Source organism: Zosterops lateralis (genome assembly GCF_965231275.1).
Source record: "Zosterops lateralis genome assembly, chromosome: 2".
NCBI classification, from domain to species: Eukaryota; Metazoa; Chordata; class Aves; order Passeriformes; family Zosteropidae; genus Zosterops; species Zosterops lateralis.
Genome location: NC_139763.1, coordinates 3,074,607 through 3,362,964, shown reverse-complemented (window position 1 = coordinate 3,362,964; position 288,358 = coordinate 3,074,607). Strand labels below are relative to the sequence as shown.

The 288,358-nt window shown below is 43.7% G+C and overlaps 2 protein-coding genes across 4 annotated transcripts; one reads left to right on the top strand and one right to left on the bottom strand.

Moving 5' to 3' along the window:
- Window positions 1-68,198: 68,198 nt before the first annotated feature.
- Window positions 68,199-182,248, top strand: KCNJ6 (potassium inwardly rectifying channel subfamily J member 6; the record flags this gene model as incomplete). The annotated part of the gene is given in 4 exon segments (XM_083884263.1): window positions 68,199-68,233; window positions 145,220-146,140; window positions 181,922-182,175; window positions 182,177-182,248. Coding segments are annotated over 4 exon segments (1,272 nt in total). The 5' UTR covers window positions 68,199-68,208.
- Window positions 182,249-204,373: 22,125 nt separating this feature from the next.
- DYRK1A (dual specificity tyrosine phosphorylation regulated kinase 1A) lies at window positions 204,374-277,597 on the bottom strand. Of its 3 annotated transcripts, none has more exons than XM_083884224.1 (12): window positions 276,964-277,597; window positions 253,309-253,386; window positions 224,225-224,430; window positions 215,297-215,389; window positions 214,073-214,261; window positions 213,235-213,382; window positions 211,623-211,909; window positions 210,487-210,633; window positions 210,033-210,173; window positions 209,494-209,800; window positions 208,924-209,048; window positions 204,374-207,923 (listed from the first exon to the last, which is right to left on the bottom strand). In XM_083884224.1, the coding sequence occupies exons 2-12, from the start codon at window positions 253,316-253,318 to the stop codon at window positions 207,300-207,302; spliced, it is 2,277 nt and encodes a 758-aa protein (XP_083740350.1). In that variant the 5' UTR covers window positions 253,319-253,386; window positions 276,964-277,597; the 3' UTR covers window positions 204,374-207,299. The 3 variants fall into 3 exon arrangements, with proteins under 3 accessions (XP_083740350.1, XP_083740349.1, XP_083740351.1); XM_083884223.1 differs by lacking the exon at window positions 276,964-277,597 and adding an exon at window positions 276,432-276,867; XM_083884225.1 differs by lacking the exons at window positions 253,309-253,386; window positions 276,964-277,597 and adding an exon at window positions 234,656-234,742.
- Window positions 277,598-288,358: the final 10,761 nt, after the last annotated feature.

Below are 288,358 nucleotides of genomic sequence, written 5' to 3'. Positions count from 1 at the left end.
CAGGATGGACATTGAGTGCTGTGTCCAGTTCTGTCCCCTCAGTTTAGGATGGACATTGAGTGCTGTGTCCAGCTCTGGCCCCTCAGTTTAGGAAGGACATTGAGACACTTAAACGTGTCCAGAGGAGGCAACAAAGCTGGTGAAGGGATTGGAAAACAAGTCATAAGAAGAACGACTGAGGGAGCTGGGGGTGTTTATCCTGGAGAAGAGGAGACTCAGAGGTGACCTTGTCACTCTCTACAACTTCCTAAAGGGTGGTTGTGGACAACTGGGGGTTGGTCTCTTTCTCCAGGCAGCAACTGACAGAACGAGAGGACACAGCCTCAGGCTGCACCAAGGGAAATACAGGTTGGATATCAGGAAGAAGTTTTTCACATAAAGAGTGATTAAATATTGGAATAGTCTGCTTGGGGAGGTGGTGGAGTCATCATCCCTGGATGTGTTTAAAAGGAAACTGGATGTGGCACTTGATGCCATGACCCAGTTGAGGTGTTGGGGTTGGGTTGGACTCGATGATCTTGAAGGTCTCTTCCAACCTACACATTCTGTGATTCTGTGGATTATGATAAAATTTAATCTGGCAATAAAACCCCAAATGAACATCCTGATAATGAGGCAAAGATTTGGCAGATGAGCTGCTAAATTCCCCTGGAGGCCTCTGGTTGGCACTCAACCACTATGGGAGCCCAGTCCACTTCCCTTTGGAAGGTTCTTCTGACAAATTCCTTCTTGGAATGTGGAAATCTCTCCCTTGGGACTCTGGGGATGCCCACCAGGGATAGTCTTGGAGGTTAAGAGAAAGAAATGCCATGATTGTTGTTCTGAGTCAGTCACATCAATCCTTACTTAATAATAATTTCTACTTTCCTACTTTTCTACCTTTATATACTGTTTTAATGTAGTTTTAGCTTTGATACTGTGTAGTAAATGATTAATGGAGTCCTTCTCATCTAATCCTTTGTCATAATAAAGAACTCATTTTTATATGATTGGATCTTCTTTACCATCATTAAAACCTGCAGGACAGAGTCATAAAACTTAAACTGTTGGCAAACTCCGGGTCCAGCCCCTCCAGGCTCCTCTCTGAGAAGTTTAGAAAGCACTTTGAGCACTCGTGACTCAGTGGCTGGGATCCTTTAATAAACTTTTTCTGAAGCTCCCACTCCACCCACGTCACTAAGCCAACCATTTCCACCAGGAGACGTGCACAAATCTCTCAGGTTTGGAGAGCTTTTTGGATCTGTGGTTATTCAGGTTTCTATTTAGGAGCCTGTGGTGCAATAAAAAAAAAAAAAAAAAAAAGGATGCTCAGGGAAAGAGAGTTGCTTTTCCCTGTTATTGCTGTGCCAGAAATTAAATTATAAACCCTTATCACCACCTAGGAGTGGGAAGTGCTGGAGGACAGAAACCTCCTGGATGAAGCCTTAACCCTCTGGAATCAAAGGCAAAATTACTGTTGACATTTTCTAAAACCACGATCTCACTCTGTATATCTTTGTGCATTTGAGTGGCTTGCATTTTCACAGGGTTATTTATTAGCTGACTGCCCACAGCATCATCAAAACTCATGGAAATGTTCCTCTGAAAATGCCTCTGGAAGCCAAACAGGAATTTCCCAACCCCAGCGATGTGGTTTTGGTTAGACAGAATTTATTTGTGATATGGAGAGCTTGAGTGATTACATGCTTTTTGTTGTTGTTGTTGTTGTTCTCTGAGGTTCATGTTCATTTGTGCAAATGAAAGTAGGAGTGTGTTACACTGTGTTTTATTAAATCCCATTAGTTCCTGAATTATAAGAAACCTTCTCTGTTGGAAGTAAATCTCACAGCATTGGCCACTGAGTTTTTGGCTGTAGAAACTGTAGGAAAGCAAGCTGGCTGTGAATGCTTTCCTTTTATGCAGCATTTATTATTTTGGATTTATAATTTCTGCCTTTCCCCAGAAGCAGGATGTACACAGCTTTCTGTTGTTTCTCAAGCAAAAATAAAAATGTAAATTTTGTGCTGTGATCGTTTTTAACTCATCCATTTGCTTGTTCTGACATCTCCATGGAACTGGATCTGTGAATTTGATGAAATTCAGCTGTCTGGCTTTTCTTTTTCTTTTTTTTTTCCTTGCCTGAGCACTTTCTGGCAAAGGCATATTTTCCAGTGACTACAGATCCTTTGGCATGGAACAGAACAAGCAACTCCACTGGAAATCTCTTCCAGGTAACCAAAATTCTGGTTTTCTTCACATCCATCAAGTTTCACATTAAGTTGTAGCTGGATAGAAAACAATTAAAGAGAATTGATTTTTTATTTTTTTTAAGCTCTAAATTTAGATCTTCCCATTTTTCTCTGTCATTTATATCTGAATAAATGAATATATCTTGTTCTCACCAGAAGCCTCTTCCAATTTGGTTTTAACTTTCTCCTGAGTGCCATTCCCTCAGTGACTTTTATCATTTTTCTCTTTGGTGAGGGTCGGGCTCTGCTCCCAGGGAACAGGGACAGGAGGAGAAGGAACAGCCTCATCTTGGCCAGCAGCAGGAATTTCCCCATGGAAAGGGTGCTCAGCCTTGGCAGGGAGGTTGTGGAGTCACCACCATGTCCCACCTACCTTGAACCCAGGGCAGGAGCCAAAAAAAAAGTCAGGGAGCCAAAAAAAGTCAGGGTAGCTGTTTCTTACCTGCCCCAATTCAACAGAATAAAACTTCCTTTCATCCTTTTCTTTCCTTTTTTTTTTTTTTTTTTTTTTTTTTCCTTTCCTTTCCTTTCCTTTCCTTTCCTTTCCTTTCCTTTCCTTTCCTTTCCTTTTTTTCTCCTTTTATTTCCTTTTCTTTCCTTTCCTTTTTTTCCTTTTTGCCCCTTTTTGCTTTTTTTTCCTTTTTTCCCCCTTTTTTTCCATTTTTCCTTTTTCCCCCTTTTTTTTTCCTTTTTTTTTCCTTTTTACCTCAGAGAACACCAATACATCCATTACAATCTACAAGACCCTTTCACTAAATTGCCACCAGCCTCTTTAGTTTATTTTCCTCGCTCAGATTTGCTTTTCTTCATGGAGATCTTTTAACTCTTTAATAAATCCAGTATCAGATTCCCTGTGCTCCTTGGAGAAGTCACCTGCAGTGACCCACCTGGCAGCTGTCAGGATAAGATTTAACACATTTATAAGTACCTAAAGCCCCTTGAACACCAAAAAAAAAGGCACAGAACAGGTAGAGGCAACACCAGATCTCTCCATTTAGGGCAAGGGGCTCCTTCCTTGCTCTGCTGAATCAGCCTGAAGTGCACCATGGCTCAAAATATTATTATTTTGTAGGAGCATAAGGCTTTTAAACCGGTTATTATAACTCTTTGGAGCCTTCCCAAAGACATCAACCCCCAGATAAAATTGGAATAAACAGTGGTAGGGAGAAAAGTAGCTACTGCAAAGCCTAATTAAGTATTTTGATTAGTCTGTACTTGCTGCATTTCGGCTGCTGTTTATAATTAATTTTATTATCTAATATCTGTCAGTGCTGGGTTTGGTTTTTTTTATTTTTTAACTACTTCTTTGTTTACTTAATTGAGCCGTTTATAATCATGGCTTTGGAGGAGCAAGTTCTCCTGTTTGCTTTTATAACTGATGGTTTTCACTAAGCCTTTTTGCCCTTTCAGCTCCCACACCCTTCACTGCACTGCCAGCAGCAGCCCCAAGCAGGAATCCAGATTTCCAGACACAAATAAAAGGGTGCTGAGCATCATTTCTTACCCACAGCCAAACACAAACCTTCCTTTGAGGCAGTGAGGTACAACCTATTCCACTCTAACAGCAATCTGAGTTGGTAAGAGTGAATTATTGAAGCTGTGGAGGAATTGATGCGATGTCTTGTGGACACAGCCAGTCCTGCCATGGAACAGCTGCAGAGCTGGAGCACAAAATTCTCACTGATTTTACAGCAGGAAGGAGTCACCATCTCCTGGGAGGAAAGGCTGGCACAGCTGGGATTGTTCAGCCTGGACAGGAGAAGCTTTGGGCTGAGCTCAGGGTGGCCTTGCAGGGCCTGGAGGAGCCCCAGGAAACCTGGAGAGAGACAATTCCCAAGGGCCAAAGGGACAGGACACAGGGAATGGCTTCACACTGAGAAATGACAAGTTTAGGTGGGATGTTGGGCAGGAATTGTTCCTTGGGAGAGGCTGGGCTGGAATTCCCAGATTTGCTGTGGCTGCCCCTGGATCCCTGGCAGTGCCCAAGGCCAGGTTGGACATTGGGGCTTGGAGCAGCCTGGGACAGTGGAAAGTGTCCCTGCCCATGGCAGGGGTGGCACTGGATGAGCTTTAGGGTCCTTCCAACCCAAACCATTCCATGATTCCATTATTCCATTATTCCATGATTCCATGATTCCATGATTCCATGATTCCATGATTCCATGATTCCATCATTCCATCATTCCATCATTCCATCATTCCATCATTCCACGTTCTCAGCACCCACTATCAGAGACATTTTCCAAGGTCTTGGAGTAACAGGATGAGAAATAATGGCTTCAAACTGAAAGAGGGAAGGTTTAGACTTGATTTTAGGAAGGAATTCTTCCCTGGCACAGGGTGCCCACATTTGCTGTGGCTGCCCCTGGATCCCTGGCAGTGCTCAAGGCCAGGTTGGATTTTTTTCTTGGAGCAGCCTGGGACAGTGGAATGTGTCTCTGTCCCGTCCTGGAACTTGATGATCTTTAACCTAATCTGTGATTCTCTGATTTCCAATACCTTCCTTTCCATTTTCAATACCTTGCTTTGGATTTGGGTCAATCAGACTCCTCATGTTTTTTAGCTTTTCCCTCTGCAGTCAGTTTTCTCCTTTCTCCAGCTTAAACAATAACTCAGCTAAAAGAGAAGGGGGCATGTGGCCAAAAACATTTTATCTTTCAGAGTGGCTCAAAATGTGTCCATTACCCAAATTGAGCCAACAGGAAGATGGGGAATATCCCAATGCTCGACCTTGAAAACTGGAGTCAAGCAATAGGTAGGGATGGGATGGAGCTTAATGGGACAAAATGCAGAGTCAGGAATTCAACAGAAATTCCTGCCCTCAGTCATGAGCATGATTAGACTGACAAGGGAAGAGAAGGAATTGACTTCCTCTCCCTCAGTCAGAGGAGAAGAGAGCCACGAGTGCAGTGCAACTGCAGAGAAATAAATGTGATCCTACATCTCATCAGCTTGGGAATGTTCCTGCAGGGAAAGGGGAATATTGTTTCTGTTGGACATGACACTGATGAGCCCTTTGCAGGGAAACTGTCACAACCCTGGTGCCTTCTGCACCAGGCAGATGAATTTGAGCTGATATTGAGCAGAGGAAGAACCAGCAGGATAATGTGGAGAGCTCGTGGCACAAGGGAAAAATAGCAAGGATTGGTCCAGTTGAACTCTAGGAAAATAGAGGTGAAGAGGGGGTGAAGTTGCTCATTATAAATATATCAGGCCACATGAAGGAGAGGGAGAAAAGGAGATGATCATTGTTTTAAATTAGTGGGAAAAATCACCACAGGGGAAAAAAAACCATATAAATAAGCAAAGGGAATTTCTGAACATTGGAGAAGTGACTAATTATTTAGGAATTGTAGCAGGAATTTAAAAAAACAAATAAACAAACAAATCCACAACACCCAAACAGCAAGAAGAAAACCTCATAAATAACTAGATTGGGTTTATGGTAAACAGAAATCACAGATATTTCTGGAAGGAAGGAATGGTACAGCCCAGTGCAGACATGATCCCATCACCATGCACGTTGTTCCTGTAATCCTAACCCAGAACAGCACAACAGAGCTGAGAGGTTTTATGAATGAATTTTCAGGAAATGAGAGGCTGGAATAGAAACAGGAGGAAGAGGAAACAGAGAGGAAAGAGCAGGTGCAGTGACAGAGAAGCTTTAATGGAATGGACTGGGGTGTTTGGGGGTTCCACTGGGTCTCCAGAGGTCCTTTCCAACCCCAAGAATTCTGTGATCCTGTCACCACTTTATCATATATTAAATCAAGACCACAAATTCAGTGTTTAACCTGGCCCATGTAACAAATTTTACCTGTTAAAAATGAAATTTCGGAATTGATTAAGAAATCGCAGCCAAAGAAAAGAGCTGAAAAGGAGCCACTTGGGATTTAAAGAGTTGAAATGATTACTCACAAGAGGAGTAGTAGGGGGTTAAAATAATTTATTTAATTGATTAAATTGTGACTGTGAGGAAACAGAAAATCTTCCCGTGATTGGTACCTGCCCTGCAGGTGGCAAAGGAAGAGGAACACTGAGAAAACACAAAGCTCCATTATCAACAGAAGATTTTTTGCCCAGAAAAATGGGATACTGGGAAAAAGATGGGGAGATTTTGCTCCTGCATGCAGCAAAATTCCAGGCTTTCCATTGAGTCTCTGCTTGCAAAACAGCTTTACATAAGCAGCTTTTATAATGCTCCATGAAGATCAATAGCTTTAGGTTGACTTATTTGTTTTGTTTTGTTCCCCTGTTACCCAAGTACTCGATTGCAGGCTGGGAAGTTGTTTTGTTGTGTCAGATTCTCTCCAAAAATATCAGGGAAGATAGACTTTACCTTGCAAAATACAGGAGAGAGAGAAAGGGCAAAGGGGAGAAGGTTATTGCCAACCTCTCCATAATAAATTTTGGCAGCTGTGACACCTAACTCTGTATTTAGAGCCATTCCCTAACCTGACATCCAGAAATGGGAAGGTTAGCAAGTGAAAGAGGAGCTTTTTGCAGAGGAAAGCAACCTTAAATATCAAGCAACTTTTTCCAAACAGCTGGGCCAGGTTTGCCAGATTGCACCACGGAAATGTTAGACACCAAAAAATAAAAAATAAAAAAAAATCCAGGCCTTGATGTGCAAATAAGGGGTGGGGGATAAAAAAAAATGGGGGTGGTAGGCTGGGAAAGAGAATTCCCTCTGGTATTCTTCCTGCCAGAAAACAAAACCAGACAGCTTCCACCCACTGGTCTCTCCTTATCTTCCCCTTCAGTTCCTAATGGCTTTGCTCTGCAAAATTCCCCCAGCTCCAGCACTCCTGAGGATTTTAAAATTTCCCCTCAGATTAGCAAATGTTGACCCTTTGACAATATTATCGGCTTGTGTGAACCAAAACTGTTTTCAGCTGATCTTTAAAGAAGACATTTCCGACCACATCTTCCCTTGCTGCTGTGCAGAAAAAAAAAAAAGAAAAAAATTTTAAAAAAGGGAAAAAAAAAAAAAAAGCTTTCAGTGTTGCCATATGGGCTGAGGCAATATCTAGACTTACACTTTTTAGGCCAGGCAGGGAAAGTGTAATAACAAGAGGAGGAGCAAAGGAGGCTCTAGGCAAGGCTTCTCCCAAGCTGCCAGATGATTTGTTCCCTTTGCATATCAAAACACCCCCGGGCCTGATCACAGAATCACAGGATCCTTTAGGTTGGAAAAGATCTTCAACATCAGGTCCAGTTTTTTTATTTTTGTGAGGTTTTGGTTCCTGGTGGTGCCTAAAGAGCCACAGGTCAGGATCAGCCAACCCCAGGATTGTCAAAGTGCACATTTTTAATCCTAAAAACAGGTGATTTTTTTATTAGCTGTTTTGATGTCTCCAGGTAAATGCTGTAATTTTGAGGACGTTGGAAAATTCTTGGCTTGCAGATTAACAGGGATCCTTTGAGGCAGGATAACAACTCAACCTCTTTAAAATAATTGAAGCTTGGGGTTTGTGTATCAAGCATTGTTCTGTGGCCAAAATTCTTCTGCAGACACATTTTGGATTTCACTGCTTTTCAACTACTATTTATTAGTTGTAGTAGTAACTCCTACTTTTTAAACTAATTATCCCTTTCAGAGGTAAGGAGGAATGTGCACCAAGGAAAGTCAACATTTCAGAACTTGAAGTGAAGAACGAAAGCCTCTGGCTCAGTTTCATCACAAATTCTGGTTTTTATGTGTTGAATTCATTTTCCCAGGGAGGTTTGGAGTGCCCATCCCTGGAGGTGTCACCTGGAGGTGGCACTCAGAGCTCTGGGCTGGGGACAAGATGGGGATGGGTCACAGCTTGGATTTGATGACTTTGGAGCTCACCAATCCTGAATTAAATCTCACAAACATGAATCTGCACAAACTGCAGGATAAGGTTGTGGGAATGCTGCCTGTATTCCCATTTTGTCCTGGGAGCTGTGGGTTCACTGAAATACCAGTGGCAAATATCCCCCAAAAATCCCCTGCTAGAGATGTGGTGGTGAGAGATTTCTCTGTGTGTAAATGCTCTGTTGTTTTGGAAAATAAAAAATGAAATTAAATGAAACTGGAGGGGGATAAGGATGTGTCAGAGCCTGGTTTAGGCAGTTTGTCTCCATAAAATCTCTCTGCACAAGCCCCAGAGGATTAACAGGAGGTGAGGGGCAGCAAAACCCTCCAGAGGGCACATCAGGAATGGAGTTTATTTAAGATGCACTGACCTCTATGAGATCCTCTCCTCAGTGGCCCCAGCAGAGCAGACTCCTAATGTAAAACCCAAAATCAAGTATTTAAAGTAGGATATGCCCATACCCTCCCACCAACCCATCCCTCTGCTTTTCCCACTGTTTAACCATCCAAAACCAACTCCAAAATCCTCAGACTGATACAAACTTTGCTTCCTGACAGAAACTGTTCCCTCAAGCAGGGCACAAGTCTGGGGAATTCGAGTTGTTTCTGGGACTGTGGTGCCCAAAGGGAGCTGGAGGGAGAACAGAGTCAAAGCCCATTAACTGGAATTAACTGAACGAGCAGAGTTGGGCACTGCCAGTTCAAGTTCTGCCTTGGCCTTGGACTGAAATGGGAAGGGAAAGGAAATCTCAGCAGTTCACCAGTCAGGCTTTTGCCTGGGACCTTCAGAAAGCAGCAGGGATCTCTTCAGTGTGTCTTGGCACCAGCATTAATTCACCCTGAGAGGCTCTGCAGGGAGATCCGCGGAGCTGACACTGAGTGAGCTGCAGCTGAGACAAATAGATCACAGGGAGGGGGACAGCAGGGCTAAGTGTAAAATAATTATTTGTGCACCTGTTCCAGAGCTGTTTCAGGGTTTTGTGTCCCAAGAGAAAAAGTGGCATTTGGAAAGCACGAGGGTTTGTGCAATTTAATGATGCTGTTTTGGTTCCAAGCTCAACATAACCACTCATATGCTGCTTCTCCTGAAATATTTAACAATTAATAGAGTTAAAAGGGCCTGTAACCCATCACGTTGTGTCAGGATCGTGAAGGCAGAAAGGATAAGATCCTACATATCCTCATTTCACATAAACCCTTTTCTCCATTGTGAATGTGCCCAGCTTTCCTGCTCTGTTGGCAAATGAAAGCAGGAGAAATGACTAACAAGTAGAGCAGGCTCTAGAAAAGCAACTTGAGTTTGGAGAACAGCTCCTGCTCCAGGAGGTTTGGTCCTAGCACAAGGGAAGAGATTTAAAGAACAGTAGTTTGCAGGGAGAAATTGAGAGTTGTGCAAAGAAGAGGCCTCATGCTGCTCTTTTCAGCCAGGTTCCCTTTTATGAGAAAATCCTAAGGAATAAGAACACAGCCATTTTCTAACCTAACCTGATGTAATAATACATCCACCACACAATTGCATGGGCTCAAATGAGATTTCAGAGAGAGAGAGAGAGAGAGAGGGGAAAAAAAATATTCCCAGAAAGTACATTAGGAAATGTAGGAAGGTGTGAAGAAAGGGTGAGGTGAGAAAGGAAATGCAAATAAGGAGATTTTACAAGCTAAAGCGGTGCTGGTTTAAAGTACTAGTTTTTTTGTCAGAAGGAGAAAAATAAATCAGATCACTGATGGTCCATGGCACAGATGGGGTGTGGAGCTGGGCTTGCTGCTAATCCAAGACAAAAAAAAAAAAAGAATTACAGAGAAACTGACAGGACTTTTGAAAGTGCAAATTGTTATAATTTGCATTACCTGAAAATCCACAACCCTGTCCTGCTTCCCACTGGCATGGGACAAATGTTTGGAATATGGGTAATTTATCACAGTGCAGACACCAAAGGTGAAGCATTTCACCTTTTCAGCAGGTGGAGTGCTCTGGAAAGGATGATTATGATGATGTCTGGAAAGGACTTTGGGCTCTACTTTCCAGCCAGGTTTTCTCAGTAAAGAAGGTCAAAGTGAAGTATCTGTTGATGTCTCAAGGTGTGCACCTGCCTGTTTGCCTGGCAGCTGTTCCTGCCAGGAATGAGAGATCTACTGGCCAATTTCAGCTGAGCCTGAGAGTGGGAAAGCAATGCCAAAGACTCCAGCGGTGAGGAGGGGGGTAAAGGTGCTGGCAAGGGCCCCAAAGGGAACGGAGATTTGTTTGTGGGGTGAGATCAGCCCTTGTTATGCTCCAGAGAACTGCAGGACACAAACCCTGGTGTTCCCTGAATACACCTGTGGTTATTTTCTTTACCATGAGAGTGGGCAGGCCCTGGCACAGGGTGCCCAGAGCAGCTGTGGCTGCCCCTGGATCCCTGGCAGTGCCCAAGGCCAGGTTGGATGGAGCTCGGAGCAAACATGGCTCTGTCCCTGCCCACGGCTTGGGGGTTGGCACTAATTGATATTTAAGCTCCCTTCCAACCCAGACTGTTCTGTAACTCCATGATTCCTGTGTGGGGAGGGCTCCGCTGGGGGTAGGTGGGAACGGTCCTGAGAGGCAGCTGCATTCCCGGTGGGAGGGACAGTGGGACAGTGCTGGGTCCCCACTCAGCTGTGTGCTCTGCTGCCCCCCCAATCCATCCATCTATCCGTCCATCCATCCATCCACCCATCCACCCATCCACTGATCCATCCATCATCCATCCCTCCATCCATCCCTTCATCCATCCATCATCCATCACCCCCAATCCACCCATCCATCCATCCCTCCATCCATCATCCATCCCTCAATCCCTCTACCTATCCATCCCTCCCTCCCCAATCCATCCATCTCTCCCCAATCCATCCATCCTTCCCTCCCCCCCAATCCATCTATCCATCCATCCATTGCTCCATCTATCCATTCTTCCCCAATCCATCCCTCCTTCCCTCCCCAATCCATCCATCCATCCATCCCTTGATCCATCATCCATCCCTCCCTCCCCAATCCATCCATCCCTCCATTCCTCTACCTATCCATCCATCCCTCCCTCCATCCATCCCTCCCCAGTCCATCCATCCGTCCATCCATCCATCCATCCATCCATCCATCTATCCATTCCTCCCCAATCCATCCATCCATCCCTCCCTCCCTCCATCCATCATCCATCCCTCCACCTATCCATCCATCCCTCCATCCCTGTACCTATCCATCCATCCATCCATCCATCCCTCCCCAGTCTATCCATCCATCCATCCATCCCTCCATCCCTCCATCCCTCTACCTATCCATCCATCCCTCCCTCCATCCCTCCCTCTCTCCCCAGTCCATCCATCCCTCCATCCATCCCTCCATCCATCCATCCATCCATCCATCCATCCATCCATCCATCCATCCATCCCTCCCTCCCTCCCTCCCTCCATCCCCCCTTTCCCTCCATCCCTCGTGGGCGGCGCAGGCGGTTCTGGGGCCGCCCCCGCGGAAGGAGCGCGCCGCCCCCGCCGCCCCGCGCCGCCCGCAGAGGGCGCTCCCGCCGCCGCCGCCGCCGCCCGCGCTCCGCTCCGTTCCGCGCTCCGCTCCGCGCTCCGCTCCGCGCCCGCCGGGCCGAGCGCATCCCCCGCGCCCGCCCCACTGGGAGCCGCGCACGGAGCCGCGCACGGAGCCGCGCACGGACAGCCCCAGCTCCGCGCACAGCCCGCCCGCCCCGGCGGAGCCCCGCTGCCCCCCTCCCCGGGGGTGCGCGGCCGGCGGGAGGTGGGCGAGCCAGCGGGCGTGCTGGAGGAGGAATGGAGACGGCCGGCAGCAGCCTCGGGGCCGTGTGACAGCCAGCGCCGCTCCCAGGAGCCCGCACGGAGCCGGAGCCCCCCGCCAGCCGCCCCGCCTGCCCCGTCCCGTCCCGTCCCGTCCCGTCCCGCCGGGAGCCGCCATGGAGTGACAGCAGCGCCAGGTAAGCGGGGCTGCCCTGCCCTGCCCTGCCCTGCCCTGCCCTGCCCTGCCCTGCCCTGCCCGAGGGACCCGCGCAGGGGATGGGGATGATGGTGATGATGATGATGATGCGTCGCGGGGTTCGGTGCCTGTGCCTTCCTCACGCGTTTCTCCATCTCCCTGCTCCCCTTCAAACAAAAATCGCCTTTCCTCCATCCTCCAGCCCTCAGCGGTGCCGAGGGATTGGGGGCGCGTTCCTTATGTAACCCGGGGGCGAGCGGCGCTTCCCCGGCGGGCTGAGGGGACAAACGGCGGATCCGCGGCCCGGGGGACACGGCGGGGCGGCCCCGAGGTTCCCCGTTCCAGCTGCCGTCGCGGGAGCTTCTCTCATCCCCACGCCCTCGGGCAAAAGCGGGGACGGGAGCGGGGATGCTCCGAGCTCTCCCGGCTCCGGCACCGCCGGGGGGGACTTTGGTCCTGCCCTCCGCCCCCTCCCCAGCGCGGCTCCGGCTGGGCAGAACTTCAGAGCGGGGCGGATTGAGGGGACGGCGATGTTTTGGCTGCTCCCGTCTCACCCGCGCTCTGCGGGGACCTGGGGGTGACCGGGGAGAGGCTGGGGGAGCCGGGGCAGCGCTGGGAACAGCCGGGGCTCGGCGGAGAGGAGAGAGGAGCCCGAGCCGGGGGTGAGGGGGCGCTCAGGGAGGGGACAGTCCCCTCCAGGGGGGACACGGGTGGCGGAGGGGACACTGGGGGTGTTCACCGAGGGGTGCCCGTCTCCTCCTGTCGGGAGGGAGAGCGAGGCTCGCTATCACCATGGCGACCTGAGGGAGGATGGAGCGAAATAAATAAATAAATAAATAAATAGGAGAAAACTCCCCCCTTCTTCCATTCCCCCCCATCCCAGCCCACCACCCCGGCCCTCGCTGTCCCTTCCAGGCCGGGTGCGGTGCCAAAAGGTGGGGACAAAGATAACACGGACAAAAGTTTCCTCCCGTGCTGAAAGCGGGCGGTGAAAGGCCGGGGGGGACAAGGGATGGGGAGGGACTCCCCGCTGGCCGCGGCCGGAGCATCTTCCCAGGAAGGGAAAAGCTGCCTCCTCACGGCTGCTGAGGATGTTTAGGATGTTTAGGATGTTTAGGATTCCTCCCTTCCCCCCCGAGCTCTGGGGCAGCCCCGGGGCTCTGCCTTGGGCTCCCGGAGCGCTCCAGCACCGCGGACAGCGCCGGGGCTTGGGAACGGGAATTCTGCTCTGGAAACACCGGGAAAAAACCCCCAAAGGTGTCCCCGCTGTTAAAATCCTCCCCCCCCACAGCCTCTCCCAGACTCACCCAGGGCCACTAAACTTTCCTGAGCCGAACGAATGCGGGAACTGAGAGCAAAGACATTTTTTAAAAAAAAAAAATCCGTCTTTCCTACAAGCTCGTTGGAGGTTGTTTGGGGTGTTTTTTAGGGCTGTTTTTTGCGGTGATTCTCTGTAAGTTGTCACAGGTGACCCCATCCCCCAGCAGGACCGTTCACAGACATAAAAAACACCCGTGAAAGGAGAAATTGTGAGAAAAATGCCGAGCCTGGGCTGGTTTTTTTTGCCTGCATGAAGGAAAGTCGTGGAGAAACAGCGCTTTGGAAGGAATTGCACTCTTAGCTCAGGGGCAGAGTCGCACAGGTGGAGTTTGTGTCGGTCAGCTCTTTGGAAAAAAACATCTCCTGGCAGAGGTGACAACTGGGGATGAGTTTAAATAAATATAAAAAGAGAGGGAAAAAAAAAAAAAAAAAAAAAAAAAAAAAAAAAAAAAAAAAAAAAGTGTATTTTGGTTAGTGATAATGCACCACCAGCCAGGATACATTCCTTGCTCTGATGGGTTGTAAATCATCGGCTCAGCTCTACCTATCTCATCCCAGCAGTTATTACCTCAGACTAGGGGAAAAAATTAGTCCAGGAAAGCAAACAACATAATTAATACTATTCACTGGGGGAGATAGAGATGGATTAGTCACTTTTGGGCCGTTCGCTGTGTCGGGATGTTCGTTTTTCATTAAGCAAGAGGAATTTATTTGATCTTGCCTCGGTGCTGATAGGCAGTAAACTAGAGGTACATGGAGAGTTATCGGTTTGGAATTTGAATTCTCTGGCATCTCTGGGTTGTGCTTTGACTATCAGCAATCCATCAAACCACACCAGGACTGGTTTCCTGCTCTGCCTTCCTTCCTTCTTGGCTTATAAATTCTCTGTCTCAAAGAATTCTGGAAGAGACAAGCACATGGGTGAGTCCTAGTCAAGGATGAGAGTTAATTGGGGTTTTTATTTGTTCCTGCCATGCCCAGGGTGGACATCTCTGTACCCATAGGCAGTAAAGTATAGAAACATGGAGAGTTATTGGTTTGGAATTTGAATTCTCTGGAATCTCTGGGCTGTGCTTTGACTATCAGCAATCAAACCACACCAGGACTGGTTTCCTGCCCTGCCTTCCTTCCTTCTTTGCTTATAAATTCTTTGTCTCAAAGAATTCTGAAAGAGACGAACACATGGGTGAGTCCTAGTCGAGTATGAGAGTTATTTGGGTTTTTTATTTATTCCTGTGATGCCCAGGGTGGGCATCTCTGTACCTATAGGCAGTAAACTAGAGATACATGGGGAGTTATTGGTTTGGAATCCGAATTCTCTGGAATCTCTGGGCTGTGCTTTGACTATCAGCAATCTATCAAACCACACCAGGACTGGTTTCCTGCTCTGCCTTCCTTCCTTCCTTTTTTGCTTATAAATTCTCTGTCTCAAAGAATTCTGGATGAGATGAACACATGGGTGAGTCCTAGTCGAGGATGAGGGTTAATTGGGTTTTTTATTTGTTCCTGCCATGCCCAGGGTGGGCATCTCTGTACCTATAGGCAGTAAAGTATAGAAACATGGAGAGTTATTGGTTTGGAATCCGAATTCTCTGGCATCTCTGGGTTGTGCTTTGACTATCAGCAATCAAACCACACCAGGACTGGTTTCCTGCTCTGCCTGCCTTCCTTCTTTGCTTATAAATTCTTTGTCTCAAAGAATTCTGAAAGAGACGAACACATGGGTGAGTCCTAGTGGAGTATGAGAGTTATTTGGGTTTTTTATTTATTCCCGTGATGCCCAGGGTGGGCATCTCTGTACCCATAGGCAGTAAAGTATAGAAACATGGAGAGTTATTGGTTTGGAATTTGAATTCTCTGGCATCTCTGGGCTGTGCTTTGACTATCAGCAATCTATTAAACCACACCAGGACTGGTTTCCTGCTCTGCCTGCCTTCCTTCTTTGCTTATAAATTCTTTGTCTCAAAGAATTGTGGATGAGACCAGCACATGGGTGAGTCCTAGTCGAGGATGAGAGTTAATTGGGGTTTTTATTTATTCCTGCGATGCCCAGGAGGGGTTTAGTGGAAAGTGTCCCTGATGATCCTTAAGGTCCCTTTTAACCCAAACCATCCTGTGATTCCCAGCAGGGACTCCAGGCAAATTCCTTGCTGAGAATAACAAATCCCTTTTTCATGTAAATCCACATTTCTGCTCTGACTCCACTTTCTGGAGTGAACTAATGAGTTAAGCCTTTATGGAAATAGAGACCTGGATATTTTAATGCTGGGCCTCCCATTTCCAAGCCTTGCTCCCAGGGAATAATGGGAATAAAGGCCTGAACTGTAAGTACAAGCTCAGGAACTCATTACTTTCCTGTGGGAAAATGCGAAGTAATAGAAGCCAACTCTTCAGGGCAGTTACCAAACCATTTGCAATACTTGAAGTTATTGATTTCCTTACATAAGGCAGGGCTCCTGCAGTGTCACAACAATGCTGTCAGATCATTACCAAATGATTTTGCCTCATAAGCAAACAAGGAGAGAATTAATTATAGCAGCACCAACCGAGAAAGCCCCACAACCACGGCCTCAATTAGGTAAAAAAAAAAACAAACCCACATTTCTTTGTGGAATCTCTGCCAGTGCATTTGCACCACATTCAGCTTGAGCTTCCCAAGATACATCATTTCACTGCTGAAAAGACTTTTTTTTTTTTTTTTTTCACGAGCATGTGTTTGGAGCCTTGTTTTGTAGTCATTTTGTTGAAACTTTGGAACAGAATAAGATCTCTCCTTCCAACCGTGTAAGAGAAGCAGAATTTCATTTATATTTTCATGAAATCCCCGTCACAAGGGGTATATTTCACAACAGGTTTAGGTATAAGTTTTGTGGTTTTTCTTTCACCTCTCGGGAACTCTGGACACTGCTGGTGCAGGGTTACTGTGGTTGTGATGATCTTCTCATGGTATTTTTACATATACAAAGAGTTTCATTCAGGACTTCTCTGTATCCTTCTATAAAGTAAAAAATAATTCACATTAATGCTTTCCCAAATAAATTAATTTACATCTGTGCTTGACATATTGTAAAGATCCCATTTCTGTAGTAAATTTTTTTTTGATTTTCATTTTTGTAAAAGCTTTGCACCTCTGCCCAGTGCTTCCATCACCTCCTTGCTCCAGGATGTCACTTTTTATAGGGGACAATTTTAAGTCCTGGCAGTTTTTAAAAAGATATAATGTTTAGGTTAATGTGTTATATTTATATGGATGTACAATTTTAGCAGTTTGATACTAGAAAACAATATTCCAAATGTATTAAGTATTAATATTTATATATTGATTGTGCAGAATGTGATGCTTCTGAACAAACCCCACATTTACCAAACAGGGAAAAGTTTTAATCTCATTCCCACTTGACTTTCTGGAAGATTTTTTGGTGGTTTGTTTTTTTTGTTTGTTTGTTTGTTTGTGTTTGTTTTTGTTTTTTGTGGGTTTTTGGGGGGGGGTTTTTTTGTTTTGTTTTGTTTTTGTTTTTGTTTTTTGGTGGGTTTTTTTGGTGGGTTTTTTTGTGGTTTTTTTTTTTTTTTTTTTTTTTAGCTTTTAGTGGCTTGGCTTTTGGAGGTTTTCTCCAGATGCTTTTCTGGAATGCTGCTGATGTTGAAATTACAATTTTTATGTTTTATTAATAGCTGGAATAGGAGTATTGAACAATTGGAGGTTATTGAATCCAGTTTTTCCACACAGCACTGCAATTTTTAATGATGCCCAAGGACACTGGCTGGTGGAATCCTCCTGGCAGAGCCTCATGACTCTGTTGTGGGGTCTCTGCCAAAAGGACATCCCAAACCAGCCCATCCCAACCCCACACTCTGCAGGACATCAATGGGATCAGTCCTGCCCATGAAAGTTTGGGAGGAGAAAAATCTCTGTGACCAAAATTCTTGTGGAGAGACTGGAATTTTTCTGTCCTTAGTATGGCAGGTGTGGATCTTGTCCATAAGGAGGCTCAGAGCACCTTTAACTCCTCATTTCACTCCTCACCCATAATCTGCCTCAAAGAACATCCCCCAGGGCCAGGGGGATTTGGCAGCTGAGGAAACACACCTTTCTTCCATTTGAAAAGCTCATTAAAGTGGATTTTTACAGTCTATTCACGAGCTCCTGCATATGGCCAGCAGAACATCCTGTCCTCAGACACAGGACAAAAAAAACACCAAAACCAACAAAGTGAGGAGATTTTCAAGTTCTTGAAAAACAGACAAATTTCTACCCTCAGAGTCACACAATGCCCAGTAAAATTGAAGAATTATAGAATCACAGAATAGTTTGGATTGGAAAGGACCTTAAAAATCATCTTGTTCCAGCCCCCTGCCATGGGCAGGGAACCTTCCCTTAGAGTCCCATCCTTGAACACCCACTGAAAATCTCCACAAGTGCAAGGGCTCTGCAGAATACCCAAATTTATGCCAGAGGTTGCACAAGAAGCTTTAACAGAAGTGCCAAGGGCTGGTCAGAGAAGTTTGTATTTTTTTTTTCTGGAGTAATACTCAAGAGGACTTTGAATTAAAAAATAGCCACAAGGCAAAAGCCCATTTTGCTGCTATTTTCCACTTACAACCTCAGGTTAGACATTAATGGCACTGGAAGTCTATATCCACAATATCCACCAGTCTCCAGCTGGAAATTATTTACTTCCAAGAAGTATTTACTTTCTTGTCTCACTCTGGTAGGAGAATAACAGAGTCTTATCCAAGGGCAGAGCCTGCCTTGCAGCCAGAAAACCCTTAAACATTTGCACACACAGCTTGCAATCCTCAGGAGTAAATTATGATTCCACAGAGATTTAAGGGTTGGTTTGTGGGGTTTTTTTAAAGCATCTGCATTAATAACTCTGTGTGTAAATGCAGACAGTGAAAGCTCAAACACTTAAACCAGTGAGTTTATTTAATTAACTCTCATTAATTAATCCTGACTGCCAGAACCTCCCCAGCCTTTCTGGCCATGTCCATACTGAGGGAGCTCTGTGGAAATCCACACCCTCAGAAAAACATCTCAGCCACAGGAAGCCTCTGATTCATCCAAAAAATTGAGAAACAGGGTGCCCAGATTTGCTGTGGCTGCCCCTGGATCCCAAGGCCAGGTTGGACATTGGGGCTTGGAGCAGCCTGGGACAGAGGGAGGTGTCCCTGCCCATGGGATTGGATGATCTTAAGGTCCCATCCAACCCAAATAATTCTGGGATTTTATGAGTTTGAGGTGCTGGGACAAATATAAATGTGAACTTTGGCTTTGAGGCCTGATCCTCGTGTACCCCATGGCCAAAGGAGGTTAGAGACAGTTTGAGTGGGGAGAGATTTTGGTTCCACAGCCCTTCACAGGCCTGGAGAAACAGCCTCACTCTTGACTTCATTTCATTTCATACCCTTTGACCTGTGTTGGGTCTCTAAATTCAGCTGTGCCTTCAGGAAGAGCAATCCCAGGTCTGATTGCTACTGCCACAGCAGTGATGGCATTTCTGTGGCAAATAAACACTGAAGATCAGAGGTTTGTACAGCTGGTCTGGATTATCCCACATTCCTCTCCTCTCTAGAGACTGGTGGGGGCTGACCTGAGGAATGCACAGGATTTTTGGGGGACTCTCTGGAGCAGAACATTGGGGCTTCTTTCCTATTGAAAGGCAAGTGCTGGCATTTGTGCTGATTTCTCAAAAAAAAAAAAAAAAAAAAAAAAAAAAAAAAAACCATCAAACAAACCCAAACCACTTCTGGACAAGCAAACAATAATGTGCAGATTGAAAGGGTGAAAGAGGAGGCTGAGGGAAGGAATGGCATGATGAGAGGCTGCACGAGAGCATCGTTAATTCAATGCTCTAATCAACTCTGTTCTGCAGTGCTTTATCACAACCATCCCTGCCTCAGCCTCTCCAGCTCAGAGCACTTTGCAGCATTGCAGGAAATCCTCTGCTTTTTTGCTTCTCATTTAAAAAAAAAATAGTAATCTCATTGTGCCTTGTCAATACAGACAACTTTGTCAATGAAAGCAAAGGAGGAATTATCTTGTAATTTAGTATTTATCATAATCAAGAGCAGGGGTTCATTAGAACAATGAGCAATTGTCAAATTATTCCTCAGAGTAGTTATTTGAAGAATGAGAAGAGAGTATTTCCTACCTTCCTGCTTTTTCTCCCACCATCTCCTGCTGACACTCAGAGCCTGCAGTTTCTATCAGCCTGCCAGATCAATTTCCCATTCCTGAAAAGAAGCATTTATGTTAAATGATTCTAATTAAGAACCTCCTTAGAGCTCAATAGCTGTCTGGACACGCAGAGGTAATTCCCCATCGATTTCCATGGGGCCAGCTTTTCACAGGAAGATCTTCAAAAGGCACTGCCAGCTTTGGGAGTGCAGCTTCCCTGGGCTTCTTTGAGTGTCTTAGAAAGGAATCATGGAGTCATTAAGGTTGGAAAAGAGCTCCAAAGTCATCAAATCCAAGCTGTGACTGGTCTGCACCTTGTCCCCAGCTCAGAGCTCTGAGTGCCACCTCCAGCCCTTCTTTAGACACCACCAGGGACAGGAACTCCAAACCTCCCTGGGCTTCTTTGAGTGTCTTAGAAAGGAATCATGGAGTCATTAAGGTTGGAAAAGAGCTCCAAAGTCATCAAATCCAAGCTGTGACTGGTCTGCACCTTGTCCCCAGCTCAGAGCTCTGAGTGCCACCTCCAGCCCTTCTTTAGACACCACCAGGGACAGGAACTCCAAACCTCCCTGGGCAGCTCTTCCCAAGGCCTGACCACCCTTTCCAGGAAGAAATTGCTCCTGAGCCTCCCCTGGCACAACTTGGAGCCATTTCCCCTTTTTCTGTCCCTTGTTCCCTGGGAGAAGAGACCAAACCCCTCCCCTGGCTGTCCCCTCCTGTCAGGGAGCTGTGCAGAGCAATGAGGTCAAATCTGAAGGGAAACTCCAAAAAGTAATTTTATTCCACCAAAGACCTCAGGAGGCTTCTAGAGACTAGGCAGTTTGATGCCTCAAGTTTCGTGGGATGAAATTGTGATTTCACCCTCTAATAATTAAACCACCGTGGCCATCTACAGGTGCAGGAGGTGTGGGAGATGAATCCCTGTCTGCAGAGCTCCCTCACAGAGCTCTGCCCACTAAACTTCTCTGCACTGTCCTGCATTTCTCCCTTCCTGCCTGGCTTATAAAACCACCAAGTTTCTGTAGAAATCAGGTTTATTTTTTTTATCTCACATTGTTCCTAACACTCTCCAGCTGCAGCCTGAAGTGGCTCAGGGCTGGCCTTGGGCTCTCAGAGCTGGAACCAACAGCAGGGGCAGGGAGAGCACAGGAAGGCAAATGGAAAGAGGCCTTTTTAATTAATTAATTAAAACCAGGGGCTGTTTAATGATCTTGGGATTGCCATCGACTGCAGCAGGCTGGGGATCAGTGTCAGTGCAGAGAGGGAAGGGAAGGGAAGGGAAGGGAAGGGAAGGGAAGGGAAGGGAAGGGAAGGGAAGGGAAGGGAAGGGAAGGGAAGGGAAGGGAAGGGAAGGAAAGGAAAGGAAAGGAAAGGAAAGGAAGCTGTGCCAGCTTTGCTGTGTTCTCCTCAGTGTGTTGCTCGCTTTGTCTGGTACAAGTGCAGGAGAGCAGAGCTGTTAGATGAGAAATGAATAAAATGTCTCACTTAGTTCTTCACTGGATGGGAACTGGGGATTATCAAACCTTCACCTGCAGAGGGGAGGAGGGGGAAGGAGGCAGCTGAATCCCAGCCCAGCAGTGCATCCCAGCGTGGTGTATCCAAAGCTGGGCATGTCCCACCAAACCCAGTCCCTCTCCAGTCATCTCAAAATCCAGGGCTGGTGTGATTCACTGCACACAAGAATTCCAATACTTCAGGTAGTTAATCATGTTCAGTAAACTAGATACATGTTTATCTCAGCCGAGTATCCCACAGGGATGTGAGCAATCCTTGGGATTCTATCTATGAGGCATAATTACATTAAAGCATAAAGTGCATCCCAAGCCTTCCCTGGTTACAAACAAAGCAGTGTTAATCCACTTCTTCCACTTTTTCCCCCCAAACACACCAAAGTTACCACTGAAACTTGCAGGAGAAACAAACAGAACATTGTAGTGACCAAGGAAATATTTCAGCAGTGTCTGCAAAGTTTTAGTGATGGTGACTGTAATTACATGTTGGACATTTACAATGGGATATTAAAGATTGATTTACTGAAGATGGTGTCCTCACATTCACCACCACTAAACTTTTTCCCTAAAACAGGACTTAAAGATTTAAGGGTGACCCTAAACTTCTGCTGTAGTTCCAAATTCTGGCTGAGTTCTTTGTTTCTAGCCAGAGGAAGGAAACCTATATCAAAATACAAGATGGTTAAAATTTGGAAGGGGTGGGAAGGAGAAGGGCTTGAGAGAGAAGGGAAAATGACATAAAAAAAAAAAAAAAAAAAAAAAAAAAAAAAAAAAAAAAAAAAAAAAAAAAAAAGAGAATGGGAAAAAAGCCCTAGAATTGGATCATAAAGACTCCCATATTTGGAACAGTCCATTCCACAGTTCTGGGATGGCTCCCTGGAATTTAGGTGACCTGCAACATCTGGATGTTGCTGATCACTATTTTCTACCCTTTACAATTGGCGTATTTGTGGTCTAAGCTGCAGCAGTGAATTCACTGACACAAAGCCTTTGCCTTCTGGATATATGGAAAATATTTTTCCTTGAGCAATGATTTTTTATAAACTGCTCTCCAGAAAAGAAAGAGGATCCTCTGTGTATAAACAGCAACTGCCTGGTATTGACACGCTGCATCCAGCAGTGTTTGCTGCAGGAAAGAACTTTCCTCTTCCATGGGGTAGGACACAAGGACAGCAGATATGAAGCCAATTTACCTCCAGAATTTCAACAGAAACACCTTAAATTCAAAGAAAATAATAATAATAATAATAATAATAATAATAATAATAATAATAATGTTTTCAAAGAGCAGAACTCATGGTTGGTTTGTTGTTTTGCTTTTAATTCCAGCTGCTTTCAGAAGCCAGACTGGTGGGTTTGGGCACAACTCAAATATTAGAAGAGAATTAAGCAGGAAAATCAGGTAGGGCTTTAGAATTACAGCAGAGGAAAGATTTATGATATTAGCATGAGAAGAAATAATAATAACAAAAGAAAGTGGAGGAAGCCTTGCAGGAAATGTTCAGGAATAGTAAAACCCACCAAGCTGCTACAGAAATAGAATCACAGAAAATATAAAAATCTTCTAAATGCATTTTAGTCAAAGAGCATTAAAGTCTCTCCGTTCACTTCAAGGGGTTTCATATCAGACCTTAAATGTAAATTTATTTTAAACAGGCTGGCGTGTAGGAGAGAGAGAGGTCTGACATGCATCTTCCTTAGCCCATCCCAGGATTGCTTCATTCCTTCAGAAATGGCATCAGAAATACTTGTAAAACATCCAACCTCAACTCTGCTCCCATTTGTGCTTCGTTGGTATAAAAGCAGAGCCAAGGGAGTTGATCCCACAACACCTTCTAGAAACCTCTGCAAATACTCCAAATCCTTTTCCATTGTGATGAATTTAGGTGGAGTTTCTCACATTTGGCCACGACACCAGCACTTGGTGCTCCCATGGGAATTTTGCAGCTCCCCAGGATTAAAAAGCACATTTTGAACAGAGGTGGTGGATGTGCATCAACCCAAACATTTACCAGCAGCCCGAGTGTTTCTGCAGGATCTTTAATTAAAGTTCAGCCTGCCTTGGGTCCAAAGCATGGATTTGGGAGTAAATATGAAAACAGATTTCAAAGCAGCTCAGTTTAAAATTAATGACTGTTGGCACCTGCACGGAACGTCAGTCAAGAGCGGTCGAGGTGAGCACAGCTGAAATGGTGAAATAAAAATATTAAGCCATCTGTTATGTTTTACATATTATTTTTAGTAATGCAGGGAAAGAAAAAAAAAAGTCAGATTTATTCCTACTTCCCCCTAATGAAGTTTTTCAGAAATAAATAGTGCACTAACAGGCTCTTGACAATTTATGGCATTAACCAGTCCATAAAAAGCCCATTAAAAGGACAAGTGAGATTCAAACCATCAAATGTGTGTAGGCAGGGCCACCCCTTTTGTTTTTTTCAAGACAAAAACCAGACCAGGAGTTGAGCTGTGCAGTTGGGAAAGGTGGGAGCAAACAGTGGCAACTGAAATGGCAAGAAAAATCTTCATTTTGTTCTTGAGAACAACGCCTGAGGCACACTCCTGGTGAGCAGGAGAGGGAGAAAAACCCAACTTCACTGTTTGCAAACTACACAGAGGAAGAACTTTAAATTTCCACAGCAGTTCCTGGCTTCAGGTGAATTTCTCACTTCAGTGAAATGTGAAGTTGAGTGATGTTGGATCCAAAGCACATATTTTACATTTCACCATAGTCACAGTCTAAAATTTGCATTTTTGTGAGTTGACCTCGGATGAATTGACCATTAGGAAAAACCACAAGCAAAAAAACAAACCAAAACAAAACCGCACATACACGCACACAAAAAAAATTTAAAAAACCTAAATATCAAACCTAACTCTCCAGTTCTAATTGGAATTATCAAAGTCATATTTAATAAATTGGAATTAGCCCTTCTGCTCAATCTCACACCAATGTGGGAGGCAATAAGGAGGGGGATCAGTGTAGTTTGACGGAGCTGGATAAACATGAATTAATGAGTAGTAGAGAGGTCAAAATTAGAACTGTTAGAACTCAATGTTTAAAAAAAAAAATTAAAAGTTTCTCTCCCCAAATAGAAATGTTCATAAAGTTAAGAAAACAAAATGTTTTATCTTTAGACTGCCTGTGATTCTTCCCTCTGAGCCAATATAAAAGATTTAATCATGTACAAGGACTTGACCTCGTGTGTCCTCCCAACTTCCAGGATTTTGGAAAGACTTGTCCAGTGTGTGTGTGTAGTTATTATTCTGATTTAACACCTATCATGGATCTTAAATGAACTCAGGAAGAAACCAAATTAAAAAAAAAAAATTAAAAAAAAAATAAATAAAAATACCCCAAATATAAGAATTGTTCTCTAATTTCACAGAATTACAGAAAAATAGATTAGAAGGGAGCTCTGGAGTCCTTCACAGGTGCCAAGAAGAGGGAAATAAATCTCATTCCTCAGCCAATTTTTTTCCAAAAGCATCCCAGTGCACGATCAGCCTGCACTGCTGGAGGTTGTGCAGCTGATCCAGGTGAAAATGGAGCTTTGTGGAACTCCCAGATTTTATCCCACCCTGGGTTGGTTCCCAGCCTGGGTTGATGCATGAGCTGCTCTTTTCCAGCTGCAGGATTTGGTGTTTTCCCTTGTTCAGCTTCATGAGGTTCTAGACAGCCCATTTTTCTTTTTTCTTTGTTTTGTCTGAGTGACACCCCTGTGACATCCACTGCTCCTTCCAGTTTGGGGTCAGCTGGAGGCTGAGGTTTCCTTTTGGTGCCCCAAAAGGAATCAACCCTCACCCTGTGAGATTTGAATCTGCAGATCCTTCAAAGGCCAAGCCCATTTCCCACTCCTCTTTACAGTCCATCCATCCACTCCATTTGTCCTTTTTTTGGACAAAAAACTGTAGGATAATGTTGAAAATCTTGCTAAAAACTTGCTGCTCTCCCCTCACCCACAGATGCAGAAATTTTGTGGTAATTTCTGTCAGATTTGACCAGCCATGGACAAATTTGTTGCCTCCTCATCCCTGGAAGTGTCCAAGGCCAGGTTGGATTTTTTTCTTGGAGGAACCTGGGACAGTGGAAGGTGTCCCTGCCCATGGCAGAGGTGGAACTGGATGAGCTTTAAGGTCCCTTCCATCCCAAAATATTCCATTATTCTGCATTCTACAGCTTTAAATCCAAGCTGGCTGTTCCTCACCATGTTCTTGTGTTTCCTCATCCTGGAAATAGCTTTTTTTTTTTGAGAATATATTCACTAGTTTTCCCAAGTGAGTTTAGGAAAGTTAATCAGTCTGTTGTTCCCTAAATCCACCTTCTTTTATTTCCCTTAAAAGGACAATAAATCATTTCCCTGTTAGAGCCACAGGGGAATTTTTGATGTAGTTTCATTTTAAATGTTTTCATGTTCGTTATTCTGATTTTTAGATTCCCTAATTCCTTCCACTCAGAACATCCTTTGTCCCTTGGTGCTCACTTGGCTGATTCTCAAGGTATAACTTGATTTTTTTGTGTGAACAGTCCACCACTGGCTGATATCTTGGCAATCTTTTTCAGATTTGTGTCACATTTCTAGAAGGTTTATATTTCATTTCTAAAGTCTTCTCATGCAGAAAGTATCCTAGTCCAGGAATGGGTTTGGAATTTTCCTTTATGAAGTTTTTGCTTTGATTTAATTCCTGCTCTCACTAAATATTTTAATTCCATCCTCTCCACGTGCACCAGCACTGGAATTGGAGTAATCTGAGAAACTTTCAAGTCATTTGCAACAAAATAAAGGTCAATAAAAGAGTTTGATCATTCAATTGGCAAATATTTGTTGTGTGAGCAGCTCTGCACTGCCAGGGCCCACGGAGAATAAACAATTCTTCAGGAATTTTGCTCCAGTTGCTTCTGAGCCCTCCTTGTTTTGCTTCTGATATTTCCAAGTGGATATTTTTGATCCCAGCCAAACATGAAAGGTGGCGGCGGCTTTTGAAGTGACTGAGAGTTTCCCAACTCATTTCAGTGGGAATAAATTGAAACCCTTAATTACATTTTGTCATCTCTATCAATCTTTGTGGAAGAACTTCAGCACAGTGATATTTTCCTCATAGGCATATCCTTGTGGGATAATAATTGAAAATGTGAATTAACTGCATTAACTATCACATAATCAGGTTGGTTTTTTTTCCTAAGACAGTCAAATTTCTGATTGACTTAACTGCCACAGCAGTGACTTGAATTAAACAGCTGCCATTTTGCCATTAAAAGCAGAGCAGGAGGATTACAAGGAACTCTGAAACAAATAAATCCTTGTTCCACTTTCCTTTTCTACAAACTGTTTTCTCCAGTTTCTCCCTCAGCTTCATGACCACAGACACCTCTAGACTATAGCCAAAGCCATCAGAGCTGTTTGAGGTGCTGAAATAAACTAAATATTCTTTATTTACTCCCCCTCAAGTGGCTGATTTTTGCCTCACCTTCTCTTCCCTTTGCTCCTTCTCCTGCTTCTTACATCTGTAGCAAAATAAAAATGAAAAAAAAGGGAAAAAAAATATATTTTTCCATTCAGTTTTTCAAGGCTGTTGAACAAAGCCTTTTATCCACATTGTGCCTTTGTGGATGTGCCACAGTTACCCTCCACGCTTGGATGGATTTCCCACATCCCTCCTGAAGCTGTTCTTCCCTTTCCTTCAATAAATATTAACCACAAAGCTCAGGCTCGTAAGAGGATGTTGGCAAGTGGGTGAATGATCCTGTTTGGAGGAGCAGGTAAATTTTAATTTGCTCAGAATTAAAAAGGAGTAAATTCCATTCTTTAGCACAGACCTTCACCTGTTCTGCAATGGTTGTTTTTTTTTCCCCACTAGATATATATTCTGTTTCCTACTGGAATGATAAATTTTGTCCTGAAAATAGGAGGACCGAACATTTTGTCTTCAAAATATGAGGACAAAATATTTTGTCCTCAAAATATGAGGCTGAGAAGTGCTAAGAAACCTTTCAGAGCACAAACAGCAGGCAGGCAGAAAAATGCCATTTTCTAAACAAAAAAAAAAGCAATTAACCCTTATTAACCTGTGCCCCTTCTACAGGCAAGGGGCCAAGATGAAAGAACAGAGTCCTTACTGAAAAAAAAATAAATAAAAACACAAGGAGAGTTTATTTTAGGGAACAAACCTGTGGCATCAGGACAGGGATCTGGAGGGCTCTGATCCCTCAGATCCATCAGAGTCCCAGAGTGTTCAGTGGACACACACTCTGTGCAAAAACAAATAATGGTTCTCTCCTAATTTCCAGCATTTTGAACTCTTGAGTGGCATCTGAAAGAGAAGCTTTTCTCCTGCCTCTAGCAACTCCCACAGAAAAGAGGAACATTTGGAGCTTAGCACGGCTCCAGTAGATGCAGCACACGGCATCTCTCAGCTCCACAGCAGTGACAGGGCCAGGAAAGGAGGGTCTGGTGGAAAGAGATGCAACAAGAATTCCAGGGCCAGCTCCTGTAAATAGTCACCTATTTGCATCAAACAAGAATCTCCTGCTTGTCACCCAGTTATCCATGTTTTTGTCAGGCCACTGGATGAAATCCTTGGGCTGCAGCAGCTCATTGCACACACACACACAGAGATGGACACTTTGCCTGGCACAATTATCCTCTAATCTGAAAAATCCCCATTAAAGAACTTTGTTTTACAGCTGTCACAGACTGAGGCTGTTCACCTTTCTCCTGGAATTCAGTGCTCCATCCCCCTGCCACTTCCCTCCCCGAGCAGTTCCTGTCTCTCCACGCTGCTGCAGCATTACATAACCACCCCTGTGCAAAAGCTGGAGGAAAACCCAGCTCCAAGAGCCCAGCCCAGCACAGCCACGTCCAGGTGCCTCCTTGGAGAAAGGCACAAACTCAGAGCAGACCAATTCCCACTGGAATTGCAGTGCTGGGATGGAGAGAGGAGGGAATGATGTGCAAAGAGCAGAGTCCAAGGGAATACAGCACCTTCCTAAAGCTGCTCATAGTCCAGAGAAGAATTCCAGTCTTTCCTTCAGTAAGGGTGTGAATTTCTCTCAAGGTGCCTGAGCAGGCATTAATAGAAAACATTAAATGAGTAGTAATAGTTGTTATTTATTAAAATCCCACTATTCAACATGCACAAAAGGCCTTCAGCTCCGTTCTGGGCATACAGAGCATGGAACAAATGCAGTGCAGAGACTTCATTTATACCCAAAACTTCAGTGGGATGCTGTTGCCTGGAGAATTATTCCTACCAAGAGCCAGAACTTCTCCAGACACAGGGATTCACTCACAGTAACATTGCTGTGCAACTTTCAGAGCCCAAGTTAGTAATTCTCTACAAGAAAATGTCCCACCTTTAATTCACTCAAGAACTCAGTGTCTGCCTTAAAACAAAGCAGCAGAATTCATTTGGGATAATTGTTCGGTAAGGGACTGGCCCAGCAGCTCTCAAAAGGTACAAAAGGCAAGTTACAGGATGGAGTTTTAAACTGCAATTCCAGTTTAAATCCCACTGGAATTTCAGTGCTGGGATGGAGAGAGGAGAGAAATGATGTGCAAAGAGCAGAGTCCAAGGGAATACAGCACCTTCCTAAAGCTGTTCGTATTCCAGAGAAGAATTCCAGTCTTTCCTTCAGTAAGGGTGTGAATTTATCTCAAGGTGCCTGAGCAGGCATTAATAGAAAACATTAAATGAGTAGTAATACTTGTTATTTATTAAAATCCCACTATTCAACATGCACAAAAGGCCTTCAGCTCCGTTCTGGGCATACAGAGCATGGAACAAATGCAGAGCAGAGACTCCATTTATACCCAAAACTTCAATGTGGTGCTGTTGCCTGGAGAATTATTCCTACCAAGAGCCAGAACTTCTCCAGACACAGGAACACACAGTAACACTGCTGTGCAACTTTCAGAGCCCAAGTTAGTAATTCTCTACAAGAAAACGTCCCATCTTTAATTCACCCAAGAACTCAGTGTCTGCCTTAAAACAAAGCAGCAGAAATCATTTGGGATAATTGTTCGGTAAGGGACTGGCCCAGCAGCTCTCAAAAGGTACAAAAGGCAAGTTACAGGATGGAGTTTTAAATATAACATGTTGTATTTAGGTTAAACTTAATGTACATAACCAAGAGCATGAACATTTTAACACAGGACACCTCGAAGGCCAAGCAGTAGGTCATGGAATCATGGAATGATGGAATGGTTTGGGTTGGAAGGGACCTTAAAGCTCAACCAGTGCCACTCCTGCCATGGGTAAGGACACCTTCCATGTCCCAGGCTGCTCCAAGCCCCAATGTCCAACCTGGCCTTGGGCACTGCCAGGGATCCAGGGGCAGCCACAGCAAATCTGGGAATTCTATTTCAGCCCCTCCTCACCCTCCCAAGGAACAATTCCTTCCCAATATCCCATCTAAACTTACCATTTTTCAGATTGAAGCCATTTCCTGTGTCCTGTCACTCCAGGCCATCATGAAAAGTAACTTTCCATCTTTCCTGCAGGGTCCCTTTGTCAGAATTATCTTTAAATTATTGCAAAGCTTTTGCCACAGAACCAGCATCAGCCTAGAGAAAGAGGAGGGATGGACTTGAGCATCTTCATCTTTGTGACCCTTTGATGTGGCACTTGGGGACGTGGGTTTGTGGTGGCCTTGGCACTGGTGAGGAATGGCTGGGCTGGATGATCTTGAGCATCTTTTTTAATGCAAATGATTCTGAGTTTCCAGGTGTGTGCAAACACCAAGTGACTTTGGCAAGGGCCTGGTATCAAAGTCGTGCTTAGAATCATTCATGAAAAGGTTCATGAAAAGGTTTCTAAGGGGGATGAAGTCAATCCATTGAACAAATCTGGTTATTCCATTTTATTTCCTGTATTTTTGCATCAGAAAATAGATGAGATGATCAGGATAACGAGTTGCTGGTGCAACTCCTGTGCACAGAAGGTTTTTCCAGTGCTTTTCCAGACATATTTTGGGAAGGAGTCCACACAAATACCAGGGAGAGGAGAGGAACAAGGTTCTAATACACTGGGGATTGAAAATAGATCACTGATCTACAAAGATCAGAAAATCAAATCTCTTGTGGGCAGTTAGAAGAATCCCACAAATTCCAAAAGCTGTAAATTGTAGGGATTTGGGGCAATTCTGTAGGAAACTGCAGCAGCTGGGGAAAGCTGTCCCCCAGAGGAAGGGCACACCCAGAAGAATCCATATCAAGTGTTAAAAGATAAGAGATTTAACTGAGCTAAGTGGAGGATTTCACGCTGACCTCACAAGAACAAAGCACAGAGAGATTGTGCCAAGACATTAAAGATAATTTCTGAAAGAAATAGGGGTTAACACTGAAACCAAGAAAAAAAGAGAAGTTCAGCCTGGAAGAGGAAACAGTAATGGCAAGAAAATTATCTGTGAGGAGATCAGTAGCAAGAAGGAGAGTTTTGTCCCATTTCTCAAGAGAAAAGAAAGATGCAGATGATATTTAGTAGGGTAAAGGCCTGTTGTGAGCAAGGGACTATTCAAACCAAAAAAGAAGATCCTTCCCTAAAACTGGATAGGACAGAACATAGATTTTGATGTTCTCAAATCAATTAAACCTGGAGAGTGCACTAAAATCCAGTCTGAGGCAACATCAAACCTACCTGAGAATTGATGGAGAATGAGGGAAATTCCAGTGGGCTGGAAAGAACACATGTGGTGCCTGTCTGAAACATGAAGGATGTTTGGCAGAAAAAGGAAGAGAAAACTGGTGATTTATGGACCACTCACCTTAAATTAAGCTCTTTAAAAAATAAAAACTGCTTTAGGCACCAGGAAATAGAAGCCAAAATGGCTTTATCAACAGCACATTGCATCAAACCTGCCTCATTTCATTCCACAGCAGATCAACACGGGCTAAGGAAGAAGCTGAGGAGGGTCATATATTCTGATTTTATTAAGACGTTGCACCATCTGCCACAGTTTTCTAATCAGGAAGCAGGGAAAGCTGCTCTAGGAGAAACTACCTTCTCATGGCTATGAAATGAATTGTAGCACATGCCAAGGAGGAGTTACCAGGGGGGCATTGACAGCATGGGAGGATGTGTCCAGTGGGGTCTGCAGAGTGCCCAGTTCTGTCAGATCAAATAATGGGTTTAGTATTTTAGAGGGTAAGTTTAGCATCCAAAATTATCTCAAAAAAGATCTGAAAAACCAGGTTCAACTCCAATAGCAATACAGACTATTGCCCCAAAACAGGGCTAATTGGCTACAGAAACAAAGATTAACAAAAAACTCAAGAATAATTGGCTACAACATCAAAGGACTGGAAGCAGCTAGAGAACAAAATTCCCAAACATGCTCTGGAATGTGCCAATCAGGCCCAGGAGGAGCAGAGCATCCCACTGCTGAGAACAAGGACCCAACAAAACACCTGCCCTTCTTCATGCCTGACAACTCTTTGCCACCACAGAGCCTCTGCTTTAAATCCTCCCAAAGCTGTTTGACATTGCTCTGAGCCAAACGTTCCCTCAAGGTGTTCAGCACTTCAGGAATGAAGTGGGACAGATGTTTTATCAAGCTGCTGGTGGGTTCCAGCAGCCTGGTTGTGTCTGCCAGGAGCAGATCCTGAGGGAGAAGGAAACTTCTGGCTGCCTTGCTGAGACATTTGGAGGAGGAGGAGGAGAAGGAGAAAAGGAGAAGGAGAAAAGGAGAAGGAGAAAAGGAGAAGGAGAAAAGGAGAAGGAGAAAAGGAGAAGGAGAAAAGGAGAAAAGGAGAAGGAGAAAAGGAGAAGGAGAAAAGGAGAAGGAGAAGGAGAAGGAGAAGGAGAAGGAGAAGGAGAAGGAGAAGGAGAAGGAGAAGGAGAAGGAGAAGGAGAAGGAGAAGGAGAAGGAGAAGGAGAAGGAGAAGGAGAAGGAGAAGGAGAAGGAGGGAGGCATTTCCCAAGGAAGGCTCCAGAGCTCTGACTGAGTCACCCCAGGCTCAGGACCCCATGAGCAGTTAGGACTGAGGAAGTGTTAGGAATAGATTTGAGGGTTTAAATAAGTCCCTGCCTTTTGCCCAGGCCTCTGGCAGCAGGCTATAGCTTTATTGATCCACCCCAAAACCCACTCTCATTCACAACTTCTTTAATAATTGCTGATTCCATCTATTCCAGAATGAATTATTTATTGAATAGACACAAAACTAACAGACATAAGACTTAAAATAAACCAAATACTACACAGGAGTAAAGACAAAAAGAAAACTACTAGTAGGGTTTAAAGAAAACTACAGCATGAGGTTAAAAGTACCTATTAATGTTACAGCTAGAAAAAAAATAATATAAGTTGGGATTCAGTGTATCTTACCATCCAATTGTTGGTGGGGCAGATATTGAGGTCCTTTCCCTCAGTTCCTAAGAAGTAACCACAAAATCTGCATCCAAACATTGGGAGAAGTTTTGAACACTTTCAGGATGTGAATATGTGTAGAAGGCTTCTGACTCTGTGATGATTCATGTGTCTTTTATAGTTTGTAAAACAGTGTCTCTCAGTCAAGAATATTTCTTTTATCTCAAGAATATTTCTTTTATCTCTTTTATCTCTTCTCACATCTGCTCTCCAGGCTAAGGTGTTGATTCTCAGCTGGGACCTGAGCCCTTTTGGCACCAGAGATGATCCCTTTGGGCCTTTCAGCCCCTGGGTTTGACAGTCTTACACTTGGACAGAGTGTAATGAGCCCTCTGAGGATGTATCAGGTCTGAGGGTTGACCTGCAACCTCCCAGAGTGGCTCAATAATATTACCAGGGCTCCTTGGGTGTGTTTTGTAAAGCAAAGGTTTTAATAAAACAGAAAATAACAAACAACACAGAAATAAAAGAACAAAACCGTGAGCAGGTGCCAGAGCAGCATCTGAGACCTGACTAAAAACACCCCCAAAAAGCCCTGAGCACCTCTGTGCCCCTTCTTAAACACTCAATGTTTTTAGGAGGGACAAATTGCCTTGCTGCCAATGGAATCTACTGAGGAACAGCTAAAGAGACTTATCGTGGAGGTGTTAGCTCTATCCAGGTCTAGACAGAACACACTAGACACGATGGTATCTCATTCAGACTCAGTTATTTATTATTTCTTATCTGAGTTACAGCCTCACAGGGTGTGAGCTCTGTCTGACAAGGCAAGGAAATGCCTACTTCTAACTCGTTTCAAGGACTTTTAAACAATAGGCAAAACCAATCAAAACCTGACACCTACATTATTTTTATTTGTAATCCAATTAAATATCACTCAATGTCCTCAATGTGGGCCTTCACTCGCCAATTAGAAAAGATCACCCAAATCTGAGAAGAAGGAGGAAGAAGAAAGTAAAGAAGAAGGAGCCAGGCAACACCTAAATCCCTCCATATTGTTCTTTTTATATATATATATATATATATGTATATATATATACACACACATACATATATATATATATATATATTTTTTTTTTACTATATTCTGTATCCTAAAATCCCAAACCTTAAATATTTCACCCTGTGATATCACACACTTCTATACAGCTACACACACACACTCCCAGTGGTATCACTCAATTTTGGAAGCTGTTCCCATGGCCTCCAGTCAAAGGCAGTGCCCTCCTGAGGGTCACCACCTGTCAGAGCAGAAAGCCTGATATTTTCAGCATCCAGAGTTCCAACAACCTCTCAGTGTTTTTATCAATTATTGTCTGGACAGCAAAGATGTTTCTGGGTCCTTCATCTATATAAGAACATCAAGGGGAGAGTCTTAAACCTTTCCCTGTATGGAAACACCTGCTGGAGTGTGTGGGGTGCATTCCTACAGAGGTTTTCTCTTTTCCTGCACCAACCCTCTGTCACTGTTAAGGACATGAAAGAACTACACTCACCTATCAGATTGAAAGAAGGGCAGTTTATTATGATTTGGGGTTTAAATAGGATTTGGAATTTGATTAAGGATTGGAGAACAGGAGGAACACACTTTTCTGACCCTCAGTGGTCAAACTAGTAGTTTATCACAGGGGAGGAATGAAAACAATTTACTTTGTTCTTTCTTCTAGAAAGAATGTTGTTTACAAAACCATCAGTATTCGTTTGTGTTTAAATTGTGAGAAAGCTCCAGTAGAACTAGAAACTATCAGAAAGCTGAAGATTTGAGCAACATCCCTCCGTGATGGACAGGAAGAACCTAAATGACAATCCTAAAAATCCATTGCCTCAATGTGCCTGGTGCTGGTATGTGCTGGGGAAAAAGCAGCAGAGCACAAAAGGCACGTAGAACACTCCAAAAAACCCTTTCAGGGCTTTCCAGCCCAGCACACTGAAGCAGCAGAATGTTCCTCTCTTGGTTTTTTTTTTTTTTTTTTTTTTTTTTTGGGCAGCAATCACAAAAAGCAGATGTTACACTCTGCTGGTTTTTGTCACTGGCACTCGGCCCTTTTGGCAGGATCCAAACAACTCTTGGCATCCTTGGATGGGCAGCAAAGCTGCTTCCTTCCCTCACACAATGCCAGGCTGGACAACCTTTGAGCCTGAAACCTCATTCCTTTGTAGTCTGGATTTTTGGCAGGCTTCTCCTCCACTCCGCCTGCTCAGATGTGGTATTCCCCAATCCTTCCAACGTCTGGGATGTGTCTTTTCTGCACCACAAATGCTGATGAAAAATAGATGTAAAATCCATGACATTTGTCTTGGTTTGAATCGACAGGTATCTGCCAAGGAAGATGGGAGCCTCTCTTGGAATGTAAGCCCCCACCCTCCCCCTCTATTTTCCAAATTATTATAAATTTGCAATTAAAAGGCTGTCAAGCAAAGATTTTGGGAATAGGTATAGCAGTTCTTTACTAGAGATATTAAAAATACAAATGTTATAGTACAAAATAATAAGCAAACGTTATAGTACAAAATAATAAGCAAACAAGCAAACAAGGAATCCCAGAACAAAAAAAAAAAAAACAAAAAAAAAAAAAAAAAAAAAAAAAAACAAAAAAACAAAAAAACACCCACACAAGCAAAACCTCTAAACCTCTGACAGAGTCAGAAAAATACAACCTGACACCCTGTTAATCAGGGTGTTGAGAACAGTCCAAAGTCAGCCCTCCTGGAGTGGCAGATGTGTCCTGTTGGAAGCAGAGATGATCCTGTGGAGCCAAAGGGTCCAGAGATGGGTCTGGTCTTTTGGGAGTCCATGGGAACACCGGAGAGACTGGTGATACCTGTGGCTCCTTTTTATCTGGGTGGAAATGGTTGCTCTTCTGCTTTCTAGTAGAGCATCTCCCAATAGGGTGATGAAATGTGTTATGCCATTGGTGAGCTTTAATGGCCCATTAACAGAAGATATTCCCATGGGGGTAGTGAAAGACTGAGCAGAGATAAGAGATAATACCCCACCCGGTTTTTAACAGCTGGCTTGTTATCAAGGAAGGCAGTTACCCCCTCCCTTCTGGAGTTACAACAGATAAGAAAAACAAAACCTCTGGCTATCTCTTTGTTTTGGTCAAGTACCCTTAAGTATCCAACATTTAGTCTCCTTGGTAACTCATGAGGAAAAAATTCTTTAAAGTAAAAAAAGGAGCAAACCTACCCCCCAACAACACTCCTTTAACTTTCCAATTTAACGTTAACTTTCCTGCAGAAGGAAGGACACTTTCAGAGTTGTCTTTGCAGTTTAACTTCTCAGGATCTTTTTTTGAATTCAGGCTTCATCAATAAAACAGGGAAAAGACTTGAGTGTGAGATGCATTTTACCTGGATGTCTAACATAATACACAACTTGACATAAATAATTCTGACATTAGACATGCGATTTAAAAGTGAAACCTGCAGTCATTGGAGATAAATCATTTGAAGGATGAGTGTTATTAAATTCAGCATTGTTAGGTGGAAGGAAGGAGAAAAATGATGCCTTATAGATCACAATTCTTTTTGCTGGAAGCTAAATGTGATGTCTTCTATGGGGAAAAAAAATTAAAATAAAACCCCCCAAACAAAGTTAAAAATTATCTACTTATTGATCAAGTGTGAGGTATTAGGAATGTCAGTGATAGAATATTTTAAAAGTAAAAATAATATATACCTGGTGAGGCATCAAATGTCACTTTTTCTGTGTTTTACTTAATTATTATAAAGAAAAAAAAAAATCAGTCCAAAACCAAACAAAGTTGTGTTGTGAGATCACACAATAAAATACTAGATAATACAGAATGTAAATCCTCTGGGTGGGAGTTCCAGCAGGAAAATTAGGAGCTGCACTCAGCAACTTGAGAAGAGAATCATGATTTAAAGGAGAAGGAGAAAACCTCCACAGAACAGTGTTTCAACACTGTGCAATGATCCAAAATTGCCATAATTTCCAGATATCTTCATAAAAATCAACCAATTAAGTCCTGCCAGCAGTCAGAAACTCAGGCGTGCAGGGTGAGTTGGGCTGGACTGCTCCCAGCCAGTGAAGAGGAAATAAATATTTCCTGCCTCAAATCCTGTTTGCAACGGGATAAAATGATCTCTGGAAGCAACAGGAATCATCTAAGAAAGAAAAAAAAAGTAGTTGAGATGAATTCCACAGTTGCCACCTAAGATTCCTTTAGCTTCCTGCAGCCTGGGTGAATGAATTATCCATGGGAAATGTGGTTGCAGAGAAAAATCCACTGAAAAGTTTAATTTGGTGCATCCTCTTGGAAAGAAAGGGATGTGTTAGTAAAGGGACAGGGCAAGTTCCTGGGGGAATTAAGGATTTTATGCATTTTTTAGCCTTTGTACCATACTCTGGATCTTGCCAGCAGAAAAAAGCTTCAGTGTTTGGGAGGAGTAGGAAATTTTAAACTCCTTAAAAAGCAGTTTGGGGGAATACTTTGGATGTAGCCTCATGAATCATGTGTGAAATATCTGCTTATGTTACTCCAAAGGTTTCCAGGCAGAATTTATGGAATGAACTTGAAGAAGCAGAATTGTCCTGATGTGAGGATAAGCTCAAACTCCTTTTCATATTTCACTGGACACGTGTAGGATAGAGAATAACTGCTCCAAACATAGATATCTACACTGAATATTCTCCTCATAAATATAGAAAACCTACATTAAAAACTCCACTGGAATTATCACATATCTGTTTATGCTGTTTATATCTCTCTGGGAATCATATACAGGACTCTGCACGAGATATTTTTAGATTACTGCATGATTTCACGTGACTTGCATCTAAATTTAATCCAAAATTAAAATGAGTAACTACATTTATTTCAAACCTCCAGAAGCTGGAGACTCTTCCAATAAGATGATTCAATCCCAAACCAAAGAATCAGAGAATTGTTTGGGTTGGAAGAGACCTTAAAGATCATTTAGTTCCCAATCCCTTTTCCATGGGCAGGGAACTTTTCACTAGACCAAGTTGCTCAGAGCTTCATGGAGCCTGAAACTTGAATTTCAATGAGTTTAAATGTAAATTTTTATATATATGTATGTATTTACTTAACAAAATAGGAGATTAATTAGTTGAAAAAAACAAGACTGTGTCACGCAGGGACACAGAAGGAAATGCTCTCTAATGAAGTGAGAGCTGCCTTTGCATGAAGCATTTCCACAGTTACACATTTTAGAACACCCTCATTAAAAGCAGGTGAGTCAAAGAAAATTTCAACAATATTTGAGCTCCTGCTCCCTCCCCTGAGTTGAGTGTGGATTTATAGAAAGGTGTTGAGCTGCTGGCAGGGAGGACCATAGTCCCAAGGAGGTCTGATGGCACAAATTCCACATTTCCCACAGACCTGTGCAGACAAACCCCCTGCATTAGCAGCAGCCACTGCTTTGTTCTCAGATCTGTGCAGCCTTTAGCTAAATTCCAATTTTGAGGGGCAGAGCAGGGAAGAACATGACTCACAGGTAAATTTTTCAGATGTTTCCAGCAGCAGGGGTCTGGTGTTATCCTCTCACAGCTCACATAACCACAGGTGAGGAGTTTGTGTTTGAAAAAGCAGATTTTTCTGGATGATGTCCCAGTCTCATCATGAGATCTCCAAGAATGGTGAATCCATATCACATCTGCCTGCTGGACCTACAGGTCATGGTGTAAACATCACTAAATATTTGTGCTGTTATTCATAGGATCAAAAAATCACAGAGTTATTTGGGTTGGAAGGGACCTTAAAGCCCATCCAGTGCCACCCCTGCCATGGCAGGGACACCTTCCACTGTCCCAGGCTGCTCCAAGATGCATCTAACCTGGTCTTGGGCACTTCCAGGGATCCAGAGGCAGCCACAGCAAATCTGGACACCTTGTGCCAGGGCCTGCCCACCCTCATAGGGAGGAATTTTTTCCCTATATCCCATTTAATCCTGTCCTTCTCCAGTTTAAGGCCATCCCATGTCCTTGTAAAAATCCCTCCACATCCTTCTTGTAAATTCATCTCTCCTCACACACACCTTTCCCCACTGCATCAGCTGTATCTACAGCCCTACTGAAACTGGGATTAATTACAGAACTGAAATTAAATTTTCAAATAATTCCATATAGACCAAAATTTGCAGGACACGCTGCCTCAATCTTGGTCTAAACCAGAGGCTTAAAAGAAGATCATGTTGTCACTTCTCCAAAATTATTTGACCTATTAATCCACATCCAGGTGCCTTTTGTACCAATCTCCCTTCCCCTTCTGTCATGACTTAACCCCAGCTGACAAATAATTGAGTTTCTCACTCCCTCCCACCCCCATCAGTGGGCAGGAGGATTGGCAAGAACAAGTGATCCTTGTGAGTTGAGATAAGGACAGTTTAAAATAATAATAATAATAATAATAATAATAATAATAATAATAATAATAATACACTGATACTACTGATAATGATAATAATAATCATACTGATAATAATAATAATAATCATAGTAATGAAAAGGAGAGAGAGTGACAGAACCCAGGAGACACAAGTGATGCACGACACAATTTTCACCACCCACTGGCTGATTCCCAGCCTGTTCCTGAGCAGCCACTCCCAGTCTGCTTGCCCAGTTTTATACTGGGAATGGTGAGCTCTGGTGAGGAAAATCCCTTCAGCCAGTCCAGGTCAGTGTCCTGACTGTGCTTCCTCCCAGTTTTTTGTGCATCTCTCCACTTCCAGAGCATGAGACACTGGAAAGTCCTGGTTTAGGGTGAGCACTTCTCACAACACTAAATGACGTGGGAAATGGATTTGTAGAGGATTCTCAAAGCCTGACAGAAGGCTGACATAGCCTTGTGCATCTGTGGGCAAAATTTGAGATAAAATACATTGACTTAGAAATTCCATGGAATAGGACAGACATTGTTGAGAGAGAAATTGGGCCAGAAACAAGTTTCAAGTGATGACCTTGCAAATAGACCAGATATTTTGGAGAAATAGAACTATAAAAAGATATATTGTAGCAAGACCCAGGTGGGGAAATTTAATAGATGATTGGCTTAGAAGCATTAGCAGCATTGTGTGGCAAAAAAAAAAAAAAAAAAAAAAAAAAAACAAAAAAAAAACACCACCTTATAATGTATTGTAATTAAGAAATAGTTTGGCTTCTGATTGTGATGGTGTGGATTGTAACATCTATATTGCCTCACCCTTCTCATGAGACTGAAAAAGTCTTTAAAATGCCCCTCAGGAGCCCCATCTCTGGGTCAGAAAAAGGGTTTTTCCAGCAAAACTTAACTGTGGTTTTCATACTAAACCCAAACCAGCTACTAGGAACAAAAATTAACCCTCTCCCAGCCAAAGCCAGGATACCTCCAGAGTTTCCTCTCCAGCTGGATCACCTCCAGGTTGTCTGCATCCAAACTTTTCCAAGCCACAGCACATTTAGTTATTAGTAAATACAGAAAAATGCCAGCTCATAACAAATATCCATATAAAAATAATTAAATATCCACAACTGAATTTTTTAATAGTTAAATATCCACAATTGTAACTAAATATTTAAATATCTACAATTTTTGTCACTTCTGAAAATGATGCCATCTTCCCAATCCCATTAGATATACATTTCCATACCTCTGCTTCAACTTTGCAAATCTACAAGCAACTGTTATTAACTGGTTTTCTCTATTAGAGTTATGTAGTCAGAAGTTTGTGGAGGACTTTTTTTGACTGCAAATAGCAAATTTCCCTCCCCAGTTTTCACTGTGAGTCACTCTGTCTTGGTTTGGAAAGACAGGTGTCTGCTGAGGAAGGCAGGAGCCTCCCTTGGAAGGGAGGATATAAATCCCCTCCTTCTGAATTATTAGAATTTTGAAATTAAGGGGCTCTCAGGCAAAGATATGGGAATAGGAAGAACAAAGATATGGGAATAGGAGTATTAAAAATAAAAATGTAATAGTACGAAAAAGCAAACAAACAAAAAGAAAACCCTGACAGAGTCAGAACACAACGTGACCCCCTGTTGTTGCTCAGGGTGTTGGTGTCAGCCCAGCCCAGCCCTCCTGCAGTGCCAGATGTGGTTCTGCTGGAGCAGAGATGATCCTGTAGAAGGTCCAGTGGTGCTGAGCTGGGTCTGCTCTCCCTCTGGGAATCCAAACAGGCTGTGCTGCTGTTCCCAATGCCAGGTTTGATCCAGGTGGGAATGCTGGGCTCCTCCCCCTGGGTGGAGCATCTCCCCATGGGCTGATGGAATTGTCTCAGCCCTGCAGTGAGCCTGGATGGGCCATGGACAGCAGAGATCCCCTGGGGGGAGGATGGGCCTGGAAGGGAAAAAGAAACACTTTTAAAACTGTTTTTAACAGCTGGTAACAGAACACAACCTTTTGGTTACACCTTGCATTGCAACCTAAGACACACTTTTATCTTCCCCACTGGTTCTGTCAGCACAACATCACTTGCAAAGCACATTGGAGGCCCCCAGTTGAGTAAAACACAGAGAATGCATCAAAAAAGGTACTTTGTTGTCTGTAGAGAAGGGGTTTGCTCCAATCCTTTCTCCATTTTTGTCATTCCTATTGGCATGAAGGAGAGAAGAAAAGAGTTCTTATTTAAGAATTAAAGTTCTTGTTTAAGACGTTAAAATCACTGCTGAGGAATGGCAAGGAAAATAAAGGTAGTAAAATTAAAATGCCAATTAAAGGGCATGCATTTGTGTGTGTGAATCCAAAGGGACAGAAAATGTGAATTGGTTGTGGATGGATTTGCAGGAGTCACTTCACTGCTGGCAGGGATTTGACCAGGGGTGTGAATCACCTGTGAGAAGAGGTGAGAGCACAGCACAGCCCCGAGGTGATCAAAGGTGTTCAAATTCTCTCTGGGGAGAGAATTTCAGCTGTTCCACAGCTCCTGGTCACAGCACTGTGATAGGATTCCAGCATTCCTGGTTCCTGATGTGACTGAGTCCATCACAGTGTGCATGGGGGAGACAGGGCGCTCATAAAACACACTGAGAAAAAGAAAAAAAAAAAAAAAGGAAAAGGGGGAAAAATATCCTTAGTGGCTCCAAGTCTGCCAGGATTCCTCCAGCACCACACACTGCAACACTCACAGCTGCACTGCCCTGACTCCTTGGAGCAATTCCTGTAAATCTGAGGGGAAGGGAGTGCTGCCACTCTGTTCTAAACAAATCATCCTCTTACCCCCTCAATTAAAATGCAAACAATGCACCTCTGAGAGACAAATATTGCAAAATCTTTGAAATTTTCTGAAATTTACCGAATTAAGGCAAATCTAACGAGTCCAGCGGATGACTGAGATTTTTTTTTTCTGCTTTTAAACAGAAAGTGTTCTGTTGTTGGAGGATGTTGAACCCTCATTGTGCACTGCTGCCATGGAAGGTGCATCATAATGAAAATGTAGATGATGCCAGGCCCCAGCGTGTGTTTCCAATTAAAATTCTTCATTTTCTGCTAAGATGTTAGAGTATGACCTGATTAGCTCTGCCAGTTATCACAGCTCAGCTTCTCTGACCCTTTATCTTATTCAACAACTGCTGTCTGACTCTGTGCATTTGGAGAGGAAAGCACCACGTCCCTAAAAGACCAGGGAAGTTTTATGGAGTCCATAAAACCTTGCACAAATAATTTATTGTGAGTCAGGGGCAGCACTTCCAGCTGCTTTCTGTCCCTGAGTCTCCCCAGCCTGCCCACACATCTTAATAAGAAATAATTAGAAATTATTTCTATTTCTTGTTAATATATTTCTTATTAATTATTCTCAAACTGCAATTCCACCCTCACAGTGCAGGTTGATGTCTGGTTTTTTTACGTGTAACAATTGTAGAGAGTGGATTTTACTGCAGGAGAATTGCCTGCAAATTCTTGAGGCTTGAAACAATGGAAAAGTTATCTCTTCTCATCCAGGATTCCTCAGTGGTGTTGTCAGATAAGGAGCAGCATGAAAGCCCTTCCCTAAGAAGCAGTGTCCTTAGTCAGCAGGAAAAGAGCAGTGTATTATTTATGGAAAGCAGGCAATATGCAATCACAGAGAAAGGGTGCTAGATGAAGTGCCAGATTTAAGCCTGAGCTGTGAAAATGTATTTTATGTCACACATAAATAAATACAAATGATAATAAAGATAAATAAAATAAAAACATAATTTAAAAATAACATAATAAAAATAAATATATATAAATATATAACTTATCTGTTAAGTCAATTATATATTTACATAGTTATATATATTATTATGTATTTATATATATAATATAATGTAATATATATAATATATTGTATATTGTATATTATATATAGTATAATATATATTATATATTATACTATATATATAGTATAATATTATATATAGTATAATATAGTATAATATAATGTATATATATAGTATAATATATTGTATATTATATATAGTATAATATATAATATAATTATATAGTATAATATATATAGTATAGTATATAATATAGTATAGTATAATATAATAGTATAATGCATATTATATATTATATCATATTATATCATATTATATAATGCTGATTATTATTATTATCAAAATTTGATATATTTTATATTTTATAAATACATTATATATTTATATGTATAAATATTTATTATTTTATAAAATATAGCTTATAAGTTGTGGCTGCCACATCCCTGGAAGTGTCCAAGACCAGGTCGGAGCAGCCTGGGATAATGGAAAGCCAGGGGTGAGAATGAGATAATCTTTAAGGTCTCTTCCAACCCAAACCATTCTGTGATTCTACATTCAGTCAGTATCATAAAAATCCTTTTTCAAGCGCTTCAACCTCAGCAGTCGCCTCTCCTCACCTTCCCCAAAGACACACAGACATTATGCAGACATTTTTCAGCCTCTTGCTCTGCACCAGCAACATGAAAGCATAACTGGAGAGGTTGGGAAGAGAGGAGCAGGTTCTCCAGCTGGGAAAGGGAATGTTTTTAGCACAGAGCTGCAGCAGACTCCAGGACTTCGCCTGGGGGTGGGTGTTAACGTAACTTTTTTTAAAAAGTGACAGTAAAAATGCAGTGCCCATAAAAGCCCAGGCCAGATGGATCCCTCCCTGCTCTGTGCCTCAAATACCACGGTGCAGATGGATTTTGGGGGCTGAGGTGGTTTTTCTGCCGGGTGAGACTCACTGCCAGGCCTTGCACTCAGGGCTGGGAACGCCAGGGAGAGCCTGGGAGCTTTCCAAGGGTGGGGATGGTGAGTTTACACTTTATTGACAAAGGTGTCTGTTCTCTCCAGCTCTGTCCTCATCTTTCCCCCAGGCCTGGGCTGCTGCTGCCTGTCTTAGCCTGTGTCAAAGAGAGCTGAGAAGGTTCAATGCTTTTGGCTCAGGGAATCACAGAATTCCAGGATCATTGAGGTTGGAAAAACCCTCCCAGCCCATGGAGTCCGACCCATCCCCACCTTGTCCCCAGCCCAGAGCTCTGAGTGCCATCTCCAGGTGACACCTCCAGGGATGGGCACTCCAAACCTCCCTGGGCAGCTCTTCCCAAGGCCAGAATTTCAGCAGTGAAGGGATTAGGAACAGGTGACTCTTAGGAATGGCACCTTCATTTGGGGAAACCCATCCAGGGGTCTCTGGTCAGATCAGGGAATCAGAGAATCATGGAAACATTTAGGATGGAAAAGAACCGTCAGATCATCGAGCCCAACCATCAACCAGCACCAGCCCCATTGTCCTCAGGTGCCACATCCACAGGTTTGGGGCATTTCCAGGTGTGGTGATTGCAGCCCCTCCCTGGGCAGCCCCTGCCAAGGCCCGAGCCCCCTTTCCATGGGGAAATTCCTGCTGCTGGCCAAGCTGAGCCTCCCCTGGCCCAGCCTGAGGCCGTTCCCTCTCCTCCTGTCCCTGTTCCCTGGGAGCAGAGCCCGACCCCCCCGGCTGTCCCCTCCTGGCAGGGACTTGTGCAGAGCCACAAGGTCCCCCCTGAGCCTCCTTTTCTCCAGGCTCAGCCCCTTGCCCAGCTCCCTCAGCCCCTCCTGGGGCTCCAGACCCTTCCCCAGCTCCCTCAGCCCCTCCTGGGGCTCCAGACCCTTCCCCAGCCCCTTCCCTGCCCTGGACACGCTCCAGCCTCTCCAGGGCTCTCTGGAGGTGAGAAGCCCAGAGCTGGATATACAGAGAACATTCACTCCACCCAGTAAAAGTGAAGACTAACGAAAAAGTTTGGTTTGTTCTAACCAAACAGTTAAATTTCCACGTTGGGCCCCTTATCTGGGTACCTTTCTCAACAATTAAAGGAGGCAGACACCTCCAGAGGATGGTTCCCTGTGCCATCTTTAAAACAGGTACTTTTCATCCCAATTTCCTGTAGTGACAGACAAGGGTGAACCAAGAGAGGTTTAACTCAGGAGTGGCTGAAATCCAACAGGTGAGAAGTAAAAAAAAGCCATCAGCCTGTACATTACAATGTAGACTTTGAGCTCTATCTGAAATTATTCATTTCAAGCAGTTTAGGACACGCTCACCTCTGCTTTTCCAAACCTTTTCCCTCAATAATCCTCACTCCTGGAGCGACCTTTGCAGAGCTGTGTGGGATTGCAGATTGTACCCTGCTAGAACTTTTCTAGCCTGAGTTGCACTCTAAACACCCACAGGCTTTCATTAGGAATTTTAGGCTCATAAGGCTCAAACTGGGATAACAGAACTGGTATCACCCTCAGGATTTTGGAGATTAAGCTGCTTTTAGCTGAAATCTGGATCCAAGTTCTCTCTCCCTCTCTCCTCAGCAGCCCTTTTCAGTAAGGTTGTTGTAACTGGAAGTGGGAAAGGCTGAAAAAGGGAGTAATTATTGTGCTGACTGTGGGAGGGAACAACCAAAAGGAAAACAAAAGGAGCTGTGGATTTCTGTGAAACCATGGAAAGCAAAAAAAATTAAAAATCCACACTTTTTTTACTGTACCTTAGGCTGGTTCGTCACTCTGTGTTTCAATAACAGGGAAGAAAAAAAAAAAAGGGACAGGAATGTTCAAGGTTCTGCCTTCAGACTCCTGCTGAGCAATAAATGGAAATATAACTAATTAAAGGCCTGATCAAGGTCCTGTTGAAGCCAAGAGAAAGCTTCCCACTGGCTTCAAATGGCTTTGGATCAGCTCTGAGTGTAAATATGAGCAGCATTAAAAACATGTCAGGGCTGGCTGAAGGTTCCTGCCATGCCAGAGCTGGCCCAGAGATCTCTGGAGCAAAGTCAGAGGTTGTTATTTCAAATTAAAGAGAGATATGAAAGCTTGTTCTTGATCTGAGACGGATAAATGGATAAAAAATGGTAGAGAGAGGGTTTGGGGGAAGCTGTGCTGAGCCATTCTTGTGCTGCTCCTGGCACTGGTGTGGGAGAAAGAGAAGAAATGAGAATTTCCCTCTTTGCAGCACACCTGGAGTTCAGCATCCAGTTCTGGGCTCCTAAAAACACATAAATACACTGGAAAGAGTCCAGGGAGGGGATACAAAAGGGACTGGAACTTCTCTTCCCTGGGTGTGTTCAGCCTGGAGAAGAGAAACTCTTCAGGGAGGGTTTATCAATGTCCATAAACACCTGAACAGAGGATGCAAAGCCCCAAGTGCTTTTCACAACCTGAAACACGGGAGGCTTTGTCTGGATAGCAGGAAACATTTGTTTTTTACTCTGAGGGATTCTGGGGACTGCCACAGGTTACTCTGGTTGGAGGTTGGGGAAGTGCATTTTAAATTTATTATTTATTTAAAACTTTTTTATCTCAGAATCCTGGCTGGTTTGGTGATAAAGAGTTTGCAGAGAACAGAAAAAAAAAAATCCGTAATTGTACTCAATATTGTTCTTTAGCTTCCACAAGTGCTTTCTTTTCCATCCTTTAGCCATTTGTAGGACATGAGCTTAGCTCTGAGGGAATAAATATTCTCCTCAGCCTTCCAAGTGTGGGCTGACCTCCACCACAGTCTGTGCCTGTTCCTGAGGTCACTCCAAAAAGGCTGTGACAGAGCTACTGCAAAAAGTTGAGACATTGGTATCACAGGAAAAAAAAAAAAAAAAAAAAAAAAAAAAAAAAAAAAAAAAAAAAAGGCCTAATTTGAAAGGTTATTTGAAATGGGAGGATGAAACCTTTGATTTCCAGGACTCTCCACTCCTGTTTTTTTCACATCTTTTTTTTCAAGGCTGCTTTTGGAGCTGCCACACCTTTTCCCTGCCACGAAACATAAATAAATCAAAGCCTACCCTTGCAACATCTGTCTTCTCCCTTGTAATTCTGAGTCAGCAGGTTAGAGAAGGAACGAGGTAATATGTTAACACACAGTCAAAAGGAAGGAAAAAAAAAAAAAAAGGACTCACTCATCCATAAGCAAAAAAAAAAATCCCAGAGCACAGTTCACTCTGCTCTTAATTCTGCAAACAGCAAGAGAACTTGGCACGTGAGAAACCACCCAGGCTGAAAAATGTGTCTCCTTCCCATCGCTGCAGCAATTCTAAGCTGCAAAAAATGCATGTTCTTTTCCCACAAAAAGGGGATTAGTAGGCAGGAGACAAGGATTTGTCAGAATTATTTATCAAGTTGCTGCACGAGTTAGTTTGAAGCCTTGGACTCTGCCAACTTTTAATACCCTTTTCAGCCTGACTGGGAGGAGGAAGTTAAATTAGGGGGAGAGTGGTGCAATGGCAAATAATTTAAACAATTTAAACCCCTGGAATGCTGGAGTTTCACATGGCAGGCAGATGTAATCCTCCTGTTTTAATCAAAATAAAAGAATCCCTTCAGCTCCAGCCTGAAAACAACAACACAAGAGCACAAGCTGGGAAAAAATCAGTCCCAATGAGGAGCAATATAAGAAATAGCAATAAAAGTAAATAAATAGCAATAAAAAGAATGGGCAATTAAAAAAAAAAAAAACAGAACCAGGACTCCATATTATTATTATTATTATTATTATTATTATAATATTTTATTATTTTATTCTTTAATCCACAAATTGGTCCATGGATGGTACATTTGAATCCCAAACCTGCCTTATAAACCAGATCTGTGTGCAGAAGACTGAGCTGACCATGACAGGAAAATAAAAGTGACCAAAAATAGCTGTTGTGTTCTAAGCAGAAGAAATCACTGATTTTTAGATTATCTTGGATTTTGTGGGTATTTCCTCCCTCCATAAATTCATTCAGATTCACTTCTTAGATATTAGTTTAATATCTTTTCTTTTCAGTCAATGATTTATTGATAGGTGATTCTGATAATTAATCCTTTTTTTTTTTCTTGAAAAAGAAACGAGAAAGCCAAAAATGCAAAACCTAGAAAAGTTAGAGTAAAAAACTTTAAAAAGAGAAAACCAGCAAAAGTCTCTAGAACAAAAAGAAAGAGATTTTTCCCCTTTGCAGACAAGAAGTGATTTGTATGATGAGGGGATGCATCGTAATTTTGACCAAAGTAAAATTTCTTTTTCACTTTGCAAAGCAATTTGCCCTCATAGGCTTAAAAAAATCTGCACATAAAACACTCCAAAAAATGATCTCACCATCCATGCCTAACTCCTTCCTTCAAAGACAAGAGGACTTTAAAAAAAAAAATTATAAAGTACCAAGAGTTCCTAAACTAAATAAAAAATATGGGTTAATATATAAAATTGATCTCCCCAAAGAAAAGATAGGAAAACCACAAGAAGTCTCTCTTCAGACACACTTATAATTCTATTTTTTTAAAACAAAATTAACTAAACTTTGCAGATGAGTTCCAGCACTGTCTGTGGTCTTCTCTGCATCCAAAAAGATAAAATAATTAGGATTTTTCATACCACTGTTTGCTTTTTTTTCCTGATTAGAAAATGGAAGGAAAAGGAGGTTTTTGGGATAGAAGACAAGTTTCAGTGCAATTGTCTTTGGACTAGAGGTCAAAAATAACCCAACCCTCCCAAAACTTTGGAGAAGTCCTGTTTTATCAGGTCCCTGATCGGTCCCTGTTCTATCCAAATTGAATGATTTGCCCATTATCCCAATCAGTTCAGTTATTTTTAGACACAATTGGAAACCTTGGGGCTCTCATGGACAAGCTCAGCTTGGATTGGTTTCAGTTCCAGCCAGTTCAGACATTTGGCTCAGAGCCTAAAGAGATAACTTTGGGGCAAAAATAAAATGGATATTTCAAAGGCCCGTTTTACTTCTGACATCTTTTTGCTTAGTAGGAACCATTGCTGGCATTTGCTACAATTAAATTTTAGTTTATCCAGCTTGGGGGGAGAAAAAAAAAATCAATGTTTTAACCTAATGATTATTTTTTTTTCCCCAACAAGCAAGAGAAACGCAGGACACAGCGTTGGGTAATTGATGAGGAATGTTGAGCACAGGAATTCAGGATGCAATTTTCCTAATCCACCCTGAAGTGTGATAACAAAGAGCATTTGTCGAGGCTGTATCATCATTTTATTGGCTATTTTTTTTTTATTTTTGCACCTGTTGGGGATGTTGACAATGTGTTGGCAGAGCTCTCCTGGCAGGACACCCTGGGACAGACAAAGCCACTCTAATAAATTCCATAATGTGACACCTCGTTTCACTTGGGACACACAAAGTCGCCACGGAGGTGAAGAGCTTCCACTACAACTCCAGAAATAATTTCCACTGAAATGTGAAGCATTATCAGCCAAGTACAGAGATCCTCAAGTAAATACAACCCTCAGAATAAAATATGTAACACAGAGAGGGCAACAAAAACATAAAAACCTCTCAAAACATATTTCAAATTAATTTTTTCAGTGCTGCCAGTGCACACTTGGTGTTGCTCACAGCACAGATTAAAGGTCTTGCTTTGAAAAATTAGTGGTTTAATACTAACAGGAGCAGCAATACAACCTTTTCATGGTTCTTATACATCATCATTTAGAGAAATTTAATCTGATGTCTGGAGTGTTTAAAATAAAAGAGCCACAGTTGTTTTTTTGAGGTGCTCAGGTGCCAAAATAAGTAGGTGTGTCCCACAAGGTGTTTTCAGAGCTGGCTGGACACCGACTCCCATTTTATTTCAGGGTGCCAGCACCTGCCTGGGTGATTTTTCCACCAGTTTTCCATCTGTGCTGCAAGCAGATCAATGATTTTTATAATTCGCACGGTGCTCACCAGGCTGGCAGGTTGTGAAAGAACAGCCAAAAGAAACCACAAATAGAAGGTAAAAGAAGGTGCCTTTTCCAATCAAAGTTAAACCAAAGTTAACATTCTCCTGAGCAGCCCTGAAGGAGTTAAATAATTCACAAGGATTGGGATGAATGAATTCCCTGCGGGAAGCTCAGCAATTCCCCCAAAAAGAGACTGGAGATCTTGGTGGGTTATTTAAAAAAAAAAAAAAAAAGTGGTAAAAGGTAATAGAGGCCACGAAATCTCCCCTGTCTCACCTCTCAATTTCCCCTCCTGATAGACTGTACACAAATTAACAGCTTTTCATGTCTTTCAAGGGTATTTATTTCTGGCAAGGACACAGACTTTTCTGTCAAGGTTTGCAGAACATTCTGTTCTGCACCACGTATGCACATGCTGCTGGATCCCGTTCCTATTATATATTCAAACAGCACACAGAAGATTGTCATCACACAATCTGTCTGGAGCTGTCCTGATGAGCAGAAAAAAGTCCAAATTGATGGGAGAAAAAAAAAAAATAAAATAAAAAAAGATAATTCACCCTTTATAATTCTGATCCAGAATCAACTGGATTGGTCTTTGCACACAACATGGGATAAAACACCAAGGTGTGTTCCCTGCCCCTCCTCATCCATTCCTTCATCCATCTGCACCTGCTTTTCATCATTTCATGGAGTTTTTCTCATTTTAGGACCATCTCTCCATAATGGAAATATTCCATCAGTTCAAACCCTCCAAACAATTCCAGTGGCATTCGAGCAGCTGCTGACACAGGTGTGCAATTCCTGCCCTGACTTTGCACTATTACTGACTAAATCTATAAATTATCACTGTCCAGATCTATCATTAAGGCTGGGGAGCAGCTGAACGGGCTTTGTCAAGGGTTTTAGACCACCAGTAATTTGATTTAGCCAAAAAAAAATGCTCCAATCATTGTACAGGCAGCAGCAGATCAACACCAAGAAGTAGCAAAGGAGTTTAAAATGAGGAATTTACACTAATTAAGAAGGAGAGAAAAGAGCATTAAGTTCTGAAAGGGATTAATTAATTAATGTCCTTTTTTACATCAAACTGGTCCTCTCATTCTACTAGTAAATGACTTTATACGGGGATGGATAAAATGAAAAAATCAAACTCATTTTTCCATGGGTGATGTGAATTCTGAGAGACATCTATTAATATATATATATATATATATATATATATATATATATATATTTTTTTTAAATAAAATAAAAGCAACAATCCAAACCATTCTGATCAGGAGAATTACACAGGGAGTTATTCCTATTACACCCAGAGTAAGGAGGATGTAACTTTGCAGTAGCAAATGAGAAAAGCAGAAAGCTGCTCAGCCACAGGAAGACAGGAAGGTTATGCAAGAAAACTCGGTGCAAAACATTTCCACAGAAATCGTTCCCTGCTTAAAAAGTTCAGCCCAGACTTAAAAATTTACAACTTGACCAAAGTCTTACTCCAGAGCTGAAACTGAGCCCTAAAGTAAATTTATTGATTATTACTGAGACCTTCAGGGGAAGCTGCTGAAATTTAATGACTCACAGAACTTTTCACCATTTGAGCCCCTGAAGCTGAATATTCTCCACCCTTTGTGGACAATTTCTTTGGAGCAGCAGAAGTTCCACAAATTCCTGTGGAATTGCCCCATGTGAATTCTCCACTGTTTAATAGCAATGGCTCCTTCTCAGCTGCCAATTTGCAGTGAAATTCCAATAAAATAATGTGGTTGAAACCTTTAACCAGGCTGATAAATGGGGTTGAAACTGATCTCCAAAGTGTAGAAATGCTGCTGGAATGGGGTCAGAAATGACACCAGAGTCACAACAGACTTGTTGCAGCAGGAAAACAGAATTCAAAAAGATAGCCCTGAGGTTATTTATAAATATATTGCATTTTTAAATTATTTTTTTAAAGCCACAAAACAATACGGAAGCTGGCAAACAAAATTATTGCCATCAATATGTCCAAACAGGAGAGAGATTAGACCTTTTCATTTTTTTTCAGTCACATCAAATACAAATCTTTGTTGTAATGACACCATTAAACTGCAAAGAAGAAGTCGCCAGTTTAAATGTTCCTTCAGCACTGCCAGATAAGACCAATGATTCATCCATCCAAGTGCCAGTGTTTTGGCAGGGGAAAATAAAACCTCTAAAAAAGAAGAAAAAAAAAATGTTCCTTGGATTCACATGTCCACGTAATCTACTTGAAACTGCAGATTACCTCATTCTGGAGTGATTTTATTCAGGTCTTCTCCCTATTAAACTGTTTTCATACTCTCCCATCAAAGAAGTGGAAGCATTAGGGACTTTCAAGGTCTAAAGTGAAACATCAAAAGGTGATTTTTTTTTTTTTTTCCCCTTTCTCTCCCACATCACACACTGACCTATCCAGAAGTGTCCAGTTTGCTGAGATGGGTCTGAGCAGGAGGGATCTCCTCACACAGAGCATCCCCCAAAAATTCCTGGCCAGGTCCCAAACTCAGCACAGAGTTATGGCCAAGCCAAGAAATGGCTCCTCTGCAGGACATCCCAAAATCATCAAGGTGGGAAGAGCCCTCCAGGATCAGCCAGTGCCACCCCAGTGCCACCAGCACCAGCCCAAAGCCTGTCCCCAAGGGCCACCTCCAGCCTGTCACTCCAAAGCTCAGCTGAACTTCATCTCAGCCCTTTGGCTTTGGAGGAAGCTGAGCTTTGGATGGGAGGGACCATCCTGGAGACTCCTGACAGCCCTCAAGGGGCTGAGGCTGGGAGCAGATGAATTGGGAGTTGTGGCCCCCTGAAGATTTGGTGGATGTGCAGGTGCCTTTGGCTTTGATTCCATGGAATGGCCAAGGTGGGAAGAGCCCCTGAGGATCAGGCAGTGCCACCCCAGCAGCACCAGCATCAGCCCAAAGCCTGTCCCCAAGGGCCACCTCCAGCCTCCTCCTGAACACTCCCCCAGACAGTGACTCCAAACCTCCCTGGGCAGCTCATCCCAAGGCCTGACCACTCTGCCAGGGAAATTTCCTTGCCCAATCTCCAGCCTGAGCCTCCCCTGGTGCAATTTGAGGCCATTTCCTCTCCTCCTTTCCCTGCCCCTCCTGGCAGGGACTTGTGCAGAGCCACAAGGTCCCCCCTGAGCCTCCTTTTCTCCAGGCTGAGCTGCTGAGCACAGAGAGCCAAATTCTGATGTTTCTTCTCCACTCATCTCTCGTGGCACAAAGTCCCCCTCCATGAGGCTCTGTCATGAGGAGTCCAAGATTTTGGCTCACTAAATTCAGCAGTGACAACGGGAAGGAGAAGTGAGGGAAAAGCTGTAAATTTCAAATCCAACACATCCTGTAGATCAGAGACCTTCAGATCCAGGGAACACCAAAGAAATCAGATTTAGATCACAACGTACAATCCAAACACAGAGAAATTTGTATTTGCCTGTGCATTTATCAAGAAAGGGGCCAGAGGGGTGGTGACACAGGGTGACAAAAACCTCCAGGTGATGGTTTGTGACTCTTCTGAATCTCTCTGATCTATCTCAGATGGCCACCAGGACTTGCAGAATTGGAGATTTTACACCTATAACATCTGTAATAAATAATATGCTGTATTATGCCCAGCAGAATGAAAAAAAAAATTACTTAAATCATAATAATAAAGGATGTGCTGAAGAATTCATTGAAGGACCTTAAAGCAAGTCAGATTTGATTCAGTAAAAATGTGCTGTGGGGTGTTTCTCTTCACCATCAAGGAAAAGTTAATTACAGAGTTCTGGGGTTAAATATTCTCTGTGCATTTTCTGGAGTGTGATGTGAAAAATCCAGTAGTTGTTGACTACTGTTAATTATTTATTTGAGCTTGCCAAAGTCATTTTCAGGGCCAGTTTAGTAATAGGTTAATAATTTCTCTCTCCTTGAATCTAAAATTCCCCTAAAATCAGAAAAGAAGTGATTTTGGAAAGGAGGTGACTGTGTGGAAAAGGTGAAAGAGAGACCAAATTAAAAAATGAACAACAAAAAAAAACCCTCAAAAACCAGCCAAAGGAACCATTCCTTTTTCCAAAAAAAAATATAATTTATTACTGTTTTTTTCCTTTCTTTTCGTTGTATGAAATGAAAGAAAACAAAATTTTCCCCTCTCACATTTCCCTGTCTTCTAGTTCTTATCCAAATTGTTCATTTAAAATTTGATGTTGCTCTTCATCCTGCCCACAGTCACCACAATTTTGTGTCTCTCACATAATTCCTTCTTGGCAGTTTTTCCACTAAAAATTGAGTCCAAATTTTCCAAGCTACCAAAAGTTCCCTGATCCCAATAACAGTGGTGATTTCTTTAGACATCAAGCCCTGAGTGCTCTAATAGGATCATTATTATTATTATAAAAGTGGAAAATTTAAAATTATCCAGAGGTGCTGGAGCTCTCATACTTGTCTGCTAATGAAAAAATTTGTCTTTCAGAAAGACCTGAGCAGAAGGAAACAAAAGGAAATGACCCTCTGACAACTTTTCTTTGTAGACAAATAATTGGTAGCTCCTAAATGGGCAGGTGTCCCCATTAGGACAAAATATTAATTAATGGCCTGGCTGTGGCAGGCTCAGCTGGGGAAAACATGGCTCAATGAGCAGGGAAACTGGAGAGGTCCCCTGGGATGGAAATTGCGTGTCCCCACATTTATTGTCATTTGGGATGTGATTTTCCAATTGGATCCAAAGCACTACGAGGCTCTGGCTGTTGGGACAACACACGGGGATAATGATCCTATTAAAGCACTCAGGGCCTGGTTTATAAAGAAATCAGCGCCGTTATTGGGATCAGGGAATTTTCGGTAGCTTGGAAAATTTGGACTCAATTTTAGTGTGAAAACTGCCAAGAAGGAATTATGTGAGAGACATAAAGTAGTGGTGACTGTGAAAGAGCAACACCAAATTTTAAATGAACAATTTAGATAAAAACTAGAAGACTGGGAAATGGGAGAGGGGAAAAGTTTTGTTTTCTTCCATTTCATATGACAAAAAAAAAAAAAAAAAAAAAAAAAAAAAAAAAACCCACAGTAATAAATTATTTTTCTGGGCGTTACATCAGCAACTTGGTCCAGAAGTAGAAACAAAACATCCAAATTAAAAACTGAATGATAAGGTTTCTAGAGAATTTGCAGGCGAGTTGTATTTTTCACCAGGACAGATTGTCAGCAAGAACGGAAGGATATGGAAAGGGCAGGTGGGATTAAATCAGATCCTCAGAAGGGTTGGATGCAGAATTTCAAGGCTGAAACACTGAAATGCCAAGGGCAGGGACACCTCCCACTGTCCCAAATGTCCAACCTGGCCTTGGGCACTGCCAGGGATCCAGGGGCAGCCACAGCAAATCTGGGAATTCCAGCACAGGGAAGGATTTTTTCCCAACATCCCACCTAAACTTGTCATTTCTCAGTGTGAAGCCATTCCCTGTGTCCTGTCCCTTTGGCCCTTGGGAATTGTCTCTCTCCAGGTTTCCTGGGGCTCCTTCAGGCCCTGCAAGGCCACCCTGAGCTCAGCCCAAAGCTTCTCCTGTCCAGGCTGAACAATCCCAGCTGTGCCAGCCTTTCCTCCCAGCAGAGCTGCTCCATCCCTCTGCTCATCCTGGTGTTGCTCATCTCATTCTTTCAGGTTTTTTTTGCTATTAAACCTTTCATAGCCATGTTTCATACCAGCACCGAATTAATAATCCCACAGCAATCAACTGAGCAAAGTGAAAAATCATCCTGATCTGAGGAATTGCATCATCAGCCTTGATTTCTGAGGGTGGGCAGGAAAACAGAGACATCTTACAACTCATAAAGGCAGAAAAGGAGATTTCTCTTCAGTAGGATGCAAACCAAGGTTTTCACTTTAATTTGGGGCTTGGAAGGAATTTGGAGCTTTAAGCCCTGGCCCTGCACTGAGACATCTCTGTCTAGAACGAACCTTCCCATGGTCTGGACACATCCAACAGAGCTCCATAAAGATGAATAACAGGTCTGAATACACATAATTTCAGAGTCAGAGTGCACCTGCCTGTGTTGGATCACATTCTCCAGGTTGTGCAGCTGAAATTGTGCTGGAAAGATGCAGTAGAAAAAGGGAAAAATGTGAAAAATTACCCACGAAAGCTGCACATCCCAGGCTTTGCAAAGCAAAACGAGCTGTTCCATGGATTGGTTAGGAAAGCCTGGAACTGATCTCTTCTAGCACAAATGCCTAGAAGCAGAGCTTTGAATTTTTCAAAACAAACAAGAAGGAATTTTTAATTAAAAAGGCATCGAGGAATGGCAAAAAATATCTTTACCTCAATCTTGCTCCCATTTCCAGTGAGTAAAGATTAATTTACCCTTAAATCACACAGAGTTTTTCTGAAGTGTTAAACATTGGAGAATTATACTGCAGACATTAAAATCAAGTCAAGCTGCAAAACTCAGGAGATTTTTTGTGCATCACATCCAGCCTGCAGAGTGGTAGGATGCTTATGTTAATAGGACAGCATGAGAACTGTCAGGTGCTTATCTTTTTATTAACCAGGTTTGCACACAACTGAATGAATTCTGGGCATAATCTAGAATTTGGGGAGGAGAAAAGACAGCATTACAATAGGAAATAAGAAGGATTTTTTAAAATGGAGAAACAAATTAAGTTCTTCTTCTGATTGCATTTGCTCTTGATTAAAACTTCACAAACCAGGAAATATACTTGTAATTCTGAGTAATATTGAGCTTCCTCATAATTTTAAGATGCAGGAGACAATGGAGCTTGTACTGGTTTGGGTTTGCATGGCAAGGTTTTGGTGGGAGGGGAACTGCAGGGGTGGCTCCTCTGAGGAGCTGCCAGAAGCCTCCCTCATCTCTGTTTGTTGCCTGCAATGGAATTAAATGCTTTATTCTCCATTTGAGCACACGATTTTTTTTCCCCTTTATAAATTTTACAGCCATGAATATTTTATCATTATTAACACTTAATAAGATTAAAAGCAGCAGCAGTGGCCAGCTCCCCGAGCTGACCTTTAATCACTGGCATTATCCATTATTTTGGAGGTGTTTAAACTCAGGGAGGAACTCGAGTTCAGCACAGTTTGAAATATCTCCATTACAGGGCACATTCTGCACAGGGGAAGTGCCATCAGCTGCACTGCCTGAAGAACACACAGATTTGCTGGGCCCGACGTGTAAATCTTTAGTCTGACTCACCCGGAGCTTGTCTGGAAATTCCAGTTAAAATATATCCTTAAAATATATCCCAATCCCCCAGACACGCCACACGTCTGCACGGCGCTGCACAGAACATGCTGAGGTGAGGAGCTGCAGCAGGAACAGCACCAGGACAGAGGCTCCTGCAGAATAATTGACTTGTTGACAGGGATTGTGCTTCCTGAGGCTCCTTGGGGATCTCCAGGCAGCCTCTCATAGTGCTGAGCTGGCAATTCCCTGGCAGGGAACAGCCCTTGGGGCTGCTTTGGACAATAAATGTGGATTCTGTCTCTATCTGCAGCTGATGGCAAACAGGAGCCTCCTGGAGCAGTCACAGTTTGGGCAGCTTGGGCTGAGCACCAGGAGAGCCACAGGGCAATGAATTCCACCCTGTTCTGCTTTTTTGTTAGTGGACATCTCACATTTCTCTGTCACTTAAAATACAATTCATCCATATCTATGATATAATATATTATATAAATTGTATATCAACACCTGGAGCTGCAGAGCTGCCCCAGCACAGGGAGGACGTGGAGCTCAAGGAGAGAGCCCAGAGGAGGCTCCAGGATGAGCAGAGGGATGGAGCAGCTCTGCTGGGAGGAAAGGCTGGCACAGCTGGGATTGTTCAGCCTGGACAGGAGAAGCTTTGGGCTGAGCTCAGGGTGGCCTTGCAGGGCCTGAAGGAGCCCCAGGAAAGCTGGAGAGAGACAATTCCCAAGGGCTGCAGGGACAGGACACAGGGAATGGCTTCACACTGAGAAATGACAAGTTTAGGTGGGATGTTGGGGTAAAACATCTTTCTTTGGGAGGGTGGGCACACCCTGGAATAGAATTCCCAGATTTGCTGTGGCTGCCCCTGGATCCCTGTGAGTGCCCAAGGCCAGGTTGAACATTGGGGCTTGGAGCAGCCTGGGACATTGGGAGGTGTCCCTGCCCATGGCAGGGGTGGAATTGGATGATCTTTAATGTCCCTTCCATCCCAAACCATCCCATGATTCTATCATTCCATCATTCCATGATTCCACATTCTCAGCACCCACTATCAGAGACATTTTCCAAGGTCTTGGAGTAACAGGATGAGAAATAATGGCTTCAAACAGAAAGAGGGAAGTTTTAGACTTGATATTAGGAAGGAATTCTTCCCTGGCACAGGTTTTCCAGATTTGCTGTGGCTGCCCCTGGATCCCTGGCAGTGCCCAAGGCCAGGCTGGACATTGGGGCTTGGAGCAGCCTGGGACAGTGGGAGGTGTCCCTGCCCATGGCAGGAGGTGGGATGAGATGCTCTTCAAGGTCCCTTCCAACCCAAACCCATCCTGTGATTCTAAGATAATTCCTTGCACACATTAATTACTAAAATATCTCCACAGCCTGAAATGAGGAGCTGAGGCTGTGCCAGAGCCGTGGGGGGTTCAGGCAGTGCAGCCCCTGCCCCGAGGCTGTTCAGGGAGGATAATTCCGTGTGGGATTGGGGGCAGAGCAGGAGGATGCTCCCTGTGACAGCTCCCTCCACACCTGCTCCTTCGGGAAGTGTGGGAGTGTGAAGAGAGGCAGGGGAGAGGTGAGGGATAAAGTTAGCTGGAGAGAAAAGGAAAGGGAGACTGTTTTAGGAAAGGTGATGGGCTGGGTAAGACAAGAGAGAAGGAAATGAAGAGGCTGAAGGTGGGGGAGAGGAGAATGGGAGGTGAGGGGTGGGAGCAAACCTTTGGCACAGCACAAGGAGCACAGTAACTCTGGGATTTTGGAGAGAGGTGACCTCACACCCCCTGCCCGACCCATTTAACACATATTTATTCACATTTAATCAGCTCAACTCCATCCTTGATGAGCTGAGCACTTCCCCCAGTGATTCCTTTGCCTGAGCCCCCTGGATAACTCCCCTGTGGAAGTGCTGGTTTCCCTCTGTTGGTGCCACCCAAAAAACCTGCTTAGACCCTGCACCCAAATTTTCAATGGCTGAACTTAGGGACACAAACCCCAAGGCTTTGTCCAAATCTCCACATTTGCACTGTTTCTGCTGCAGATCCTCTTATTGCCTTCCTCACCTCTGAAAAGTTAATGGTGAAGGCAAAGCAAAAGCTGCTTTACATCAGCATTTCTCTTTTTTTATTACTTTTTCAGTTTGGCCCAAAAAAAAGATCTGCACAAGCAACCAAAAAATTCTATTTTCTCTCAGGGAGTAGTAAATGGGAGGTATTTTCAGGTATTTTTCAGTAGGACAGGGAGATATTATCATTATTAGCATTTTTGCATTCATCTGACACATTACTTGTTCTTTTCCAATGTCTCATAGCTTTTGAAGATTTCCCTTTTTTTTTCTTATTTTTCTTTTTCTTTTTTTTTTTTTTTTAATTTTAATTTTTGAGATAGATTTAACAACAAAAGGCTGCTAAAATTGGAAACTGTGTGAGACACTTTGGTATTATTCAAGTGGAGCCAAGCCTGACACTGCAGACAGTTCTTGTTTAAGAACTTTCATTGAGGGAACATGATCACAGCACAAAACAAAGGGAAATGTCAGTTCCTCTTGTTCTGTGTTCATCATTTAAGGCTCACAAGGTACCCGAGGAAATAGGTTCAGGTTTGAGATGTTTGATCTGCTCTGTGCAGTCCTGAGTTATTTTTATAATGCATCAAGGCAAGTAATAAACAAAACATCTTTTATTAGATCATTATTCTCTTAAATAGTTTAAATAATGGTTTCTAGATTAGTTCAGGCAACGCTTCTACTTATGTTTTTCATCGGAAATCCTCAGTCTGTAAATATTCTTAAAGTGATTCTTATTGAAATCTGGAATTTTATGCTGCAAGAATACAAACAACCAGTTGAGATTTTCCCTTTGGGGGACACAGAAGCAATGAGCCCATAAAAAAAAACCCCTACATATGCATTATTAACAGCTGAAAAGATTGGATAAGCATTTTTAAGTCTCTTTTCTATAGAGAATCTCCTCTTTTGGGTTTCTACCAACTCTTTTTTTATTATTTTAAACAGGGTAGCTGCTGTTATTCTCAAGGTAACTTACACTTCTCCTATTACAATTCAGAATATATTCATGATTTATGCCCTAAAAAGAAAAACAGCACTTTCTTAAGAGTTTGATCCAAAGAGCTCTGCATTGGTAAGAACATTTCCAGTGAAAATAGAGCTTTTCACCATGCATTAACTGCACACAGCCACCCCACCTGCAGCCTGCAAGATTTCCATGGCAGAGCATACACAAGATTATCCACTCTGCCTTGGAGACCTTTTGCTGAGCTGTAATTTATGCTGGTTTGTCCAAGCCTAAGTAAAAAGCTTTCAAACCTTCTCAGTGTAGCATCTCTGCCTCACTTTGTTGCCAGGATATTCTCCCTGATTCTCCAGGGTGAACTTACACTCCGTTGATTTCACAGTGCAGGCAGGAAATGCTGGGTTGTAAGACTGAAATCCTCCACTGCAATTACCTGCATCCATAATTTGTCAGAACATCCAAGCTGAGCTCCTCAAAAGCAGGCAGAACACGCAGTTTGTTGGCTGGAAAACACAGGATTGGAAGCTCTTGTGGTGTTCAGTCAGCCCAGCTCATTGTCAGGGAATAGATGGATTTTTACTGGAATCTGAGAGAAACAAATAAATCTTTTGACTCTCTCTGGGATCTTCCTAGTGGAAAAGGAAAATTCAGTTGCTGGAATTCACTCTCTAGAGCAAAGGAAGGAAGAAAATACAGCTGCCTCTAATCACACCACAACCTTGCTTTGCTCCCACTTTTGCCCTGTGGGAGCAGGGCAAACAAATAAATACCCAAATTTATTTATTGTATTAACCTAAGCAAGAATTGTTGCTAAAATAATCTGCATCTCCTTGTCACTGTCACCAGTGTAAGTTAAGGATACTCAGATCCCTGCAGCTCTGAGGTTTCGCTGCCAAAGGCAGGATTTTTTAATAAGTTTGCAGTTTCATGTTCTCTGCTCTCATGGAGTGGAAGCTCTCGTGGTGTTCAGTCAGCCCAGCTCATTGTCAGGGAATAGATGGATTTTTACTGGAATCTGAGGGAATCAAATAAATCTTTTGGCTCTCTCTGGGATCTTTGTAGTGGGAGATGAAAATTCAGCTGTTGTAGTTCACCCTCTAGAGCAAAGGAAGGAAGAAAATACAGCTGCCTTTAATCATGTAATCACACCAGAACCTTGCTTTGCTCCCACTTTTGCCCTGTAGACACCCAAATTTATTTATTTTGTTAACCCAAGACAGAATTGTTGCTAAAATAATCTGCATCTCCTTGCCACTGTCACCAGTGTAAGTCAAGGATACTCAGATCCCTGCAGCTCTGAGGTTTTACTGCCAAAGGCAGGATTTTTTTAATAAGTTTTCAGTTTCATCTTCTCTGCAATAGAATTTTATAGTCTAAAATTGTGAAGTTCTTCAGGTTAAGTAAAACTGAAAACCTGAGACTTGCTACAGCTTAGATCTTACTTCAAATGTCAAAACCATAAAGTCTGTCTCTCTCCCTCTCACTTTTTTTTCATAGATATGAATATTCTCTCTCCTGCAAATGCTCTTTTTTTTTTTTTTTTTTCCTTATCTTGTTCAAATTATATTTTATTTATTTATGGTCTGCTAGATACAAGAGCATTAAAAACTGTTCCTGTGTGCTGCACAGCAGACAGCAACATTTATCTGCTGATTCTGCTCCTAAAAGAATTTCTAATTTCTCACACTCAGAACCAGCACACACTGTTTAATATGGGAATATTTGTTCCTCCCACTTAGAGAAAGACACTGAATTTGCAGTGGGTTTAACCCACAAATTCTGTGAGCTTTGTCCCTTGAGTTTGAGGGGACCTGACAAGCTCCTCTAGAACTGCTGCTTGATTTTCTGCCTGGGAAAAAAAAAAAATTCAGAGATTTTTCCCATCCATATTTCACAGACCGAGTGTGAACGATGAGTAAGTTCACAAAAAAAATTATGATAAATGTTAAAAAAAAAATCCTCAATTCTAGAACCCAGGGAAATAAATTCAGTTCCTCCTGCTGTTAATGCAAATTTCCCCCATGTAAGACATCTTAGAGCTCCTGAGAGTGTTTTATGAGGTCTGAACACATTAATGAGCCCAAGTCACCCCTGCTGCTCCACAACCCCAGTGAACCCAGCTCAGGAACTCCCTCCTTGAACTCTGCTCACTCCATCTATTCAAATATTGTATTTTAAGCTCATTCCAGCTGATGCAAATTGAAATCACCTCTTGTGCCAAGCACAGGATATTCCTATAAAATACATTCTGAGCCATTCAAGTGCTGGGATCACTGCAAGGGAGGGCAGATTAGTGCTCAGCTTTGAGGTGGAGGATGAAGCCAATTTGCTGGAGATCACACAGTGCTGGGTCCTGCACAAAATTGTCTTTGTAGGCCCTGCCCCAACATTTAATTCTGGAAAACCAGAAAAAAAAATAAAATGCAGTTGGGATCAACCTCCTTTCTTGGGACAGGCAAGACAGAAAAGGAAAAATAAACAAGATATGATTTCTTTCTTATTTTGGGACAGGGAGGCAGGAAGAGCAACTCCCACAGGCTTAGGCAGGCCTTGCATAAAGCTTGAATTGTAGTAATAGTAAAATAATGCAATAACACAGAGTGTCTCATTGTTCAAAGCCCTAAAGATGGGCTATTAAGCTATTTTTTTTTCCTTTGTTGGATAGGTTTGCAGATAGAAATGGAAGTTCCTACAGAGCTTTTTCCAAAGGAAGAGCCCCAGCTCCTTCCAACAATCCCTCTCCACTTAAAATAAGCCCTGCTTTTAGAGAGCCGAGTATAGGCTATTGCTGGAATGAATAGCACATAATGAGAGCTGCATTTGCCTACACATCATAGCCCCAGAACCTGTGTCTAATTCATTACTGCAAAGCTTTTCGGAGATGTCACGAGGAGGAAAAGACACTCCATAAAATTAAATTCTATTATTCCCACTTAATAATGTTTCGAACATGAAACCCTTCTCGTGTAGTTTGCAAAGTAATTGGAGATGTCCCAAGATAGATTACTCTGAGCTAAAATTTCCCAAAAAAAGGTTCTTCTTTGCTTCTTGCTCATTGAATTTGTACTTAGTGATTGAGGAGCTATTGCCTTCAAGGATGTGTCAATTGAATTACCAGGGATTTGCTGCTTCAAAAGTAAGAAAGCCTCATAAAATGATGTATAATGGATATAATGGGTGTGAGCTCTGATCCACAGCTGATGAAATGATGTTAAGAAATTTTAGCCAAAGTTCTGGATTACTTCATCGGATTTCTGGTGTGTTGGTGAAACTCTGCACTTGGGAGCTGACAGAAGTACAAGAGATGTTTTAGCCATGCAGGGAAGAAAACAAAAAACCTCCCCTGAGGGTTGTGCAGGATTTCAGAGGGACTTTGACAGGCTGGAGAGATGGGCAGAGAACTGTCTGAAATTCAACCAGGGCAAAGTCAGAGTCCTGCAACTGGGAATAAATAACTCCAGGCACCAGCTCAGCCTGGGGGTGACCTGCTGGGGAAGGATGGGGAGTCCTAAGGGACACCGAGCTGTCCCTGAGCCAGCGGAGTGTCCTGGGGGCAGGAATGTCAATGGGATCCTGGGATGAGCATTCCCAGCAGGTCAGGGCTGATCCTGCCCCTGTGCCCAGCCCTGGAGGCACCTCTGAGTGCTGTGTCCAGCCCTGGATCCTCAGCACAGCAGGGACAGGAGCTCCTGGAGCTGAGGAAGGGCCTGGAGCATCTCCGTGCCCAGGAAAGGCTGAGGGAGCTGGGGCTGCTCAGCCTGGAGAGGAGCCCCAGAGAGAGGGGACATCAGTGTCCCTGGGTGTCCCTGAGTGTCCCTGGGTGTCCCCATGTCTGTCCCTGTGTCAGGGAGGGCAGAGCAGCCCCAGGCTCTGCTCCAGGCCCAGCAATGGCCCCAGAGCCACGGGCAGGGACTGAGCCCAGCAATTCCCCTGCACAGGAGGCACAACTTGTGCCCTGGGCAGTGCCCAGCCCTGAGCAGAGCCCAGAGAGGCTGGGGAGTCTCTCCCTGGGGATACTCCAGATCTGGACACAGCCCTGTGCCCTGTGCTCTGGGATGGAGCAGGGAGGTGACACCAGTGACCCACTGTGGTCCCTTCCAGCCTGACCCATCCTGTGACCCTGTGAAAATAAATATAACGATCACATTAATTAGTGCCAGCTGGAGCCAACAGCCACTGGAGAGGGAATTTCAGGATGTGCCCTTGTCCTTCCATTAGAAAAATCACGAGGAGTTCACCCACTGTCCTGTCCAAGAATATTCCATTATGAGACAAGTGACCGAGGAACTCGATGCTTCGATTCCCATCTGGAATTTGATCCAACCTTCTCCTGCTCGACATTGAAAACGTTATTTTTGTGCTGCCTGCTTGGCACTCCTGATGTCTTCCTGTACCCCTGTGACAGAAGCGTGGCAGAGTCTGCAGCACAGGATGTCAGACAAGGAGAGTTTTATCCACAAGTGTCTGATTTTCTTTGGCTGAGGAGGGAAAGAGTGACTTGAGGGCCACGCTTTCTGTGTCACCCCTTTAAAGCCATAAATGTTGCAACAGCATGACAATAATTGGAGATTAAATTCAGTGCAAGGCAGGACATCACAGCCTCAGGTATTGCAGGACTGGGCAACCACTCTTTTGTCTGAAGGAAGTTGATAGAAAGGAAAAAGCTTAAAAAAAAGAAGAATACTGTTAGAAAACAACAATTTGCATCTTTCTTACATCCTCAGTTGAATGAAAGGCCTCACAAACAATGCAAAAAGTACAAAGCAGCATTTTAAATGGCCCTTTTTGCTAGTTGAAGTTGTCATGTTTCACTTAATTTAACTTTCACGCATCCCTCCTTGCACCACAACATCATTGCTGGCACTTTGGAGAGTTCACATCATCCCAAGTATGAAAAGCAGAATTTGCTGCTTTTTAAACACCCAGGAGGTCAGTGACCATGTAGAGACATCCACACACAACAAGAGCAGGGTCTGGCTCTGCTGCTCCCCTGAGTTTGTGGAAGATTTGGGTTCTTCACCTCAGAGCAGCAGCAGCCCAATGGATTCAAAATTCCCTGCAGAAATCACTCCATGATGACTCCATACAGAGCTACAAAAAAAATCCTGAAATAGGAGCATCACTGTGTTAGGGGAGATAAAAAACGAGTCCTGCGTTTGTTGATGTGTTTTTTGAGGTGGCAATCCTTGTTTACCCAGTAATCTCCAGAGGAAATACAACCACAGTCAGCCCTTAAAGGCAGCTCCTGTCCTGAAATGAAACTGAAATGAAACACGGTGTTGTTTGCTTTTTTTTTAATCTTGTTTCGTTTTGTTGTTTGCTTTTTTTTGTTGTTTTGTTTTGTGGTTTGGATTTGGGGTTTTTTTTTGAAGGCAGCAAATCTCACTTTGCTGTCAGTCTGTGTCTCACATCTGCTAAAATCAGGGAACAAAAGTATGTTTTACTGTTTGATTCTCCCCCAAGTTAATCTGCTAGAACTCATTCTGTCAGGGAGGATGGAATTCCTTCTTTATCTGCCATCAAAACACAAATTTCTTAGAGGTGTTTTAGCTCCCTTAAAATATTCCATTTTGAAGAAACAGATGAGTGGAAAAATTTTCCTAATTTTCAGACCTTCATGGGTGTCTGTGAGCACATTCTAATGATCATTAGAGAAAGGGAAAAGAACAAAATTTGACGTAATAATTTCCTGGAGTCTTAAGTTCATTGATAACAGTAGAAAAGGTTAATTTTTTTCAATAAAAGTATCTGGAAATCAGATGTAATTTTAAAAAAATTAATATTCAGAAATTACATGCACACAAACATACTTTTATCAACTAAAGAAAGAAGATCAGAACTTCAGTAATCCTGGACATTTCTTTTAAGAAAAGTAAAATAAACTCAAAAACTTCTAAATTTGTCCTTAGATATTATATTTAATACTTTTATTTTCTCAAATGAGATGCCATTCAAGTCTCCTTTGTCATGAGAGACTTCATCATTAGTAAAAAGAATTTAATAATAAGCAAGAGCAAAGTAATAATATTTAATGTCAATTTGTTATTAGTCTAATAAATCCAGCCCTCCATCTGCAGGGCTCAAATTGATCTTTCCCAACTGCTCACTCCTGATAAAGTCTGAGTTCTGTAGCAAAAGGAGGTGTTTTAAGGTCACATTATAAATCACCACGGACACAAATTCCTGATGGTTTTTAGAGTGCTGTGCTTTTCCTTTGATGATTAATGCCATGCAAAGAAAACTTTCATAGAGGACCTTTCTATCTGTAAAAAAAATTACACTCTTGTGCTACTTCTTTCTTCACTCCTTCCTTTTTTTTTTCCTTTCATAGCAAAGCATGAATCTGATGCTGGATGTTACATTATGAGCATGGCTTAGGGCATTGTCCCCACTCAGATCCAGGACATAACCTTAAACCTTTCTTTTCATATAAAATGCTCTCCGGGGTGTATGAATGGAGTTCTAAAGCATTATCTGCTTGTTTCATGAATGCCAAGAGTTCCTATTACTGTGACATTTAAGCTTTTCTTTTTTCTTTTTTTTTTTTCTTTTTTTTTTTCTTTTTTTTTTTAACACTAGAAGTCCAACTTTTTTGAAGTGCAAGTAGTGGCTTGCTTGGTATAGAAAATATTTCTTTAGGTTTTTGTAAGAGATAAAAGACAAAGCTATGATAAGATACTTAGAAGAGAGGAGAGGCTGTGAGGGGGAGATGAGGGAGATGGGGAAGGGTCTGGAGCCCCAGGAGGGGCTGAGGGAGCTGGGAAGGGGCTGAGCCTGGAGAAAAGGAGGCTCAGGGGGGACCTTGTGGCTCTGCACAAGTCCCTGCCAGGAGGGGACAGCCGGGGGGGTCGGGCTCTGCTCCCAGGGAACAGGGACAGGAGGAGAGGGAACGGCCTCAGGCTGGGCCAGGGGAGGCTCAGCTTGGCCAGCAGCAGGAATTTCCCCATGGAAAGGGGGCTCAGGCCTTGGCAGGGGCTGCCCAGGGAGGGGCTGCAATCACCACACCTGGAAATGCCCCAAACCTGTGGATGTGGCACCTGAGGACAATGGGGCTGGTGCTGGTTGATGGTTGGGCTCGATGATCTGAAAGTTCTCTTCCATCCTAAATGATTCCATGATTCTCTGATTCCCTGATCTGACCAGAGACCCCTGGATGGGTTTCCCCAAATGAAGGTGCCATTCCTAAGAGTCACCTGTTCCTAATCCCTTCACTGCTGAAATTCAGGCTTTGGGAAGAGCTGCCCAGGGAGGTTTGGAGTGCCCATCCCTGGAGGTGTCACCTGGAGGTGGCACTCAGAGCTCTGGGCCGGGGACAAGGTGGGGATGGGGCACAGGTTGGACTTGATGACCTTGGAGGGCTTTTCCAACCTCAGGGATCCTGGGGTTCTAAGGTAGAGGTGGAGAGACTTCAGCTCCTCTGGAGGTAGGAATTGATCCTGTCTAAGATAAAGCAGAGTCTTGAGCACCCCTGCAGCAGGGTCTGCTCATGTCACACACAGAAGGCCTTGGAAAACCACATTTCCATACCAAACAACACCTGGCAGGGACAATTCTCAGCCAATGCCTTTCCCCAGTGCTGTTTTTAGCACAGCCCCAGTCACAGACAGATGTCACCTTGCTGACTCCCATCCCCGGCCATTCCAGCAGCTACTGAAGGTCACTTTGCCCAAAAAACCTGCACCTTGTCCCAGAGCTGAGATAAGGAGGTTCTGTTTTGGGATACTGCCCATTAAAGTCTTTTTTTTTTTTTTTGTGGAAATTCTCTCCCTTGCTGAGGTTTTTTTGAGGAAAAAAGAACTGAGATCTGCCCACCAATGGCTCTGTTTGAGCTGTGCTATGGGATGTTGGATTTTCACCAAATTCAAGGGGCTCTTGATTGACCAAGCCTCTGTCTTGGTTACAGCAGCTACAAGTGTCTGAAACGGAAAAAAAAAAAAATACATTAAAAAAGATAATGCAAAGAACAAGAGACAAAGACCATCAGGTTGGATTGGAAGTCCCTCAAGTATCTCAGTTCATCTCATTGCCAGCCCAGTGCCACACCAAACACTCCAGCTCCCATATAAAATCTCTTTATTTCCAAATAAATGCTTTTTTTCCTGCAGTGTAAGTGGTTTGTGGGTTGCTCTTTTGTCAGGAAGGCCTAACACACTTGAGTGTTTTAGCAGAGAGTGAAAACCAGAGGAGGGTTTCCTCCTCCGTTATCACTTTGGCTGAATAATTTCAATTTCTCCAGCTAGATACACACAGATAAATAAATACAAGCTAGCTTCACACTTCACAGTAGGAAAAATTGAGAAATTACAAGAAAAAGAAAAAAAAAAAAGGCCCACAGAGGTTCAGGCTATTTAGGAGTGAATTAAATCCCTAAATAAAATAGAAATCTATAATGGATGAATGTCCTCCCCTCCCATTGCCCCTTGCACTCAGGCATATTTATATTTCTATATTACATATATATATTTGTTTTTCATTTTGTCTGTTCCCCCAGGAGAAGCCCCAAAGAGAAACAGAGATGGCCAAACTGACAGAGTCGATGAGTGAGTACAAATAGGAAGTTCAACCACTTCCTTTTTCCATCTGTCCCCCTCTCTCTCATAAAGCCACAAACCCAGAAGGCAGTGCTGGCATCCAGGGATCTCATTCAGCCCTGTCTTCACTCTTAAATTCACCATAAATCATTCCACTCCTAAAGAAAAAAAAAAAATAATAAAATAAAAGAAAATAGGAATCCCCAGAACTGGGGGATTTTCTTCATGCACTGCTTATATCACATCTGTTTGGGCTGAAATCCGGCAAAGAACCTGCTCCATGTTTGACTTTGTGAGCCTGAGGGTTGTTTTTTTTTAAATAGAATGTAACTAATTGTGGGTTTAATAAGTGCCTAATTGACTTGATTCATGTGTTCCTTTACAAGCTTACAGAAGGTCACTCTAAATCCAGTGCAATTATTCAGGATTGTTCCCTGTGCCACACTCATCCAACAGGAATTATGCCCAGAGATGTATCTGGAAAGCTTTCAGCTGGTTTCTCTGGTTTGTGAGGGGTTTGTGTTGTCTTAAATGTGTGCCCAACAAGAAGCAGTTTGTATTTTTGCCATATTTTGGGATCTAGGTGATGGAGTAGAGGCGGTAAGGTTGTAGCTAGGAGACTCAGGCTGGATAATTTATTTGTGGACAAAATCTGGAGATCATTTAGGGTGAGATCCTGGCAGACCACTGCCTCTTACCCAAAATTTATAAGCTCCAAAGACCATAGAAGCTTAAATAATTTGACTCAAAAGGGAGAAATATTTCACTCTGCTTAACCAGACACTACAGAAAGACAGAAACACAGATATGGACAACTTGTTTATATCAGAAATTTCTTTCCAGTTACCTTTTTCTGCTTGTGTACAGAACCTGTATACCCTGTTCCTAGGGCAGCACTTTCCTGACTTTTTACTCTCCCAAATCCTTTTGTTACTTTTGAAATTATTCCCTCTGTCTCCTTTCCTGTGTCATTGCAGGGCAAAAACACCACTACAAGCTATTAAAAAAAATAATTTCAGTACCAGGAACAGCTAATCCCACGAAAAGGTGCAGCAGGCCTGGGAGACCTTAAAGATCATCTTGTTCCAACCCTTCTGCCAAGGGTGGTGGGCAGGCCCTGGAATAGAATTCCCAGATTTGCTGTGGCTGCCCCTGGATCCCTGGCAGTGCCCAAGGCCAGGTTGGACATTGGGGCTTGGAGCAGCCTGGGACAGTGGGAGGTATCCCTGCCCATGACAGGGGGTGGAACTGGATGAGTTTTTAGGTCCCATCCAATCCAAACTTGTAGAAGGGAATACAGGTGACCTCATCCCTGATTAATAACAGCCGTGTTAATTACCCAATACAACCTCACCCCTGATGAGTCACAACTATATCCAATAAAGATAACTGTGATACAAGGGAATGGGTTCACTGGTGAGGAGAAGAATCTTAAGGAGAGAGAATCACTGCTGTGAGGTCAGTCTGGATCTGCAGTTAGAGCGTGTGGTTGGAACGTGCAGACACAGTCTAGCCAGGTAAAAGCCTGCAGTCACAGTCTGCAAACTGATACCTGCAGTCAGAGTTTAACAGTCACAGTCTAGCTGGGTAAAAGCCTGCAGTCACAGTCTGCAAACTAATACTTGCAGCCACAGTCTAGCTGGGTAAAAGCCTGCAGTCACAGTCTGCAAACTAATACTTGCAGTCACAGTCTAGCTGGGTAAAAGCCTGCAGTCACAGTCTAGCTGGGTAAAAGCCTGCAGTCAGAGTCCGCAAACTGATACATCCAGTTTAACAGTCATAGTCTAGCTAGGGAAAAGCCTGTAGTCACAGTCTGCAAACTAATACTTGCCGCCACAGTCTAGCTGGGTAAAAGCCTGCAGTCACAATCTGCACACCAATCCCTGCAGTCAGAGTTTATCAGGCAATAACCAGCAGTCAGAGGCTGCAAGGGAAACTCACAGTAGGAGCTTACTGCAGCAAGAGTGAGTGAATAGTTGGAGTCAGGATGGCTGAGCTGTAAAGAGGAATAAACCAGGACCCTTTTCATGCTGTGATAAACAAGAAGTCTGTGTCTCGGCTCATTTCTACCCTCTAACAAGAGGGCTGCTGCAACACAAATTATTCTGGGATTTTTCTGATTTTATATTGCTGCAGTATATATATATATATATATATATATATATATAAGGATTTAAAATAAATAAATAACATTATATATATATATATATATATGTAAGTATTTTGCCATGGTGCAGCCAAGCCAGGGTGGTAACAGGGGAAATCACAATATTACAGCCTAGCAAAGCCCAAAAGGATAATGACACCAGGCCCCAGAAGAACCCTCTGCTGTAAAAACGGTATTTTTGCTCCTTTAATCCCTGTGGATATTCAGTATCATCCTTAGAAGCATCCTGGGACCCCATCTGGTGCTGCTGGATGTTGGATAGATGTGTAATTATGTCTTGATGGATGGAACAAAGTAGGAACCTCTTATCAAAGGCGGAAGTAGATAAATAATATCTCCCCTGTTCATTAGGCACTTTCTGGACTTAGCACAACCCTTCAGGGTGAAGGAATATTGCCAAAAATGTTAGAGGAAAGCAATCAGACCCTCTGACTGCTCTGAAAAGTCAGAGGAGAGGCCTCCAGAACATTTTTTGACTGATTGAGAACACAAACCCAGAAATGCCCTGTGCACTTCCTTTACGATGCGTGGTTTGTCCTGCCAATTATTTTATTCGACTTCTTTGAGACAGAATGAACAGAAATGACGCTTAAAGGGTTTACTGCTGCTTTGTGTGAGGATATTTTTGTACTTCGTGCAAGGCTTTTATGAAATCTTCAGATCATTTCATGGCATTTGAAAATATTTTTAATAAATCCTAGACAGCGTTGCAAAGTGTAAATAAAATCCTTAGTAAATGTACCGCAGTGCTTATTTTAAAGCTGGTGCAGAGTAAAATGAGATAAGTGGAGTTAGGGCGGGCCTTTGGCTTGGACTGCAGGGCCTTTTTCTTGGAAATAAGAAAATAAAGGAGGGCATTCAAGGCCTGAGAGGGTTTCAAAGACCTGGAGAAATGGCTTGATCACAGTACCAATAAAACAGAATTATTACCTGCCTTCCTGTTTCACTCAAGAGCTGCTCTCCTCTCTTTCCTCTGTTCGCATCTTTGCACAGCCCCAGGAAAAATCAATCCCCTTCCCTCCACTGCTCTGTATTTTCTCTCTATCAGAACACCCTGCTGAAGTTGCCAAGCACTGCTCTCTGCTCCTTCTCCCCCATAAAAATTTTCTGGATGTTTCTGCACTAATCAAAGCCCCTGGACCTGAGATTCACATCACACCCTGTACCAAGAGGGAGACTGAGGGAACACTGATGCAGAGGTTGTTCCAAGGCTGTTTTTGGGGTTTTTTTGCCAGCAGGAATAACAGTCTGTATTTTTGTCACATTTTTGCATTTCCATTCTCAGAGGCTCTGTCACGTTGTAGGGAACATTGGTAAGGAAAAAAAGAAATTACATTATTGTTATTTTCTGTCCTCTTTCCATAGAACTTTTATGGTGATGGAAAGAGATGAGATATCATGGCACAGCCTTTTTCTTGAGATCTGTTTTCTTTGGAAGTTAAAAAAAAAACCAAAAACATGAGGGGGGGAAATAATTTTAATACAACAGTTAAAGTACAAACCAGCAAGAAATGTTCTGCTAAATTTTTCAGGATAGTCCCTAAGAGCTGATACAGAAGCAGAAATGAATACCAAATAATACCACTCCTTGCCTCGAGTTATTATTTTACAACTCTTGCACAGAATTAATAGAAAGGCACCACAATTACACTGAGCCCCAGGGAAATGTCCAAGAATTCCTTTATAATGCCTTAAAATCCATACGCATTTAAAAACTTCTTTATGGCCTGAATTAGTCAATTTTCCTCATAATAACCTCAGAATACTTAAGAGCTGAGCTTATCCATGAAGCCAACAGTGAAATTATTTTCCTTGCAACTTTTGTTTTCTCTTCTCCCTGTTTTTCTCAATCTCCCCATGCCCTGGTGATCATTTTTAACCCAAATGCCATCACCAGGTCTTGCAAAGAGCTAAAGCCCAGCAGGGAAGGTAAGAGAGCAAATATTTAACAGTAGAGGAAGGAATCAAATGTCCATCCTGACCTATTTGACCAATATGAAAAATTTGTTTAGAGAAACATCCTCTACAGAACTATCCAGTCCTGAGGAATGGGAGCATTGGGAATGTTTTGTGGAATGAGCACTACAGGGTATTTAGTGAGTAGCCAGATATGTTGGTGTATTTAAGAAAATTCAGTTTGCAGATGTCAAAGTTCTCAGCTTTGCAGAAACGTGGCTCTCCTGTGCCGTGGGATGTGTGACATGAGCAGAGGGAAGCTGCTCCAGGCTGGGATGGATAATGGGCAGGGCTGGATGTCTGACCCTGACATCCAATTAAGATCTGCTCCAGCAGCAGGGACACAGCAGTGACCAGCTCTGTTTGCTCTGCTGTCCACTCACTCCACAGACTCACCTGCCTGAGGACAGCCAGAGGCAGGAGAGCTGCTCTAAAATAAGGATGTTCCTTCATTTGTTACAAAAAATGTGAGCTCCAAATGTCCGTGGATGTATTTCCACAGACAGTGAAATAATGAATACCGAGACCTCAGATGACTCCAGATAAAACCTTCTGAATTATGGATGCCACGAATTTTACTCAGGGGGGGTAAAAAGAATATAAGCCAACCTGAAGGAATTTCAGGAGCAGACAAACCTCAGGAGAGAGTTGGTTTATCATGAAGTGCTTTCCCCTAAAGGTTTCTTTTTCTCGTCTGCGGTGTCTGAGCCTGAAGTGTCCCTACTGCTCTCTCAGACTTGTAGGGAGAGTTTATAAAGAGAGAAAATGTTTCTGCTTTGAGTTACTTGAAAGCCACAACATTTCCAGATTTACAGGTGCCAGGGTAGTCTGGAATTTTTTGAGCAGATACGATAATTTTGAATTAGTGTTTTATGACATGTAAGAAAAACATATGGTACGTTACAGTAAATATAAATCCAGCCTTCTCTCTTGCTATAGGACATTGTAACGTTCCTGCTTCCACCTTTTTTTTTTTTTTTTTTTCTTCCAGTACTACATCTTTTATCTTTGCCTTTTGTTCAGGTTCCTTGGCTGCATCTACAGAATTGTTGGCAGGAATTTAGGGGGAGATTGTTCCCATGTCTTTCTCAGGTGAGACCTCACCTGCAGAGCTGCCCCAGCCCTGGGGCCCAGCCCAGGGAGGACGTGGAGCTGCAGGAGAGAGCCCAGAAGAGGCTCCAGGATGAGCAGAGGGATGGAGCAGCTCTGCTGGGAGGAAAGGCTGGCACAGCTGGGATTGTTCAGCCTGGACAGGAGAAGCTTTGGGCTGAGCTCAGGGTGGCCTTGCAGGGCCTGAAGGAGCCCCAGGAAACCTGGAGAGAGACAATTCCCAAGGGCCAAAGGGACAGGACACAGGGAATGGCTTCACACTGAGAAATGACAAGTTTAGGTGGGATGTTGGGGGAAAATCCTTCCCTGGGAGGGTGGGGAGGGGCTGGTCTGGAATTCCCAGCTTTGCTGTGGCTGCCCCTGGATCCCTGGCAGTGCCCAAGGCCAGGTTGGACATTGGGGCTTGGAGCAGCCTAGGACAGTGGGAGGTGTCCCTGCCCATGGCAGGAGTGGAATTGGATGATCTTTTATGTCCCTTCCATCCCAAACCATCCCATGATTCCATCATTCCACGATTCCACGTTCTCAGCACCCACTATCAGAGACATTTTCCAAGGTCTTGGAGTAACAGGATGAGAAATAATGGCTTCAAACTGAAAGAAGGAAGTTTTAGACTTGATATTAGGAAGGAATTCTTCCCTGGCACAGGTTTCCCAGATTTGCTGTGGCTGCCCCTGGATCCCTGGCAGTGCCCAAGGCCAGGTTGGCCATTGGGGCTTGGAGCAGCCTGGGACAGTGGGAGGTGTCCCTGCCCATGGCATGGAGTTGGAATGTGATGATCTTTAAGGCCATTCCATCATTCTGTCAGTGTCCAGGGCTCAGTGGTGCAGCAATGCTGCCCTGTGTGAACACACCTTGTGCAGGTGCAGAGTCAGGCCTTGAAGAGCTGATCCTAAAGCCTGACTTCCATCTCCTCAGTCCAGAGCATGGATTATTCACTCTCAGGAGTATTTCCAAGGATGAATTTCCAGTTCAACACTGTACACTGGTATCAAGTGCCATCCGTTTGTTACAAAATGCAGATTCTCAAAATGCAAAATTCAAAAGCAAAAACTCCAAAGCACTTGGAAAACTCATTCAAGGAAGACATTTGTTCTGTGCTTGGGGGAGTCATTTATTTTGAAAATATCCAGCTATCCCCTGGTTATCCTTTTTTATGAAGTTTGCCAAGAGCAGAATAGAAAGGCTGTTTCTTCCCACAAAATATCCATTTTCCTTATCTCATATTCTGTTACAGTTATTACTGAAGAAGCAGTTTTGTACCAAATATTAAGCTACAGATGTAAGTGATACATCTAATTATTGTTGATTCAATACTGTTTGTGTAGGTTGATAACATTTATTTCCAACTGAACTCCCTAAATCTTTGGTCGAATTTGAATTACAAGTAAACCAGAATAGGTATGATTTGATTATTGTTGTTGTTTTGGTTGTTTCAGCAGAAATTAACTGATGCATGCAATCAAAAGAACAGAAAGAACATTTGCTATCATTAAATGAAAAAGACAGTTTATTCTTTGTGGCAAAGGTGAGGTTTTGAGGGGAGAACATAATTCTAAAGCAGGAATTCATTATGCAGGAAAGCAAGAATTTTATTGTCTCAGTGATGCACTGACAGGGGCCTAGAAAAGCTGTGAACTTATTTATGCAATAATTAACAAAGGGAACTTGTCTTAGGCAGGAAGATGATTGACAGCTTTTCCAGTCCTGGGTATAGAACATTGTGAAGAGCATTTTCTTGGCATTCTCTGAGCTTTTAAGGGTCTTATCTTTACCTTTTCTCTGCAAGTGTGAAGGACAAAAATTGTTTTTTTTTTTATTTCCCAAATGAAAACCAAGACTCTCCCAAAGTCATTTGATTCTAGAAGCTTGGGTTTTTTCAAAAACATATTAAATTTTGATAGCGCTGCTAATATTCCTTGGCTAAGCTAAAAAATCTTTGTGAAAATTAAATTCCAAATCTCAGGGATGAGATAACCAAGAGCTGAATTATGAATGAAGTAAAAAAATTCTGGTTTTCTAGTTAGGAACAGTGATTACATATAGGCTCCACTGGTCTTCTTCTCCTTGAAACAGAGAATTTCCTGTTCCTTCCACCTTTATATATTATATATATTTATTTATTTTTCCTTTATTTTTATTATCTCCAGGTTACCCATTGCTAAATCACCCACTCCTAAAATAGAGGCTGCAGTCAGGCTGCCACTATTTCCAAATTTTCAGTGTTCCTTTGCATTCCTATGACCCACAGCAGAGTCAAGCTGGATTTTCCTGTCCCATCCTTCCCAGGGCAAAGTGGGATTGGATTCCAGACGGCATTTAAGTTGTTTAGAGGTACAAAACTTTTAGATAAAACACTTTTCCAGCTTCCCAGGACACTGCTCTCTAGAGATCCCAGTTCATGGGCTTATTGCAACAACATTTTCTGAAGGGAAAATCTGTGATTCTGGCTGAGTTTTGGTATGAGATAAATTTAGGACTGAGATGGTTTTCAGAGGCAAATATATGTCTGGGGGGTTGGAAATTATAATTAATTTAGGTGTTTGCAGAAATTGAATATTGATAGCCAAAGTCACTTCAGATTTTGAGGACCTTGGTCAAAAATGTCAGTTAAGTGGTTTAAGCCTTTACTGAGACATCATTTTGTCATCATACCCAAATAATAAGTTCAATTATTATTATTATCTCCATGTTCAATTGTGGGCCAGGGAGAATTTCCCCCTTAACTATCCCTGGAAGTGCTCAAATCCAGCTTGGAGCAACTTGGAATAGTAAAAGGTGTCCCTGCCCATGGCAGGGGTGGCACTGGATCATATTTAAGATCTTTCCCAGCTCAAACCATTCCATTATTCTATTTGGGGCTTGGTTTCATAATTTGAATGCTCTTCTAATGCAGAGGTTTTTTCTACATTTATTTAACATCCACCTAAATCTTTCAGAGGTGCCAACCAATTTCTTCAGCTGGAAAAATGAACATTATGCAGTGCTGGAAGAGCAGCTTCCACCTGCAAAGATCAGGAAGTTCACGTTCACTCAGGATTTTAAAAGTCATTAAAAATGTCTAATCAATTGTCTCCACAGAGAGAGCAGACGAGTCAAATTCAAGGGTGAAAAAAAAAAAAATGATTATTGTTTCTGAAAGCTGTAGAAACCTTTCTGTCCTGGATCGGCCTTATCAAGCAGAGAAGAGACCAGAATGGATTTTAGTTCTAGGAAACAGAATGTGAGGGACAGCAAAAAAATGCTGGTCAACAGCTAAATGAAAAGCAATCCAGAAAAAAAATAAAAGAAGCATTTGAGATGTACATGCCCAGCTGTTAAACAGGTAGCACCAGGAAGTATTGGATTTTTCAAACCTTAGACTTTGAAAATTGTTTGCAAAGGCGTCCAGAATCAATGACTGGAAAATATCACAGAGCACAGCAAGATGAACTATTTGATGTGAAAGACAAATATCCAACTTCATCGGAAAAAGGGCCCAGTTGTACTTTCCAATATAAACAATGAGAGAAAGGTTTTATCAGGGTGTTTTGGAGAGATGTCTTTTAATTGCCTTTTAATCAGGCACTAAATTAATCCCTAAAGCTGGACAATGTTCTCCCTGTATTTTTCACCTGCCTTCATTGCTCTCCAAGCATTTGACAGGGGATAACAGGGACAATATTACCCATCTTAAAGGCAAATAATGCCTGGGAGTAAATGCACAGAACACATTAATTCAAAGTGTGTTATTGCTGAGTGACTGCCCCTACTCACAGCTCAGCCTCTTCTAACTTTATTTACCACGATTCCTTTCACCATAAAATATCTTGAACTGCATGGAGGAGAAAACCAGAAAGACTCCAGTGAGAGTCATTGCCAACAGTGAGAGGGCTGTTAAAATATAAACCAGCAAGAAAGCAGAGACCTGCAAGGTCTGTCCTGTCTGAGGGTGTCCAGCAGTGTTTTCAGAGCCAGGGATGGCAGGGATTGCACAATGGGGCTGTTCTGCTCCTCAAAATCAGTCAATCCTCAACTTCAGCATTACTCTCTTTGCTGTTCCTGCCCAGGAATGTCTCACAGGCTCCTCTCTCTGCAGGAAAAGGAGGACACAGCTGTGTTCACCTGCTGATCCTCACTGTTAGCACTTCACTGAAATTCTGCCATGTAATGAGAGATTGCTCTTTCTTCCTAAATAATTCCCCTACCTCCCTTCTTCAAGCATTTGCCAGCTTGCAGAACCTCTCTCTAATCACCCTGTTAGATTTTATAATCCACATCAGCATCCAGGGCCTCCAGTCCTGCTTGTTCTTTGCTGAACTCCCCCTACTTTGTCATCCTCACACTCCATAAGTACATTTAATAATCCACACACCTGTGAGAAAAATAGTGCAAAACAGAAAGGTTCATCCAAAATAAAACCCTGTGTGCTTTAAGGCAGACACAGGTGATTCCAGCACAGCTGGTGGTGAATTATCTCAGATAGGTGAACTTCTCCTGGCCCCCTGACACCACTGAGGTGCTGAGACACCTCAAATCCCCAGTGCGGGAGAGCCCTGGAGGGGCTGGAGCGTGTCCAGGGCAGGGAAGGGGCTGGGGAAGGGTCTGGAGCCCCAGGAGGGGCTGAGGGAGCTGGGGAAGGGTCTGGAGCCCCAGGAGGGGCTGAGGGAGCTGGGGAAGGGGCTGAGCCTGGAGAAAAGGAGGCTCAGGGGGGACCTTGTGGCTCTGCACAAGTCCCTGCCAGGAGGGGACAGCCGGAGGGGTCGGGCTCTGCTCCCAGGGAACAGGGACAGGAGGAGAGGGAACGGCCTCAGGCTGGGCCAGGGGAGGCTCAGCTTGGCCAGCAGCAGGAATTTCCCCATGGAAAGGGGGCTCAGGCCTTGGCAGGGGCTGCCCAGGGAGGGGCTGCAATCACCACACCTGGAAATGCCCCAAACCTGTGGATGTGGTACCTGAGGACAATGGGGCTGGTGCTGGTTGATGGTTGGGCTCCATGATCTGAAGGTTCTTTTCCATCCTAAATGTTTCCATGATTCTCTGATTCCCTGATCTGACCAGAGACCCCTGGATGGGTTTCCCCAAAGGAAGGTGCCATTCCTAAGAGTCATCTGTTCCTAATCCCTTCACTGCTGAAATTCTGGCCTTGGGAAGAGCTGCCCAGGGAGGTTTGGAGTGCCCATCCCTGGAGGTGTCACCTGGAGGTGGCACTCAGAGCTCTGGGCTGGGGACAAGGTGGGGATGGGTCGGACTCCATGGACTGGGAGGGCTTTTCCAACCTCAGTGATCCTGGAATTCTGTGATTCCCTGAGCCCAAAGCATAGAACCTTCTCAGCCCTCTTTGACACAGGCTAAGACAGGCAGCAGCAGCCCAGGCCTGGGGGAAAGATGAGGACAGAGCTGGAGAGAACAGACACCTTTGTCAATAAAGTGTAAACTCACCATCTCCACCCTTGGAAAGCTCCCAGGCTCTCCCTGGCGTTCCCAGCCCTGAGTGCAAGGCCTGGCAGTGAGTCTCACCCTGCAGAAAAACCACCTCAGCCCCCAAAATCCATCTGCACCGTGGTATTTGAGGCACAGAGCAGGGAGGGATCCATCTGGCCTGGGCTTTTATGGGCGCTGCATTTTTTTCCGTCACTTTTTGTTTGGAGTGCCCATCCCTGGAGGTGTCACCTGGAGGTGGCACTCAGAGCTCTGGGCTGGGGACAAGGTGGGCATCAGGCACAGCTGGGACTCCGATATTTGGAGTCTTTCCCAGCTTTAAGGATTATGTGGTTCCATGATCTGGGAGGTCAGATCTGACCCTCCTGCCTGACTCTATCCATGTCTTGAGGCAGCTCACACCTCACACTTGGAACAAAGGAAAGCTCCGTTCTCCTCCGACTGCCTGAGAATGAGTGATGGGGAGATGATTATGCTTCCAAATCATGACACTTTCAATTACCATTTTCCTTCATTCACAAGAGCAAAATCACACAGTGATTGTCACCGTCTGACATATTTATCATTGTCAGCCTGAGCCTGCTCTCTCTACATCACAGGATTCCTCTGTTTCTCCCGGGATCCTACACAATGAAGTCGTGTCATGTGTCGTGAAACATTTGCTCACCTACCTGCAAACCAAGGGACAACAAACAACATCATTCCCCGTCCTCAGAAACGGCACATTTTTTTTGTTGAGGTTTAAAAACCTATACTTTTCACTTGACAGTTTAAATTTCTTCTCCTGCTCTATGTTTTAGCATTGTTTGAGTAGTTATTTTAATGACAGGTAAAGAATAATTTCCTCTGAGATCTCCTGGATGGCGTACTGGCAAATTTTCTTTTTTTTTTTCTTTTTTTTTTTTTATTTAAATAAAGCAGAACAGAACTATCTCCAGACCTCCTGCTAAGTTAGCTTCCTATGGCATATTGCTCTCACATGCAGTTGAGTGTCTTTTTGGTGATAACATTATTATTTAGGGGAGTATTGCTATTTAAGGCACAAGTAACTCATGCTGCTGCACTAATTTGTGGGTGAAGGCTGTGTATTTTTAGAACCCATTCAATCATGTGTGCTGGGCTGTAATGTTTCAAAGTGAAATCTTGAAAAGCACCATACAAACCCCCCTGAAAGTGAACAGAAAAAACTCCTACTGTTTCTCTGCCTCCTAATTTTATCAGGTGCCCGTGATCATGGCATGAAAAGGAAAGGGAGAAATGCATGAAAAGGAAAGGGAGAGATTCATGAACGCTGTTGAATTATTCCTTTATCCCAATAATTTTGAGTGGGTAGATCCCAGTGAGGTGTGAGCTCACTGATTTCTAGTCACTTATATCAGGAAACAAGAGTTTATCCGGAAAAGTTGTGGATTTCCTGGAAAACTTTAGGGCCAGGTTGGCTCTCCATGAAACATTTCACTCCTGCAGGTTCCTATTTTGGACACCCCAGCTCCAATCAAATCCTTCTCTTCTCCTTCCCTCCCACTTCCATTTCCAAAGCCTTGACAAAAGATTTTACGGATCTGCATCTTCCCACTCATCAGCAGGAGGCCTGGAAATGCTTCTTAAATGTTATTGGAACTGGTCAGGGATTAATTTCCCTTAAAATTATTAAATTGAATGAGTGATAAACAGACCCCATAACAGAATTTTTCTAAAAACAAACAAATTAAAAATCCAAGGCCTATCATTAAACTTGATAAAGAGCTTTCTAACAATCCTTGCAATGCACTTCTCTTTTTCCCATGGGATGAAACACTCATAGCAAACAAATTTAATAATTGAAGAATAAGAGGAGGTGAAAAAGTTACCAAATGACACAGAATTTATAACGTACAAATGAAAATGAGGGCTGGCAACGTGTAATTTCAAGTTCAGCAGTGCTTTTTTAATTTTAAGGAACTCTTTTCAAACTTCCTTAGGAACAGAGAAGAGGTAAACCAGAGTGGCAAAACCAAATTTTTTAAGAAAAAGGAAATATATAGAGAAGAGGGCTGGGGGAAAACTCATTTTTATCAAAAGATTATAATTTCAAATGGAGCCTGCATTGTGTGTTACTATAGAAACTCCCATTTTGTGGCATGTTTGTGGGGAAAAAGTCAAAAGTTGCATTTTAATGAAGGCAGATCACACATTGGCTTTCCTCGGGAAACGCCGAATAAAAAGAGAAGTTTCTCTCCAAAATTGGATAATTACCCCAAATAAGGTGAGCTAATTAAGGTCACGGGGAAGGGATATAAAATCCTGAAGTGCCAATATGTTATGTTCATTTTTCCACGCCAGTCCCAGCCTTCCAGATTATGTATTAGATACTGCAGGAGCCTGATGGATTGAGAGGCTCGTTGCCATGGCAATATTTGCTGCTTTGCTGGTATTCCCTACAGAAAGTAAAGGAGGGATTTTTTATTTTTTATTTTTTTTCCCCTACTCAGTTAGACAAATTGGCTAAATATAGCCAGGGATGTTGGGGAACTGAAACAGCAGAATCTGCTGGGGGAGGATCAGGGGAAGGGACGGGAATTTATGAGTGTTGAGGAATCGCAAAGGGATGGGGATCGGTGAGGAATGAGGGGAATGGGGAAACAGGGAAAGGGAGAAAAGGAGAGGGAAGGAAGGAAGGAAGGAAGGAAGGAAGGAAGGAAGGAAGGAAGGAAGGAAGGAAGGAAGGAAGGAAGGAAGGAAGGAAGGAAGGAAGGAAGGAAGGAAGGAAGGAAGGAAGGAAGGAAGGAAGGAAGGAAGGAAGGAAGGAAGGAAGGAAGGAAGGAAGGAAGGAAGGAAGGAAGGAAGGAAGGAAGGAAGGAAGGAAGGAAGGAAGGAAGGAAAGTTCTAATCTCACACTTTCAGAGCATATCTTGCTTTTAGAGATGGGGAAAGGAGAATGGGCTGTGCTGCCCAGGAGGAATCCAGAGCTGCTGGTGCTTTGCTGTGCTCCAGGTAATTTATAGTCTCAGGGACAGCTAAGAGGTAAAACACCTTTAAAGTTAATTTAAAATTTTAAAAAGAAAAGCAATGGAATTGCTTACCACTGAAATTATCAGTGTAAATCACAATTTCAGCTCCAAATACAAGCCACCTTCTTCTGATCTGTTTTTTGAGTTGGTTTCTTTTTTTTTTTTTCTTTTCTTTTTCCTTTTTTTCTTTTTCCTTTTTTTTTTTTCTTGGTTAATCTTTGCTCACGGTGTTTTTAAAGCAAGGTGTTGATACCATTTCCATCCTCCTCTTGGCACAGGGAAAGCCAATGTGCTTCAGTCAGATGTTAGGGAGTACTGTCTCTCCTGTAGAGTTCAGCCGGTTGCTCGGAGGTGTGGGAAGAGTGTGACAATGTGCTTTCTTTTTAATATTAGCCCATCTCAGCCAAGCATCTATGGATTGCTGCAGAGTTAAAAAAAAAAAAAAAAAAAAAAAAAAAAAGGCTGCTTTGTTTCTTCCTCTTATGCACAGAAATGCACAAATTCATAATGTTTGCCTTGAGGCTTAGAAAGAACCTGTTCAATAAGACTGACCAGGCAGCTGTGGCTGTCCCTGGGGATAATTCACTTCCCAAGCACTTTTTCCTCCTCCTTTCCATGCCAGTCATCCCTCAGAGTTTTGATTTTTTTAGGATATCAGGCAATCACACCATGCTGTGGCAAGCCATGAATGCAGAGAGTTCACACTCACAAGGAAGAGCACAAGAAATTTGTCATTCAGGGACCTGGAGATTCCCTGAGGATGGGACTTTTCATGGGACTTTCCACTCCTAAAAGATGCAAGGTGGAGAGGTAGAGGAGAGAAGAGCAGGTCTAAAACCAGGATCTGATCCCTTGTGCAGAAGAAACTTCAGAGAGAAAAAAACAATACAGGCAGAGGGCAGAAAAAAGTGGGAGCAGGGAAGAGTGAAGGGAGATGAGAGAGGCAGGAAAGGGATATTTTGGCAGCAGCTTTGCAGACTGTGCTTCTCTCTCTCTGTCACAGAGTTTGTATTACAGCAGTTCCAGGGATGTGATCAGGTAGAAAAGAAGTACAAGACCATTACAAGAACACCCAACCAAGCAGTGAAGGAGTGAGGGAAAGCAGCGGAATTAAAGATGATGCTGAGAATGTGAAGTGCTGTTGAGACAGAAATAACAGAGCTCTCTGCTCACACCAACAGCCAGAGCTGTTGAGAGGTTCGGAAGAGAGGAGGAGAGTAAAAAATCCTTTATCAGGCATATTAACATTCAGTTGTCAGATAGACCTGAAAGAAATTAAGACAAAAAAAATCGGAGAATGAATTAGAGTCCAACAGAAACAGAGAAAAGTTGCAAAGAGAGAAGAGAAAGGTGAGAATCCTAATATCCTATTTCCACATGGATAACCTCCTCAAATCCACATTTCTTTGAAAGTACAAGTACAAGAAGTACACCCTTGAATCACTCACTGTTCAAAACCATCAGGATAATAAACAGGGGCCAAAAGTAGAGGGAAGTTGTGGATTCCACATCCCTGGCAGTGCCCAAGACCAGGTTGGACATTGGGGCTTGGGGCAGCCTGGGACAGTGGGAGGTGTCCCTGCCCATGGCAGGGGGTGGAACTGGTTCATCTTTAAGGTCCCTTCCAACCCAAACCATTCTGGGATTTTTGGAACAGAGGGATCAGGCTGATGGGAGTAGAGCTAAATGAGCAGTGACCCCAGAGATGGAGGACACCAAGGGAGGTCTTTTGGGATTTTTGATTGGTTTTGTGGTGTCTTGGGTTGAGTTTGGCTTTTTTTGGTTGGTTTTTGTTGGGGTTTTTTTGAGAGGAAAGCTGGCTTTTTAATAATAATTCACACAAAATAAATGACAAAAATTTCGTCAGTGATGAATTCAATATCAATTCAATGATGAATTTATCATAGAAGAAGGATGTAGGCCATTGGAAATGAACACGAGCTTGTAAAACAAAGAAAAAGAAGAAAATAAAAGGTGCATATAAAGGAGATCCAAGGAGAAAGAGCACAGGAGCTGAGGATCAGCAAGAAAGGAGCACAGAAAACTCTTTACAGATTTACAAAAACATAGGAGGGATTCATGATCTCTTTGATGAGAACAAACAAATTAAAAATGCCATCAGCAAATCGAGCAGGAGCATTTCCAGAGGAACAGCTCCAGTGAATGTTTCATAGGTGGGACACAGGAAAACAGAGAATTGGTGTCCCTTTGGAAATCCTCATCCACAGTGTCTCTCCATGATCATCACTGATCATGGCTATGAGCCCATTGTGCTCAAATAAATGCCAGCTGCACATCTGTATATATTAAAAAAAATTATTTTCTTAAGCATACACTGGGAGGAGCTTAATTTTCCACACAGGGCTATAGGTTTCCATGCCAGGATTTTCAACAGAAAATGCCAAAGAATTGAGGAGAACAAAGATGTGGGTGGGATGTGTCGTACCAGACATTCCCAAGGTGGCAACAGCACGACAGATGTGGTGTTTGAGCTTCTGTGTGCCCCCAGCAGAGGGGAAGCTGTTAGAGAACTGTCTGTTATTGATTCACTCTGCTCACAATCCATTTGTACTGGCTGGTTTGGGAGCCATCCTAATTTCCAGTCTGTCATGCAAATTGCTCTTGGCCTGTGAAATATTAATCTATTAAATAGACACCCCATGCCTGCACACCCAACACATGGACTCCACATCCTTGGGGATTTTGCTTTTTAAACAACAGATTATTGCCCACATTCACTAACTACTTCTACAAACAGCTCAATAATTTCAGGCTTTAATATCCTCCTTAATTCTCTTCCTGCATAACTAGAGGTAATATTTGATGTACTAGGGATTAAAGACCTGGTTCTATTTTTATTTTTTTATTATTTAAAAGGAACCAATTTCCGTGTCCGCAAAGTTTTTATTCGGTGTCTGAAATGGATCTATACAAACATATATAGGCACATATTTGGGGGTATATAAATATTTGTGTATCTTGGATAACTTTTGATTAGATTAGAGGAGGTGGTGATGGGAATTCAGGGGGGAGATTTGTTATGGTATATGGCAGTGACATCAAAATCCTGGCACAGGCTGTCCCTGGATCCCTGGCAGTGCCCAAGGCCAGGTTGGACATTGGGGCTTGGAGCAGCCTGGGACAGTGGAAGGTGTCCCTGCCCATGGCAGGAGGTGGCATTGGATGATTTTTAAGGTCCCTTCCAACCCAAATTATTCAGAGATGCTGTTGAGCCCATGATCTGATTCTGCTGCCAGCTCAGCCCATGAAAGGCCAGGCCTGGCTTCCATTAATGAAGAGCCTTTGCTGATAAACAACTCCTAATTCCAGAGCCCTGAGGAATTCATTTCCTTTTTGTCTTGGTTTCTGGCAGGAGAAAGCACATGGGCACTCATGGCAAGACATCCCCTCCTAATCTATTCCTTATCAGACTCCTCATCCTCTCCAGGGAGGTGCTGGAACAAGGCACCCAGTGCTGATGGATTGGGGAGAACTCTGCCTTTTTGGGGGGCTATAAAACATGGGTAGAAAGTGATAACCAGGGATGAAGGAAGCAGCAGAGGTCATTAATCTCCCTCAGACAGACACCTGTACCTGCTGTAGGGATGGAGAGACCCCTCAGCACCTCCAGACATCCCCCACACAGAGAAAATCAGCTTCCCCTTTCATTTTTTGGCAAAATTTCTGGGCTGCTTTTGCCCACTAGCCCTGTGAGAATAAAGAAAACAGCCTTCATAAACTTAAATAAATCAACGTGGCAAGAGGCTGCTGTTATAAACGCCTGTTGGAGATGGAAGATCAAAGGCAGGAGAGCTGGAGACGTGTTTGCCTTTGAAAAGCCATCCAGGAGAATCCCCAGGAAGGTGTTTTCACAGGGTACAAACAAGGAAACACTTGAATTTTTCTAATTTTTTCATCTCTCCCTGCCTCCAAGGCAGGAAATTCATCACCCCCTCCTCACAGAGAGGTGAGGGCAGCAGCACAGCCCTGGAGATGGGACGGGATTTATCCTCCATTGCAGAGCTGCTCCCAAAAAAAAAACCCCACAGCATCAGGCCAGTTTGTTATTTTACAGAGAGAAACAGCCATAAATTTCCTCAAATCCAAGCTAAAGCAGCTGCCAGAGGCTCTGCCCCCTCCATGGGCTCTCCCAAGGGTGGTGCACCAGGACCTTCAGAGCTACACGGTCGGAATGCTGCTCGTTATCATGGGGTTCATGGTAAAATCCAGCAATTATTCAAGTGTTACGACCTGTGCTGCATTTCCACCTAAAAATCCAGGCTATTCGTGAGGTTTTAGCTGGTGTTTGAATTAGTGGAGCAGATTTTTTTAATGTATTAAGGGTTTGATCTTAAATTGATGGTGAAATTTGGTCGCCTGATGGACTCGGCTGTATTTGAGTGTGAGGAAAGCCTGGTTAACAAAGCCAATTGGTGTCACTTCAAGAAAACATTCATTTTAAAACAAAAATTAATCCATTTTTTTTCCTCTTCCATCAATTCACACAAAGCAAAATATGCTTTTTTTTTTTTTTTTTTTTTTTTTTTTTTTTTTTTTTTTTGTCATTTATCCCCCAAATTTAAAAGGATCACAGTCCTTTAGCACCATCTTGAGAATAAAGTGACAAAGCTGTCACGGTATTATTTTACTGCAGGAGTCATTTCATCTTTAGTGGTGTTGAAGACTGATGGGGTAACTCCTTGTTTTTCCTTCCTGTAATCATTACTTCACATTACTTTATATTCACCTCAATAAATCCATCCCAAGAGCAGCGTGTGACATGAAGATTATTATTTGCTGGTAGCTTTTATTATATAAGCAATAACAGTTCAGGAAATGATAGAAAGCTTTGCAGCTACATTGGCAACACCCTAATGAACTGTCATTTTAATATATGTTCTTGCTAGTCTTGATGGAAGGCACCACGGGAAAGTTATCACTCAATTTTTTAAAAATATATGAATATTATGAAGACTAAAAAAAAACCATGATAGAAAGGAATTGTTGCTCTGTACAGCGTGCAATTATTTAGTCCAATTTTATAACATAAATAAAATCTTCCATGAAAAAATCCCCCTTAAGTATTATTTTAAAGGTTTTTCCTATAAATAGCTCATGAAATCATTCGTTTCCATTCCCTAAATGCATTAGGAACAGAGAGTCACTAAACAGGAACTGAAGGGATAAAAGGCAAAATTGATACAAATATTTTTATCTCCAATGTGCATCAAGACAGAATCATCTGTGGTTACAAAACCAAACTCTGGTGTGATTACAGAAAAATAGAATCTCCTTTGTGTGACACACAGGTGTGTGCACAGGCAGGCTCAGACACACACACAACAGATTTTCACAGAATCTGGGAATCCCTGAGGTTGGAAAAGCCCTCCCAGCCCAGAGAATCCCAGCTGTGCCCAATGTCCAACTTGTCCCCAGAGCACTGAGTGTCACATCCAGGTGACACCTCCAGGGATGGGCACTCCAAACCTCCCTGGGCAGCTCTTTCCAAAGCCTGAGCACCCTTTCCATGGGGAAATTCCTACTGCTGGCCAAGCTGAGCCTCCCTCTCCTCCTGTCCCTGTTCCCTGGCAGCAGAGCCCAAGCCCTCACTACATGAATATTTTCTAAATATTCATGTTCATGATCTGTATCCGAGGTTGCCAGAGACGTGGCATTACCAAAATTCATAATGTATTAGCTGAAAATTCCTTCCATGCATATTTCAGCAAAGTTGTACAGGCAGCACTTCAAATCACTGCTGTCTGGGAGATTTTCAACTTCTGTTCTGACTTGGTGCTTATGCAAATGCAAATGCAAGGGATAAAGCTGGGAGCAGCAGAGAACGGGAGAATGACGCCTTGCAAGCTTCCCCTGACGAGTTTGCCAGCACATCCCATCCTATCCCTCCATATGGAGATGGAGAAGGACTTGGGGGTGGTGGTGGGTGAGAGCTGGACCTGCCCCAGAAACCCCCATGCCCTGGGCTGAGCTCCAGTGTGGGAATCAGGAAAGGGATTGGGATTGTTCCCTGTGCCCCCCCAGGTGAGGCCCCACCTGCAGAGCTGCCCCAGCCCTGGGGCCCAGCACAGGGAGGACGTGGAGCTCAAGGAGAGAGCCCAGAGGAGGCTCCAGGATGAGCAGAGGGATGGAGCAGCTCTGCTGGGAGGAAAGGCTGGCACAGCTGGGATTGTTCAGCCTGGACAGGAGAAGCTTTGGGCTGAGCTCAGGGTGGCCTTGCAGGGCCTGAAGGAGCCCCAGGAAACCTGGAGAGAGACAATTCCCAAGGGCCAAAGGGACAGGACACAGGGAATGGCTTCACACTGAGAAATGACAAGTTTAGGTGGGATGGTGGGAAAAAAATCCTTCCCTGGGATGGAATTCCCAGCTTTGCTGTGGCTGCCCCTGGATCCCTGGCAGTGCCCAAGGCCAGGTTGGACATTGGGGCTTGGAGCAGCCTGGGACAGTGGGAGGTGTCCCTGCCCATTGGATAATCTTTAAGATTTCTTCCATCCCAAACTATGCTTTTATGATATTCCTCCTGGTCCTGCAGTTCCTGCTTCTCTCAAACATGTTCAGGAACAGTCAGTCCTTCCAGCTCCAAGTCTCTGCAGCTTCACTCCTAAACTGCCCTGGAAGGTCTGTGTCAGCATTTAGGGCTCTCAGTATTCCTCAGTGCAAACAAGCCCCACACAAGCAGAATGGCAGAGGCAGAATCTGTGATCCTGGGAGCTGATGCCTGTTAATGCAGGATCTCCCAAGGAATCAGAATCAGAATCACTGGGTTGGAAAAGACCTCCAAGATCATCAAATCCAACCCAACCTTAACCTCAACTAAACCCTGGCCCTGAGTGCCACATCCAGTCTGTTCTTAAACACATCCAGAGATGGCAAATCCACCACCTCCCCAGGTAGACCATTCCAATACTTCATTACCCTTTCTGTAAAAAACCTTTTCCTGATATCCAGCCTACATTTCCCTTGGAGGAGCTCCATCTCTTCCCAGAGAATTCACAGGAATTTCAGTGCCCACACTGAAATTTGCTCAGCCTGAATCCCCCCCATGCTGCTTCACTGAGCCAAACAAGGTGCACAAGTGTCTTCCTTCTTTCCTTCCTTCCTTCCTTGCTTCCCACCTCTCCTCGTTCTGCTCCTGGGGTGGCATTACTCATTTCACAGGGTGGCTGGGCAGGATGGCCCCAGTGCTCCATCAGCTGAGCTTCCTGGGGGAAAACAACCCTCTCCCATGGTTTTCCATCTGTGTGTTCCCTCCTGCACCAAGGGAGGCCACAGAACTCCACAATGTGCCCACACTCTTCCCTAAGGAGAAGAGCAGAAATTCCAGTTGGTCCAGGATGGATTTTGCCCGCAGCTGGAACACACAAACTGAATCATCACCTCTTTCCTCTTCCAGTGTTTTTAGCACAGGAGGGAGCCACATCTCCCACCTCCACGCAGGATTTAATGTCTCAAACCTCTGCTCTCTGTGCTTTCTCCTTGGTTCTCTTGCTGAGAGCTCCTTGTCACACCACAGACAAAACTGGAGGTGCAAATGCCAGGAGAATCCTCTATTCTCCCTTTACAACAATTCCAGATTTTCCAAAGAAAGCAGAATATCCTGCTGACATCAGTAGGAAGCAAAAACCTAAAGTCTTAAAAAAAAAAAAAAAAAAAAAAAAAACCAAAAAACACAAACTGCCTGAAAATAAACCCCAGAAAAAAAAAAATCTGAAAAATAAACATTCTCTTCAGCAGAAGTAACACAGCAGATAAAATGTGCTGCTTAAATCAGAGGAGCTGTTGCAAAGCCTATAAAAAAGAACTACAGGTCTGTCAAAAGCCTCTCTTCCCACAGGGAATTTGGTTTTGGAGCTCAGGAGCAGGTTTCTGGTCACTGATGCTGAAGTCAGTGCAACAATAAGCCAAAATCCAATACTTTATATTACAAGGTCAGAGCTATAATCTGAGAATCAGAGAAAATAAAATTATGTATAAATAAATTTATAAAATATCAGAGCACATTCTCATTGGAAGGGTTACCTTGGATCAGGGATTGCCCAGCAGAGCTACAGCTCATTTACCTCTGGAAGGCCAAAATTCCCCCAAAATGTGTCTCCAACCCTGTTCTACCTGTAATACTGGCAACAGTTTGGGCTCAGGGATGTTTCCTGATGCACATGGACACCTTTGCCTGTAGATCCTTTTCAGGGACTATTTCCATCCTGCCTACAAACAAGGCAAGTTCAAAAAGACCTTCAGCAATATTGTACAAAATGCAGACAGGCACCAAGAAAAAGAAAAAGAAAAAAAAAAAAGAAAGAAAAAAATAGGAATCTTGCTAATAATCAACTACATTAAAAAAATAAATAAATACATTACATTAAAAAAATAAAACAAATTGAAGTGCATCAAACAACAACATTCATGACCTGAAACCCACAACATTTCACATGGCGGCTGGAATGGCTCTGGGGCACCTGGAGTTTCTCTTTGAAAATGCATTTGTGTTTTTTCTCCAGGCCAAAATAGCCAAGTGCAGGCTGGATTGTGGCATTCCAGCTTTCATGTGAAACCTTAATCCCTCGGGAACAGATCACAGCATAAATCCACCTGCCTGTGAGATGCTTAATGGTATTTCCTCCACCACGATTTTGTTGTTTTAAACTGTGTTACCTGACTAAATGCCTACATTCCTAATAAAATAGTCTAAAATAGAGGTTTAGAACTAATAATCTTTCCAGCCAACAAACAAATATCCACGTGTCTGCTGCAACAGATCTTGAGCACCTCATTGCATTGCCTGTTGAAAACAGGAGCAGAATTGAAAAAATCTCAATGTCATTTTGGCCTAAAAAGAAGAATAACCAGTGACTGGAAAAACATCCCCAGGGATATCCCCTGGCCCCATTGCTGGAGATTTTCCAGAGGTGATTGGACAGGGTGGTAAAATAGTCTCAGTGAGTTCCCTTCTCCAAAAAATGGGGAAGACCAGAGGGTCTTTTAAGGCCCGTTCGAACCAGAGCTCTTTTGCAATTCTTTGAATGATATTTGAGAATTTACTCTGGGCCCCAGGAAAAACTGAAATAATAATTGTCAGTTGTAGAAGTGGATGGAAGGATGTGAGACAGAAAAGGCCAGGTTGGATGGGGCTTGGATCAACCTGGTCCAATGGAAGATGTCCCTGGGGTTGAACTGGCTGAACTTTATGGTCCTTTCCAACCCCAACCATTCCATGATTCCATGATTTGCATGTAGGAACACACCAACCTATTAAGTCTATTTATTTACCTTTTCTCTATTTCTAATGGTTCATTTAATTCCATAACTTCCATCTGAAATTAATCCTCCTGGGTAGAAGAACTTCCTTTCTGGAGAAATGAAGGTCACGGAAGATCACAGCTCTGATTATCAGGAATAAGCCAGGAAAACATCAATATATTTTTTTTATCTAATTAGCTATTAAAGGCTTTTTTTTTTTTTTTTTTGCCTCCAGTATCCCAGGACAAACTTTAAAGTCCTCATCATGCAACAGGCTCAGCTGGTGTGGGTGGATCATTGAAGCCTCGGGATGCATCTGCAGTGCATTCCCTGTTGCACCCATGACTCCTGCCAATATTCCCTGCTGGTTTTAAACCCACTGGGTTAGACCTGGCTCATAGTAAAAAAAAAAAAAAAAAACAAAACCAGCCTGGAAGGTCACACCAGGCACAAAACCTGCCTGAGCAGGTGATGGATCTGGCAGAGGGTGGGAAAGGCTTGTCTTGGGCAAACAGGATGCTCCAAGAGGTTCTGAACATCCTCAGGGGCTCTCCAAGCACTGCAGGTCACAGCAGGGCATTTTAAGGGAATAATCAGCAGATTCCAGGATATTCCAGGCTCAGTCTACCCCACCATCAATTAAGAAGGTGATAATTACTCAGGCACTTGGTCTGGACTAAGCAGAGCCAGGTTTTCCCTTCCAGAGACAGCAAAGGCAGCTCAGCCCCAGCTCAGGAGGGTTTTGTGGATCCTCCTGGGAAGGTTCATCCCTCCCTTCACCCATCCACTCCCAGGTCCCTCCTGGGATCATCTGCCTGACTTAACTCTGTACCAGCCCAGGATTAGCAATTCCCTCACAGCTGGGCCAGAAATCTTGGGAAAGACATCCCTGAGGAGAGCACACATCTATTTTTAAGTGCAGCGAACTCCCCATCCCGAGCTGTTCGTGCTCTCACAGTTTTGACAGAATCCCAGGCAGCGACATCACTTGTTTGTAAAGCTGTCTGATGAGAGCTGTGATGTTCTGTGCTCTCCACAGGAATTGAAAATGCAGTCCCTGCCCCAGGGCACAGGATCAGAGGAACTAAAACCACTTATGCAACTCAGAGCAGGAGATAATTTAGCGGAAAAGTATTAGGATGTTATTTCTTATGCTCTTTATTGATTATTAACTCGCTTGGGTACCTGAAGGGAGCCAACAAGAAAAATGGAGAGATTATTTCCAAGGGATGCAGTGACAGGACAAGGGGGAATGGCTTCACACTGGAAGGGAGTGGAGTTAGATGAGATATTAGAAAGAATTTCTTCTCTGTGAGGGTAAAGAGGCACTGGAACAGTTTTCTTAGAGAAGTTGTGGATTCCTCATCCCTGGAAGTGACCAAAGCCAGGCTGGACAGGGCTTGGAGCAGCCTGGGACAGGGGAAGGTGTCCCTGCCATGGCAAAGGGTGGCACTGGATCATCTTTAAGGTCTCTTCCAACTCATTCTGTGATTCCTGCAGACATTCCAGACTTTCTGCCTGTTCTGTACTGCAGTCACACCCAGGGAAATTATTTCTTTTCAGTTAATTGTCAACCACAAGCAGGACTGCAGAGAGCAGCCAGAAAACCTGGGAGAAAATTGGAGAAATTCCTCTCTGCTTCAAGAACTAATCAAAAGTATCTGACCCACTTCTTCCATTGACTGATTCTCCAGCTGGTCCCAGGCCAGATTCACCAATTAGCACAAAACAAAAGCCTGGGCAGAGTGACCAGGGACAGCAGGGACTGTCTAAAGCCCTCCCAGCTATCGACCAGCAACAGCAACATTTGCTGCAGCATCTGCCACCCAGCTCTGGAGAGGTCAATCAATGAATCACTGCAGCAGTCCCAGGCCATGCCTTGTATTTTCAGCTGGCTGAAATTTTGTTTTTTAAAAATCACCAGGGAATCTGAATTTGGTATCAGTAATTTCATTGCCAGCGCCTCCCAATCCCTCCCAATTAATCCATTTCCATACCAGTAGGTGTAAGAAGGGGTATGATATGTTATGTACACATTTCCAAGGTTGTTTTAAAAATATTTCAAGAGGATTTCAGTGCCCAAATGCCTTCCACACATCTCTGTATCAATATATTGCGTGCACAGTTTGAAGGTGTTGCTACATGAAAGTTTTCCAAGCCAAGAAATTCACTGATTAAAGCCAAAAAAAAAAGAGACATGAATAGAAACAAAAGACTAAAGAGCCTGCAGTTTGAAGCTTTTGATAACACCTTAAGCTTTGCTTAAATGTGCATGAGCAAAATTTTTTTTAAAAAAAAGTCAATTAAATTGTGTATTCTATAAGCAACTTGACCTTCCATCTCCATTTAGCATTTATACAGAGAGAAAACATCTTTCCAGGTGATAACGATAAGAACATTTGAAATGCTCCTCTAAAAGCCAACCAGGAGTGCAGTGAGAAGCCCAAATGCAGTGAAAATGTGTCCTGGCCAATTTGTCCTGCTGTCTAAAGAGGATGAAAGCAGACTATTAGATTTTGGCATGACAACCAATCTTACCACAGGGCACCACAGAGTGGATTAGGGACAGAATCATTTCCAGTTTTAACTCTGGGTCTGATTCAAGCTCTTCCTATTACTTAGCACTCGTATTCCTTTAGATTTAATAATCCTTCTTTAGCTGTTTGCAGGCAAAAAAAAAGAAAATAGCCAATTTGCCAAGAACGTTTGGCCATAAGAATTCAATTTATTTCATTCTGTTGCCGTTTAAAGGCGCTGCCACGTTATTTCAGCTCCTCAGAAACACTAATTTTACCTTTCCAAAGGACTTCAGGGTGACACTGTTGCTGCCTGAGGTGCAAACGTGGGTTTATATCTCCAAAAGAGCTGTGGGGCATTGCAGCAACCTGTGTTTGAGGGGCGTGGTCGTGTGCCAGAGTCAAATATATCTGCTAATGAGAGAACCAAAAAGATATTTAGGGGAAAAGCTGGGAACAGATTTCCGTGCCTGGGGCAGAAGTAGAGTCGTCTTCTGAGACACATCGCTGGTAGAAATGTAACCAGAAACACCTCAGGCCACCTTGAGTGCTCATTGCCAGCTCCCCAAACATTGTAAATATCCCAGTTATCCCAAGAGGAATCCTTGCCTCATCTGCAGAGCCAGGACAGGAAGCCAAGGCAGCGTTGATCACTTGAGCCTAATCCCGTTATTCCGCTCAGGAATGCGCTGCCCTGCTTTACCCTCAGCAGCAGCAGCTCATCTCTGCTCACTTTGGAAGCACAGGGAACTGGGAGAATTGAATAATTCCTATGAAAGTGGCACCTTCTCCATGTGTTTCCCAGGAGCAAGTGGGATTTTTAAGGTTGACAAGAAAAACTGCTGTTCTAGTACAAAATCTGGTTTTTCGGTTCAAGTGCTGTTTGGATTTTGGGGCTCTCCACCCCTCTGCTGGATTGAAAGCAGCCTTGTGTTCATTTGGCCTTTGAGATGGGACTGAAAAACATCAGTAAACGCTCAGTTCAGAAGGCAAATTTTGTTTTTTCTGATTAGGGCATGAACAGCAATCGTTCTGCAGGTAGGAGGGCTCTGCAAAGAGACCTGAAATGGATGGATGGATGGATGGATGGATGGATGGATGGATGGGGGATGGATGGATGGATGGATGGATGGATGGATGGATGGATGGATGGATGGGGGATGGATGGATGGGCAGATGGGTGGATGGATGGATGGGCAGAGTCCAATAGGATGAAGTTTAATGAGTCCAAGTGCCAAGTCCTGTATTTTGGCCACAATAACCCCATATTTGGCCATAATAATGTTACAGGCTGGAGACAGTGTGGCTGGACAGTGCCCAGGCAGAAAGGGGCCTGTGGATGCTGGTAACAGCAGCTGGACATGAGCCAGCAGAGTGCCCAGGTGGTCAAGAAGGCCAGTGGTTCCTGGCCTGGATCTGGAATGTGTGGTCAGCAGGAGCAGAGAGCTCATTCTGCCCCTGGACTGGGCACTGGTGAGGCCACACCTTGAGTGCTGTGTCCAGTTCTGGCCCCTCAATTTAGGATGGACATTGAGTGCTGTGTCCAGTTTAGGATGGACATTGAGTGCTGCGTCCAGTTCTGGGTGTCTCAGTTTAGGATGGAAGTTGAGACACTTGAGCACGTCCAGAGGAGGCCACGAGGCTGGTGAAGGACTTGGAGCCGTATGAAGAACGACTGAGGGAGCTGGGGTTGTTTATCCTGGAGAAAAGGAGACTCAGAGGTGACCTCATCACTCTCCACAACTCCCTGAAAGTGCCTGTGCTCAGCTGGGGTTGGTCTCTTTCTCCAGGCAGCACTGACAGAACAAGAAGGACACAGCCTCAGGCTGTGTCAAGGGAAATACAGGTTGGGGTCCTGGTTTAGGGCAGTCACCCCAGCACAGTTGGATATCAGGAAAATGTTTTTTACAGAAAGGGTGATAAAGAGTTGGAATGGTCTGCCTGGGGAGGTGGTGGAGTCACCATCCCTGGATGTGTTTAAACAAAGTCTGGATGTGGCACTCAGTGCCAGGGTTTAGTTGAGGTGTTGGGGGCAGGTTGGACTCAATGATCTTGAAGGTGTCTTCCAATCCAGGAATTCTGTGATTCTCTTGGCTGCTCAGTTCAAACAAACACCCAGAGAAGCTGTGGCTGGTCCACCTCTAGAAGGGTCCAAGGCCAGATGGACAGGGCTTGGAGCATCCTGATTTAGTGGAAGGTGTCCCTTCCAACCCAAACCAGTCTATGATTCCATGAAACTTCCCAACCAGGAAGGTTTCTCTGCATATTTGCAGTGGAGGCAGCCCTGAGCAGAAGGGTGAAGGCAAAGAGGAATCACAGCTCCCCAGCATCATCCTGGCAGATCCCCTGGGGCCAGAGGTGCAGAGCTCTGTGTTTGTGCCAGAAAAGGCCCTCAGGGATGTGCCAAGCTGCCATTAACTGCTCAGAGAGCAGCACATCCACAGGAGCTGCTCTCACTGCCTTCAGTCAGAAATGCCCCGGGGTGATCCTTTCATTAAATTCCCAAGGACTGCTCAGGCACGGGGAGAGGTTTTTAGCGTTCCTTTGTGGGGAGTGAGGGGGTTTGAAGACAACTCAGAAATAGCTCTGAGTCTCAGGGTGCAGAGCCAGCAGACAATACAGCTCCATGGCAGCTGGCAGTCACTCACAAGGGGATGTTATGTCAGGAAAATCCAGAATTTCTCCTTCCCTCTCAAGCATGAGTGTCGCCCTGAATTTTCTTGCCTGTGAAATTCTGTACCTTTGCAGCAGCTTTTCCATGCTGCTTCTCATAAACAATATTGTTTTCTTAGAACTTACCTATGTGTTTACATATTTCTTCTCTAGGAGGAGGAGTGTGATTGATGGTCAAGTCCACCAATGATGTTCGTAAGGCCCTTTTGGCCAATCTTTGGCCTTCTGTAAAAATGTATATAAAGATGGAGTCAGACAAAAAAAAAAAAAAAAAAAAAAAAAAAAAAAAAAAAAAAAAAAAAAAAAAATTTAAGCAGCAAAGATTCTAATTTAATGTCTGACTCCATCTTTATATACATTTTTACAGAAGGCCAAAGATTGGCCAAAAGGGTCACCACCTTACGAACATCATTGGTGGACTCGACCATCAATCACACTCCTCCTCCTAGAGAAGAAATATGAAAACACATAGGTAAGTTCTAAGAAAGCAATATTGTTTATGTGAAGCAGTGTGGGAAAGCTGCTGCAAAGGTACAGAATTTCACAGGCAAAAAAAATTCAGGGCAACACATGAGCATTCAAACAACCTGAGCCCTCCCTTTCCTCCCTTCATGGTGCTGCAACAACTCAGTGCTTGAAGAGCCCAAGGTTCTGTTAGTGCCAGCTCATAGCAAGAAGGAAATTTCTGAAGAAAATTTTCTGAAGGAAAGCAGAGGTTTTGTCTCTTCTAGATGGGACTGAGTGAAATCTGTCACTCACACGAGCAGAGCTTTTGAAGCACCACACCAGACAAGTAGAGATCCAAATCCAACCTTGCCTCCAAGCACCTCCTGATGTTTGGCAGAGCAGCTTCCTGCAATTGAATTGGTGCCCACAGAATGCAAATAAAACTAATCTGTTAAGTTGCAGCACCCAAACATATCAAGGAACCTGGTGATCCTAATAAAATGGGCATAAAGTTCAGTATATGCTCTTGCTCGCCATGAGCAGTAATGTTAATACACCCATTTTATTGGATTTCAGTGTTCCAAATTGTTGAATTAACAGCACCTTGTACCTGTTTTTATTAGGAAAATAGTGATACAAAAATGGGCAGGAAGAAATCAATACAAGGATAGATTTACATGGACAGACAGACATGGAGTTTTCCCAGAGATAAAAATAAAAGCCAAATAAATGCCTGATGCTCCCTCTGAAAGAACAGGCAGAAAGAGCCTGGCAAATTTCCCCAAATTTCCCTGACAAGAGATATCAAGAGGACCTCAGATCCCTGGGAGTCTTTATCTGATGGTTATTACTGAAAATGGTTATCACTGAAACACTGATTCACTGAGAAAAAAGGTCCTTAGAAACAAAATGCAACCACCACATTTTGTGAGGGGGTTTTGGGTGTGTCATGTTTGTGACACTTTCCTGCTGGTTAGAAAAAAAAAAAAGATAAAAACAAGAAGACCCTCAAACTGTGTCATATAACCATTAGTTATTTCTCCCTTTGTTCACCTTCCAAAATATAATCAGTCCTTTACTCCTGTTACCTTCATCTGTTTCAGTGATACATGATCCTCGTATGCAGGGCAGTTTGGTGTCTTGTTTTCATTGCTGTCACTGAGATATTTTCCCATCCTTCCACTTCAAAATGTCCCATTTTTCATTAAATGTCACTCGGATTGTGTCATCAAGAAGGCACTTTTAATAATCTGCATTTTAGAGCTAAATCAAGCTCGTGCACATATTCCATTTTCCTTCCATTCAGAGCCCCCATGGCTTTCCAGGCTGTGGTTTGGTCTCAAATATTCTCATGATCTTTGCAATGGGAGCACAGGAGCTCAGGCTGGAGATCAATCCTTGGGAATTGCTCCACGAAAGGAACAAACTCTTTCCCAGCTTCATACAAGAGCCAGCAAATGAGAATCGAATCTGTAGTCCCTCTCAATTCTTTTACAAGAATCAATTCTCCCCAATTTCCTGCCTCCAGGAAATATGGACAAATAGAAAACTTTCCTGCAGCACCATCAAACACTGCCTGCTTGGAAAATCCACCCGTGTTCCTCACTAAGGAATTTAATTTTAGCCTTTTCCTTGACGTTTGCCAGCTGTTTCCCTTTGTCTAACATTGTCCATGGGGCATTTAATGAAACATCAAAGCTGACACCACCAACTCCCAGTGCTGTGTCAGAAAAGCTTCTCTTCCAAGGCTTCTGCATAGGTTAAAATGTCCATTTTGGGAATGTGGATTAGGGAGCTCTGGAGAAAACCCTTTCCCTCCATTGCCAACAGAAAGAATTCAGGGAGATTGGCATCCAAGGTGGTGAAGCCAAGGTTTGGTTTTATCTCTGTCACCCTTAGAGGTAAAAAGCCTTTAAAAATTATCTTTTCCTTCCTAATCAAACCCAGAAGATTTGGAAAACTGTGGTCAAACATACAAAAAGCCCTATAGTTTACACCTTTCTAGGCAGGATATTCAGAGTTGTCCAGCCATTCATTTATTGTGACAGGAAAAAAAGCTCCTCGTGAGAAGATAATAAAAGAAAGAAATCGAGTAGTTACATTTAATATATTATTAAGTGAAAATAATTTCCTTCACTAAATTAACTGCAAAACCTTTAAATATGAAGTTTGCTCCTAAGGGCCTTGGTAAGTACAAAACATAGACCTTGATGCTTGTTGTGGTTTGAAAGCAAAACGAGTGAGAGGCTCCAAGTCAGAAATACAATTTAATAAGAAGAAAGGTAAAAAGGTAAAATAAAATAAAATCAATGCAATAGCACAAAGGAGCAGTGACAGAGTCAGAACACACCCTGAGCAGGGTGGGGGGAGCAGTCCAGGGGAGGGGCTCTTCCTGAAGCAGTGATCCCACAGAAAGGTCTGGGAGCTCTGCTCCTCTGGGAATCCAGTGGCTCAGGGCTGCTTGTCCTGTCCCAAATCCCAGATTCTCTCCAGGTGGGAATGCTTGGCTCCTCCCCCTGGGCATTGGGAGCATCTCCCAATGGGATGAGGAGTCGTGCAGTGGCTCCTTGATGGCCCATTAAACAGAGATAACTCCTGGAGGGAGTTCCCTGTGAGTCCTGGGCAAGGCATTGATGGGCCATGAGCAGAAGAGCCCAAAGGAGGGGCCTGGGAAAACACTGCCCCACCTGGTTCCAACAGCTCATGGGGATGGGGATGGAATAAACACTTTGTGTACATCCTACACCACAACCCAGGACAATGCTGTGCAAGCACTGGTCAGGAACAGCTGAAATATCCCTGGGTTATTAGTCACAAATCCCAAACACAGCTGCTGAGGAGAAAATTAACTCCACCCCAGTCCAAACCAGTCCACAGAGCCAGCAGTGCAGTTTTCTGTGGAGCAGTGAGAGGAGGGGAAGGGAAGGCTCTGAGGGAAATCCCAATCCTTGCAGGAAACAGGAATGTAGTGGTGGAACAAAGGGAGCCTGTCGAGTGTAGTGCACTCAGCCCACGGGATCTTCACGATGTGTCATCTTCTCCTAGTGGTGCTGAAAGTGCAATGTAATACAAGAACAGGTTTTAAAAACTGAAAAATACTTCTGCTGAAAGCCTTGTGGTACTTAGCGTGTTTTGCAAATGGAGCTCAGCACACTCTGCGTGCTGGGATTGAGGTTTCTGTTCCAATTAATATCCAACTTCCCCCTCCACGGAGAGGAACGGGCTCCTGAGGAAAGATTTGTGCTGAGAGCTCACCTAAATAATACAGAAGGAACCAGAGCAGCTGCTGTGACTCCACACCACGAGCCAAGGAAAGACCCACGTGTGCCATTTTCCCAGTAGTCTTTTCCTGAAGAGCCCTTTAAAATAAAAAAAATAATAATAAAAAATGTCATTTAAGAGTTTTGCAGCCTGCTGGCTGAACCCTTCAGCAGTCATTTAGGGTTGGCTTATTTCATGTGAAAACACATCAGGACTTCTTTGTAAGTCTCAGTGTTTCGGGGAGGAGGATGCAAAGTGACACATCCTTTGGGTGGCACGCACTGGATCGGGATGGGGCTGTCTCTACTCACACAGCCAGGAATTCCATTTTAATAGCACAGGTTGCACCACAGCCTGATGCACAGCTGTAGAAATTTCCATGGATGGTGGGAACAAGGAACTTTGCAGACCTGAGATGTTCTAGAGACACATGGCTTTATTATTACAAGGCTGGTGGGTAAAGAGGGCTTTGCCTTCAGCCACCAGCCTGGGCTGGAGCAAAGCCCTAAAGAGAGAATGGGGAGAGAGAGAAATAGAAAAGAGAGTAGGGGGAAAAAAGGGAGAGGCAAGAGGGCAGAGGGGCAGAACAAGAGAGTAAAGAGAAGAGAGGGGAAGGGCAAAAAAGAGGAGCCAGAGAAGAGAGAAGAGAGCGATCACCTTGTTACAATCCATTATATCTCTTTTTGTGTTGAATATTCTAATTTATAGTGACCAACCAGTGTGAGATACAAAACCTACAAACTTTGCATGCAGCCTATGAGAACTACTACATTACCATGTCATTTTATATTCTAAACTCTAAAAACTACATTTCTCATCTGTTTTCTACCTGATGCCTTTGCAGAGTGGAAAGGCAACATTCCTGTCTTGTTTTCCTGTCCTTCAACCCATCTCCAGCTCATCCCCGTTTTCCTGCCTGCCATGTTCACATCTCAAAACTGGCTTTCATTTCTATTTCACTCACAGCTTTTACATCTGCAGTATTTCTTACCATGCAGTCATATTCATAAGTCCTTCCTGTCCCATCTTTCCCAACACACAGCTCTCAGGGTGAAAGGAGAAGGGACAGGACTGAGGGGCAACATCAACTCCCTGAATTATCCTCTTCTTTTGACACAGAGCAAAAGTGCATTTTGCAGTTTTCGCCCCTTTTCTTGTTAGGCTGATTTCAGGGCAGAGGTCCCTCCTCAGAGTTTGTCACTCAGCCACCTTCTGCTTTCCTGCCAAAGCCACATTTACTGTCTGAGAGGTGAAATGTCTGATTTCTGAGCACAGCAGCTCAGCCTGAGGTCCTGGGAGAGCTGGGAAGGGAGAACAACTTCAGCTACAGCAAAATATTTCCTTTGGTGTCCAAGATTTGTTCAGTGAGGTGAAACCAGGGGCTGGGCAGAAGGAAAAGGTGCTGATTTCTGAGCTTGTCAGCTCTTTGGGAATTGATATTCCTGTTCATGGAAAGTTAAGGCTCTCCATTAGAAGTGCTGTGCCATCAGCTCTGCCCTCAAACTGGAATAATCTGGAGTCTAAATAGCCTCCTCTTCCTTTTATCGAAAACCAATAAAAGATGGAAGACCAGGCTCCACGTCCTCAAAAGATTTACTATTAGAAGGGAAGCACCATTTTCCAGATTTTCCAAGTTTAGGAGGATCAAGAAGATGATTCTTAAACTTGGAAAGGATGGCTGGCCCCATCCCTGCATTAGTCAGGTCAGTGCCAGACCATGCAGCTCCCTCAGAGACTTTGAGGGAGAAGGAAAAATCCCCAAGAGCTAAAAGCAGGAGAACAGAATCAATTTTTCAAGCTGACTGACAAGGCCAACAGGATTGTCCACTGAGTGACACCAGACAAATCTGTTTGGCTTTGCAGCACAGGGAAATAATCTCCTGGCCATGTAAATCATTGCTCTGCTGTCCAAGGGGACACTGCTGGAACAGGGGTGTCTGCAGAACCAGCCAGGGCTGGATGACCTCAAAGCTCTGCTTTGTGCAGATCCTTCCTCATTTTAAAAGGCAAGTTACAGCCTGGGAGAGCTGCAGAGGGAAGAATCACAGAGTGGTTTGGGTTGAAGGGACCTTAAAGATCATCCAGTGCCACCCCTGCCATGGACAGGGACACCTCCCACTGTCCCCAATGTCCAACCTGGCCTTGGACACTGCCAGGGATCCAGGGGCAGCCACAGCAAATCTGGGAATTCCAGACCAGCCCCTCCCCACCCTCCCAGGGAAGGATTTTTTCCCAACATCCCACCTAAACTTGTCATTTCTCAGTGTGAAGCCATTCCCTGTGTCCTGTCCCTTTGGCCCTTGGGAATTGTCTCTCTCCAGGTTTCCTGGGGCTCCTTCAGGCCCTGCAAGGCCACCCTGAGCTCAGCCCAAAGCTTCTCCTGTCCAGGCTGAACAATCCCAGCTGTGCCAGCCTTTCCTCCCAGCAGAGCTGCTCCATCCCTCTGCTCATCCTGGAGCCTCCTCTGGGCTCTCTCCTTGAGCTCCACGTCCTCCCTGTGCTGAAGAAGACTGAAATCTTCTCCCACTGATTTTTTTTCCTTTTACCTTCACTCAGCCGTGTCCATTCACATCCTTCATATAATTTCTACATTCCAAATCATCAAGAGCAGAAAGGAGTAGGACAGACCAGGAGTTAAACCCCAGGGTCTGAACTCCAGCTAAAAAACAGAAAATCTCTAGAGAATCATTCATTCCTTTGCCATCCCTTGTCCCATTCCTGGAGAGGGAGCAAATCCTGACCAAAGACTGGGAGTGCAGGTGCAAAATGAGCCTGAAATGGGTTGTGTTTTGTCACCACCAAGGCACAGCTCTGTTGAGGAGATTTTGTCTTCCTGCAGAAAAAAACCCATCCTTTCTTTTCCCCCCGAGGGATCTGAGTCTAAAATGTTCAGTGCAAAGAAAGGGCTTCCATCGCTTCTGTTTCAGGATTAGCAGTGAACTCGGGCTCTAAATGATTTATAAACATAATCTCCAGCAAATGTTTAACTCTGAGAGTGCTAAGTGCTGACCTGGGAGAAAATCACTCATTTTGCTCTCGCCTGCTGTTGTCTTGTTGGTTCCAAGCTCTGCTCTACAAGCAGAGGAAACTTAATTCTGTTGCCTTTGAAATTAAACAGCTACATCAGGCTTAGCACTTTGAAACTACAGGAAGGCATTAGTCAATGGGCTTTAATTATTCACATTCTCTCCTTGCTCCCTCCTTTCTTCCCTCCAAGTGATCAAAAGCCGAGTTGTTCTCTGTGTCATGCAAATTTTCTCATTTTCTGCAGGTATCAGTTATGATCTCAGCCCTCTGAGCAGATGGAAACTGAGATCTGAGGTGCCCCAGAGACCTGGCTGAGGGAGAAATAACCCACATGGGTATTTTTGGGGCAGCAGTGCACATTTCTACAGCTCTTACTGTGCTCTGCAGCATCTGGGAGGGTCTTGGCAAAGGTAGGATGAGTTTCCATCCCAATGTGGACCTACAGTCCCCTAAACCTCACAGATTAAATCCATTAAATCCATCTAGAGCAGGCCAAGATACCTGCACATCACATCTCCAGCTCTTCTCACTTGAGAGTCAAAAAAAGTGCTTCAAATATTCAAATTTCATGTCCCATGTAAAGGTTGGACTGGATGATCCTGGAGGTCTTCTCCAGCCTTAATGATTCTATGTGAAAATTAAACAACTTCACAGCAAACCATGGTAAAACAAACTCCAATTCTACCCCAAGCAGAGGTTTTCATTGCCTGTCAAAGCTTTGCTCTCATTGTTCTTAACAAAAGTGCTTTTTTTTTGGTTAACTAAGAATACATTTCAACAGTTGTCACTGCAGAGAAAGCACTGGTAAGTCACACTGACAGAAAAACTTCCCAAGACAACCTGAGAACAAAATTCCTGCAATTAAATTTCTGCCCTCAGAAGCAAGCAGAGCATATCCAAACTCCTATATAATCCATGAAGAGGCTGAGGAACTGTCAAAATAACACAAAACCTAATTAAAGACATAGTAACTTAGTGTTGATGTGCATTTCAGTGCTGGGAACACAGAGGGAAGTTAAAACTTCGCCTTTAAGTGTTAAGGCTTTTCTTTTTTTCCTTTTCACTTGATATGTGGAAGCCTCAGCACAAAATACAGATTATTCTGGGTTGCTGTCATTTGGCTGTGACTCTCCTCTCTGCAGCAGAAAAGCAGAGCAGGGAGACAGGGCTCTACAAGGAGAAATAATGAGAATTTTGAGAACTTAGAGCTCCTTATAAAACCTAAAGGAGCTCCAAGAGAGCTGGAGAGGGACTTTTCACAGGGATATGGAGTGCCAGGACACTGGGAATGGTTTTAAGATGAAGAAGGGCAGGGCTGGATGGGATCTTGGGCAGGAATTGTTCCCTGGGAGGGTGGGGAGGGGCTGGGATAGAATTCCCAGATTTGCTGTGGCTGCCCCTGGATCCCTGGCAGTGTCCAAGGCCAGGTTGGACATTGGGGCTTGGAGCAGCCTGGGACAGTGGGAGGTGTCCCTGCCATGGCAGGGGTGGCACTGGATGAGATTTAAGGTCCTTCCAACCCAAACCCACTCCATGATTCCACGATTCTATGAGTCCACGTTCTCAGCGCCCACTATCAGAGACATTTTCCAAGGGCTTGGAGTGACAGGACAAGGAATAACGGCTTCAAACTGAGAGAGAGAAGGTTTAGACTTGATATTAGGAAGGAATTCTTCCCTGGTACAAGGTTCCCAGATTTGCTGTGGCTGCCCCTGGATCCCTGGCAGTGCCCAAGGCCAGGTTGGACATTGGGGACAGTGGGAGGTGTCCCTGCCCATGGCAGGGGGTGGAACAGGATGATCCTTCCCACCCAAAGCATTCCCTGATTCTGTGCAATAAGAGCCATTCATGATTGAATGAAGTAGAAGCTGCTCACTGGTGGTAAATCATCAAAGGAAGCAGAGCAATGATTTCCTGATCAGGCACACTCACACATCTCTAATACCTCCAAATACCGTTTTATCAGAAAAAGAGTGCATCAAAATACTGTTCCAACAGCAGAGGATTTTTCAGGCTGAACTTACCCACCACCTTCTTATTTTCTCTTCCTCCATCCTTCCCAACTGTTTGGACAGGCACCAGAAAGACCTTCAGGCAAGGAGATTGATGTTCAACCTCATTTCCTCCTGCACTGCAGATTTTGCAGGTGCTGAACAGAGGGGAAAAGTCTCTCTTTGCCCCTTCTCTTCCTTTCCTGGAGAGCAGCTTGAGGAGGAACAGGTACCTGAAGGATCCAGTGACACTGCTGGCTGATATCTGAGCTCCATTCCACTGGAGCAGGGTGACTTTAAAACAGAGAGCAAGAGCTGCACACTCCAAATTCAGAATAACCCACCTAAACCAATCTGTTGGCCAAAATCCACGTCCATGCCCTGAGCTTCAGCTCCCTCGAAGCGTTTACATCCTCTTTTCTCTCCTTTATCCTCTTTTCTCCCCTTTTTCTTCATTAAATAGGGGAACACTCCCTTTCTCTCTCTCTCTCTGCCTCTTCCCAGTTTAGATCAGCACAGTTCCATTTTCATTTTCTGCCACTTATGAGTTGTGGGTAACCCCAAAAGTGAAGAAGGGACAGTGCAAATACCTCAGCAGCCTCAATCCCAGCCACCCTTTGGAAAGGTGAGATAATTGGAGCTGCTTCATTAGGAAGGGCCAAGCAACACTAATGAGACCTTGGGCGTTTTCCTCTATTGATTAAGCACTGCTTAAAGTCTCCAAATTATGGAGAAAGAAGGAGCTCAGGGAAGCCCAAAGGAATTGGCAAGGCAAATTGGTTTGCAGGGATTTTATCACACTAACCAGAGCTGTTTTGATAGGGAAGTGGCGAGGAGAAATATGGAGCAACATTAGGAATTTTCCAGCATCTGACAATTCACCCTAATTAGAAAAATTGAATTAATTCAGCACACGCAACAATACCTTTATTATCTTCATCTCCCATTCCTGCAGGAGAAAGGAAAGCTCGCATCTCATGATTGAATTAAAAAACAATCTCCCATCACCCAAAGTTCTTCACTTCATCCTTCTTCCTTCCATTTCCTGGATTTTGGCCTTATTTACGTATCAATCACACCTTGCACATCAAAAAAATCATTTCCTTCCTTGAAAATAATTCATATCAGACAAAAGCTATTAATGTACAATTAAACAGAAGGAAAACTCAGAGCCAATGGCAAACATATCTGTTAATCTGCTGGCTTTGTTTCCAGAAAGCACTGGGAGAATAAATGAGGTGGCTCCTCATTCAAGTACTTTTGTGGGTTATCTTTGAAGATTTGATCTCTGCCTTTTGCACATTGTCGAGCTTGAGCTCATTATTTAGAACAACAGTTTTTAGGATATTTATCATGCTCTGAATAAACTGAATAATAAAGCACTCCCACAAGTGTTGTTCAGAGTCAGCTGCACTGGCAGTGTCTCTCACCTCTGAAGAAGAGCTCAGTCGCATTTCCAGAAGGGCTGGTTGGAACAATCCACCCTCAGCTCCTCCCTGTCAAAGGCAGCTCCATGGACCATGAGGGAAAATTTTGGATCAGTTCATCTCAGAGCACAGTACAGACCTGGCACTTGGATTTTCCAATCATAGAATCCCAGAATGGTTTGGGTGGGAAAGGACCTTAAAGATCATCCAGTGCCACCCCCTGTCATGGGCAGGGACACCTCCCACTGTCCCCAATGTCCAACCTGGCCTTGGACACTGCCAGGGATCCAGGGGCAGCCACAGCAAATCTGGGAATTCCAGCCCAGCCCCTCCCCACCCTCCCAGGGAAGGATTTTTTCCCACCATCCCACCTAAACTTGTCATTTCTCAGTGTGAAGCCATTCCCTGTGTCCTGTCCTTGCAGCCCTTGGGAATTGTCTCTCTCCAGGTTTCCTGGGGCTCCTTCAGGCCCTGCAAGGCCACCCTGAGCTCAGCCCAAAGCTTCTCCTGTCCAGGCTGAACAATCCCAGCTGTGCCAGCCTTTCCTCCCAGCAGAGCTGCTCCATCCCTCTGCTCATCCTGGAGCCTCCTCTGGCCTCTCTCCTTGAGCTCCATGTCCTCCCTCTGCTGAGCCCAGAGCAGGAGGCAGCACTAACCTGGTGATTCGTTCAGAATTTAGAATTATTGAGTTTTAAGGTCTGTGGAAACACCAGAAGGAACTCAGGTCATGGCATTTGGGATTTATTGATGCTGGAGTGTCACCCAGGTGACATCCCCATGGAGCAGGACTGAGCCCAAAGTGCATCACCCCCTGAGCTGCATCTCCAGGGCTGGCCCCTGTCACTCACCAGGAGCTCTGTTCACCTGCTGCAGCCTCTCCTGTGGAGGTTTCTCTCAGCTCAGAGGCTGCTCCAGGCTCAGCAGGGTGACAGGCAGCCCTGGCTGCTGTGACAGCTGAAATCTTCATTTGGCATCTCCTCGCTTGTGGCTCCCAGGCCAGAACGTTCTGCAGTTCTGGGTGCAGCCTGGTATTTTACCCTCTGCTAATACAAATTTCTTCAGGCTAAAAGAAGGACAAAATGTTGCTTGTCTGGGGGCAAGAAAATATTTGGGCTTCCTGCCCTAATCCCTAATCCATCTTTGAGCAAACACAGAGTTTTTTTGAGGAGTTAGGGACACTCCTTCCTCCTCACTGTGGATTTAAACCTGTCCAAATTAATCTAATTGGAGCTCCCAGCTGTATCACCTATTGTTAAAACTGCCTTGTAATTTTCATTACAGCAACGTTTTCAGCTTGTTTTAACTCCCATCAGAGCCACTGCCTGGGCTGAAATCTTCCATGCTGAGGGTCAGCTTCAGGCAAAATATTTTACTGGATGTGGCAGGGAGAAAAAAGAAGAGAAATCAGGAATTGTGCTTATTCAGAAGGTGCAGGAAAACTTTGCCCTTCCACCTGCTCTGGCACGTTAAATATGGAGGATCAATTAATTAAACACTGACACCATCTCTTGTTTCCATGGGCCCTGCCTCGTTCACTGCACAAATATGAACAGTGCTCAGTTGACCAGAAGATGGGCAGGATTTTGTTTTATTCTCATGATTCACTGTGGCTTTTCACTCTTTTTTCTTGAGGAGCATTTCCCCACAGCTCAGCAGACAGAATTACTGACTCCCTCGTGGGCTCTGCCACACAGCCACAGCCAGACAAAGGCAAACTGACAGAAATTTGCTCTGTGTTGCAGAGCCTGACCTTAGTAATAAACTCAGTGGAACAATAGATAATTGAGCCAGGCTTGAATGCATGACAGCCAAGAGAGAAATGGCAGTAGATAATTATATTACCAAAGAATATCCCTCTCTCAATTAACACCCAGGTCCACTTAATGGTTCAATTATACTCTAAATAGTTGGTTACATTAACTAAAATCATGTGGGTTTTGCAACCCTAATATCTTTTTCCTCCTTATAATAAGAATAATTTGGGTGGTGACTCTGCAGCTTGTTCTGTTCATGGTGGCCCCTGCAGCAGCTTCTGCTGAATTCAAGATAGAGTTGAAGGAGGGGAAATGACTCTACCCATGGAGGATGGATTTAAAACCAGACCTGTTTGCAGCTCCTGGGGCTCCAGACCCTTCCCCAGCCCCTTCCCTGCCCTGGACACGCTCCAGCCCCTCCAGGGCTCTCCTGCAGGAGCCACAACTGGACACAGCCCTGGAGCACAGAGGGACAATCCCTGCCCTGCTCCTGCTGGACACACAATTCCTCATCCAGCCCAGGGGCCAGTGGCCTCTTGCCCACCTGGGCACCCCTGGGCTCGTGTCCAGCCCCTGGCACCAGCACCCCCAGGGCCTTTTCCAGCTTTTCCAGCCCCTCTGCCCAGCCTGGAGCTCCATGGGGTTGTTGTAATTCATGTGCAGAACTTTTCTTTGTTGTGCTCTGCATATTCTGATCTTTCATTCTCTTCCTATCAAAGATGTCCCAATAGATTTGCCATCCAGCAATTCATCAGAGAAAAATCACACCAAAGCCCCATCCCTGTCCTTTTCTTCCATAAAACCATTTTCACAGCCCGTGTTCCTGTATTTCACAGGCCCATGAAGGGTCTTCCTTGCATTGTTGCATTTCAAGGAGGCAACTGAGGCCTGATAAAAAGGACAGCAAAGAGAAGAACAGAGTTAGAAGGTTTTTGCAGAGACACCCATCTGCTTTCACGAAAGGAAGCTCCCCAACAATCCTGAAAAAAAAAAAAAAAAAAAAAAAAAAAAAAAAAAAGCAAAATGAACAAAAACTGGCTATAGAAAAGGAAATAGTGTAATTTGCAAAGATCTGCATCATTCAGGCATTGGTACGGAGTGAGGCAGCCCCAGTGAGGTAAAAGGAAAAGAAAGAGGGATCTTCTTTTGTAGCTGAAAGCACAAGTGCTGTGCAGGTCACCCTTCTCAATAAACCCACAGCTTCACATCAGCAAGAAATACAGATTATTCTGTGCTGGAAGGAGGAATATTTTTTTCTACTTTCTCTCCTGCTTTTAAGGCCAGAAGAGACCAAAGGTTCTGTGTAACACTTGCAAGAATATTTCATCCAGTTGCCCCTGTAGGGAGGTTATTACTTTACTAATATATTCCTCCCACACTCCATTTCCAAACGAAAAGAGAGTCTTTCTGCCTATGAGCATGTTTGTTTGGTTGGCTTTGACCCCAATTATGTGAGTTGATCTATTAGAAGATATAATTCCCTTCCACAGGCAGTGTGGAGTCACCTTTACCTCCCATGTGAGTGCAACTCCAGGAGCAGTTTCCTACCCCTGTTAAAAATAAGCCACTCCTTTCTTGTTTAGGTTCTTTCAGGACTCGGCAGCCTCATAATTTCTTCCTGTTTTCTCATTCTGATTCCTATGCAAGTCCAAAAGAAAGTTGCCAGTATTATGAGCAAAGAAGAAACACATCTGAGCATTATCTCGGAGCGAAGGAGACACAAAAAAGCAACAAACCCCCAGAATAGAAATCCAGCTCTTTCTTTTTCTTTTTTTTTTTTTTTTTTTTTTTCTGCTGAAGTGTTCCTTTCCGTGCCCACATGTACCCACAGCTCCTCATTTCCCCGTGCATCTCATCCTTCCTTGCACCTGTCTCAGCTTTCAAGCCCAGCACTTCAGGAGGAAGATGTGCCTGACAGCACATTTGTAAGGGCTGGGGGGGGATAAAGGGGAAGCTTCCTCAGGGTGTCTGCAGCCTGCTTTTTTATTTATTTTATTTTCCCCTCCAGGAGTCATTCCCTGCTTGGCATCAGCACTGCTTTTGTCATCCCTTCTGGCTGAGGGCAGTGAGCCATTTCCAGAGGGCAGGGAGGGGGCTCCTGCACAGCCTCTGTCTCAGGGAACAAATGGGCAGGATGTGGAATAGATCCCAGGAGAGCCCTGATCAAACCAACCTTCCATATGCTGGAGGAGCATAACACTAAATTCGTTTTGAAGCATCACTACAGTCCTTCCCTATTAATGCACCATAATAATAAGGCTCCATCCCAGTGTGGGTTCTGCAAGGGTTTTGTTTTCTCCCTTCCTCACCACAGCACTTCTTAAAAATAACAAAAGTGGGGAAATTACATTCATGGGTTTCTGCTTCAAATATTTATATGTTTTTACAAAAGTGTGGGGAGGGGAGGAGGAGTCCTGGGTTGTGGATATATATATATGCAAATAAACATCTGGGGAACTGATGGAGCCACTGAATGCAGGAAAGTTTGGGCAATCAAAGAGGAAGCACAAAGATGTGGACACAAAAGGAGAGAATGTATCTTTCCCAGGAAAAGATGGGAGAAAGGAGAACAGGCAGGCAAAGGAGAGAGTTGTGTTGTTCAGCAAGAAAAGGGAAGCCTTGTCAGGTCAGAGATTTGGCACAAAGAGAAAAGCAAAATAAAACAGGAAAATACGGAGGCATTGGGTTCTGGAGGGGGATTTCACTCCTTCCCAGGACACTGTGCAGTGCAGAGTGGGCAGAGAAACCTTCCCTCCCTCATTCCTTCCTTATCTTCCTCCCCTCTTCCCTCCTTCCTCTCTCACCCACCAAGTGCTGCCCTGGCCCTGCAGCCACAGAAACACAGAGAGATCTCACAGCCCTCCCTCCACTTGTGTAAAGCAGCCAAAAAGCAGCACCTGGTGTTATGGGTTAACACAGTTTGGTTTTTAGTTAAAGAGGAATATGGACTCTTGCCCTGTCAGGACCTTGAAATTGTTTTGGAAAGAACAGGGACCTCACTACACCTGGTGAAAGAAAATAACTTTTTAACAAAATTCAAAACTCCCCTGAGCAACCTTCAGACTTGACCCTAGAAGACATTGAGCATTGGCTGATTTTCCCCTCTGGACACAGATAGACAAGTTTGACTTTGGCTATTTGGAGAAATTTCTTCATGAAATAGGTGGTCAAGCACTGGGACTGGTGGCCCAGGACTGAGTCCCCACAGAATCACAAAATGGTTTGGTGTTACTGTCCTGGTTTGGAAAGACAGGTGTCTGCCAGGGAAAGCTGGAGCCTCCCTTGGAATGGAGAGTGTAAATCCCCTCCCTCTGAATTATTATAATTTTGAAATTAAGGGGCTCTCAGGCAAAGATATGGGAATAGGAAGAACAGTTCTTTACTAGGAATATTAAAATAAAAATGCAGTAGTACAAAAAAAGCAAACAAACAAAAAATTAAAACCCTGACAGGGTCAGAACACAACGTGACCCCCTGTTGTTGCTCAGGGTGTTGGTGTCAGCCCAGCCCAGCCCTCCTGCAGTGCCAGATGTGGTTCTGCTGGAGCAGAGATGATCCTGTAGAAGGTCCAGTGGTGCTGAGCTGGGTCTGCTCTCCCTCTGGGAATCCAAACAGGCTGTGCTGCTGTTCCCAATGCCAGGTTTGATCCAGGTGGGAATGCTGGGCTCCTCCCCCTGGGTGGAGCATCTCCCCATGGGCTGATGGAATTGTCTCAGCCCTGCAGTGAGCCTGGATGGGCCATGGACAGCAGAGATCCCTTGGGGGGAGGATGGGGCCTGGAAGGGATAAAGAACTCTGCCCCAGCTGGTTTAGCAGCTGCCCATTAACAGAAGACACCTGCCAGAGTTATGAGAGATGGGTCATGGAAGTGAAAAAGAAAACCCTTCCCCAACCAGTTTCAAGAAATGGCACTAGAAAACACATTTTTGGTTACATTTGCATTGCAACCCAAGACAGTTACCAATAGTTGAAGCTTTTATATAGGGAAGCTTTATAACGTGGCTCCAGCCTGTTCCTTAAGCTTTTCCTTTATAAAGCCTCACCTGCAGGTGACAGTTGGGGTTGGAAGAGGCCTTATGGATCATCTAAACTGAATTGTTTTGTTCAACCTAAAGAAGGCTTCAGGATGGCATCACTGTGGCCTTCCAGGACCTGAAAGGGCTGTACAAAAAAGATGGAGAGGGTCTATTTGCAAGGGGTGGAGTGACAGTGATGCCTTGGGAAGGCTGACCTGGAACAGAGACAGGACAGAGCTAAGAGAATAAAGTAGGTATTTATTGCAAGACCTTTAGGGTACGCCTTGGGCAGGACAAAAGTCTGGCCAGGGCTACACCCAAGGTGGACCCAAAATGGTCACAAAATGGACACAAAATGGTCACAAAAATGGTCACAAAATACCTGACCAGTCATGATGTCTTACATTTTTACAAGTTTTGGTCCATTTGCATATTGGGATTTAATTGTTCCATTACTGCTTTAGGTTGTGAAGCCTCATCCTTCTTGTTTTCTCTCCTCAGCCCAGCCTTGTTTGTGCTTTTGGGCCTGAAATTTGTAACCCTTGTCCTTGGTCTCCATCTGGGAAAGGATTTGTTTTGTGTCCCTGCTGTGTGCAGAGCTGAGTGACACTGACTGTGACCTCAGAGCTGCACCCCTGGCCACCACAGAACATGAAATACATCAAAGCTAAAACTTAAGGCATCAACAGGACACAAGGAATGGCTTCAAACTGACCAAGAGTGGGTTTAGATGGGATCTTGGGCAGGAATTGTTCCCTGGCAGGATGGGCAGGCTCTGGAATAGAATTCCCAGATTTGCTGTGGCTGCCCCTGGATCCCTGGCAGTGCCCAAGGCCAGGCTGGACATTGGGGCTTGGAGCAGCCTGGGACAGTGGGAGGTGTCCCTGCCATGGCAGGGGTGGCACTGGAGAACCTTTAAGGTCCCTTCCAATCCAACCCAAACCATTCTGTGATTTCTCTCCCAGGTTTCTCTCCTCCCCCAGCAGTTTTCCTCACTCCCAGCTGTCTCTCCAGGGTTCCCTGTCCCCTGGCAGTTTGCAAATCCTGCTGCAGGAGGAGATTGGGAAGAGCTGCCTTGTGCCAGCGGTTACAGAGCTGTGAGAAAGGCACAACTCCAGAGGAGTCATTGCAGCCCTTTCCTTTGCCCCAGGCTCCCCAGCTGTGCTGAAACACCTCTGTGCACACCAGAGATTTCCCCTAAAAAAGTCCTCAATGGCTGGGAGACCTAAAACTTTAAATCTGTAGCGTGACTGAAGTTCGTTTGTGTTTTTGAAAAGGCTTTTTTGAAAGCTGAGGAGTCTGCTGGAAAGCACAATGGGTCAGCACAGGCTGGTTTTGCTACATATGAAAGAGGTGCTTCCTTTTATTTGTATTTCCTTCAGGAAGCTCTAAGAGTGGAGTTTCAGGAAGAAAGAAATCAGGTAGTTAATTGCTTTACTCTCCAACTCTCAGAATAGTTTTCTTTGACTGTCCTACTTTCTCTGGTTTTGTTTTTTTTTTTTCCTCTTGTGTGTTTCTGTGAGCTTTTAGTAAGAACCTGAATGACTTTTACACATGATGAAAGGGATTGGAGGGATTTGATCCGATCCTGAGTCCAGCAGAAATCAGAAATTCTACATCAATAACGTTAAACACATGAAGTTTCTGAGGCTTGGGTGAATGTACCTAAAATTCACTGGGAGCTTGTCCAGATGTCAGGAAACACCAGTGCTCAAAATGTACCTGCTTCTCACTGGAGAGCCAAAAATGGGAAATCACTCACCAGGTGAATCATTGCTATGATCAGAAGAGGAATCTCATTTAAGAGTCTTTTTCAGGAGTTTTATTTGCCATCCAGAGAGTTCTGGACAAGCTCGGAGTGGGGCCATGGAAACCTCATGAGGTTTGATCTCAACAAGGCCAAGTGCTGACAAGGAATAATGGGTATAAACTATAAAAGACTCAATTTAGATTGGATATAAGGCAGATTTTTTTTTACAGTGAGAATGGTGGAGCCCTGGCACAGTTTTTCACAGAGAAGCTGTGACTGCCCCATCCCTGGAAGGGTTCAAGTCCAGGCTGGATGTGGTTCTGAGCAACCTGGTCTAGTGGGAATTGATCTTCAAGGGTCCCTTCCAGCCCAGTCTATTCTGATTTTCTGATTTATACCTGGAGTATGAAACTGGAAGTCAAAAGTCAAGGCTGGTTCTATGGTTGCTGCTCTCCTGGTTAACATTATTTCCTTTTTAATTTCTTCCATGAATTGCAGAGTGCAGCCCTGGCTGCCTTGGCAGCACTGGAATTCTGTGTACAAATGGGACAGAGAACTGAAATTACCTTCAGATCAGCCTTGCATGTGGACCTGTGGAGGATTTTTATTTTGCTTTGCAAACACAGCGTGGTAACCATGGCTGATGAAGTTTATTTAAATAATATGTTGTCAAGAAAGGGAAATAAATCAGAACAGTTTGGGTTAGAAGGGGCCTTCAAAGGTCACATAGTCCAACCCCACTGCCATGGACAGGGACATCTCTCTCCAGACCAGGTTGCTCAGGGCCACCCTGACCTTGAACACCTCCAGTGATGGAAGTGTTCTCCTCTGGGCTGCCTCTTCCTTGGAGTCTAAATGGGAAAGATGGATCCAGTTTTGGCCTTGGGCAACTGGAGGCAGAGTCCAAACTGGTGTCCAGCACAGGAGTTTGAAATAGGAGTTCTGGCCTCTTTTCACTTGCTCTTCTCCAAGTGGGAAATGCCTGGATAAGGAGCTGGAGGAGGGGAAGAGCTTCTCACCTTCTCCACGAGCCTGTGCAGTGCACACAGAGTCACAGCCACATCACCATATGTTAATGCATTTACTGAGGGCTGCTTTTTAATAATTTTCCATTGCAGCAAGCGGAGATCTCGTGTGGCTGTGATCTGCATTGTGCCAGCACGGGATATTAGTCTGTGTTAGATCAAAATCAATGCTGTCACTGAAGTATCCATTCCTTCCAATGCTCTAAATAGCATTTTGTCCTAATACATTGACTCACTGCAGCACCAGCAATAAAAAAAAAATCAGTAAATACTTCTGGCTTATTTCAGGGTGTAAACAACCTTTAATCCATCCCCCCCCCCTCCACAGAAGGGCGGGACCAAACAGAACAAATTTGGATAGGCTTTATTTAGCACAAATTCTATATTTTTCCCTCAAAGCAAACAAAAGGGGCTATTTTTGGGGAGGGAAAACTGAGCAGGGCTGGGAGAGATGGAGGAGGGAGCACAGCAGAGTGGGATGGTGCCAAGAGAGAACAAGCCAACCTGAATATTGCCACCAGGGAGGTGAATGGACTGAAAGAGTGGATGTGACAGAGGGGGAGCAGCAGCAGCGATCCAGCTGGAGCAGAGAAGAGACTGATTTGTACTCCTGGTGTCACCCAACAGCACAAATTTCCTGCTTTAGATCCTGTCTAATGCACTGCACACGCTGCAGTCGCCTCCGACGGCGAATTGGGCTGACAAGAGCATCTGCTGCCAAAAAAACTTCTGGGATTGTGTGAAGCTGCCAGCCTTTGCCAAGGCCACACTGCTCTGTGTCCACTTTAACAGATTGCAGGCAGCCCCAGAGCCCTGGGGACGGCAGACGGTGAGAGCAGAGCGTGGCCCCGCGGATCAAAGGGAGCAGAGGAGCCCTGCTCGGGCGTAGAACGCGCAGTGACTCACAGATCAAAGGCTGCTCAGTGCTCCAGAGTCACTTTGGCGCCTTCTGAAATCAGAGATAACCCAGAAAAACCTCGGCTCACTCACTCAGTGCTCTGCTCATCCCAGAAAAAATCTCTTCCTCCAGTCCCTTGTCCCCAGAGGTTTGTTTATGATGTAGGACACACAACAGCTGGCGGTTCCTGGGTGGGAGATCACCCAAATTTAGGGCAAATCCAAATGTCCCCTCCCCACAACCGGTTCAGGAAAAGAACTTCCTCAGAGAAAAGTGGAAAAAAACTATTTATTAACAAAAAATAAAGTGCCGACAAGCATAAAGAATAAATAACATGAAACAACATTCGTTGTTTGAAAATGAAAACCTTTCATTGCTCTGGAATGAGATGGTGAATTCAGAAAGTCCTTGCTGTGGGTGTGTCGTGGTTTGAAAGCAAAATGAGTGAGAGGCTCCAAGTCAGAGATATAATTTAATAAGAAGGAAAAAAGGTAAAAAAGTAAAAATAAAATCAATGCAATAACACAAAGGAGCACTGGCAGAGTCAGAACACACCCTGAGCAGGGTGGGGGGAGCAGTCCAGGTGAGGGGCTCTTCCTGAAGCAGTGATCCCACAGAAAGGTCTGGGAGCTCTGCTCCTCTGGGAATCCAGTGGCTCAGGGCTGCTTGTCCTGTCCCAAATCCCAGATTCTCTCCAGGTGGGAATGCTTGGCTCCTCCCCCTGGGCATTGGGAGCATCTCCCAATGGGATGAGGAGTCGTGCAGTGGCTCCTTGATGGCCCATTAAACAGAGAGAGCTCCTGGAGGAAGTTCCCTGTGAGTCCTGGGCAAGGCATTGATGGGCCATGAGCAGAAGAGCCCAAAGGAGGGGCCTGGGAAAACACTGCCCCACCTGGTTCCAACAGCTCATGGGGATGGGGATGGAATAAATACTTTGTGTATATCCTACACTGAAACCCAGGACAGGGTGTAGCTCAGCTCTCTCATCAGTCCCGCTGGAGGTGCAGCTCCTGGTGCTCCTCTGGACTTTTCAGTCCAGAGCAGGTTTAAACAGGCCCAAGAAAAAGAAAAAAACAGTCTGTAGAGCTTCTCTGCCTCAGCTAGCTAAAAACTAAGAGCAAAGCAGGTCTCTGTGCCACTGCTTTCTGCCCCTCAGATGAGCACAGTCCAGGAATGCAGAGATGTTGTTACAATTCAGGACGGCTCATGCAACAACACATAGAACTCTGATTTCTTCAGGGGCATTATAGCAAAGTTTATTGAAAGGCAGATTCTTTTCATACAGTGTTTCAGTACAATGAGTATGATTGGTCCTTTAGGGCACCACCTTTTTGTGAACATCTCTACCAGTGAACAAGTTGGAGGAACACCAGGGTGAGGAGGACGGTACCTACAGGATTGTTTTGGGTTCCTCCTTATGATTTCCCAGGACAGACAGAGAGAGTTCTATACTTGGCTTTCCCACAGGCTTCAAGGCACTGCCTGGAGCCTGAGAATCCATGTTCTGACCACTATCAGTTCCCACACAGAGGAGTCAATGGTGTCTTCAAAACAAACTCCACGTGTCTTCTTTCTCCCCCTTCACTCTTGGAAATGGTCTCACAGCAGCAATTCTCTTTCTCCAGGATCCTGCTTCATGCTCCTCAAGGTTTCTCCTCCATGATGATCCTCCCCTTCCCACTTAACCCCCTCTTTTATGTCACTCCTCCTTATTGGATGTAGCTGTTCCTCATCAGGGACCAAGCTGTATTGGTTAATTAACCCAGCTGTTCCTTACCAGGGGTTAGTTAGTCTTCGAGGTACAGAATTTAACATACAGCATAAACAGAACAGACAGCTGGGGATAGAAGCCTCCAAAAGTCACCCCCAGTACAGAGACAGTGTTCCAAGCACTGCTGTGCCTTGTGCAGACCTTGGCTGTTTCTCAAAATTCTGGCACAACGTGGTGCCTCTCACGTGAGGAGCCCGAGCAGCGCCGTGTGAGTAACAGCTTGAGTCAACAGGAGAGGGAAAAGGCACAGGAAACAGGAAAGCTGTGGAAATGCTTTGCACTTCTCTCAATCTTGTTCCTCCTCAGGTTCTCAGAGTCCAGAGATGTGCAAAACTCCAGGGCTTTCTGCAGAGTTTGCACAGAATTTTTATCCCATCCTATATGTCCTATGGTAGCTTCATGCGCCAAATAAATTAACACGAGGACAGTCAGAGGAAGGTCCTACATCCCATAAAGTCCCTGTATTTTACACTGTTTTTACACATAGGGAAGCAAGAGACAGGCACCCTGGGAGGTCAAACCTGCTGGAATGGTTCTGACCAAAACAAAAATCTTGAAAAGTGGTTTTCTTTGCAAGCTAAAATGTTTAGGTGAGTTCAAGCTGCAGGAAGAGCAGCACAGGTTCTAAGAGAGGTTTCTAAGGTGGGATATCATGTCAGAGGGTCTGCAGAAGGGAAACCAGCTTGAAAAGTCTGATCCTGCCAAGACAAAAAGGGATGTTTTCCACAGGGGATGTTTTGCAAAAAGGATTTATGAGGATCTGGTTTTCCTGCAAGGCAGAAGTAAAACTTCACAAGCTCACAAAAACCACAGAAGCTGCCATAAAACACAAATTATTCCCTGGCCAGCTTTACCTGCAAAGTCTTCAAACAGGCACAGGATCAAAGTTTAGGTTGGGAAGGAGGCAGAAAAGTCAGGAAGTGTCCTGCAGGTTGGGATTTCATAGGATGGGTGTGGGCAGGTCATGGGTGAACAGCCACAAACCCCAACTAACGCTACAGTTGGGACCAAGAAATAATTTCCACATTGGGAAGATGGGCACAGACCTGAAACAAGAGCTTCAAACTTTTTCAGTGTTGATCTATTAATTAATTTATTTATTTTAACTCTCAGTTTCCTTTTTTTTTTTTTTTTTTTTTTTTTTTTTTTTTTTTTTTTTTTTGGAGGGTTTTTTTTGCTTTGTCTCTTAAACCTCATCAGTCGTACCTGATTTCCAGGTCTCCCCAAAGACAGCAGGTAAAATTACACTGCAAATTACTTGCTAGGCACAATTAAAACAAAGAAATATGCATTCAGGAGGAATTTCTTCGTGGAAAAGGTGGCCAGGCCTTGGCAAGGGCTGCCCAGGGAGGTTTGGAGTGCCCATCCCTGGAGGTGTCACCTGGAGGTGGCACTCAGAGCTCTGGGCTGGGGACAAGGTGGGGACTGGTTGGACTCCATGGGCTGGGAGGGCTTTTCCAGGGTTCTGTGATTTGATATAAGATCTGAATTTATTAAGGTAATTCTGGTTTCCATGGAATCTGTGGTTCCCAGCTTTAATTTCTGGCTTTAAACATATCAGCTCAATTTAAAAGTGTATCTCAATCTCAGCACTGAGTTGCACCAACTGCCAAGCTCCAGTGCAGGGTAAAACACACCATAAAGAAGTTTTCTTGGTTTTTTTAGTAAACTGGGTAGAAAAAACAAACAAATAATAACAAAAAAAAAATTATTCAAAGCACTTTATAGATGGGCAATTTCCAAGTGCTGTTAACTGTGTTTTTAGAACGAGCCCACACTCAGCTTTCAGGATACATTTTGGGGCTGCTGGATGCCCATTAAACATCTCCTGTTCCAGCTGCAAGCCAAAATCATGCTCAGAGACAAAACCTTGCAAAGCTTTCCTACTCATTTGTGTAATCACCCACCCAAGGCAGGTTACAGAACAAATGAAAATTAAGGTCTAGATGGGGACAGCAGGCAGGAGTATGTTCAGATTTCTATGACTCAGCTCAGACTGGGAGCCTGAGCAGGAAGGGAGAAAAAGGAAAATATTCCTGAAAAGGAATTTTTTACTGTCCTGCCCACAGGGCTTTGAACACTGTTAGGGTTTTTCACTTTCTAGAGTCACCCATTATGGGAGAATTTCAAAACAAAAGGGGCATTTCTTCTCTGTCATAAATATAGAGTCAACATAAAGGTACAAAAACCTAAATGGAATGTTTTTTTTCTTTTAAACTTTACCAAAATGAAAAATTACATTGGTGTTTGTCCAGTATTTAGAACAGACTCAACTAAACCATTAACAGAAAGAAAAGATTTTAGAACTCAGAGCAAACCAACTTCATTTCCTTGATCTTTCTAATTTCTGTCCCTCTAAGTCTTCAGGTTTTTATGTGCCAGGAAAACAAAAGTTGAGATGCTTTGAGAAAGTTCTGCAGCCTAAAGGTAACATTTGAATTAAGCTTAAATCTTTTATACTTTCCCCAAGATCAGGAAGCACAAAGGATGACTGAGCACTGAATAATCCACCCAACACTGAGTTGTGTAAGATTTTCTAAATCACTGGTTACCACCAGTTAATGGTTGGTTTGTTGTGCCTTTTATTAGCCTGGGAGCAGCAGCTTCTGGGAACATTTTAGTAGGGATGGGGTTTTTCCTGAACAGCATCTTGAGGCTGAAGGTTGTTAAAAGCAAATGAAATAATTTTTTTAATAAAAAGACTCAGCAGACATTTGTCAGGACAGGCTTCACCAAGAGGCAAAAAAAAAAAAAAAAAAAAAAAAAAAAAAAAAAAAAAAAAAAAAAAATTTGAACATCCCTGTCAGGAAAGCTGAGCTGGGTGAGCTGGACTGGATGTGGGAGACTGTTTCCAAAATATTCTGAAAATATTCCCATTATTTTGAGTTTTGCAGCCTTGTCCCGCAGATTTTAATGATGGCACATCAGGTGGATTTATACAAAATTTAATTGTTTATTATGACAAATGATTAGACAAATAGAACTCAGATTAATTTACTGCACAGCATAAAAGCCAAATCTACTCTTACAGCACAGGACAGTGCAATCAAAGCAATATTTAAAAAATTAGATTTAAGGCAGCAAAAAGAAACAATTATTAAGTAGATGGTTTTGGGAGGACTTTAACTCCTTCCTGAATAAAAATCACCCCATATTGACAGATTATCTCCTGTTTAGCTGCACCTTAACTTTCCACTTACCAGCTCCAAAAAATGGGGAAAGAGCCCAAGAGATCTGAAATATTAACTACTGAATGGGAAGGGAACAAAAATTGCAGGAAAATTCTGGAAAAAGCTGTAATTTGAAATTGAAGTTCAGAAAGTCACAGCTAGAAAAAAATTGTGGATTCTCATTAATTTCACTATAGAAAAACTTTAATTTCTATGAGGTCATCTAAGAAAAATTCAAAAATATGAAATTATATTTGAGGAGGAAACGTCAGACATGGAAAGGAAAAATCTTCTTCCCTTGTCCCCTCTCCAGTTTGAAATGAACAATTGTGCATCCACTTGAGTAAAATGTCCTGTTTAACCCCAGCCCAAGGGGCATCCTTATTTTTGGAGCTTTTGAGGGGAGAGATTGGAATAAAACAATATTATTTAAGTTTAAAAAAAATCTTGTATGAAGGAAAGGATTTATTTTTATTATTTTTTTTCTTTCTGAAAAAGGCTGAGAGAATGGTGGGACTGGTAGGAGGATTTATTGCTTTCTGGACATTAGGCCAGTGCTCAACATAAAGCTGCCACCTGCCTCACCTGAAATGCTGACAAATTCCACAATTGGAATGAATAATTTCATTATTATGAGTTATTGAATGCTGGAAGATTTTTTTTTTTTACACAGAATTTGGTCAGTAAACTCTGTTTGAAAAGGCAGAGCAACATCTCTGCTGTGGCTTCCCTGATTTCTCATTGGCTGCTACTCATTTTCCCTCCATAATTAACACTGTCAAGACTCTTTCAAAATTCTGCTTTTCTACCCACAACTGTGAAGCTCAAGAGTTGCTGGATTATTATTTTGGTGAGGAGAATTTGACACCCAATAACTTGAAGTGTTCAGGCTCTTGTGCTGATAAATGACACCAGCCAGTATTGGACTTGGATAATTCATGGAATCATGGAGAGATTTGGGTTGGAAGGACCTTGAAGATCATCTCATCCCTCTGCTCATCCTGGTGGCCTTTTCAGCTCCTCTGAAAACATGGAAGAACAATTCACAATCCAAAAAAGGACCTGAGAAAACAAGATATTAGCATGATATTGATTTCCACCATTTCCACCAATTCATAACTACCTGGTTTTCACAGTTTCCACAAGGTGTTACAATGGTATTGATTTCTATCATTTTTTGTAACAAACTCTGTGCTAGAAAGCCCTAAAATTTAGAAAGAGCTCTAAAAAAATGCAAAAATAATAATAAAAAAAGATAGAACATCAAAATTGGGTTTTACATTCAGAGACATCCCAGAGCAACTGGGAAATCAACTTCATTCCTGTTTTATTTTAGGCAGAAAAGGTATTGAGGATGAAAAGCCCAGAGAAAAGAAATAAAAGCCAAACCCTGACACACAGCCTAAGTCTTCTTTGCTGCTTTACTCCACTGCAACTGGAACTGTTATTATTTCCCACATTTATTAAACTCTACTTATGGTTTTGCCCTCTTTAAATTCCCTCATTTATAACAACAGATTTTTTTTTTCCCTTTCCAAAGCTTCTCTTTTCCATTCCAAAGATTTATCATCCATCCACCACTTCACCCAGAGCAGGAACTATGAAGTGTAAGCAAGTGCTAATTATACCCCTTGTCAACAGTGTGATCATCACCCTCCTTTCATACTGATCTTTGCAAGGGTCAGGAGAAAAATTAAATGCTTGCAATCCTCCTAATGTCCTTTTCCATAGGAGGAGTTTTCTTTGGAATTTGCAGCCAGCAGGAAGTGGATTTATTAAAGTTAAATATCAGCACATCCATTAAAAAAAAAAAAAAAAAAAAAAAAAAAAAAAAAAAAAAAAAAGACTGAATGGGTTACATTCATGCAATTTTTAAAAATCTTTTAAACTGGAGCAAAGTTTAAATAGTTCTTGAGGACCACCACTGCAATAGGAAAAACTTTGAGGATTCAGGGCACAGTCATGGGCTTTGAGGAGCCAGAAATGGGATCTTTTTACCTGTCTCCATAGTAGGAATAGGATTTTTATTTCTAAATGTTGTAAATGCATAGTGTCTTTGGAATATCAGAATATTGACACCAAAAGAAGGCTGTCCTTCCTCAGTTGTATTTCCCTTTGGTTTTCCACCATGGAATTAATTGGATGTTTCTTCTCAGTCTTTGAAGAGATAAAAAAATCATCCAGTTCCACCTTCAGTCCAGCAGCACCAGCACCAGCCCAAAGCCTGTCCCCAAGGGGCACCTCCAGCCTCCTCCTGAACACTCCCCCAGACAGTGACTCCAAACCTCCCTGGGCAGCTCATCCCAAGGCCTGACCACTCTGCCAGGGAAATTTCCTTGCCCAATCTCCAGCCTGAGCCTCCCCTGGTGCAATTTGAGGCCATTTCCTCTCCTCCTTTCCCTGCCCCTCCTGGCAGGGACTTGTGCAGAGCCACAAGGTCCCCCCTGAGCCTCCTTTTCTCGAGGTTCAGCCTCTTTCCCAACTCCCTCAGTGGAAAATTGTCTCCTCAAGTCCCTCCACCATGAGACACCCCCTTGTTCAATCACTTGGTGGAGCAGCTTCCCACTCCTCCTCCCTGGCCATCCTCTGTGCCCTGTGCAGACACTGCTTGGAATTAACAGGAACAGGGAGCCCAGGAATTCTCCCCAGCACCTCAACACCTCCCCAGCAGGGAGTTTGGCAGAGCCTGAGCTGTAGGAAATCAGAAAGGGCTGCCCAGGGAGGTTTGGAGTGCCCATCCCTGGAGGTGTCACCTGGAGGTGGCACTCAGAGCTCTGGGCTGGGGACAAGGTGGGAATGGAGCACAGCTGGGACTCCATGGGCTGGGAGGGCTTTTCCAATCTTAATGAATCTGAGATTCTATTAAATAATCTGGCCTGGAGTTTACTGAGTTACAGAGACAGCTCTTACTTCTTTTTTTTTTTATCTCTGATCCTCTCTGAGCCCTCTGTGAAAGCACTTGGCCACTTGAACAAAAGCCTCGCCTCCAGTGACCAGCGACAGCCCCAGGGAGCAGCTGGAGCTGTGCCAGGAGGGATTGAGGTTGGATTTTAGGGAAAGGTTCTCCCCCCAGAGGGTTGAGGCACTGCCCAGGCTCCCCAGGGAATGGGCACTGCCAGAGCTCCAGGAGCCTTTGGACAGCCCTGCCAGGGATGCCCAGGGGGGATTGTTGGGGGGTCTGTGCAGGGACAGGAGCTGAACTCGATGATCCTGTGGGTTCCTCACATTTCAGGACATTCCATGATTCTACAGAGGTTGCCAAGTGTAGTACTTTCATGGATGATGGGGACAAGGAACTTTGCAGAGCTGAGATGTTCTAGAAACACGTGGCTTTATTATTACAAGGGTGGTGGGTAAAGAGGGCTTTGCCTTCAGCCACCAGCCTGGGCTGGAGCAAAGCCCTAAAGAGAGAAAGGGGAGAGAGAGAGAGAGAGATAGAAGAGAGAGTAGGGGAGAAAAGGGGAGAGGCAAGAGAGATCAGGCGAAGAGAGCAGAGGGGCAGAACAAGGGAGGAGCCAGAGAAGAGCGTGGTCACCTTGTTACAATACATCATATCTCTTTTTGGTTGAATATTCTAATTTACAGTGACCAACCGGCATGAGATACAAAACCTACAAACTTTGCATGCAGCCTATGAGAACTACGACATTACCATGTCATTTTATATTCTAAACTCTAAAGACTACTTTTCTTATCTGTTTTTTTTTCCCTGATGCCTTGGCAGGGTGGAAAGGCAACATTCCTGAGTCTTTTGTTTTCCTGTCCTTCAACCCATCTTCAGCTCATCACCATTTTCCTGCCTGCCATGATCACATCTCAAAGCTGGCCTTCATTTTTATTTCGCTCACAGGTTTTACATCTGCTGTATTTCTTACCATACAATCATATCCATTAGTCCTTCCTGTCCCATCTTTCCCAACAGCTAAGAACCCAAAGTGTCCATGGCAAGTTCATCCTGTGCTTTTAGATCTGAGCACTTGACCAAGTAATACTGGATGTGGAACTAATACTGGTCCCAGCATTAAGTGCCTTGCTGGGCCAGCAATGCCATGGACTGAATTCCAGTCCCCTCTTTGCCCACTGGTTCTGCTTTCCACGGGAACACAGAGTGTAGGTGTGCACTCCTATGGATACAGGCTCTTCTCCAGCTCCAAGTCACTTGACCACAGGCCAACAGTTTAGTTTTTATTTTAAGCAGGAGGAGAAGGCAACAGAAGGACTGAAAACGGTGACAGCTTTATGAGGAGGTGGAGAAGAACAAATGCTGGGAGTCTTTTTAATCAAAAGGTCAAAAAAGGTCTTTTTCAAATTGCTGGATCTGATGCAGGGCATAGTATGGCCCTGAAATGTCACTCTTGCCACTCCTGACTGAGCCATTCCTTCCCTCAGACTAAATTCCTATTTTGCATTAATGTTCCTGGGATCACACCACAGAAAATTAAATGTGTTCAGCCTGCCAAAGAGAGAGAGAGAGAATTTTGTGAACAACACACTGAGCACTGTTTTTCCCTCTAACAATGTGGAGATAACATAATAAATTTCTGCCTCCTACAAATTCGCCACTGCACCCAGCTGCAGTTTTTAGCTCCTGTTATTAATTTTGTCTGGGCCAAATAACACCAAGCACACTCAGACTGGACTGAGAGGATGAGCAGGATGAGTGAGAAATTGATTGATTCATTCATTGATTCCACAGGGAAGCTTTACAAGGCCCAAGTCCTACTAATACTAAATGTAAAAGCAAATAATCAAGGCGATTGCAGGAGAAAGAAGGTGAAAGGCAGCAAGTCGGGCAATTTGTTAAAAGTGATCACAGAAGAAAAGCAAGATGTTTCCTATTTAGCCTCAACATCCCTGCAACACGAGCTTGAATTTAATCTCCATGTGAATGGCACTGAGGTCAGATTCATTTGTAACTGATGGGAATTTATCACATCAGTTTTATTCAGGGCTGGGAGATGTCGCAATGTGTAAGAAGACAGAGATAACAAAAGGGTTACCCTGGGGAAGGTGTGGTGCTCTGGGGGCAGAGATGTGGCAGGTCAGGCCATCAGCTCCTTGAGGGATGATTTTAAGAACAAAATTTTATTTGCACCGAATTTAAGATTAACTTAAAGAAACAGGGTTGCAGCTTCTTTGGTACCCACACAAACAACACCCAGAGTGGGTGGTTACACGTTTCCTTCCTCTTCCACTCTCTGTGCTGTCCTGGGGGGCATTGGGAATGAGCATTCCCAGCAGGTCAGGGGCTGACCCTGCCCCTGTGTCCAGCCCTGGAGGCACCTCTGGGTGCTGTGCCCAGCCCTGGGGGCACCTCTGAGTGCTGTGTCCAGCCCTGGGGGCACCTCTGGGTGCTGTGTCCAGCCCTGGATCCTGAGCACAGCAGGGACAGGAGCTCCTGGAGCTGAGGAAGGGCCTGGAGCATCTCCGTGCCCAGGAAAGGCTGAGGGAGCTGGGGCTGCTCAGCCTGGAGAGGAGCCCCAGGGAGAGGGGACATCAGTGTCCCCTGGGTGTCCCTGTGTGTCCCCATGTCTGTCCCTGTGTGTCCCCATGTCTGTCCCTGTGTCAGAGAGGGCAGAGCAGCCCCAGGCTCTGCTCCAGGCCCAGCAATGGCCCCAGAGCCACGGGCAGGGACTGAGCCCAGCAATTCCCCTGCACAGGAGGCACAACTTGTGCCCTGGGCAGTGCCCAGCCCTGAGCAGAGCCCAGAGAGGCTGGGGAGTCTCTCCCTGGGGATATTCCAGAGCCACCTGTGATGCCTTGGGAAGGCTGACCTGGAACAGAGACCAGACAGAGTTAAGGAATAAAGTAGGTATTTATTGAAAGGCCTTTAAGGGGACACCTTGGGCAGGACAAGAGCCTGGACAGAGTGGACCCACCCAAAATGGTCACAAAATGTCTTGCCAGTCATGAGGTCTCACACTTTTATAAGTTTTGATCCATTTGCATAAATTTGGTGTAATTGTCCAATCCCAGCCCCAGGTGGTGCAGTCCCATCCTTCTTGTTTTCTCTCCTCAGCCCAGCCTTGGTTGTGCTTTTGGGCCTGAAAACTTGTACCCGTTTGTCTCCATTTGGAAAAGGATTTGTTTTGTGTCCCTGTTCTGTGCAGAGCTGAGTGACACTGACTGTGAGCTCAGAGCTGCACCCCTGGGCACCACAGAATATGAAATACATGAAAACTCAAACTTAAAGCATCACTTTAGGTGACAACCCTGTGCCCTGTGCTCTGGGATGTCCCTGCTGGAGCAGGGAGGGGACACCAGTGACCCACTGTGGTCCCTTCCAGCCTGACCCATCCTGTCACTCTGAATGTCCATAAGTGACTCTCTGTTTTAGTGGTGATCTCTGAGCCCCTGGAAGGCCTAGGTGCCCATGCAGCAGGAATTCTCTTTGCTCCCAATCCCAAATTTATCAAACTTTGAGGAATCTTGTTGGGGACCCTCTGTTTAGAGTCCCTGTACATGACCAAGAATGAGAAATGTGAGGAGCCCAATATCTCATTGCATAACAATCCACAGAAAGTTTTTAGTCCATTATTTTCTTTTATTCCAACATTTGCAGAGGTGCAAAGAGAATTTAAAAAAAAGAAAAAAAAAAAAACTATTTATCCAGGCCACCTTCCCAGTGCTGTGAATGTGAGCAGGTAAATCCTACATCCCCCCTCCAACCCCCTCCACTGACAGAGGCTGTGATTATATAAAACAGCTCTTTCTCCACTTCACTCTGGTGCTGCTGATCATTTCAGCTTTGAAATCTTGATTTATAAACTTGTTGCCCTCTTGGGCTCCGGGGCTGTGTCCAGCAGCCAGAGGGAAAGAAAATGTTTGTTCTGCTGCTGCTCCCTGTTGCCGGCTCGAGGAAGCATCAGATAAAAATGTCTCTGATGCAGTTTCATGTACAGTACAAAATACCAGCCTCACAAGCTGGAGGAGGAGTAAAAGCCCCAAAATAAAGGGTTTAGTCACCATTTCAGAGCTTGGTATCCAGTGGGGGAAAAAATTGTGTTTGTATACAGGAAAAAAAAAAAAAAAGAAAAAGAAAAAAAGAAAAAAGAGAGTTTTCTGTGTTTTCTGTGCATCTCCCCCACTCCTCCTGAATGCACATTCATTGTTTTGTGTTCCACATACCTCAGGTCCTCACTGTGCATTTCACACATGATTCCCACACATTCTGTGTAGATGGAAATAAATATCCATTTGTCAACACAAAGGAGATCCAGCTTGGGATAGATACATGGGGGTGTGAAAGTCAGAAACAAAGTCAAAAAACTTCATCCAGGCCTTTTGAAAATCGTCATAATGATCACAGAGTCACAGAATCATCAAGAGACCTCCAGGATCAGCCAGTGCCACCCCAGTGCCACCAGCACCAGCCCAAAGCCTGTCCCCAAGGGCCACCTCCAGCCTGTCACTCCAAAGCTCAGCTGAACTTCATCTCAGCCCTTTGGCTTTGGAGGAAGCTGAGCTTTGGATGGGAGGGACCATCCTGGAGACTCCTGACAGCCCTCAAGGGGCTGAGGCTGGGAGCAGATGAATTGGGAGTTGTGGCCCCCTGAAGATTTGGTGGATGTGCAGGTGCCTTTGGCTTTGATTCCATGGAATGGCCAAGGTGGGAAGAGCCCCTGAGGATCAGGCAGTGCCACCCCAGCAGCACCAGCATCAGCCCAAAGCCTGTCCCCAAGGGCCACCTCCAGCCTCCTCCTGAACACTCCCCCAGACAGTGACTCCAAACCTCCCTGGGCAGCTCATCCCAAGGCCTGACCACTCTGCCAGGGAAATTTCCTTGCCCAATCTCCAGCCTGAGCCTCCCCTGGTGCAATTTGAGGCCATTTCCTCTCCTCCTTTCCTTGGGACGCAACAGAAAAGACCAAACCTCACTCTGACTTCTCAAAGTGACAATCCAGCTGTAAACTGGAGGATTTCCCCCTTTTTTTCCACTCAGGCTGTGTCCAGGTAACTCTCAGCCACACTGACCCTTCCACAATTGATGTTTCAAAGGACTTCTCTTCTAAGGCTTCTCCTTTAATGTGATTCCAGATGTGCCTGAAAGTTACACTGTGACAGAGACTGTGAGAAAATTCAGCAGAAAAAAAAAGCCTTTTCACTGAATATAATATTCTAGCTTAAAATCTATATATTTTCATCAAAATAGGAAACACTTTTCCACTAAAGAGCAGCTTTTTAAAGGAGGAAAATACAGATATTTTATGCTGAAATAAAATCATATTGGTGGGTTAGATTAATAAAGAAATTCAGGTGATATTCCAAAGGGTCAGTGAGAGTAAAGACCCTTCCTATCTCTCCTTCCTCGCACCCATCAACTATAAAGGACCAAGTTCAAATCCTGCCTTTGCTTTACTCCAGGGGTAGATCCAAGATTTCTCACTCCAAGCCTGTGTTACATAAAAATGGGAACATGTTTCATACCCAGCCTTTGCTCCTCCCTTTGTCATTTTTTTCTGATAAACCCAAACTGTTATTTATAGTCGGTAGAATTTGTTGGATCTTATTTTTAATTGCTTGATATTCTGGGGGGAAAAAAAAATCCCATCTGCATCAATCTGAGGACATTTTCCATTTTTCTGCTCAAGCAGTTATGTGAAAGCCAGTTGTTTACAAAACCATGGTGTGAGGCAAATTAGGATGTCTGAAAAGGAATGCTCTGCTAGAACTGCTGGGAAATTTTTGATTTTTGCCAATAAGTTCTTTGTGTCCATCTTGCTCATTGCTGGCTAATTACCACCTTTGCAGACAATCTACATGGTTAGATCTCCTTGGAAACTAGCAAGGCTGGGGGAAAAAAAAATAAATGTAAGACTCTATATTTGAACTCAGAAATTGTTTTTTTAGCACTGAATTAGGGCCAAATCATCTCTGATGTCAACTGATCATAGTATTTACATGAACAATATTCTCTCAGAGGAGAGGCAAAATATCTTTCTTAGCATCTGTCCACTTCTAATGGACCCTCTGTGAGAATTGGAGAACGTGCCCGTGGCTTCAGAAAGAGAAATGTGTGAATTTGACAGCTGGAAAAATATAAAAAATTATATTAAAAGTGTTCTCTCATGCCATGACAGAGGGAGGACATGAGCTTGGGGATCCATTTCTCACTTATCCCTGTGTAACCTGGGATTAGCCCTTGGAGGGTCTAACCCTGTCTATTCAAAGACCTTTCCTATGCTTTAAGCTGAATGAGGGAAGGGTTAAATGGGATTTTGGGAAGGAATTCTTGGCTGTGAGGTTGGTGATGCACCAGCAGAGGTTTCCTAGATTTGCTGTGGCTGCCCCTGGATCCCTGGCAGTGCCCAAGGCCAGGTTGGACATTGGGGTTGGAGCAGCCTGGGACAGTGGGAGGTGTCCCTGCCCATGGCAGGGGTGGCACTGGATGATCCCTTTCAGTCCAAACCATTCAATGGGTCTGCCAAACTTCCAGATTTCCCGATATTATCCAAATCCAAAGAGGCAACGAGCTGCAGAAGCCACTACCTGCTGTTAAAGGAAAACTTGTTTTAAAACCAAACTCATTGTGTGAAACCAATGGGATTTTCCATTTTCCATCTCCATGTCAGCTCTTCCAGCCTTCACCCTGTTCAGGCTGAATATTTTCATGTTTTCCTTGGCGTTTGTTTGATGGCCTGTTCCACAATCCCAGGTTGCTCCAAGCTCCATCCAACATGGCCTGGAAAACTTCATCCTGGACAAAGAGAGGGAAGTGACAGCTCAAAGATAAGAGGCTGATTTGCCACCAGATTCAAAAGGAATTAAACAGAAATATTCTCCATAATACATAAACAACCATCCCACTCTATGAACAAACTCAGACAAGGCTGGATCCTGCAAATTCTTTCCTTTCACCCCTCAAATACAACACAGTCCCTGCTCTTTGTTGTTGTAGTGCCTTCCTTCCTTCCTTCCTTCCTTCCTTCCTTCCTTCCTTCCTTCCTTCCTTCCTTCCTTCCTTCCTTCCTTCCTTCCTTCCTTCCTTCCTTCCTTCCTTCCTCCTTCATATTTCCCTCTGCCCACATTCCCCCAAATCTTGGGCATTCCAACATCCTTATTTCTTTCCTGCACATCCGTGTCCTCTGATGCTTCAGTGCAAACCAGAGCACAACCACACCTCTAGGGAAGGCCCTTTGAAACTTTTTCCATGTCACTAAAAATGAATCCAGGTGCATTTTCTGCCATGGAAGAATTCAGGTGCATATTCTTCTGATCTGGAAGACCTCACTTGCAACTTGTCCCTATTGAGAAAGTTTGGGCATCTACAAAGCCACCGATCCCACTTTTAGACCATCCAGATGGGCTCTCATCGTCTTTGGGCACCAGGGAGGGCAGAAAAAGCTCCATCAGTCCCTTCAGCTTGGACAGCAGCAGGAATTTCCCCTTGGAAAGGATTCTCAGGCCTTGGCAGGGGCTGCCCAGGGAGGTTTGGAGTGCCCATCCCTGGAGGTGTCCAAGGGACAGCTGGAGGTGGCACTCAGAGCTCTGGGCTGGGGACAAGGTGGGGATTGATGATCTTGGAGGTCTTTTCCAACCCAAATGATTCTGAGATTCCATGATCATCCCCAGAAAAGCATTTCCATTCTGCCATCAACCTCCACCTCACAAATGGACCTTTGAGTTATCCTAAATGTTCTTAAATGAGTTATCTTTACACAGAAGAAACCCAGAAACCTTCCCAACACGCAGCCTAGTTTGCAAATGTTCAATCCTTATTTCATGCACTGGAAGCTGCTCTGAAGCAGCCAATGTCTATTTTTACCACCTCAGTTCTCCATTTAACTTTGGGTTTGGATGCACAAGGAGCACATTCTCGTTACCAGTCTATTCATTTATCAAAACCTCCCCTCTGTGAGCTCAGTACTTTTGTTTACTGCTGTTTTCTCTTTAAAAGGTCAGCTCCTTTATCAATTGTTCCTTTAAATGAGTCTGTACCTGTCTAAAAAAGACACGAAATCCACATTTTAGTGCAGCGCACTCCTTGTCTCACAGAGCAGCTCTAACAAGACCAATCTGTATTTTTATTTTCTGCTGTCCAGGGCCACATCCCTGAAAGGCAGCTCTCTCATTTCACTTTCCCTACACAACTCAGGAGAGGCAGAAAAAAGCAGGAACTCACCTTTTTTCTCTCAAGACATCTGAAGGCTACGAAAAGCTTTGAATTATTTGTGCTCCCGCTGAGCTTTGCCTACTCCAGAGAGGATAGATGGGCTTTGCAGGCTGAATGTACCATCTAAAATCTCAATTATTTAAAAAAAAAATGTAACACCAGTGTGGCCTGTTCTGGTGAGATCCATCCATAATGTAGAAATTAAACATAATTCCACAATATTTTTTTTTTTTAATGTTAGATTTTTCCATTCAGCCACCCAGAATCAAAGGCAATCAAGACTCCCTTAGATATTTGCAAAAAAAAAAAAAAATTTGGATGTTGCAATCTGGGATAATGGCAGAGTCCAGCACTGCCAAATCTTTCTACTTTTTCCAAAAGTTGGCCCTCAAAGGACCTTATTTTTAGAGAGGAAACTGGTGACTCGTGCATGGAAAAATCCTGGGGAATGATGAGTTATTTTTAGCCAGATTAGAAAAACCTACAGGAAAAATCAAGGGCAATCAAAAAGTCTTTTACACTTTTTAGCAAAGTAAGAAAAACAAGCAGAAAACCCCTTCTTCACTCAAAATAGAGATCACAGAGTTTTTCATATAATCCCTCCCTTTGGAGTTTATTTAATTCTTCTGGACAACTTTTGTTTCCTAAAGTTGGGTAAAATGTTACTGTGAAAAATAAGTGCAAATCCTGAATTATGAAACTGTTGTTAAAAGTGCCAAAATTGCAGCATTTCACGGCCAAAATTAAAACCCTTTTGAAAGGTTGAAATTAAATGTATTTTCTCTTATAAAGTATTTTGGAAAAATGCTATTGGTCAAATCAAATCCAATTTACAAAAAAAATATTTCCATGCTTCCAATTATTTTTTTTTTCTCTACTTATATCCCTTTAGAAAAGGATAATGGCAATTAGAGCAATTATGGCAATTTCACAGCAACTCCTTTGAGAATTTTTCAAACTAATTTAGAGACCTATTTACTTCATTATGTGTCTTAAGTGAAATAACACAGAAAAGGGTTATTTAGACACCACTGAATTGCTTATTTCAAGAGAAAATGTTGTTATTTGTTAAAAAGAAAGAAAAGAAAGATTTTTAAATTTTTTTTTGGTGGTTTTAACTTATATTTCTACTCTTGTTGAGTCTGATATTGTCCTTGTGTGAATACATCTTTGAACAACTTCTTAAATGGGTATAAAATGATTTAAAAAAATGATTGTGGAGCTGATGCTCATTACAGAAAAAAATACAAAATTTTTCATTCTGATTAAACAAAAGCAAGAAAAAAAATCTGGATTGAAACCAAACATATGTTTGCTGAAATTCTTACTTAAAAATAAAAAGCACGAGTCGAGTCAGTTTTATTTTCCTTGCACTCCAATTGTTTTGTGGACAAACCCACAAAGTCTGACCTAAACTTAAGTTGAAGGTGGAAGTCCCTGCATGGAAAAATGAGAATCAGGCAGATGCAGCCTGGAAAATCCAAGCAGACAAAGCAGGAACAGGTTTTTATCTTTTTCCTTTTGAAGATATTTCACGAGGACATGGAGGGGGAATAGTGATTTGAAAAAAATATTTGACTGGAGCTTTGGGAGCAGCAGCATTCATGAAAAATAAGAAACGTTTCTTGTCGAGATGGATTTCTTGGCATCCGACGGCGTGGTTAACTCAGCCTGTTTTCATCACACTGGTAGGAATTCAGGATTTCTGAGGGCTCCAAAGCCTCACTGACGTTCTGAAAGAGATCCAAGAGCTTAAATACCAACCACAGTTTCAGAAGTGATTCAGAGGCCAGACAGGGTGATGGATAAAGCTCATTTCCTTAGGAAACATTGCTCAAGTGCCATTCTGAACTTACCATTTCCAGGTTATCAAAACACCACAGCCTGAAACCAAACATTGACCCAGCTGAAATTATGGAGGGTTTTTAAAAATTTTCATTTTTCTAAATGTCACTTCCAGCCTGATTTCTCAGTTGTTTTCTCCTCTGCAGTCTATAAACTGCATGAAAAGGGAAATCATCAGCAAGAAACCAGGTCTTTGTGACTTCTTTTGGCAGGGAAAGGGGGTTGGAGGCAGTGATGGCCTCATTATTTAGCTTAAAGAAAGCACCCAAAATTCCATTATCACCTGCAAAAAAAAAAAAAAAAAAAATAAAAAAAAAATGGAGAAGGAGCAGCATGGAAAGAGCACAAGAGCTGTTGAGATAAACTAATTATAAGAGGGGTAATTGTTTGGTCCCTGAGATATTATTTGTGGCAACATTTGGAGGCCAGAGTTTGTGTTTGTGCCTTAAACCACCTCAACCAACAGAAAACTGTGAACATGCAGCAGGTCACCACCATGAGGGACAGCAGAAGCCACAGAAATGTTTTTTCCAGCGTCCATGTGAAACATTTCAGTGATTTTTTTCTTCTGAAGAGTGTAAAAATTAAAATCCTGCCTGATTTTTGTAAAGGAGGAGCATCCTGCTCTCCTGAAATAGAAGCAAAACCCATCAGAATCCTCCTTTGACTGCAGGGAAGTTGTCGAGAAATAAATCTCCCTTACCAGGTTTAAAAAGTAATTATAATCCTTCTCTGTTTCAATTTTTTTTCCAGCCTTTTCAATCCCTTCTATAGTTTTGTGGAACAGTAACAGCAGCAAGCAAAGCAATATGCTTGGGCAATGTCTGTGACCTGGGGGCAGCCAGATTGGCTGGAAACTGAGTGAGGAAAAGAATATCATTTCAGGAGAGAAGTTTCTGACACTTTTTCATTCTTCTTTCAAGAATTGGAGGGCAGGAGGAATCAGATATCTGTACTCCAAAGCTGTTCTCTTCCCTATAGTCTGTATTTTTTGGAAAAAGAAAAATAGGAATTGACAGTTTGTCTTAGCTCAAACACCTTGTCTTTACCAGTGTGATTTGAGCTGTTCTCCCAAAATTTTGCTGCCCAAGGGAGCTGCAAAACTGGTATCAAAGTGCAGTCAGGAGTGTGTGAATATTTGCTTTGCGTGGTAACAAACCCACCCCTGACCCAGGGCTCCAGTGCCAGGGCTTTCCCCAGCCAGTGACCACCCTGACCCAGGGAAAGGTTATTCAGTGCAAACAATGTTTTGAAGAGCAAAAGTCAACACTCTCAAAGTTATCTCATGTCCTCTAACCTTAAACTGGTCAGATCCAAGGTCTTTATCAATATATAAACTTTTCTGCCCCTTTTGATAGGAAAGTGCCAGAATCTCTTGGCCTTGGTCCTCAGCCTTAGAGCATTGCATAAGTTATTGGTTTCACTCCACTGCTTCAGCATCTTGATTGAATCAAGTCCTTCCTTTCTGACCAAAAATATTCCTCTCCATCATTCCTCTGCCTTATATTTATGAGAGTTCATTGATCAAAGCGAAGGGAGCTGTCAGAGCGGGTTGGTGCAGTCGAGGTGGTTCCAGCACCTGCCCAAGGAGCTCTGTTGATATTCAGGTTGCCTCAAGGTTGTTCAGCAATGCAGGAAAATATTGAATTTGGCTATGCCAAGGACAAAGATTCAAGTGAAAACACTCTGACTTCAGGGGAAAAGCAGAGAAAAGGACAGGAACAGAGTTGGGGTAGAAAACAGCAAGGAGAGAAGGGGCTGGCTTCTGCCAGCAGGAAAATTGGTGACAACTCCTTCTGAGAGGGTGAATTCCTGTCCTGTCTGGTGACCTAACTGGACACACAGACTTTGACAAGCTGCCTGCCTTGATTTCCAAACTTTTCCTGTGCTGGAACACACACCAGCCTCACCACCAAGCTGACTCCATCTACAATGTTAAATAAAATCAGGAATTATTCTGCAGCTTTCTGCAGCAGTACAGGATGTCCATGCCATGCTGCAAAACACCTGGGCCTGAGTCTTGTGGGGACTTTCTCTTGGTTTTAAGACATAATTAGTTGATTAACAGGTTTTTTGGGGGGTTTGGGGGGGTGTTTTTTTGGGTTTTGTTTGTTTGTTTGGGGGGTTTTTTTGTGTTTTTTATTTGTTTGTTTGTTTGGGGTGGGGCTTTTTTTGGTTTTTTGTTAGGTTTTTTTTGTTTGGTTTTGTTTGTTTGTTTGTTTGTTTGTTTGTTGTTGTTGTTGTTTTGTTGTTTGGTTGTGGTTTTTTGTTTTTTGGGGGTTTTTTTGCTACTTCAAATGATCTGGAACAAGGTGAGGTCTGTGTTTCAGGCCAGGGATTTAATGTTGCTTTAAGCAGGGGTGAGGTGAGAGCCTGTGGAGGTGTCTGAGGGAGCAAAGGTGGAACTGTGTTGGCAGATAAGAGTGAAAAAAGCTAAATCTGATTCAATCTCATCCAAGCTGTTGAATAGGAGCACATCCTGTCTCATAAAATAATCCCAGGTATTTGCTCTGAGCACTAATTGGGCCAAAGCCAAAACGATCAGTTTGCTTAATTAGCAGTGTAATCACCACTGGACAGGCAGCCCAAACTCCTGTTTACACTTCCAGAAACAACCAGGAGAACTCCCCAGATATCAGAGATATTACTACACAGTGAAGAATTAAATGAGTCAGAATTATCTGTGTGAGATGCTTTGGGCCAGAAATTATCTACACAAAACAGCTCAGCTGATCAGCTCAGTTTTGTTCCCAGAGTTTTCAGTTGGGAAAATTGTAATGGGAAAAAAAAATAATAATCTTGAGAATCTCTTCTCATGAAAAGTTGGGAATAGTCTTTTTTCATGTAAAGAGAATATGTGGAGAAATCAGGATTTAACCAGTCCTCATGTAACTTCTCTGGAAGGCTGAGCTCAGGTGTGAAAAAGAAGCTGCAGAGAGGATGAAGCCCTGCTCTTCTCAAAGGTGCAAAGGGAAAAACAAAGAGCAAAGGACACGAGCTGCAGGGAAGGGAATTCCAACAGGACGCAAAACAAAACAAAAGAAGAAATCCCTGATGGGAGAGAGAAAGCGCAGGGACAGGGCCCAGAGAGGCTCTGGACACTTCCAACCTCATCCCTGAGCAGGGTAATCCAGAATCCCAGAATCCCTGAGGTTGGAAAAGCCCTCCCAGACCATCAAATCCCAGCTGTGCCCAATGCCCACCTTGTCCCCTGAGTGCCACCTCCAGGTGACACCTCCAGGGATGGGCACTCCAAACCTCCTTGGGCAGCCCTGTAGAACTTGGTTCTGTTGAGCAGCACATTGAAACCTCTAGAGGGGATAAATTAATTTATTATTTCTAGCAGTTAAACAGTTTTAAATTGATAACAATAATGTCAATATAAGGCTTTTCATACTTTTTCCTTTTCCTGGTACACCCCATGGAAAAGAAAAGCTGAGTTCCCAGGAAATTTTTGAAGAAATTTTGCAACTGACAAAAAATTCTGGCATTCAGATGCCTGATAGCAACTGGTAGAAATAACTGGGGTTGAGTAACTGGGAAAAGAAGTCTCAGGGATCACGTTAGACAAGGACACCTTGCAGCAAGTCAGGGGACACGTCAGACCCAGAGGCATCAGAAGGAAAAATGTGTGGCCAGGATTTGCAGCTGCTGAGGGCTGGAAGCACCACAATCCATCAGTGATCCCTGTTATCCCTCTGGCACCAGTTTGGCACATGGAAATACCAGAAGAGAGCCCAGCTCTGGTGTTTCCAGATGGAAAAACTCAGGCTGGGACACCTGGGCTGTCCTTGTGCCACTGCTGGCAGCAGCACTGACAATATTAAACATTTTTCCAAGTGCAAAAAAAAAAAAAAAAAGCTTTATTGTTGGAACCCTGGAGGATGAGAATTTCAGGCTTTCTGTGCTAAAAGGTGCTGACCCTCAAGCAAGCACCACATTTGACTTGAGGATGTGGAAAAGGCTCCTGAGATTGAGTGACAGCACTGGGGTTGTGGGGGTGTGGTTTGAATAATATTGTGTGATATCACAGGGTGAAAAACTTAGATTTAAGGATTTAGTAAATAGTAATACATGTGAGTCAAGATGGAGGATTTTGGGCATTGTCTGAGTCCTTCTTCACCTTCTTCTTCCTTCTTCTTCATCTTTTTCTTCCTTCTTCTTCATGGGTTGGGGTGGTTTTCTGTAATTGGGTAAAAAAGGTCCACATTGTGGGCCTTGGGTGGTCATTATTGGGTCAGAAATATAAATAATACAGTGTCACCTCGTTATTGGTTAATTGGAGCTTAAATAACCTTGGAAAGAGTTAGAAACTCTGTGTTTTACCTTGTTTCTCTAACTTGCTAGTTAAAGCTCACGGCTCGCGAGTCTGCAAAGAGATGAAAAATAATAAACATTCAAATCCAAACACAAAACCAGCATTTCCCATGTATTAATCCTGACCTTGGCAAGGAACCAGCATTTCCCATGTATTAATCCTGACCTTGGCAAGGGAAAAAAATTACCCAGAACCTTCACATTTTATCTCAGCTTTGTCACCTTGTCAGAGGGAACAGGGCTCTGAGGAAGCCGATTCCTGCAGTGGTTGTGGATAGGACGAGGATATTGCGGAATGATGGAATCACAGGATGGGTTGGGTTGGAGGAACCTTAAAGATCATCCAGTTCCAAGGACAGAGAACCTTCCATTAGACCAGGTTGCTCCAAGCCAGGCCCTGGACACTGAAATATCTGCTTGGAATCTTGAGCTCAAACTTTTCTGGGAGCCAAAAAAACCTGATAAAAGGCTGTTCTGACAGGAAACCTTTCCTTATTCCAGAAATCTGTGTTCAGTGCCACCCTTTGCTCTGAACAAACGATGACTCCAAGAGCTCAGACTTCAAGTAGCAAACAAGTTTCATAACTTATTTTAGGACCCACAGCCTTGTGAAAGGCTGATAATCAACTTTCTCTGCACATCTTTGGAGGTTCACAACTTTTTCAAAGCCAGGTGCAGATTTCTTGTACTGCCCCATAAACGCTGCCAAGCCAAGGCTGTTTGTTTGACTCCCCCGTGATTCAAACGAAGATAAATTTAGCAAAGCAGATGTAAAAACAGCATTCTGGAGCCTTCAGTGGTAAACTCTGCAATGAAGCTGGTTAGAAGCCAAGGCAAAAAAACTACAAGGTCAAATGACTACCAAAAACGGAGCCGTGTGTTTTTAAATTTGAGTTGTCAGATTCGTTTTTCCAACCCTCCGTAATAAAAGGGGCCAAGAATCAGGAATGAATGGAAATGTTTGTACTGCAGAGACACAAAGTGTTGCTCAGACTGATTTCTTGCAGCTGTACAGGCTTAAAAGAAATGAAAACAGTAGGACATTATTTTTCTCAAGTTGGATTAGGAGGCAGTGATGAAGCAGGTAATGTGAAAAAAAAAAAAACAAAGTATCATCCTTACAATCTCTTTTCTAATCATAAATATATCTCATGTTCAAATCATAAATATATCTCATTTTTTTTAGTGAAAGCTGCTGCTGAAATAAATCTCAGTCACACACATGCTCCCTCTGAAATTGGGTTTATGATTCCATGGGTGCAAAGAAGCAATTTGGGTCTTGAGGAGATTTGCCAATTCAGTGTTTATTGAGCACTCCAACATTTCAGAGGGAGGCCCAGCAATGCTTCCAGCTGAGTGAATAGACAATCTTGCATTGATTTCAACAGCACAGGACCAGATCCTAATTCCTTTCTTTTTTCAGGAAAAAAGGATCTGTGCTCTGTGATAATGACTGCTTACAGTTGTTAGCTGATCATAAAAGACTCCACTTTTTTTTTTTTTTTTTTTTTTTTTTTTATCTAAACAAGACTCTTTCTCCTCATATCTTGTGGTGATGATGGTGCCTGGCAGTGTGGATTATCTGCCTGGGCTCATCCCACAGAGACAAATCCCCATCTATTCCCACAATTCCTGTGTTCCTGTGCCCTCTGTGCTCATCTCAAAACGAGATTTTTGCAGAGCTCTGAAACAAAAATCCAGCCAGAGATGAGGCAAAGCATCCCAAAAAATCTCTCCTTCCCTCCTCTGACTTCTCCCATTGCAATCAAGAGGAGAGAGAACAATGGGAATTTAGGGTGCTGAAGGCTACATGGAATTCCTTGTGCTGTGCAAAGCCCAAAAAAACCCCAAACAACCCCCAGGAATATACAAATATCCCACAGATGGAGGGGGAAGGAATACACAGGAATATACAGGAATATTCCCCCAGGAATATACAAATATCCCACAGATGGAGGGGGAAGGAATACACAGGAATATGCAGGAATATTCCCCCAGGAATATACAAATATCCCACAGTGCCAGGGAAGTTGGGGGACCCCAGCAAAGGAGAGGCAAAACACTCAAGACTTCCCAAAAACTTGGACCTTAGAGATGCAAACACCTGCTTCACTTAAAAGTGACCCTCATCCCACCAGGAAAAAGGGGAAATACAGGCAGGAATCACACTAAAGTGATTCTCTTCATGCACTAAATCCCATGAGAGCAAAAAAAAATTATTTTGGATAGCAGGACGTTTCCAATGGATTTGCACACAAAATGTTCACAACTGTATTATGAGAGTTAAAATCACTAAATTGCAGTGAAGCATCCACTGAACTTTCTAGGTCAGCTTCTGGTACAAAAAGGTCAGTTTTAAATCGCAGTATTCTCTGTTGAAACTCCTCATTATCTGGCAAATCCTACACAACCAAAATGGGTTTACAGCACTTAAAATTGGACAAGCAGGTCCTTCACATTCCTCCTCTTGCTTTGTGTTTGCACAGCACCACAAGGAGTTTTCTGCAGCACAACCAAAACACACCAAAAAATCACATTGTTGACGATAAAATGTTTGCTTAAGGGATTGTATTGATGTGTTACATTCACAGCCTCAAAGGGAGAGAGCATGTCCTGCCCTGTTTTGTTGTTGACATTGGTTTCGTGTTGTTCTACAGGCTCTAAATAAAAGGATGTGCTCGGAAAATCAGGACTGTGCCTCTTCCAGCGCTGCTTTGGAGTAGACAAGAACATGACAACAACATTTGCTGCAATTTTAGTAGAAAATAAAATATTGTGAGCGCTGGCACACAACCCCCTGCAAGGTGAAATTTTTAGAAAAGCCCTCCCTGGCATGGTTTGGATCCAGAACTGAGAACACACAATTCCTGGCTCCATCTCAGGACACAGATTATTCCTGTGTGGCAGATTGTGTGACACTAACCTGGAAAACAATTGGAGTTCAATAATCCAAGTGTGGGTTTCAACAGTCTTTACCCTCCAAATCTAAATAATAGGCCTGGGCACACTTTAATGTGTTAATTTGGCCACAGGCAGGACACAAGTGAACTCTTCAGGGATTTATTTAGGAGAACTCCTTGTCATTTGCTGGGAAATCAAACAAATCACTGAAATCTCATTTGTCTTGTAGGTTTTGCCTAAGAGAGGAACCAAAGAAGATAATTTGAACAGAATTCTCTAAATTGGCCTGAACTGGCTTGTTACCTGGCTGTTGTGTTCAAATAAATATAATGTTTACTGGGACAGGAGGAAGAGTTCAGAAATACCTATTTTTTCTTTCTTTTTTTCTTTCTTTTTTTTTTTTTTCCTTTTCTTTCCTTTTTTTCTTTCCCTTTTTTTTTTTTTTTTCTTTTTCTTTTTCTTTTTTTGCAGAGCAGATTAATAATACGGCGATAATTTTTGTCAGGCAGAAAAGCAGAGAGAGCAAAAATAGCTCCCAAGTGGTGAAGCTGCTGCTACTCACTCCCCTGTTCCTGGATCCAAGACAGCCATTATGTAACCCAAAGGAAAATTAGCCGAAATAAACAGCAGAAGTTAATTGGGTTGATATCAAGTAAAAATATAATTAGTCAAAGTATTTTGTGGCGAAGGCGCTGACAGTGTGTGGCTGTTCCCAGCCTCAGTGGTGAGCAGGGATCCTGCCATGTGTTTAAAACTTATTCATCAGGCATTTCCATGGAAACGCACAGATGCACAACCTTTGGATCACTTATTTTGGGAATTGCTGCTCCCAAGGTTCTCTCTGGAGTGAAAACTCAGTCCAGGAGAGGGGAACAAACTGTGATTCTGATCTAGAAACTTCTCCACAAAGGAATTCATTCATAACAGGATTGGGTGAGGGAAAAGAAGGAAAGGGCATCTTGCAAAAAAAAAAAAAAAAAAAAAAAAAAAAAAAAAAAAAGAGAGAGAAAAAGACAAATAACTTGACCTTAATTTTTCCTCTCAGAGACTGAGAGTTGAGAAATGACAGCACTGGGATGAGCCTGGAGAGTTTATAAATGGCCAGATGCCCTCAGGAAGATTGAAATGTCTACAAGAATGTCAAATAAATGCTGTAATGAGAGAGACCTTGGTTGAACACTGAGTTTGTTGTCCAAATCTGCCCCCTTACAAAACCAGAGGAGAATCAACTCCTCTGCAACTTCTCCAGGTTAAGAAAAACTCTCCCACACTGGAATTGTCACATCCTGGTCCCACTTACTGTGACAGCATCTCTCTGCTCCTACAAAACCTCTGGACCCCTGAATAAAACCCTTCCCTCATGCTGTGACAGACAGGTCAGGCTGGTTGCGATGCATAAATCCACAAAAAAAAAAAAAAAAAAAAAAAAAAAAAAAAAAAAAAAAAAAAAAAAAAAAAAAAAAAAAAATTTGGAAAGCATCAGTTAAAATTTGCTGTCTGAATAAAAGGTGCTTCACTGCTCAAAGTACTTCCAGAGGATATAAACACTGTGTGGAAAGCAGGAGTGGTGTGGTGGGAGGGCAGCCCTGGACATTCCTCCTTCTGCCAGGGATAAAATCCCACCTGGGTCCCCTCCCAGGATAATTTCTGGTAAAATGTGCTCAGACAGGGAGGTTTGGGATGGGATTCCCTTCAACAGCAGGGCCAGGAGTAAGGAATATTCTCTAAACCAACAGGATTCTCCCTCTCCTGGTCTCTGTGCTCATGGCAGGCTCTGACTGAGAGGGAAAAGCAAATCATTCATAATGCCTGGAAGATAATGAACCCCATTATATCAGCAACAGTAGTTTGACATTAAGCCTCAAAAGCCAGAGCCTTCATAGGTTGTTCATAATTATTTGAGGATTCTGCTGCTGCAGTGATGGGATAACTCCTGTGGGCTGGAATTTCCCCAGGCACAACAGAGAGCTGAGCATAAAGAGAAGCCTCAACTTCAGATTTTCTGGCTTTGGTTTAAATCTGCCTCACAAGGGCCCTGCAAAGCCTTTTGATTGTGTTTTTGCATGCACTCCCCAGCATCAGGGATAATGCAGGCACAGTGTCACTGGCTGGGGGAGTTCATTCAGAGCTGAGGGTCCTGTGACACAGCTCCCAGTGCTGCCATCAGCCCTGCAAATCCTCTCCTGAGACACACAGCAAGCTGGAAAAGGTGACAGGATGGGGTGCACAGCCTCAAAACATGGGATTGATCTCAGATCCTGTGCTAATGTAGGGCTTTGAGGCTTTCAAAGAAAGAGGAGCAGGTCAGGAAGAGAGACAACAGGGCTACAACCCCTTTTTTTCCCCCCAGTGGGTGTTTCAATAAAACTCTACAAAGATCTGTGATCTTTCTCTACAGGGAGAAACCTGCACACCTTGAAAAAGCTGCAGTTGCTGTGAGACTCCACACAGGATCTGCTGCACAGCACATGTTTCTAGGAGTGGAAAATGCTTTTAGAGCCACACTGATCCACTGTACAAAACCACAGCAGTGCTGCTTTTTAGATGGGACACTGGGAAGAAATCCTTCCCTGGGAGAGTAAGGAGGTCCAGGGTGTCCAGAGAAGCTGTGGCTGCTCCTGGATCCCTGGAAGTGTCCAAGGTCAGGTTGGAGAGGGCTTGGAACAACCTGGGATAGTGGAAGGTGTCCCTGACCATGCCACGAGGTGGGAACCGGGTGGTTTTAAGGTCCATTCCCACCCAAACCATTCTGTGATTCTCAGCCTGGGATAGTGGAAGGTGTCCCTGACCATGGCACAAGGTGGGAACTGGGTGGTTTTAAGGTCCCTTCCCACCCAAACCATTCTGTGATTCTGTATTCAGAGCCCAGCACCTGGACATACCCACCAGGAGACTTTTCCCTTTACAGTCTGGCAGAGGAATGACAGCACCTAGCCGGAAGAGAAATCATTAGGAATTCAAGAGCTGAAATTCCTGCAGGAAGAAGCCCCAGAGAACAGAAGGATTTTAGCTGAAAACAACAATTACCCCAGACCTCACCATGTCCTCCATGCAAAACACACTCGATTAAACCACTCTCCTCCTCAGTACACTCTTTTTTTTCTCTGGCACACAACCATAATAAAGCTATTTATCTTCAAAGGCTGGAAAACCAAAAAAAAAAAAAACCCAGATCATTAGAGGACAAGGTACACTTGAATTAAAGGCCACAGGCAGAGTGAATTCAAATGAAATCTGAAGTACCATAGGTTTTATGTTGCTGGGAGAAGGACACACAATTCCTTGTCTCATTATCAGCAAGACATTGATTTTCTGTGGAAGTGTGCTTGAATTGCTCTTGATAGATATTACAACTTTCCTTCAACAAGAGGAGGATTGGTTCTTACTAAAAACTGTTGGCTTTTTTTTTAGAAAAAAAAAAAAAAAAGCTCCTTGTACTTATTTAATACTTTCCCCACAGCAACGCAATTGATGGAGAAAAATAGCTCAACAATAGCTCATTTTCTCTGCTCACCCCCAAGTGAATCCATTCCCTCATTTATATCTTTTATCTCCGTAAGATCTTTTTTTGGTGCGTAAAAAATTTCATTCATTAAACTGCAAAGGGGTGAGGGGGGGAAGGAATATCTGCTTAAACCCATCCCGTGGAATTTAAATATGGGTGTGGATAGGATGACCTGATAAGAAATGAGAGTTTGTGTAGCCCTGGTTTCGTGCCTGAGATGTTTTGGTTTTCTGAAATTCTTTTCCCAGGGAATTTTCTGTAAACAAGAGAAATGTTTTTGTAACTGTAACTTTGCTTTTCATTCCTTTTCCTAGGAGGGACTTCTTCTTGATGTCCCTCTGGTCTGACCAATGTGAGTGAAGAGGTTTGACTTTGTTTCACCAATCAAATTGGTCTGTGTAGAATAGTATAAAAGGGAGACACATCCCAAAAATAATTAAATCATTTTCAGTCTTCTGAAGTCAGTCTTGTGTAGTTGTGGTGTAAAACAGAGCCAAGTTTGCTTTCATTTTATTTCTATGTGGCAATAAAATGAGGGTGCTTGGCATCATTTGATTTTTTGTGTTAGCAAAGAACGAGGATGATCATTTTATTGATTAACACAGGAAAAGGTTGTGTAATGACTTAGAGCAACAATAAGAGGAATAATGACTTTCCCTTGTGGTGTTTTTATTTTTTGTTTTCCGTGGCAGCCAACGTCCTGGAAGAAGACTCAATGGAGCAGGACATCGAGAGCCCTGTCACTATCCACCAACCAAAGTTGCCCAAACAAGCCAGAGAGGACCTGCCAAAAAACATCAGCAAAGAATGTGCCAAGAGGAAAATCCAGAGGTACGTTCGGAAAGACGGGAAGTGCAACGTCCACCACGGGAATGTCAGAGAGACTTACCGGTACTTGACTGACATCTTCACCACCTTGGTGGACCTCAAGTGGAGGTTCAACCTGCTGATCTTCGTCATGGTTTACACGGTGACCTGGCTCTTCTTCGGCATGATCTGGTGGCTCATTGCCTACATGCGAGGGGACATGGATCACATAGGGGACAGCACGTGGACCCCCTGCGTCAGCAACCTCAATGGGTTTGTCTCAGCCTTTTTATTCTCAATCGAGACCGAAACCACCATCGGGTACGGTTACCGGGTCATCACGGACAAGTGTCCCGAGGGAATTATCCTGCTTTTAGTGCAGTCTGTCCTAGGTTCTATCGTCAACGCCTTCATGGTTGGCTGCATGTTTGTGAAAATATCCCAACCCAAGAAGAGGGCAGAAACCTTGGTTTTTTCTACAAACGCAGTCATTTCCATGCGGGATGGGAAGCTGTGTCTGATGTTCCGAGTAGGAGACCTTAGGAATTCACACATTGTAGAGGCATCAATACGAGCCAAGTTGATCAAATCCAAACAGACAAAGGAGGGGGAATTTATACCACTCAACCAGACAGATATCAACGTAGGTTATTACACAGGGGATGATCGACTCTTTTTGGTTTCACCACTGATCATCAGCCATGAGATTAACCAGCAGAGTCCTTTCTGGGAGATTTCCAAAGCCCAGTTGCCCAAAGAGGAGCTAGAAATTGTTGTAATCCTAGAAGGAATGGTGGAGGCAACAGGTAACATTTCTTATACTTTGTATGAGGTAAATGCTTTAATTTTAGCAAGGAAAAAATCAGTGGTTTTGCTTGGTTTTAAAGGAATCACTTCCACGTTCGTTACTTTTGAAAAAGGCATCGGTTCTCTGGTGAGCTCCAAAATTAAAAGCATGCCCGGTTTAATTGTCTGTTCCATCTTGCCTAACGGAATTAGTGTTGTTTCTGCTCTGTTTGGAAAATGGGATAGCATCTCTCATTTTCTAAATTTTTCACAGCATGTCACCCCGTTATTTGTCATTCTATTGCAGGAGCAGCTCAACCACAGGGATCTTGTGGGATAAAACTGCTTAGAGGGGAAAGAAAAAAAAAAAAAAAGAAATCAATGCAAAACTCTATTTGCGATTAACATGGAAGCACCATGGTCCTGCTGCTTCCAATCACCCAGAAAAACTGCCAGCCCTGTGCCATTCCAAGGCTGGATCCACTAGGAAGTGATGATGTGTTTGGTTCTCTTTTTAATTTTTTTTTTTTTGCCTGTTCATTTTCCTTGGGTTTCATTTTTAACTTGTAACGTGGGGCTTGTTCCACTTTAGCTCACAAAAGGTCTTGTCTGATTCTGTGTTTCACTGGGGCCCCCACAGGAGTGCACAGAACAACTGGAAGCTGGGATGGATAAACAAGGAATGTTGTGTCACCGGAGCCTTGTGCAGATGCTGGGTGGTCGTTACCTGCAAATTATGCAGCAGAACAGCAGAAATCACTTGGTGCAGAGAAAAAAAAAATTCACTGCAAATGCGCCACTAAAATAATGTTCCTTTTTGTGTATTAAAGCCTGAATTATAGGAGGGTACTTTTACCTGTGTTCTAGAGGCTGGAGGTGTTAATAACAGCATCAATGCCTGAAATAAGTAAATATAATGAAGGTTTGATGTGCTTGGGGGAGCAGAAAACACTGATTGTAGAAATGTAAGAATGAGATTTGCCATTTTTCCCCCACGACTGCAGCAAAGCCCAGGAAGGTTTGAGGGTTTGTGACAGAGGCACAACCTTTCCAACCCTGACTCATGTTTTGCAACTGGAGCCAGGAAATAAAGAGCAGTCTCCTACTAGAACATGTGTGTGTGTGTGTGTTTCACACATCTATTATGTGGTGTCAGAAGAAAAACTGCATTTGTCACCATATAATAAACGTGTGAGACAAAAATGGAGCAGAGGGGAAAAGAAAAACGACAAAAAAAAAAAATAAAACAAAACTGAAAGGAACTTGACAGGGAATTTGAAGTGGTAAGTGCAAGGCTTCCAGATTTTCCAGGAATAGGTGGTGCTGAAGAGAAATCAAGATGAAATGTTTAGTGCTCAAACATCTGCATCACCTTCAGGTGAGACAATGAGCAAATTGCTGTTTGTTCCCTGAAACCATCCCGAGATCTGGGAGCTGCAGCTGAAGGAATTTGACATCCCAAGGGGGGTGGGGGATATTTTCAGGTTTGCAGAACACCGTGTTTCCCAGCAAAGTGATTGGCAAGTAGTGGCAGAATAAACAAAAATGTCTCACCAAAACCACCTACGAGATCAAAAGACAAAATATTTCTGCAGTGCAGCAAATGTAGATTTGTTGGATTAAAGTCTCATTTCTCTCTATTTGTGACTTTCCCCACTTCCCTCACCTCATTTTCCCCCCTGCACACCCCAGGGGCTCTTTGGGGTGTCCTTTGCTGCTCTGGCCTGATCATGTCTCCCACTCAACCATCACCAGCCTTCACTGCAACACAAAAATCCTCTGACTGCTTGGGCTGGCAAAGTTTGAGATAAAAATCAGATCTCTCCTTATCTCAAACCTTTCCAGTCCATATCAAGAGAGAAACCGAATGCAGTGGTTTGAAAACCCACGGAAGATATCCAAGATTAAAGAGTTTCCCCTGCACTGGGTAGGTCCATTTCTCATTTTTAAACTGTTCTGTTGGGGTAGAGTTTCCTGCTGAGTGAGATACGAGCAGAGGGCATCAAATAATGCCAGAATTATCAGCAGCATTTCTAAAATACATTTGTGCAGAAGTAGCTTCTTGTGCTGTGCTTTGACCCCATGCATTGAGTGATTTTTGTTGAAGGCACAATTAGGCCAACCTTCTACCAAAACTGGGAATTTTCACTCTTTTAATTTAATTTAATTTTAATTTAATTAATTTTTATTTTAATTTTATCTACAAATATTTAAAAGTTGCATCCTGGCAAACACAGAAAACCAGTTTAGGCAGTCAAATATTCACCTTTCCCTTTTCCACCTGATGCAGAGTGAGAGCTGTGGAAGAAGCTGCTCACAGCAGCAAAGCCCAGCCCAGAATTCCTGCCAAAAAAAAGTTACAAAATACAAAATTACAAAAGCTGGATCCAGGAAAAGGTGATGTCACCTACAGCAGTGTCCTCATTCTGTGTCATTGCTGAGGGATCCAAACCAGACTGAGGTCATCACGTTGTGTCATCCATCAGAAAAGCCACTCCCAAGTCTGATCAGGGAAAATAATTCTTTATCTGTTGTCAGAGTTCCCTCACAGCCTCAATGAGAAATAAAATGGGAAATGATGAGGATAAGGATTTGCTAATATTTGTTATTAATTATTGATTCTGCTGAAATTTGACTGGACAGGTAAATACATTTATAATACTTTCCACCCTAAGTGCTCCAGAATCAGATTTATCTGTTGTGAGAAGCACAATTTTTATGGATTGTCATGGGAATTCTGCATTTGTGTGTTAGGACAGGGAATTAAGAATAATGCATTTTATTAGCTGACATTAAAAATAACGAACCAAATTAAAATTCAGCAGAAAGTTCAAATCAAGGACCCCTTAATTCCCCATGGAAGCACTGCCATAACTCCCTGAGATGCAAAAAGAAATGAATGTGTCTTTGCTAAGGCACATAACAAATTATTATCCCTACACCTTGGTTATTCCCATTCTTTCTACCATGGAGATCCCTTTGAGGGCAGAATCCTCAGCCAGGAATTTTCCAAAAACATGAAATCAACCTGATTCTTTCATCCAACATCATCAAACTCTCAAAGTAAAGCTGCTTTTAAAAAAAATATTTGTTATGGATCCTTCCAATATGCATTTTTTTTTATTTATTTATTTACAACAACATTCAAAAATATCTCTTTGGATTCAAAGGATAAAACTTCTGCAAAGATTTTTTTTTTTTTCTCTGTGCTTTTTCCTGATGGTGGTGCACATCTCTCAAATGTATAAAAACATCAATTTTGGGACAACAAAAGGACTTTAGGCTGCCATGGAACCACTTGAGGAGCCTTGAGGAATGGGGAAAAAAAAAAAATCCAACCAAACTTCACTGCAGCCAGAGGACACATTTGGCATTTCCACATTTTGCAGTCTCCATTTCCCAGAGTTTTAAATGCAAAATAATATACAGTTAGGAATATTTTTTATGATAATTGAATCCTAGCCATAGGCTTAAAAATTTTAAGCCTTTTTCATCTGGTGAAACCTATTTCTAAGGGAAGTCTTATCATCACAAGCAAAGTAGGTATTTTTAAAAAGTTAAGCAAGGCTTGAAAATGTATAATTCTGATAAGGAAATAGACCCTTAAGAAGAAAAGGGAAGACTTTTAAATTTGGGAAGGTTGAGGTAGGGTACAATAGCAAGAGGAACTGAGAGAAAGAAACTCAAAGAGAGAAAGAGATGCAAAAACAAAACAAAACAAACAAACAAAAAAAAAAAAAAAAAGAGGAGGGAAATGGTGAGAAAGAGGAAAATTCTGAGCAAGTTTTGTGAATTTGTATCTGGGCAGTGGGGTGAACTTGGTGACACTCTGGCAAACTCCCTCTGCCTAAAAATAAACCACTTGAGCACCGAACAGTTCCAAGGAAAGAAAATTATCTGCACATTCGTATCTGTCAGAAAAACGAGCAACAAAACCAGATGGAGAACTTCAGGTTCAGAGGGATAATTTTACAAATAAACTCAGAGCAGGGTGCATTTATAACCCTGACACAGGGGCAGCTTTGAGAGCAGTGACTGCAGAAAGTTTTGCAGCTACAGAAACCACCACACTCGCCAGCTGTGGAAAATATGTGTGCAAAGCAATAAAATGTTCACTCGGATGGTTATTTGCGCAGTAAACAGTCCTATTGACCAGATAAATATTGTCTAAAGCTGTTCCCTTCTTCACTCCAGCCCCTTTGACTGGCTGATTTATTGTGGGTTTGATTTCTCTGGGATGAATTGCCATATTTGCCCTTTAGCCTTGCCCAGTCCTAGTAAATATCTGCCTCTGATATGGATTGAAGCAGTTTCAACCCTTCAAAACCTCTCAGCAGATTTTTCTCTCTCTCTCTCTCCAAATAAACACTGCTGGGGTTAGAGTTTCTCACTTGAATTTTCTACTGCTCCTCAAAGAAGAAATATTTATCCTGTCCAACTGCTTCACAGGGGGATGCAGGTGAAAGGAAGAAAAACACCAGGAATTTCTCCCACCTGAGAGTTTCTGCAAGACAAAGAACCGAAGTGGATTTCATTGTGCTCCAAAGCACATTGACTGAAATGCAGTTTAGGCAGGGTCAGGAATAAGTGGCCTCTGCTCCAGACTGGATCATCTTCATCCCAGAATGATCAGAACAGAAGAGCTCTGCACTCTGCAGCTTTCTTTTCTATTTTAAGGGTTTTAACATCTCCTGTGCCAGACTTGGACAAGGTTTAACTTCTCACACATCTCTAGAGCTGCCAGCAATTCCTTTCACTCCTGTCTCATTTTTAATTTTCCTGATTCCAACAAAATGTTTCGTTGTTATTCATTCTAACACAGAAAATGAGAGGCATTAGCAGGAGGGGAGTTCTAAATGCCAGCAGGGAAAGGCATTCCCATCCCATCAGGATGTTTCCTTCAGGAATATTTCTCTACAGGTGGAAAAGATGAGTTTTATTGCTGGAGAGGAGTGTGAGACACAAAGGAGGCAATTACAATTTCACAATAGCCAACACTATGAGGAACAGCAAGAAATCAGGGAGAAACATTTATGGGAAATAAAAAAGAGATGCTGATTAGGAGTATTTCAGCTTAAATTTTGCTGTATCTCACTTCCAGGGAAAAGGGATTGCACATTTGTTTAACAGCTTTATTCTCTGGGTAGTGCTGTACTTTGCAAACCTGTTATGAATGTTTGATAATGGCTTTTTGTCCATCTCTCACATCTTTCTCACCAATTACTTCCTCAGCTCTTTCACAGCTCCAGCTGCTCCCTCACCCCTAAATGTTCAAATATAATATTCAGATTCAGGCAGTGACTCATATTAAAAGGGAAGGTCTCTAAAAGGCAGGTATCCAGGGATTACCCAACAGGTCAGAGATTATTAAATAATTCTGTGCTGACCCCGTATCAGACTTGCACAAGAAAAGCTTCATTTTGCACATCCTGTCTTTGCAATCCCTCCAAAGTCTCTCTGGGCATGGAGAAAGGGCAGGTCCCAGTTCTTTCCACACTCTCACTGACCTCCACTGCTCCTTCCTAAACCAGGGACAGGCACAGAGAGGTGCCCCAAAATCCTCTCTTTGCTCATCACTCCTGAGGTTATTCCCTGCTGGGCTTATGATCTCCATGGCCAGAGGAATGACAGGATCCCAAAATTTGCTTTAACTCTGGCCCTGCTCCTGTTTTCCAGCCAGAAAGGCACAGTGGCAAGCTGGGCTGGCACCCTCTTCATTGACCAGCAGAGGTTTCCTAAAAATCCTGTGATTCCACTTAAACTCCTCCTAAAATCCTGTGATTCCAGACACTTAAACTCCTCCTAAAATCCTGTGATTCCAGATATTTAAACTCCTCCTAAAATCCTGTGATTCCAGATATTTAAACTCCTCCTAAAATCCTGTGATTCCAGATATTTAAAGCCCCTCTAAAATCCTGTGGTTCCAGATACTTAAGCTCCTCCTAAAATCCTGTGATTCCAGACACTTAAACTCTTCCTAGAGTCCCATAATTCCAGACACTTAAACTCCTCCTAAAATCCTGTGATTCCAGGCACTTAAACTCTTCCTAGAGTCCCATAATTCCAGACACTTAAACTCTTCCTAGAGTCCCATGATTCCAGACTTAAGCCCCTCTTAAAATCCTGTGATTCCAGACACTTAAACTCCTCCTAAAATCCTGTGATTCCAGACACTGAAACTCTTCATAAAATCCTGTGATTCCAGACACTTAAACTCAACTCTTCCTAGAATCACATAATTCCAGACATTTAAACCCCTCCTAGAATCCTGTGATTCCAGACACTTAAACTCCTAAAATCCTGTTATTCCAGATACTTAAACCCCTCCTAAAAATCTGTGATTCCAGACACTTAAACTCCTCTTAAAATCCTGTGATTGCAGACACTTAAACTCCTCCTAAAATCCTGTGATTCCAGATCCTTAAACTCTGCCTAGAATCCCATTGTTCCAGACACTTAAACTTCTCCTAGAGTCCCATGATTCCAGACTTAAGCCCCTCTTAAAATCCTGTGATTCCAGACACTTAAACTCCTCCTAAAATCCTGTGATTCCAGACCCTTAAACTCTTCCTAGAATCCTGTGATTTCAGACACTTAAATTCCTCCTAAAATCCTGTGATTGCAGACGCTTAAACTCTTCCTTGAGTCCCATGATTCCAGAGTTAAACCCCTCCTAAAATCCTGTGATTCCAGAGACTTAAACTCCTCCTAAAATCCTGTGATTCCAGAAACTTAAACTCCTTCTAAAATCCTGTGATTCCAGACACTTAAACCCCTCCTAGAATCCCATAATTCCTGACACTTGAACTCCTCCTAAAATCCTGTGATTTCACTTAAACTCCTCCTAAAATCCTGTGATTCCAGACCCTTAAACTCTTCCTAGAATCCTGTGATTTCAGACACTTAAATTCCTCCTAAAATCCTGTGATTGCAGACGCTTAAACTCTTCCTTGAGTCCCATGATTCCAGAGTTAAACCCCTCCTAAAATCCTGTGATTCCAGAGACTTAAACTTCTCCTAAAATCCTGCAATTCCAGACACTTAAACTCCTCTGCATAATTTCAAGCAAGTTTCCCAGCAGTTTTTGGCCCTGCAGAGGTGTTGCTGCTCAGTCCTTGGAGCTCCAGACTCAGCCCAGACCCAAAGGAACGACAGGAGGGATCCAAGCCCGTGTCCCACACAATTCCCACCTGGAGAATCCTCTGCAAAAAGGCACCTCAGCCTTATCCAGGTCAGAGGTTTCCCCAGGCAGGATCAGCTCACTGAACATGTTCCACCTGCTCTCCAAGTGGAGCTGTGATTTCTGAACCCCCTGGAGATGTGCTGGGGGTCACTGAAGTGCCTTTTCCATTCCAGAGAACTTCCCAAGATGACACCAGGAACCTGAACGTGCTCAGGCACACTCAGCTTGCTCCAGGAACGGTGTAAGAAAAGGGTCAGCACTGAAATATCTTCCTGGAAAATGAAATATTTTGTTGCTCTTTCTAATTTTAGATTTTCCCTTTTGGCCATCCAGGGTCGTTACCTGCCTGGGGATGATGATGGGGGGGAAATGCCAGGCAGGGATTTGAGTCAGGGCAGGGTCTCTCACCCCTGGAATTCTGCTGGAATGAACTGATTCTTTCATGCTGATTACCTTGTTTGCTCAGTTTGATTTCCAGAGGTGAAGTCTGTCTGGGTAGCCTGCAGTTCAAAATCCTATTTTTTAAAAACTCTGTTCCCTCTCATATTTCTAAAAGATATTTTTTCACTTCTCCCCTTGCTGCTTATTTACTTCCAGCTGTATAATATTGTTTCCTCCTGTCTCCCTGAACTGTAATGAAGGATAAACACTTTGCATTACACTCCCTGATAACCAAAAAACCCTTCTAAAATTACAAATATTTGCATCTGTTTCTTAAGAACGTGAGCAGAAAGATTATTCACCTTCAGCAGAAAGTTTTCACAAAATCGAATAGAGCAGCAACTCTAAAGCTAAAAGTGACCTAAAAGTTTAAAGAATTAGGAAAATTGTGAGTTAAACCAGAAATTAAAACTCAGCAGCTGATAGATTAAAAAAGAACAAGGCTGTGGAGTGCAGAAACACCACTGGCTACACAAAGGACATGAAAAAAATACAGAAAATTTATGAGTTTAAATTTTTTAACCTAGAAAGCAACTGCCAGGACTAAAAACTCCCATTGTGGCACAATTCCTGGGATTCTCAAGGCCACTGAAAAAAATCCTCAAGGGATTTAAGGAAAAATAAATCAGAAAGAATTGCAGTGATCTCAGTGGTTTCAATCACAGCATTCCAAGGAAAATCAAAGTTTGGACTCATTGCTGTGCTCTTGCTCCCTCACTCCTTCTCCTTCATTCCCAATATTCCCAAAAATGATTTAAAGAAAGTCACAATGCTCTCCAAGATTTCCTTTCTTCCTGATTTTGGCTATTTTCCTTCCTTGGGATTTCTGTAGAATGACATAAACCTTTAGGGGTTTTTTTTAAAAATGGCATTTTAATAAATACAGGATTGTTGAATATGAGAAATCCCATTCTCACACCTTAGACCAGAAAGAAACCTGATTTAAAGAAATATTTAAAACAAAGCAAAAATTAAGGAGATCTCCAACCCCAAATTTCCAGCCATTATGGGGAACATGTTTGAGGTATCTGAAGAAATGCTAAAATTTGATTTATAAAAACAAATTCAGAGGGACTATTTTGTTGAATGCCATTAATTCCTGGAAATAGTTCCATAATAATTCCATTAATTTCTCAGAAATGAGTAGTGGGGAGAGTCACTCACACTCAGGTGTTTTGTGTGCTCCTCCCAGACTTCTCCCAGCAGTTTGAATTTACAAAGTGATGAGCAGGACAAATAATTTCTTCTGGCAGGAGCAAAGGGAGGTCAGAGCAGCCAAAATCTCTTCTGGAAAAATCCAAATCTCTCTGGAAAAGCCAAAATCTCCACGGCAGAGGCCAAGGCTAAAAGGGGAGCCAAAACCTCAGGGATTTGTCAGGGAATAAATAATAAACAGAGTTGGGAGAGGGTGAGAATATCCAAGGATGTGCCTGAGATCACCAAAGTGGGTAAAAACCCCCTCCAGCCTGAATTTTCCTGTGATTAGAAAACTCCAAGCTGGCTCCTCCTGTTTGTTTGGGTTTTTTTTTTTTATAGCCATGAAGAATTGAATTACTTTGTTTGTTCTTTCATTGTTCTGCTCTGTCACCATTGAAGAAATTGTGGGGTTTGCATCTTTGGCATCTTTTTGGCTCTCTGGAGGTTGAGATGAGTGTCCAGCATGGACTGGCCATGGATTGCCAGCAAAAAAAAAACCAGCTACAAACAACTGCTGAATTGTCATTATGATCATTGTGATCATTGTTATCATTTATTATTATCATCATCATCATAACTTGTGTCTAACAAGACATTCCAGGCTTTTTGAAGGGAGATTTAAGCAACATCAAGGTTGGCAAATTTAATTCCACATTTCAGACCAGTGTGAACTGGAGAAAGAGAGAGAGAGAGAGAGAGAAAGAGGGTCTTCCCCTAAAAAAAAAAATATATATATATATATATATTAAAAAAATCCATCTGACTGTAGCAGAGCTGCTGAACAAAAAAAAAGATTAAAAGATTTATGAGTCAGCCACTCCAATTAAATTGTGCTGGCACTTTTTTTAACCAGCCATTAGCTTCTTTTTTTTAATTTTTTTTTTTTTTTTTAATTTTTTTTTTGCAACCTTGCATAAGAAGCATTAATTTATTACACCCAAATCTCCAGAGTGGGAAAACCCCCCCATCCATTTTCATCTTTTTCCAATTCTTTTTCCATTCATCTCCTTTTCCAGTGGGAAGACAACAAATTAGCCCCTTTTTTTTCAGCTATTAAGTGCAGCAATGAGTCTCTAACTGCCAATAGGGCTGTGACAGATCCCATGAAAAAGTGTTGAAGAGTCCCAAGCCAAAGGTTTTGAGGCAGTCAAAGGTTCCTGTCTGGCCAAAAATCTGCAGCCACAACTCCACAGCTGTGGAAAAAAAAAAAAAAAAAAAAAAAAAAAAAAAAAAAAAAAAAAAAAAAAAAAAAAAAAAAAACACAACCTTTTGGTTTTGCTTTGCATTTTAAGGAAAATGCTCTTCTCCTACCATGAGTCAAGGGCTAAATCTCCTCCTTAAGACACTCCAATCAGGGTTTGATCACACTAGGATTTTAAACCCCTCATAATTAGTCAAGATCCAAATTAAGTTAAGACATAAAACATGAATTTGAACCTTGCTACATCTTCCTCCACCCTCCAAAGGGATACAAAACACCCACCAAGCATTCAAAAGCCACCAGGGATGGTGTTGTGGTTTGAAAGCAAAACAAGTGAGAGGCTCCAAGTCAGAGATATAATTTAATAAGAAGAAAGGTAAAAATAAAATCAATGCAATAACACAAAGGAGCACTGCCAGAGTCAGAACACACCCTGAGCAGGGTGGGGGGAGCAGTCCAGGGGAGGGGCTCTTCCTGAAGCAGTGATCCCACAGAAAGGTCTGGGAGCTCTGCTCCTCTGGGAATCCAGTGGCTCAGGGCTGCTTGTCCTGTCCCAAATCCCAGATTCTCTCCAGGTGGGAATGCTTGGCTCCTCCCCCTGGGCATTGGGAGCATCTCCCAATGGGATGAGGAGTCGTGCAGTGGCTCCTTGATGGCCCATTAAACAGAGAGAGCTCCTGGAGGGAGTTCCCTGTGAGTCCTGGGCAAGGCATTGATGGGCCATGAGCAGAAGAGCCCAAAGGAGGGGCCTGGGAAAACACTGCCCCACCTGGTTCCAGCAGCTCATGGGGATGGGGATGGGATAAATACTTTGTGCACATCCTACACTGCAACCCAGGACAGATGAAAATCCAGTCCAAAACCATCCCCTCTCAATGTGGATCTGAAGTTTAATGAGCAGTTTTGAGCCTGACCCAAAGCCCTCCCAAACCTGTGAACAGGACTCAGTCTCTGGTGGCCTCTGAATTAATTCCCTAAAGGGCTGAATTGAGCTGTGCAGGGCCTGTCATCTCCTTAATGATCTCAGAAAAGAAGCAATTAAGGCTCTAATTAAGAGGCAAATGGAAGATTAGAAGCAGATGAATGTTTATAATCTGGACAAAGCACCCACACTGGAAGTTTTGGCTTTACAACCTCTGAGGTGGCTTCACTGCCATGGTGAAGGGTGGATCCACACAGGGTGTCCCTCCCTTCAGGAAATCTGAGTTTTCTCCTCTCTGCAGCCACTGTCCCTCCTGCAGATGGATGGGAAGAGCCATTCCACAAGGACAGACCCAAAAAAAGGAATTTTTCATTATACAAACTGTCCATGGCAAATAGAGACTCTGGAATGGACAAAAGTCAGTCCATGGAAATTCCCCCTTCCCTGAGTTCTGAGTTCATCCCTCCCACCACACTTTCCATCTGTGGTTTGATGCTTGATCTGTTACAAAGAAAGGAACCAAAAGCCCAAATTCCAGCAGGTGTAGCAGGTCCATTACAAACATGGGCTAAGAATTCCATGGAATGATAACAGGAGTGGAGCAGAGAACCCTGAAAACACAGACCTCAGGGCTGATTCTCTTTATGGCAGCCAAGGCAGAGATCACATCTCTCCTAAAATTATTTTCATTATATTGTGTAAATGTCAGACCCAGCAGAACAGAATAATAACAGAATCTGGGGGTTTGTGTAAGAAAAAAAAAAATTAAAAATTAAAACATTTCCAGGAGTTCCCCTGGATTTTTATTTTTTTTTCAGACAAAGCTCTTTTACTTCTTGCTAGCAGGACCCAGCAGACAGGGAATCCTAATATTTCAAAGTAATTTTCTGAAGAGCTTCTGATGCTGAAAAGACACCAGTCAAACTTTACTGAATGTCTACAAAGTGACCAGAATCAAATGCACAGAAAGCTTTATATAATCAGAGAAATTTCTATGCTGCACCTTCCCCCCGAGCTCTGCACCACAACCAGGGCATGATGAGTTGAACCCTCACTCTTCATCCAGCTCTGATTTCCAGTTTTATCCACTGGGACATGGAAACCAGGGTGAGGGGAGCACCAAATGAGCCTGTACATCTTTTGGGGGCTGAAAAAAAATCTCCAGGGATGCGACAGCCAAGACAGAGGTGAAAATTCTTGGCTGATTTGCACTGAGAGTCAAGGGGAATCTGTGTGATTAAGGAAAAGGGTGAAAGAATTAAAAAAAAGAAAGAGAGTAGGGTTAGATGGGATATTGGGCAGGAATTGTTCCCTGGGAGGGCAGGGAGGGGCTGGGATGGAATTCCCAGATTTGCTGTGGCTGCCCCTGGATCCCTGGCAGTGCCCAAGGCCAGGTTGGACATTGGGGACAGTGGGAGGTGTCCCTGCCTATGGCAGGGGTGGCACTGGATGATTTTTAATGTCCCTTCCAACCCAACCCATTCTGTGATTCTGAGATTCTGTGAAATGCATTTGGCCTTGAAGAAAGGATTGAACATTTTTTTGTGCAGCAGCTCTTCCAAGATGTTCTCCTTCAAGGAATGTGCACAGAGAGTCAACCTGCCCATGCCAGGGGTGGCACTGGATGATTTTTAAAGCCTCTTCCAACCCAAACCACTCCATGATTGGACAATATTTCATCCACATCATCCCTGTCAGGTAACCAGGCCTCTCTCTCCTCTCTCAGCACAGCCTCAGTTTCCCCCCCAGGCACCACAAGGGGAGGTGAGGACACCAAAATCTGTGCACTGTCCTTCAGGGATCACATCCCATGGAATCCTCAGAATCCCAGGCAGTGCTGAGGCAGCTGGAGCAGCATCTTTGAGCCTCATTCCCCAAAAAAAGGGATATCACAAGGAGAGCAGTGCCCTGCAGCCAGACACCTTCCAGGTGAAAACAACACAGGAAACTTTATCTGCACTATTCTACTTACTGCAGGGCTGGAGAAAATAAGAAAAAAAAAATTAAAAGCAATTTCATAGAGGATGACCATAACTTACTTAAATGGACAAAACACACAACATATCTGTAGGTTGTTGGGACAAAAGGAGAAGAAAATAGCAGGAGGAGCAGGTGTGGTGGCACAAAAAAAAAATGACACTCAGTGTGAAACCAGGGCTGTGAAAGCTCAGAAAATACAGGTTTTGTGCCATTAATCCATGCTGGTGTTTATAATATGTGTTATAAAGCCTTCATCATGAGATCCCCGTGGCACATCACACTGCAAGGAAATGATGAAAACCATGCTGATATAAAGAGGATATTCCAAGCAGGTGGTGGCATTAGGCAGCAACTGTGTTTTTTCCATAGATGTCGTGTAATTACAGTCAGCTCAGGCTGGGAAATCTTGTAAAAAAAAAAAAAAGTATTATTTGTGCTGGGGTAGTTCCCTTCTGTTCTGCAGGCTGCAAAAATCTTGGGGGTTTTTTGGTTTGTTTTTTTTTTTTTTTTTTCATTATTTTGAGCCCGAAGGCCTGGTGTTAAAAAAGACCCTGGGAACAGTTGGAGTTTGTTGAGGAAGAACCGTAATTTTCTCGGTGAGTTTTGAACCACAGATTGCTGGAAAACCTCTGAGTTCATGAGATTGCAATAAACACCAGGAAAGAGCTTAAGGCTGAGGGAACTCAAATGCACATGGTCACTTAAATCCCAGGAATAACAGGGTCCTCTAACTCTTTCTTGGGAAGAAAGGTTGGAGAAGGGCAGAGGGATTGATAGAAATCAAAAATTCACTTGCTGGCACAGAGCATCTTGTGGCTGCCATTTGGTTTATGGTTTAAGGTCAATCTGTTCCTCCACTGCAGACTCAGAGACCAACAGTTGAACTGAGAAATGAAATATCTGCTCTCTGTAAAGCATTTTTTGAGCACAGATTATGATTTATCTTCTTTTCCCACCAGTTTAAGAGTTGTACAAGTTTGTCAAGGAGAAAAAAAAAAGGAATTTTCTGGTGGAGAAGGCGATTTTGGTGGTAAAACACGAGGTATTGCTGCAAATTTTTGTCTCAAGATGCCAAGATCCTGAGCTGGAGCAATTTTCAGGGCATGTGAGAGCACTTGAGTTCACTGAATCAGCAGAAAGGTTTGTTGCTCTGAGTCAAATCTAACCATGTCATCACCAGGGATTTTACATAATCACTGCACTAAGGTTTTACACCCAGACCAAAAAATATCCCACCAAATCTATCTCAGATATTCCATTTATTAGGGGTTGGTGAAGGTTTTCTGCTTCCTCCCCTCTGCCTCATGTTAGAACAACAGAATGCAAGACCCATTGGATTAGGGGAAAAAATAAAATATACCAGGTGAGCAGTACTCCAAGCTCTGAATCTGAACACCCAAATTTTGCACAATGCACTTTTCTTCCACATTGTAATAAGATTCTGAGGCAGGGGGAAAATGCTGAGATCAAAGTTTTTTTGCCTCATTTGGCTTTGGGCTGATCCCAAAGAGGGAAAATAGGGACAAGCCCAGTGCAGGTGCCGTGTTCCAAAAAGGAGGATGGGCAGAAAAGAGATGCTGCAAAAAAATCAGGATGGGCAGCAAAAAGAGGAGCAGAGGGGCTGCGGATTCAGAGGTGGAACCTGCTTCAAGCAAGAATAGAACCTTTCAGCATCAACTCAGCATTGCTGCCTCTGCCCTCCAGATGGGCAGGAAAGAGGAGAGATGCTCCAAAAAGCAGGATGGCCAGGAGAGAAAGGAGATGCTGCAAAAAGCAGGATGAACAGGAGAGAGAGGAGCAGAGGGGCTGCAGATTCAGAGGTGGAACTTGCTTCAAACAAGAATAGAACCTTTCAGCATCAACTCAATATTGCTGCCTCTGCCCTCCAGATGGACAAAAAAGTGAGGAGATGCTCCAAAAATCAGGATGGGCAGAAAAGAGAGGAGCAGAGGGGCTGCAGATTCAGAGGTGGAACCTGCTTCAAACAAGAATAGAACCTTTCAGCATCAACCCAACATTTCTGACTTTGCCCTCCAGACAGACAGAAAAGTGAGGAGATGCTCCAAAAAGTAGGATGGGCAAGAAAGAAAGGACATGACGCAAAAAGCAGGATGGGCAGAAAAGAGAAGAGATGATGCAAAAATCAGGATGGGCAGCAAAGAGAGGAGGTGGTGTAAAAATCAGGATGGGCAGCAAAGAGAGGAGCAGAGGGGCTGTGGATTCAGAGGTGGAACCTGTTTCAAACAAGAATGGAACCTTTCAGCATCAACTCAGCATTGTTGCCTCCAGCTCCTCTGGAGCATTTGCTGAGTTATCCTTGCTGGAGCAGCACTGTCTGCCCAAAAAAATAAGGGAACAGCGTCACACAGCCTTGAGACAAAACTCAGATGGGGCCAGGGGAATGAAAGACTTTCTGACAGGATCAGAAATGGATCCCTGGTGTGACACAGACACTGGCGTGGCCCAGGTGGACAGAGCAGACCCTTCCCTCCCATCCCACCCTCTGCCTTGTTGTTCCCACACCTGAAACAGTGAGCACACAGCTCCCCCAGAGTTCAGCTGCACAGCTCAGTGATAACTGAGACTCATTTTTAGGCAATTTGCATGGATGGGAACAATTACAGCCAAGGCACATCAACAGAGAATCAAGCCCTGCATCTAATGTTGGTAATGCTCTTAATAATAACAACCCCACTTCCCTGGAAGAGAACATTAAACCTGTTTAAAATACAGTATTTTTTATTTTTTTTTCCAAATGATAGTATTTCTCCCCTCCTACACCACATCTACCTTAATCATCCGACTCCCACGTAGCTGGCTCGACTTCAATGACAGTCTCCTCTACTTGTTTAAAAGTCATGTTATTTCCACTGCCATCAAAAAAAAAAAAAAAGGCAGGATTTTTTCAAGTGAAGTTATTAAAGTTTCCAACACAAGGAACGGCGCGTGGGCGCTGCTGGTGTCGACTCTCAGGGATGAAAAAAGAGATTCCTTCACTTCTACCAGAGGATTGAGCCTCCCTTCTCTCTTGGGGCCAGGAGACACCTGTATTTATGATGTTTTGTCTGCCTGCAAAGCATCTCAAGAGTTTTGTCTGTTCCACAGTGAGACAAACCTGAATTTCCATCAGAAAAAATAATAATAATAATAATAATAAAACACCAACTAGAGACCAGCCTTTCCTAGTGCTGGATGAATGGAAAAATGGGTATTGATGTGTTCAAAGCCTTCCAGCCAAAATACTGAAGGCAATGGGCAATATATCCCCCAAATATCCCCCTGGAGGCTCCAGAAGACCATCCCACCTCCTTATCTGCCATCCAGAGCCCTGATTTATGACAGCCCAGAGTAATTAGATCTAATCCACTGCCTGATTCCCACCCAGCCGCTAAACCCCTCGGATTGGACACAGAAGAAGGAAATTTTAATACTTTAATTGGGAAAAAAAAAAAATCCCTTCAATGCTGACCTACAGCTGTTCACCAGGAGCTCTGTGTCTGTGCTGACACATCGTGGGCTTTTTAAATCAACTTTATTGAGCTTCAACAAGTTGTTTTTTTTTTTGCAGCAGCAGCCCCTCTGTGCAGGCACAGGCTTTGTCAAGGGACAGTGGTTTGTTCATTTTGTGCCGCTGATCTGAGCTGAGAGATGAGGAATTAATCCTAAAGCAATTCAGTGTTTGTTGTTTGTTTTGGTTTTTTTTTGGAGTTTCAGCTCCTTTTTCCACGCAGCTTTCTCAGCTGTCAGATCACTGCAGGGGCTTCATTTGCTGAATCCACCTCCCTGAATTTTCACCTCATTAGTTGCCCTTCTGAATTCAGCAGGGTGGGGAGGTGGAGGGATGTCCCAGCTGCTGCAGCAGGAAAAGGTTTGTGAAAACTGCATTATGCAGCACCTACACTTGCAATGAATTAAATCCTCCAGGTTCATTCATTGTTTCAGAACCTGTCAGAGCCCCTTAAATCAAATTACAGCCTTCACTCAGCTCAGGATTACGCCTGATGCTGTGTCAGTCTGACATTCTGTCATCCTTGATGAGGAAAGAGAAGAGAAGAGAGAAAAAGGAAAAGGAAAGAAAGTTTTTTATATCTGAAATGGCCCATTCCTTCCCTTCATCAGCAGAATTTTATGCTAGTTGTGATGGCTATTTTTATTTTTTTAAAACTTTGGTCCATTCTATTTTGTGTTTGGATTAAAAAGACAAAGTTGAAAATATCTGGCACTTCTGGTGGCAACTATTGAGTTTTAGTTGTCACAGGAGTTTATTCCTCAGTCTCACCTCTGTACAAACAGAAAAGTTCTATTTTGGCCACCTCTCCCCAAGATGGAAACAATCCACAGTTACTTGGGTCTGACAGAATGATCACCTTGAAAACAAGCCCAGGTTTTCATTCTCTCTGGAGATTAAATGGCAAATGAAATGTTTGGCTTTCAGCATGGATTGGACCATGGAGAATCCATGGCCTCTGTTCACTTGCCCAGGTAGGAGGTGAAGAAGGTCCCAAAGTCAGTTGATTCACCTGAAATGCAGGAGAAACCACCAGCTGTTCTTGAGACCTGTCTAAAATCTTTAATTCTGGACTAATTCCAACAAAATCCTTCCTTCAGTAGGAAAACAGCAACAATAACTTTAAACTCTTGTTTTGGAAAACATCGAGAGCTTGAGGTTAACTGGGGCCAGGTTAAAGCCTTAAAGGCTTAAGGTTAAATTTAACTGGGGCCAGAATCAGGAAATTTTAAAATTTCTCATTAAACACTGACATGAAACATTAGAGACAGATGGTTTTAGCCAGAAATGCCCAGGTTTAGGTTTTTTACTTGTTCATCTCTGAGCTTGGGACTCTCACAGTCCCTCTGGCAGTGTCTCTCCCTGGCTTGGAGTCTGGCTTTGAGCAGCAGAAAATGAAAATGGAAATGAAAATGAAAATGAAAATGAAAATGAAAATTAAAATTAAAATAAAAATTAAATTTGTCCAATTGAAGCTGTCAAGTTGATGCAGCAGTGCCCTGCTGGGTCACCCTCCTCCCTCTCACACCCCAGAGCAGCTGGTGCCCTGCTCAGCACTGACCACTGATACAAAAAAAAAAAAAAAAAAAAAAAAAAAAAAAAAAAAAAAAAATAGGGAATTGTCTGTTTCTGAGGGAATCAGCAGCAAGGAATTTATCCCTCTGTTTTTCATCCCTCCTTCTGAGTGTGCAGTCCAAAACACCAGGGACCTGCTTTGGGTGGAGGAGTGCTGCTGATGCCAAACTTGGACTCCATCAATGCCCTTCCACTCCTGGGAATATTTGTTCCATCAGTCGCTTGTAAAATATTTTTTTGTCCCCAGCCTGCAGCCCCAAAGCAGCAGCCAACTGAGGATCAGAAGGGGTGGTGGCACCTCTCACCTTCCCCAGGAGGATTTGCTCCACACTCTGAGCTTTTGGGTGATCCCTTCTGGCTGATCCAGGTTTCCTGGGACAGGGGGAGAGCTGCAGGAGCAGGACCAGGCTGCTTTGATGCTGTTTTGCCCCTCTGAAGCAGCAGCACAGTGCAGCATTAGCACAGGGAAGGAGCTGGTCCATTAACTTTTGAAATGAGCTTATCAAGGGAGATGGCAGCGCTGGTGGGAAAACAAGACACTCAGAGCTCCTTGCAAAACCCAAATTCTCCTCCTCTGAAGCATCACACCTCATCAGCTGTGCTTGGAGCTCTCTCTCCTACAGATGACAGGGTAAAAAAAAAAAAAAAAAAAAAAAAGGCTGCAAAGTGGATTTTCTCCTGCGGTTGTCATCCTAATCTCCATCTTTCTCCTGTTAGCAACAAGCTCCAGCATTATCCCCGAGTTTTGCAGTGTCAGGGCTCTGACTGTGCTCCCTCTTTGGAGGGAATTGTTCACAGCAATTTAGTTCAAGGTGCCACACAACAGCAGCAGGTTTGACTTGAACGTGGCACAGGAAAGAGTGGAAAATTGTGGGATTGTTGCCACATTATTCACTGTGTGAATTAAACCTTCTAGATGTGAATGGCATCCTCATGTTGAGGTTATTCCCTTTGAAAGGTTCTTTCTGTTGTCACTCTGACACATTTGCATTCAGGAACATCCGTTAAGCAGCCACATGAAAAATTTGAAATATTCCCCAGAGATCCCAAATAGGATCCTGAGGAGTGATTCCGTTCCCATGGAGAGCTTTGCTACCTGCTGTCATCCTGAATGAATCCACTCCTTTCTGAAAGGAAGAAGATCCTTTGGGCTTTTGTAAAGCTTGGTTTGTGTCATTGTTCTGTTGGAAACTTTGGACCCTTTGGAGGCCTGAATGATGGAATCACTGGTGGTGGACTCAGAAAGCACCAGCAGCCTGTTCACAGGGGAATCCCAGTTCAGAGCAAATAATTTCTGTGGGAAGAGACCTTAAAGCTGATCCAGTGCCACCCCAGCCATGGCAGGGACACCTCCCACTGTCCCCAATGTCCAACCTGGCCTTGGGCACTGCCAGGGATCCAGGGGCAGCCACAGCAAATCTGGGAATTCCATCCCAGCCCCTCCCAGGGAAGGATTTTTCCCCAACATCCCACCTAAACTTGTCATTTCTCAGTGTGAAGCCATTCCCTGTGTCCTGTCCCTTTGGCCCTTGGGAATTGTCTCTCTCCAGGTTTCCTGGGGCTCCTTCAGGCCCTGCAAGGCCACCCTGAGCTCAGCCCAAAGCTTCTCCTGTCCAGGCTGAACAATCCCAGCTGTGCCAGCCTTTCCTCCCAGCAGAGCTGCTCCATCCCTCTGCTCATCCTGGAGCCTCCTCTGGACTGGCTCAAACAGTTTCATATTATCAGTCAGGACAGTGCATTCATCACCTTCTCTTTCAGTGACAGCCACAAACACCCCCATGGACACACAAATAACCTGTCCACGCTCTCAAGGGGATTTATGCAGTGAAAGCCTTCATAGCTGACCAAATTTTGAGGAATGCTGGCCTTGAATTCTGTGTCCAATGATTAGCCAGGCTTTTATCCCTGTGTTACCACCTGAGGGAATCACAGGAGATTCCATTAATATTCCTGGTGAGACCAGAGCAAACCCCTTTGCTCTGTGATTAATAACGTGTTAAGCCACATTCCCAAATTATTTCCACTTTTTCGATGGTTATGGGAACATTCACAAGACTGATGGCTGGGCCTTCCACTGCCAAGAGGCTGAAAGAGCTGTCATTTATTACAGGGATTTCTTGTAGCCAAATTGTGTAACACTACCCTGCTAAACTGCAGAGAAAGAATTATGAGCTTTGCCACATCGTCTTCCCAAATTAGAAATGGAGTGGAGCTTTCAGCACTACAAATGTTTTTTTTTTGTGAGTGGGGAAGAGGGAGGAAGTGAGGAAATGCCATTGGACTTCAGCAGAAACATAAAACCCCAAAGATTTCTGAGCTGTTGGTGGTGCAGCAGAGATTCACTCCTTGGGTTTGGCTGATTTAATCCTGTCACACCACGAGCGTTTGTGGTGATTTTCTTTTTTTAATGTTCATTTTCACCAATTGCTTATAATCATGGAATCCCAGAATGGTTTGGCTTGGAAGGGACCTTAAAAATTATTTTTTTCCAGTCTCTTCTATGAGCAGAGACACCTTCCACTAATCCCAAGTTGTTCAGAGCTCCATCCAACCTGGCCTTGAACTTTTCCAGGGATCCAGGGGCAGCCACAGCTTGTCTGTGCCCACCCTCCCAGAGTGGGATTTCTCCCTAATATCCCATCTAACCCCACCTTCTGTCAGTTTGAAGCCATTCCTCCTTGTCCTGTGTAAAGTTTTCAAAGACATCACACCAAATTTTATTTCTCTTTCCCCACCCTGGAGGTTAAACACACCTTGGGAGCCCAGCAGGAGCCAGAGGATGCTGCTCCATGACCAAATCTCTGTTGGGTTGCTTGGGACTTAGCAAAGATCCCATGGAGGTGTAAAACTGTGGAGATCTGAGTCAGGTCTGCAGTGTGGAGCAACAAAATCCCCATTTCTGGGAATTTCTGGGAAGGTGCTGCTGGTTTGAGCTGCTGCTCACTGGGGCCATGTGAGGTTTTTACCTCCTTTATCTTCCAGTTACAGAAAACCACCCAAACCCATGAATAAAAAGAAGAAGGAAGAAGAAAAAAGTGAAAAAACTAATCTCCACCCCAAAGTCTCCATCTTGCCCCATATCTATTACTAGATACTAAAATCTATATTTTCAGCTTCCAGGATTCCAACGTCGCCAGAATCAGGAAATTTTAAAATTTCTCAATAAACACCGACATGAAACGTTAGTGATGGATGGTTTTAGCCAGAAATACCCGGATTTAGTTTTTCCCTGTTTACCTCTGAGCCTGGGAGCCTTGATTTTGGTGAGGCAGCGCAGCTGGGAGTGAGGGATGTCCAGGTTTGGGTCAAGGAAGGGTTGACCCAAAGCCAGCAGAGCTCTGGGACCGGCAACAAAAGCTGCAGCAGGAGGTGTTGGCATTGTGGTCTTCAGGCAGGAGAATATGGGCTGCAGCTGGTGTCAATGCTCCTCAAGTCCATGTGGGAATCAGAAGGAAATCAGGGAAAGAACCATCCTGTAACTCAGAGTTCAGCAAGGTGCATCCTTAAAAATAATCCATCCCTGCCTCAACCACACAACATCCTCCTGATCCCTCGTGGCCTCCCTGCCCAGACATTCCCAGAGCAACTTTTGGAATAATCCCTCGACAATATTTTCCAGGCATTGCTGCTCTTTTTCATTTTTTTTTTTTTTTCTCCCTTTTTTTCTTTTTCTTTTTATTTTTTTTTTTCCTTAGACACAGACTGGCTTCCAAGGCATCTCTGCTGGGAGAAGAGTGCCACCTCATGACTGATGCTGAGGATGGAATGAGCCCCAGCAGAGAAGCTGAGATTGTGCAGGACAGGGACGGGGACAGGGACAGGGACAGGGACATGGACAGGGACAGGGACAGGGACATGGACAGGGACAGGGACAGGGACAGGGACAGGGACAGGGACAGCTCCTTCCCTGAGCTCCCAGCAGCTTTTCATTCACCCTGAAACCACCATCCCCCTCCAAAACTCGTGTTTGTTTTGCTGTGCTGAACACAAAACCCAGGGCTGAGCACGAATTGATTCATCACTCAGGGGAGTTGATATTATTGAGGCTTTTATATAAAGTTTTTTCCTGCTTTTGAGAGGCCCCTCATTTAATTTCAGACTCTTTTCCATCATCTCCTCTGGGAATTCTGAAATCTGATGGGAGCACCCTCACCTTGCTTCCTCTTCTCAAGTTATTTAATTTTTTCTTACTAAAATCAACAATTTTTTCTCAAATTTTCCATCTGAGATAATTATTTTTAAGTTAAGAAAAATCAAAAAGTCCTAAAGACTCTTTGTTGCTTCCACAAGTGAGGTGCAGGTGTCAAAAAACCTTAAAATTTCTCTGCTCCATCACCAGTCTGGACTTTCTGAGGAAAATCTGACACATTTTTTTCATAGATGGATTTGTCTGTGCTCCTCCAGAAACAATTGGTTTAAATATTATCAGTTTAAATGTAAAGAAATAGGAAAAAAATAGTTTTTGCTGGATTTTTTGCTGTTTTTTGGTCCCCTCTCTCCCTATTTTAAATGAATTCAGGCACTGAGGAAAACGCCAGACTGAAAAACCCAAAAACTTGAAGTGTGTTTGTTCCTATATTTTTTTTCCCAGAATAGAAATATCAGGAGAGTAGAACTGAAGGTTTCCTAAAATCCCAACCCCATTCCTGCTCTTTTCCTTTATTGGATCCCATTTCTAAATGTGGGCAGCAATTAAAGTTCCCAATCAGCTCCTTCCACCCCACCTCCAATAAAACCAAACTCAATTAAAACCAAGTGAATATTATTTTTTTTTCCAAACTGGTCTTTGATCTGCCAGCAGGTACATTAATACCCCCTACTCTTGGACAGGATAAAGAGTAGATAAAAATATCTACTATATAAATATATATCTACTAGATAAATATGGCCAAGCAGATAAATATGGACACAAAATTTGACATAACTCAAATGTTAAATAGAATTTCAGAATTGAAAGATTTTTGCATCTCATTCCCCCAGGCAGCCACTTTTCTGCTGCCTCCTGCATCTCAAAAATATGCTGCTTGAGTTGTCAGATAGCCAAATATTATTAACCTGAAAGCATCAACTTATTAAATCACATCCCATGAACAGAAAAAAAAAAAAAAAAAAAAACAAAAAAAAAAAAAAAAAAAAAAAAAAAAAAAAAAAAAAAAAAAAAAAACAACTCAGAATAAAAATCAAAACCCACTTGCTGCTCAGTGGGAGGATTTTTACAGCACAGATGATTTTTCTGTGCAGAACTGCAAGAAGGCCTGCAAAAGTTCATCAAAAATCAGAGCTGCAGGGAGCCTGGCATTGGCTGGGTCTTTTGTTATGAGCGAGATATCAATAAACCCTCATTTAAATTTTAATTAAAGCCCCATTGTTGTGTCAGATGAACTCGGGGCTTAACGTGTTTAACGGTTCCCCCTAAAAGAGATTTTTTTTTGATCAATGGCGTTAAATAATGACAGGAACAAATGTTTGGTTGCTTAAATTCTCTCCCACTAAGAAAATTAAAGGGGATAAGATCTACTACCCAAGCCCAGTGCTTTAAAAATAGTGACAAAACCAGCCCAGATTTTCCTCCTCCTCCTCCTCCCAGAGTTTGGGATTTTAGAGCTTTCTCCTGCAAACCATGGAGCTCCTCTCCCCCAGCCCTCTTGCTGCTCTTTCAGGTGAAACAAGTCAAAAATACCATCTCTGAACATGGGATATCTTTAGAAGGGCTGATTTCTTCAAGTTTTCTCTTCTAAAATCCAAGTTCCACCCACCCACCCATGGGTGGCTTGTCCCAGCCCACCTGAAAGGATGGAGAGTTATGAAACCACCCAGGAACACCCCACTGAACTGGGATGTGCATCCCCAAAATTCCAGAGATTTTGGATCCTTTGAACTCCACTGAACTGGGTTGTAGCTTCCCAAAAATTCCAGAAATTTTGGAACCTTCAAACTCCACTGAACTAGGCTGTTGTTTCCCAAAAACTCCAGAGATTTTGGGACCTTTGAACCTCACTGAACTGGGCTGTTGCTTCCTAAAAATCCTAGAGATTTTTCACCCCTTAAACCCCACTGAACTGGGTTGTAGCTTCCCAAAAATTCCAGAATTTTTGGGACCTTCAAACTCCACTGAACTGGGCTGTTGCATCCCCAAAAAATCCAGAGATTTTGGAACTTTTGAACTCCACTGAACTGGGCTGTGGCTTCCCAAAAATTCCAGAAATTTTGGAACCTTCAAACTCCACTGAACTGGGTTGTGGCTTCCCAATAATTCCAGAGATTTTGGGACCTTTGAACCCCACAGAACTGGGCTGTTGCTTCTCAAAAATCCCAGAGATTTTGGGACTTTTGAACTCCACTAAACTGGGTTGTGGCTTCTGAAAAATTGCAGAGATTTTAGATCCTTTGAACTCCACTGAACTGGCTTGTGGCTTCCCAAAAATTGCAGAGATTTTGGATCCTTTGAGCCCCACTGAACTGGGCTGTTGCTTTCCAAGAATCCCAGAGATTTCGGAACATTTGGATCCCACTGAACTGGGCTGTGGCTTCCGAAAAATTCCAGAGATTTGGGAACCTTCAAACCCCACTGAACTGGGCTGTGACTTCCCAAAAATTCCAGAGATTTCAGAACATTTGGACCCCACTGAATGGGGCTGTTGCTTCCCAAAAATCCCAGAAATTTTGGGACCTTCAAACCCCACTGACCTGGGTTGTTGTTACCCAAAAATTCCAGAGATTTTGGGATCTTTGGACCCCACTGAACTGAGCTGTAGCTTCCCCAAAATTCCAGGGATTTTGGGACCTTCAAACTCCACTGAATGGGCTGTTGTTACCCAAAAATACCAGAGATTTTGGGACCTTCAAACCCCACTGACCTGGGCTGTGGCTTCCCAAAAATTCCCAGAGATTTTGGAACCTTTGAACCCCACTGAACTGGGCTGTGGCTTCCCAAAAATTCCAGAGATTTTGGAGCCTTTGAACTCCACTGAACTGGGCTGTGGCTTCCCAAAAATCCCAGAGATTTTGGGACCTTTGGACCCCACTGAGCTGGGCTGTTGCATCCCCAAAAATTACAGGGATTTCAGAACCTTTGAACCCCACTGAACTGGGTTGTTGCATCCCCCAAAATTCCAGAAATTTTGGGACCTTCGAACCCCACTGAATGGGGCTGTTACTTGCAAGAATCCCAGAGATTTTGGGACTTTTGAAACTCACTGAACTGGGCTGTTGCTTCCCAAAAATTCCAGAGATTTCAGAACGTTTGGACCCCACTGAACTGGGCTGTTGCATCTCCAAAATTTCCAGAGATTTTGAGACCTTCAAACTCCACTGAACTGGGCTGTTGCTTCCCAAAAATTCCAGAATTTTTGGAACCTTCAAACTCCACTGAACTGGGCTGTTGCTTCCCAAAAATCCCAGAGATTTTGGGACTTTTGAGCTCCACTGAACTGGGTTGTGGCTTCTGAAAAATTCCAGAAATTTTGGATCCTTTGAACTCCACTGAACTGGCTTGTGGCTTCCCAAAAATTCCAAAGATTTGGGATCCTTTGAACTTCTCTGAACTGGTCTGTTGCTTCCCAAAAATCCCAGAAATTTTGAGGCCTTCAAACCCCACTGAATGGGGCTGTTGTTACCCAAAAATTCCAGAGATTTTGGAACCTTTGAACCCCACTGAACTGGGCTGTTGTTACCCAAAAATTCCAAAGATTTTGGGACTTTTGCTTGTGCTGCTTTTCCAAGCATCACTTCTCACCTGCATCTGCCTGGCAGGAACAAGTGTTTTACCCCGAGCTCTCTCTTTCATCTCCCCCTGTGCTCTCACGGCAGCCAGGCTTCAGCCACAAACCTCAAAACAACCCCCAGAATATTTGATGGGTGATTCACAGATTTTGCTGTCAAAAAAAGCTCCCAGTCTTGCCTTGTTTCCTGGGATTTTGCAGCACGCCAAGCTGAGTGTTCACACTGTGTTTTGTCTTTAATCCTGGTGTGGCAAATGTTTCCACAGGAAAATGTGACTTTTTTTTTTTTTTTAATAAAAAAGCTCCAAGTTGGAGAAGTTCAGCACGGAGCAAACCTTGGATGTTGAGGGTTTTGAGGAAACATCCCAACATGCAGAGTGGAATTAGGTGTGGAAGGAGTGGTGGAATTAATCACAATTCTATTTTCATGAAATGTTTATCCCACACGTGTGCAGCAGGCACAGAGTGTCACAGAAAATGCTCCTTTTGCAGCAAACACGACTCCAAGGAAAGGGTTTTTCTCCCAGCCATCCCTTGGCATTAATTCTCATGAGTGGGAATTCAGAAGTGCCCAAACCTGGCTTGTGTTGGTGTCAGTCTCATTGCACTGGGTGCTCAGTGCTGTTCCCCAGGAGAGGTGCAGGTGTTGAGGGTTTTATTTTGCCACAAAAGATTGGCTCTCCATGAACATTCCTTGAAGGAGGCAATCTTGGAAAAGCCCCCTGCACAAAAAAAATATTCAATCCTTTTTCAAGGCTAAATGCATTTCACAGAATCTCAGAATCATGGAATGGTTTGGGTTGGAAGGACCTTAAAGATCATCTCATCCCACCCCTGCCATGGGCAGGGACACTTCCCACTGTCCCAAGCTGCTCCAAGTCCCAGTGTCCAACCTGGCCTTGGGCACTGCCAGGGATCCAGGGGCAGCCACAGCAAATCTGGGAATTCCATCCCAGCCCCTCCCCACCCTCCCAGGGAAGGATTTTTTCCCAACATCCCACCTAAACTTGTCATTTCTCAGTGTGAAGCCATTCCCTGTGTCCTGTCCCTTTGGCCCTTGGGAATTGTCTCTCTCCAGGTTTCCTGGGGCTCCTTCAGGCCCTGCAAGGCCACCCTGAGCTCAGCCCAAAGCTTCTCCTGTCCAGGCTGAACAATCCCAGCTGTGCCAGCCTTTCCTCCCAGCAGAGCTGCTCCATCCCTCTGCTCATCCTGGAGCCTCCTCTGGGCTCTCTCCTGCAGCTCCACGTCCTCCCTGTGCTGGGCCCCAGGGCTGGGGCAGCTCTGCAGGTGGGGCCTCACCTGGGGGGGCACAGGGACACAATCCAAATCCCTTTCCTGCTGCCCACCTGCTTTGGATGCAGCCCAGGACACATTTGCCTGTCTGGGATGCAAATGCACATTTCTGGATCAGGCATTTTCTGTTCTTCACTTCCTACGTGTATTTTATACGTGCCCAGTTCCCATCTTCCCCAGCAAGGAGTAGAGAGAGAGGAACCTGCTTCTAATCCACCCAGGATCCTCTCAGCTCCATCCAGATCCACCCAGGATCCTTTGAGTTCCATCCAGATCCATGCAGGGTCCTCTCAGCTCCAACTAGATCCACCCATGGTCTCTCAGCTCCATCCAGATTCACTTAGGATCCTCTGAGTTCCATCCAGAGTCACCCAGGAACATCTCAGCTCCATCCAGATCCACCTAGGATCATCTCAGCTCCATCCAGAGTCACCCAGGATCCTCTGAGTTCCATCCAGATCCACCCAAGGTCTTCTCAGCTCCATCCAGATCCACTCAGGATCATTTCAGCTCCATCCAGATCCATCCAGATCCATCCAGCATCCTCTGATCTCCAACCAGATCCACCCAGGATCATCTCAGCTCCAACTAGATCCACCCACGGTCTCTCAGCTCCATCCAGATTCACCCAGAGTTCCATGCAGATCCACCCAGGATCATCTCAGCTGCATCCAGATCCACCCAGGACCATCTCAGCTCCATGCAGATCCACTCAGGATGCTCTGAGTTCTATCCAGATCCACCCAGGGTCCTCTCAGCCCCTCACTCTGGTGGCTCAGCTCCCACTGCTCAGTGAAAATCCTCCCAGGACCCTTCTCCATGGAGGCAGCAGCTGGAATCAGAGCCTTTCAGATTGTCATGGAATTGTGGAACATGAACCGGCAGCAGCTGGAATCAGAGCCTTTCAGATTGTCATGGAATTGTGGAACATGAACCATGGCAGGGGAGAACATCCCATCTGCCCTTGGGTTAGTGGCAGTGTGTTTTTAGAAGATCAGGACAGCTCCTGTCCTTACTCAGCCCTTTGGAAATTAGAGCTGCAGCTTCTTTTCACCAAAATTCCCATAAATGCCCCCGTGATGGGCAGCCAGTAGGAAAAATAAAGTTCTTGTGGTGCTGATCCAATGTCTGGGGGAGCTCTGGATGTGTAAATGTATCCCAAGAGCCAAACAAGAGCAGGGCACAAAATCCTGGCATTTCATGTTCCAGCTCCTCTGAACTGAGTTCCCAAAGACTCCAAGTGCCAGTTCTGGAATCAGCTTCTCTCCCTCTGGTCAGACATTATTGGATTTAATACATTTATTATTTATTATTATTTATTATTACATTTAGGTGACAGAAAAATGTCATCATCACCCACTGGAAAAAAAAAAAGATCAGCTGAAAAACAACATCAAAATTCAGACACATCAGGGTTTACTGGGCACGGCCTGAATGTGAGGATAAATGGAGGTTAAATATTGGTTAAATCGTAAATTTATGGTAAAATTGCAAAAATTTTTGGTAAAATTACCATCTCTCTACAAGCAGTTTATTGAGAATATGTCAATACATATTTAGTTTGCTAAAAGTGGCAGCACGTTTGAGGCTGGATGAGACAAACTCTCCTGCCTCAGCAGGTACCACTTGTCAGAAAGCAAAAAATTAGTCACAAATTATCCAGTATTTAATTCCTGATAGGAGAAACAACCAAACAAATCAAACATTTTTAATTCAACATCTTTCCACTGGAAAAATATCATTTCACTGGCATTGAAATCTCCTTCTGGGGGGGGAAAAATGCATTTTCACAGTTTGTAAAAGACTGAGAATGTCCATTTTTTTCATATTTAGGTGATGCATTACACAATATATCACATTTGAAGAAGTCAGAATGAAACCAGAATGCTTTGACTGATTCAAGTTAGAATTTAACCTAATAACAACTCCTTTTTATTTTTTTTAATTATTTTTTTTTTTTTCTGTGCTTGCAATTTGTTTTAGCAAGAAATAGAATTCGAAGCGTCAGAAAGTTCAATTGACTTGAAATTATGGCTTCAATTTCCTTTGCATATTCATCTGTGTGCAAAAAAGGGAGCTGATAATCTGCCTGTTCTCCTGCAGAGCTGTGACTGGGGTGGTCAGAGCAGCTGCTCCAGCCCACTCACTCCACGGAAATTTGGATTTTCTGGCTTGAGCTGGTCCCTGCTCCCTCCTCAGCTACCACAGGGACCCCTGAGCTGCATCCACAGATGGTGTCAGCAAATAAAAATCTCAAATACAGTGGCCTCAGGCTGATTGAGTGAGAGAGAGGTGAAAATAAAAATATATTAAAAATATATAAAATATAAAAATATTTTTAAAAACCACATTGGTTTTAATGTTCTAAAAGGAAAAAGAAAACAAACAAAACCCCAGCAAAATTTAACTCTTTATATTCTTATAGGAATAAAAATAATCTGTCCTCACTCCCTTCCTCTCCCACTCGACTCACACCCCCACAACACAAGGGTTTCACACCAGACATGTTGAAGCAAAGATATTTAAAATATTTTAAAAGTTCCCAGGCACCTGGGCAGTTCTGACTTCTTTCAGGAGATTCTGACATTTCTCAGGATGAGATAAATTCCAGGTGTGCTCTGAACCAAGTTATCAGAACCCCTGGGGATTCCCCTTTGCTACCTCTGAATGAGAGATATTATATATATATTTATATAAAATATATATTTGTGGGGAGTTTACTCAAATAAACTGAAACTACCACAGCTTTATTGTCAGCTGTACCTAAATTCTACAATTTTATCCTTCCAGCTTTAAAATACTGCAGTGAATTCAGGGCCCAGCATGATTTGGTTTTTTTGCTTCCATCTTTTTAGCTTGATCAGGGAGGACCAATTAACTCTCATGGAATGTTTGGAAATTTTATTACAAATCTCTGTCCTTTTTTTTTTTTTTTTTTTTTTTTTTTTTTTTTTTTGGTGAGGCAATCATTTTCACACCAGGGAGAGCTGTTTAGTACAAATTTGACAGCAAAAAAAAAAAAATTAAAAATTCTAGAGGAGGAAGAGAATTTACTGCCAGCACATCTCCTGCTTTTCCATCTCAGCGTGTTCCTGGTGGCACAGCAGGGAAACAGAGCCAAGCAAAGCTGGGGAATTTGCCAAAACCCACACAGTGTCTGCAGGAGAAGCAAAGGATCAAGCAGGGGGTCTTGACTCGGAGCCTTTGACTTGTTTTTAATAGCCCAGGCTGCTTTCTTCTGCTCCTGAGCACCCAAAAATAGCCAAGTGACAATTCCTTCACCAGATAAATGGGAGTGCAAAAGGTCACTGGGGCAGAGAGCACAGCCCTGGAGAGAATCCTGGAAATCCACTTGGGTTTCCTGGAGATACGAAGAAATTCCCTCAATATTGGTGTCATTGGAGAGGGATTTTTCTGCACAGGGACTTTTTACACCAGCCTGGAGGGACAGGACACAGGGAATGGCTTCACACTGAGAAATGACAAGTTGAGGTGGGATGTTGGGAAAAAACCCTTCCCTGGAATAGAATTCCCAGATTTGCTGTGGCTGCCCCTGGATCCCTGGCAGTGCCCAAGGCCAGGTTGGACATTGGGGCTTGGAGCAGCCTGGGACAGTGGGAGGTGTCCCTGCCCATGGCAGGGGTGGCACTGGATGATTTTTAATGTCTCTTCCAACCCAAACCAATCTGGGATTCTTTGATCACAGTGAATTGTTGAATTGTCCCATCTTCTCCCCCTTGGCCCAGACAAGGTGCAAAGCTCAGCTCTAAAGCCACAGGTCAGTGACTCTGCAGCTTCCTGACACCCTCAGCTCCATCAGGAGCACATGGAGCTGCAGGAATTCATCTTGTGGGGTCAGGAACTTCCTCCACGTTCAGTTTTGGTCTTAAAAAGTTCTCATGATCCGAATTAACTTTTTGACAAAGAAGATCAAAACCACTTCAGAGATACCCCAGCAAAGGAAGTTTAGGAAGGACATTGAGTGCTGTGTCCAGTTCTGGGTGTCTCAGTTTAGGAAGGACATTGAGTGCTGTGTCCAGTTCTGGGTGTCTCAGTTTAGGAAGGACATTGAGACACTTGAGCACATCCAGAGGAAGGAACAAGGCTGGTGAGAGGCTGGGAACACAAGCCCTGTGAGGAACAACTGAGGGAGCTGGGGTTGTTTATCCTGGAGAAAAGGAGACTCAGAGGTGACCTCATCACTCTCTACAACTCCCTGAAAGGTGCCTGTGCTCAGCTGGGGTTGGTCTCTCTCTCCAGGCAGCACTGACAGAACGAGAGGACACAGCCTTGAGCTGCACCAAGGGAAATACAGGTTGGATATCAGGAAAAAAATTTTTACTGAAAGGGTAATAAATTGTTGGAATGGTCTACCTGGGGAGGTGGTGCAGTCACCATCCCTGGATGTGTTTATAAAAAGACTGGATGTGGCACTCAGGGCCAGGGTTTAGTTGAGGTGTTGGGGTTGGGTTGGACTTGATGATCTCAGAGGTCTCTTCCAACCCAGTGACTCTGATTGTGATTGTGATTCTGAAAGGCTGTTATGGTACAGAGAGAGTGAAAGGGATCCAACAGGAGCATCACAGGCATGTGGAAGCCTCAGCTCCCAAATGGAGACCCCAGACCACATTTTGTCCTCCTGCACACGAATGAAACCCCCCCAGCCCAGAAATGGAGACACCCCTGTGCTCCACACACAATTTGCTGCTGAATTTTACTCCAGGCTGAACTGTGAAGCAAAATTCCCAAGAAATGATTGAAAACAGCCACTCCTGTGGGATATCCTGGATAATTTAGTGCAGCAGGAAATCTGCCTGGTCCTGCCAAGTGCCAGCAGGGAATTGCTGAACCTCGAGATGGTTGTGACTGTCAGAGAGGTGCAGCCACTCCTGGGCCATAATTCTCAGCTCCTCATTTCACCAAGAGCCCTTTTTTTTAATCCCAGAAATGGAATTTGAGAAGAAAAGGTGCTGCTGTAAAAAAGGCTTGTCTTGAGGAGAACAAAAGCTGAATGAGGCTGTCACTGTGTGGAAAGGGCAGGGCTGGAAAATCACTGTATTTCAGCCCAAACATGTATTTGATACCTTGAATTTGAAACAACTATGTCTCCTGATTTTTTTAGAGCATTTTAATTTCGGTGGCTCCCATCCCAGAGGGAAACACTCCATGGTACAAGTGCCTGACACAGTATTTTATTGTCTAAGCTACTATGAAATCTTGAATTAAGTGCTTCTTGTAGAAGCAAAAACCTTTCTTGGTCCCATTTAAAAGCAAAACAAAATTTTAATAATAATAAATAATAATAAATGACAACAAGCCAAGGTAGCTTGGCTGCCTAAAATTAAAAGTCTCCTTTACCCAATCCCCATAATTTAGTTTCACTGACTTGAAAAATCCCAACTTCCATTCTAGCACTGAAAGTGTTTCATCCAGCTGTGGAAAAGGAATGGGAATTAAATCATTGCTGAGCGGGAGCCTAAATTAAAAATGGAGATCAACATTTCAGAGGAGGGTTTGTTTTTAATGAGCTGTAACTTTCCCATAGTCCAATTAATCTTCTTGATTTCTGCAGAAAATTGTCCCTCCTCTTTCCCACCAGGCAGAACAATTTTTCCTAACCAAATCAGCAGGACCCCTGAGTACTTGCTTTCCTTGTAATGAAAATTCAAAAATTCCCAAGGCCTGAATTTCAGCAGTGAAGGGATTAGGAACAGATGACTCTTAGGAATGGCACCTTCCTTTGGGGAAACCCATCCAGGGGTGTCTGGTCAGATCAGGGAATCAGAGAATCATGGAAACATTTAGGATGGAAAAGAACCGTCAGATCATGGAGCCCAACCATCAACCAGCACCAGCCCCATTGTCCTCAGGTGCCACATCCACAGGTTTGGGGCATTTCCAGGTGTGGTGATTGCAGCCCCTCCCTGGGCAGCCCCTGCCAAGGCCTGAGCCCCCTTTCCATGGGGAAATTCCTGCTGCTGGCCAAGCTGAGCCTCCCCTGGCCCGGCCTGAGGCCGTTCCCTCTCCTCCTGTCCCTGTTCCCTGGGAGCAGAGCCCGACCCCCCCGGCTGTCCCCTCCTGGCAGGGACTTGTGCAGAGCCACAAGGTCCCCCCTGAGCCTCCTTTTCTCCAGGCTCAGCCCCTTCCCAGCTCCCTCAGCCCCTCCTGGGGCTCCAGACCCTTCCCCAGCTCCCTCAGCCCCTCCTGGGGCTCCAGACCCTTCCCCAGCCCCTTCCCTGCCCTGGACACGCTCCAGCCCCTCCAGGGCTCTCCTGCAGGAGCCACAACTGGACCCAGCCCTGGAGCACAGAGGGACAATCCCTGCCCTGCTCCTGCTGGACACACAATTCCTCATCCAGCCCAGGGGCCTCTTGCCCACCTGGGCACCCCTGGGCTGTGTCCAGCCCCTGTCACAGCACCCCCAGGGCCTTTTCCAGCTTTTCCAGCCCCTCTGCCCAGCCTGGAGCTCCACGGGGTTGTTGTGTACAGTGCCCTGTGAGCTGCCACATTCCTCACCCTCCGTCGTTTTGAGGGGAACAAAACATCTTTCAGAACTCAAAGTCACACGAGAAATGTCACAAGAGGTGATTTTGTCTCAGACCTTGGTTCCTCCCACCCTTCCCAGCTGTGAAAAGAGCAGGAAAATGGAAGATCTTTGTATTTCCACTTTGATTTCCATTGCATTCGCTTGAGAACTGAAATGCAAACTTGTTCTGGAAGAACAAAGGGACAAATGAAGGCTTCAATATTTGTGTCAGTCCTAAAGAAACAGAACTGAGGTGGTGTTTTCCTGCCTGGCTGCAGCAGGGAGGTCCAGAGCAGCAGCTTTCCCACATTTTTCTCTGGGAATCATCACTCCACAGGGTCCAAGGTGCTGCAGGAAGGGCAGGGAAACACTGGAGCAATGTCACAGTGTGGTGACAGCTGGTAAATCCTAAAGGACAGCTGGTCTTCCTAAAGGTGACATTATAAGTGAGAAATACAGAGAAACAGCAGTTTTCAGCCATCAGAAGGAAGAAATAAGGCCTTGGGAGAGAAGGTTTTAAAGAATGAGGGCAGAATTACCTGGAACAGGAATCACAGCCCTGAAAAATATTTGGGACATTAAATTCCCAGTGCTGGCTCTTCACCCTCCACATGATTTTCCATGATGCCACCAGCACAGAGAGACAATGGACACTTCTACAATCTGCCATTTGTGCTCTCTAGATTTATTATTTTTAACTTTTTAATTATAAATAACTGACGTGTGGCAGGCTTGTCCTGGGCTTAAACAATTTACTAAATATTCCATATATACTGTTCAGCTTAGTTGTACAATGCTAATAATGTGCAGTAATCAAATTAAATTCACTTCTCCTGATATTTTTTTGCCTGAGCAGCCAGATTTCCCATATTTCCTGGGCACTTGGGTTTTTCCCTTCCACTCCTGAACATCAGTATTTTATTGCAGTGTTTCCCTGGGCTGTGGGTCTGGGAGGGAGCAGGTTTCAAGTCATCAAAGTCCCTGCCATTCCCAGGGATTTCTTCACCCACTGGAATGTAAACTGAGCTTTCAGCACCTCTTTTTGTGCCTCTGGACAGAGCACAGTTGGGTTTTTTTGCCCTGTAGGGTGAGGTTCAGCAGAGCTGTGAAGAGAAGGTAATGAAGCAATTAATCCCAGTTATCCCAATCCCACACCAGACAATATTCCAACACCCTTCAGGAGTTTTTATTGATATTTATGCATTGCCCACCAGCCCAGCTCTCAGATCAAGGTAAATAAAAGGGGGCTCTTCCCTTTAGGGGACCAAGGGAACCCCTTGGATCTTGGGATCAGGGTGGGCTCCAGCACAGAGGAGCTTTGGTGACAATTCCTGTGTTGTGGTTTGAAAGCAAAACGAGTGAGAGGCTCCAAGTCAGAAATACAATTTAATAAGAAGAAAGGTAAAAAAGGTAAAATAAAATAAAATAAAATAAAATAAAATAAAATAAAATAAAATAAAATAAAATGAATGCAATAACACAAAGGAGCAGTGACAGAGTCAGAACACACCCTGAGCAGGGTGGGGGGAGCAGTCCAGGTGAGGGGCTCTTCCTGAAGCAGTGATCCCACAGAAAGGTCTGGGAGCTCTGGGAATCCAGTGGCTCAGGGCTGCTTGTCCTGTCCCAAATCCCAGATTCTCTCCAGGTGGGAATGCTTGGCTCCTCCCCCTGGGCATTGGGAGCATCTCCCAATGGGATGAGGAGTCGTGCAGTGGCTCCTTGATGGCCCATTAAACAGAGAGAGCTCCTGGAGGGAGTTCCCTGTGAGTCCTGGGCAAGGCATTGATGGGTCATGAGCAGAAGAGCCCAAAGGAGAGGCCTGGGAAAACACTGCCCCACCTGGTTCCAACAGCTCATGGGGATGGGGATGGAATAAATACTTTGTGAACATCCTACACTGCAAACCAGGACATCCTGTTGCCCTGAGTTTGTGACAGCCAGGGGACAGAGGATGGTGGCACAGTGCCCCACACCACCTGAGGCCCAGCAGCAGGTGAGTTGGTGACACACAGGGAGAGGAGCAATGTCTAATAAAGAAATTATTATTAAAAACCTTCTCTGACAGACTGAGCCCTTCTTACTCTCCACACGCACGGGAGGAAAGGGCTGAGGCAGTTCATCCTCCCTAAACCTGAGCTCCACCTCAGACCTCGTTCTGTCCTGGCATCTTAGAGACAGAAAAAAATTAATAAATAAAGACTTGGGGAAGCAATGGGTCATGATAACAGCCCTTGTTCTTTGTCTGTTGTTGCAGGGATGACGTGCCAGGCCCGCAGCTCCTACATCACGAGCGAGATCCTGTGGGGCTATCGCTTCACGCCCGTCCTCACGCTGGAGGACGGCTTCTACGAGGTCGACTACAACAGCTTCCACGAGACCTACGAGACCAACACCCCCGTCCACAGTGCCAAAGAGCTGGCAGAGATGGCCAGCCGAGCAGAACTGCCCCTGACATGGTCCGTTTCCAGCAAGCTGGACCAACACGCCGAGCTGGAAACGGAGGAGGAAGGAAAAGAACCAAGAAGACCAAAACGAGAGGAACGGAGATGTGGCCAATTTGGAGAACGAGTCCAAAGTGTAGGAGAAGAGGAGGAAATCAAGGCCGTGCCACCTCCTCTGTCTCCTCCCTCTCTGCTCCCTGTTTCTTTCTGCAACACGCCTTTAATTTATTTTTTTTCTCTTCCCGTTACTGGTAACTCACGGAGAATAAACACTTCGGATGAGAAATCCCAACTTCAATCCAAGAGATTCCCAGACTAAAGGCGTGGGCTAAAGCTGCATCACCCATCAGGGATGGTGGGATCTCTCTCCCCCTGGCAGTGACTGAGGGCACCTCTCCAGCACAGACCTCCAGATTTATCCACATCAACAACACAAAAACCAACCCCTGAACGCAAAGGAAACGGACGCAGGGGATTTGAAAGAAAAGACTTAATTAATGCTCATCAAAGCAACAGGCCTTGACTGAGGTTTTTATGTGTTTCAGGACAGTTTCACAGACTGGGCCTTGCAGCTTTAAGAGGAAGGTGAGCAGAGGGACCTGCAATCCCACACGACCCTGTACATATGCCTTATGTAACTATTTCTCTCTACATTTAGTAATAAACGCCGCATGTACAAAAGTACTGTAGTAAAGAACTTCTAAATAATGTACACAGCTGTGTAATTAATGTAGGTTTAGAAACAGAGCTCTAGAAATATTGGGATGCAAAAACCAACTACCCAATGTCGAGTAGGCATTTCTCTTCAAATATTTGCAGTGTAAAATTGACTTGAGTTTATTAATTTATTTTTTTTCTTTTCTCCTCCCCCTCTGTGACTCTTTTTAGTGCATAACATTTTCTTCAGTGTACCAGACTGGCAGCTATTTTAGAGTACCTCACTGTTGGCCAAACAGATCGTTTCACTCACTCTAAAAAGCCATAAAGTCTGGGAGAGGGCAGGGTAGAGAAAATTGTACTCCTGACATACTGTGAAAATGTTTACAAACAAGGCAAAACCCTTCCTGGTTATTCTTTTATTGGGGGAGGGTAGTTTGACTGAGAAATTGAGGCTGTGGCAAACTCAGAGCCAGAATTCCCTGTACACTCTTTATATGAGTATGTGTCACATGGAGATGTTATCCTTAAATGTGAAATATCCAGGGAATCTGCTCCCTCCTCTCCGCGCAAACCGCGGGATTTCGGCGGAGCAGTTTGCTACACACACACACAAAAAAAAAAAAAAAATTAATAATAAAAAAACACACAACAAGCCATTGAAAAAATATGAATGTTGCACCTCAACCAGTAGATTTCAGCTGGGAAAGAAACAGCTGGATTTGGTGTGGAGCCACCACCAGAATCCATAAAATTCACAATTTGCTGGTGCTGAGGCGCGGGAGGCACAACATTCCCAGGGGTGTCCTTGCACCAGGATTCCCAGGAGAACACACGGGTCCTGCCACCACGCTCAGGGGAGAGACTCCTCAGTGAGGTTCTCCACCTTGGGTGGCTCCCTGGTTGTTGTAAATCCCTGGAAAAAGCCTGGGCGTTCCACGGGGCAGAGAGAACTCGCATCTCTTCCACGGGACTGGGGGAAGAAGAACAGCATTTCTGCCAGCAAAGGAGGAGAAGCTGCAGCCTTAATTTTGGGTTTGGGTTTTTTTTTTCATGCCTGCCTACTCCAGGAAGAAAGGAAACACTGAAGAGAACCCGAAGCTTTTTTTTTTATTTTTTCTTTTTTTTTTTTTTTTTATTGTACAGAAAAATTTGCGTTTAAATAAAAGAGAAAAAAAAACTTAAAAAAGAAAAATAAACCTCAGGAGAAACTTGGGCAGGTGGAAAATTTGCACTGTGATATAGCTTTGGCATTAAATTCACACCTTTTTTTTCTTTCTTTTTTAAAATTTTTATTAATATTATTATTATTATTTTGCTGGTACAACTGCCTCTTGCTAATTTTCAGAGAGGGTGGCTGATCTAGGGAGGTCTCCAGATGAGGAGGGCACAGCAGGACCTGGGGAAGGGAAGATCAGGCTGGATGGAAAAAAGGGTTTTTGGTTTTAGTGCTGACCACTTCCCCGTAAAAGGCTTTCCCAGGAATGCAAGGAATGGTGCAGGATGAAGATTTTGATCCCTCCACTGGGGGTGGATGATTTTGGATGCTCAGTGAAGGTTGGAGACACCTCTGGCAGACACCCCTCAACCACCACAGCCCTTCCCAATCTCCTCCTCCTGCCCCAGCATCACTGGCTGCCCCGTGCTCCAGCCCATCCATCACCATCCCCACGGCTCCCCATGAAGGGGGATGAGGGTTTTTTAGGATTTTTTAGGGAAAAGTGGCTCCACAGCCCCTCTGGAAGCGGAGCCGCCCGCCAAAGGTGCATGAGCTGAAAGCAAAGCTTTCCCTCCCAGGAGGACAAACCTGCTTTTCGCTCTCAGAATTCACTGGGCCACTCTGCAGGTCGAGGAAATTTCCCTGTTGGAATTTCCCACAGCTCAGGGCCCTGATGAAACCTTTCTTTTGGAAAAAAAAAAAAAGAGACTTTCCCCACCACTGGGGCATGTGCATGTGTAAGCTTTATTTTTGTGAATAGGGCACTTACAGCTTAAGGTGTGTGTATTTTGTCTCTCTCTCTCTCCTCCTCCTTCCCCGCTGTATTTTCTTGTCTTTGGTATCCATGTAGTATGGACTGTAAAGTTTATGAAATCTCTTTTTTCTTTTTTTTCTTTTTTTTTTTTTTTTTTTGTAACATAAGCTTTAAAGAAAAAAAAAAAAAAAAATTAATATATAGAAGCCTCCAAAGCTTTCACTGGGGAAGCTTCAAGGAAACTTTGTACTAGAATGTCCCTATCAAACACCTCTATTTTTCTACAATGATTGATTAAGCAGTTTAACAATGTATTTTGTGTCAATGATTTCAACTGAATTGGTACGGAGACAATTAAGAATTGAATGCTGTTAATTAACAATGGATTTTCAAGCCGTATATCCTGAGTGGTGTTTTCATTGAGAGGGAATCCTTTAACCCAGGAAACTTCAGCTCTTGATCCTGAAAAATATTGGAGGGAAGCTCAATTCCCTATGGGAATATTTGTAGCAAATGACATTTAAGGGACGTGAAAAACTTAATTACATCTTAATGTAATTGGCCACAGAATTAATCCAGACCCATTACATCTCTATTTCATTCACTATTATATTTTGATGGCTTTTTTTCTTGGAATATCTTGTGGAAAAGGATTTCCAGAGGTAAATCTGAGCTCTCAGTAACCTCCTGGAGCTCTCAATTCCTTTTCTTCACTGACCAGAAATGCTGCTGAGTGAGAATGTGACCTTCAGCAGATATTCCAAGCTCAGGTTTATCATTTCCCAACAAATACCACCTTAAAATTAAAATAAATCACCAAAATTATTGTAAAGTATCACCCAAAGAGTGCAGATGTCCTGGTAGGTGTCTCTGGCTGTTCCCATCTGCATCTTTGCCCTACAACACCAAAGCCATGGGAGCCATTCCCAGCAAATTCTGCACCTGCCAAACCCGGGATGGAAAAGGTGCTGGAAAATCCAAGAGCACCAACAGATGGTTTGAAGTTCACTTCAAGCATTTGGTTTCAAGTCTGGGTTGCTCATGTTTCTCTGTTGGAGTTGAAGAGGTCACTCTGGCCTTCCAAAACCAGGGAAGAACGAAATTCCTGGAGTCCCTGCTCTGTTTCCAGCCACACTTTGGGCTGTTTGGGAGGGAGAATTATTGGATTATGTTCTTTTCTGACCCAGAGATGGGGCAACTGAGAGGCCTTTTAACAACTTTTTATTTCATTTTCAGTCTCATGTGGCCTGGAATCAGGGCTCTCTTCAGGCCAGGGATGTCCAAAGCCACATCCCCAAAAAAACCAACCCTTCCATAAGAGCACCCACAGCTCCAGCCCCTCTGCCAAGGGCTGCTTTGCTCTGGGATTCTCCCAACAGCCCGACTCCCACCTTTGAGTGTGGAAAGATCCCTGCTCCTGGCAGAGAGGGTGGAACTGGATGATCTTTGAGATGCCTTCAACCCCAAACCATTCTAGGACGCTGAAATTCCATAATTCTAGGATTCCATTAAACTTTTGGGGTTTTTTAATGGAAAATCCCTCATTCCCTGGGCCCAGCCTGTATCCACCAAGGTTATTTCCCAGCTAACTGAATAATGCCCAGGTTTTTCACCTCCTCAGCTGGAGCTGTTTGATCTTCACTGACCAGCCCTGGGAGGAGGATGCACTGTGTTATTCCCAGAAAAAAAACTGGGATATCTGTCCCTCCTGATTTTTTTTATTTTTTTGTAGATTTTGAACTTGAAGTGGTGAATTTGTACCACTCCCTCCAGTTCTTTGTCAGACTCAACACAGTTTGTGTCCTGTGCTCGGGGCACCTCAGACATCCCTCAGCAGCCACCAGCCAGAGCTTCAAAAAACACAAAATTTTTACTGTTGTGGTGCTCCCTGCCCACCAAAATATCTTTTTTTTTTCAGAGTATCAGCCTCCTTAGCACCAGGTTACCTCACTCAGGTACTTTTCAGGTGAAAAATCAAACCTAAAACACAAGGAGTTGGCTTCTCTTCCACTCTTGTTCCCTCAGCTCCCAAAAATCTCTTTGGAAAGAAGAACATGGAGAGCACAAATGTGGGCTTTGAGCTGTAAATAATTCTTAAATTCTTAAGACCTGAAAGCTGTTATTTGTTAATCATCTCCTGAGTGGATTTTAAACTTCTAAGGTTTGGCATTTTGGAGGGGAGAGGTGGTGTCTGACATTCATTTTGTGGGTTTAGCTCAAGCTAAATTTTCTCCTGATTTATTCTCAGAGTTTTTATCAGATCCTTTGGATTTCCAGAAATTAGAAATTTCCAGAAAAAAAAGGTGCAGTTATTTCACCACTCCCACTGCCCCATTTGCTGCCTGTTGATGCTCCAAGAGTTTTTCCCATGGGGAGCCCACAGAGATCACATCCAAAAACAGAGTTCCAGAGGAAACTGGGATCTTCCTATTTCACCTCAAGAGTGAAATCTGGATTCTATTCCAAATAAATTCACAACTACAAACCCCAGCTCATCCCTCTTCTCCTCAGTTCACCTGTCATCCACACAGAGTAAAAAATTTCAGAGTTTCTGATAACATCAGCTGCTTTTAGGTTGTTTTGGTTTTTGTTTTTATTTTTCCAGAGGGCAGGAATGGTGAGAGATCTCCCTACTGTTTTTTCCTTTCTTTTTTGCCTTTTTTTTTCTTTTTTAAATCAAAGGTAGCAGCTCCAAACTCACATCTGAAGCTGTTTTCCCTCAAATGATCACAGGCAATCATTTAGACTGACTTTCCTGGAGAATTTAAACTGTGAGAACTGGTGGAGAACTGTTATCCCACCCAAATTTTCCTCCACGTGTTGGAGTGGAGTCCCAAATCCCTCACTGGAGCATCACATCCCTACAGCAGCTCTTCAATCTTCCCAAACCTTCCCAAAACATAACTCTGATCAAACTAAAAATGGCATTTTATTCAAAGAAACTAAAAATGGCATTTTATTCAAAGAAGATTATGATACCACAATGAGAAATCTCTAATCTGAGACAATCAGTGAGATTTGGGTTGGGGAACCCAAACCGTCCCAAACTCTGGAGTCATTCCCAAGGAATCTCACTCAGATGGTGTTGGGAGTCACTTCTTTTTCACAGCAACATTTTTTGGTTTGGCTGGATGGGATAAAGGAGCTTCTGCTCGTGTTCCTCAGGGATGCTCAACGTGGAGCAGCTCTTCCCAAAATCACTTGGAATTGGTTGGAAGGAAATTTAAAACTCATCCAGGGCCACCTTCCATCCAGGGACACCTCCCACTGTCCCAGGCTGCTCCAGCCCTGGCCTTGGACATTTCCAGGGATGGAAATACAAAAGAGTTCCTGGAAAGGAGGAATAAAAACGAGTGCAAAGTCCACAGATGAAGCCAACAAAATTCCTGGACACAAGGCAGGAATCAGGAGTTTTGAGCTCAGCCCCACTGAGCCATTTTTTTTACAGATCAATGTGTCATTTCTCTGAAATGCAGAAAAATCTTATCAATAAATATGTCAAATAAAGCACGACCAAAATTATTCCTTAAAAATGTTGTCTGGACAAATCATCACCACAAAATTCCTATTAATAAATATATTAACTAAAGCACGACCAAAATTATTCCTTAAAAAGGTTTGGCCAGACAAATCATCACCACAAAATTCCTATTAATAAATATATCAAATAAAGCACGACCAAAATTATTCCTTAAATAAAAACATTGTCTGGACAAATCACCACCACAAAATTAATATTAATAAATATATTAAATAAAGCACGACAAAAATTATTCCTTAAAAATATCGTCTGGACAAATCATCACCACAAAATTCCTATTAATAAATATATCAAATAAAGCACGACAAAAATTATTCCTTAAAAATGTTGTCTGGACAAATCATCACCACAAAATTAATATTAATAAATATATTAAATAAAGCACAACCAAATGTATTCCAGGACAAATCACCACCATGAAATCTTCATGACGAGGACAGACAAGGGAGAAAATTCATCATTTCAACCTCACACAGAAATTTTTTTCCCCTTGTTGTAAAGCAGGAAAATAACTCCAAGAGAGATGCCATTGTCTCCAAACTCCAGGGATTCAAAAGAAAAAATATATATATTTTTTTTTTTTCAATGCACAAAAATCCCTGGGCTTCTTCAAGATTTCCAATTTCTTTTTGTCACCAAAAAATGACACCGAAATTTTCGGCAGAGAAAATTCATAAATTTAAATAACAAATTCCATTTTTCTTTTTTTTTTTTTAGGGAGTGTTTGTTCTCTCTGTGTCAGCTCTGAGTGATTTGCCAAAAAATCTGCACGGCCATAAAAACACGACCTTCTCCAAGAGTATTTCTAGTTTTGTTTAAAAAGTCATTTATTTAAGGTCTTTAATTATTAATTACTGAAGAATCTGTGGATTAGAACTGATAATTACAACAAGATCAATCCAGTGAACTGTCTCAGAAAAAAAGAAAAAAAAAAATTAAATCAGAACAGAATCTTCCATTCACAGGTTTTTTGGTTGTTGTTTTTTTTTTCCCATTTCCAAAATAAATTAATGAAGCATTTTGCTGTGAGAACAAATGTTTTGTTCATCTGGAGATTTGCTTGAAATAAGTTGAAAAAAAAAAAAAAAAACATTTTTGCTCAAATCTGCAGATAATGAACAAACTCAAGCATCAAATTAAATCAGTTTTCCTACTGCAAAATGGGATTGGCATTAATTTTTGTAATTTTAATAAAAAACATTGCTGGAGTTATCTGGAAATGAAGGAATCTGCCCTTACAATGAGTCACTCACTGCCAGTCTCAGATCACAGATAAAATTAAACAATTCCCAATCTGACATTTTGTACATTTTTATCCCAAAAAAAGGGATTTTGGGAAGGGTTTGGACCAAAATGTCAAAGACCCACCTGGGATTTAAGGAAGTGGAGGCTCAATTTTCTGCTGGAATTGACTCAGAGAGAGTTTTTTAATCTTAGATTGTCTTAAATATGGAATTGCAGATGCTCAGACAATGTTTCCTTCCCTGCCTGGCAGGTTCTGCCCAGCAGGGCACAAATTATCAAAGGGGAGGAGGAAAAAGGAGAAAAGAAGGAAAAAATGGGGGTAAGGGGAAAGAGGAAAAAAGGAATAGAAAAGGAAAAGGAGGGGAAAAAAAGGAGGAGAATTTAAAAAGGGAGAAAATTAAAAAGGGAAAAAAGGGGGAGAGTGGGAAAGAGGAAAAAAAAGGGAGAAAATTAAATAAGACAAAAATGGAAAAACCAAAAATTGCAGAAAAAGAAAAAAGGAAAGGGAAAAAGAGGAAAAGAGGAAACGTGGAAAGAGGGGGGAAGAAAAAGGGAAATAAGAGGAGCAGGGGAAGTAAAATAAAAGGAAAACAGAAAAGGGAATAAGGGGGAAAGGGCAGGAAGGGAGAAAGGGAAAAAGGGAAAAAGAAAAATATGAAAAAAAAAAAGGGAAAGAAGGGAAGACAACAAAAAAGAAAAACTTCCCAGAAGAGTAAGAAATAATATTGTATAACCAAATATCAACTTCATTTTTTTTTTTTTGCATTTCTGCCTGAGACCCAGAAGTCAAATATTACCAGGACTAGGTCAGAAACTTAGGAAATTTTATCTGCCTTAAAATACTCACAGAGAAGTTTAGGAACAAATCAATAGAACAATATTTGCTCAAATTATCTCAGTAAATAAATAGGAATCAGGAAAACCTTTCCAGGGAAGGTGAGGTCACTGTCCTGCCAGGTAAGAGCAGAAATAATTCCAATTTCAGTGGGTAAAGATCAGAATATTCCGTTTAAAAAGCACATAAAAATGATGTATTTAGAGAATCAACAAAATAATAAAAAAAAATACATGAAAATCTGTTCTAGGAAAATAATTTACTTTAAAATGAGATGATCTCAGTGCCTGGGACATCTTGAAAGCTGCTTTTCCACAGTTTCATGGAGCTTTTTCTCACACTGTATCAATGTTTATTTCTCTTTTTACCTCCTCTAAATGCTGCACCATCAGATTATCATGGAACACTATAATCAGCTCTCAAATGATGAAATATTTCTTTAAATGTGCTTTGTAATTGGGAAAATTTTAATTTAAATTTATCAGAACTCAATTTCTCAATGAGAACCCAACCTTTTATTCCATCCCTTGTCCCTTTATCTCTCTGGTCCTTGTCCTGCACTAAATCCTGCCCATCCTTTGGGCCAATCCCTGCTCCTCATTGATCAAATTCTCTAAAATTTACCTCTGAAAAGCTCATAAGAATCAACTCTAAACCTTATTTGATCATTATTTGGAGTGGAATAAACTGAATTGAAGCCGCTGAGATTTTGAGTGAAGCTCCACAAAACTGATTCTGTGCAATCAAACAAACCCACTTCAAATTACTCCAGCAGCAAATTCAGATAAATTTCCTACGCAGACAAATCTCAGCTACAAAGAGAGACAAAGATAACAGAAAAAAATGTGAAGAGAAGAGGCAGCAATGCAGAATTTTTGTTACATTAACTATGGCTTCAATATCAGTGAACACAATTATTAAGGGTTTTGTAACAGCCACCAAAAAAAAAAAAAAAAAAAAAAGCAAAAGTTTCAAGGAGGAAAATTAAATCTATACATAAAACTATAACGTTTATTATTCCTGGAGAGTTACTCCCCTATGCAGAAGAAAAGAAGACTTTTGATAATTTACACTCTTAATTTATAACGTAGAAGGTTGCATTTTGTCGTGGTTTGAAAGCAAAACGAGTGAGAGGCTCCAAGTCAGAAATACAATTTAATAAGAAGAAAGGCAAAAAAGGTAAAATAAAATCAAATCAATGCAATAACACAAAGGAGCAGTGCCAGAGTCAGAACACACCCTGAGCAGGGTGGGGGGAGCAGTCCAGGTGAGGGGCTCTTCCTGAAGCAGTGATCCCACAGAAAGGTCTGGGAGCTCTGCTCCTCTGGGAATCCAGTGGCTCAGGGCTGCTTGTCCTGTCCCAAATCCCAGATTCTCTCCAGGTGGGAATGCTTGGCTCCTCCCCCTGGGCATTGGGAGCATCTCCCAATGGGATGAGGAGTCGTGCAGTGGCTCCTTGATGGCCCATTAAACAGAGAGAGCTCCTGGAGGGAGTTCCCTGTGAGTCCTGGGCAAGGCATTGATGGGCCATGAGCAGAAGAGCCCAAAGGAGGGGCCTGGGAAAACACTGCCCCACCTGGTTCCAACAGCTCATGGGGATGGGGATGGGATAAATACTTTGTGTACATCCTACACTGAAAACCAGGACATCCCCATACCAAAGGATGGGATGAGGCAGAATTGGGGACAGGTGGGGAGGAGAGAAGGGATCCAGGAGAACAAAAAATCTCCCACAGCACTCCCTGGAGAGAAACCCTCTGCAGAAAAGCTGGAGCAGCTCAAGAAAGAAGATCTCCAGGAGGTGCCACTGCAGAAATCCAGAGGGAGGGAGAATCCAGGAGGTTCCAAAGGCTCCAACACGAAGCTGGAGCACACACAGGACCATTCCAGGATTTTCCTGCAGGGAAAGCTCCCCCGTCCCTTCTGCTGCAGGGACAAGGGACAGCACGGGGAGGTGGCTCTGCTGGGGGAGGAACAGCAGGAGGGAGACGGGGAGATGCTCCTGCTGGGATAAAATGTCACCAAACCCACACAGCTCCGGAGAAAAGGAGGAGACAGGACCAAAACGTGGCTGAGGGATCAGGGAGGAGCCCTCCAGGGGCAGGGATGGAAGGGAACCAAAGTGTCTTGGTTTGGAAAGACAGGTGTCTGCCAGGGAAAGCTGGAGCTTCCCTTGGAATGGAGAATGTAAACTCCCTCCCTCTGAATTATTATCATTTTGAAATTAAGGGGCTCTCAAGCAAAGATATGGGAATAGGAAGAACGGCTCTTTAATAGGAATATTAAAATAAAAATGTAATAGTACAAAAAAAAGCAAATGAACAAAAAATAAAACCCCTGACAGTGTCAGAACACAACGTGACCCCCTGTTGTTGCTCAGGGTGTTGGTGTCAGCCCAGCCCAGCCCTCCTGCAGTGCCAGATGTGGTTCTGCTGGAGCAGAGATGATCCTGTAGAAGGTCCAGTGGTGCTGAGCTGGGTCTGCTCTCCCTCTGGGAATCCAAACAGGCTGTGCTGCTGTTCCCAATGCCAGGTTTGATCCAGGTGGGAATGCTGGGCTCCTCCCCCTGGGTGGAGCATCTCCCCATGGGCTGATGGAATTGTCTCAGCCCTGCAGTGAGCCTGGATGGGCCATGGACAGCAGAGATCCCCTGAAATTATGAGGAATGGGTCCTGGAAGGGATAAAGAAACACTTTTAAAACTGTTTTTAACAGCTGGTAACAGAATACAAACCCCTGGTTGCATTGCAACCCAAGACACAAAGGAAAAAAACAAAAGTCCTTTTCCTTTTTCTTTTCCTTTTCCTTTTCCTTTTCATTTTCCGCTGTTTCTTCTGTTCTCCACAATTCTGGCTGCTTTTCATCTTTTTCCAAACTCTTTTGAACATCATGGATTATTTGAAAGTTTGTTTCACACAGGAATTGCCAGGCCAGAGGTTGAACTTTATCTGAACTACAGGGGGGGGCTGGACAAGGCAAAGATGGATTGGAGAGAAACCTGGAGCTGAGAGCCTGATAATCAATAATTGCCAGAGCAGACAAAGCTGGGGCCTTAAATAATATTTAAAAATTAATAACTGGAGGGAGTTGGAGCTTTAAGGCGTTTTCCAACCCAAACTATTCTGTGATTCTATAGAGGTCAAACTCCTGCACAGCACCACACCCTCTCTACACTGAATATTCAGATTGAATCATTGGATTCAAACTATTCTTGATAAAAATCATGAAAAATGGGTAAGAATTTCAGCAAATTCTACATATAAAAAAAAAAAGCTTCAATCCTGAGATTATGAATCATTAAAACACAAACCAAGTGCCACATCTGAGGTCTAATATATTTAAAATAAAAATAACTGAAAATCAGGCTCTGAGATTTAAATTTTTTTTGTGTAAAAAAAAGAAGAAACAGCATTTTCTATTATTCAGTCCCCTGCTGATATTAAAGAACCAAGTGCATTCAGATATAGTTTTATAATATATAAATAATTATAATATATAAATATTTATAATATATAAAAATTATATATATATATTTATTTATTTTTAATATGATGCCAACAAATTAATAATCCCTTCACACCGAATTCTAAATCACAAAACTCCTGGAAAAGGGACAAAGATGGCAATAAAAAATCAGCAACTTTTCATGGAAAACCATCATCTTGCACAAAACTCAGGGAAAAAATTGCCTTTATACAAAGAGATCATGAACCCAACGCCCTCCAAACAACAGGAATATGTTATTTGCATTAACGTTAACAGTTGATGTTGCTGTTAAAATGTTTTGCTAAAATGTGCTGGAAGAAAAACAAGAAAGCGACATTTTTTTATCGGTATTTGAATTCTGTTTGTTTGGGGGGTTTTGGTGGGAGGTTTAATGTTTGTTTGCTTGTTTTTGGGGGGTTGGAGGGGTTTTTGTTGGGGTTTTGGGGGATTTTTTGTTTGGGTTTTGGGGGGTTTTTGGGTTTGTGGGGAGTTTTTGTTGGGTTTTGGGGGGATTTTTTTGTTTTGTTTTGTTTTTGTGGGTTTTTTTGGTTTGTGGGGAGTTTTCGTTGGGTTTTTTTGGGGTTTTTTTTTCCTCTGGGAATTGAATTCGTTGCGACACCAAATGAGGAAATTTGGTGCTCAGGCTCAGGAACGGAGTCGTGCGTTGAGGTCAGGGGGGTGCAGAGATTCCTTTCCCAAATTAGAGCCTGGGAGTGGCACCAGAGCTGCTCAGCACGTTGTGGGATGGCCTCAAACCCATCTGCTTTGGTGGATGACACATCCCTGGATTCCACAGAGCCGGGTGGGCTGCAGGGCTGACCCAGTTTGGTCCCCTCTGAGCAATTCCAGCCTCATTCCAGGGCCAGGCTGCTCCCTGTGCCCACGGGATCAGCCCAGCAGGGCTGGCTGAAATCATTTACAGGTAAATTTGGGTTATTTGGAGCAATAACAATGAAATAAAGAAAATTTTGCTGGTTTGGAGAGTTCTTGTTAAATAGCAGAAAATAGGAGGAGATTTTAGGAGGAACAATTAATTTCTAGGGGGATTTTTTATATTTGGTCTTGTTCTGATCCATAGAAATTGATGTTTTCCTCTAAATGTCTTGAGATTTGGAATATTTGGAAGTGTCCAGGCTACCACTGGTTCACAATTTACCATTTTCACATGGAATCACCAAGGTGGGAAAAGCCCCTCAGGGTCACCCAGTGCCACCAGCAGCAGCCCAAAGCCTGTCCCCAAGGGCCACCTCCAGGCTGTCACTCCAAAGCTCAGCTGAACTTCATCTCAGCCCTTTGGCTTTGGAGGAAGCTGAGCTTTGGATGGGAGGGACCATCCTGGAGACTCCTGACAGCCCTCAAGGGGCTGAGGCTGGGAGCAGATGAATTGGGAGTTGTGGCCCCCTGAAGATTTGGTGGATGTGCAGGTGCCTTTGGCTTTGATTCCATGGAATGGCCAAGGTGGGAAGAGCCCCTGAGGATCAGGCAGTGCCACCCCAGCAGCACCAGCATCAGCCCAAAGCCTGTCCCCAAGGGCCACCTCCAGCCTCCTCCTGAACACTCCCCCAGACAGTGACTCCAAACCTCCATCACATCCTGGATTTTTTATATTAATACCAAAAAGGAGAGGAAAGTGGATTTTTTTGGCAAATGTTTCTCCTATAAAGTGCAAATCAGTCAGAGAGGCTCAAATCATGGAAAGAGATTTAATTCTGACTGGGGAAAAAAGAGGGAACTCTCAGCCAGGCTCTTCCTTCTGCTGCACTTCATGGAAAAATCCCTGTTACACCCAGGCCAGGCAGGTGTTCCCTGTTCCACTATCTTTTTTTTTCCTCCATCCTTTGACACCTTTGATTTGCATTTCCTTTCCCCCCACTTTGCTTTCCCTTCAGGTCTTTCCTCCCCTCTTCTTTCCAATTTTTTCTCTTTTCCCCTTCTTTTTTCCCCATTATTTCAATACTTTTTGGGTTCTTCTGTGCTTCCTTCAGTCACTTCAATCCTTCTCAAATTTCTTCCCCCTCCCTCCTCTCACAGACTGGGCAAACCCCTGGCCTTGCCTATTAAAAATCACAACTGCATGAGAAAGGTGGACGGATTTCAGAAGGGTTTTTATTCCTTTCTTTTTTGTGGCTCCCTTGAATTCTTCACTTCCTTTGAGCTTTATCCCCCTCCGCTCCCTTCCAGTCACGTTCCACTCTTGACTGACGTGCCCAAGTGCTCCTGCTCTTCCACCCTGGATCAAATCCAGTCACCAGATACAGCAGCTCAGCTGTTTCCCCCAGGTTTTCCCTCTGCTGTGGGGCTTGGGCAGCTCCAGAAATCTTTTAAGGGACCTCCCAGCTCTAGAAAGTTGCATTTTGTGTCCCATTCCTGCAGCGGCACGACTGAGAAGCATCCCCTGCAAAGATGCCTTTGCTATTTTTACAAATCCTTCCAGCAGCATTTGTGCTCTCAGGTTTCCCCCCCGCCCCAGGGATTTTTTCGATGTCTCCTCATTATTAATAGCTGCTCCTCCTTCGGATCCCTTACCTCAAATCCACTCTCGGTTATTTCTGTGTTGACAGTTGCAGCCTCTGCACTTTTATCTGATCCATCAAGTGTGTGGCTTCTTCCCCTTCTGGAGTTACGTTCTGCTGATGCATCGTGGTCTGAGTTAAGAGCTTTTGCCTTCCTGCCCCCAGAAACAGCACAAATTCCACTTGTGCTGCACTGGGGCTTTTGAAATTCCCTAATGGACATAAAAACATCTTTTTGGTTTTCCCAAGTTGTGGAATTCAGCCTTGTGAAGTTTCTCTGCCCATGGTACAGACAGATGAAGTCCAGAACTGCTGCACTCTGGGTTTTCCGTTTCTTCAGCAGAGTCTTGTGAGCTTTTCCTTTGTCTCTTCACTTGAGATAAGTCACAAACTCCTCACTACATTCCCCATTTCCACAGGGAAGGGGCAGGGACACCCATCCAGCAGAATGGTAATAATTGGCCTTATTTCCTGGGTCAGTTTATGCCCCAAAGAGAAATTATTCCAACAGAAGCAAACAGATGAAAGACTGAAACAATCTTTTAGAAAAAGCTCCCTTATCACAGGTTTTTGCAGCATGGTTTGTAGCTCAGAAAGAAAAAGGAGTTTGTTTGAAGCTTCATTGTCAAGATTCAGCTCAGAGCCTTGAACCTCCTCCCACACACACAAATAAAATTCAGGGGTCACCATCACTCCTGAGCAGAGGGAAGGGGCTGCACACACTGAGGGGATGTGCCCAAAGACATTTCCTTTCACAGAATCATGGAATGGTTCGGGTTGGAAGGACCTTGAAGCCACCCCAGCCATGGGCAGGGACACCTCCCACTGTCCCAGGCTGCTCCAAACCCCAATGTCCAACCTGGCCTTGGGCACTGCCAGGGATCCAGGGGCAGCCACAGCAAATCTGGGAATTCCAGACCAGGGAAGGATTTTTTCCCACCATCCCACCTAAACTTGTCATTTCTCAGTGTGAAGCCATTCCCTGTGTCCTGTCCCTTTGGCCCTTGGGAATTGTCTCTCTCCAGGTTTCCTGGGGCTCCTCCAGGCCCTGCAAGGCCACCCTGAGCTCAGCCCAAAGCTTCTCCTGTCCAGGCTGAACAATCCCAGCTGTGCCAGCCTTTCCTCCCAGCAGAGCTGCTCCATCCCTCTGCTCATCCTGGAGCCTCCTCTGGGCTCTCTCCTTGAGCTCCACATTCTCCCTGTGCTGGGCCCCAGGGCTGGGGCAGCTCTGCAGGTGGGGCCTCACCTGGGGGGGCACAGGGACACAATCCCAATTCCTTTCCTGCTGCTCTGGATAAAGACACAGGTAAAAAATATTCTCCCTTTCTTCCTAAATGAACACTTGAGGATAAATCCCACGAGGTGTGTGTGGGATTAAACATCATCCCAGTTAATAAATGCACCAAACCAGATTCCATTCAAGTTTTCCCTTAAAGGAAACACCTTAAAGTGAAGTTAAACCAACTAAAAGTGGGAAGAACTGAATGCTGAGGCACTTGCTTTAATTGGCTTGAACTTCTGCAGTCCATTTGGATTTGGAAAGCTGCTGCTTCTAAAGATAGGCTCAGAATTTGGGAGTGATGAGGGCTGGCAGAGCAGCAGCTAAAATTAGACCCGGACAGACCATGTCAGATGTGTCGAGAACCCACTGCAACTGAAATATTTGTCATGTTTTTCGAGCAGGCCCTTCCACCCAGCCAGAGTGAAGTTTATTTCAGATGATGATGATGATGGACAGTTACTGGACAGATTTTTTTCCAAACTCCAAGGAAAAACAATTTAGGAGAAATGGGCTTGCTTGAATCTGTTTTTTCCTCCTTCTCCTATCACCCCGTCCTAAATCCTTGGTTGGATTTTAAAACACACCTGTTCCAGCTCCCAGCTGCGAGAGTTTGACAAATATTTAAAAATAAAGAAGGAAAAGGAGCTTTCCTGTGATGCAGCTGAGGCTGGACCTGGATTTGGGATGAGGGAGCCCTTGGGAAGCCTTTCCATGGCCACAGAACAGGATCTCCTGTGGGATCTTCTCCATAGGAGCAGCACCAGAATTCCAAAGGGAGCGAGGATGGTTTCAGCAGCTTTTTGTGCAATTTCTGTGTCTGCAAGTAGCCAGGAAGTTTTTCCTAACCTTCAATAATTAGGATTGATGTCCCTAGGGCTGAGGGTTAATTGTGTTAATTGTCATTAATTGTGTTAATTGTCATTAACCATTATCCATCAGCTCTTTGATGGTTTTCCAGTGGATCCAATGGGACTCACGGCACCGAGTTACATCACATGGAAAAGTTTGGATTTTCCCACTCTCAAATTTGATTCCAATTTCAACTTTCCAAGCAAATTCGATTCGATTTCAACTTTTCAAGCAAAACAATTTCACCCCACAAAGACAAAGTTTTGTAGAGGATCTGACTACACCACACCAGGTGAATTTTTAATTTTTACGATTTTTTTTTTGTCTTTTCTCATTTAATAATCAGCCTGAGGCTTTCCAGTCTCCATTCCCTTCATCCTTTCTTCTCTGAGTCCTTTCCATGGAGCTGCAGATGTCCCTCGTGCCATTCCCTGGATTCCAGCCTTGGGGAGGACTCTCAGCTTTCTCTCAGCTTTCATGAACTTTGTCCCACTTTGCCACGTCACTGATGGGATTTGCCATCACCCTCTTCCCAAGTGCCTGCTGAGGATACGGAAAATGAGAAAAGTCTGGATTTCTGCACTTCCCAGGAGGGAACATTAACAGCTCTGCTTTGCACCAGGAGAGGTTGTGACTCCCAGATTTTTTTCCCCCTGGGGAACCCTTTTTCCTTAGGAAATTTCCAGTTTAAGGAGAAAAGTTCTCTCAACCATTTTCACACCTGTAAAACAAAAGGTTATAAAGACAAGGAACTAAAGAGAAAATGGGGGAAATAGTTGAAAGAGAACTAAAAAGTGTTAATGGAGAATTTACAGGCCTAGAAGAATCAAATCAGAATTATATGGGGGGAAAAAAGCACAAAAAAGGGGATGTTCTTTCCTTCCTCAGAAGTGAGAAGAAAGAAAGGGATGGGGGAAGAAAAAAGACCTGCAAAGGAGTGAAAATAAGTAGGAAGAGTCACAAGGATGGAAAAAGAAAGGGAAGAGGAAAAAGAAAAGAGGAAAAGGGAAAAGGAAAAGGAAAATAATTATGTGTTATGAAAAGGAATCTTTTAATGGAAGGAAGAAGAAAGAAAATACCTGAAAATCACTGAAAATTAAAGCACTGCACGCAGTGGGAATGGGAAAGGAAAAGTAGGGAAGGGAAAAGCAAGGAAAGGACTTGAAAAGCAGAGAAAAGTCTCTTAAGTATTGAAAAGGAGGGAGAGTGGGAATAAAAGAAAGGAAATGAAAATAAAGGAAAATACAAGAATAGAAAAGCAAAGAAAAGGCAAGGAATGAAGAGGGGAGAAAAAAAAAGGAATTAAATTACCCAGAAAAAGCTTGGAAGAGATGGGGAAAAAAGGGAAAAGAAGTCAAAGCAGAGAGAGGCTGGGAAAAGAGCAAAGGGAAGAAGAAATGGACCTGGAAAACATCTGGAAAGAAGTAGAAGGAGGAAAAAATTTGAGAAGGACTGAAGTGACAGAAGGAAGCACAGAAGCACCCAAAAAGTATTGAAATAATGGGGAAAAAGAAGGGGAAAAGAGAAAAAATTGGAAAGAAGAGGGGAGAAAAGACCTGAAGGGAAAACAAGAGTGAGGGGGGAAGCAAATGCAAATCAAGGGTGGCAAAGGAAGTGAGAAAGACAGGCAAGAAAAAATGAAGCAGGAAAGATGAAAAATGAAAAGAAAATACAGGGAAGAATAAGGAAAATAAAGGGGGAGTGTTGAAAGATCCTGAAAAATAATGGAGGAGAACTCAAAGAAAGGGAGGAAAAGCCAAAGCAGGGAAAAAATTGAAAGCACCAAGAAGAAAAAGAGGAAAAAGGAAAGACTTGGGAGGAAACCAAAAGGGGAAGGAAGGAGAGGAAGAGCAGGGGAGGGAAAACAAGAAAAAACAGGGAAAGAATGGCAGGAAAACAAAAGCAATAAAGACACAGGAAAAGCTGTGGAAAGAGAGGAAGAGATTAAGCAAGAAAAGAAAAGAAATACAGAAAGAAGGAAAAGCAGAAAAACTGGGAAAGCAACAGGGGAGAGAAAGCAGGGAAAAGCAGTGGGGAAAGAAAGGAAAGACAGTCAGGGAAAAAGAAGGGGAAAAAAGAAAAGCAGAGGGAAAATTCAAAGCTGAAAGAAGGGAAAAGGAGGGAAAAAATGTGAAAAGGGAAAAAAAGTGTAGGAAATGGGAGAAAGGTCAGAGGGGAAAGCAGGGAAAGGGAAGGAGAAGCACTGAGAAAAGACAGGAATGGAGGGAGGGGAGGAGAAAAGACTTTGAAATCTTCCTGAAGAGGGAAACAAACTACAGCTTCAATTTAAAAGCAAATGAAAAAGGGCATTAAAATCCTTTTAGCCACAGTTACAATGTTGGGACTTCTGACAAAACTCCACCACTGTCCCCATGAAGGAATTCTGTGACATCTCTGCTTTTCCAAGCCCTGGCTCCTGAGATTCCTGGATTTCTCCTCCCAGGTCACTGAGGTTGGGACACTTTGAGAACTCAATTCCCAGGGAATGGGCACGGCCCCGAGGCTGCCAGAGCTCCAGGAGCTGCCAGGGAGGCCCAGGGTGGGATTTTTGGGGGTCTGGGCAGGGCCAGGTGCTGGAATGGATGATCTCGGTGGGTTCTTCCAACTCAGGACATTCCATAATTTTATGGTTGAATTCCCTCAGCTCATTCTTGACTCCAAAGGTCTCCAAAATGGGATTTTCCTTCGAGTACAGATTAGGAAAGGCTTTGTTGAGTTTAGCTCAATGTGCTCCATTCAGGACGAGCCTTTCTTCCTGTCTTGGGTAAAGAGAACTCCATCTTCAACACCATCATCATCATCACCATCATCCCTGCAGTCTCAGAATTTCTAATTCCATCTACCAGCTGTTGATATTGATGGGAAGGAGCCCTGGATTCCTGCCTGAGCTGGCTGGCAGGAAAATCTGAAGGAAAAGAGAGTTTTAAAACTGACAGGAAGTGGTAAAGACATCCCCAGCTGGGGATGGGGAAGAGAGATCATGAAGAAAGATATTTTTTTTTTTTTTTTTTTTTTTTTTTTTTTTTTTTTTTTTCTGCTTGAGATCTTCCATTAGTTTCTTCAGAACAAACAAATTCTGTATTTAATTCTCCATATATCATTTTCCAATCATTAATTCACTGGTTTTGGACAACTGACATCCATCAAACCCATCTCCTTTCTCAAGGGGAGGCCTACAGGAGGGGGATTTGGTTATTAATTTCTCCTACCTTAGCCATGCTCCTCTTTTATTACTCAGCACCACAAGCAACACCCATTAAATCCGAAGTTTAAAGAAATTGTTAAAATTCCTGTGATTTTGCAAGAGATTCATAAGTCAGTGCTCAGCAGGGCTCAGTGATCACACAACAACAGATCTGAGAAGGTTTTAACCCATTTTTAACAGAATCAAAGAAAGCTTTGGATTGGAAAGGACCTTAAAAATCATCCATTTCCTGCCATGGGCAGGGACACCTTCCACTGCTCCAAGTCCCAGTGTCCAACCTGCCCTTGGACACTGCCAGGGATCCAGGGGCAGCCACAACTTTTGCCAGTGTTTTTACCACTTGTGGTAAAAAATGTCTTCCTAATATTTAACCCAAATCCAGCTCCTTAATGTTGAAAGCCATTCCCTGTGTCCTGTCCCTCCATCCCATGTCCCCAGTCCCTCTCCAGCTCTCCTGAAGCCCCTTTAGGTACCAGAGGAGGCTCTGAGGTCTCTGGAGCCTTCTGCAGGCTGAACAACCCAGCTGGGATTAACTCTGATGCTCCAGAACATCGACCATAAAATGTAATGAACAGCAACTTCAAACCCCCTCAGATCCCAGAAATCTGACAGGGCTCCTATGGAGAACTGCTGAAATCAAATCAAGGCATCTTCATCACTGAGGAAGAACAGCTCCAGAGTTGCCATGAGGTGGAAAACTAAAAATCAACTGCAGATTTCCAACATGAAGTTTCTGTAGGACACCACGAAAACAGGGATATGGAACAGAAACCCACTGTTTGACCAGGTGCCTTCCTTTGCTGGGCAGGAATTGTGCATTTTAACACGAATCATTCCAAGTAAAATATCACAGGGCCTGGGATATTTTCCTGGCTTTTCCCTGAGGCTGGAACAGCCCTCCCAGCTCATGGAATCCAAGTTGTGACCAATCCCCACCTTGTCCCCAGCCCAGAGCTCTGAGTGCCACCTCCAGGTGACACCTCCAGGGATGGGCACTCCAAAGCTCCCTGGGCAGCCCCTGCCAAGGCCTGAGCCCCCTTTCCATGAGGAAATTCCTGCTGCTGGCCAAGCTGAGCCTCCCCTGGCCCAGCCTGAGGCCGTTCCCTCTCCTCCTGTCCCTGTTCCCTGGGAGCAGAGCCCGACCCCCCCGGCTGTCCCCTCCTGGCAGGGACTTGTGCAGAGCCACAAGGTCCCCCATGAGAGAATTCCAATAAATAAATTATCCAAAACTCAGACTAAACACCAAATACCCTGAGGAGATCAACTCTCAGCAGTAACTCTACTCTGCAGTCACTTCCTTGGGTATTTTTGACCAGAAAGACAATTCCTTTCTATCCAGAAGTTCCGGGCTGATCTGAATTTGTTCTATAAATCAACAGAACACGTTCTGTGTCACCAGGCTGGAGTTTTCACTCACTCCCTCATCAGAAAGGACATTCCTGATGGGCTTCAACAGCAATTCTTCCACAGAGGATCTTCAGAAGTATTTTTTTTTTCAGTTGTCCAGGATAAAATATCAGCACATGGAAGGTGTGATGGAAACGAGGATGGCAGAGTGATAAATAATGGAGATGAAGTCACATTTCCAGTGAATCCAACCCTTGTGGCATCCAGGCCCCTCTGGACACCACTGTACTTACAGGATGGGAGCCTAAATCCTGGCACAGCAGCCATTCCCAAAGGACTGAGCAATCAGGATGGAGAATCATCTAAATTTACAATCTTTTAATGCAAAGAACTGAGGCTGAGAGGTCGGAAACTGCAATCCTGGGAGGGATAAACAGACAAGGAACCCGAGTGACAGGTTCAAGGACGTGGCTGCACCTCCTGCAGGACTGGCACCACTCCCAGGGGCTGCGTGCAGCAATTCCAGCTTTTACAACGGGTTTGAAAACATCTGAGGTTTCAGTAAGAGCTTTACAGTTAAAGGATTTAAGGAGGTCAATCGAGTTAACATGTTTTTACGTGGAATAGTTTCAAACTGGAGCTGTTACTCGTTCTGCCAGGCTCTGGTGGCCACCAGCTGTGACTCAGCAGCCCCAGAACTGAAGGAGGACTGGGAGCCTGGAAATAACCTGGCTGAATCACTGAGAAACTCCTCCCACTTGGCAGAACCTACAGGAAAATCAGCTTTTTCCAAACTAGCTCCTACTGCACCCAAAGCCAGGCAGTTGGTGATGCAGGAGGAGCTGGGCTGGGTTCTGGGGATAACAGCAGGCCAGTCCCAAAATCCCATTCCGTGGTCTCAAAACCAGCTCGTCTGGGATAGGGAGGAAGCTGCAGAGCACATCAGAACACGTCAGACTAAGAGATGAGGATTAAAGAACTCAAACTACAAGCACAATCCATGAGAATCAAGCAGAGCTGTGTTCACACATCAGTGATTTTGCAGACCTCGCTGGTTTTCAATTAAAAACTCCAAATTAGCTAGTTACGCCTCCAACTTTTACTTTCATATTTTTAAGTCTGTTTCAATGTATCTGATATTTACATATTATAGTATAATTATACCTACCATACCATGGCTTGGAGTAGGTTAATTGCATAGGAAGACTTACTACGTTTACATTTTTCATTTGTTGGGTTTTTTTTCTTAAATTACTCTCTCTTTTTTTTCGCTTTTTCTTTTTTTTTTTTTTTTTTTTTTTCCTTTTTAAAAAGCACAGTAAAGAGTCTGAGGACAAATTATTCAACTGTTTATCATACATAAGACTGCATGACTATAATACAAAGGGCTTGTCTTTTCATTTAACGTTACAATATACACAGCAAGTCCGGACTAGATCTTACAATCTGAACACAGGTATTTAACCTTTTCCATGCTGTTTATGTTTACAATGCACAGAAGTCCTGTAACCAAACTGTGTAGTAAAGCACACAAAACTGGACTGTAACATAACACAGTATGCAGAAGCACTGGATTTTATGATTTTTTTTTGTTTGTTTTTTTTTTTTGTTTTTCTTCTTGATGTAGAGGTTATTTCTTTGAACTGCTTTAGGTTTTGGTGAGGGTTTTTTTGTTTTTTGTTGTTTTTTTTTTTTGGCGCGTGCGGTGTTACCCAGATTCCATGGTACCCTTATATTCCTAGACAGCAGTAAGAACTGGATTCCTTTTTTTTTTAAAATATTGCTAAACTCAGCATATCCTTTTCTAAGGTGACAGCCTTCCAAATCCTGTAAACTTCTCTGAATTACTGAGCTTCAAAAGAAAACCAGAAAAAAAAAAGGAAAAAAAAAAGGGGGGAAAAAAAAATCCGCTTTCATCCACAGGGTTGATGTGTCGGTAACAAAAAGAAATATTTGATTAAGAAAACCATGATTTACAAAGAAATGCTGATCCCAAGGACTCATTCCCATTCGTTTACATGGTAGTCAGCTGCTGTGTTGCCACTGTGAGTATAAAAAATTCCACCTTTTCGACTGAAAAAAAACTACTTGGCCGCATGGAATTGACCATTTGCTGCTAAAAATTAACTTTTTTCCAAGGGCTTACTGGCAGAGGTAGATCACTGCTTCTGTAAGAGAGGATGGGCAACACTGTTCACCTGGGATGGGCAAGCAAGGAACTCACCTTTATTCTTTCACCAAGGTTTTTTTTTGTGGTTTTTATCACGCAGCTTTTTTTTTTTCCCTTTTCCCACCAAAAAAAATAAAAAACAAACCCAAAATAAAATCTCTTGGATGGGCCCATAAATTTTGCAACTGCCAAGCTGACTATGTTATATTAAGGCAGCGTTACCCAAAAATTAGGCACCTGTTAAATACAGCCTGCTAACCTCAGGTCTCCCGTGAGGGTTTTGCTTTACTCAGCCTATTATTTTTTCTTTTTTTTGTTTTTTTTTGGACCTGTTCATGCAATCAAGGTCTTTGCCTTCAAGTTTACAATTATGTTAATAAGGAATACAAGAATCAACTGCTGGTTTCATAGCTTCTGGATCTAGTGTCCCTTTTAACCTTCAGAAGCCTGAACACATTGATAATGTAACAGATGTTATAGTCTCCAAGTAGATGTCAATCTATTATCTTCAGTACACAGATTGCTGTAAATGTATTGGCTATGAATTCAACAACAGTTCCAGTTTTGTTTAAGCAATAGTACAGCCATAATTTTTCAACTGACATTTAAAAATGGTCTAGTTACACCTTGTGTCAAAGTGCAGAACTGCTACATTATTGGTTACAGACATCTATGTGCTATAAAAACAGCTTTGGTACAATAAATTATCAAAAAAGAAAATAAATTTTTGTAAAATTCACAGCATAATTGTGAGGCAAAAAAGCAGTCACATAAAATTCTGCATTTTTTTTTTTTTTTAAAAATGTTCAGGATGAACAGAAGACGTCTTTGTGCAGAAGTAATGGTGGAGAAAACCACGTGCCGAGAAAAAAGCAAAAGAAAAAAGTAAAAAGCAGGAAGGGACACAGTTGTAGCTATTTCCATCAAACGCAAACCACTACTCCTGTGACCTTCAACCAATAAGGAAAGTCAACTTTATGACACACGCAAAGTGACCTTGCAATACCTTACAATAAGTGGGTCACAAAAGTCTATTTTAAAAGAAAGGCCTCTTGAATTACCCATTCTCTGTGTTTTCAGCATTAAGGACTGTCTGCAAAAGCATGTCCAAAAGTGATTGCATCTGAAATGGTAGGCTCTTCTAACTTAAGAGTCCAAATCCATAAGGCCAAAGGTTATCCCAAAGACCACCACTTAGACCTCCCCAGGACTGGCCAGGACCGACCCGTTGATTGCTTCTCAGTGCACCTCAGTTATGAAACCAGTCAGATTTCCATCCTAACTGCCCCGTGGGCTCCAAAAAGGTGGCACCCACAGGATTCCCATCACAATTGCTGCTTTGATCCTCAGTAGATTCAGAAAAGGAGAGTTCTGCTCACCGCCACTTCGCATGCTCAATGTGCCTCACAAACTCCGTCACAACCGTCCCTTTTTACAGCTGAAGAATAATATATTTGTGTAATCTGAAGGTCCCTCTTTCTTACAGTACTGCATTTCTGTGCCCATGGTTGTTTGGGGAACTAAAAAAAATATATATATTACTCACTCCCCCTCCCACCCAAAAAACTTCAAAGGGCCTTTTTTTAGAAATCATGTGCAATGCCTTTTAAAAAGAAACTAGTTTGCAACTATGACTAACATTTGAACAATAACCCCTGTCGAATGAGAGCAAAAAAAAATTTAAAATTGAAAATTAAAAAATCAAAACCCCTCCCCAAAAAAACCAAACTATGACTAGGTTGTGGCAAGTTAAAATGGGGGAAGCAAAAGATGAACACCACTAAGCTATCCGTTAAGGTGGGTCCAGACATGGCTCTTAAAAAATAAAAACCAACCAAAAAAAAAAAACCTCCCCCCAGCAAAAAACCAACAACAACAACAACGAAAAAAAAAACTTCATTGTCCCTTTGCAATCTTTTCAAGTTTAAAAAAATAGTCAACTTTGCCCTCCTGTAGCGGTTTCAGTGAGTTTATCTCCTTCTGATTCAAGCAGCTTTGCACTTTGTTTTGTTTTTTTGTTTTTTTGTTTTTTGGAAAAAAACACCACTTCTATAAAAACACACAAGAAACAAACTTAGTTTCAGTTTAGTCACGAGCTAGCCACAGGACTTTGCTGAACACAAACTCCTGTCATGGGAGACTCTTCTCTATCAATGCCTTGCCTCATGGCAAGGTGTCCTTCAGTCATGTAATGAGCAGGACCTGTATTAGCAGAAAACTGGTACGTGGGATGTCCAGCTATGCCAGTTTCTTGGCGCGGATTAGAGTAGACTGTTAAATTCATGTCCATAGCTCCGTTCTGTCCAAAGTCCAAGGTATTAGCAGCCACTGGGCGGTTCTGATAGGCCTGATTGCCTTGGTTACCAGTAGAGGAGGAAGATGTAGAGGAAGAAGTAGTTGAGGAAGACAGGGATGTCATGGAGTGGTGACTGTGGCCCACCTCCATAGAATCCTGGGTGGAGGAGCTGTTTGTTGGAGAATTGTAGACTCTCGGCCTGGTCCGGCTGCCCAAGGCTTGCTGTCCATGGTGGTGGTGGTGGTGGTGGTGATGGTGGTGGTGGTGGGAGCTGTTGCCGTGGTGATGGTGTAATGCGTTCTGTTGCTGAGGGTTGACGTGGAAGGTGGTTTCCTGAACCGGGTGGTTCTCCACCGTGACCTGGGTGGGAGCTTCCGTGGCCGTCCAACCGATGGGAGGAGGGAACTGCTGCCGAACCTGCGGAATTCAAAGTCAAGGGCTGACTCAGAGCTGCCACTTCACCCAATCACAGGATCATAAAGCTTGGGAAAGACCCCCAAGACTATCCAACCTCTGAGCACCTTGTAGACTGAGTGTCACACCCAGTCCGTTCTTGAACAACACATGAGAGATTAGTTATTCATATTTATGCCAATTTTTTAGAACATTAACCAACTTTTCCCTCTAATCTGTGCTGCCTTGTTCAGGCTGGATGTCTGTGAGACCTCAGTACTGAAGGTCCACCTTACACAGCATGTTCATTCTGTCCCTGCTGTAGGTTCAGAATGAAGTCCCAGGCTCTCCCATCTTTGGGATGAGGCTGCCCAAGCAGTCCAGGCACCCGGAGGTGCAGATCTTGGCAGACCAGTATGGCAATCCCATCTCTCTCTTCTCTCTCCCTCTTTAACCAAGCCTTGCAGTTGCACCATTATTTTAGAAGCAGGCATGTACTTAAGAACAATTTCCAGTACTTTTCTATCTTGAACAATATATAACAGATTAGGTTATTCATATTTACGCCCATTTTTTAAAATGCTACCCAAGCCTTGCAGTTGCACAATTATTCTAGAAATGTAGGCATGTACTTAAGAATAATTTCCAATACTTTTCTATATATACCTTAAGAAAAATGAATGCACATCCTGGATGTTATTTTCAAATAGTTAAGGGAGTGACTTTGCTAAGTAACTACAGGAGCAGCGTTACATTATAGTAATAACAGCATTTGTACAACACTTAGAAAAATAAAGCCCTGACCTCTGGCTGAGGAGCCTGGAGACACTAAGCAAAGCAAATGTAATTAAAATGTTGTAGCTCATACCTTTGAAAGGTGCCAACAGCATTAGAGGAACCTCTGCAACAACACAGCTGATTAAAGGCTACTGAAAGAGCAAGGTCTATCTACACACTAATTAATTGTCTACATGGGGGAGAATTTACAGTTTCATCTGTTCTGCCCTAAGCTGTTGTGCATTACCTGTGGGCTGTGTGTCTCACAGTCCATAGCCTGAACAGCAGCAGTGAAGTGCCCACCGCTGTGTCGATGCTGGTGTGTGGGGTCTGACCGCGCCCTTCCACTGTTGCTCGTGCCAGAAGATCCACCTGGAAAACCCCAACAAGCTCAATAAATAAAGGGACACACATTTCACAGCTATGAAACAACGGCAGCGTAAGGATTTATCAAGTGCTTCAAGGGAGAAGTATGAGATCGATGTTGATCACTCACATTTTTGCTCATCTAGTTGGGTTTTTGGGGAGTTTTCTGTTTACCTGTTCCAGCTGATTAAAACAACTGTTTAGTGATCATGACTGATATTTTCTGACAGTATGGAAAAAAAAATTGACATTTCACAGAACGACAGAATATTCTGAGTCGCATCCACAAGGATGATCCAGTCCAACTCCCCAGACCCCCCAGCAACCCCAGCCTGGGCATCCCTGGCAGCAGCGCTGTCCAAACGCTCCTGGAGCTCTGGAAGTGCCCATTCCCTGGAGAGCCCAACATGAGGAAGCAGAATTTTCTCACCTGTCCATGACCAAAACCCACCTGAGCTTGAAGATGTACTAGAGGTGGTTCCTGAAGACTGTGACTGCTCCATGGCAGGACTCGTGGACACGCTGTTACTCGTGTTGGTACCTTCGTCCGCCGTCTTCTTGAAGAAACTGTGCTGCAGGGCGTAGTAGGGCTGGATCCGTGTCTTGGGGTCGTAGTCAAGCATCCTTAAGATGAGGTCTTTGAACTTCAAGTAGTCAGCTACAGTATGACCTGACTCCCCAGCACGGCGCCCACCCGGCCCTCCTGTCTCAACTCCCAGGATATTGTGGAGTTTGCGAGTTCCCGGTGGTTTGTATTCCTGTGGGGAGGGAGGAGTGGGGTGCAATCAGTGGGGGAGGTCATGGGGGTGTGGGCACAGATTCCACATCAAAAGTCAAACCAAATCAGGACAATTCAACACAACACAAAATGTTGCTTAATTGGCAAGATAGAACAAAATAAACAACAAAGCTGCCAATGCAAAACAAATTAACAACTCACCATTTTATATATTTTTATACATGTATTATTATCCCAATTGTTTCACCTACCCTTTTTCCATCTTTGGTCTTCTTCAAGTTCCAAGTGCTATCTGGCAACTTCTCAAAGAACTTTCTTGCTTTGGGTGCTTGGTCGAGGATATGGGTTGGTGGTATCCCCAAAACTTCCACTATTTTATTCATCTGATCCACCTGTCCCAAATAAAATGTGTTTGTGAAGGACAAGTGACAGCCAGACCAGCTGTGGCACAAATGTCAGCTACTCACACAAGTTCTGAGTTAATTAATTTTTTAAAAAAATAATATGGACACAACAAATAAGCAGTAAGAGGAAGACACAGAAAATTATGAACAGGCAACTTTGTGCCCTGACAAAAGTCATGTTATTGATGCTTAATCCTTTCAGAATTCCCAGACTTCCCTACTTCATGCATTCCAATTAAACAGATGAAAATCATGATGGAGATTAACAACAAAAAACCTCAATTTCTGGTACAAAACTTACCTCATTTGCCCCACTAAAGAGAGGCTCTCCAGTGTGCATCTCGACTAAAATACACCCAAGGGACCACATATCAATTGCAAGGTCATAAGGCATTCCCAGTAGCACCTCTGGTGATCGATAAAAACGACTCTGGATATATTGGTATATCTGCAAGAAAAGCATCTCCAAGTCACAACCACACCCAGCATCCAGAGGGAATGAAAATCCCAAGTGACAAAACACAACTGCCATGAAATCCCATTTTAGTGCTGGGAAAGGTGAGGTGTCAGGGATAATAAAATCTATGCATTCATTACAGTAATAAAAGTATCTAAGTGTTGATTTTTAGGAAAATATTATGCTTACCAAAAAAAGCAGGAGTCATGTCATGTTCTTGTAATTGTGATTCTTAACTTTTCAAAATTATCTTATTATTGATAAATACTGGATTTGGATAAATAATCCAGATGCCATTTCACCTTCTGGTGCCTTCCTTCAGCCCTTCCTTTTAGCTTATAGCAAAAAGCTCTTTTATTATTCTAGATCTTTGTCTCAGTAATGCTTTCAACACAACATTCCATATTCTGATCCAACTCTTCCTAAATTTATTCTAGAAAAAAGAAATGGGGTCCTATTGGCCATTGCCAACTCCTCAAGACACAACTGGGGCACTTTTGGTGAAGTTAGACCAATAAATAATTTTTTTTTTTTAACTTAATTTTTTGTTTTATTTATTAGCACGGCAGATTTCTCCAACCAAGTGCTGATATAATCTCCACGGAAAACACAGTCAAGGAGAAATAAAAAACCATGGAAAATTTCTCATATGGTGGATTTTTATCTACTGGGGCACTAAAGGAAGTGGTGGATTGAACTGTTGGAAATAAGGTGTGGATGTGACACTTTTGGACTTGGCTTAGTGGTGAACGTGGTGTTGTTGGTTCATGGTTGATCTTTTCCAACCCTGACAATTCTGGGATTCTGACACTCATACTTACAGCTCTTGTGGACTGCGGATCTCTATTTAAAATGGAATTATTGTTTCAAAACCATCATGAATGGACTTTCAATGAGCTGGATGAGCATTATGACTTAAAAATCCTACATTTTTCACCAGCGTAAACAGAACTTCCACCGATTTTTCCCCCCAAACTCACCCTCTGCCCAAGCTGACACGAACTGCCAAAATCCACAATCTTGATGGCGCTCCTTTTGGGGTTGCAGAGCAGGATGTTCTCTGGTTTTAGGTCACAGTGAATGATGCTGAGCTCGGGGGTGGCCAGGAAGAGCAGGGCCGTGCACATCTGCTGCGCGAACTTGCGCGTCAGGTTGAGGGACACGCCGCGGAAGTTGGTGTTCCTCAGCAGGTCGTACAGGTTGTAGGACAGCATCTCAAACACCAAGCACAGGTGGTTCCTGAACATGAAGTGGCGCTTCAAATGCACTGGGGGAAAAGGGGAAAATGTCATTAATATACGCTGAGAATTATGGGTTAATTATGACACTGGATGTAGGAAGGAGGAGCGTCAATAAAATAACAGAGCAGCTTTTTTTCTTTCCTGGTTTTGTGGGATTTACAAAATATTTCTGCCACGTTTGGAGGACAAGGGGACATTTTCACATCCTCAGGTGCACCTGAGTAAAATTGGAAAATCTTTGTGAAATCTTTTAAACGCTTCAATCAATGTGTAGGAAGGTGAGCACTGAGGTAAATAAGAACATCGGGCTTTTTCCTGGTTCTGGGTTATTTACAAAATATTTCTGCCGTGCCTGGAGTACAGAGGGACATTTTACACATCCCTGGGTGCACAAACTTGTGAAATCTGTTAAATACTTTAATCAATGTGTAGGAAGTCGAGCATAGAGGTAAATAAAAGCATCAGGTTTTTTCCTGGTTCTGTGGTATTTACAAAATATTTATGCCATGCTTGGAGGACAAGAGGACATTTTCACATCCCCAGGTGCACCTCAGCAAAGCTGAAATAATCAAAAGCTTGTGAAGGGATATATTATCAAAATAAGTTATCAATCCCTTACACTTAGACAGGAAATATTTAATTGTGAGAATATTTTAAAATGACATCACGGCAATTTATAAGCTGATTACTTCAATTAATAAAATGATCAATATCCCCAAGGAATTGTATTCATTTCCTTCAGGCACAATCTCAATTTATGAAAGGAACCAATCTAAGCTTTTTTTTTCATTAAATAAGTGAAATATTTGTCACATTCCTCTGTCCAGAGGCCAGCAGGGTTTCCTATTGTCAAACCTTCAGGTTGCTACAAAACTGAAATAGGAAAAAGCAACACACTCCCCTTTCTGGCATAATAAAACTTTGGATATGAGCACCATGAGAATTCAGATTCAATTAAGGTGGATTTTTGGTCAGCTTGGTGTCCATGGATTTGTTTTCTCCATCATCCCAGAGCAGCTCCTTCTGTGTCCTTTACAACTCACCTGAGACGGCACATTTTGCTCTCACCCTGATGCCATTTCCTGCCCCACATCCTCCTCCAAATTCCTGTTCTCTCACCTTTGGAATTCTCCTCCCACCATTCCATGTCCTGCTCGGCTTCCTACACTTGATTCCAATTCCTCTCCACACTTCCTGAGCTTGCTGGACCCACCAGCTTGGCAGGAACCACCAAATATCATCACAAATAGTCCAAAATAGATCTGGAAATCAGCTGAAAGCAGCCTGAGCTCTACAGCAAGATCTCAACCATTCCTAATAAAATAAACAAGAGGAGTAATGAATTCAATACCTATGTAGTACTTCATCTCAGTGTCATGTTTGTTCATCAGCTCGAGCAGTCTCACTTCAATCTGGGCCTGGTTTAGGAAAGCCTTCTTGTTTTTGATGATTTTGATGGCCACCCACTCCTGCTCCACTCGGTCATAAGCCTTCACAACCTGCAAGAGAAACCAAATCCATCAGCAAAATCCAATTTTCAAAACCCACCCAAGCTCCCTTTTTCACCTTTCTGAATTCCGAATTCTCCTTTTTAATTCTATTTCTTCTGATGGTACAACAATAAAGCTACAACTGATTTGGTGACGTTTACTGCAGTGATGTCACTTCATATGCAAATAAAATTATCTAAACCAGCACTGTAAAAGGACTGGTAGATCTGAGAAAAACTAAGAACAACAAAATAAAGGCTCCATCCTCCTTCCAGCTTTGGCTAAAGCTGCAACCAGTCAAAAAGAAATGACATTTCTAATGACATTTGCTAATGACATTTTTAAGAGTTAAGATCAAGCACTAATGATTGTTTTAATTTAAAAATCCATTTCAAACTAAAAACCTAACACAACCTAAAAAACCTAATTCAAACCAAAACCAAATTCAAGTTAAAAATGTGAACTGATGGCAAAAGGTGGAGGATTTCCCATGGTAAAATGCAACAGACACCGAAATATATTAAAATATTTTCTGAAGTAACATGAAATAGCACAAAATCCAAGTGTCTGAACAGGCACTCAGGATAACAGCAGTGAGGAAAAGAAGAGTTTTAATTTCAAAATGAACCAGCAACAGCACTTCCAATTAAATCCAGCTGTGACCCACAGAAATGATACAAACAGATAATGAGGCATTACCTGTCCAAAGGATCCTTTGCCTATTAAAGAGTCGATCTCATAGCGGTCCATCCACTTCTCCCCATTCTTCACGATGTAGTCGTAGTTGTCATCGTCATACCCATCATTGTAAACTTTCCTCTCCTTTTTGTGACTGGAATCATCTCCCTGGCCCTGTTGATGCCGCCGTTTTTTTTTTGCATAGTAAACCTGGAGGGGAAAAGGAGCTTCCTTTAGAGCCCTGCTTAGAAGTGCAGCTCAAGGAAAGAGGAAAATCAACTTTTATTCAGCACCCTGTGGGTTTTAAAGTGCAACTTCTACAAGTGGAGAACCAAGCAGTTCTCTCCTCCTATTGCTGTGTTTGAAGAAAGTTGAAATAGGAAAAACATTTCAGAGAGAATGCAACACAACACTGCCCTTTCTGGCACGATAAAATCTTGATTATGAGCATCATTGCTTTGTTTGAATTCCAAAGGAAAGTCTTCAATAATTGAAGAACTGGGAAAGCAGAGCTTAAGAAATGTACTAACACTAATAAATAATAGTAATAACTCCGATGAATGTACTAACACTAATAAATAATAATAATAATAATAATAATAATAATAATAATAATAGTAACACTGATAAATATAGTAACACCGATCTCAGGAGTTCACAGGTGCCAAAGGAACAGAAATATCCCAGCACACTGTGCACACAGTAAAATTCAAAATGCTAACTAGCCTGGAAACAAGAATTATTACTTGATCTTCCCACAAAACTGGAGAAGAATTTCAAAGAAGTCATTAATCACCATAAAAATCCCTTCACATTCCCTTTAATTGTCAAAGTTTGAAACTAACTGATGCTTTCCTGTATTAACCCGAACAACTTTATATTTTCCATTTGTCAATAACACTTAATTCAATAATTCAGGGAAAATACTTCAGCATTTTCCTTAAAAGCTCTTAGAAATATTAATAAAGTTTTACTGAGCTCAAAGTGTGCTTGTGCCACTCGTGTCTCCTTGTCCTGCAAGCTCAACATTTGTTTATAAAACAAGAGAAAATAAACCCCAGGATAAAAGATTTCCTGTGTGCTGGACAGAAAGCAGGACCATGACAGCCATGACCTCAAACAAGACTGAGAAAAAAACTTGATTTTTTTTTTTAGATCTCATGATGAGATTATTCATAGAAAATCCATGTAAATCATGTATTGTAACAGACATCAGTGCACACTAAAGACAGCTGCAGCTATTACCTCATTAATATGCTTGTATGTTTTGATCAAATCTACGGAGAGTTTCCTCAATGGAGCAGTGGCTGGATCACGAAAAGTTTGGGGCATTCGCCTCTGGAATGGGAAAATGGCAGAAATTAGAAGAAAAATAAGAATTTAATGGTATAGTTACTACATCAAACTGTGAAATTCCTCACAGAAATGAGCTATTTAAATGCAACAGGTTTTTTTGAACTGACAGTTAAAAAAACCCATACGCAGTTTAATTATTTTTTAATATATTTATAATTCTTAATATATTAAGGGTTTTTCAAAAAGGAGTAAATTCCAAGATTCCTACCTCTCCTCCCACTACAACCTTGACAACAAAGACTCTCCCCCATCAGTTCCTCTCCCTCAGGACTGACACCTGAACTCTCACCATATTTAATCTACAGCTCCAAAGGAAGTTTATGCAAAGTTCCTTTGGAAGTTCGCAGGAACTGCTGGAGAACTGGACCAGCTAACCACACTCAACTGCATTAAATTCCAAATAAAAACAAAATCCAGGACTACCAAGAGACAAACCATCTCCAAAGGCACTGCTGGACAAGCTCTGGGAATTCTGTCCCACCCAGGCAGAGTCTGATGGGGACTTTGGGGAGTGGCTGATCCCTCAGCCTGCTCCTTTCTCCATCTCCTCACACAGGTGGCTCTGGAATATCCCCAGGGAGAGACTCCCCAGCCTCTCTGGGCTCTGCTCAGGGCTGGGCACTGCCCAGGGCACAAGTTGTGCCTCCTGTGCAGGGGAATTGCTGGGCTCAGTCCCTGCCCGTGGCTCTGGGGCCATTGCTGGGCCTGGAGCAGAGCCTGGGGCTGCTCTGCCCTCCCTGACACAGGGACAGACATGGGGACACACAGGGACAGACATGGGGACACACAGGGACAGAAATGGGGACACAAAGAGACAGCCAGGGACACTGATGTCCCTCTCCCTGGGGCTCCTCTCCAGGCTGAGCAGCCCCAGCTCCCTCAGCCTTTCCTGGGCACGGAGATGCTCCAGGCCCTTCCTCAGCTCCAGGAGCTCCTGTCCCTGCTGTGCTGAGGATCCAGGGCTGGACACAGCACCCAGAGGTGCCTCCAGGGCTGGACACAGCACCCAGAGGTGCCCCCAGGGCTGGACACAGGGGCAGGATCACCCCTGACCTGCTGGGAATGCTCATCCCAGTATCCCACTGGCATTCCTGCCCCCAGGACACTCTGCTGGCTCAGGGACAGCTCGGTGTCCCTCAGGTCCTTCCCCAGAAGGTCACTCCCAACCTGAGCTGCAGCCTGGGGTTGTTCCCCTCCAGGTGAAGGAGAGAAACCCTCAGGGTGAGTTTAGGCAATTCCATTGAAAGCTCATTCCATGTGTGTTTTCCATCAGTATTACTGAACTAATAAATGAGTTATTAAATGGAGGTGGCCAAGGAAAGCCTGGAGGTGGCACTCAGGGCTCTGGGCTGGAGACAAAGTGAGGGCTGGGCACAGCTGGGATTCATCCTGGAGACCTTTCCCAACCTAAATGACCCTGGAATTCTGTGATATGAACTTGAAAAAGCAGAAGTCACCTTCTGTGACTGAAGAGAGTTTGCCATCAGCAAGTCTACCTGCTCTTCTATTTTTTATAGGATAACTTCAAGTCCACCTCCTCTTCTATTTTTTATAGGATAACTTAATACTTATTACTTGCTGTACAAACAACTCTTTTTTCTTTCCCCTCAATTACAAAATAAAAAGAATCACATCAAAGTAACCCAAAAAAGGTCTCACAGAAAGAAATTATAGAGAGTTTGTGCTTTTGAAACTGGACCTGCACTGAGGTACCCAAGAGACCACCCCAGGAAGCCAAAGTCTCATTCTCCTCCTGTGTGGGCAGGGGGAAAAGTCATTAATTTTATTTTATTACAAGTACAAGCACTTTGTAAACACCAGGAAACTGTTTGAAAGTTTCCTAAACAAACTATCTGGACATTTACAAAACATTTTTGTTTTTTCCTTTCGTCTGGCAAACAAATGTGGCCCATGAAATAAACCCCACCTAAAGGGGATCTTTCTGGTTCTCTCCCACAGCAGCAAGTCCTGATCCAGCTGTCATTGTTAAAGAATCTTCAAATCCAAATATTTCCTTCAAATTCCTTAATTCTGACTGAAAGAAGGTATTGGAATATGGGAACACTGGTGGGTTTTGCTGCTGAAAGGTTCTATTTCCACAGGTTCTATTCTGCTCCCCTGGGTTCATCAAGTTTCAGGTTGGACTTTTTTCCTCACATTTTTATACTGTCAAATTTGTAATATTTCCTTCTTTTTCCAGGAGATATTTTTTTTTTCTCCCTGATGATGGAAGGCCATGGAACAAAGTCTTTAACTATTTTATACAATAACACTCTCCAATCCTTTATGTTGGGGTTACTCTGATTTCTGGCTTGGATTCAAGGAATGCTCAACCACCAAAGAAAAGAAAAAAAAAGGGAAGGGAAGGGAAGGGAAGGGAAGGGAAGGGAAGGGAAGGGAAGGGAAGGGAAGGGAAGGGAAGGGAAGGGAAGGGAAGGGAAGGGAAGGGAAGGGAAGGGAAGGGAAGGGAAGGGAAGGGAAGGGAAGGGAAGGGAAGGGAAGGGAAGGGAAGGGAAGGGAAGGGAAGGGAAGGGAAGGGAAGGGAAGGGAAGGGAAGGGAAGGGAAGGGAAGGGAACACTCCCATTTCACAAGCTTCAGTCTCTATCTGGTGGCCAGACAGCAACACTGCAAGCTCAAATCTCCCTAAAATCAGAAAACAAATCAAAGAGATGCTGTATCTCGGGTCTGAGAGACAAGAAGCTACTTTAATTGCAATTAGAAATTGTAATTAAATAATAAGGAAATACCCACAGAAAAAGGCCCCATTTATGTGTCCTCAACACACTGGTGACAAAGCACATTTTATGGGAACTGTGACTTTTAACTCTCAGCCTTTGGCCACGGAACACACAACAAATTTCTCTCTTTATGGACATTTTCTTCTTTTTCCGAACAGATGGCATTTTAAAATGCTTTTTATTTTGATTACAGAGAATCCTGAGTTGTTTATGGGATGCTTTAATTCATTTTTTTTTTAAAGAAAGATCCACCACCATCCATGTTCATTAAAAGAAGGAAGAAAAAAATTCAGCTTGTGTACTGCACGTGTTCCACTTCACAACCAGAATAAATAATGGCGATTCCATTGTGTCAGGACAACTTTCAGCAAGAATTCCCAGTGTAATTGTTTAATTGACCTGCATGGACACACTGATGACAGAGACTGGTGAAATTAAACCATCATTAACAATAATGTTGATCAGGTAATGGGAATACCTGAATTAAGGGTTTTAAACTACAGCATGAACTTGGCAATGATCTTGATGTGATCAATAAAATCTCTGGCCAAGATCTGATCAGTAAAACCTCGAGTTATGCAGAGTGATCTTAAATAAACAGAGATAGAAAAGTGTGTGAAAGAACAGTCAGCCTGACCTTCCCATTCCAGGTGTTTCATGAAAGCTGAACTGCTGGAATTTGTTACCCAAATCTCACCTCAGCTCCTTTAGCAGGTAAATCAATTTTCTAATAATTTTGTAATTAAAGGAAAAGAGTTTCAGGCAATCTGGGCATCCAGGAAGGAAATAAACAGAGCAGCAAAAAAAACAAGAAAGAAACTTTGAAGTTGTGACAACTTTTAAGCTTTTACCTTTTATTCCCATCAGGCTGTGCTGAACTCACAAGATGGAACCAGTTAAAACTGGACAGAGAAATATTAATTTATTACTACTACAAGAGTAGTAATAAGAAAGACCCCAGAGACCCCAAATTTTCTCTTCTCTCTGGACCATGAGCTTCCAGCACCTCCCTGAAACTGAAACACTCAGCAGCCACAGCCAAGAGCAGGACCCCATCCTGCCAGAACTATTTGGGAAATAAAAGCCTTAAAAAAATAACTCCTGAAGGAAAAAAAAATCTAAAAAGACAGAGCTGGAAGTTTTTAAGTGCAATTTAAAACCTCATAAATAAGTGAAAAACAAAACAATCTGGCTGGTCTTGGTGTATTTTCCTAGAATTCTTTGATCCTTGTCAGTGATGGGTTTGGGGACCACAGCCAGAAAACAATAAATGCAAGAGAAATGTATGTAAATAATCTTTTAAGAGCAACTTATATGTAATTATTTCTATTACTTGCATGTGATATAAATACATATAGATTTTATATCATTTGAATATAAATTGCCATTAAAATACAAATATAAATTGTAATTATTGTTTCCTAACCTTTAATCTGCAACCATGAATGATTCCCCAAACACCATAATATGACCTGCAAGCCACTTACAACCCTAAATCCAAGCAGGCCAGAGCAGGAATAAACCAAATAAATTCACATTTGAAACCTGGCTTCCTTTTCTCTGGTTATGAATTAAAATCATTTTGTGAACCTGAACCAGACACTCCATTAAAAAAAAAAAAAAGGAGTCAGTCTGCAGCAAAAACATCATCAGGTAACGAGTGAAGCTCGGGGAGTTGGTGCAGGGATGGGATTTTTTGGGAAGAGAGGAGTTTTCCCGGCAGCAGCAGCAGCAGCAGCAGCAGCAGCACCGCGGTGCTGTGACCAGCAGAGGGGGGCTGGAGCTCGGGAAAAGCTCCGCTGGAATCCCGGCAGCGCCGAGCTGGGAAAATCCCGATTTCCCCGAGCTCCATCCACCAGGGAACCGCAGCAAAGGGGCTCCGACTCCCTGGCAGCTGCCAGAAAACAGGGCACTCTTAGGGCACCCAAATGGGCTCTTTTAGGGCATCCAAACAAGTTCTTTTTAGGGCACCCAAAGAGGTTATTTTTTAGGGCATCCAAACGGGGTATTTTGGGGCACCCAAAGAAGTTACTTTTAAGGCACCCAGAGAAGTTATTTTTAGAGTACCCTAAGAAGTTTTAGGGCACCTGAACAGTTTACTTCTAAGGCGCCCAAGCAAATTGTTTTAAGGTACTCAAACAGGTTTGTTTTAGGGCACCCAAATGGGCTCTTTTAAGGCACCCAAACAAGTTATTTTTAGGGTATCCAAAGAGGTTATTTTTTAGGGCACCCAAACAGTTTACTATTAGGGCATCCAAATGGGGTATTTTGGGGCACTCAAAGAAGTTACTTTTAGGGTACCCAAAGAAGTTTTAGGGCACCCAAACAGTTTACTTCTAGGGTACACTGACTAGTTTACTTTTAGGGCACCCAAACAGATTATTTTAGGAGTCAAAGCAGGTTGGTTTTAGGGCACCCAAAGCAGTTACTTTTAAGGCACCCGAAGTTTTATTTTTAGGGTACCCAAAGAAGTTTTAGGGCACCCAAACAGTTTATTTCTAGGGCATCCAAAGAGGTTTTAGGGCACCCAAAGAAGTTACTTTTAAGGCACCCGAAGTTTTATTTTTAGGGTACCCAAAGAAGTTTTAGGGCACCCAAACAGTTTATTTCTAGGGCACCCAAAGAGGTTTTAGGGCACCCAAAGAAGTTACTTTTAAGGCACCCAAGCAGATTATTTTAGGGTACCCAAGCAGGTTGGTTTTAGGGCACCCAAATGGGGTATTTTGGGGCACCCAAAGAAGTTACTTTAAAAGCATCCAAAGAAATTATTTTTAGGGCATTCAAATGGGGTGTTTTAGTGCACCATAACCGTTTACTTCTAGGGCACCCAAACAAGTTTTAGGGCACACAAAGAAGTTACTTTTAGGGCACCCAAGCAGATTATTTCGGAGTACTCAAGCAGGTTGGTTTTAGGGTATCCAAACAGTTTACTTTTAGGGCACCCAAATGGGGTATTTACGGGCACCCAAACAGGTTATTTTAGGGCACCCAAACAGTTTATTTCTAGGGCATCCAAAGAAGTCACTTTTAGGGGACCCAAAGAAGGGCACCCAAACAGTTCCTTTTAGGCTGTGGCACCCAAGCTGTCCCAATGGTCCAGCAGTTGGGAAATTCCAGGAAGCTGAAGCTCCCACATCCAATCCTTGTCAGTCTGACTGGATGGGAACCACTGCATTGAAAAGATCCAACCTTAAAGGATCAAACTTCCCGAAGTCACTTTTTTCCTCCTCCTGTTTTGACGGATACATTAAGATCAAACTATCAAGGCTTCTCCAACAGCCCCTTCCTTTTGCTGCATGTTAAAAATGGGATTTTGGGGAAGAAGAACATTGGAGAAAAGGAGCTCAGGGGGGACCTTGTGGCCCTGCACAAGTCCCTGCCAGGAGGAGACACCTGGACAGGAGGAGAGGGAACAGCCTCAGGCTGGGCCAGGGGAGGCTCAGCTTGGATATCAGGGAATATTTTCTTCAAGAAAGTGTTGTTAAGTGTTGGAATGGGCTGCCCAGGGAGCTTTGGAGTGCCCATCCCTGGAGGTGTCACCTGGAGGTGGCACTCAGGTGACAAAGTGGGCATCAGGCAGAGCTGGGACTCATCTCAGAGATGTTCTTCCAAGCTAAATGATCCAGGAATTCTGTGATATGAACTTGCAAAGGCAGAAATCACCCTTTGTGACCATTTTTTGCCATTATTAAAGGCTGGTCTGTGTTAGAAGCTCTACAAGGAGATGACAGAGAGAACAAGTGGTGGGATTCCACCAGAAACGACCACCCAAAGATGGTTTCAACAATGTTCTCTGAGATTTTCCTTTCCAGAATTGACATTTACAGGACAGAACTGCCTTTATCAAGGCCAGAGATAAACAAGTGGCAGCATATTCATGGCAATACCTTGAATAAAAAGGATTCCTGTAGGAATGCCATAAAGATAGAATCTGTAACATGCAGGGGGATCAATGGGACACAACCTCCAGATGTTTGCAGATCACATCTGGAGAGAAAAGCACAAAGCCTTCAACCACAGAGGTCAAGGCTTTTGTAAGAAAAAAAAGTAATTTTTTAGTCCAGATGAACCAGAGCTGTAAAAGGGCAACCCAAAAGAAAGAACAAGGAATTTATTCTGCAGAGAGACCAGCTCTAGAGCTGATGATTTGAGCCACCAGCAGGAAGATCTCAGCTGGATTTGGCTGTGCAGATAAAATCAGAAGTGCAGTGCAAAGACAAAAAGCCTTTGAGATTCCCCACAGAAGCTCACACAGAACCTCCACTCCCAGTAAGAGCCTGGTGAGGACAACTCCTGGTGGAACTGGGTGATGGGAGAAGCACCCAAGGGAGGAAAAAGGCAGGGAAGACAAGTAGAAGACTTCAAGAAATTGGCCACCATCAAAACCAAGCACATTGATTCTATAAAATTGAGTTGGTGGTGCTAAGACAGCCTGATTGCCATGCTCAAGGTGGCCAGCTGATTATTCCCTCACAAGGATCATGTCCACACAACCTAAAATTCCTTGACTTTGTTTCTAAAGTGCCTTGAAAGGATTCAGGTGTGACTTTTCCTGACTGACCTGCCTCATTGTAGAAGTTTTAGGAGACATTTAACCTAAAAAAAACTCACATAAAATGCCTTTGTAGATCCTCAAGCTAAATATTATTAGATAGGCAATTTCCTCTTCCCCCTGACTGGCCCTCAGGAAAGGAAACCCATCCTTGGCCAGCTCCATTCACTTTCTCCAGTCACTGGAGCTCTCCAAATCCTGGCACCCACCATCCTGCCCATCCTCATCCCCTCTAATCCTTTCCTCCTCCTAAAAAGTGTCTTCCCACAGCACCAGAGCATCTCTTGATGGTTCTGGAGACTTTTCTACCTAAAACATCTTGAGCAGCAAACACACTTCATCTTCATCCTCTTTAATGAAACATTCCTCATCTGCACCAAACTGTCGAGTTCTGACTTAGAGAGTTGTTGGAACCCATCTGCCCTTATGTTTCCACAACTGGGCCATGGAATTTTTAAAAATCAACAGAATTCCCACTTATACAGAGCAACAGCAGCTCTTGTGGCTGCTGGCACTCTGGGTTAGGGAGCTCTTTCAGGAGCCCTCCCTACTCAAATAAAATGTTTTGTACAAACTTCTGTATTCCAAATACACCAACCAGTGACTCTGCATTGCAAAATTGTCCATTAGGATAAGCAATAAAGCAATCAGATGCTTATAAACACCACAAAAATTAAAAAAAAATTAGTTATTCTTTTAAAAAGAGCTTTTCACAGTTCTCCACTTGGCCAACTTTTTTCTCCCCTTATTTAAAAAAATATTACAAGTAGAATAATCATAATAGAGATGTTCCAGAAGTTTAGAAACAACTTGAAAAACTTTTTTTAGAAGTCATAGTATATATATACATATATATGTATATATATACTGTGTGTATATATATACTAAATACATATATGCATAATATATACATATACATACATATATGCTATATACATATATATACAACATATATACTATATATACAACATATATACTACATAAATATGTGTGTATATATATGTATATGTATTATATGTATATATATGTGTGTACATATATATGTACATGATTTTTTTTTATATACTGTTGTATATTAACTCCAGCTTTAAAGAGGTGACAGTTAGTTTTAAAAACAAACCCAAAAAACCTAAAAGAATGAATGTCCTGATCCTGTAATTTATAACCGTAGATAGAGAAGGATAGAGAGGGATGTTTCACAAGGGTTTAGAGTGACAGGACATGAGGGGAATGACCTTAAACTGCAGGAGGGCTGGGTTAGATGGGATATTGGGCAGAAATTGTTCCCTGTGAGGGTGGGGATGTTCTGGAATGGAATTCCCAGATTTGCTGTGGCTGCCCCTGGATCCCTGGCAGTGCCCAAGGCCAGGTTGGACACTGGGGCTTGGAGCAGCCTGGGACAGTGGAAGGTGTCCCTGCCCATGGCAGGGGGTGGAACTGGATCTTTAAAGGCCCCTCCCCACCCAAACCACTCCACAACTCCACATTTCCACACCCCCCAGGTGCAGAAGGAGCTCCCCCAGTACCTGGTTTGTCAATGGGAGTGGCTGCTCGAGCTGGTCAGCGTAGGATAAGGCCGAGACCTGCTGGTCAGTGATGTTCTGCTGCCGCCGGTCACTGTACTGCTGATGCGAATGGGACATCTGTCCAGCCATCTGAAGGCCAGCAGCATGGAATGAAAACGATGGTGCAAGCCGAACAGATGAAGGTTTGCATGCTGAAGTCTCTCCTCCTGCAAAGACAAGGCCAAGGGTTAAGCGGGTGATGGGTTGGAAATCTTGCCCTGTGTTCAGAATCACAGATCCTGGAGCTCATCAGCACCCAGTGGTTGTCACACACAGGAGATTCCATAGGGAGTGATCCCAAAATCATCCTCAGGAAAAGGTTGTCTGCAAGGCTGGACAAGGATTTCTCACATGGACAAGGGGGAATGACCTTAAGCTGAGAGATGGCAGGGCTGGATGGGATCCTGGGCAGGAATTGTTCCCTGGCAGGGTGGGCAGCCCTGGCACAGGGTGCCCAGATTTGCTGTGGCTGCCCCTGGATCCCTGGAAGTGTCCAAGGCCAGGTTGGAGCAGCCTGGTCTGCTGGAAGGTGTCCCTGACCATCAGAACTCGTGTCCCTGACCATCAAAACTCAATCTTTTTTTCCCTTCCAACCCAAGCCATTCTGGGACTCTAATCCTGAGCATCCCTTCTCTCACATCTCCACCTGCGTGCCGTAACTCAGTCAGAATTTGACAAGGGTTATTCCAAACACACAAATTTCATGGATGGATTCCACAAAAGCCAGAAAAACACACAATTCTGCTTTTCAGGGTTGCTCCCAGCAGCTTTCTGGACTGACTGTACCAAAGGAAAATCCAGTGTCCAGCCTCAGCAGCTCATCTCTTTGGGGATAAGGTTTAGGGGTGATGCTGGTGGTGTTGGGATGATCCCAAAGGGCTTTTCCCACCCTGGTGATTCCATGAATCCCTGATTCCCTCTCCTCTGTGTTTATGTCTCCCTACAAAGTGCAGCAAACAAAGAGCAGCTGCAATCTGAAAGCAAAATTATCACCAAAGATTAAATTTAGAAGGAAGGTGTTAAACAGCCAAGCACCTGACCAGCCAAGGGAAATCCCCACTTCCTTTACAGCCCAAACCTTGCAAGAAAACACGAGCAGTAGAAAACAGGAGCTGAGTACAGCCAAGATTTGGCTTTCTTAAAAAGAACTCTGTCAAAAGATAACTCAAATATTAAAATTGGTGCTGCACCATTGACTCAATACCTATCAGGGTAACAGAAGAATTGCATGGGTGAAATCAAACACCATTTTATATTGATTATATTAAAATATTAACCATTTAAAGTTAACATTGCACAGAAAATTACTTTTAACTCTTCTACAAAATGCCCATTTAAAACTGAGACTCAGAGTTAATCTTCCATCTCTACAACTTGGTGGATATTCAGTGAACATTTCAAGATCCACTGAACACTCCTGTAAGAATGGCTGAACATATGTAAGGCATCATCCAGTATCTCTAGTTTTTGCTCTTTTAATTTCTGAGGTTCTGCTTAACCTGAAAAAAAATCATAATCTCACTTAGCAACATCATGGTGACTGAAGTAAAAGTCAAAACAATATTTAAATCAGAGAGTCAAAAATACCACTAATTCCAAAGTGTAGAGCCAGTTCCTTTCAAAGGTTTAAATCTTGTCTTTTCTTACCCCAGGCCAGAGGTTTCCAACAGAGAGATACCTGGCCAATTACATAACTTAATAAAAAACAATTTTTTTCTAAAAAGTTCTGCCCTTCCATGTGTTCCTAAAAAAGCAGAAAGCTCAAATATATAAACCCCAAAATCCTGGCACTGTGGGGCTCTCATTTACAGTTTGACTTTGTAGGATCTTCTGACAATCCAAAAATCACAACAAATCTGAGGATAAACTGAGTCATCCACTACACACATTGAAAATAAAGTAAAAAAGAAAGTAAAAAAGTGTCAAAAGTATAATTATCCCACAAAACAACAGTAGTAATTTGATGTTTTGGTTCAGCTTCAAACTTGCAGCTTTCAAATGCTTGTAGACCCTTTCCTCCCAAGTCCACCTGCACCCAAGTCCATGAATTTTAATTTTTTAGTTTAACATTTTTTGGAATTTGCTGTTTGTGCCTAACAAATGGAGGAAGTCCCAAACCAAACGTGATGCCACAAATCCAAAGAAAGAACCTTCTTAAAGCAGAAACAGAAATGGTTCCACAGCAAATCTCAGGGAAAGGGACGAGATTAGAGCCTGAGCAGTCTGATGATGTGAAGGATGACAAGGAGATGGATGGGAATTGGCCAACTCATCCCAAATGGAAAAGCAATTTGAGTCATCTCTGAAATGGGACCGACCTCACCCACATCAACAACCAGCAGGGAGCACCTGGGTGAGAAGTTTGGGATGTGACCACACAATCCAAGGGATTCCACCTTCCCAAGCTGTCCCTGTCACTGCCAGGAAGGGCCCAGAGCTCACGGCCCTGGCCACCAACACAAACAAGTCACGCTCAGCTCGTGGCCCTGATGGAATTCTCTGCCCTTGCCACATCCCAGACTCTGCTGCTGCCACCTGCAATCCTATCCCAGGACATCTAATCCCAGGAGAACACTCCTAGAAACACCCAGTGACACGCCAGGAAGGAAGGAGAGGGGAAAGAAGGACTGGTTAGAATAGAAATCTTGACCTCCTTTAGTTTTAGGTCGAGGAGTCGCTCCAGAAATCGGGACATTTGTGCACAGCCATTAAATGAGGCTCACAAAGCCTCTGGTGGCTCTGAGATTGTTTTTTGGCTCTTCTGGAGAGCTCCAGACAGCCAAAAAAAAAAAAAATCAGGGATCTGCTGACCAGCAGGGCACTTGGTTCTCACAGCACATCCAGAACATCCCCAGGACAGGAATATCTGTGAACAAGGTGTAGTCAATCTTCAGTTTTCATTTTTAACCACTACAAGATCAAGTGATCACACCTTGGGAACAAAACTAAGTTTAAAAAAAAGCAAACCCAAAACATATGCCAAGATCTCAAAGCATGAAGCACATTAAGGGAAAAGATTATGGATTTGGAGTGGGCAGAATTATCTTACAAATAGGCCTTACCTAATGTTAGTTCAGGGGAGGCATAAAAATACCCACCTTGATGTGTATTTGCACTCAAAAGAGGCTCACAGCTCAGAACTCTCTGAAAATAGACACACTGCAGAAATGGATTCCCTCATAAAGGAGAAGGTTTGTTTCTTAAAGTATCGTCTCAACACAGTGGAAGAAGTTCAAGAATGTATTTATTTATTTGGTGAGGATGGAAAATGCTTTTGGCATTCAAAATAGCTGTGTTTTAAATGGGTTTTATTTTTTTTAATGGATGTTTTGGGGCCTCCCCATCCTTGGAAGTGTCCAAGGCCAGGCTGGATGAGGCTCTGAGCAATCTGGATGATTGAAGTTATCCCTGCCCATGGCAGGGGGTGGAAGTGGATGATTTTAAGATCCATTTCAACCCAAACTCTGTGATAAACTGTGGTAAACCCTGTGATTTTATGATTTTCCAAGCAACAAAGAAATTATTAACTCCAGACATAACAAATATTTGAGATTGTGATTACTGAGGAGTCTATAAATTAACTATAATTGGTGCAACATTGGAAAAGTTTGTGTAAATTTTTGCATAGATTTTTAAGAACTCAATGCAGATTCAATTTCCTACCTCATCCATTTGAGATCCTGTTATTCCCGTTTTGACATCAGTCCACATAACTCATTTAGACATTAAACCTCCTCTCCCAAACCAGTATTTTTGGTGGCTAAACACATCCCTGGCCCTCTCCTTTCAGCTACAGCAAGGCACAAACTGATGGGGAAGAGCTGCAGGTGAGTGGGTTGATCCCAAGAGTGGATCATCAATCCAGAAAAAATCAGGGGATTGTAGCCAAAGCCCAACTGGCCACAGGACTGGGCAATCCCCAAAGGTCTCTTCCAGCCTCAATGCTTCCATATTTCTGTGTCACAAAAGTCAGCACAAAGTGAGATTTCTCTCTGGATCGGGAGTTGTTAGAGTAGCTCTTCTGTTGGGTAGGACTGCACCTGAAAATCCCAACAGTAATTCCAAGGTTTCTTTGCATTCCTGTCACCCAGCTCATTAAAGATCTACTTTGCCTCTCAAAGTATCTTTGTGACTCTCTTTGTCCCTCTGTCACACTTCTACCTAAGTGTTCTACTGAGGTGTATTCATAGTGAAAGATAATAAAGGAGGCAAAGTCAGACAAAGATCATTAGAGCGTTAAAAAAGTGACATTTCCTTAACTTGTCTTCCTACTTCTCACCTCACAATTAAAAATTAGCCCCCATTGTCACAGCTTGGACCCTGTGAGAGATGCAAATCTGCCTTCAGGACTGACAAAAACATCTCCCAAGTGCAGCAGCAGATCTTGGTTCTGTGATAAAGAGTTACAGAGTAACAGAACCTTCACAACAGCCTTAAAAACACTTCCCTGCCTGCTGCTTATTGGGTGAGATGAAGCAGGTAAAAGCAGTGAAAGCCCCATCAGTATTTATTTCATACTCCTGAAAGTTTAAATGCAGGAATTCCCCAAAGTTTGGAAGCTCCAAGGTCATGTTGGACAGGGCTTGGAGCAACCTGGGACAGTGGGAGGTGTCCCTGCCCATGGCAGGGGTGGAATTAAGATGATCTCAGGCTGAAGAGTGAAACTTCCCCTGCACGATTCAATTTCCCTTCTCTTTGCCTTGCTAGAACTCTTCTTCCTTCCCTTCAGCATTTTCCCTCCTAAGATCATTGCTTTGACCTGAAATGTTTTGAGCTCCTTTCCCCACCTCTCCCTCCTATCCCACCCTCCCTTTCCATGTTTGGGTTGCTCAGCCAGGTGCAGATATTCCCTCTATTCCCTCTCAGGGATACGGTGGCAGCCGAGTGAGAACCTGCCAGAAAACACGAGCAGAGAATAAAAGTGTGAAGTGTCTCGTTGCCCACAAAGGGTGTTTTCCTGCCCACACTCAGAGTTCAAGCCCTTGTGGGGCCACACCACAGAACAAGCACGGTTCTTACTTCAGACTTTCGATCTTTTTATTTCCAACCCCTGCTAAGCCACCACAGGTGAAGGCAAGCACTTCTTGTTGCTTTTTTTCTATATTCAAATTAGTGATGTGAAAGCAGCCCAATGTCCACTCTAAGAAAACTCTTTGTTAGCTGAGGAACTGTACAACCCTCTTCCTCCACAGAAGGTTGGGTTTTGTTTTGGGGGGGTTTTTTTAGGTTTTTGTTTGTTTGTTTGTTTGGGTTTTGTGGGGTATTTTTGGGTTTAGTTTTGGGGGGGTTTTGGGGTTTTTTGCAAAGTTCATTGTTTTGCAGAGTTCTCGTCAAACTTTATTTTTCAAAATCTCTGCTTGGAAAAGCTCTCAGCTTTTTTCTTCATGCTCAGAGAAAATCTCATGCTCAGATTTTCACAATCCACGAGCATTGTGATAGCTCAGCTACTGAAGAGTGTCAGGAAAAGGGAGCCAGATCCCTGCACTGCTCTAATACCCAACCACCTCTGAGGTGTGTCAGCACATCCTACAACAGACAGGGAGCAATCAGCAACAAGCACTTCTGTCTGAGAACTCTCAAATAAACCCAGCCTGAAGATGAGTTAGACCTACCAGAGTTCTGCCTGAGCATCACAAAAGTCAGCCAGGGGGGACTGCAGAGTTGGGAACAATCATCTTTCCAGGCAACAAGCAAAGGCCAACCTGAACTCTGAGTGAACTCCTGCAGCCCCTGCTCTGCCCATTGTCCCCGCTCAGGGTTTTGGAGTCACTGCATGAGAACGTGGGGGGACAGGGACCTCACTCTGCTTGCCCTGGAGTGGGAAAAGCTGAGAGAACCCAGGGAAAAGCTGAGAGAACTGAGGGAACAAAGGGAAATTACCTGTGGCAGCCACCGGAGAACAATCCTGTTATAAATATCCCAACACCAGTTCCTCCTCTGGAGGAACTTTATTATTGTGGGGGGAATTTATTAAGAATGGTTGCTTCAGAAGTTATCCTACAATAACTATTCAGCCAACTTCCCTGTACAGAAATGCCAAACTCTGCTTTCCCTCTGAGCAGAATGGAACCCTAAACTTAGAAACAACCTCTCTCTCTCCAGCCCCATTCATGGGCCAACACACCCACGGATTCCTCCTGCTCCTGCTGCTGCTCCTCCCCACTGGCCGGAGCTGCAGGGAGGTCACAGAGCTCAGGAGGTGACATCAAACTCCTGGGTGCCACCTTTTCCCAGTCCAGCAGAGAAAGTAGGCCAAGAGCAGGTTCATGAACTGTTCTCAGCCACTGCTGAGCCTGTCCTGGCCGGTTTCTTCCCTGGATGAGCTACAGCAGGAGGTGGACTTTGGGCAGGACTTGTGGTCTGTGGCTTTTTGTGCAATCACAGGACACCAGTTCCCTTTCCTGGAGAAAAACTGGGGCTCAGACCTGTCACAGGGAAACACTGTGGGAAATAACTCCAAAAATAAAAATGCCACTTCAAAAATCTGGTACCAGAAGGACTGAATGCTGCTGCTCATTGTAATTCTCCCACTACAAGAGGAAGAAGTTTCTAAAACTCATTTAATCCACTGGCAACACAGTATATAAATCTGTGTTTTATTAACTTATAAATATGACTTTGAGTACGCTCTGGAGAATCTTAGAACTGCGAAAATGTTGTGAAAGTGAAACCATTTTTTTTTTAATAAATGAAGCCCAAGATTGCCAGAATTCTCAGCTAAAACCTACAGGAAACACAAGCACTCTGAACTTTCAAAGCCCAAATTAAGCTCTGTGAGACCTTTGCTTTCCCAAGCAGCTGCTTGAAAGCACAGCTAAAAAGCACCTGGAATTCCACAAGGAAACAGGGACAGGCCTACAAAGGACTGAATGGACTGGAAACCCAGGAAAATGAAGAGAGCTGTGGCCAGAAATCAGGAAAGCCCAGAGTCCTTCCCCAGCTTTAATTCTGTGCCTCCATGTCAATAAGTTATGATTCTGTTTAGCTCCATGAATGCCCTGTTTGTTTTAGGGGGCAGAATGGAAGCGGCGCTGGCTGAATAGGTGCCCATACAATAGATCTTTTTATTTTCATTGTGTTTAACATAATATCCCCTTGCCACTCTTCAGACTGTGCTCCAAATAAAATTATTCCTGGCTGCATATATATATATATGTATGTATTCCATAGAGTGGTCATTGTTTTCGCATCCTTGGAATTCACAAACAATCATTTCCTTCTGTAGAATTCTGGATTTTCTGCAGAAAAGCGGCGAGACACGGGATAAACACAAAAGGGCTCCATAATTTAAGTTTTTGTACATTCAGGGCTTTGCAAAGACAAGGGACAGGTAAATCTCTGTTTTACAGAGCTCCAAATGGGAGCAGCTTTACAGGTTGGGTAAAAAAAAAAGCTCCTTTTTGAGGCACTGCCCTCGTGTGATTCTCCAAGAGAGGATATCCCAGGATTTAGAGAGGAAACAACTGTACACACACCACCAGAGTTATTAGTGAAGGTTTTCCCCTTTTCAAATACAGTTCAAGTTCTTCCCAAGTTTTCCTGGCACACTGGGAACTCTGTCCAGCTCCTCAGGATGACTGGTCAAACCCAAGTACTTTGGCTGGTGATTCACCCCTGCGTGTATTTATTTATTTAATGACAAATGAGTGAGTGAAACAATATCTCAGCAGTCAATACTTTATTACTGAATGTTTAATAACCTGTATTTCCAGGAGAGGCCTAACATTTGCTTTAAAACTGACAAATAAAAATTATCCAAATCGTCCTTTTCCAGAGGTCATTGATGGTGGTGAAAATGTGCCCAGGTTGAGGTTCTGAGGCTTTTTTTTCTGTCCCCCAACCAATTCATTCTAAGGTTTATAATTATTTTCTAATTGAATGAAAAGCCTGCCATTAAAAAGTGGGGATATAAAGAAAGGGAAACAGAGATAAAACTTTTTTTATGATCATGGTGAAAGTTCAAAGAATCACAGAAACAATAACGTTGGAGAAAAGACCTCCAAGATCATCAAGTCCAACCTTTGACCGAACAAACAAAACAGCTCTTAAAGCAGAAATGAAGACTGAAGTGTGAATATTATTCCAAACACAGGCTTTCCAATAATTACTTAACTCCAACTATCTCTGTATCTGTAATCCTGCTGAAAGACCCAAACCTGCCCCTCGGTTCCCAGTGAAAACCACAAATACAAACAGAACACAAAAAGTTCTGTCAAATTCAATAAATAAGGAAAAAAATCTTTTATAAACCATGGTAATCTCCTAATACAGCAGAAATTTAGTGACACAAAGTTTAAGTTGACACGATTTTATCCCTTAAACATGCTATAAAAGAACCTCTAAACTTTCTCTTCGGAAGGCTTCAAGCAAACTCCAAGTACACACAATTTTTATTAAATCCAAGCTCTTGCTTCTAGAAATCACTAAGTTTCTCTATGAAAACATTGGCTTTATCCAAGAGAAACTAAATTTCCCTCTGCTGAACCTGAAGTTTTCTGAAGGGCTTAGAAAACAGTCCAAACATTAAAAAAATTAGTAAAAAATCAGATTTAACCAAAAATCTGCCGGTGACAGGAATTCCCACCATATCAAACCTCAGACACATATTGATACTTATGCTGAAGAGAAGGAAAAAAAAAAAAAAAATCATGGATTGTAGCTGGATTTACTTAGTTAATTTGTTAACCTTACAGTCAGTTTTAGTGAGCTGGAAGGAGAGAATTTGAGCAGTTCTGGAAAGAAAATACGGGAATTGGACACTGAGGAAGACAGAGGGAGGGGAACGGGACTGAGGAAGGTAAAGTGATCCACGAAAAGGAGAAAAAGCTGCTCAGGAAAGCAAAAAAAAGGACAGATACAGATGCAGATTTAAGCAACAGAATATATTTTAAGCTCAGATTCCCCAATATTCTTAGACAGGAATGATATTTAGGACAGAAAAAAAAAACAGGACTCAACTTTCTGAGGAATGGCTGAGGAAGGGCTTGGGTTTTGGTGTGAAGTTTTTTGGGGTTTTTTTTCTGTCAGGTGAGATGTGAATACACCATTTTTGAAAGGTGAGTGTGTGTGTTCCACAAATAGATTATGCTAAAGAATAATCAGCTTCAGATCCTGATCTCGGACAGCGAGAAAGGGTGAGGTGAGTGTGGTGGCAGCGTTCCGCAGCCGTGCTTTCTGCGGGAAGCTGGCTACTTTAACACATTTTATTAAAAATAATAATAATAAAATGGGGGGAAATGGGGATAAATAGGGGGGACACAGGGAAGGAACAGCCCCGGGGCGAAGCGGCGGCGCTCGGAGCGGCCCCGGTGTGACGGTGTGAGGGCGGCCCGCAGCGCGCAGGCCCCGCCGCGCGTGAGGGGGAAGGCGATCCCCGCGCTCCCCTCAGCGCATCCCCGGCTGCTGCCGCAGCGCGCCCCAGCAACAGCGCCTCATTAGCATAGCCCACCCCGCGCCGCGCCGCGCCATTGGCCCGCAGCGCCGCGGCGGGGACCAATGGCGGCGCGCTATGCAAATGCGGGCGCGCAGTTGCCAGGGCAGAGCTGGCGCGCGGCGGCCAATGGGCGCGGGCTCCATAAACAAGGAGCGCGATTGAGCTTTGTCACATTCGCCGGGCGCTGTTAACACTTTCCAGTTTAGGGCGAAATTAGCTCCATCTCCCGAGGATCAGGCTCATGTTCTACATTTCACCCCCACAGCAAGGGCAGGGCGGCGCAGCCATGATACACGGGATTTACGGATAAGCGCGCCCCGCGTTAGGATTTCGCCTCGCCCGGCTCCGGGACGCCTTCGCCAGGGTTGGGATGGGAAAGATCCCCCAACGCGGCCGGGTGGGAGCGAGCCCGGCTGGAATTCTTCCCGGGGCTTTAAAAAGCTCTAAAGTTCCCTGTCGCTGCCTTCCTTAGGCAGGTCACCTCCTAAAATTACTGTGTCAGGCTACTCCTGTGTCCTTCCCTTTTCTCCTTCCCCCTGTTTCCCAAAAGGATCGGAATTTATGTTTCACTGGTTTGGGTTTAACCCTAAAGACACGACATCCTTTATTATTGTTATTATCATTATAATTCACCCCCTTCCCGACAGATTTTAAGCAAATGAAATTCCAGCTCGTTCCACCGCTAAAGGACTGAACACGAGCGAGAAGATGAAACATCCTACGAGAAACGAGATTTTTTTTTAAGAAAGAAAAAAATATATATATATAAATAAGCAAAAGAGCATATTGGTGTGTCTGTGCTCTGTGACGGCAGAGAATCCATCAGTGACCAGGGGCTGCTGGGGAGATCCCCCTTCCCACGCTCAGAGCAGAGCAGAGCAGAGCAGAGCAGGGGGATGCGGATGTGCAAGAAAAACCGGCGGCTGGAAATGCAAAGAGTGACAGACAGACAGACTTACTCTGGAAGCCCCCGGCTGTCCCTGCAGCGGCAGCAGCAGCAGTACAATGTCCCCTCTCTCTCTCTATTTCTCTCTCTCTACGCCGTGGCGGCCGCAGCGATGCCGGGCATGTTTTACTGCACTTTGCCGAGCCCGGCAGCGATGTGCCAGCGCCGCTGCGAGTCACTCACCTGCCGAGGGGGGTGCGGGGTGTTTCCTGTTCTCCGGGGCTCCGCCAAGGTGCCACCGGACAGGGACGAGCTGTCCCCGCACGGGGGACAGGCCCCGGAGCCGCCCCGAGCCCTCGGTGCCCTGGCACAAAGCGGGGACAGCGCCCGAGCCCGGCCGACCTGGGCACGGGGAGAGAAGGGCCATGAAATAATAACCAGGGGGTTCCTAGGAGTGCCCAACTCTTCGGAGCTGGAGCGGGGAGTCTGAGCTTACCGAGCGCCCCAAAATGTCAGTGCCAAATGAAGTTGGAAGTTTTAGCGGCTCCCTCGTTCAACAACTTCATTTTGGACATTTTAGCAGTAGTGAAACTACTGAAATATCCTCCTTCCATGCCTTGGAATGCCAGCAACTATCTCAGTCAAACTCCTGAAATCTCTCCTTCCATGTCCTAAAACACCTCAATGAAACTCGTGGAACCTCTCCTTCCGTACCCTAAACCACCAGCAACTACCTCAGTAAAACTCCTGAAATCTCCTTCCATATCCTAAAACACCAACTACCTCAGTGAAAGTCCTGAAATCTCTCCTTACGTGTCCTAAAACACCAACTACCTCAGTGAAACTCCTGAAATCTCTCCCTTTATGCTCTAAACCACCAACAACTGCCTCAGTGAAACTCCTGAAATCTCTCCTTGTGCGCCCTAAAATACCAAGTACCTCGGTGAAACTCCTGAAATATCTCCTTAATGCCCTAAAACACCAACTATTACCTCGGTGAAACTCCTGAAATCTCTCCTTCCATGCCCTAAAACACCAGCAACTACCTCAATGAAACTCCTGAAATCTCTCCTTCCATGCCCTAAAACACCAGCAACTACCTCAATGAAACTCCTGAAATCTCCTTAATGCCCTAAAACACCAAATACCTCAGTGAAACTCCTGAAATCTCTCCCTTTATGCCCTAAAACACCAACAACTACCTCAGTAAAACTCCTGAAATCTCTCTTTACTTGCCCTAAACCACCAAGTACCTCAATGAAACTCCTGAAATCTCTCCTTTCATGCCCTAAAACACCAACTGCCTCAGTGAAAGTCCTGAAATCTCTCCTTAAGTGCCCTAAAACATCAGCAACTCCCTCAGTGTGTGTGCACTACACCGCCAAAAAATCACTGCCGCCCATTCTTTATTCCATGGCAGCTTTTAACCAATTTATTACATTTATTCCGTGCTCATCTGGCAGCCCCTGCAGCAGCAGCAGAGTTACCTGACCAGGGGCAGAGAAGATTTCCCAACAATCCGGGACTTTGCTAATCCTTGTGCTGGGCTGTCCCGCTGTCCTTTCAGGGCAATACTTTTATCAGCACTTAACCGAGAGTTCCTCGTTGTTGGTGCAGCGCCTCCTCCTTTCCCCCCACCTCCTAAAGAACATTACTCACAATTTTCAGTTTTGCAGCGAAAAAAAAAAAAAAAAAAAAAAAAAAAAAAAAAAAAAAACAAAAAACAAAAAACACCACCTAATTAGAGATGGAATAAATTACCTGCTGCGTGGCAGCACGTCAAAACCACACGAGAGGTGAAAAACACCCGATATTTTATCCCAAATCAATACCCGGCCTGATGGCTCAGGCATTTCCAGCTGAATAAAAAAGTTAACACAGTTTTTAAATCTCTCCTTTTGGACAAACAGATATGTATTTTTTTAAAAAAAAATTAAATTAAAAAAGAAATCTTCTCCTAGGCATTAAAACCCATCAAGGGAAATTACTTGAATTATTCTATTTCCCATTTGTAGCTACTGAGGCACAAGATATATTTAAACAGTTGGTAGAGAAAAAATGGGAAGCATCTCCCATATCAATGTACAGCCAGCATGCCAAAGCATGAATGTAAGAGCTAAACAAGGGATGAATACATCATGTGCAAGAGTCTCACATGATATAAATTATTCAATACCTGACCAAAGAGAACAGCTTTCAGGAGAGAGGGGGAGGATCTCCAAAGTACTTTTGTAGTTTGAATACGGGCAGGGTTAGGAATTGATGCAGAATCTTTTTAACGACTCGGTGAAATAATCCCATGGATTTTCCAACTATTTTAACTGAGTGACATCCAGCCAGCTCTGGTGTCTACCATAAATAAAAGTGGATTTCATCTAACACACTGATGACAATTTTAAAATAAAACCAACTGTAAAAATAAAATAACCTGGCACACGGGCAAGTGTGTATTTTCAGAATTTGGGCTGTCCCCTCCTTCCACTTGCAGAATTTACCCAGCCCTGTTGATATAAAAAGTCTTTTTTTCCCTTTACCAATTCCAAACTGGCTGGACAGATTGGGATTTTTTGATTTGAGATTGCTGCTAACCTATCACACACCTTTAAGGACCAACACACACACACAGAGAGGCTTTGAAAGTGAAAAACTGAACTACAAAGAAATATCCACCATTATAAATTCCACCTCGATTATGGGGAAGCTGCTGGTGTGATGATTCCAGGGAATTCCCTCACTGGCTGATTTCATGGATGATTTTGAAGTAGTTCATGTCACTCCAAGGGAAATTTATAGCACTTAAATTTTGTCTACAGAGCAGTTCTGTTGCATTTGAAGACATTGTACAGCTTTGGTACTCTGTATTAATAACACAAATTCTGACAGAGTTCCTAAAACTCAGAGCACTTCGTATTAATAACACAAATTCTGATGGAGTTCCTAAAAACCAGAATATTTTGTATTAACAGCACAAATTGTGGTGGAGCTACTAAAAACCAGAATATTTTAAAACTCTTAGGCATGCTGTCCTTATTAATCCATATCACAGTTCATAAAATAAAAACATTCCAGTTTTTTTCCTCACTCCAAAGTTTCCTGGAAGCACCAGAACTGTTCCATAAAATCCTCAAAGGTCATGAACTGCACCTAAACCATTTTTCAATGACTTGATCACTGATATTCTGTATAACCTGCATTTTACAGCAGGAATCTGAAGCCAGTCCTGACAAACTCCACTCAGAGTTCTCAAGTCACTAAACAATAAATCATTCGCCAGTAAAAAGTTTCAATATTTCCATGTCCAGCTTAGTGCTCATCAAAGAAAATAAAAAATCAGAAATAAATCCAGGCAAGGGGGTTGACAAATCCAGTGAAACCTCACAATTCCAAAGCATTCATTTGAAAGCACAATTTCCTGCCTTTGTAATAATTCCTGTATTTAGTACACACACTTTTAAGTTTAAGCAATTACTTCTTTTGATTTGTCTCACCTTGAAGTAGCAGCTTTTAAGGAGGGAAAAAAAACCCCAAAACTTAAGTGTGGTTGAATCTGCACTTCCAGCTGGAAACCACCAAAAACTGGGGATGCCAAACTTCACTAATCCAAACAATACTGACCCCAAAGTGGGGCTCACTGTCAACTCTGTTGATTTCTCTTAAGTAACACAAATTTCAACCCAGAAAAATTTAAAACACAACAACAAAACCAAAAAAATATCATTTTTCCTTCAGGGTAATACCATGATTTAAGAAAATTATTTTTGAAGTGTAACTTGCATTTTTTCTTCTAAGGCTTTACTGTTTCTAGCATAAACTAAGGAGTGGGTACTAAAGCCAACAATGAAAATTGGGGGTTTGTTCACAGTAATAATAAGGAGGAGAGCAACACCACCCAAGTATCAGAGTTGTGCAAATTAAAAAAAAAAAAAAAAAGAAAAAAAAAGAAAAAAAAATTGTCTGCATCTTACAGAATCCCAGAATGGTTTGGGTTGGAAGGGATCTCCCAAATTATCCAGTGCCACCCCTGCCATGGGCAGGGACACCTCCCACTGTCCCAGGCTGCTCCAAGCCCCAATGTCCAACCTGGCCTTGGGCACTGCCAGGGATCCAGGGGCAGCCACAGCAAATCTGGGAAATCCATCCCAGCCCCTCCCAGGAAACAATTCCTGCCCAAGATCCCATCCAGCCCTGCTTTCCTTCAGCTGATCTGCAGCCATAAATCTGATTTCCAGCTTACAAAAACTCCCATTTGCCATGACTGGGCTCCTCCTTTCCAAGAAGTGCCACCTGTCCCCTGCAGGGACATCATGGAAGATGCACAAACCAAAGACACCCTGTGTCCCAGCTGGAACATTTGAGCCTCTCCTTCCATCAGTCTCTGTTTTTTCTGGAATGTCAATTCCCAGAAGAAGCTCCTGAGAGTTGCCTGTCACCTGCACCTGAAGCCTCCACATGGGAAGTGATGCACCTTGGCCACCAGAAAAAGGAGGTGTCTTCCAAGGGGAGGGAAGGAATCATTCCAGCATTTTCTGAAGGTTCTATAAACTACAGCAAGGAAAAGCTGACAGGAGAATTTGCCATGGTTTGGTGTTGGCTTTGGGTTTCCTCACCTCCAGAGAGATGCAGTGGAAGCATTCCACCTGAGGAAAGAGACTTGGATGTTTCCAAGGAAAGGTGATGATGGAAAATTATTTACAGGATCTAAACACCAAGCACAGAAGGAATTCTTCAAGGTTCAGCCAACAACTCTGGGAAAAGATCAGAATCAAAATCAAAATCAGAATCATTAGGTTGGAAGAGACCTCCAGGATCACCAAGTCCAACCAGGATCACTCCAAGTCCTGTTAACAGCAGAAATGTTAATGAAGTTGTAACCCCTAAAGGCTTTTAATTCAAACAAAACTGTGCCCTGCTCTGGTCAGGGGATGTTCCCTGTTCCTGAGGACACTGTCAACATCACATTTCCAGGCCCCAGACACGACTGTCCTGCAATGCAAAGGAACCATGACCTCCTACAAAGTCATCTCACCAAGGGTGAAGTCACTGCAAGTCGAGCAAAGTGAAACAGTAACACACAAACTTTTTATTGAGAAGTTTAGGTATCAATGAGCTTCAAAGCTTCAGCACTGAGGTTTGAAAAGTGTTCTCAGGGAACAGAACACTCAGCTCCAGGCGTGGCACAGTCAGGACTCTGCAAACACACACATGAGGATGAGTCTTGGAACAGCCTGACTCTTCTCTGGCAGACAGATGGTGAAAGAAGAGGGAAGAAGCTGGAAGTGCCCTCCTGCCATGAGTGAAAACTCTTTGGAGTGAGTGAGGGCTGTGGTGGGAAGAGATGATTGAGAAGGGGTGCAAAGAAATGTCACCCCAAAGGAATGTCACCCCCAGCAGGACAACAATGAGGGCAGTTATCAAACAGTCCTCAAGGTAATGGGACTTTAGGTTGCCCAGATTTGCTGTGGCTGCCCTGGATCCCTGGCAGTGTCCAAGGCCAGGCTGGACACTGGGGCTTGGAGCAGCCTGGGATAGTGGAAGGTGCCCCTGCCCATGGGACAGTGAACTGGATGAACTTTAAGGTCCCTCCCAACCCAAATCATTCTGTGATTCCATGAATTTGGAGGAGAAAGTATAAAACAAGCGCCGGATCTGCCACCTCTACAACAAGAGCCACATAACTCATCATTCTGATCACTGCCACAAAGCCCAACTTTTTACCAAATCCATCCAAGAGTTTAAAAGCCTTCCCATAAAGAAAGAGCAATATTGTTTCTGGTGCTCCAAAACCACTGCAGAAAGCAGGGCCTTGGTGCAGAAGGAGCAGCAAAAGCCCAAAGCAGCACCTGCTCCTGTTTTGCAGCACCAGTTGTTCTGCCAAGCAGTGGCGACACTCGAGGCTGTGCTTTGCCAAAGCATCTGGGCTGAAAGCACCACGGTGTTGTTCTCTGGCACTGCTGGCCAAGAGAGCACAGAACTGCTTCCAAATGTCACTCCAGCTCACACGGCTCCTCAAGACTTCTTTGGGAATTTGTGGGATTGCTGAGATTTCTCAGCAGCTCCAGAAAGCCTGGCCATGTCTGAGCAGAAGGTGCCAGAGAGGATTTCCCTGCTTTTTCTGCCCCAGCATAAGGGGAGACTTCCCAACATCTCTGCAAACAAAAGGAAGTGGACAAGGGTGGAAATTGGTCTTTGCCGTCATTTGTGAGAGGAAAGCATGGCAGACCCTTCAAAAGGTCACAGCACTGACCACTTTTAGCCAACACTCCAATGTTTCAAAATATCCTCAAGGATGAAATGATTTTGCCAGGGAGGTGCTGACTGGAAAAACTTTCCCTGGCAGAGTGGTCAGGCCTTGGGATGAGCTGCCCAGGGAGGTTTGGAGTCACTGTCTGGGGGAGTGTTCAGGAGGAGGCTGGAGGTGGCCTTTGGGGACAGGCTTTGGGCTGATGCTGGTGCTGCTGCGACTAGGTAGAACTCCAATATTCAACAACCCTTTCAGTGAAGAGACTCAGTGAAGAAATTCCTCCTGGTGTCCAATCTGAGCTTCCCCTGGCACAGCCTGAGGCCTTTTCCTCTTGTCCTGCCCCTGCTCCCTGTGAGCAGAGCCTCCTGTTCCATGGAAAGCTCAGACACCACCATCATTTTGTGTTCCCAGCTCACAGGATTTCACTCCTAAGGGCCACAAGCACATCAGGCACAGAATCCCATCTGGAATTTCCTGGGTTTGTCCCTTCCTTTGTTTAACTGTGCTGAGGATCCCAGAAAGGGCTGGAGAAAGGACTCCCTGACTCTCCAAAGCTGAGCACAGCAGTGCTTCTCCATGGAGCACCTTATCCAGATGTTTCCAAACCCTTCCTGAGGCATTTCTTGCTCTCCAAAACTGATCAGTTCCTGTCTCTGAATGAGGAAAGGCAGGCCTCTGTCAGAGGTGCCATTAATCCAAAGGTGCAGTACCTGTCTAATTACCTGAGCTTTGATGAGATTCTGACGATTCATTAGGAGCTGATGTTGAAAGGAGCCCAAATGGCTTTGTTTAAGTAGCTGCTACCCAGACTTGCTCAGAAGGCACCGATTCACTTCTCTCTAAATTGATCAAAAGGCTTATCCAGGAGGGAGATTAACCATCTTCCTAATGGGTTAGGGCAGCTTCTTGGGAAGACAGAGCTACTGCTAATCTGTTATCGAGGATAATGTGGGTTTTTGGATGGCAAAAAGATATTGCTAATAAACTGGGATCCGTGGGAGAGAGTGTGACACGAAGTCAAACAATAAAATACTGTAACCAACCTGTAAATACTGAGCACCTGTATTTGTGCAAAGGGTGTTTGTAGGGAAGGAATTGGGCACAGGGTGCCCAGAGCAGCTGGGGATGTCCCATCCCTGGAAGTGTCCAAGGTCAGGTTGGACAGAGCTTGGAGCAATCTGAGATCATGGAAGGTGTCCCTGTCCAAGGGTGTTGCTCTGATCTTCTTCAGCCTTCTGATGTTTGCCTTTCTTTAGTGGAATTTTTCACAGATTTTCATGTAAACAAAGTGATGTTATTGTAATCTGGTTTTCTTGTTTATTATTGCTCTCTTGAGGAGGGACAATTGATGGACTTCTAGTTTGACCAGTGTGGTTGGAGAGGTGGCAACCTCATCCTCCAATCCACGGTCATTGCCCAAAATCTATATAAATCAAAGTAAAAAAATAAACTTCTCTCTTTTTGCCCTGACAACTTGACTGTGTGTGTGTCGTTCATTTCGTGTCCTACAGCAACACGGGGGTGGGACTGGGATGAGTTTTAAGGTCCTTTCCAACCCAAATCATTCCAGGATTCCCTGAAAGCAAGAATTCCCTTCTCCTCTCTGCCAACCCCTGCCCAGAAAAAAAAAAAGGTGAAGCAGATTTTTCATTCATGTTGTCCGAGCTATAATTCATGGAATTACAGGACACAAATGATTCCTCAAAGTGTCTGAATATCCACTGAGTGTTTACTCAAATACCTGTAGCCAGAGTGAAAGACTTCAAGTGAAAAGACGTCACTGGGAGAGTTTTGAACCCAAATCCCTGCTCCAGACGAAGTTAGCTCCCAAATTCTATTTAAGGAAACTGCCTTCTATTGAAGAAGTGGAGTATTCAGCTGGCTCCGTTTTGGTGGCACTTTTTTTTTTTTTTTTTCTCTGAGCAGAGAAGTGTCAGAATTTTTGCATTTGGATGGCAGCCTATAGAGCCTGGATTTCTCCCAAGAAAAAACGAAGTTGCGCTTCTTGCCTTCCCCTGGAGCTCCACATGCCTCCAGACATAAAAGAAAACACCAAACAAACAAAAAAACCCCACAACAACTACTTTTTTTTTGCCTTTCTCAGGATCCAAACACTCGTTGCCTGGGGCCTTTTGCTACCAGAATCTTTGTTGGAAAACAAAAGCTGAACACAGAATTTAAGCTGAAGGTGCAGAATCCTGACTTGAAAACTGACCCATTGATTTGGGTGTGAAACAGCCACTTTTTTTTTTTTTTTTTCTTAATGAGGAAAAATCTCTTTTCTTCACAAGAGAAGTCATGAAGGCTCCTGAAGTCCATGAAGTCAGCCCAAGCCAGAAGACAAAATAACTTTTACAGATAAAATTTCTCAGAAGATGGAAGAAAAGCTGAACTTTCGAAGGAAAGCAACACAAAATTCTCCCAGGCTTTGTGAGGGAGAAGGAAGCAAAGGAATATTCCTGCAGCTGCAGGTCAGGAAAAAAAAAGAAGTTACATTTATATATATATTTATATATTATGTATATATAACAAAAGATAGAACAACTCTGGCATTTTTTGCTTTGACAAGAGGGGGGAAAAAAACAATTTTCTCTTGAGACATCATAAGAAAGAGAAAGGAAAAAGGATTGAAGGACAAGAGTAGAATTAATAGCTGAGGAAGCGTGGAAGGAGCAGCTGAGTACCCCTGGATCCAGCACATCCCAGGAATCCCTGCCAGCAGCAGCCAGGACAGGGAAGCAGCAGAGATGTGTGGCTGCTGCATGGGATCTAACAGGGAAACAGCTTTTTTTGTGTCTGGGAATTGGTGCTCTGAAATCTCCTCTGACCACATCTGCTCCTGCAGCTCTCTGCTGGCACAGTTTACAAATCAAGTCTCTGCCTTGAGACAGCCTCCTTCCAATCAGGGAAAATGGCAAAGCAGGAGAGGCTCAGCTGTGAACTGAATTTTGTAAAATCCTGGGGTGGAAAGAAAGGAAAACACGTCACAAGGATGAGCCAATAACTGCACTGTTCACCTCCACATTTCGGGCTGTGACCCTTTTTCTTTGCAAGATTTAAAAGAAGTTCAAGCTCTTATCAAACACCTGCCTGGGGACATCAAAGGTGAGGAATAATCAGTTGATTCTGAGAATCACCAAGGACAAAACACAAGATCATCACAGACTAAATTAAAGCACACAAGACTAACTTGTATTTTTGTTTTTTTCAGGTTTTTTTATTATTACAATCATCTTCATGCTAGAAGGAAAGTTTTCCTTCAACATCTCAGCTGTGGCTGCCCCTGGATCCCTGGCAGTGCCCAAGGCCAGGTTGGACAGTGGGGACAGTGGGAGGTGTCCCTGCCCATGGCAGGGGTTGGAATTGGAAGATCTTTAAGCTCCTTCCCACCCAAACCATTCTGGGATTCCGTGACCTCATCAAGTCAGTTTTTTTTAAGAATTGAATTCTGGAGAAAACTCCAGAGATGTGAACATTTAAGCCTAAAAAGAAACATTGCTTTATTTACATCCCCTTCTGAGCCTGAGCACCAGAAATATCCTCAAACTCCACACCGTGGATCCATCACTGGACTCAGGGAAGTCTCCAGGAATTGCTCAGCACTGGGAAATGACGACTTGGATTTTACAGCTGGAAGTTTTAGGAAGGTCTGACTTAAGAAACAGGAATAAATCAATTACCAGATTGCTGGGTTTTTATACAGTCTTTAAGGGCCTAACACAGAACCTACCATGAACATCTGGAACTCACCTAAAGTGAAGCTATAAATGGAATTATGATGGATCTGCTGCCTTTCAGATATTTTGCTAAACTTCAGTAAGTGAAATATTTCAAATAACTCCCACTTTTATTCCAAACTAGCACAAAGCCTCTGGATTACTGGAAGGTACAAAACTTGGTAAATACATATTTGGCTGGGGGTTTTAATTTATTTTATATTTTATAAGCTAATATAATACATGTAAACCCATTATTCCGTACCTACATGAAGACAAAACCAGTTTTATTTTCAACCCAACTCGTGGAGAAGGATCTGATCTACTGAGAGGCATTAACAGGAGCTCAGAACTCACATTAATAGGGCAGCTGAAATCATAGATACTTTTACCAATATATAAAATTTTGTAGAACCAGTTCATCCCTTTTAGGCATCTTCAGGACCTTGGAGAAGCATGAAAATGTCAGTCCTGTTACAACTAAGATAAAAAACCATGTCTGGATCTCCATGTATTGCCAGAAACAGTTTCTTTTTCTGGAGTGGCAAGGCAGTCCTGAGGAACTGTGGACTTTAATTTATAAATTAAATATTTTCTCTATTTAAAGGCCTCACTGCCTACAAAACCAGGTAAAATGAAACAAACTTCATCCACCTTTACAAACATCATCATCCTTCTGTTTATTTCCTGGCACAGCACATCTGCTGGTCCCCCTCCATCACATCTGAGGGAGCACAAACAAGTGGCAAGTTCACCCCAAAATACCGAGCTCAAGAGTTAAAATTTTCTGTGATTTTAATAAAGAAAAAGCGAAGTGTTGGATGGTTTGGCAAACTTGAGGTTGGAATCTCAGTTCACAAAGTGGGTTCGATGAAATGAAGGAGAAGTTAAGAGTATTGCACAAAAAGAAACCAGTTAGAAGATCCAGAATTAACCAGGAAAAGAAGAACTTCACACTCTGCTCTCTGCTTGCAGCCCCAGGTTTTTGAGGGATTTACAATAAATAATTTGTTAGGAAAATGCCAGCACCAACACATTCCCAGGGGGAAGGAGGAAATCAAGAACAAATCTCTTTTCTCAGTCTGGAACAAAACTGCTGCCACCTGTTCCACCTTTGCAGCAAAGATGTTCAACAGCTGCCTCTGTGTGCAATAAACTCCAATCCAGGTCCCCAAAGATACTTTTTGGGATTTAACTCAGGCAGAAGTCACCAGGGGTTAAGGTGTGAGTGTCAGGGACCAGGCTTTTCCCTCAGGCTGGGTATTCCCTGCTCCTCCCAGGACAACTGGAAGGTCAGAACTTTAAATCTGATGTGTCACTGCTCCAAACAAACAAGTTTCTTGCTCTCTAATCTAATCTCTGTCCTTAACAGCTCATCAGCAAACGCGGCTTTGGGGCTGTGGCGTCACAGGGGAAATCTGAGAGTGAAACATTCCCAGTTTTACATTTTCCAGGCTTCATTGTGCTCCTAAATCCAGCAGGGTTTATTAACCTGCCCAGATGATGTCTGAGCTGCACCCAGTGACATCAGAGGGCTGACAAACGTGTCTTGAACTTATGGAAATATCCAAGCTATCCATGGAGAGCTGATCTCACAATGAGACACAGAAACCCTGGTGAGAAGAACTTATTCCTCTGTGAATAACCAGGAAAAAACTCTGTCATCAAGCTGAGCATATCCATGTTGCTCTGAAAAACTGGGAATCCACCAGTTTGATCCCAGTAAGGAATCAAGCAAACACATCTGGGCACCACTGCCTGCAAGAGGGTTTGATAGAAACATCACAAACCACACATCACAAAATGAATTGGACAGAACAGGAAGAACAGCCTGACTAGAAAAAGAGAAATACAAATCTTACAAGTCAGGATGTCCAATTTCAGCAAGATTCAGGGACAATATTTGTCCAGTTCCTGCCTCCACTTGCCTGATGAAGTATCATTAATGGAATCCTCAACAAGAACTACTCAGGCCTGGCTGTTAAGAGGGCCAGCCTATGGTGTCTGTCTGTATTTTAAAACTTAATCCCAAAGCAACAAAACTTTAGGGATGGGGGGAGAGGTCAGTTCCACCTGACTCCGTGATTTTTGAAGGATGGCTCCTACAAACATTTGCTGCCTTACTTCTGGATTCAACACAAAATATGCTCAGGAACTGAAGTGGTGCCATTTAAAGTCAGGCTTGTTCAATTATGATGAATTTTGGGTGTTGGGCAAGGGGCTGAGCCTGGAGAAAAGGAGGCTCAGGGGGGACCTTGTGGCTCTGCACAAGTCCCTGCCAGGAGGGGACAGCCGGGGGGGTCGGGCTCTGCTCCCAGGGAACAGGGACAGGAGGAGAGGGAACGGCCTCAGGCTGGGCCAGGGGAGGCTCAGCTTGGCCAGCAGCAGGAATTTCCCCATGGAAAGGGGGCTCAGGCCTTGGGGGAGGTTTGGAGTGCCCATCCCTGGAGGTGTCACCTGGAGGTGGCACTCAGGGTGACAAGGTGGGGGTGGGGCACAGGTTGGACTCCCTGGGCTGGGAGGGCTTTTCCAGCCTCAGGGATTCCATGAAATACCCCTGGAGTGCTGCTGGGTGCAGATCTGCACCCTGGGACTCCTTCAGGGTGAAATCACAGCCCACTGATCTCAGGGGTGATTCTTGGGAAGTGCAAAAGCTCCCAAACTGTTGCTGCCTGTGCCAAGGCCATGGAACTCCCTGTGGATACAAACCAGGCCTTTCCCTGGAGCTCAGGGCTGAGATTCCCTTCAACACCCACCCTCACTGCAAAAATTCACTGCAAACCCTCCCAAGCCAGGCCAGCAGGGACCAATCCAGGAACATTTGCTGCCAAAAGCAGCAGAAACAGGACAAAAAATGGGATGGACAAGCCAGGGCCACTCCCAGCAGGCACCTGAGGCAGTAAATCCCTGGGACAAGACACAATTCGAAGCTCCAAACTCAGTTTCACCATCCCACTGCTGCCTGGGCCAAGAGAACCTTTCCTTTCTGTTCCCACACTGACTTTAAAGGCTGCAGGAAAAACTCTGTATTTGCAGTGTTATGTTCAGTGTTCTCAGTGTACTGACCAATCATCCAGGAAATAGAAAATAATTTTTAATAATTATAATTGCAATTTTTAAATCTGGATTTTAATTTGGTTTTGTTCGAAATAATTTTTTTCTTTGCTCTTAGAAATCAACAACAGAAATAAATTTCAATAAAAGAAATCTCCCCACAACTTAAAACTTCATTGGAAGTTACCTCAAAAGGTTTGTAAAAGAGGGTTACATGTATTGGGAGGCAAAATGAATAGAAATTACTTTTCCAGAATATTAAAACTATATATAAGAACAGCAACATCTAAAGATTTTATGATTTAGATGCTCTGGTCTGCTCCTGAATAAGGAAAGCAGAATCTTCCATCAGGCTGTAATTCCAGGCCAAAATCCTGGAATGGGATTTTTTGTTTCCTTTTATATGGGGGTTGAGGCTGAAAACTTCAATTTTCAATATCACAGGTACTGAACCATTCTGGAGGAAGGGAAAAAAAAAACCACAAAAAAATCACCCAAACCCCTTTTTCTTTTAAATAGGCAACTTCTTTTTAAATATGGATGCAAGAATCTAACTTTAGCTGTCCAGGTTTTCACATTGCTGCTCTCAAATCCAGAAAGTAGAGCATTAATTTAGTCTGTTGACTTCAAGGTTATCATTCATTGAGGTCAATGACTCCATCTCTGAAAAGCAGAACTGCCACTTCCAGTCTGAGGAGCTCTGCCCTTCCCCACTGATTTCATACAAAAACTCCCCAAAATCAGCAGCTGGAATGGGATTTATCCATGGAAAACCAGGGGATAGCCCTGCTGCAATGGGATTTATCCATGGAAAACCAGGGGATAGCCCTGCTGCAATGGGATTTATCCATGGAAAACCAGGGGATAGCCCTGCTGCAATGGGATTTATCCATGGAAAACCAGGGGATAGCCCTGCTGCAATGGGATTTATCCATGGAAAACCACGGGATAACCCTGTTGGAAAGGGATTTATCCATGGAAAACCAGGGGATAGCCCTGCTGCAATGGGATTTATCCATGGAAAACCAGGGGATAGCCCTGCTGCAATGGGATTTATCCATGGAAAACCAGGGGATAGCCCTGCTGCAATGGGATTTCTCCATGGAAAACCAGGGGATAGCCCTGCTGCAATGGGATTTCTCCATGGAAAACCAGGGGATAGCCCTGGGAATATCCAAGCCCTCATTAGCTGTTTGTATTTCAAACTTCCCTCCCAATGAGCAGCTTTGTCTGGGATGTGATTTTTTGTGGGATTTTGTATTTGTGGCAAACTTGTGTTGATCTGCCGAGCCAGGAATATCCACCAAAAACTTCCTGGGAGGATCCAGGTGGACAAAACACAACTGGAACCAGTTCCCCACCAGAACCAAAACCAGTGGGAGCTCAGGAAAAAAGCAGCACCTGGACCTTTTTTTTGCTCTTTCCAAGCCTCATTTTCCACCAATTTCCTTCCAATCCTGTTTTTCTGCCCCCAACTTTCACCTCCCAAGAGTGTCCAGGTGTGTCACCACCTCAGTGGAACCAGGACCAGCATCTCCCCAACCACAGGAACATCCAGGGAAGGGAAATAATGGTGCTGGCCCAGGAATTTTCTGGATTTTCCACTTGCAGGGGCTGTGACTGAACTAGTTCAGGTCACACAGGTGAGCTCCAGACACAGAGCAGCACCACAGACACGTTTTGTTCTGACTGCAGGACAACAGAGGGGTTTTCTCATTTGGTTTGTGGGGTTTTTTAATTACTGACATGTAAAAACATCCTTTAAAACAGCTACAGGCTCAATGAAATCAGCAACTAAAACGTGAAATAGGAGATGTGAGAGCCATGGCCCAGTTCTCCGTTTCCATCAAATCAACACCTGGATGGACACTTGCAGGTCCTGAACTCAGCCCAATCCAGGAACTTCCCAGAAATCCTTCCTGTGGATTAGTTATATTTTAATAAGGAATACAGAGACAGGACAGGCATCTCTGTGAGAATTTACTATTTAATTGCTCTTACAGTATCCTTATTGAAGAGTATTGGATTGGCTTTGTTTTCTTTTCCAAAAATTACTTCTTTTTTTTTTTTTCAAAGAGCAATATGAGCATCTCCAGTGTCTTATCAAATTTGACTACACCATTATCACATTTCCTTGGTTCTCAACATCTCTGGAGCATCCAAGATAATTCCACCTTGATGAGAATAATTTGCTGTAACCATTATGTTATTCTGTTTTCTTACAGAGGTTACAAAAAAGAAGCTTTGAGCTCTTCAAAAGCTTAAAAATCAGACAACTCAGTATTTTTAGATCCATATTCCTTAGGCTTTTAGGTTTACAAAAATCAAACCCAGAAAGCTGTTACAAAACCAAATGATTTTTATAAGGGATCTCAATAAAAAAGAAGAAAAAAAAAAGAACAACCAACCAGTGAGTTCCACAGGAGCAGGACGAGGTGTAGCAGGAACTCTTGAAACACCAACTTCTAAACACAAGATGAATCTCTGCCTGTAGGAACCCAGCACAATCCCAAATTTGATGCCACCACACAATGGAAAGTGACTCTGGGTAGGATAATTGACCACTAGTCTAAATACACCCAGAAGTGTTTGGTTCCTTGCTTTCCCAAAAGGTTCAGGAGAGACTTGCAAAGGACAAAGAAATGAAAAATTCCCATTCTGAAAACACTTTTTTTGTCACAAATCACCTTCTAAGGCATTCCCTGTGTTAGCACAACATGAATGAAATACAAACTTGGCTTTTCCTGTAAATAGCTGAACCCCAGCTTTGTTTATTGCAGTGTTGGAGGGAAAAGCAGAATAAATCCTTAAAAATCCCCAAGTAAACACGGAATCAGAGAATCATTAAGGCTGGAAAACACCTCATTGATCATCAAAGTCCAACCACTACCCCAACTCTGCCCAGTCCATGAACTCAGGTGCCACATCCACAGATTTCTGAGTATTTCCCAGGGTTGTAATTCCAGCCCCTTCCTGGGCAGCCCCTGCCAAGGCCTGAGCCCCCTTTCCATGGGGAAATTCCTGCTGCTGGCCAAGCTGAGCCTCCCCTGGCCCAGCCTGAGGCCGTTCCCTCTCCTCCTGTCCCTGTTCCCTGGGAGCAGAGCCCGACCCCCCCGGCTGTCCCCTCCTGGCAGGGACTTGTGCAGAGCCACAAGGTCCCCCCTGAGCCTCCTTTTCTCCAGGCTCAGCCCCTTTCCAGCTCCCTCAGCCCCTCCTGGGGCTCCAGACCCTTCCCCAGCCCCTTCCCTGCCCTGGACACGCTCCAGCCCCTCCAGGGCTCTCCTGCAGGAGCCACAACTGGACCCAGCCCTGGAGCACAGAGGGACAATCCCTGCCCTGCTCCTGCTGGACACACAATTCCTCATCCAGCCCAGGGGCCAGTGGCCTCTTGCCCACCTGGGCACCCCTGGGCTCGTGTCCAGCCCCTGTCACAGCACCCCCAGGGCCTTTTCCAGCTTTTCCAGCCCCTCTGCCCAGCCTGGAGCTCCATGGGGTTGTTGTGACCCAAGGGCAGGACCTGACCCTTGGCCTGGTTGACCCTCACACCTCGATCATCCCATGGATCCAGCCTGTCCTCATCCTGATCCCTCTGCAGAACCTTCCAAGTCCACACTCCTGCCCAAACTGGTGTTTCCCAACTGGCTGAGGGTGCACTCAATCCCCTGCTCTGAATTGTCGATAAAATTATTGAAAATCTTTCAGTTCTCCCAACAGCACCTAAAGTGCCCTTTTGCTGGGTGTCCTACATATTATACAGGGAAAAAGAGAAGTTCAATGTGCTGCAAGTTTGTTTTCTTGGTGAGTCAAACTGGAAAACAGCTTTTAATATCCCCATTTCTTCAAATTTTCACTTTCTTTTTTTTTTAAAGCAGTGGACCTTAATACATTTTTGTGTTTTCAGCCTAAGTGGTGATGTAAAATTAAAGTATTCCAGGGTACAAGTGAAAAATTCTTCTTTAGGGGATTGTTTCCCCAGTTCTACTGTGGTTAATTGTAGAGCTTTAGAGCAGCTTCCAGGACAATGAAGTGATGCCCATTATAACAAAGAATTTACTGACCCTGTAGAAGCTTCTCCTCTTTAACCAAAGGTAGTTTAGACATTACCAGGCACCTCTGATCCAACACCCTCAAGAAACCTTCTTGAAAATGCAAGAGAGGCATCCCCAAGAACCACAAAACCTTTCAGTTTGGGGTCTGAGCTCTCCTCAGTTACTTTGAACTTGAGACTGAGATCAGCAGAGTCACCAAATGACTCTTCCTGTCACTGCACCACAAAATCATCACAGGGCAGGGGCTCATTTTAAAACCTGCAAATCTTGTTCATTCTCAGAACGTCAGCACACCGAGCCTGGCTCTCCCAATAAACAGAAGATGCAAATAAATCTGAGTTTTTCAACTTCCAGCACATCAGAGGCATAAAGGTCTTTGTGCTGGTTTTTGTTGATCTGCATTTATCAAGGGACTTGTAAATAAAGAATTTGGGCTGCAGGAAGACAGAATTACCACTTAAATTCCTAAATCTTGTATCCATTTCTATTCTGCAAGCTCATAATTCTACGAACTCAAGACCATCAGAAATTCTGACCAAGACTGAAAGTGCTTAAGTTGGAAGTTTTAAATCAGATTAATGTATTGCAACGTGAAACTGAATTCTCTCAACCACAGTCATGCATAAGGTACAATTTCATAACATTCTCTCTCCTTTCAGCTGTGGGATGAGTATTTTTAAAGCTTTCAAAACATTTTCTCAATATTTAGGTTCTATTTTAATCTGTCACTGCCTACTAGACAAGAGCTCCCCGAATCTGATGGGACATCAATTTTCTAGACTTTTAATGCCTCTCCTCTAGATGTAGACATTTAAAAGGAAAATATGAAAAACGAAATATCCTTCTCCTCTCCTTTGCCCAACCTAATTTTAGACTTCTTTAGACCTGCTTTGACTTGAGCTTTCAGCACACACACAACTCACAAACAGGGGAGTGGAATGAGAGATGTTTGGTTTTCAGGGAATGAAATCTCCACTTCCAGCATCTTGGTCCTAATCCAAAGGCTCCATGTAAACAGACCCTCCAAAGCTGTTTATGCACCAACAGCTGATGCAACTGAAAACTGTCAATCAGGAGATGAGCTGGATGCACACAGAAATCTCCCCAGCTTTTTTTGTTGTTGTTGTTGTTTTATTCCAGCCCTAAGGATTCCTGGAGTTTAAAGCTGAACAAGCAAACCAAAGATCTGGTTGAAGTAAAGACATTTAGGGTCTAAAAAATCAGAGCAACCCTCCTGGACAAACTGGATTTTATTCTGTTTCTACTGCTGGTGATTTTTCTGTGTTGAAGATGAATTGTATTTCCATCAAAAGTCAAAACCAGCCATTGAATCTCCAAATACACTTGGCACTTCCAGGATTTTTGATTAGCCAAAAAAATGGGAGAACTTCCTAAAATATCAACCAGCCCATTCAAATGGCACCTCCAGCAGCATTGCCATTAAAACTTTGAAAACAATATTCCCATTCAGGAAAACAATTTTCTTCCTGGAAGAAGAAGAAGAGTTTTCCGAGCTGCAGGAGAGTTTTGAAAGGACAAAGAGAGACTTCAAAATTCAAAGTTGGAACAACATTATTTGGTGAGGACAGAGAATGGAGCAGCAACAAAGAGCACATCAAGAACATCCAACATTTTTCACTGTAAAAATTCTAAAATAAGAAATCACCTGTATGCATCGTCTTCTTTCAAGTCTCATATCATCCTGCAGGGTTGTGGGGATGGGGGAGTCCAGCAGCAAACAACACTGAAAAAGGGAAAAGAAAAACAAGAATAAACTTCTTAAAGTGCAGCCAGAACTGCTCAGTTCAACCCCGAGATAAACCAAGGAAATCCCAACCAGAAAATGAAGTTTTCCAACAGGAAAAGCAGAGACAGGCATGACAAAGACTCATCTTCCATTGATATCTGGGTTTAGAAAAACTTTTGAAGGGTCAAAATGCCAAAGATTAACTTAAATTTCAACTGGGCATTGAATAAATCTCAAAATTAACATCATCCCAAAAAACTGTCAGTTACCCATCTTTGCCAAGCCCTTAAATGTGTGGATTTTCCCAGAAATTCAGGACAATATTTCTAAAACACAAATAAACTTGTGGGATTTTCCCAAACCTACAAGCTACAGAACTCTAAATGCATATAAACTCCTAAATGTTGAAGTTTCTCCTCATAGCCTGATGAAATTAAATCAGGTTCACCTTGCTGCAAATGATTAAAATACGCTCAGAAAAATAAAACTGTACTTTCCATAGACAAAGAAATAATAACATTTACTGGGCTTCAAGAACCCAGTTTGATCTCCTTACCAGTACAGAGCAGAAGTGAATTGGAAATAAAGGAGGAGAGGAAGGAACAAATGACAGGAAAGGTGTTTAAAAGCAAATTATTGAAAGTGGTTGAGCAAAGAGAAGAATTAAAGAGATATAAAGATGGGAGTTTGTAGGAAGAAAACTCCAACATAAATTAAGAAGAACAGCATGATTATAAAAAAAAAAAAATTAAACCCCAAAACACAACACTCACAACTACGAGTGGTCAAAGCATTCCTCAAGCATTTGCCTTTCACTTGTTCTCCAATAAATAACTCTACAACCTATGAAAATATCAAACCCACTCAGAATTCCTGAGAATTTGAGAGAACTCTGTGCAAAAACGACTGACCAGCTGGAATTGGAGAGTTATTATTATTTAAACACCTCCTGAAAAATGTAACTTGAGGCGAGTGTGAGCAGCCCGAAGCCCCGTGAGCCGCCGTTCGCTCCATTTCCCCCCAACAATGAGAGTCCAGACCCTGCCCAGCCCACCCCGGGCCCTCCTGACACGTCCCTGGGCCACTCCAGTGTCACACACATCAAAGGGAAGGGGCAGGAGGACAAGGAATTGGTTTTTGGATCCATGGAGGAGCAGGTGTTGCAGTGGTTGTGTTGGTGGTTTTTAGGAGAAGGTGAATTTTTGCTGTTGTGCCCTCCCCCAAAAAAGGGGGAACCCTAAAAGTGGTGATCCCAAAGTGGTGAACCCAAAGACTTTTTATGGCACTGCCACATCCACAGCAGCCAGGAGCTCTGCTGAGGCCACACCAGCTCCTACAGACTGGGCACTGCTGCTTAAATCTCTGCAGTTTGAGGGAAAGGTTTGGTCTGAGTGAACTCTTCCCACGAGGAGCTGAGCCCACTGACCCAGCACAGGCAGCCCTGGGACTCCGCAGGAAAAGAGAAAGGAGGAACAAAATCTTATTTAAACAAACTGACAGTGGAATCCCAGAGTGGTTTGGAGTGGAAGGGACATCAAAGATCATCCAGTGCCACCCCTGCCATGAGCAGGGACACCTCCCACTGTCCCCAATGTCCAACCTGGCCTTGGGCACTGCCAGGGATCCAGGGGCAGCCACAGCAAAGCTGGGAATTCTATTCCAGCCTCTCCCCACCCTCCCAGGGAAGGATTTTTTCCCAACATCCCACCTAAACTTGTCATTTCTCAGTCTGAAGCCATTCCCTGTGTCCTGTCCCTGCAGCCCTTGGGAATTGTCTCTCTCCAGGTTTCCTGGGGCTCCTTCAGGCCCTGCAAGGCCACCCTGAGCTCAGCCCAAAGCTTCTCCTGTCCAGGCTGAACAATCCCAGCTGTGCCAGCCTTTCCTCCCAGCAGAGCTGCTCCATCCCTCTGCTCATCCTGGAGCCTCCTCTGGGCTCTCTCCAGCAGATCCAAGTCCTGGAGCACCAAGTTTGTCACATTTAGGTGCCCTAAAGCTGCAGAGCCTCAGTCCCATCCAAGCTCCTCTGGCCAATATCCTTTATTCCCTTTACCCCAGCACCTCTGGGTTTACACCACGATTAATTGATTATCATCAATTTATTATCTCAACCAGGAAGCCTTTGCCAGCAGCAGCTCAAGGACTGAAGGCATCACCCTCTTCTCCAACTCAACCCCTGCTGGATCCCTCCCGGTGCCACCAGTGCAGAACCAGTTTCAATCCTAACCCATCTTAGTTCAAACTATCAGCAGAGTTTGAGCGATTCTCAGCCAAAATTATTGTGGAGTGCTCAACCATTGTCTCCTGCTCGTTCCACAGAGGGAATGCTCAGCTCCCAAAGCAGCTGCAGAGGTAACCACAGAGTTATTTTGGAATTTAGGAGACACTTTAAGAGCTACCAACACTAAGGAAGAGCTGCTGATGTGAGAAAGTCATTAACAGGTGATTAACAGGAATCAACACATTTCGGAGCTGACCAGGAACAGAGATCCGCCCCAGCTTCAGTCTCCTCCCAACTCTCCAGCAGCCCATCCTGGAGAACTCCTGTGGAATTCCAGAGTGGAAAAACCCTGGTTTTTCCAAGGAGGGGTTTGAAATCCCACCAGAGCCCAAAGCCCTGTGACAGTAACAGTGTCACAGGCACACAGCATAAAAGGGTAACAATTTTAAGTTTTTGTTTTTGTTTTTTAAATGGATACAACCAAATTGCACCCAATGGCTTAAACTCAGTCAGTGCCTTCAGCTGTGTCTGCACTGCCAAGTCCTTAAAGCAAAAGGCCTTTTTTTTGCACAAAGGCTTCCTGGTTTAGATAATAAATTGATGATAAGAGGAGGCAAGAGCAAATCCTACTCATCACACAGTCTGTAAGATCATTACTAGAAGAATCCCCTCAGTAATAACATTTACTGGGCCTCAGGAACCCAGTTTGATCTCCTTACCAGTACAGAGCAGAAGTGAATTGGAAATAAAGGAGGAGAGGAAGGAACAGATGACAGGAAAGGAGGTAAAAAGCAAATTATTGAAAGTGGTTGAGCAAAGAGAAGAAGAAAAGCTGAAGTCTTTTACTTAAACCAAGAGGGAAATTCTAAGAAAACACCTGTGCTAGAACTTCACCTCATGCTTTTGTTTCCTATTTTTCTCTCCCCTACCCACCCCAGGCTCCTTCTAGTCCAGGCTATATCCACAATATCACCGAGATGGTGACACAAATAACAAATAACAAAACTTTGTCTCTGACTTTTCCTCACACCCCAAGCCTGGATTCCCTGCTGTTCTCTTTGAGAATTCAGGTTTTATTCCCTGTATTCCTTAGGAGCATCCATCCCTTCCTGCAAAAACTCAATACCCACCACACATCAATAGGTTCAGAGCAGATCAAAGGTGGGTTCAGAGCAATCAGATTTCTAAACCCCTAAAAGTTAAAGTGCAAAAACCATTATGAACATGAAAATTTAATGAAAAGAGAAGTCTGCTGGGGAGGGGTTTACTTTTTATATTTTACTAATTAAAACCTTACACAGAGAGACTTATTTTCCTTATTCAGGATCGTTGTGTTCTAAGATTCAACACGGAATCTTTTTTGCAAAGCCAGGTTCAAGTTTTTTTTCCTCTGTGAAAAGCTTATTTTGTCATTTTTAAAGTCACAGCCACGGAATAGAGAGAAACCCCTGCATTTCTCATGGCTACACACACTGCTGGCAGAGCTGAACATAATTCAGGTCACTGACCTTCGGTGAACACGGGCAGGCCTGTTGCTAGCAACATAAAATATAAATACTTACTTAGAAACCACATTTTTTTTTAAATTTATTTACAAGGAAAATTATCCTGAAGTACCCACCATGAAATTGGGGTTATTAACATATTGGAATATAATGGATTTAGACATTTGAATTGTGCAGAGGCAACCAGTGATGAGGTTTGATGGGAGACAAACTGAGCAAAAGATTCCTCAAAGACAAGGATTTGGTGTTTGATTTCAAACCCTGAAATGTGAAGTACAATCAACCCAATTGGAATTAGATTAATAAATCTGACAGGGTGCTCAGTGACTGACTGAGCTTCCCAGAGGGACAAAGCTGAGGAATTCCAGGATCATTGTTTTGCCAGCCCCCAGCACAGGCAGCAGTGCTTTGTTACAGGGAAATCCCATGTGTTTCATGTCTAAATCAGCACACATCTGAGAGATAAAAACACCCCCAAATTCTCTGCTCTTCTTGTGACCAACACAGGTGAGCATCCAGCTAGGGAATAATTCACAAGAATAAAAAGGGAGAAAAAAAAAAAGGGGGCCATGCTGTACTGAGCTCTGCTCTGTACAACAACTTGGGTTCACCTGCAAAATCACAGCAGAAAATTAAAGGTAAATTTAGGATTCCAGCATTAAAAACCCTTTGTGGGCACCTGCAGGTTCCTGTGTGCCCCACAGCAAAGACACTGAGTACTAAACACAGGTAAATGAATTTGTGATCACCATCACATCTGTGCTGTTCCTAAAGAAGTCACAGATTCCCCTTCTCCAGCTTTAATTTCTCTGGGATTCTGGAACACTTATTAGCTCAATGTTTTCACTGGAACAACAACTACTTTAAGAGTACAGAATGAAGGAATAATGGAATGGTTTGGAATGGAAAGGACCTTAAAGATCATCCCTGGGCAGAGACACCTTCCACTTATCCCAGGTTGCTCCAAGCCCCGTCCAGCCTGGCCTGGGACATTTCCAGGGATGGGGCAGCCACAGCTTCTCTGGGAAAAGGTTTTAAAACTCATCATCTTCAAGTTTTTAGTAAAAATAAAATATCTCTCCTCAGGTGAGTTTGTGTAATTTACAGAACCACGAGCACAGTCACCTTCTGTTTGTTGGCAGCTCAGCCTCAGCCATGGGGGTGGGTGCAGCTTTCTCCTTCTTAAACATGGAAAGAGAATCTTAAAAATTTTGGAAATTGAGCATTTTCCTGCATCACTGGGGAAAAGGCAACAAGAAGCAAAACTGAATTGATAAAACTGACATCCCCAGCACAGCCCTCACCCTCCTGAGGAGCTGCAACGTGCACTGAGAGGAGTTTCCACACTGGGACTTGTGAGATGCTCATGAACCAAGCCCAGCTCAACCCAAAACATTCCCAACCACGATTTTTTTTTTTTTTTGTGTGTGTGTGCTGCAAATGATTTTCCAAGTTCCGAAAATCTTTCTGGTTCCTCTGGAAAGAAGATGCTGTGAATGACTGGCTTCACTCTGCTGCTGAATTTACAGCACGGGATGCAAGAAGCAGCCACGGGTGAGGTGTGAAAGCTTGTGGAAGCAGCTTTGCTGAAATCAGAGTTTCTCACCCAATTTCAGACCTGGCACAGGCACAACTGCAGTTGCAGCAGAGCAGGAATTTCTTTCCAGCAGAACCAAAGCAGCCTCTGCCCTTCCCACTGCTGCAATAATGGGACACTGAGCAAACTGCACTGGGGGCAGTGGGGAGCAGGAGAAATGCAAGGGCACAATTATTAATCCACAATTATTAATCCACAATTATTAATCCACAATTATTAATCCACAATTATTAATCCCAGTTCCATCCTCTGAGCTGTGGCCAGTGATGGTGTCAAAACACCCTCAAATGCACCCAAAACACAACCAAGTGTGATTTGATCAGTCACAGAGTAGTGGTGTCACACCTGGATTAATTCATGCAGACTTCAGAGTGTAGTTTGAGTCTCTGAAATACCTGATTTATAACACACCATTGTTTTATAATATATTATTTTTTTTTTACAGTTCTAAACCTGTGCTGCTTTCCCAGGTGTCTGAAGGAACTGGAATGTTAAATTTGTAACTGACCCATCCAGCTGGAGAAGTTCAGGATTTGTTTTTTTAAATATTCATTAATTCATGTGAAGCCCAGAATAAAGCCTGTGGTTTTAGCAAGAATTAAACTGACACAGTGAGGGGGGAGAGGAGGGGAAGAAAAGCCTCACAATAAAGGTTGAAATACTTGAGATTTTTTAGATAATTTGCATCTGATGCTTTACTTACTCACTGAGTAAAAATATTCATTTTAGAAGCACAAACTTCAAATATTTTGCAGTCCACTGACCTTATAAGGAACCTCCAATTAAGAGGTGGGAGTGGCTCTTTTTTTTTCCACCCACTTAATAATGTCAGACAAAAGTCAAACCACTGGATTTGCATTCCCCTCCCTCCACCAAACAAAAGGAAAAGATGCTGCAGCTGGAGCTGCAATATCAGGAGCATGGGAATAAAGTTGTATTCCAAAGTGGAACCTCCATGAGGGCTGCAAATTAAGTTTATCCAGAGGAATATGAAAAATGTTTTGCAGAGCTGAGATTTTTCTGCAGGTTTTGTTTTTTTTTTCCTATAGATGTCCTCAACAAGGCCAATAATTCCACGTACAAAACCTGTTCCTGTTCCTGGTGGTTGGGAAAAGAACTTGAGAAGTGCAAAGCCAAACATGCCCTGCTACAGAATTGCATTTGGCACTTCACAACTTCAAGGGAGCACAACCTTCCTCCTCCTCCCTAAATTTCTGAGCCATAAAGGAAAAAGAATTACAGGAACCCCTAAAGCTGCCTCAAGTTTCCATAGAACATGGCCAAACCACTCAATTTACAGATTTTTACTACAACCTTGATATTACACTACAGCTGATTATTCTTCCCATTTAGTGGTCACCACTACTACTGCTCTCATTTTTTTGTTGTGTTCTTTATTTACAAACTCTGCTTCTCACAGACCTGCCAAGGGAGGGGACTCAGGTGCAGCCACCTGAACTTTTTCATTCAGGCTGGAAAAAATCAAAATCAACCTTACACAGACCACAACAAACAGAAATATTCTATATATTCATGAAAACAAACAAATATTCTATATATTTATGAAGATTCTGTGCAGCTGCTGTCCCACTTTTAAATGAAATAAAACTATTTTTCCCAGCTTCATTGACAGTTCTGGTGTTGCCCTCAAAGATTTAAAGTTACTTATTTCAAGTATAACAATGTAGATGTTTGTTGCCCTGGTATGGCAGTGCCCTTTAATCTTGAAAGTTTCCAAACTATTTTAATACATGGAGATAGGCACAGATTTAATCTCTCAAATTAAAAAAAAAAAAAAAAAACCAAAACAAAATTACAAAATAACCAAAGACATAAAACCAATCACACCAAGGTGTAATTGTTGGCTGGCTCTGTACAGAAATGGTGATAATTTGTAAGATTTTGGGTTAGTGGGGTTTTTTATAGCCATATAATAAGTTTGTGAATATTTTTAAGGACTTTTGGACCTTTCCAAACACACCAGGAGCTGCTGTTGAAATGCTGCCCCTCTGGCAGCTCCCACTGACAACTGCAATGCCACAAGCTTTGCCTTTCACTATTCACATCTAGACTGGACAGACAGAGCTGGGTCCTCTCAAACTGCTCCTTTTAACCTGGAAAACACCACACCAGCTCCAGCTTTCTCCAGACACGCCAGGATAGAAGCACCAGGTTTAAAATCCTTGCTCAACACACTTTCAAACAGCAATTCCTGGGAAGTTCATCAGCTTTGAAAACTGACAATGCTCAGGTTCAGGCTCCAAGACAATGAGATGCATTCAACTCCACGGGAATAAATGGAATTATTTCATTAAAATCATTATTTTTAAGCTGAAGTTTCCCAAAAGCCAGAGGTGATGCTGATGTGGCTGTTGTGTTCCCAGAGCCCTCCCTGTCCCCACAGCCCTTCCTGTGCCACACCTGGCCCAGCCCAGCTGTGAGTCAGGGCTGCAGCTCAGCAGCACCAAAGCCCTCCCGGCTGTGGGACTTCCCTGCTGACTCTGCACAGCTCAAGCCACGGACACTCCTGGAATTCCTGCCTTGGAAAGGACCTGAAAGCTCCTCCTGTGCCATGGCAGGGACACCTCCCACTGTCCCAGGCTGCTCCAAGCCCCAATGTCCAACCTGGCCTTGGGCACTGCCAGGGATCCAGGGGCAGCCACAGCAAATCTGGGAATTCCATCCCAGCCCCTCCCCACCCTCCCAGGGAAGGATCAGTGATCAGTGATGACACAGCAACAGATCTGAGAAGTTTTTAAACCATTTTTAACAGAATCAAAGAAAGCTTTTGATTGGAAGGGACCTTAAAAATCATCCATTTCCACCCCCTACCATGGGCAGGGACACTTTCCACTGTCCCAGGCTGCTCCAAACCCCAATGTCCAACCCGGCTTTGGACACTGCCAGGGATCCAGGGGCAGCCACAGCAAATCTGGGAATTCCAGCCTTTCCCCATCTTCCCAGGGAACAATTCCTGCCCAAGATCCCATCCAGCCCTGCTCTTCTTCATCTTAAAGCCATTCCCTGTGTCCTGTCCCTCCATCCCTTGTCCCCAGTCCCCGTGCAGCTCTCCTGGAGCCCCTTTAGGCCCTGCCAGGGGCTCTGAGCTCTCCCTGGAGCTCCCCCAGCCTGTCCCAGAGCAGAGGGGCTCAGACCATCTCCCTGTCCCTCCTCTGGACTCGCCCCAGCACCTCCACACCCTGATCCTGGGGGTCCCCAGAGCTGGAAACAACATTCCAGGTGGGATCTCCTGAGAGCAGAGGGGGAGATTCAGCGCACACCAAAGACATGAATAAATAAAGCTCCCACATTTTCCTCACATTGTTCACTCCCAGCCCTTCCATTTCTCAGAACACACATCTCTGTCAGCTCCAAACATTTTTTTTTTCACTAAAAATGAATCATCCCTGGGATAATATTTGTTAACTTCCCATCATTCAGGATGGGTTTATGTTCCATCTGTAGCACATTTGCCATGGCCTTATTCCCTGGTTAAGGAAGCGCTGACCTAGAAAACTCTCATTGAAGAAGGAGATAAACTCAGGAACTTCAGGAAATTTTCATTTCTCAGCTGGGGATGGAGTCAAAACACCTTCCTCACACTCACAATTCCAAGGTCTTGTTGTATTATCTTTTCAGCTTCCATCCATCCCTGCTGTAAAGCAGAATGTTAAGGCAAATCTTGGTATATCCCAAGGTATACTGAGATACAGGCAGGGGGAGGTAATAAGCTGCAAATTCCTCCGTTTTAAGTGGTATTAAAATCCATAAGAATAATTCAGGCATCCTACCCCAGTGATAAAAGCATGTGGATGCAAGAGAGAAAAAAGCCAGCACAGACACTGGGTGCAGATCAAGCAGCAAAAGCTTTACTGGGTACCTTTATTTTCATCAAATATTCACCCCCAAAAATACAGTTCATTGTAGACTCCAGAATATTTGTTCTCCTACATAAAGCCATTAAAAAAAAAATCAGAATGTATTAATTATAATCTGATATGTACCCAAATTCCTTAGAACTTCCTCCAGGAATTCCTCATCAAGCCTTCCATCCATGTATGGATACCTCCAAAAAGAATTTTTATTTATAAACCTTCAGTGACCAAAGAGCCATGACACTCTTTCGAGTGAAATGTTTGCCAATCACCCCTAGAAGTTTATTATCTCCTGTTCATTAATGTGGCAAATAATGATTTTCTGAGCTTCAGGGATCCAACAAGAGGTTGGAGCTCCCCTGCCATGAGGTGGTTCAATCCCCAGTGGACAAATCCTGCATGTGCAGTTCAGGTCAGTCTGTAAATTTGGGATAATGTTGGCTTCAATCCCTTTTGGAGCACAGGCACTATGGAGAAATATGGAATTTTTGGATTATTCCCTGATGGCAGCTATAAGAGAAAATTCTCATTTTTTATTTCTCAGTGAGAGAAAAGCCCAGGAAAAGTCTCACCAACAGAACCCTCTCAAATTCATTTGGTCTAACTCGACTTTTACGAGGAGAAATAGAAAAAGTTGAACCTTTGGGACAAGTTTGTGTGAACTTGGGCAATTCCAGCATCCCAAAGTGGAGTTGACACTGATCAGTCTGATGCTCTCCTCTCCAAGATACTTCTCATTTGTTCAAAAAGTAGATGCTGCACTAAATCTTTGACAAACTTATCCAGTTAAGTATTTAGGTCATGGTAAGACGATACAATTTTATTTAATAACACTATCTTTGCCAGCATCAGAAATTGATAAGGGCCTTACCAGACACGTTTGGTTTCCTGTAGCATTTTTTTTGTTCTCTGATAAAAAATCCTAAAATGGTTTTAATAAGGCAGGTTGCAGGAAGGAAATGAGAACAAATTAAAAAAAAAAAAAAAAAAGGCTTTTAAATCCAGATCTTATAACCCTCCAAAGAGCACTCAGGATAGCCAAGTCCAAGGTATCCAGGAAATAAAAAAGTGTCCCACTGAAGTTCACACCCCCAAGAATAGCCTGGGATGGATGGAAAGACTCCAAAACAAAGCCACTTTTGCAGCAGATTGTTTCTTTACTTTTGACACTCAGCTGGTGTATTCCATGGGATGATGGGCTGTGCTTTTCAGGAAACACTGCTGGGAAAAGGGGAATTCTGATACAGAGCTGCTCCTGTTCCCACTGTGTCAAACAGCTCAACAAGAGGCTCCTGGGTGTGCCCTGACACATTCCAGGGGCTGCCCAGGGAGGTCGGGAGTGCCCATCCCTGGAGGTGTCACCTGGAGGTGGCACTCAGAGCTCTGGGCTGGGGACAAGGTGGGCATTGGGCACCTCAGTGACCTTGGAGGGCTTTTCCACCCGTTTTCCAAATGATTCTGTGATTCTCTGATGCAGCAGCCAAAGCCTGGAACTTGTATTTTTTTTTTTTTTTTTTTGTCTGAAATAATTCATGGACAGCCACAGTCAAGCCAAAGCAACTCAGGGAAAAGAGAAATTTGGCTTGAGGAAAAGTGCCATGGAATGGCAAAGAAGGGGAAAGGGAAGCACCAAACACCAGAGCAGTGACAGAATTCTGTGCCTAAGGAACCTCAGCTACTCCTGGAACTGAGCAGGGCCACAAGGCAGTGAAATAAACCACTCAGAAACCAAACAGGATGGACAGAGCTCACCGGGAAACTACTCAAAGGGATTAAGAAAATGAAGCAAGAAAATCATCAGACAAGCTGCAGGTCACCAGAGATACAGCGTTTATGAGTAGTAATTTTATTTACTAACTGAGAGAGAAGCACTGAACATCTCTGAAGACAACCACTGTAATTCACACTCTCACTTATGTTTATTATCATGTAAGAATTCCAAACCAATCCCATTTGGCCTGGAGAAAGCAGGTCTTGCTGGATACTTCCCTGCCCTCAGTCCACCCAAAAATTCAAAGAGGATGGGCAGAATTATTTCACTGCTTTTTTCCTGCCATAAAGACTGAAGTTTATTGCCCAATTTTCCAGTTTTATTTGAGATCACTTTGGATTGTTAAAATATGGATGGACATTCAAATGGTTGGATTCAGATATTAAAGCATGAGCACTTCTGTTTATTTTCCCAACTAACAGGTAAAAAATGATCAACAAGATTTAAATAATTTGGGCCATAATATTGTGTATCTGAATACACGGATGTGAAACTGGTCACCTATTTAAGAGGACAATCAAGCATGGAATTTCCAAAAGAGTTTGGGTTGGTTTTTAAAAGAACTGGCCCAGCCGGTGGTTGTGTGAAATAGAAATATTTTTTTATATCTCCTTTGTAGAGCAAGAAGAAAATGAAGCATCTTCACAATTCAGCATCTGGTATCAGTAGGTTCTGCTCACAGCTTATACAGTGAAAATACCTTTTCTTAGAAATTAACTTTGGGAACTTCAATTCATCTTTCAGTTTGTCCAAAAAGGAAAAGCACATTTTGTGTGTGCACGTCTATCTTAAGGCAACACAGAATTCAAGTGAAAATTCAAAAGTGAATGAAATAGAGAAGAAACCTCTATGTTGTAATGGTTTGTGATAATGTTTTGGGGGGAATGCACAGAAAATTAAAAACTTGGGGTTTCTTAAAAGTTTTTAGTGTTTAAAATGGGGATTTTTTTTTTTCCTAATTGGGCAAGACAAAGGAGAAAGAATAAGAACTGAGCAAATTATAATAGGAGAGGTGCTGGCAACGAGCTGGGAGAAAAATGGCACAAGGAGAAGTTAGAAAGTTGTTAAAAAGGTGAGGGAAAACTCGAGGAGGAGCAGAAGGGAAAAGAGAGCAAGAAGAGAAGCTCCAGGAGAGTGGGAGCCAGGAGAGATTCCCCAGCTCAGGCTGTGCTGGGATACTCACACAGGGCAGCATCCAAGAGAGAACACCAAGCTCTGAGTTTGAGAGAGCAAACAGTCACAGAGGCAGAGCCAGGAGAGGCCAGAGACAGAGAGAGGATGATTTACTACAGGAGGGGAGGCAGGAATTCCTGGGAATGGTGCTCTCCATGAAGTGCCAGGGCTATCCAAGCCCAGCCTGTGCTCCTGCCCACCCACACAGCCCAACATCAAAATATAAAACACCAAATTCTCCATTCCAGCTCCCCCTGCAAGGCTGATTCACTGCTGGGCTGACAAACAGCTGGGCCAGCACAGAGCCCCAGGGGAGGGAAGGGGGAGCTGCTCAAGGGGTCACAGAGAACTCCTGGTTGCACTCTTTGCCCTGGAACAACTCTTCCAAAAATCTCCCTCCAAGTGCTTCCACCCTGTGCAGGAACTTCCCATCAGTTTGCCAACACTTGTAACATCATCAGGTTAATGATGAAACACAAAACCAATTCTTTCTTTTCATCTTTGTGCTGGTTTTGGATGTGTTATTTCAAATTGGGCACAGGTACAGGTGTGGGGAGAGCAAGGTCATTTTCAGCAGCCCCAGGAAAACATGGACAGATAAGGAAAAAGGGGGATGAAAATCAATGTTGTTTGAGATTTTCTCTGAATATCCTGTTCTTGCTGTGCTGCCCTTCAGCATCCCCTCAGCACTGGAATTATGCACCAGCCCATGGCCTTATCTCATCCTAGAAGACTGAAGTGGATGAAAAAGAGATAATGAAGTCTTCTCAAATTTCCTCCAAATTTAAGAGGGTGTAGCCACAGAAGACCAACCATTCCAATCTTTATTTCCTGGCTTCCCTCCACTGCCAGCACTTCCAGCAGTGTCTCAGGACTCTGGCACAACTTTGGTCAACTGAAACTAGAACCCATTCTTTTAAAAGAGTTTTATTTAAGACATTTAACCAATTTTCCCTCTAAAATCCAAGCAGACTCAAGCACAGAAAAAGCTGGGTCACACACCCAGTGGACACTGGCACAGGGAACTCTCTGTGTCCCAGAGTGGTCACTCCTTAAGGCTCAGAACTCAGCCCTGCCAGGAAAGTTGGAGCTCCTGGAGTGATAAATGGAGCTGTGGATGTCCCATCCCTGCAAGTGTCCAAGGCCAGGCTGGATGGGGCCTGGAACAACCTGAGAAGGTGTCCCTGCCCAGGGCATGGTGTTGGGATGAGACAATCTTTAAGGTCCCTTCCAACCCAAACCATTCCATAATTCCATGTTCCAGCCACACAAAGTGGGCAAATCCCATCAATGCCTCCTTCCCCTTCCATATGGAAGAAGTTTTATAAATGTCGTATCTATTCAAATTCAGGTTTATTCATTGCACAGATGATTCCAGGAGAGCACACAGAAAACAACCCACCCAGTCAATCCAGCTACCCCAAAATGACACTATTTACTGAAATACCCCATCACTTTTCCCAAAATTGAGGTGTGAGGATCAAATGAGAAAAGAGGTCACAAATTAAAAATCAGCATTTTTTAAAGACAAACTCAGTTGGGGAAAAAACGAGTTCAAACCCTAATTCCCCCAAATCTCCAAGCAAATCCTAAATTCCTTGAGCAGACCTCTGTGTGGATGTGCTGAGTCACTCTCCAGCCTTAAGAGGCTGCTTCTCCAAGTTACAGAGCACTCAGAATACAAACTCCAGGCAAATGAAACTGCAGATGCCAAGAGCCTCCTGCCCTGAAAGCACCAGACACAGAAATCCTCCAGCTCAGCTGCATCACCCACCGACTTTGGGCACTCACCGAGCAAGGGAAATTAAAGTTGGATATCAGGAAAAAGTTTTTTATGGAATGAGTGATAAAGGACTGGAATTGTCTGCCCAGGGAGGTGGTGGAGTCACCATCCATGGATGTGGTTAGGAGAAGTCTGGACATGGCACTGGATATCAGGGTTTAGTTGAGGTGTTGGGGCTGGGTTGGACTCGATGACCTTGGAGGTCTCTTCCAACCCAGGAATTCTGTGATTCTGTGTCTTTGGGCACCCACCAGGTGACTTTGAGGTGTCCCCTGGTGACTTTGGGCATCCACTAGGGATTCTGGGCACCCACCAAGTGACTTTGAGGTGTCACCAGGTGACTTTGGACACCCACCAGGTGACTTTGGGCACTCACCAAGGATTTTGGGCACTCACTGGGTGACTCTGGCCTGTCACTTCACCTTTTGCCCCTCACTGCTTTGCTGGAGAGCAGCTCAGGGAGTTCTTTATCTCGTGCTTTGTGCATGAAAAGCACACAAAGCTCTACAGGCTGCCAAAAATCCCTGAATTCCCTCTCTTCATCCCAAAAATCAGGAGCTCAGTGCCTTAGGTCAGGCTGTCAATAGGATACAGAAAATTTGGGTTGGATGGGTTTTATGTTAGATCCCAATCACTGAAAAACTTTTCCATGGGTAACACTGGAAAAAAACATTAGAATTTACTTGGTTCAGATAATAAAATGTGTCATGAGAAAATCCCAAACCTAAAACCAAGTGCAAGGTCTGGATACTGATCAATTACTAACTTTCACTTTAAAAAAATAAATTTATGTATTTACTGCATGATAAAAGATAGTTCAGAGCACCAAAAGCAAGAGATAATTCTCCCATTTTTGTTGGCCCTTGAGTGCTTGATTTACTTTGGGAATTTTTACGGAATTAATGAATAAAGTCAAGATTGAAATGTTGGGAGGAAGACCATGATACCAACCAATGGAATATAATCCAGACCTGTTTTCTCAGCTACATCAAGGAAGTTCATTTATTTGGCACCAGCAGGTTGGGGGTTCCAAGGTTTCAGAACAGACATCATGACAAACACAAAACTTAGAAATTGCATCCTGGGCCCACTCTGTGATTGCTAAAAAATGTATCTCAAGCTTCAGTCTGAGATTCTTTTGTTTCATGCAAACAAAAATCATGTAAAGATGAAAGTTAAGACTTGGGTTTTAAAGTAGCAGTGGTCCAGAGGAAGAAAAAAACCAGCAAAGTAGTTAAAGAAACTTGTATCAGAAAATATTAAGGGACTTTTTTTTTTTTTCAAATGTGGAAGTCTGAACATCAAATTCTTCATCCCATGATCAAGTCTTGTATAGAAATAATCACACATTCTCATATTTCAGTAAAATTAGGTAGGAACTACAAGACTCAAAATCTTAACAAAAGAGTGAGGCCAACACTTAGAAAATACTGGGTTTATGTAGGCCTAAGATTATACTTCTGAGGTAGAAAAAAATACTGATAAATATTTTTTAAAAATGAGGAATGACATGAGGAAGGTCAGCTAAGTTTCCCCTCTCTCTCAGCAGACTTTGGAAATACACATTAAAGGACAGCAAATATAAGCTGAGGAAATCTTTGTCACAAACACAAGCACACAAAAAATATTGGCTGATCTCAATCAAAACAAATTCCTGATTTAAAAAAAAAATAAATAAAAATTAAGAACTGGAAGTTGTTACACTGGACAGAAAAGGGGGAATAAAAGAAAAGGGAAAAAAAAACCCAAACAAACCACCCCAAGACTGAAAACCCCCTGTGCCTCAGCATGTGGATGAACCTACCACAAACTTCTCAGCACCAGGAGGAGATTTAATGACATGAACTACTCCAGTGTGGTTTTTCCTTTATTTTCAGATTTTTTGAAACTTTTTTTTTTAGAAGTTATTTCTTGAAATGACTGGGTGCTGATTAAGAACATCCAGCAGAAAACTAGAATGAAATACTTTGCTTTGTGCAGGTGTAATACAACCATTATACAATAGTTACACAACTCTTTCTTTGCATAATAAGAAAAGGAAAAAAGTGGGTTTTTTAAACCAGGGTTCAGAAGAGAGAACTTGACAACACCACAACTTGGCCAACTGCTTTTCTTTGCTTTATTGAGCTTCTGCAATAAATTAAATGGAAATATTCTAGCAAAAACTTGGGTTTGGGTTTGCTGTGGGGCAGTAATCAAGTCAGTGGGCACTGGGTAGAACCTTCAAATCAACTTTTAGAAATCTCTGTCCAATTCTAATGGTTCCTCATAACAGAAAAGCATTTCTGGTGCCCAGGATGAGACCCAGAGCAGTCAGAGTGGTCAGGAAGCACCAAGAAAGGCAGTGCAGGGCCTGAGCTCCCCCTGTGCTCCTGGATTTCTCATAAAGTTTTAAAAGGTCCATGGTGTGAACACGACTCTGGTGAATTTGACTCCACAGAGACACAGAAATGAAATGTTGTGATGGTCAGAGATTGCAAGGCTCACATGGACCCTGCACTGTGGAAAACACAGCTGACAACATCCCCATCCCCACACCAACCCTGCAAGGACAAAGGATCCACCTTCCTGAGGGGCCACAGCAGAGAAATGATTTCTATTCACACCTCCAGATGATGAGTTTTAGACCTTCTGTCATTAGGCTTTTGTCCAGCAGACTATCAAATGACAATAATTACCATAACTCACAACTTTTTTATTTACAGAAGAAAACCCCAACCACAAACACAGGGATTTCCACAAGGCTGTCACAGAAATTCTGTAGAGCAGCATGTGAGGAATGGACAGGGATCTCCAAGTCTGACACAGAAAGAAATAATATTTACTCCATGTTGTAAATACAAAATAAACCAGAAATCAGGTGCCAAGAAAGGTGTCTAATTAATACAACACAAATTCAAGCAATTCTTTAAGGCCCTCATAAAAACTTTACCTGTATAACAGAGTCTCTTTTCACTCCACTGACTCATTTGTGATGGTCTCTCCAGTAGAGAGAGTTCACAAAATATACTGATTCATTTAGAATTCAAGCTTTATAATTATTAATCTTAAACATTATAAACCACCACAGAAAGTTTGAGGAGCTCCAAGAGTCATTCTGAGTGAAGCTGTAGTAACTGGGGAGTTGCAGGGGAGTCACTACTACCCAGAGTTGCACCTACTACTGCCTCTGATTTTGGGGCAAAGATCCAGGAAAGTTTGGAGCCTTTGGTTAGAGCTTGACTTCAGCCAAAGTTTAAAAACTCTGCCAGGGACAGAGGCAGTGGGACCCAGGGCACCCTCAGTGGGTGACAAAGCCATGGAGCTGTGGGGACAGACACTGAGGAGGGGAGGTGACATCCAGAGGAACCTGGACAGGCTGTGAGAACCTCGTGGAGCTCAGCAGGGCCAAGAGCCAAAGTCCTGCCCCTGGGATGGGGAATCCCAACCACAAACCAGCCCTGGGGAGGAGGACTGGAGGTGTTGGTGGGTGAGAAGCTCAAAATGTTCTTAGCCCAGAACCTTCCCTGCCCTGGGCTGGGAAAGGGGGAATTGTGTCCCTGTGCCCCCTCAGGTGAGGCCCCACCTGCAGAGCTGCCCCAGCCCTGGGGCCCAGCCCAGGGAGGACTTGGAGCTCAAGGAGAGAGGCCAGAGGAGGCTCCAGGATGAGCAGAGGGATGGAGCAGCTCTGCTGGGAGGAAAGGCTGGCACAGCTGGGATTGTTCAGCCTGGACAGGAGAAGCTTTGGCCTGAGCTCAGGGTGGCCTTGCAGGGCCTGAAGGAGCCCCAGGAAACCTGGAGAGAGACAATTCCCAAGGGCCAAAGGGACAGGACACAGGGAATGGCTTCACACTGAGAAATGACAAGTTTAGGTGGGATGTTGGGAAAAAATCCTTCCCTGGGAGGGTGGGGAGGGGCTGGGATGGAATTCCCAGATTTGCTGTGGCTGCCCCTGGATCCCTGGCAGTGCCCAAGGCCAGGTTGGACATTGGGGACAGTGGGAGGTGTCCCTGCCATGGCAGGGGTGACACTGGATGAGTTTTAAGGTCTCTCCAACCCAAACCCTCCTGGGATTCCACGAAAAAACCTGATTTTATCTAACATTTGCAGGAATGCTCCTCTCCCTGCACAGGCCCTGCCATAACAACCCCAGTTTCTGAAGGCACCCTCTGACATGGACAGGAAGTCACCCCAAGCACAAGAGCCCAGAATTCTGAGCTCAGGAACATCTGACCATGGTGAGAAATGTGCATTAAGCTGTTATTCCACAACACTGACCCAGTGTTTGTCATACTGATGAGTAAACTTGTATAGAAATGAAAACCACCGAGATCTTGTAACATTAACAAAGAAATCAATGTATTTCCAACACTAACTCTGGCCCAGCATTACATTAATGCCTAATTATCCACAAGTTGGAAAGAATAACAATAAAGAAGCCAGAATCAGACACGATCCTGGAAAGTTACTGATCTTCCAGTACCAATCAGAGTTGGAAAGAGCGTGTGGAAGCTGATTTGTCTGTGACCACACACACCCCCTCCATGTATTTAATGTGTAAGTCCTGTTAAAACTGCATTTAAAAACAAGAATATAGGTGGTTATACAGCTGTAAGCAGGGAAAAGCTGCAGTTACAAGCAGCCAGGGCAGAGATCAGTGTGAGGGAACTCACAGTGACCAGGAAAACACAGAACTGAGGAAGCACCAGCACATTCACTTCCCTGACTCTGTTTCTCTCCTCTTTTAACCCCTTCCTCGAGCTGGAACTCAAACCTCAAACTGATACCAGGAGCACAAAACTGCTCCCTCTATAAAGGGTGTTCCCACAGCACCAGAGTAAATGAGTTATTAGCAATTTATGGAGTTCATAGAAGCACAAACCATGAGCTGAACACAGACAGGGAAAGGGGGGTTGGAATGAAATGTGTTTGCAGTCAGGAAACCACAAAACCAGTGAACAACAGGTTTTTTGGGACACCAGGATTTAAAAATGTCACTGGTAAGTTCAATTTAATAATTAGAATTATTTACTTATTTATTTTTATTTATTTATTTATTTACTTACTTACTTATGCTTTTGTGAACTAGTCATCCTACTAATTTGACTTTTTTCCCAGTAACTCAACAAAATTCAGTCTAATTTTTTTCCCATTATTTTCTGAAGAAACGACTCTGCCATCAAACAATTTGTACATTTCCATCCCTCTCTCATTTTACCGTCCAAACAGTTACCAAAAAGAAAGAGGAAACTTTTCAACACAAAGAGGTATTAATGTGTTATTAACTATTCCTTTAACTGACTCACAACACAGTCTATTTTTATTTGCCTCTGGGGGAAAAGGGGGAGAGAACAAAAAAAAAAAAAAAAAAAAAAAAAAAAAGAATACTAGGAGGCTTTGGAACTTTATGTAACACCAATTGAAAGCCTGGTCTCTCTCACAGCTGGAACAAAACCGACACTTAATGGTTAATTTTACTTTCATTTACTCAGTTTCACTTTCAGGTACTTGGTGCTGCCCAGACCCTGGAAACTTTGCATGGAGAATGTTTACAAATAAGTGTCAGCTCGCGGTGTTTTCACTTACAGAACCATTTCCCTGCTTTTCCAAAGTTCCTGGCTGGAATTTCCCTGGTTTTGTTTTCATACAGGGGACTGAGGCAGCACCAGAGTTTTCCCACTCTGGGAATGGATCCCTGGCCCTTCAGTGGGGATTCTCCCTGAAAATCTCTCCCTGAGAATCCTAAAGACAGGACACTTTGAAATAAATATGGAGGTGATAAAACCTTTCAAGGGTTAGGACAACCCAGAGCCCTGTTCTGAAGGAATGAAATCCATTGGTAGCAGCAAAAACAGTCCAGTTATTTTTCCAGTCGTTCTGAGATAAATGAGAATCAAATGCAGAATTTTCCCTTCCTTCCCCAAAAGAGGAAAAGGTGGATAAAACAATGGATAATCACTGCAGTTTATTGGTGTCACCTTGAAGAGACAGCCCTGGAGATGGAACATGTCTTTGTCGAAGTAACAATCCCTCATTTCCCAAAGTTTCTCTGGTTGTTTTAAGCCACCCAAAGACTACAGTTCCCAGAAGTCTCCTCTTGAAGGACCCACGGAGGTGAGGAAGGAAAGGAAGAGCATTCCCCTTCTCCTGATTATCCCTTTTTCCCCTCAGAAGCTCACAAGAAAAGCTCAGAGAGGTTTTTTGGTATTATTGCAAATAGTTTTAGGACAAAAAAGAACCCTCAGTGCATAAACATCAGAGTCTGAGCAGACAGAAAGTTATTACATAATTTTTGTGTAAATGTATTTCTTACCAACCTCTTAGTAAAGAAGAGATGAAACTGTAAACTCAACAAATAATGTATTGTGCTCAGTTATAAAGACAAAAGCAGCAGTTCTCTGTAAATAATCCTATTCTACAACAACAGATCTATTTACAAAAGGATTTCACAAGTTATACAACTCCCATAATATAAAGGTGTCAGAAAGTTTTGTACTTTGGTGTGGAGAACAGCTCTCCAAATGGAATTCAAACTGACCATGGGCAGGCTGAAGAGATCCCAGGCTGCAATTCTCACCCAAAAACACAAATTGTCACCACAACTCCCAACCTGCAGTCCCCACAGCCAGGCTTCAAAACACTAAACAGGTTTTCAGAGGAATTCCCAAAAAGTAATCTAATCATAGCAACAAAAAGTGCTTTTTTTGGGGACCAGGAGGTTTTAGTCTTCAAACCAGCCCCCATTTGAGCCCAGATGAAGCTGTGAAACTTTGCCTGGCAAAGAAAGGCTCCGTTTTTTGTGTGTTTATCCTTTCCACACACCACCTGAGCAGGTGGTCCACTTTCAAACATGACTTTAAGACGTGGCCCATGTAAGTAAATGTGTCCTAATTAAATGTCACTGGAAAAGCTCCTACAAGGCACAGTTTTTCCCCCCGGACACGGGTGGTGTTCTGCTACTTTGTGTTTAAACTGAGTTTGGAGAAGTGGCTGATGCCATCCCGCGCTGATTCTCGCCCTGCAAAACCCCCCGGGTCTCCAAAGGGGAGAAATTCCCGGTGAGTCCCTCCTTGTCTCACACCAGGAAGGGAATCCTGCCCATAAACCGGCACTGGAAGGGAGAAAGAACTCTTGGCTGCTCCGAGGTAAAATTATCCTTGTCACTGTCCGGCTGGGGGGAGGGGACGCCAATGACAAGTCCTAAATCCACCCGAGTATTGATGCAGGAACTGTAACACTCCAGCCCTACCTGGGAGCCTGGAAACAATATCAAACTCTTGACCTATTGCCCTCCTGCCTTCAGAAAACCCTGCTGCCTCTTCAATCTGGATCAAGACAAACCTGCCTCACCCAAGGAACATCCCAAAGCCACGAATTCAACTCGGGAAGCTCCATAAAGTTGGAGAGAATTTTTAATTTGCAGCAGAGAAATGTAAATTTAACACTTCACACACATATTCTCCTTCAGACTGCAAATAAAAAGTCTAGTTCTAAATAATTCATGTAAGCCAAAGACATGAAGCGTAGCCTACAAAAGTATCTATATATACACACACCAAATATATATAGACAATAGTTAACAAATACTAGCTCCGAGTTATTTTTAGTGTTATTATTCTAATTCTGTGAAGTATAATTAATTTTCCAAAAATATCCAACCTACAGAAGTTTGGGGGTAGAGGGGCGTGGAGAAAGAGAGAAACAAGTTTACCAAAACTTTTTAGGGCCACAAACTATTCCAAGGAGGAAAGTTAAATTCCACTTGGTTACAGGCAGGGAATTAAATACTTCCAAGAAATTAAATGTTTGCTTATTTATCACCAGGTATCACCTACATGTTCTCCAACTTCACACACCTTTCTTGAGGAAAAGGTAAGGAAACACCAAGAAGATGACTTAAAAAAAAAAAAAAAAAAAAAAAAAAAAAAAAAAAAAAAAAAAGTTGTTAACTTGTATATAAATCCAGGCCCCCATGAAACTCCATCCACCTCAGTGTGACTGCAAAGCACCTCCTGGCAAAAGTTAACAGCACACCCTCCTCGCTCGGATTCAACCAGGATGGTTGTCAAAAACACGCTCCTCGATTTATTTTGGAGTCAGTTACTCCGCCTTTGTTGATTTTAAATAACAATAAATGTTTATTTCCCCCGATGGCTGCGGAGTAATAGGAGAACTAAGTAACAGCAGCAATCTAGAGACACGATCAAAGAACCCCTACGTGGTCTTTGGACGGGCTAAACCCCAAAAAACTTCAAAGGCGAGGGAGACCCAAACCCACGCCAAATTCCAAATTTCGAATTCCAGGAGTTTTAAATGCGTTTTGCGGTCCCGCGGCGGCGGGAGGGAACTCTGGCCACTCCAGAGGAGCACCCCGGTGTATCCCAGAAGAGCAGCTCCAATTCCTCCAGCAACACAAAGCTGAACCCCTAAAAGGCCGCGGCCCGGCTACTAAAACATGGAACCAGGGAATCATTAATGATGGAAAAGACCTCCAAGGAGATCATCCAAGTCCAACCACCTTGTCAAGCAGAGCCACGTCCAGCCTTTCCCTAAAGACCTCCAAGGGCCGGTGCCTCCTGCACCAGCTCCCCGGGGAGTGCCCGTGTGTCCCTGCGTGTCCCTGTGCCCGTGTGTCCCTGCGTGTCCCTGTGCCCATTCCCAACGCTGCTCCCTCCTCCTCCTCCTCCCCACCCCCACCGAAGGGATGACAGGCACCTCGCTCAGGTAACTCCTTCCCCAATCTCCCCGCACCTTTCCCCACCCGCCCCAGCGGCCCCTCGCAGGTGCCGGGGCATCCCCAATCCTCCCCTACAACAGGTGATGCTCCGAGTCCTGCCGCCCTCCTCGCCGCCAGCCCGGCCCGAGCCCTCGCACCCGCCCACCGCAGGGCGTTGCGCATAACGCCGAGAGGCTCCGGGCGAGCTCCCTTCCTCCATCGCCGCTCCCAAGGCCCGGGAAGCCACGGCCGCGCTCCAAGGGGAAAAAAGGCCGCGGGGCTGCGGAGGGGCGGGCGGGGATGGATCCCGGCCCTGCCGCCGCTCCCGCTCTAAGATGGCAGCGAAGCGCTGCGGCCCCTCCGCCGCGGGCCCGGGCGAGGCGGCCCCGGCTGGTCCCGCGGTGCGGCGTCTCTCACTCACTCACCCGTGCGGCGGCTTCTCCCGGGGCGAGGCCTCTCCCTTCGGCGGGGCGAGCGCCGGGCGCGTCCTCCCCGCTCTTCCCCGGGGGGCCCTCGGCGGCGGCGGCGCCTCCTCCTCCCTCGGGCCGCGGCTGTGCCCGCGGTGGGAAGGGGAGCCCGGGCGGCCCGGCGGGTCCCCGGCCGGGCTCCGGCTCTTCGCTGCCCTCAACAAAATGGCGCGCGGTCCAAACCTGCGCAGCGCCCGGCGGCGGCTCGGCCTCGCCTCGGCTCGGCTGCGATCGGCGGCCTGAGCCCCGGCCGGGAGCGCGGGGACAGCGGCGGGGGGAGCGGGAGGAGCGGGAGGAGGAGGAGGAGGAGGAGAAGGAGGAGGAGGAGGGGATGGGGGGAAGCGCAGCGCCGTACCGAGCCCCCGGGAACTCCTCGCTCCCTCCCTCCCTCCCCCGCCTGCCAGCCGCTACCTCCTCCCCCTCCTTCCCTCCCTCCCTCCCCGCCCGCTCCTCCTTCCCTCCCTCCCGCCCTCCCTTCTTCCTCACGAACCGGCTTCGGCTTCCCGCACCGCCGCCGCCTCAAGCCCGGCCGCGTTTATCCTCGGCGGGACCCTCGGAGCGCACTTTTTTTGCGTCTCTTCTTTTTCCTTTTCCTTTCGCCGTGGAGGTCGGAAGAAGGAGAAGAAAAAAAAAACCAAACCACTTAAAAAAATAACTCCCAAGATTCTGGCGAAAACGGAGCTATTCCCTCTCCTTTTTTGTTATTATTATTTTTTAATTTTATTTAATTTTCTAATATTTTTTAAAAATTTTTTTAAAAAAAACCCAACTGACAAAATGGCGGCGGGGGCGAGCCTGTTGCCGTGGCAACTGTCAATCACCCGCGGCCGGGCGGGAGACGGGCGCTGACGTGGGGAGGGCAAGGGCGGGGCCGCGCCTTCGCCATGGCAACGGCTCCTTCCCCCTCCCTTTCCCCGGCCGTGCCCGCCCGCCCTCCGGCGTGTGACGGTGTCGGCGGCGGCGCTGCAGGCCGGGATGGCCCCGGCGGGGCGGGGAAGGGGAACGACCGCCATTCCCGGTGTAAAAAGCGGGGGAGACCCGGCAGGATGAGGCGGTGCCGGCCCCGGCCCGCAGGGGGCGCCGGGCTGAGCCCGCCCGGGGCTTCCCGCCCTCCGCCGCCTGTGCCTGTGGGGAGGGACAGGGCCCGGCACGGCCCCCTCGGAAACACAGATACTCCCGAAAAACATGCTAAAAACGAGCTTCACTTTTTGTTAAAATTTAAGAAATACGTTTAATTAAAAAATTAAGACAATTAGGAGATTAAAAAAAGCAAATACGGCTGGCTAAGTGACTTTTATATATATAACAAACACGTTCAAAAATCGCACTGGAAGGAGTTCTGGAGTTGGAGTCTGGACCTGCTGAGGGAAGGCTTCTCTCCCTTTCTCCCTTCCCCTCGGAATTGTGTCTACGGGTCTTTCTCGGCTCGTTTAAAAAATATCACGCCTTAAAAACGAGTTGGAAAATGTGCTAAAAGTCGTCCGGTGTGGGAGCCACCGGATTCTGGAAGGTTTCTTTCCCCTCAGAATTGCATCCAGGGGTGTTTCTCGTCAGAAAAATCAATATATTCCCCAAGAACGAATAAAAAAAAGCACTAAAAGTCACCCAGTGTGGGAGCTTGCTGAGGGTAGATTCCTTTCCCCTTGAAATTCTGTCCAGGGTTTTTTTCTAATTCTTCTCAGAAATAAAAAAATATATATTCCCCCAGAAGTGAGTGAGGTGTAGGGGCCTCAAGCTGCTGAGGCAAAGCTGCTTTCCCCTCAGAATTGCATCCAGGGGTCTTTCTCATCCCTCTGTAAAAATCAATATATTTCCCCCAAAATGAGTTTAAAAATGCACTAAAAGTAGCTTGGTGTGGGAGCCTTGAGGTGCTGAGGGAATCACGGAATGAAAGGCTCTTTTCCCCTTGGAATTGCATCCAGGGGTCTTCCTTATCCCCTTCAAAAAATCAATATATTTCCCAAAAAAATGACTTAAAACATGCACTCTAAGTAGCCCAGTGTGGGAGCCTCGAGCTGCTGAGAGAAGGCTCCTTTCCCCTCGGAATTGCCGTGTCGGTGCTTCCAGCCTAAATCTGTGACAGGGGGGTTTTAATGTGGTCTTTAAAAAAAAAAATTCTGGAATGCCCACAAAGATCAAAAAGTAGAGTCTGGCCTTTATCTAATACTTTAATTCTGACGTGTGATACTTTAATCTAGTCATTTCAGTTCCCAGCCAGCCTCCTTGGAGAAATTAGGACATGTTACTTGTTCCATTTGCTTTTTCTTCCTGTTTTAATTTTTTTTTTTTTAAATCATGGCTTAAAAGGTGGAAATAAGCAGCCAAGGATTGGATGAAGCCACAGCCAAAGCCCCCCAAATAATTGCAGTGTTGAGAATTTTATTTAAATTGCGTGATCACAGAATCCCAGAGTGGGTTGGGATGGAAAGGATAAAAGATCATCCAGTGCCACCCCTGCCATGGGCAGGGACACCTCCCACTGTCCCCAAATGTCCAACCTGGCCTTGGGCACTGCCAGGGATCCAGGGGCAGCCACAGCAAATCTGGGAAACTTGTACCAGGAAAGAATTCCTTCCTAATAGCAAGTCTAAACCTTCCCTCTCTCAGTTTGAAGCCATTATTCCTTGTCCTGTCACTCCAAGCCCTTGTCCAATGTCAGAGACATTGGAAAATGTCTCTGATAGTGGGCGCTGAGAACGCGGAATCATAGAATCGTGGAATCATGGAATGGTTTGGGTTGGAAGGACCCTAAATCCCATCCAGTGCCACCCCTGCCATGGCAGGGACACCTCCCACTGTCCCCAATGTCCAACCTGGCCTTGGACACTCACAGGCATCCAGGGGCAGCCACAGCAAATCTGGGAATTCTATTCCAGGGCCTGCCCACTCTCCCAGGGAAGGATTTCTCCCTGATATCCCATCTAAACATCTCTTTTTTTCACCTTAAGGCCATTCCTGTTTGGCTTGTCACTCCTGTCCCTTGTGAAAAGTCCCTCTCCAGGGACAGGGGGGCACAGGGAAGAGCAGGGGAATAGTGGGACCACCCCAGGAGTGACAGTGAGGGGTCAGGTGGGTTGAAATTATCAATGGAATTGCACCTTCCAGGAGCACCATGATTGAAGTGGTCCTTTCTCATTCCCCTCAGCCCCAGAAATATTTGAGGTCACTTGGAGCTGCTTTTGACACTTCTCTCGTTGACTCTGAGCGTGGCCAGAACGTGGCTTTTGTCTCGGCCTGTGGAAAGCAACACCTGAGGGAGCTGGGCAAGGGGCTGAGCCTGGAGAAAAGGAGGCTCAGGGGGGACCTTGTGGCTCTGCACAAGTCCCTGCCAGGAGGGGCAGGGAAAGGAGGAGAGGAAATGGCCTCAAATTGCACCAGGAGAGGCTCAGGCTGGAGATTGGGCAAGGAAATTTCCCTGGCAGAGTGGTCAGGCCTTGGGATGAGCTGCCCAGGGAGGTTTGGAGTCACTGTCTGGGGGAGTGTTCAGGAGGAGGCTGGAGGTGGTCCTTGGGGACAGGCTTTGGGCTGATGCTGGTGGCACTGGGGTGGCACTGGAGGGCTCTTCCAACATGGACAATTCCAAGATATCAAAGGCCAACAATCTCTGCCCAATCTCTCAGTCAGGAAGGACAGCTCTGCTCTGAGAGGACATTCCCTGAGGATTTTTCTCCTCTAAAATCTCTTTCTGCTCTGTGTGAGTGCAGTGACAGAACAGTTTCTCTGTTGCTCAGTGTAAGTAACTATAAAACTCACAGAAATTTGTTACACTCTTCACTGCATTATTGTAACTTCTTGGGGTTTGGGGGTTTTGTCAGGTTTTGAGGGTTTTTTGCTAACACTTAAAAATATTACAGAGTTTTCAAGAGTTTGTGCATTTGCTCGGTCATCCTCCACTTTTATTTTGCTGACTATACCCAAGCTGTGGCACCTTGGGCAGAGATAAAATGTCCTTTAAGAAGTGATGGCATCTTTTTGAAATGTTATTTTCCAGCACAAACAACTATATACTTTTGGCTTGCTAATTTTATTTGGATAAGGAACAACCTGCTTGGTTCTTCCCTGGTACAAAAGTGTTCTCTTCAATACCCATTTCATTAAAAAGCAAGGGGAGGTTCAGGTTGGACATCAGGAGGAATTTCTTAATGGAAAGAGTTGTCAGGAACTGAACTTGTGTTCTCTGCTGGAGGTTTAGAGCTTGGAATTCCAGGCTGGAATTCCACCAGCATCCTGCTCACCTGGAAACTTTGCACACCAGTTGTGACCTGGATGAAGGGAATCCAAGCAAGTTCTTTCTTATCAAAAATTATCAAATCTTATCCTTTTTTAATTTTCCTTAGGAAGGGAGGGACTGCCAAAACAGGAAGGACTTGAGAGTCCTTTTTTTTTTTTTTTTTTTTTAAATTCTCCATCACAAACCACCTGGAGTAGGTTTGCAGTACATGAAAACAGGAGTTTGTGTATATATTCTATATTAATTAGTGGACAGACTTGTAAGAAATACTTGGGTTTCTCTTCCTAAGGGACCGCTCCTCAGAAAGCAGAATATTTGGAGCTAAAAAGAACAATAATAAGCAGAAAAAATGAGAAAAAAAATAAGAAAAAAAGACATTAAAAATGAGGAGGAAGGTGGGGAAATGAGATTTAAAAGAGAAAATATTGTACAGCAGTCTAGAGAAATAGAACAGATGTAACAAAACAGCTGAAAAGGGAAAAAAATGGGACATATTATCCATCATCACCCTCCACTACCATAGAATCATAGTTTGGGTTTGAAGGGACAATAAAAACTATCCAGGGACACCTTCCACTGCCCCAGGTTCTTCAGGCTGGAGAAGAGAAGGTTGTATGGAGACCTCACAGCACCTTCCAGCATCTGCAGGGGCTACAGGGAATCCAGGAGGGACAATTCATCAGGAACTGGAGTAACAGGACAAGGGGAGTGACTTTAAACTGAAAGAGGGGAAGTTTAGGTTAAGTATGTGAAGTTGTTCCCTGGGAGAGTAGGGAGGCCCTGGAATAGAATTCCCAGATTTGCTGTGGCTCCCTGGATCCCTGGCAGTGTAGAAGGCCAGGTTGGACACTGGGGCTTGGAGCAGCCTTTGGAAGATGGTTTTTAATGTCCCTTCTGACCATTCTATTGTAGTGGAGTGTGATGATGGGCAATATGTCCCATTTTTTCCCTTTTCAGCCTTCCTACACGGAGTAGAGGGGCCCATTTGCCTCTTCACTGTGTGGTCTGGAAAGCTTCACTCCCTGATCCAACCTGCCCTTGTAGCCCTGCAGTTTTCCTTCCATCCTTTCCTTCCATCTTTTCCTTCCATCTTTCCTTTGCTTCCATGGAGCCTTTCCATCTCTGCCTGATGAACTCCAGGTTTCCTTCACAGCAGCTATGGGCACCCTGAGTTCTCCAGGGCTCAACATTTGTACTTTGGCCATAAGTTTTGACGCAGATGTTGTGTTGGACCAGCAGCAATTCCAATAATCCTCCATATCCCACTGCAAAGAGGGTTCTTCTTAAGTCCACCAAACCCAAACTGGAAGATCCTCAGGAAGAATTCCATCATAACAGAGAAAGAAAGATTCTGCTGTCGTGTTTCTCCACCAAAGCCAGCACACAGCTCAACTCCTTTGGTGCTGAGCTCCAACCCCAAGTGAAGTCCCAGCAGAAGTTCTCCTCCACGGGTTACATCATCAACACTTCCCAGAGCACCACGGCAGCTCCCAGACAGCCTCAGCTCTAAAACGAAACCATCATCTGGAGGGAGCAGCTTGTGTTTCGCCTGTCAAAAAGGTGCTGCTAAGTAACTAATGTGGTCCAGCTCTTTTTAGGCCAGAGGGGTTGCCATGGAAACCCATTCGGATGGAGATGGATCGGCTTTTGAGTCATCATCAGAGCCGGCTTCGATAGTACCGGTTTCGGATTGACAGCCAGAGCTGCACACTGTGTAGGTTGGCACGCCTCTGGACCAGAAGGTCCTGGAATTGCTGCTGGATGAGGCTTCTCACCCCCTCCAAAAAAAAAGTGCATCTCCCCGAGTTCTCCCTGGTACTCTCTGGAATTGTGTCCCTTGGTGTTTGCACTCGGGGTGAAGATCGCGCTCCCGAGTATGAAAAGTTTCTTTTCCGGTTTAAAGCATCAGGCAGGAATTTCTGGACACCAGGAGGAGTTTTATTTTTTCTCATGGAAATGGCTGTTAAGTATTGGAAGGGGCTGCCCAGGGGGGTTTGGAGTCCCCATCCCTGGAGGGTCCAGAAAACACCTGGACTGGTGACAAGGTGGGCATCAGGCACAGCTTGGACTTGATCTTGGAGATCTTTTCCAACCTCAGTGATTCTGTGAAAATCCTTCCCCAAAACCATGGAGTTTTCTGGGAAAGAAGTCTCCAGGGAAAAGGCTGTGTTAGTTATCCAAGGGAAAATGCACACCTGGAAGTTGTATCCCAGAAGTCCTCCTAAAACCACTTTCCATGATAAATACATTTGTTGGAATGCAGAACAGTTCCTGTTAAAGTCAGGCATTTTGAAGAATTGTGATTCTTTAAAACTTTTTTAAATCAAGTATTTCCCATCTGGGAGCTTCTCTACACCCTCAATTTCCAACTTCTAGAGGAATCTGGTTTCCTTGTGTTAGAAAATACGGAAAACAAACAAAACAAAGGATAATTTAATCACAAAGTTCTCCTCACATCCCAAAGAACCAGTACAATCATGGCTTTATAAAAATCTTTGGTTCTGCTGGCTGTGACATCTTTGGATCTACAGCTGTTCAATGCCCAGCCTTTGCTTTTCTCTTGGAATTCCTGGAAGAGTCAAAAACTGTCCTCAATTCCATTAAAATCAGTTCCTTCATTGGCCCCTTTTCAATCGCCATTCCCTGTTCTCTTGTGCAGCAGCATTGGTGCCTTTCCTGGCCAAAATGAAAACTTGGTTCTTGCTGTCAGGAGAAAGCTCCTTGTGCAGCTTCCACAGGGATTCTGTCCTTGAAATTCCAGCCCATATTGGTGGTATCCTGACACAAATCCATTCAAGAAAGTTCTTAGGAGTATGTTCTGCTTGGTGTCCCCTCAATCCTGCTAGACAAGAAAAAGGAATTGTGATGAATTTTAATTTTTTTTTCTAAAATTGTCCCTTATGGAGCTTCATTAGGCTAAGAAGTCATTCTTCAGCAGAAACAGCAGCAGAAGCAGGAATGCTTTGTCGTCTGTTCCTTTTTCTCTCCCAGATCCTCTATCCCATCCCACTTCAGAAGAAAGATGGAGAGGGACTTTTTACAAGAGCACAGAGTGATGGGACAAGGAGGAATGGCCTTAAGCTCAAATTTCAAATTTAAATTTGAGATTACCACAAAATTCTTTACTATGAGGGTGGTGAGGCCCTGGCACAGGTTGCCCAGAGAAGTTTCAGTGCTCAGTCACTGCACAGGAAAGCTCTTCCTGATGTTCACAGCTCAGCTTTTCCCAAAGTGAGAGATGGTTTAATGCTTAGCCAAGATCAATCCTCCACACAGCCACCAGCCTCCAGACCTTCTCTGAATCTCTTTATTCACCACCTCTGCCCAAGGTGGGTCTGTCAGAGCTGGAATAAAAAACCATGACAAGAGCTGAGGGTCTAATCGAGGGGGGATCCACTCAGGATTATTAACCCAGAATAAAGAGTTTGTATTCTGTGCTGTGCACATAAAGCAGAGGAGCTGCATTTCAGCCCCAGCTCCCCGGGTGTCCCCACTGCCAGGCCCTGGAGCTGTTCTGTGGCATCACTAATGTAGGCTAATTGCTCTGTGGGCCAGCACTCCTCTTTTGTAGGGCACCGTTTTCAGGGCCTGCATTTCCCCTCCGTGAGCTATTCCAGGGAACTGGCAAGGCAAGGTCGGTGCTGACCTTTCTGCTGAGATCCCTGCTGAAATTCCTGAGGGACCAGCTGGGCCTGCAGGGCCCAGTCCTGCCAGGATGGAGCTCCTAAAATAACTGCTGGGCAGGGCTGTGCTCCCAGGGTGGGGATATCCCTGGAGCATTCCCAGGGCAGCTTCCCCCAGGCTGGATGAAACTGCAGAGGGCACAACACCACGGGCACCTGAGGGGGAAACACAGTGGGCATCAATCTGAAACTGCTGTGGGAAGGACAATAGCACACAAACCATTTTGGGCTGGAACCTGTCCATTCTGCTATGGTAAAATCCAGCCCAAATTCCCTCTGAGGTGTAAAGGGCTGGAGGAGTCCACACCTTACAGTTCTCCATCCTTTTTAAAGAAGTTTCAGGGCTCCCTATTCCCTACTGTCACTCCCAGCTGCAGAACTGCCAGGGTGAGTTAAAAAAACAACCATGGAGAGAAGTCCTGGCTTTCAGGTCTCAAAACATCAGAAAACTTTGCAAAGGGTCCAGCACTCCCCAAAAACGAATCTGGGGTAGAATCCCAGGATCGGGTTTGGGTTGGAAGGGACCATAAAGGAGTGACAGGACAAGGGGAATGGCTTCAAACTGACAGAAAGTAGGATCAGATGGGATATCAGGAACAATTGGTGAGGGTGGGAATTGAGAGAAGAAGATCCCTGGCAGTGGATCCCTGGCAGTGTCCAAGGCCAGGTTGGACATTGGGGCTTGGAGCAGCCTGGGACAGTGGAAGGTGTCCCTGCCCATGGCACTGGATGGGCTTTATGGTCCCTTCCAACCCAAATCTATGATTCCCTGATATAAGGAATATTTAAAAATTGCTTTAAATTGGGAACAATTGGCAGGCACTGGTAGCACCGTGGAAGATGAGGTGTGTTGCTGGTTTAAGTGGTATTTTATAAATAATTAAATTGTTTCCCAAGAAATCTGTCAGGTTTGAAATTGTCCAGTGGCCTTGGTCAAGCTGGAAAATCTATGGAGATGGAAAAGATTTCACTGAGCAGCAGCTGCACAAGGAACTGTCTGAGGCAGGGGCTGCACCAAACCACTTCTGTGCTCTGTGCAAACAGCACTGCCCACAAATCCTTTCCTTTCTGGACAATGAAATGACCCTAACGCCAGGTATTTGATATTTTTGTGTGCAGGGCTCATCAGGTTGATGACTACAATTGAATTAGATGATGATTAGATTAGATTAGATTATGATGATTGATTAGATGATGGTTTTAGATCTCTTCCCACTAAAATATCCTCTCCTCTCCTGAGCACTCCCATCCTGGAGCAGGACACACAACACTCGTGTTCCCAGCACAGAGAGTTTCTCTCTTGGTTTATAAAACCCAGTTATGGGGAACAAAAGCTGAAAAATCACCTCAATCCCATTGTTCTTCCCCTCTTCCAGCCTATGTGCAACAGCAAGTCTTATCACAATAAACCTCAGCTGAATTTTGATATATTGACAGAGCAGTTTTTGAAAGGGATTAACTCCAATAGGTGAAACTGGACTGCTGAGCCCAAAATTCAGGCAAAACATAAAGACTTCCAGTTAAAAATTAAAACAAAGCTAAATGAAAAGCATTGAGAAAATTCCAAGTAGCCAAATGTACCTGTAGTAGTGTAAATATTTTTTAAAAATCGATGTAATGTAACCTACTCTGGATATTTATTTTTTTTATTCTGTTAGAAAAAACCTGCAGTCCATTTTAGGTGTATGTAACCTAGTCTGGATATTTATTTTATTTATTCTGCTAGAATAAACTCCAGTCCATTCTAGGTATGTGAGTATCAAATGTAAATCTCATCTTTGACACATAAAAAAGTCTGAATTAATACATTTTTGAAGAACTCGATTAATTAAATACTAATTAATGCATTTAAATGCATTTATATGCATTTAAAAAAATGCTCAATTTTACAGAGGAACTTTATATCTAGGATGGACAGAGCACACAGGGGGTTTCAAACATGAAGCATCAGGAACAGAACACTTCCTGACCTTATTTGGGGGATTTTAGGATCATTTGGGAGGTTTTTTGTGTGTCCAGAACATTCAGGCTGAGACAAACATTCAACTGATCTTTGTTTATTTGTTTTCCATTGTTTGCAGGTTTGCCAAGCTTTAACTGCTTGGAAGGAGTTTTCTATCCTGGGTGTTGCTTCAGGGTGATTTTTTATTCTTTAAACCTCCCCTGTCTCTATTTTTTTTCTTTTCTTCTGTTTTAAGTGGAAGGAACAAGGAGAATTTGGGGGGTTTTTTGGAAGGGTAATATTTTGGTCAGGGAAATTTATAAGCAACTTCAAGTTTCAAAGGCTGAAAACAGCATCAAAAAAATATTTCTTGCTTAGATTGTCACAAGAAAGAACTTTTTGTTGTCTTTTTTTTATGTTGCTTTTCAAGGCAGTGAAATTGATATGTAATAAATTATAATAAATACGCCAACTCTGTGGTATTAATTTTTACCCAAATTCCAGATTCTGAGCATCACCTTCTTAGCCAAGGGGAAAACACCACAAAGGTTTTTACAGGCAACATGGATCTCTTCCACGGGGGAAAAAATTCCCTAAAAGTTACTTCTGAAGTGGGAAACTTTTCCAAGCATTTGCTGTTCCTTTTCCAAAATGTCATAAACTCCAAACCCAGTTTCCAGCTGTCCTTGAAGACCATGGCTAAGGCTGTAAGGGAATGCTGGAATCAGAGGAGTTTTCTCCAAAATTCTGTTCTTTCAGAATTGGCATGTTGAGATCACAGAATTACAGAAACACAGAAATCCCAGAATGGTTTGGGTGGGAAGGGACCTTAAAACCATTCCAGTGCCAGCCCTGCCATGGGCAGGGACACCTTCCACTGTCCCGGGTAAAGGTAAGACATTTTTATTTTGCTTTTGAGGGAATAAGTATTTGGAGGATTTATATATGTGTGTGTGTGTATAGACTGAAAATAATATTCTTAGTAGGATCTAAGTAACATAAGATTGTCCCAGAACAGTCTCTCCTCCTTTTCCCATTTTCACAGAATATCAGAATGGTTTGGGTGGGAAGGGACTTTAAAGATCATCCCACCCCACCCCCTGCCATGGGCAGGGACACCTCCCACTGTCCCAGGCTGCTCCAAGCCCCAATGTCCAACCTGGCCTTGGGCACTGCCAGGGATCCAGGGGCAGCCACAGCAAATCTGGGAATTCCAGCCCAGGGAAGGATTTTTTCCCAACATCCCACCTAAATTTGTCATTTTTCAGTTTGAAGCCATTCCCTGTGTCCTGTCCCTGCAGCCCTTGGGAATTGTCTCTCTCCATCTTTTTTGTCAACTCCTTCAGGTCCTGGAAGCCTTTTTGAGGTGTCTGGAAAAGAACTGCACACACTGCTCACTATACAAAGAACTATGGATTTATACCAGGGCAGGTGTGCTACAATGTTCTCTGCTTTGTTCTTTATTTTGTGCTCTTAATAATTCCAAATGTTTGATTTGTTTCTCTCAGTAAAAGGGAACATTGTGCTGATATTTTGATGGAAATACTAATCAGAACCAAAAGATCTCATTTTTGAGTGGGAGAACAACTTCCAGCCCATCCTTATGTACACAGAATTTCCACCCCCTGCATGGGCACTACTTTACTATATGAGATTTTAATCTGCCATTTTACTATCCAGTCACTCAGTCTTGTAAGGTCTTTATTCAGTTCTCCAGGCAGCCCTTTAACTGCACCTCAGTTTGTCCTCTACCTTTCCTTTACCTGAATAACTGAACACCCTCAGCTGTGGTGTCTCCCTCTCTCCAGATCATTGAGGAATTCATGAAGCAGCCACAGCACAGCTCCCTGCAGACTCCTCCTGTGATCTCCCCTTCTCTGAAAACTGACCTTTTACTCCTCTTTTCTTTCTGTTTCCTCTCATCCTGCCAGGTTTTGATCCAGCCTTCTCTTGCTTCTTTTGCATAAAGGCTTTTATTTAAATCATTATTTTCCACGTGATGCTTTGTCTAGGAAGCTCATTGTCCCAG

Excerpts from the sequence above, each read along its gene's own strand:
- DYRK1A (XM_083884224.1), bottom strand. Across the intron at positions 214,262-215,296 it reads CATACAAGCATATTAATGAG|GTTTACTATGCAAAAAAAAA; the intron begins GTAATAGCTGCA and ends TTTCCCCTCCAG. Across the intron at positions 213,383-214,072 it reads GCAAAGGATCCTTTGGACAG|GTTGTGAAGGCTTATGACCG; the intron begins GTAATGCCTCAT and ends TTTCTCTTGCAG.